A 248,220-nucleotide genomic window follows, 5' to 3' on the forward strand; every position below is an offset into this window, starting at 1 on the left:
GCAGTATCAGCATTGATTGGTTGGAAGGTATCTCTGTAACACAGCCTAATGCAATGCAATGTGAAAAGACTATGCACTGTTTCAGTGGATTGGAGTTGCCAGGTTGTGAAAAAAATCCATCGGGTTGGTCAGTCTTGATGAACTAACGGGCAAACAAACCTTCCACAAATGGTTTCCTAGTAACAGCTTCAAATTCATCCTCAAAGCATTATTTTATGGACACATACAACCAGAAGTGAAAGGAGCCGTTATACTATCCGGCTTTTCAAAGAGCATCAACCCAACAACAGCATATCGGAAACAACATGTTTAATTGTTGAAATAAATACTCCATTACATGCATGGTCAAAACACTTTAAAATACTATGGGAAGTCTGGTAAATAGTGTAAAACCTATGGCACACACTCACAGCAGCTTTTTACCAATTAGGAATTCACACAAGTTGAAAACAAAAAAAAACAAGCATTGAGACACTCAGATCACTCTTTCCAATCTCACAAAGCACATGTAATCGAGTAGGTCAGCCAACCACAGGTTCACACAGTAAGGCTACATCCATCATCAAGGCTGGTGTTTTCACCGGAGCTGAAAACTGAGGTAAACTTTTCAGGTTTGAAGACTGCCGTCTGTCGCTGAGCCGAGTCGGGCCCAGAGCGCTCCAAGGGTCCAGTAGGAACAAGGTCTGAGCCGCATCCAGCGCGACACAGAACCCCGTAGCGGTATTGGCGCTCATCTGCATTCAAAACACACTTCAGCCACACGTACTGACCCACAGACAGCCTTCTTCTGATGGGACTCTAAACCTGATGAACAGGGATAACCCAAGTGAGTCTCTTTGGTACGTCAGAAAAGGACCGAGGGGACAGGACGTCGCGTCGCCTCTTCCTAAACTAATTCACAGAATGAGAGTTGACTGGCGGCAGAGTCCTCGGAGAGGAGCGCTCTCGGAGTGCCTGAGTGAGCAGAGTGCAGCCGTCGGACACCGCGCACGCCGAGTTACGCAGACGCTCGCGGTAGTCTGCCATTTTGGAGCTGCTCTCGGGGTGCTGTGCGACGTCTCTGAGGCCCTGAGTGAGGAGGACACAGGCTGAAACCACACTCATGGCCCCCCCTAACACTGCAGTCTGTACCCCCTTCCCTTCTGTGGAGATACTCGCAGCTCTTCCCAGGAATTGAGGCTCTGTGGCGAACCCGACCAGGGCACTGACAGCCTGGACCAGCGCCGCACTAAAGAGAACGCAGCGGCTCCTCGTCAGCTCACTGGGCTGGGTTTTCACCTCTTTGACGCACGCCAGGAAGGCCGTGCCGCTGGTGCTCATGCTCTTGACACTCAGTTTGAACTGCTCTTTAGCAAAGCGGTCCCTGGACCTCTCGCTGGCTACTGAGGAGATGTCCGTCAGATTCTTGAGGTTGGTGGAGATGTTCTGAGAGAGCTCGAGGAGGAGCTGGGGGGTGAGGTCTGGCAGGGGCGTGACCCGGAGGATGCCGCAGCTCTGCTCCACTTCGTGCCGGCAGCGGGTCACCTTGTAGCGGTCCACCAGGCCCGGCAGGCAGGGCTGAGAGCCGGGGGTCTCCACGGCTGCCAGGTAAGCGGCGTGGGCCGAGCACTCGGTCAAAGACACCACCAGGTCGGCCACCTCCAACAGACGGTCCCCCACCTCCGTGAAGCGGCCCATGTTGAGCTGGCTCTGGATGTCGTGGGTGAGGATGGAGAGCTCTTTAGTCCTGGCGATGACGGTGTCGCGGCACTGGTCGAAGGTGTCTGCCACCGCCACGCCCTCAGAGGTCATGACCGGCCTAGTCTCGCTGGACAGCAGGAGGAGGTCGGCCACCAACTGCATTTTGCCCTTACATGTGTCACAGATGGAGGAGAGACGCTTCCTCTGCTGCAAGCTGACACTGGGTGTGCTGGGGGATCCCTCGCTAGCCGATTTGCCAGAGCCACCACTAGCCATAATAAGGAGGGGGGCTGGGGCGGGGGCGGGGGGGGGGGGGGCAAACTGCTCTTCTGGAGGGGTTCGGTTATTTATAGTTTTCTGTCGCTGCACACTGCATCTCACTGTTATAAGACATTTCCAAGATCAGCCTCACCTCCCTGCTTTCTACACACTCATTTAAATAACTGGCCAAACAGTCTTCCTTAATTTCCTTCAGAGTAAAAGTCACCAACTGTACACAGAACATGAAGTCTGGATGTAAACATGTAGAAAGAGCTAAACTCAATAACTGCATTTACTTCTGTATGAATAACATTCCCCAGTATGAATCGTTGTGTCCCTAAAGTATTCTATAATAAAACTATGACTATGATCGGCCTTGGTTATTAGTAATATACTATGTAACACAGTCCGCCAAAAACTTCCACCACTTCAGAGTAATCAGTGTAATGAGCTATATGCTTTCATCTTCACTCATTTAAATGCCCTAAACATCATCATCAAAAAGTCAATATGCTCATTGTTGTCCCAGGTTTTCATGGAACAGAAAAATTCACAGGTTGTTGAATTAAAAAAAAGAAATCACACACAAACTGCAGTGCCACCAAGGTGCCTTCTGAAGTGCAGACTGACAATCTTTAAAATGAAAATAAATGTCAACAGCTCGTTAACGTCTGAAAGAAGAACACGTTCCCGGCTGGAAGGACTTCTGCTGAACGGACTCCGGGCTACTTGTGAAACGTTAGATGTCTTTCTTGGGGTCTTTTTTTATGACTACAGCCAAGAACAACACCAGCTGAACATTTAGTAACTTAAATGGCTTTTCAGTCTCTTCACTATAATCGACAGAATATCATTTTGTGTCCACTCGCAGCAGAGCAAGTAGCCTGAAACAGCACCGAGACCTTGTCCGACTTGTTCCCGATGAGTTCGACCGGCCTGGCGTACTCATGCCGGTTACACACAGGGCTCCACCCGGGCAGCTCTTCTGGACAGCGGGAAGATTTGTGTTTCCCTCCAGCACCATCATTTCATGAGTCCTCCCAAGTAAAATCCACCGAAAGGACGACTTTCCAACACAAAGCCGTCAATCCACTTTCAACCTTTTCTTTTTCAGACAGAGCCCTGGGTTAGAAGCTAGCAGTTGCTCCGGTCGCTTCGACTCCATATGCATCGTCCGTCTGTCCACCCTCCACCTCCTCCTCCGCGTCTTAACTCGGGACCAGATATTGTATAGCCCCGCATATCTTCCGAGGGGCTTTCCTTCTCATATCCGTACCAGTCTCTGGTCTTCGAACATTCAACTCACTTGTATCGGGAGGTTCCACTGTCAACAACCTGTAGACGTAGTTGGAAGAAGTGGCCGTTATTCCCAGAGATTCAAAGTCGTGCTGCGCGCTCCCGCTACAGTACTATGAGGAAGCAAGGAGGGTGTGGTCGCGGCTGAGCGGCTGCTGGACTCAGTTAAGTTGACGCAAAAGAAGTTGCTCTAAGCTTAAAATATACTTTCCGCCCTGTTTGTGAACTGGTTGTTGTCTCACGTTAACGAAGTGGCGAGGGAAGAATGTAGTCACACAGTAGCAGGAGGTCCGTGGAGTTTCGCGACTGCTTTTACTTTCAGGACTGGCTGCTAGTCTGCCATGAGACATCCCTATTACGTCAAGCGACCGGCTAGCCTAGCTAGCTAAAATGACATCGGAAGCTTGAGTTTTCAAAATAAAAGCAGAGATAGCTACCGCTAAGGTGCACTCATCGATATTTTGTTGTTTTAGGAACCTGGCAGAGAGTTCAGATTCTCCAATTAAAACAGTTACAAATTAAAATATTACATATATAATTTAATATAATTGAACCGTTAACATTTACTGAAATGTTAACAGGAAGGTCTAATCTCACTTTTGTTGAAACAAGATTCATGTGGAAGGGATCCAACAACATTAAAGTGTTGAATTGTACTGCAATGTAATGATGGGAAAATATTTGCTTAATGTCTTGCAAATATATTCTAAAAAATACTGCCAAATATTAGATCAGTGTGGCTTTTTAAAAGGTAGATCTATCAGTGACAATATTAAACAAATAATTGAATACCTCATGAAAATCACTGCTTTATTTATTCATTTGCTGATTTTGAAAGAACATTATAAAATATCCATATTAGTTGGATACGAGTAATTAATAACACAAAGTGTAAAATAATAACTAATGGCTTTTTTCTATAATTATTCTGCAGTACCAAGATTTAAAACAAGGATGGAGCCTCTCTGTCTAATATCTATGAATTATAGCAATACAAAGTTTAACTAGAAATAGGAAGGTTTGAGAATAAACCATAGTAACATATCATAGTTTAAAATATATTTAACCAAATGTTGCTTTTCTCACTGAATTAGTTGTATATTGAAAACAAAGTCTGGATTATGGATATGACCTTGTTCCTACTTGGTTTAAACTATACAAGGTATATTGAAATTGGTGTGATCCAAAAATTAACACAAAAAACATAATTCTTTTCAGACTAAGACTACATTTTCGACATACAGAATGATGAAGCTCAGGTATGTTGCATGGTAACAAACCCTCTTTTCTTCTTGGTAGGAGGTTAAGATGAACACACAGTTGTACTGTCAGTGAGATTTGCAGCTGCACAGGGCACAGTGCCATTGGGTGGAGTCGGCCAGAGAGGAAACAGCTCTACAGTTTCTGTCAGCTAGGCTGATCTCTGAGCTCCACAACCCCATGAACTCTGCTGGCCTTCACATACTGCTTTCTAACAGTGCCACGGTAACATGGCCACACTCACTGAGGGTAAATAATGATTTAATAATGTTACGCTCAGGATTGTAGCAGCAAAGTTACCGTAGACAAATGTAATCTAATAATGGGCTCTTATCATCTACTGTGTTTCCTGCCTCTGAACACAATGGAAGCTCCCCCTGACCTAAACAAAATACTTTCACAAAAGTATCAACTTTTGGCATCTGGCCTAAATACTTTTGTACTTAAATGGTGATGTTCTACATCTTTCTTATTGTCGGCAGATCTGCAAACCCACCACATGTGCACTAATGCACAACTGAAAATAGTCCCCATCAAATGCACTATTTCCTCCTGTTTGAGTGACATTTGTGAAACTGCAGTGTTATGACGATGATGATGATACTGATAGTATATATTTGAGCTGTATTTTAAGATTTACGTCAAGGAACCAAAGGGTAACCCAGATCAGAGCCACAGAGAGGGTAGGGAAGTCACAAAGTAACTACTGACTAATTTGATAATCGACTATTCTGTAGATTATTACTTTGATCTGCAATCAAACTCCAAGCGACAACGCCCTGAACAGGCACCGCTCTGGGCCTTTAACAATCAGTATTCACCCAGTCCCAGAATGCAGACTATAGATTTTAAAATCTCAAACTCAGGAGTCACTGGGCCATTTTGTTATCAACAAACCCACCTACATGTGTTTTGTAGATCAGTAACTAAACTAATTAGATTAAGCTTTGGATGTTCTCCGTTGTTTTCTGTGGGAGAAGCTTGTTGTAGTGCGAATGTTTGTAATATTAGCCAAGGGTATCAATCAACACTAAGATGACTTCATTGAACATCAATTGGCTCAACTGTCTGATGAAGTCAATTTCCATCAGAACACCCAATGAACACATGTGAACACATTTTTCTCAGAGGCCATTCACATGTTGCCGAACTTTTATCCTTTTATCCAAAGTGCTTGGGGGGGTTATGCTCATGTATAAAGAGAACTGGATACAGCGTTGGAGGCGGCACCCCATTCATTCTTATGAAAGTTATGATCAGACGTGCATAAGCTAAAAAAGTGTGATTTCCCGGTATGAAATTAGACGGGTCATCCACCGATCTTTCACATTATGGGGCCCGTGTCAAGGTCACTGGTGTTTCCTTTAGCCCCGCCTCCCAGCCCTCGGTTGAGCCCGAGCCCTCAAGAAGAACGTCAGGCTTTGGAGCAGATTTGACGTAGTGGCCAAATGATGGAATTACAATTTCTGAGTCTGGCACATGACGCCATGTTGCCCAAAAATACTTTTTTCCCATAGACTTACAATGATGATGATGTTGCGGTAATTTAGCAGTAAGTCTCACTGACTAAACTAAATAAAGTAAAAACAAAGATAAATGGATTTCCAGCACTGTAAAGCCCACACAGTAGCTTTACTGCTTAATTTGTCAGTTGTCAGTTTGGCTGACATTTCAACCGGATTGTGTGATGTCCTTGGACAGAAAGGGTGAATCAGGTCAAATTGTCCGTGGGACAGATTGTAAAGTTCCAGGTGGCCCTACACTAAAATGAGTAACTTCTCTAAATATTTACAGTAGACTGATTCAGTGTGGCTTTGTAGCACAAAGGCTGTGCCACAGCACACTGTATATAATCCATCGGGCTTAATCATAATATTCTTCCGGGCGAAAGTACAAAAGTTTGCCGCGCTTCTCCTCACAAAGTGTTGCCATCACCTGCGCAAAAAATACATCAAAACTAGCGGCCTGATCGGGAATTGTGTGCTATCTATTTTTTGGAGAGATTCGCCCAGCGGTTTTACCGAAAATCCCGACAAACGGAGCAAAATTTCTTCATTGACTTGAAAGGGGTTTCGGGGTGAAGACAGCTAAAAAAACACTGAACTTTGGGCCCATATTGAGTAGCCATACTTTAACGTAGAAAAATGATTCAAAGTTTAAAATGTAGACAAAACGCTGGACTTTGTTGAGCCAAATGGGCATTTTGATAGCTAGCACAGCTTTCATTAAGTCACAGATTAAGTTCCAGGAAAATTTTGGGTCCGTTTCAGTTTATTGCATGGAATGGTCAGCGCTAGAGAGAGGACATAACTGTCAGAGTGGAGCGGAGCAGGAAAATATTCTGTGATTTTTCCAAACAAATTGCTCCACAGTTTTTACTCTTTGTACACCATTTTGGGCCAAAAAGCTTTGAAATGTTGTGCTGGTCGCAGTCAAGTGTCTATGGAATCCAACAGATTTACACATTTGGCTCAAAGAGCCGCAGAGCGACATGAACTCCAACCAACTGCTCCATTAGACTCTATGTTAAATCTGACCACTCATTTCTCAAAGAAAGCAGACGGTACCCGTTGTGTATATTGCTCTGGAGCTCACATTTTTAACACCACAAACATATAAACCACATCAGCGCGTTCGGCAGAGTCTTATCTTTCTCACGGTATCCATATTTTGGCACTCAGACTCCTGCTTTTTGTTAAAAGGAGGCAGGAGTTTTGTTCAAAATCACTGTTTACTGTAACGTTTCTTAATCAGTCTGCCTCTAACACCAGGTGCGTCCTCACCATGGCAACCAGTTACACACACACACACACACACACACACACACACACGCACGCTCTCTCTGTCTGTCTCTCTACACACACACACACACACATGACTTGGAGATATTCAGTCAAAGGCTTTGTTAGACCTCCTGTCTGTCTGTCTCTCTGTCTCTCTCTCAATGTGTGTGTCAAACATGATTCCTTCTCCTCTCTCGCTCTCTCAGCCACCCAGCCCCACCCTTTCAAAATAAAAGCCCCTTGGAGTAACCGTATCTTAACATGAAGCTCAGAATTAGCTTAGTTGTTTTTGTATTTGTTTTCTATTAAAATGTGTACACTGCACTCTGGTCCTGCCTTGTATGAATTTGGGGTTACTTGTAAGCCCAAGTGGTTATTTGTAAGTGGGTTGGGTGTAGTTATGCATGATACATTGATAATACATTTTAAAAAACATTCTTTCAGTCATTCATTGATTAATTGGGCAACAGTGGGCAACTGTGGGTAAGTGGGTAGCAGGGCCGTCCTTCAATCAGTCACTAGTCACATGTCGATGTGTCCTTGAGCAAGACACTTAACCCTAAAATTGTTCCCGTAGCTGTGCCTACAGTGTAGAAATGTGATAGAATCTGAATTGTAAGTCGCTTTCGATAAAAACGTCTGCTAAATGTCTGTAATGTAATGAAATGTAATTTCATGTTGCAATAGTAATTAAAGAAGGCAATACAACCATTGTATTCTCTACATCTCTCTCACAGTGAAACACACAGAGAATGTGGTGTACCTTGAAAATACATGCTGAGTTAATATGTCCGGTAATATGTATATATATTGCTACGTCTTCGGGCAGTAGCAACCACACTATAAAACATTCCTGCGAAATGTTCTACTTTTCTGTGTTATTTTGTATTTAATGGAAGTGAAGCCCAAAAAAATAGCAAAAGCGTACTTTATAGAATACCGAATCAGAAGGATGGAAAAATGTCTTGAAGATATTTTAATGGTTGAAATATAAATACAACCACAGAAATAATTCTGGCTTTATTTTGAAATTCCTACATATGGCGTGCGTACCGCTAGTGCCGGTCGGCTTTTTGCAGCTCTGACGCGCCCCCTCGTCTTGTGACCGGCAGACTCCAGAGCCAATGACAATACACCATCTGTAAACATGGCGTCTGACTTCAGGTGGAAAAGTGTTACGGGAGTGCTCCTTCTGTGCACATATTTACTTTGTATATTAGCGACTGACAACAAAGAAAAGCCCAAGAAAAAGAAGGATATCCGAGACTACAATGATGCAGATATGGCCCGGCTCCTGGAGCAATGGGAGGTAACGTTAACGTGAACGTTTTCATTCAGGTAGCCACAGACATTAGCAAGCAACTAGCCTAGCTGTAAGCTAGGTATGTAGCTAGTTTAACGGTAAGTAACCAGGAACATGGAACTCCTCGGTGTCCACGCGAACAGTAATAGTTCATCACAATCATGAGCCCCATGTGTGTAACAGTTGTTACATCCTGATATGGGAGTGGTGACGTTAGCAACGCTAGCAGAGAGCTTATCTCGCTTTAGTGTTGTAATGTGACTTCATAGAGAAGTTCTGTTCTCCACCAACGTTACTCCATTCACAGAGGTATCAGCAAGATGTACAGTTTGAAGTGTCAAAAGGGAAAGTGTTTGGGCAGAACGAAGTGCCACGTGAGTGGTCTATAGTTCATATGTCAGTACTTTAAGTGTACTTTAAAACTCTGCACACAATGAGCACAGTCAGCTTTATTGGCCAAGTGTGTAAGCATACGAGGAATTGTTCTCAATGTACTAAAAAACAAGTTAAAGGGAAAATAGAAATAGACAATACAGCATTTTAAATGCATAAAGTACTGGATTACTTTAAAGTCGTGAACTGTACAGTATATACACGTTTTCATTTTATACATTCAAAAATGTTGAGTTGTGTGAAAGGAGTTGTAAAAATAAAGTATGAAGTAACTATAACCATATAAATGTCATTTAATCTTACCTGATGACTCACTGCACATTATCTCTGCTCTTTGTTCCTCAGGAGGATGATGACATTGAGGAAGGTGACCTTCCAGAGCACAAGAGATCTTCTCCCCCCATCGATTTTGCCAAGATTGACCCGTCCAAGCCGGAAGAGCTGCTCAAGATGTCCAAGAAGGGCAAGACTCTGATGGTGTTTGCGACGGTGTCCGGAGATCCCACTGAGAAGGAGACGGAGGAGATCACAGGCCTGTGGCAGGGCAGCCTCTTCAACGCCAACTTTGATATTCAGAGGTAGTCACTCTCTGAACCTTTTATCATTTACAAGAACTTTCCTCAGCTGCATTTGAACCACTATCAAAATGAAAGTCATTCATTAATGATTGTAATGAAGGTTCTGTTAGTTGGACGAGCCAATTGAAGAGATACAGTAGTCCAGATGTTTAGACGTATGGTTGTATGAGGTTCTTCTCCATTGTCGGTGTATTACTACAGTACATGTACTACTGTAGCCCCATTTTAGAAACCTAAAATGCGTCTGGCTGACCTCATGCTGTAGAGTCAGTCCCATTAGTGTCTCAGAGCTCAACGTCCACGTACTAGCTCTTCTCTGGAGAAAACCACATCTGAAGGTCTTCATCAGTGGATGGAGTTTGCTGAGTTGTCATCAGCATTGAAGTACTGAACTTTGTTCTTGTGACAGTAAATTATCACATCGTATAATACTAAATGAAGGCTTAATTGTGCATTTTTTTAAAAACTCTTTATAACTTGTTAGTTGACTTTTTTTCACCACCTGGTGGGAAATATTGTAATTACACCTCATTGTTCAGCCTTACAGTGGATGCACCAACACTGGCAGTGAAAGCAGCCACAGATCACACCCGTTAACAGGTTCAGGTTCCTATGCCGTCTCTAAACTCTGGCGTCGCAGTAGTTCTGATACAGGCTCAAATACACGTAGCGACCTCCACAGTGTAACTCTAGCTTATGATTATAAATCAATATACTTGCAATCAATGATTTCTTGCATTGTAATCAAAATAAATTCATAATCAAACTCTGAAACGTGGAATTTGGGCCAGTAAGGTTACATAAAGCGTACCCAGCTCGCAATACTTTGGTTCCAAGTCGGTACCAAAATCCAGAAAACGGGACAGCACCTGTTTTCTTTTTGTAAAGTCACTATCCAGAGGACGGACCCGAGTTCATCCTAATGTGACGTTGTGAACAACAAATCCAGGTTGACGTGGGCAGAAGGAGCGCTAGTTAGCGTTAGCCGTTAGCAGCCGGAGTACAGTCCTCCTTGGCTAAATAACGGAGCTGCTGTTAAGGGAGGTTGCCTTCTGTCAAATTATGACGTGTTCAAGCCCTACTCAGTAAAAACCAGTGTTGTGCAAAGGCCAATTCTTAAGGTATCATGATGTGTTCAAATGAAATCATTTCAGATGTAGTTTTGGGGCGAGAGAAAGAGACGCAGGGCTCCAGAACAACTCGCACCGCTTGTTTGTAGCAGCAGTAATCAGTGGTGGACAGTAACTCAGTACATTTACTCCAGTACTACTGTTTTACATTTGACTTCAATATATTCATTTATAATGAGTAACACAATGCATTGTTGTATAGTAAGTTAAAGCACCTCAAATATAAAGTGAATAAATGAGCTCTGTCGTAGTCAGCATCTTCCATTTTACTGCATTAAAGGTCTCAATCTATTATTATAATATCAAACATTGTAACGACTAAAAACCTTTTATTTAGGTACGATTTTGAATGCAGGACTTTTGCTTGCAACAGTTTCTTCTAAATCGTGGTATAATTATAGTTCTGGTAGTAATTACTGACAGACAACAGCTGTTTATGCTGGAGTCTCCGCTCCGTAATGATCATCAATACAAACAAACACAATGCTTCCTGTTTGTTCAGCACTGACCTCAGGACGGCTTCAGGACGTATAGTCTCAGAAAGGAAACGGTAATCAGCAGGTTAGACTTCAGCCATGTGGAAATGTAGCCATATGCATATACAGCCAAAACCATTGAAAAAGCCTAAAATGTCCCTAATGATGCATACAAGTCAATGAAGCCGTTATACACTCGCTGAATACAACAGCATCACCATGAACAGTGAGTAAATGATGCGTCGTCCTCCTGCAGGTTCGTGGTGGGCTCCAACAGGGTGATCTTCATGCTGCGGGACGGCAGTGTGGCCTGGGAGGTCAAAGACTACGTTGTGTCCCAGGAGCGCTGCTTGGACGTCACCGTGGAGGGACAGGTGTTCCCCGGGAAGGCCGCCAAGAAAGACGACGCCAAATACAAGCAGCCGAGCGAAGTCAACGCCAAGAAGAAGAGCAAAAAGAAGGCTGAGACCAAGAAGCCCGACTTGGAGGGGAACAGTGCCGGGCATCTGAAACGGGAGCTGTGATGGAGGCTCGGGTCTCTTCTCTTCTGGCCTTAGACGTGCATATTGTGACAACCAGTCTGTCAGCAAGAAGCTGCTGGGGGGGGGGGGGGGGCTGCAGGACCACCACGTGAAGAGTCGGTGGTGTGAGTGGTGACCGTGATCCAGCTCTCCCTCATTGGAACATGTTGCAGTGACTAAGTCATGGTTTAACAAGCTCTTTCAATCAATGCTGTCTGGGTTCTTCACACGTTTGTTGTTGTTATCACCTAATGAAAACCAATGCATTCAGATCCAGTTTGAAAGGTACTTGATTTAAGAGCCGTTCATCAGACCTCCAGGTCCTGCAACGTGTTCTGTTGTCTTTGTTCAGCAGCATTTACAACTACATTCAAATGTAGCGCCCACATTTTCTGTTTGATTTTTCACTGAATATGAAAATAAAAGAATTTTATACAATCATATGAGATTTCTTCAGAAGATATGTGCAAAGAAGAACATTTCCATTCCAATTAACGCGAAAGCGCACAAGGCCGCTGCAACGAGGGACGCAGATGAGGCAGAGGCTGAAAGACTTTCGGCAGCGAGTCATGCATGGATGGTTTGCTGGATTTAGCTGTAGTTATATGCATGATGCCAATCAGGTTGAGACAGGTGGATTAACCTCAACAGGGAAATGAGAGGGAGAAGGGTTTTCTTCTCTGCTGAGGAATTGGAGGTCGGCTTGGTTCATTTGCCATCGACTTTGGTTCCCACTGGAAACCCACAGACACTGGGCTGATGGAGAGTGTGTGAAACAGCAACATGAATATACTAAAGGCAGAGAGACAATACTATTTAAAAAGAGACCGTAGCAACGATGTTATTGTGTTGCTGTGCTATGGGATAGAATGACCAGCAGTGAGAAAGGGCTTAGTGAATGTGCGGTTCGGTCACAATGACATTCAGACAAACTGGTCATCATCATTTATTTCTGTACAAAAGTCCTCAAAGTAATTCAAAGTCATGGAGCTTCAATACTTTACAGGCCCAATCCACATATACAACACATCCATTTGGTGTACACTTAAACAAGCCAACTTTACCAAGAGTCATATGCATATATGCAGTACGAGTGTCCGATACATCTTTTTAAATGGAGCTATAATGGTTTCTTACATACAGTATACATACAGGACAGTAATAACATTACAACTCAAAAGATGGCCCTTGTAGATTTTGATCAACTGTGTCTGTACAATAAATAAGTATAAAATATATCTCTTAGCAATCTGTGGATTTTTAAAAACACATTAAACATACAAAACACTAAATTACTGCAACAACCTCCGAAAAAAGACCAGCTATTTCGGCAAAGGGAGGAGAATACTTTTTCTCGCCGGATTGAAACAAAAGGTTTCTGTTATTTTTAAATGGGGAAATTGCACATTTAAAGATTCCTGATTCGACATTCAATTGACAATTTAATTTAATCTTTTTTTATATTCATGGGCTTCTTGCTGGTTCACTCCAAAAATACAGACAAATGGATCACAAACACTGACAGGAGAAAAATTACAATATCAAGTGAACGTTAACAACCACTGGTCTGGATGCAAAACAAAGAATGTTTATCTTTTTGTTGCTTTCTTCTTCTCCTCCATTCTCTCTTCATACAGTTTAGTCAAACAAAGCAGGCATTTACCCAAGCAAAGAAACCAACTTCTACATCTGTCACATACCACAGAGACCTGCATGGGAAGGATGCTCAGTGATGCACACACATTAAACATGCATTTGATTAGCTAGCTCACACTTTCTTAGTATTTGCTCCCTATGTTCTCATACAGGCTTTGCATCATAAATCACTTTGCAACCATATAGCTGACAGTCCGTTGGAGAATTAGCCAGTAGTTCTACAAATATCAAATAATCAAACTGGAAAAAGAAACTCTTGGAAATTGTTGTTAAATGATCAACGTAAAAGGTGATTAATTGAATAATACGCTTTTTTTTTTATAACATAGATTATCGTGAGAAAGAAAACTGGCAAGCCCAGTCGCCTACGAACCGCAATCATACACAACTCTTTGTAAAAGCATTTGCGTTTCTTTACAATGTGCTGTGCCAATAAAATAAAAAAAAAAGTAAAAAAAGCAAAGCTCATAGTTCAACCAAATTCTGTTGCATTTGCCTTTTGGTTTACGTTGTTTAGACTGGTGTGAAAGCTGTCCGATGATCCAGACCAAACAGGACTGAAACAGCTTGGACTGAGACTACTGTCTAACTTAAAGACTGAACTTTCATGCTTGAAAACAAATGTTTGGCCATGGACAGATTATGAGACCCCTGTGTCCCTGGGCACAGACATGTCCAAGATCTTCCACCCCTCCAACAGACGAGTAACCTATGTTGTAGAGAGACTAACAGCTATGAATGATAAATGGCGGCCTCATTTTTACTTCTTGTGTGTCTTAATACCATTTTGCAGATGAACCAGAACTATCAGAGACATCTTAGCCGTTATTTGTCTCTTCCTTGCTGTTCTGCAGCCCCCTGACCCCTTTGGACCCTGGGCTTGTGCCTGATATGCCCGCTCAGCATTCCATCCATGATCACAATCTTCCCCTTTTGTTAATATCTTTTTAGTTTCCAGGCATGTATCTTGAAGAACTATCCAACTGAAAAGCACTGGCACAAAATCATTTGCAGATTTGTTAATTATAACTTAATCAGGGTGGCGTCATGTTTTCTTCTCGTACAAAATACTTGTGTACGATTGTCATTGGTATGAGTTTAGTTAGATGAATGTATAACTCCAGCTCTGTGAAGATTCTTTTTGTTGGGACTGAGGGCCTCATTATCTGAACTAGTGGTTACAGTCTTACCTCTTCCAGGTAAAGTTGCTCTGCCTTTTCATAAAATGCTCTTGAACGAGTCAGTTGAGCTGGTTTAGGCTCTGATCTGGGGGTAATTGGTTACATCCAACAAGACAGTGGGCCCAGGACACACCCAGAACATGCTGGCCAGGGAAAACTTCAGGGTTTCCAGGAAGAGCTGGAGGATGTTGCCCGGGGAAGGAACCTCTGGACCTACTTTGCTCCTAAATGGTCACAACACTCTCACTCTCCTAATGAGTAACAATACCATCAACTTGCTCATGTCATCTTATTTTTGGAATGGAAAACAGCCATGACTGAGGAGAACTCAAGCCCTCTTTCTTCATACAACTACTTCCATTACTTTTTATGTGAACAAACTAGTGCAACACGATGGATCCCTTTGAAGAGTGTGCACCATTATTCCCATTTGAACAATTATTGCACCTTAACGCTCTCCAAGACAAGAGGCTTTTTGCACCATTCGGAATAGCTACAAACACTTTGCATTTAGATGTGGTCAGACGACACTTACAATCTAGTTTGTGTACAAGTTTAGTCTGGCCTTGTGTCCCCACCAGATGGACGTCCACTACTATTGAGGAGGCTTGCTGGGTCACAGGGAGTAACATAGGGTCAATGTCCCGAGATGCACAAAGGTGGCAGAGTGATACCCAGTTTGCACCACTGTGTCCAAGAGGACCTGCCATTCAACATCACACAAAGATGAAATGCTATTATTTTGGAATGGGAGTGAGAGAAAAGCAAGGAGACAGATTCCGTCTGTCAAGGCAGCAAAACAGGAGGAATAGCTATTCAGGGGAGCTATGGACAATGGGTATGTACCACAATGTGCTGTCAGACGTCAGCATCCTCTCACAGCACCCTTGAACAGTACTGTCTGACAGCGTCATCTGATATAGTCAGTTTGCGTCAAATGAAGTGCTTCTTTTCTTTGTAACTTTCTCCAAACTGTTACTCTCTTTTTCATTCTTCGTACGGCTCCTTTTGAGTAAAGTCCATTTGCACATTCGCATCTTGCCCTCAATAACCGCAAGGTCTTCACTCTGCCTTCTCATGCGACTGTTCATTTTGCCTTTAGACGTGTTTGTATGAACTAATTCATTTCAAGCATAGCTTTACCTCCAAAATGCTCTTTCTAACGGTGTCATCCAACAGTGATAAAGGGTATTGACATTTTTGCTGTCGTGTCAGAGTGCAATAGCGAAGTCCGTTAGAGGGCAGAATATGTTCAAAATGTTAAAAAGGCTGAACTGTCTTTAGCCCCGATTTCTATGCCAAATCTTTACCGGGTGTAGCAAAGGAGCAGTTAGTTCATATCTTTGGCTATTTCAGAGAACTAACACGCCTACTGAACAGCCAACAGGCCAATGTTAACATGAATAACTTAATGTCCATGTTAGTTGGAGCAAAAAACAGATGTTTTCACATTGGGTTATCTGCCCAAATCCAATGGTTACTTTAGCTGACAAGCTAACGTTATGTAAAGAATTATGTTAGTGACACAATGATAGTGTTCAGTCTGAAACAGGACCAATATCGGTAATGTCTATTGATGTCCGTGGAGACAGCCACGTTTCTGCAAACACCCTTGGCTGTTCTGAGCCACTGTTGCTTTGACCTCAAATATGGCCCCCAGAGGCTGTGTTGTCATCTTAAAGTCCTCCACTGATGGGCTTGCTCACACAGATACAATTCATGGTGAGGCAGTGCTGGCTCTGGGAGAGGGTTTTCTCCTTTTCGACACACCAAATCACATCATTCTTTTTCATTGCCAAATCTAGAAAAAAAACACCACTGATCCTTGACAATGGCTTGGAGCAACTGACTGCGGCGCTGGCAGTGTGTATGTGTATGTGTAAGTTTGTGTCTGTGCATTTTGTTGGGGAATGGGGGGGATTGGCAATGTGCGTCGGTATCTGGGGGCTTCATAGTCTCTTTGCTGTCCTCCGCACTCTGCCTACTTTCATAGCTTCATCTTGTGGACCACAGGGACAGGCAGGACCTGATGGATCTTGGCTCGGTTGGCATCTACCTCCACATGGATCCAGTCAGGGTGGAAGGAGCCCTTGAAGCCAACAAATGCCAGCTTATCTGCAGGAGGACAAATTACATTAAAAGTCAGTGACATCATCAGAGCACCAGGGTGTTTCAGCAATGCCATGCCTCACATTTACTTCTGAACAGCAAAGGGGGGACCTGCTTCACTTCTGATCAATAGCCACTGGTTCAGCACACTGGAAGCAGGGGGCTAAAATTGACCCTGGCTAATCTACCTGCCTGTCTGCCAGCCTGCCTTTTTGTTTATATTCATAATGACAATTTTGGGGGAGTGGCTTTGGAGGGAGTCCTGAAGGGACGGACTGTCAGTGTTGCAGACTTGGCCCCGTTCTTGCAATATTTGGTAACGTTCGTAGCTAGTGCTGCTAGCTACTTTCTGGCTGGGTTTTTCAGTTGGATGATTTAAAAAATATATCTTAAGATCTCAAGATTACCAGCCCTGCAATTTGTTCTTACTCTGGGAACAAATTCAGACCCGCCTCAGATCACGCATACGCACCAATGATGAAGCCCCGGCCGGCTGTCTTAATGTTAACACATAGTTTAAATAAATGCATCTCATATTCAAACCGTTAAGCCTTTCATATTTTTGATAGGCTTAACGCCAACATGTATTGATTGAAGAAGAATATTTATTAGATAAAAACGTGAATTTTTTGATTGATTACATCTCTAAGCTTTCAATAAATTGTGACTTTTGGACTCTGGACGCTCTGGAATTATTGGAATCACAGGAGATAAGAAACAATCCTTTATGCAGCCACCACTGGAATCTAATTCAACTCATAGTATAATACGAATAATATTACTGTACTTTGATCTGCAACTGTGAAGAAATACTAAATATTGAATTTGAACACAATAACCTGTGCAGCATTTACATTTAGAATGTCAACATTATGAATGAAGCTTTGAATTAAAAGCTACAGATAGAGGTAGTTACCTTTCAATTTGATGCTTTTGTCTGCTCCAAGTCTTTCCAAGACTTTAGTCCAGCTTCCTCTGGTAACCAAACGTCCCTTAGACGTAATGAGGACGATTGAACTGGAGAAAGAGTGAGAGACAGATTTTTATTTCACTATTTACATTTAGCTGATAGTAGCTACATGCGTCTTGCCTTGTGGAAAATGTATTCAGTTTCTTTGGAGGCCCCGTGCATCGTACAAACTGTTGAAGGACTTTTCGGGTAGTTGGACAGTAATGGAGCAGCCTTTACCCGTCTCTCAGTCCACTGACGTAGTTGTCTATCTGTGCTGGGATGCCCTGTAAGATGGAGTTCCGGAAGCCTTTGTTCTCTACCACCTTCCCATCATGTCCGTCAATCACGGTCAGCTGCACCCCATCTTCTGGTTGGTACAACTTCCTGCCGTTCACCTGTCACAACATGGCCAGTCACACTACAGTTCTGGTGTCTATTAAATGACAGCGCTGCAATAATGTCAATGATTTAGCAGAACTGATATCAAATAACACAGGTCATACATATGTTATATTGTAATTACTTAATTATTCAAATAGTAAAAGTTAAATTGCTACTAAAGGAATACAAAAACAAATCAACCAGTACCTCTAAGAAGAACAGTATGTCTGAAACATGTTGGTGCTGATGCTAGGCTAATCTCTGTAAATCCTTTCCACAGTGTTTATACGTGCCGTGCTCTTTTTCGCAGTTATTGCTAGCTTGCAGGCGCTGGAAAGAGGTTCTTTTCTGGTGCGCCTTAGTTCTTTACTAAGGGCCTTTCCTTCACCATTTGGTGAGATTAAGTTTGTTTTTGGAAATATTGTTTATCCAAATATAATACATGTTGGTATCGGGGCAGCTGTGGCTCAGTGGGTTGAGCGGGTCGTCCTTTAACCATGATGTTGGCTGTTTGAGTCCTGACTCCTACTTTCCAGACGTCGAAGTATCCTTCAAACTTTAAAGTTGCTAAAAATGCTTAGGGTGGGTCAACAAGTGTTTCAAATGACCACTTCGAGCAGATTGCCTGCACACATCAGCGCTGGTTTTTAAGGTTGAATGAAGCGTGTTTTACCTCAGTAAAGGCAAAGTCCTCTTTGATGTGGAAGAACCGAGTGTTGTAGGACTCCAGTTTGACCTCCAAGAAGTGTTCTGGTGAGTGCTGAGAGTAAAACAAGCAAATAAGCTGGAATTATTTCACAACATTTGGAATTTCACAGAAGCAATTTAAAGTTTTCACTTCAAAACAAATAACTGTAAAAAAACCACAGCTGCAAAATGCACTTTAATATAAGCTCCAACCTGTGAGGAAATTGAGATCAGCAGCAGTAAAAAACACAAATCCTAAAAAGAGGCATATACAGGACTGTCTCAGAAAATTAGAATATTGTGATAATCCCCATACGTGTGATTTAGTTTACTGAACCAAGCTGAGTGTTTTTCAAGGCTCAGGAAACCCTTGCAGGTGTTTCGAGTTAATTAGACGATTCAAGTGATTAGTTGAATACCCTACTAGTATACTTTTTCATGATATTCTAATATTTAGAGATAGGATATTTGAGTTTTCTTAAGCTGTAAGCCATAATCAGCAATATTAAAAGAATAAAAGGCTTGCAATATTTCAGTTGATTTGTAATGAATCCAGAATGCATGACATTTTTGTTTTTTTAATTGCATTACACAAAATAAAGAACTTTATATTCTATTCTAATTTTCTGAGACAGTCCTGTATTGCTGAGAAACAGTGCAAGTATGACTAAAATATGTGTTCAGATACAGAGATATGAAAACAAACCTTGTGAAAACAAACCTAGTAAATCAGAATGAACATTTCTGAATAAGTCAGATGCAACATGTTTTAGATGACACAAAATAATTCTGTGGATTTATACACAGACCTGCTTATGTGGAAATGCCATAGATATTGTATTTGTGTGCTAGAGACCTTTTCGACATTGTTGACAAAACGGTCAAATGATTTCAATAGGTTAGCTGTCTGTGTCCTGTTATGACAAGTCAAAAAGTATAGTATGCTCTGTGTAGCATGCAATAGAAATGCATATAGAGAACCTTTGAGGATCACCATGTAAAGTCTGGCACCTGATGAAATCTCTGACTTGCTAACATCGTGTGGGCCTTAGTGTAGCCTGAGTGTAGCATAAGTATAGCCCGACTGTAGCCCGAGTGTAGACCGGGTGTTGCCTAAGTATAGCCCGAGTGTAGCCTTCCTTTGCAGTCATGGCCCCTCGACTCTGACTCTGTGATCATGCAGGGTATTGTCCATCTTAGTCAATTAGTTACTATGTTCACCATTCTGTCAGTTCAGTTCCACTACAACCGCCTGTAAAAACATCTATGTAGAGCACAAAGCCTCGTTTGAACATTTTAATTTACATTTAACTGCCCCCCCCCCCATCCAACCCCTTCTCTCACCAGCCTGGCGTTGGGTATCTTTCTGGGCATGGGTACATCCACAACGGGCAGCTCAGCGTGTTTGGGGTAGGCCTGGGCCATGCAGTTGCTGGGTAAACTGCCTTTAGGGACGACGGCTGTGATCTTCACCCTCTCACAACCCTTGACAGAGCAGAAGGCAAACTGTGCCCTGTCGTTATGGGCCTTGACCCTCAAGAAGAGCAGGCTGCAATACACAGTAGAGAATTAGACATCAACACATACAGGACCTTTTTAATCTGCTCACCTTTTAGTTCCATTTATTACAGAAATGCATGGCATTCACCAAAATAAAACAATTGGAGGAATTCACTTATAATTCTAACTTCTGTATCTCATTATTTACCCATCCTTAGTCCCGCCCCTCCCTGTGCTACAATAACAGCTGAGCAAGCAGAACCTCTGCCCCCTTTCCTGTTGGTTAGATGCTACATTTGTCCAAAGGTAACAATATTACTATGTATGTAACATTACGTTGGTGAAACTGTCTTCATGGACACATTGTATATAGTCACACCCGTCACACCCGTGATCGCTTGTAGTGACGTCAGCTGTTGAAAACACCAAGAGAACAAGTAGTCAAGCCTTCAAAATTAAAATACAGACTCATCCGTGTTTATTATCTACACCAGACATTAACGTAAGTTACTACGAGCAACCACGGACACATTGAGCTGATGGATACTTAAAACCCCCTGAAAGCCTCAGCAGCAATACTTTAGGGGATCTCCGGAAAAACCTTTATTCATTCCATTTAAATTCATTATTCACATATATTGTTTTCTTTTCCTTCTGTGCCACAGAAAACACTGTATGGTCCGAGCGACACAAATACAGTGTGTGTGTGTGTGTGTGTGTGTGTGTGTGTGTGTGGAATCTGTTGCAGAGCATAGTTGTGTGTGTGTCCTTATCGTTTACAACATTAACCTTGGGGATGTGTGAACAAAGCGTGTAGCCTAGTTTATTGCCTTGGCATGCATCCATGAAATCTTGTCGGCCCACATTGTGTATCGAGTCTGGTGAAGACCTCAGAATAATAACACTGGAGCACTAGGGCGACCCCCCCCCCCCCTCCCCAACTGCCACTGGGTATGTCGCACACAGTTTGAAACGGTTGTGATCATATCGGAACCCTGTAGAACTGTAGTCGCTAGAACGTGCAACAAGCAGACATTTTGATGCTGTCAACAGTTTGAATTCAATGTTTCATCTGGATAGTGACATCAAAAGCTATTGGATCAGTTTGCTTCCTCCTTATTTCTGTGATAATGTTAAAGAATCAGTCCGAGTGCAAACGCTGGAAGGTCTCGCATTAAAGCGGAGAACGACCTGGCAGTGAGTGTGTGTGTGTGAGACTGAGGTTTAAATAGTGGATGCAGCAGAGTGAGCAGGTGAGAGTGATGAGCTCAGTGTGACTGGCAGGTGCACTGAATGAGCTGATTAGGTGAGCGAGAGGTGGAAGAAACAGGATAGTAGTGGCAGAGCTGTGACACATCTTCTTACATTATATTATAAGTCTAACAGGGAATAGAGTGTGGTTTTATTAATGTTCACACATAAAGACAATACAGGTTAGCACAACCTGGGTCTATTTGTGTAGCTGTAGTCATCATTCCTATCAGTAATATTAATATTTGAAATGAAGTCAATGAGCTTATTCAATAAGAATCCTGGAGTCACTAAACACTGCAGATCACACGGGGAAGCCCACTCATTTGGAAGAGGTGTTGAAAGGTGAAACGATTGACCAAGCTATCCACTGGAAAGGACCATCCCAGTTTACAGACCCACTTCCTGCTTAGCCGTGGGCTCTCAGTGTCCCGGAGCAGTGAGGGATCATTATGGCATTCACCTCCAAAGGAGGTACTTCAGATAATCGGGATAAACTGTTGGTTTGTTTACAGATTCTGTGTGGACCCGAATTTATAGCACATGCTTTTACACTGACTGCTGTAAAGGTTGCTTGAGAGTGGAGGCGAGCGAGTGTTTCTTACCCAGTGTCTTCCTCCCAGTAGTAGTATCCTCTCGCCAGATGGGAGTGGTTGATCTTCTCCCTTGCCGTTGTCCTCATGAAGACGCCCGTCTTGCGGGTCTGCTTGGTCAGGCGGTTGTGGATGTCGGCGATGACGGTGAAGGTGGTGCCTTGTGGGTAGCAGAGGCCCACGTTGATCCAGTCATTTCTGAAACACCCCGAACACAGCACTGCTTTCATCTCAGCACACACACATGATTACGTCTACCTTCACATGAATTCTGAATAGAGCTGAAACGTTCTCCGGCTTTAGCTTTTCCAGTGTGAGGATCTGCAGCTTTTTTAAAAAAAGAAAAGAATCTATTTTTTGGTGAAGACATTTGAGGAATCTGGGAATGTCTGATGGGCACTTTACACTGTTTTCCACTGTTTTGGGGAAATGGCAGGAAAGATTCTGGTGTGTAAAAACATGCTTTACACATGGATTAGAAAACCATGTGTCAGTTGGGTATTGGTGCATGTTCTCAAAGGAATACTTCATCCTGAAAATGAGTATTTGTATATCATTTTGTTTTTTCTCTCACGCCTCCGCAGTGAACGAAGAATCCAAAAGAGTAAATCCTTGATGAATTGAAGAAAAAACCTCCTGCAGTATATTCCAAGTGTTATCTTTCCAGTTGTATGCTCACTACTTTACAAACAATATGAAACTATACAAAACACTTCTGCCACTACCGTCTCAAGCCTCCGTTTACTTCACTTCATCAAGGATTTACTCTGTTTCCAGATTCTTCGTTCGCCATGGAGGCATGCAAGAAAAACAAAGTCACACAAGGTGAGTAATTGATCAACGAATAGTCATTTTAAGGGTGAAGTATCCCTCGAAATATATACTCTAATATCCTGTATACAGTTAAAGCACATGTTATATCTCAAAATACACAGCTACTTCCCCTTCTTATCTTAATCATTTATAAGCAACCAAAGAGCATCTCTCTCTTTGCAAATTGCATCTCTTACAGACTTGGAGATAAAGTTGTGAACACCGGCTGAATATCTATTATTAGACTCATTATAACTGTGTTATAACTGCTACTGTGTAAAGAGAATACTCCTGTTAAAAAGAACCTTATTTGTTTAAAGTGTTTGTAAACCAAATGTTATTGACCTTTTGTTCATATAGCAGCACTTTACAATAAAAGTGCGCAATACACTACTTTTGAATTCATTATTGAATTTTGCACATAACAATGAGATTAATCGCGATTACAAATTGTAATCGTTGCCCAGCACTAGTTTTAACTTTTCCATTTTTTTTTTACTTCATAGTTTTTTGCTTTACTGAACTCCCAGTTCTGAATCAGGAAAAAATAGAAAAGAACAAAATGAAACCTTCAAACCTTAAACTCCCCCAAAGTCAAACAATTCATTAACAAGACAGATAATTCAAAGGATTATCATAAATATATAACCGCTTTCTGCTGCGTCTAATGCAAAGGTGGCTGCATTAATATATCATACATACAAGTAAGGAAAGAATGGCCCATTAAACCGGATCTCAGCTCTTTCTGCAGAGACTCTGCCCCTCTTGCTGTATTCCTCTGTGAACTGTAGATGGAGCCATTGGTTTATGCACCGTGGTTTGAAAGCCACCGGCTCCTTACTGACAGGGTGGACTCAGCCATGAGGAATAGCTGACACACTTGAAATGACAAGCAGCTTTTTATGCAGTTGAAATAGCTGAAGGCCACACTGTAAACACCATCGGAAGGGAGGAGCACAAAGTGAGGCTCTCTCCATTTCTGTGGTGAATCTCAGCAGGAGTGATGGCCTCCATCAGTTTACTTCACCCGGCATGAATGATCTGTGTGACCTCAGGGCTGCCATGTCGTCTACAGAAAGCATTTAAGGGAGGGGTCAGTGTTCTTAACGAAATTCATCTTGTCAGGTCATCAGTCACAACATGTTATGTTTAACCCTGAGGTCTCCTCTGTGCCACATTCTGTCTATAACTGGATAGCAAACCAACCACCACATGAACGGTCAAGTCATCAGGAAACGAAACTCTGCTGAGTTACGCAATAATTGGCCTGCTGTGTGGAGATGTGAGAGTAAGTAAGCTTTGAATTTCTCCTCAAACTTAATCCCACCTTCAAGTTAAGGCTTTTCAGGACAGGCATAAAGACTTGTGACTCTTGATGTAGCATTGCGCTACTATTGTTAGACTCACTATGGACCGTTTAGGAAAGGATCAAAATCGATGCGTCTGATTCACTGACCTAATGCCTACATTATCCACAATGCAACTGGATTGCAGAGATTTTGCAGAGATTTGCATGTTCTGCTAGTAGGGACCCATGAAGCCAGGAGCCTGTAGCCTGCAGCAGAGATGAGTGCGGTGAACTCACTGCTGTCGAGCTCCACACAACCACAATGTTTTCAGACTTCAATCCCAACCAACGCTGTGACACAAGGGACATAAATCTGCTTTTAACCTGTGATGCTAGTTATGTGTGTTTTTGTTTTGTTAATTACTGTTCTAATGGAATCTCTCTGCCTTGTTATTATTATTATTTTACCATGTAAAGTGCCTTTGAGTACCTAGCGCTATACAAATAAAATGTAATCATATTATTATTCATCAGACTTCAAAAAGCTTGCTCTGGAGCAGCAGCAGGCGTTTTAGGACATTCTTTATTTTTTATGCTGTCTCATCTGACCACATCTAAAGGACGTGTTTAGCTCTGTTCTGAAGGATCCTGCCATCGTAGCCTCCTCCCGGCTGCCTGCACTGCCCGTCTTTTGCATGATCAATCATACTAATTGGGTTAATGCAGTGGTTCCCAAACTTTTTCTGTCAAGCCCCCCTTTGATGATATAGGAACATTGTAAGCCCCCCCCCCACCACACCCGACCCCACACACCCCAAATGAGTCGTAGCAATGCCAGACGGTGTTCAGCAGCCTTCGGTGCTCCCTGAGTGAGGCTCCGGTGCTTGCCCCAGCTGACCCCAGCTTGCCCTTCACACTGGACACAGACGCTAGCGGGGCGGGCGTCGGAGGAGTGCTTTCCCAGGCAGGAGGGGGAGCGAGTGGTGGCGTACTTCAGCCGGGCGTTCAACAAAGCTGAGCGGCGCTGTAAATCAGGCACTTCAAGTACTATCTGTGTGGCCTGCCATTCACTGTGAGAACGGACCACTCTGCTCTGCAGTGGCTCAAGCCCTCAGACTGCGTTCTGCTGTTAAAGAGTCAGGCTGGTGAGCAGGTCAAGCGCTGGTCTGGATTGGTCGATGCTTTTCAGTGGGTCAAACATGTGGAGTTGTTTCTCTGGGATTATTTTAAAGTCTGTTTCGACATTTATTATCCTTCTCTTTTAGATTTATGAGTGGAAACAGACATCTTTTTCAGTATTTGTGCATTTACAACAAGGTTATGAACAGAATACAGTTCACAACCCTTTACTTGTCCCTGTAATGTTCGATAAGTACATTTGGATATTTTTTTACACAACACCTTGTATGCAATTGATTATGTTTTGCACAAAGATATTCATTTTCGCCTACATGTTATTAACCTGTGTGACAAAGATAATATCGTGAAAACAGGATAATAATGTGTGCACACAAACTCTATATCTACAGTTCACAAGAGACATTGTGTGAAAGAGATATAAATCAATAACTGTGAGCACACTATATGGATTTAATATTCACAAATTATCTTGTGCCCACAAGTTATTATTTTTGACAGGCAATATATTCATTTGTGCAAGTTATGCTTAAGCTTGTGGGCACGTATTGTGTAAAGTCTTGATCGTTAGTTGGGCTTGAATTTGTCAATAATCTGCCCGTAGACTGCAAATGAACATAATTCATTTGACAGAAGTTATATTATGTGTGCTGTCCATGATAAGTAAAGTAAATGATTTTCACCTGTTCAAACTCAGATCAGACAGAAGCTGCTGCAGACATGCTGAGTGTGTGAGGGTGCTGTGTGTCATGAGTGTGTGCTGTGTGCTGACGGAGGTGCTGCTGCTCATGTGTCCACTGACTTATTGAAGTTGATCGGCCAGATGGTGACCTCAGCGGGCGCTGCCTGGTCCCAGTGGATGGTGTAGCCTTTGGCCAGTGTGATCACCGGTTGGAACTGCTGGTAGTGTTTCTTCTTCCCCAGCGCGCCCTCCAGCGTCAGCGGCCGATCGGGGTACTCATCCCTCACCATGAGCATGTTCTGGTTGGCGGGGTTACGTGTCTGGACGTAGATCTGGAGAAAACAGAACCATGGATTTAAAAGGCCGGTTCGAGTGTTAGGACAACTTACTTTTAAAAAGCATTACCCAACATCAATATCATCATATAGTTCATCTCATTTTGTGCGACTTAAAAGGTAATACATACAGATTGGGAGCATTACTGGCCTCTCAACGTGGCCGAGGCTAACGGTGCTAATAGTGTGAACAGCGCAAACACTGGCAACAGTTCTGACAGAGTTACCAGTATTTACCGGAGTGGAAATAGGAGGGTGGGCGCTACACCTCCATGAACACGCTGTCGGTCGGGGCAGCGTTATCAGCTGTCATCACCGTATGAGAGCAGTGCAGAGCGGCAGCCATGAGCTAACCAGTGGGGTCGCTTACATGCACTAAAGGGCACACTAACATGCACCAAAAGGCACACTAACATGCACTAACATGCACTAAAAGGCACACTAACATGCACTAACAGGCACACTAACATGCACTAACATGCACTAAAAGGCACACTAACATGCACCAAAAGGCACACTAACATGCACTAACATGCACTAAAAGGCACCAAAAGGCACACTAACATGCACTAACATGCACTAAAAGGCACACTAACATGCACTAAAAGGCACATGGCAGGCCGGCTATGTGAACAAAGCAAAGAGAAGCTCAAAAGCTTCAAGTTGTTGTGCTAAGCTAAGCCCAACATGTCCTGTATCAATGTGTGTACTGGACACAGATATACTATCATTGTGAAAAATGCATGAATTATAAATAATCTGACACACTACTGTGTATACAACTACTAATATAACCTCATTCAGGATTTCAAAGAACTAATTGTGTAAACTGATGGTGATATACAAATGCATGTAATCAACTAACGGCAAAGGGTGCAACAAGCAGCAGATTGGTGCTTGTGAAGGCTGATTTGGACGAGGGTGAGGATGAATGTGTGAGTGAGTCTGTCGCTGCCGCTGACCCACCTGTGCATAGTGGCCGCTGCAGATGGCAGCCTTCCAGTCGGGCACGTCGATGCAGTCGGGGTGACGGAGCAGCCAGTTGTCCTCTTTAACGAGGAAGGCTCCGGGATACTCGCTGACCGAGCCGTCGATGTCGTGGAAGATGGTCGTCTTGTCCCCGTCCATCTGCATCTTATTGAACCAAGGACCTGGCTCCCCGAAAAACACCCGAGATGTGATCTACAGCGGAGCGATGGAGTGAAAGGCACACATTTAGTAGCTGCTCATAGTGGGTATTCTACACATCATCTGGTGAGAAGGAATTTCATTGATTTACATTCAAACTACTTTTCTTGTCAAAGAAGTACAAAATACGACTTTTCTACCACTTCATTGGGAGCTTTTGTATTCATGAGAAACGTTTTGACGCAGCATGCGGCTGTCATGGTCTCAGCCCGATCAGCCTCTTCGGTTCCTCGCTCCTCACTCCTCTGGCTTTGTGACCCGTAAATCGATCTCAGCGCTGATGAATGATCTCTGACTCAACAAATGTAACCGTTCCTTACATTTTCACAAGTTGTAGTTATTTATCAAACTTTCTGTCCTTCGCGTTTTGTAGCTCCTCATAAGTCTCTGTTCACCTTGATATTTTTATGTTTTTACTCTAAATCCAGTTTAACTGCTCGAATCCTGACAAGATGTTCACAAGAGCAAACAGCTGCTCGTCAGATGATCACATAAGAACATTCTCCTGGATTCAGCACCAACTTTCTGTATTTCATGTTGTCATATAGAAAGACAGGACTGTTTATATATATATATATATATATATATATATATATAAGAATAATTCTAGTCACATTACGCAGGCTGTGAATTGAAGGTAAATAGTTGTCATACAGCACTATTATGCTCATAAAAAACAGTTATATCAAAACAATGGACAGCTGATGCAGCAATGACACTCGTTATATTTAACCGACGTGTCTTTAAAGGCGAGGATATCTCATTTGTTAAATGTCTGTCGCCTCGACCACTTTTTCCTCGCATCTCTTCGGGGGAAGGAATTGAGGAGGCACAAAATTAGGAAAGGAGAAATGAGACCCTCTCATTCTCCCTCCTCTCTCTGCTCCTCTCTGTGTTTGTGAGTCAGTGGAGGCAGAGCACTCCTGCTCGGCTTCAGCGCAGGTGCAGCTGATCAATCAATCAATCAATCAATCAATCAATCAATCACTCTGTCCTGCCGACAGACCTGCCATCCATCAAGCATGCAGTTTAAAAGCACCCGTCCTCCTGTCGTTCCTCATCAGCTTGTTACCGCTATCAGCCCGGTAGATATCGGCCTCTGTGTTCCTCGTGAAGAGTTTCCTTGTTTGCTTTACATGCTATTAACCACACTAACCCCACACCACCCCGTTTCGTTTAAGAGACGCAATGGTTTGTAAATGAGACCCCAGACGTTTAGTGTATTTCACACACAGCTGACTCACAGGTACGTGGTCAAAGATGATGTTAGTGACGTTGTTGTTGGGGCAGCTCTGCCACGAGTTGTTGAGCCTGAAGCCCAAGGCGCTGGTGTGCCGTCCATCCAATGCTGTGTATTTCCGGAATGTACAATTCTGCATGTTGATGGGCCCATCGTAGATCTGCATGCCTCGGATAGGAAAGTCACTGCAGGGAAACACACACACACACACACACATTAACCCATCAGCAATGTTAACGAGTCTGACAGCAGGCTATGCACGTCCATCACTGACTGAGGACGATGTATGAAGGATTACTAACTTGTTTGTAGAGCACTATGACACCCGGAAGGTGCACTGAGAACAGTCCAAAAGTGTAACGCTGGACACTTCTGACCCTCAGCCGTCTCTATCTTGGCTACGTGGCGGGAGGGGAGGTTCCAGTGAACACCGCACGATACAAATGAAAGTTCAGTACCACTGTGCTGTGGTCATAGAGAAGCCATGCGTATTGTTTTTTGGGGGTTTATTTAGCAGTTCTGTCATGATTTGGTACCACAAACAAGCTAGCTAGCTAACAGCGGCGCTCAATTCTAGTGAGTGCAGAACAGCAGTGTTCGATTTCCGACAAAACTACCCAGTCGAAAATTCACGCACTACGCAAGTTAGTACACAGAGTACACAGTTTACTGCTTGGTGTACTCACATAAGTATTCGAATTGAGACACAGCATTAGTTTCACCCACAGTATAAATAAAAAAAGACTTACGTCAATTACATTTAGAGGGAAACATGCTTGTTTTATGTATATATAATATAATAATATATAACATTTGTAATCAAAGTCTGCTTCAGTCATCATAGGAAGGAGGTCAGAGGAGTTCAAACATGTGACTGTCACCCAGGAGACCAGTGTTTGTGTCCTGTGAGCAACCAAAAGTCATTTATTTGAACCCAAACCAAACAAACCCTTCATCAACCTCTGAAATGTTAGATTTCACTAGTAAGCGAGTGATTGAAGTATTTTGAAGTTAGTCACTGAAGTACAGACAGTTGTTAAATTGTTGTTATTTACACTGACAGGGAGGCACTAACTGGTCCAGAGCTGCTCGTTTTACCCAAATCATCGATCTGTTACCTGATTTATACTCCTGCACCTGTGCGTTCTGTGTCACACCAGGAATATATATATATATATATATATAATATATATACATATATATACAGTTAGCTGACATGTTAACCACATTCACTTTGTAAGTTGATAATGTTACAAATGTTGAGAGGGATTATTAACTTGTTCCATACAACAATACTAAGACTGGATTTGTTGTTGGCCATTGTGACACGTTCAAGTTCAGACGGTAAATAACACAAAGAGAGAAATACCAACGACCACATGAAGACTCTGGTGCTTTGTGGACTGGGGAAGGAAGTGTGTGCACAGCCGACTCCCTGCCATGGATTCTGCTGAAGCGTTCAGCACTGCACAGCGTGACAGCACTTGTGAAATGGCGTGCCCAAGTTCAGCTAGTTGCATCAAAGAATGTCGGGCTGAAGATGAAGTTCTCTCTTTTTTCCCCACACAATAGAGGAATCTCGGTTAATACTCTTAAACCAGGATGTGATGTCTACATCCACAAACACATTACCAGGACATTCCAAATCCTGATCATAACCAGAATACTAGTGTTCACGTGACATGTTGAAAATCAATGGTTGAATGTAAACTCTTTGGGTCCTCGGACAGCAAAGTCAAAATACAAACATCTAACCATTTATCACCTCGATGCGTCTGTGAAAGCAGAACAAGCTAAAACAGGCTGTAATTGTCCCTTACATGCCACGTGGCAGGGTTCTTCCAGTGAGGTCAGAGCCCCCGGGGCCCCAGATCCTGTTGTCAAGGAGGGGCATCCCACGATTGTCACTTTCACCCACAAACAGCGAGTTCTTCACCTGCTGACGAGAGCCGTCGTCATCCGGAAAGGTCCCTCCACTGCACACACAGACAACATATACATCTTTGTGATAGTCAAAAGGGAAAGTAGACTAAAAATGATAAATCACACAGTGCATTGTTCCAGTGCTATTTCTAAATGAGTTCTAAATTCTAAACAGTTAGTGATAAAGTCACTGAACTAGAAAATGAGAAAGCTGAAAGCTGAAACCATTTTGAATAATGAACGTCCGGCATTATTCTGCAGTGTTCTCTGTAATCCGCAGCGTGAGGCGGAACTTAGAAATGTACAGGACGTCTGTCTACCATCCAACTCCACTGCAGTTAGCTGAAGCTAAAACTGTTGAGCTAGATAGCTTCAGCTCGATGCCGTATGCACAGGAGATCTTTTGATATCTCTCTGTGCAGCAATGTTTAGATGTAACAAGTACAAAGCAAGCACCCGTGGTGTTAAAGGGGAACCAGATCAGTTTACCCGTCATGGCTCGTACTACTCAGCATGAGAAGACGGCCGTACAGTGTCTTCTGTGGCTCAACACTGACTGGTCCAGTCTTTGCTCATATCTTCCCTCGGATGCCAACAGAAATGGAATCGTTCTACATTAATGAACGTCAGCATTGGCAGTTTTGTCGGATGTTGTCGCCGCAGCAGGAGAGATTAGCTGTCGCCGTCAATATAGCGGCAGTGGAGAATGTATTTCTTAAGTGGACGACATTTACCATCAGCAATGATTGGACCGGTGGTGAATGTCCCTTGAAGGTCAGGATATCTCAACCTATGCTGCACAGCAATTCTTTATTAAATCTGTGTCTCACTAAACTTCATGTAAGTGTTCCACTAAATACCTGGAGAAGCTTTAAGCACCTGTGAGCATCCTGCCTCTCAGGTCTCTGCCTATGAACACATGGGACCGGTAGTACTTAAAGACATTTCTGTGCATGTATCTAAATGTGCATTCACATTAGGTGTTCGGTTGTTTTTTTTTTACAGATATTAAAAGACCTGCACAACATGAAATGGCTAAACCTCATCTTTCTGTGTATTACAGTCAACATGTGGTAAGAATTGGGACAGACAAGCCCAGCTGACCGGACACAATGAAGCTATACGTTTAGCTATATTGACATTTAAAAAGAACGAGCTCATCTTTTTTTAACTGTACACACACAGCCTCAGTGACGTCATTATTTTTGCCAAAGCTCTGTTCCCCCCAACACACTGAGACACCAAGCTGGCGTTTAAAGATTCATACATGCAGTTTTCATCCGGACGGGGGCTTCAATGGAGAAAAGAATGCGTTTACAAATGCACGCAGACTCAAAGGCTTTGTAAAGTCTGATGAAAACTTCTCACCAATTCCCACCTTTGTGAGCATCACACCCCTAAATGACTCTCCACACTGCATCAAAGCGCTCTGTTTCCCAGTGCGCCCCAACAGGCTCCTTATAAGGTGTTTTCCAATTACTCGTACAGACAGAGTGAGAGAGAGGATCATGCATACACTGGTAAATACAAACAGAAGTCCATTATTTCTGTCCATAGAGATATGAACAGTGTGTGTGTGTGTGTGTGTGTGGGGGGGGGGGGGGGGGGGGGGGGACTCATACCTCGCCAGAGTGAGGCCAATGCCATTATCAGCAAATCTAAACAAGAAAGAGAGAATATTATCACCGTGAGAACACACACACACACACACACACACACACACACACACACACACACACACACACACACACACACACACACACACACACACACTCTGAAGGTTATCATTATTATTAGATATAGGATGAATTTGTCCCTTTTATCTTTTTTATTGAACGTGCACAATAACAAACGACCTGTGCTACACGAACATAATGACGGTATTAAATAAATGTAAGTTCTACATACTGGCAGTCATCCAGCCAGACATCCCCTCCTCTCAGCCAGGCTCCGTGGTCCTGGTTCTTATAGGCTACAAAGTGGTGGATTAGAGCAGGGACTCTGGGTTTGAAGGGATCAGCGTCCTGGTGGGGGCCGTACCTAAACAATTCAACAACAGACATACAGAGAAGAGATGACAGTGTTCACTTGTAACGTCCTTGTATTGAGATGCATTGTATTCCTATGAGTGTGCTGTGCCTGCAGGGCTGCAAAGTAACGAACTACAAACGTTGTGCAATACGCATGTATTTGTTATATAACTCCATTTTTCTTCTTCAAACATATAAAACGCAACAATTGTATCGGTAATTGTATTTCTGAAGGAACATAAACCCACTTTCAAATGTATGTCAAATGTTCAATATGTAATAGTCCTTTGAACATTGGTATGAAATCTACTGCATGACGGCAATCATAATTACACATCGACTCTGAAACTTTGGTCCATCATTAAAGTTTTCAGTTTGTTTGACTTCTCAGAGCCACCGTACAGACAAACAGCATCATCCGAGATGATATCGTGGTTTGTATAGCCCGATATCACAAACACAAATTTGCCTCAGAGGGCTTCATCATTTCTACAGTTTGTGACACCAGAAGAGGAAAGAAAAGGAGGAAACCTCAGGGAGAGCAACAGAGGAGGATCCCTCTGATAAGCTGATTCACTCCGTCTCCCGACACAAAGCACTGCAGAGATGCAGAATTTAACGATAGATTGTGGCAGGTGTTTGCAGAACATCTTAGAATCCAAAGGATGTAGGAAGGTTAGACAGTAGAGGTTGCGCTCTAGACAGCTAACCGATTGAATCGATATCCCTGTTTAGGACCAGCACCATCCATCGCTCTCACATAATTCATTCAGTTTTGCTTCAAATCAAATAATAAAACACCTCAGAATCAGTGTGCAAGGTGTCTGTGCGTAACAATTTTGATCAGATAACGGATTATAAAAATGCAAACAAAAAGATGTACTTGGTGCGCAAAGGTCTTTAGACTTGAGTTGGACATGGTCTGATCACAGCCCTGGCATGAGTATGCAATTTGAATATAGAGGCAGCCACAGAATGTAAATACACTGAATGGCTACTGAAAAAAATACGATCCTTGAATAGGACCATAAATAGGGTTTGATATGACGAAAGTCCTAAAGATTACACCTTTAATTGATTTGTGTTGATGTTCTTTCAGCAGGACAGAATAACGTAGCGTCCTGCTGTTCCTGTCCAGTCAGGATCACTTTCCATTACAAAGTTGCTTCTGACAGTCCGAGAGAAAGCTTTCTGAGAGAGACAACATCTCCTCCCTTTCAAAGAGCGTCATTGAAGTGAGACGGGACTGGTGCAGAGGGTGTATTCACACTGAAATGATGAGGTCAAGATGACGCATCGGTTCGATCACACCGAGCGCATTGGGACCAACCATCACACAGACTGGTGTTCTACTTCTTCTTGAGTTGATTTCAAAAACACTCCCTGCTGTCATTCCATTTTAAATGTGTTTGTTTCAAACCATCGACAGCAAACATGAGCATTACAGACAGTAAATCCATCAGCTTGTCGTACAGGGTGTGTGTGTGTGTGTGTGTTGCAGTCTGACCTGGCTCCAATCAGAGACAGGAAGGGTCTCTTGTCCTTGTCGTTTGCCTGAGTGGTCTTTACTCCGTTATCCAGGATCATTCCAGCCTGGAACAGAAAGAAGAACAACGACACGGTCAAGCATAGAGGACAGCAAACACAAATAATAGAGAATCAAGCAATGATAGAGATAAATTAGACTTAAGATTGACACTCAGAAGTTGATTTACGGGTTTTTGCTGTAAACAGATTCTCTATATGAATGTGAAATTAAGTGAATATTCAAGTTGCACTCTAGTTATTAAAATAACAAACTTTCTAGTTGAGCTGAAACAATTATTTTCGTGTTATTTCCCACCGAGAGAAGAGCACATTGTTTGTTGGCTTCTTTATCCAATAAATGAAGTGCAACTGCAGAGAATGAGAATCAGAAACGGTTTAGTGTGTCTGCACTTAATAAATAAATTTCACTTGGTGATTGGCACATTACGACAAACACAGTGGAATAGCATAGAGACATAATAAAAAATAATTGGGTAAGCCGCAACTGTTCTTGCCCGCCTCGCGGCCCAAACAAGTCCTGGAGGGACGGCAGATTGCAGCCGATCACCCTCTCGGCAGAGTGAGTGATGCGCTGCAGTCTGCCCTCGTCCTGTGACTAGAGGTGCAGCTGTTGGTGTACAAAGAGAAGAGCAGAGGGGAAAGAACGCAGCCTTGAGGGGAATCGGTGCTGATGGTCCAAGAGACTGAGACGTGCTTCAAACGCTGCTTCCTCCTATAGGTGGCTCTGGGGATTGATGGTTGTGAGGCGAGGGGCCCCTGCTGAGCTGGGGTAGGGGGAGCTGGTGGACGTAATCTTTACTTTTTTGCGGCTCTTTCTAGACACAACAGCCCAGCTCTCATTTATATCACCAGTCTCAGTGAATATCCTGCTCGATGTTGTGGTCCTGACGGTGTCTGTGGAGATTTAATAAAGATGTCGACTAACCCTGACCTGTTCAATTCTCTCTCTGGTTTGAAAATGTCCGTAGCTTTGGGGAAGCTGCTCTCATCTCAGAAATGTGAATTTGTTTCATAATGTTGTGAACTTCAAATAGCAGGCTTGTGATAGTTTAAACCAGCATTAAGGACTCTTTGACATCAAGAGGGGAGAAAGACTCGTCCACACTGGCTGTGGGCGACTGTGACTCAGAGGTAGAGCAGCGTAGCCCTTTAATCAGAGGGGAGGCGGTTCCAGCGTCGTTGGTCCGTGTCGATGTGTCCTTAGGTAGGCAGTGCAGGCTGTGCCTGGGGGAGCAACTTGGGGTTAAGTGTGTAGATCAATGGGGAGTTAGAGTGAATGCTGCATGGTAGCCCCTGTCATTAGTTTATGAATGGGTGAATGATGACATGTATACAAAAATAAATAATAATAAAAAAAGTATTTATATGATCTTTTTTCATTTAGCTTGAGGCCTGTGTAATTTAGCACGAGATTTAGTTTTTAGCGTCATCACATGGCACTCAATTAGCAAAATGTGATGTATGTAGCTATGAGTTGCATACTTACTAACTTTTATACGATAGGTTTCTGGTTTTCAAACGATAAAAAGAGTAAATATTCGTTAGCATGCTATAGCTACAGCTCATAAGATCTAACAGTTGTAATTTCAGCCTGCCTTTGTCTACTGCTGTCTGATATCAAGGACCAGTTCTTAACAAAAATGTCCAAGAATTTCCATTAAAAAAGGATCAATTAGTAAATGATTGAATTCCCTCCTTTCACATCCAGCAGAGCACAGCCTGAGCATTCTATTGGGAGCCTTTGCCACATTGAATTCCTTTTAGCTTTGGGTTGGTGCCAACAACTCCTGAGGAAAAGACCTGGCTCTGAAACCGCTCCATCTGCTCCTTCACTTAAGCTCTCTGCCGTTTTATTTTATTGAATTTGGAAGTTCAACCTCAGCTCCTAGAAATCTATAATAAACCGTGTAGCCAAAACATGGACACTCAGACCCTTGAGGGCAAACATTTAGGCCAATAAAACCAATTAAACCACATCTTTTGATCTCACGGCCATTACAGCATAGAATTATGCATTCTAATACATCACATAGAGCCCTGGCTTCAGAACTGTAGTTTTTACTATTTAGCACCATGATTAAGCCACTTTCTCATGGGGCGAATATATGCCATTGTCCTGGTGTCCACTTGAGGCATAGCTATTGTATTATGGAGCAATGATTAGTAAGAAAAATTCAAGTAAAAATCCCCCGAAAGCATTAAGTATAATAATAGTATATCCATCCGTCTCAAATCTCACTAAGTGGAGCTTTTCCCCATAATCATGCCAGGAACATTCAATTTAACTTCCATCAGGCTACCAAAGCTAACAAACGCACTAGCCCGAGTTGTGTCAGAGCTCTGAAAAATCCAAATATCAAAAACAAAGACAAGCACTGAGTTGCTGCTGTGAACGCCCAACCTGCAGCCCCGACACAACCTCTTCTCTCACAAACATCCCGGGGTGGCAGCCTGACATGAGCTATGCTCCCATTAAGATGATCCAAATTAAAAGGGAAGGAGGGCGTGAGATGGTGGGGAGAAGAACTCTCAGAGGAAGGAGGGTGATAGCAGTCACACTTCCTTCTCCACCAGCGCCTAATAAATCTCTCTCTGCTGGGCTGAGCTTGATGCCGCAGGTGCCTCCAAACCCTGACCTGTCCTCTCCATCTCATCCCGCTCTATTGGCTCACTTTCTTCTGTTGTCTGTTTTCAATTGTTGTATTCCTGCTATTCACTTATAGCTCGTCCTCTGTTTTTGCTTAGCAGGTGACTACCGACCCTCTGTACCATAATCTCCTCTCCCCTTAGCTCTCAGTGATGAAATGAATGCTGATAAAGTACAGATTTCTCTAAAACTAAAACTGGAAGTAGTGCGTTCCCAACCTATCGATGTGTTGCATCGGCTGTTGGTTTTCAGCGACACCTTGAAAAAGAAGAACCCAGTAATTTACATTTTAGGTCGTTGTGCTATACGGACTTCTAGTCATGGAAAGCCATGTAAAAAGTCCCTGGGGTCACTTCAGGAACCCTCAGAGAGTTATGGTTGTTCTGAAGGCCATCACACACCTGACGACAATGCTCGCCTGTGAATATTATACATGGAGGGCTTTTAATGTTAACAGAATGGAACTCAGTCTCTTATTAGACCCTTCTTGTCTGGCAAATGGCAAGATTTTTCAAATGCCAAAACCTCAAAATTTGTAACACATGTGGGCTTCTTTTATTTAATTTGTACTTACAGCCCAAAATGAGATAACCCATCACTGTGACATCTTCAACGTTCTCAGTTTTCAGAGCCACAGAAGCAGCCTGGTAGTACGGCTACAGTCTTGTGGGTGCACACAGTGAACTAGTCTATTTTCTTGGTTGTCCCAAAGTTCGTTTTGGGGGAATGATCTGGTGTGTGTGTAGCTGCTGTAGACTCCTGAAAGTGCAGCCCTGAACAGACTGCTGAAAGAGTAGGTCCAGTAATACCTTTTCAACAAGTGGAGCACAATAAATACACCATTCGACAAATGGAGATCATCTTGGATTGCCATGCTTTACTAAACCTGACCCTGTTTTCATCTCCCGTGTTTTTGTGTCTCGGTGACTCATTTTTTGAAATTGGTCCGGTATTGAGGGAGAACGCTCAGATCTTTAATACAAGTATATTATAGTATATAACATAGAATGGACCTTACAGAGAGATAACACTTTTTTCCCTTCTTTTCTTTACTTTTCACTTGCACACAAACTATTATTTGCGAACATAAATACGTACGTGAAATCAAAAAGACACCCACATAGAGTGTCCTAAACCTTTAACAACCAAGCTGATGTTTGTGGTATTTTAACGTGTGTTTCATGGTTATGCTTCTGCTGAGCAAGCTTCACGGTTCAGTGTTTGTTAAATGTAATTGTAGTATGAACATTTCGTATTGGGCACATCTGGCTTGTTCTGAAAGAACCGGCTAGTCCAAGACCCTTTCCCTCCCCCGGCACCGGTCCTTCCTCAGACTCACCCTGTAGTTGGAATGGGCTCTGTTGTTCGTGAATTGGCCCATCGGTGTGTGTTCGGTGTGTCCGGGGGAGTACAGACCCTCTGAGGGCCCGGTGGGCACATGGTGGAAGACGAACCAGAACCCTGTTTCCTGAGGGATCACACACAAACATATAAAAAAGAGGCTGTCAACACCTACGTATGTTTCATTCCTATCAACGTAGAACGATAAAGCACCCGTGCAAATGTGTAGTTTCATGTCGAGATATTTCTAATCAAGCTCACTCCCACTCCCACTCCCACTCCAGCCTGGCCTTTGCCACTCTGCATGTCAGCCTGCCTGTTTTTGTATTGTTCTTCACTCGTATGCAAATGAGATAAGTTATTACATTGGCGGGGTTGAATGAGACTCCATTCCGCCCGACGTATCCTTGTAAAATCCCTGAACTACGATCATAATTGGCACTCTATCACGGTGAAAGTGCAGCAGTGCCTGTGTCTGTTGTCTGCTTCATTCTGAAGTTAATAGAAGTACACAGCCATTAATCTGACCTGGCACTGCAGTAATGAGACAAGACCTCCACCTGGAGAGAGACGGGGGGGGGGGGGGGGGGGGACTCACCTCTGAGCCTGCAGCAGCACAGTTGATGAGGTTGTTATTGGGGTTGGCGATCCAGAAAGTTGAAGTGGCGCTATAAAAAAAGTGTTGGAAAGGAAAAAGAGAAAATAATTTGGTGATTGGATTTCACCCGAATAGTTTGAACCAGTTAAACTGGTAATTAAAGAAAGCGTGAACACAATAACAGTGACTGAGGGAGAGAAAATGACATCAGAAAACAGTGGACCACGCCTCATGTAAGCGGATTGGGGAATCTCTTTTCTTGGTATGAAATCTGTTTTCATGTCCGTCACGTCTCTGCATTAGAACTTCCACCAGAAACATTTCAGAAGCTGAGTGTCTGTAAGCAGTCTGCCGTTCAGCCGGCACATTATGGGCTTTTCTTTCCTACCTTCACCGCTTTGATTCCAGTTCAGCATCAAATATAATTTAATCAAATTGTTTTTAAGTTGTTTAGACAGGCGTTTGGGTGAGCTCCATGCACCAGGTCTGCACTCTAAGTATGTATTGATTGTGTATTCACTGTCTATTGTTTCTATGTATGTATGTATGAAAAGTGTTTACTCTGTTCTAAAGTTGCCGACCTAGAGCCAACACCATTCTCTTCTCTCCAGTTTGCTTCTGAATTGTGTAACAAAACTGCAACAGATATAAAATCTTCAAATTCATCAGTGGATCGGGAAATCCACAATATGTATTTAATATCTTTTGTAAGTGGACATTTAGGAATGATGGTGGCGCTAGAAGAAATGTCACGAATGGACCTACACGTGTTGGAATGCTTCCTCTGGAGTCTGGGGAAGATGTCTTGCTCTTGAGTCAAGAAGGAGGAAGACCGGTACGACAAAAAGCAAAGAGCTATACAGGACACGGAGGAGGATAAATCTTTTGCAAGTCATGAAAATGTTGTGTTGTCCAATTTAGTACCTCACGTACAACGACACAAATGTGCCCATGTGGCAGTTTGTTTTGCATAAAGTGCCACTAAATAAGACCTGATGCCGGGTTGATGTGACGCCTGTTGCACTTAGTAACGGAGCGCTAAAGTAAGTGTTTTTGCTGCTGAACGTGGAATATTGTGTAAATTGTATAACGTAAGAGCAATAATATTACTATGTCAGCCTAGATAGGTTACACACTCTCTGCTACATCCCTCATCTTGACCTGTTAACTCTCTTTGCAATTATGCAGCCTTAATAAGGAAACACACGCCTCTTCCCATTGCACCCTCCAGCAGCTCACTTTGGATGAGGAAGAAATTAGCTCTGGTGTAAACAAGGTCTCAGCCGGCCTTAATCAAGCTTCGTCTCTCTCAGGCTCTCTGGTGTGTTTCTGTCAGAGAGGATGAGAGGGAGGAACGTCCCACACAGAAGAGGTGGAGAGAGTCTCTTTTACAGGAGACTGTTTTGAGGAGGAGACTCTTTTAAAAAGGAGGTTTGATGCTTGACAGGGACGATGTACAGATGACTGCTGCATTAGAAAAGCCTGTAGTCAGGAAGCACAGGGGGGGACTGATGCTCTCTTCACTTTACCCAGCAGCTGGGAAGCAATACACAGGGACTTAACCCGAGTCCTGAGGAGCTGCAGTGTTTATTCAGAGAAAATGTGAAACCTAAACTGTACTACTGTACTCTAGACTGCCTACAAAACCCACAAACTGTGAAATAAGACAACCCAGTCATTTCTTTGTGGGCTCACTAGATCAGAAAACATGTGATTCAACAAGCCAATCAGATCTGGCTCCCCTTCATATGTCACATGCATGCTTATTAGAATATACAGCCCATCGCTTGAGAACTACCCGTCCGTTCCAGTACCAATAATACCATCGTATGTGAGAAACCCTAATTACAAGTATGAACCTGAAAATGAGCATGATATGTCCCCTTTAAAGGAGCAATGCTTCTCTTACATGCAATAAACTGTGTCAACACCCTCCAAATGTAGGATTAAAACACCACGTTTGAAACAGATATACAGGGAAATATAAATGAATCCAGATGTGATATTTTAGAGCTCCCCCTCAATGTCACAAATGAGACTCTGGCTGAGTGCAGCACATCCAAGAGACATACACGACTAAAATCACGAGGTGGAAAATCTATTTTGTGTGATTTTGGTGACAGTGGTCAGTTTAGTTAGCCTCTGTAGCTGTCAGTGTTCTTTATTTCCCCCCCATACCTGCATGCTTCAGCCTTTACACGTTTAGATGACTCAGGCATTTCCAGACAGAAGCTGCAGCCTCAAATGGCAGAACATTTTCACTGCTGGCTGTCAGAGAGGATCCGGGCCGGGACGCCTAGTCTACAGCGGTTCATTGTAATCTTCAGACTGTCCCATTACTTGTGTTTATCATCAGTTGTCTCTCTTAGATGTTGCTCTTTTTTGTTCATTTCTGCATCTCCGTCTTGGGTTGTTAAGACTTTTAAGCTAGCGAGTCAGTTATTGTTGGCTTCATTTGAACTGTTATTTGTATACGACCTTTTGTTAAAACACACCATTTGTTTTTCATAAATGTGCAAAATTCTTCTGGGTTCCTCAGAAAAACATCCTCCACACATGCACCAGACACAATGAGAACGTTATTATAGTTCCATTTGCAGGTGAGGGAGAAAAGAAGCAGCTTAGGGTAATGAATATGAATATATGCAGTTTAGCTCCGCAGCAGATTAGCACACGGCAGCACTACACCTTAAACCCCCCCCCCCCCCCCCCCCCCCGCCTCTCCCCTCAACCCTTCCAGTCGCCGTGGCTGTTGTTGAAGGTTTACCCGTTTACTGAAGCCTGGAAGTATTTTACAAACTTACTGCTTGAATTTGACTGAATGTCAAATAAAGAAAACAAATCGGCCTTTTTGCTGTCCAGAACCAAGTAGCCGAAACATAACTAAATGCAACTAAAGGCAAAGACATTATCTTGTTGGACTGATATATTGAGCAACAGGACACTGACCACACTGATGAAAGGAACAGGAAGTGCAGGAAGCGGTGTGTCCTTTATGTCGAGAGGTGGGAAGTAAGCGCGTGGAGGTCGGGATGCTGGATGGATGTATGATTGTGATTTTGAACAGTTAATCTTATGACGCTGTGCTTGAGTTGAATGCTAACATCAGCAGGCTAACCCAGGAACTAAGAACTAGGAACCTTCTCGACTCATTTTAAAAAAGACAGAAAGAAAAAGAGAGAGAGATCACGTGAGCGAGAGATAAACAGTGCTGTGGTGCTGAGAATGAGAGAAGAATAAATAACCAGCACAGACTCAATTCAATGTGAAGACAGACGCTCTTAGTTTCATTCTCCTCCTCCGCATTTCATTCATCACATCCAAATCAAGATATTAAAATAATTAAATATAAAGAAAAGGTCAACCTTACGGCCGTGCTCAAGGATAAGTCATTCTGACACATGGTCTGGGAACATTGGGTGTAGCAGACATCTGTAGTATCACCTAACGACCTGCTGGTGGCGCTAAAGAAAACGTCTTTAGAGTTTACCATTGAATAGCTTCAGCAGACACTTCACTCTGAACCATGAACGTAAAGCTCGTGGTCAGTAGGAGTCATTCTCTGAGGACCAATCACAGTTTATTTCTGTCTGAACCAAAGTGGTGGACTATTCTTACAGCCAAGCTGCTAGCATTGTTTAAAAATGCTTCTGTCAAACATTGACTGGGGTTTTGCAGAATTGTGCAGCATCCATGTTAACAGGGCTGGTTTGTTCACAATGTCTCCTCCTCTTACATTTAGAAATCTTTTCAATATCCTCAAATTTCAGGGTGGAGGCTGAGCCATGATGGATATTACCATAAAGTAGAAGCTGCCAAATGTTCCGCAAATGTTCATTTCAGGGCTCATTTAGTTTGCCCAATATATGCCAGGCCACCAGGCATACGAGACAAATAAACAACATGAGTACAACTGCAATTGATGAGACTTGATTTGGGCTTTTTTCTTCATCTTGCTCGGGAGTATTCCTTTCTTTGCATCGGTGGAAGCAGGGCCGTGTGCACCAATGTTGGAATCAGAAGTGTTGATGTGCTGGAGCAGGTTTACTGGCCTTTAAAGAACGCCTTAGTGAGAGTGGGTCTGTGTGTGAAAGGAAACATCTCCACCATCTTGTTGTTTCCTCTGAAGGAGATGGCTTGGATGGATAACATGTTATGTCAAATGCATGCTTTACAGAAACACACACACACACACACACACACACACACACACATTAAATAAGCGAAACTTTGAGGCCCAGGCCCATGCTAGGGCACCCAGCACATTCATCTGGCTCAGATTAAATGACAGTTTCATCCTCATCATGCAGCCTACACGTCTCGGGTTCCTGGCAGATGTGACTGAAATGTATTGTTGTTTTAATTCAACACGCCCACAACAATGTCGGGAGAAGAGACAGAAGGAGCCACCAGGGAGCGGAAATGAATCATTGTGAATCGTACAGTGGGGGGACATCGTGAGGGCAATCGTGTTTGATTAAAGTGGAATTTGTACACCACAGTTATAAATACACTGGGATTTGGAAATCATTACAGAATACAATGATCCAGACAAACTGGACACAAACTCTCATTAGGAGCGTGGCGCATTGTGTTTTACCAGGCCGTTATAATTGGAAACATTAAGAGTGGACAGAGCAAAGGAGAAAAGAAAGACACGAAAGGAAAGCAGAGGTTAACGTTCGGAACAGCAAATCCCTGCAGTGCCCTCATGCTGGAGAGCAGGTGGATGACTCCGGATCAGTGAAAGCCTGTGCCATTATGCATCCCTAACCCTGGCTGTTGTGCTCTGCTGCTGAAGGCAGAGGCAGCGTGGTGAGATAAAAAGTCATGTGACCTGGATTAAACTGCTTTATATTCTGAGCTGCATCTTTATGCATGAAACACAATGCCTCGCTGACAAAGTGAGGCTGCAGGGTGTGTCTGTGGGCTTGTATTGCTATCTTTGTGAGGACCTATTTCAGTCTTAAACCATCGCTGTGAGGATTTGTGTGCCTTTGGCCGGAGGGACTGTTTGAAGGTACAGCGTACGGGTTTGGGTTGGGTTTAGGCTAATGTGTAACTTTTGACTCTAGGGGTCAATCATAACTGACAAATAACATAGATTGGTGATTTGGTAAAACAGCGCGGGATCATGGGAGTTGAAAATAAAACAGAGTGATTGACAGTTTCTGGCAGACAACCACAATGCCATGTGGTCGGATATGACAACACTGACAGGCGACCAAATGAAACACATCATTCTCTTGATTAAAAATGGTTTGAAAATAACTCAACATCATGTATAACGTAGCTTGTTTTTAGACATTTAAATGTGGAAATGTTACAACTGAGACCTTTAAGAGAATAGAGGTTTGGGTTAGAGGCCAAGGAATGCATTATACAGAAAGACAAACATTTTACTAATATTTTTTAACCTGAATTAGTTTTTACTCTGCGAACAAAGCGTCAGACCGTGGATACGCACAAAGGATGAAGGCCGACCGGTTCTCTTTACGCCAACACACAACCTTTAACGCACGTGTCACGAATCCACCTGCACATTTCTTTTATGAGCAAACTAAGAACATTGCTACACAGATATTAGTGAATGAGGCGCAATTGGTTCATGCAAGAACCATCTCATGTTCTTATGATAACTTTCTTACGGTAATCTGGTACGAGTGTGAGGGGTCACACATCGCTTGAAGAGGCTTTTGTTCGAGGCACTGCATATGACAAGAAAAGCAAGCGGTGGAGCGACATTACGAACGCAATAACGATCCAGCTCTGCAAGGACACAGTCCCACTACAGACAGTCGAGAAAGACTCAGAGCAATGATTAAAACACAGGATTCAAGGTATGTCTGACCGGGGAGACAATACTTCAGCCAAACTGCTATCCCAACTTTATACGAACAAACCCTATAGTAATCAAAGCCTTTATACATGATGACATTAACATGTTTTAATATTCTATGTACTCCTGACAGTAGAGTAAGCCACTATAAACCTATATAAAAACACAGTCAAGGAAAGGATACTAATTTTTGTATATATATTTTTGAATACGAGACAATTGGTAAATGTGGTAAATTCTCCTAAATTACTATAAATATTGAATAAAACAAGATTGCTACATTGTCATTGGCAACAGTGTCACATGTAAGGTTAAACGTTGCCCCCTCTGCAAACATAACGCTGCTTCTTCATTTCACAAATGATCAGAGTTTTAGTGAAATCATATTATTGGCATCCTGGTACTTAAATGGTCCATAATGTACAACATATAACCGTAACGTTCCCAGAAAAGGGAGAATAACAGTAATACTGAAATGTAAGTAAGTACATTTACCCAAGTAGAAAGTTGAGTGACAGTACAGTACAGTTCAGTACTTTACTTGACTATTTTCATGCTGCTTTCTGATTTTACTCACTACATTTATCTGATGTACGGATCACACGGGAGATCCTCCGTGGGATGGAAGAGGTTGAAGAGTGCATGCGGTTTCTGCATGTGTCTTACCTGCAGTCCTGCCGTGGGTTGGCCACGTATCCTGGGTAGGCTCCATCAGTGATGTCGCGGCACATTTTGCCGTCTCTGTCAGAAGGCAGCAGAGTCCCGGCTCGCACCATCATACCCAAGCAGTGGTCAAACGTATTCCTCTCTTCTGGACCGTCCTCCGTGAAGAAACAGTGGCCTAGTATGTCATAGCCAACCACGTCCTTCACCTGGGAGGGAATAAGAATGTTACGGATCACGGTGTAGACAGCATGTCGCACTACCACATCGAAAACAAATCTAACTGGAGAAATAATTGCTCCTTCATCGTGTTTTCATCTTTGAGTTCTTGCTGAGCACCGTGAAGACGAAGGCTGATAGTCAAACAGCACTTCAGAGTAGCCATCCTTTATTAATATCCTATCTTATTTATGTATATATTCTTGGGCACAGATCATGGATTGAGAGACTGGAGACTGTTTTCTAAGATGGCGCCTCAAACATCCAGATGAAGGTTGCTCATTGAGAGCATTTGCAAAAAAGAATTTCTTTATGTTTCCACGTTTTTTTGGGGTCCAGAGGATTAGAATGAGTCCTTCCTTGGCAGAGCCGGCTTACCTCCTGCTGGCTCCCCACACACATGAACCACATAATGCACTTCTTTGTGACAGCATTTTTTCAGTGGACCTAATTAATTAATACAATGTTCTGAGGTTTATTTTGGAAAAAAAATATAAATGTCTTTTTTTCCCTTTGTAATGGTGACATCACATGTAGCGAGTGATGTCGACAGCTGATTTCTCCTGCTTCATATCTGTGTGCTACGCTAACTGGCTGCAGGCAGCAACCCAGCAAGAAAGCAAATAAGTGTACATCCAAAAATGTTTCTTTAATTATGTCCCTTAAAAATTCATCAAATAGAAACAGAATAAAAAAATACATTTAAATAAATAAACATTCTTAACTGACCAGCAGTCCGTTGGAGCTGTGGATGGTTACGCAGCGGGAGAAGGAGTGGTGGATGGAGAGATCGCTGACAGAAGTCGGGGGGTCGTAACCTCCCTTCTCGTCCACGTCTCCGTTCATGTGGAAATGGACCGGGTAGTGTCCCATTGTCTGCTGGCCCATGTGCTGCAGCTCCACCCCGGATACATGAACTGCCCTGAAGCCCCGTTCCACCTGATAATGACAGAAGATAGATTTGAGTCACCGGTGATCGGGTGTTGCACCACTCAAATAATAGCTGTGGGATCAGCAAAAAAAAACTTAAGGGGGGGGGGGGGGGCACAAAAGGAGGTCCACAGGTGGAGAAAGGATGACATGGCTAGAAGGAAAAGATGGAAAGAGAAAAGAGGGGAGGAGGGCGGTAGGATAAATGAAAGGTGGGGCATGGGGAAGAGGGAAGAAACATTGGAAATAGGGGAAGAAAAAAGATGCAACAACGATGAAGAGATGAAAAGATAGAATAGAGGAAAAGAGGATGAATAAGAGAAAGAAAGGATTCATTGGAAGTAGCTAAGATTGAAAGATGGGTTTGATCTAGAGAAGGTCAGATGGAGACTCATGCTGAGGAAAAGACTTGAGAGAGCAGAGTGACTCAGTGATGAAGAGCAGCTCTGCTCCACAAACCAGATACACCACGTCACACTGTTAGGGATTGTCATTGTAACTTCAGTTGAAATATTATGAAACAATATTAAAAAATGCATGCAGAAACCAAGGCTGCTCCTCTCAGCTTGCGACCAGCTGATATTAGTGAAGATACAAGGTTTTACCACCACTGTGATGGCCCAACTATCAAGGGGGTTTATGCGCTGAGGCATTCATTTTAAAGAGCTTCACTGAAATCTCACCGAGGCTTTCCTTTCTCTGTGTGTGTGTGTGTGTGTGTGTGTGTGTTTAGCTCATACATGCTTACACACAACAATGCATGAGAAATGTGACATGAGCCTGTGATGAAAATGTATAATAGGATATGATAGGTTGCCCCGGGCAGAGAGAGGCATGAAGGCAGCAGGGATACAATCACAGCCTCCCCTCCTGCTCTTCATGCGCCAAATGGGAAAATATTGTTTGTGTGAATGGCCACAGGGTGCTTTGCACATCCAGGGGCCATATGATCCCGTTTGTCAGCCAGACTAGCGGCAAGGCTTCAGGGATGGCAACACGGGTCAGCTGGTCAGTTGTGGAAGAAATCTTTGTGTTGAAGAATATTTCACTTAGGTCCAGCTTTGAGAAACAGATCTCTACTTTCTCGACCCTGTTCACACCCGGCATGAACACCGTCACAAGTGGACAGCTCTAAGTACGTCACCGGCATTAGAATACATCTCCCGTGATCACTTTTAATCGGATCTCACTTCCTCGCTCTAAATGAATACTCACATAATTTCTGTTTTTTTAAAGACCAAATTCATAGTTGTTTTTAAGCGACAGGAGGCAGAGATACATTAAATAATGCAGACTGGGTCACTTGTTATATGTCTGTATGGGCTTTTCAAAATGTCGAGACATCGTGGACAAAGCCAGTTTACGTGATTTGAGAGCGGACTTGCAATGTGTACACATTGCTAAAATAATATGGCCATATGCAGCCTAGACCACCTCTGAATGTGGTCCGAGTGATGAATATGAATACATTTTCAATGCGTGAACGCGGCCTGAGAGCAGGGACTTTATACCTGTTAGGTTGTGATAACCAAACAGGAAGGAGACCTTAACAAAGGCCAATAAATGTCCGGTTCAAAATGGCCAAAAGGTTTCTTGAATAATACAATTTACTCCTTAGTGTTACGTAACTTGCTATTGTAAGAAGATCAACAGGGGAGAGTCTGAGATTCTGGAAGGAAATTATAAAAGTAAAACTAAAAGATGTCACATTTTCTTCTACACCAGCAAATCTGAACATCTATCGAATAGTTTGACGAAACAAGCCCAACTCAAGGTCCACTTCACCAGAGAGGTGAACGCCCTTAAAGCCAGTCTGCGATGCCTCGGTCTCCACCTCTTTGTTCTCACTCATGTTATAACATAATATCGCTGTCATTCAGCATAATAATTTGCCATGTGCTTTTGTTTGTAATTTCAGAGCAATGGGCTTTTATGAACAACGGCCATTTGTGTTCAGGGTGACGGACTGTCAGACACATGGGCTTGTCTTTGGTCCAATGGAACATTTTTCTGGTGTTTTTAGCATAATGTGCATATGGAACAATAGGCAGTCGCCTTCTTAGCACCCAATAGCTACCTCAAAAATCAAATACAGGAGAATATATGGCTCCACATGGCACAGCAGGTGGGAAATGATAAAGATGGTAAGTTAGCTGCTCTGCACTTGCAACGTTATCTGTCGGCCACGGAACGGGGATAGCCACAATAGCTACTGTTAGCATTAGCATACAATTTGGGGTCTGATTAGTTTATATTGTGTATTATCGTTAGGCCCTTAGATATTCTCTGTCTGGATATGTTGTGTTGTGTTGCATGTGGATTTCTGTATTACTGCATCACATGTTCGTATTGCACTGTTGAGAAACGGCTTCTTGCCTTCTGATTGGCTGATAATAATGCACCTTGTTCTGAAGCAAGTCACTGCTCAGTGCTTTGTCCTCAGGCAGCATACAATGACCGCTGCTGGTGGGAGCTGGTTCATATGTGAATCATCTGGTTAACTGCTCTGTAAACGACATGGTTAGGACAACAATGTACCTTCAAATGTCCGCCAAAAGTGTCAAAGTCGAAGAAATTGCAGGCCTCGTTGCCATAGCAGCCGGGCTCCATCTCACCACGGAGCAGGATGTTACGGCTCAGCAGGGCCACCTCCGCCCTCATGTCCACCCCATCCACTTCCTCACCCATGTGGATGAACTGGGCCTTACCTGCACGCACACACACACACACACACACACACACACACACCTCAGCTCAAGGTCTCAAGTGGTGGTTAGTTTGCTAACATTAGCCATCGTAAGCTTCTGGTCAAACCACCCAAATGAGACTATAGCAGCAAATCTTCTGAGTGTATTGAAAATGGTGTTTTAATCCTTATGGATTACATTTTTCATTTGTAAGAAGAAATGTCATGTCTTCCTTCAAAAGTTACAGAATCTCACTTTAAGACAACTATTCCATGAGTTGAGAGCCAAAAAAAACAGCTGGAAAACAGCTGGCTCTTGGATCTTATCAGGTGAAGTGAGGAATTTTTAGAGTCTTTCTGTAATAAATGTCTAGCTGATTATATCACGTACATTTCAGACAGGCATTTAACAACCAACGGATAGTGAAATGCATCATATAGTGTTATTGTATGCAAATCATTTTAAAATGTCTTAATTCAGAGCTGTACAGCTGTCCGCACTGACATAACTCAAGAGCTTTTAACAGTATCATTCATCAGTCAGATATCAAAACTTCAGTTTTTCAGTACCAGCATAAACTGTTACCGATGAACAAAACACCACAGAGAAAGAAACGCAAGTCACACATTCGAGTGTCATGATTTATATTGGAGTAAAACCACTCATGTCATTTCTTACTAAATCTTGGCTTAACTGTTACATTTTTGTTATAGAAAACTAACTTTTTAAAAGTTGACATTTGTCCTATGAGTAATGTTTCACACAGCCAGGTAAAATATATCACTTCATTAGGTTTCTTGTATGACATTTGAAATTAATTGAGATGGATGTTATTTGAAACAGCCTGTTCAAGAGATGAATGATCATATTAAATCTCCACATATGACTGTAATGTGTGGGTGTCTACATATGTTTGACCATGTTGTGTATCTACTGCTCAAAGTTTTGATGGCAATGGGTTTTTAGATTTTTGGAAGGGGTCATCATGTAAATACTGGAGCTTGAGGATGGGTTCATTTATTTTTCGGGGGGGGTGATTAGTTCTCGGTGGATGTTTTATAGACATAAATCTCCCTGTTAAAACTGACCCGGAGAGATGCAGCCTGGCTTTGCAATCCTAGGTAAATGTCAGCCTATAAATAGAATAATCTCAGTCTAAATCCCTCACCACTGCTCAAGGCCATTGATCCACATTTATTTTTTACACTCATCATCATTCATGCCATTTAGAACTGTCAGAAGTTCAACATGTAAAAACTCAGGCACAAGTTATTATTGGACTTAAACTGATAAATAGCCCTGGGCCATCCGTCTCTGTGTCTCTCAGCCATCTCCGAGCTCCCAACAACAGAAACAACACAGCCTCCGCTGAATGTGTATAACCTCAGGGGGCCGGGGAATAGACTTGATTATCACGGCTTGCTCAAAAAATGGTGCTGCAGCAGAGTTGCACGCATGCAGGAATTAATGAAACGGATTACAGTCAGGAGGAGCTTGACAGGAGCTCTGGCCTCAGGCTCCCGAAAAATAGGAATTCTGCTCTGGATGGCCAACTACCAGCTGACGTCAGAGAGCCGAAGAAAAACAGAGAGCAAGTGGCATGGGGGTTGGGGGTTGGGGGGTTGGGGGACTGGAGTCCTGAATCCAGAGCAGAAACAGAAACGTGAGTATTTTGGCAGACAGAAGCGACAGCTATGAGAGGACAAAGAGAAAAAGACAAAGGCCATTTGAATCATACAGGAGAGAACAGTGAGGACTGACAAGGCCGGCCTGAAGAACTGCTGAGTGTGAGCGTAATGCAGTAAGAAAGAAAGCAAATAAGAGCATGTGTTCATACTAGCATGCGTGTCAGTGTACCTGTGTCAATGTGAATGGGCTCAGTCAGGAACACACAGTGCTCCAGGATGCAGGCTGAGACTTTCCCTTGGCCTGGAGTCAGACCAAACACCTTCCACTGACTTCCCACACACTGCTCTAGGCTGTCTCAACCTGGCCTCTACAAGACCGGGTGTGTGTGTGCACACACAGACGCACACACACACACACACACACACACACACACACACACCTCTGTAGACTCAGCCATAACGCTCATGGAAGGGTTCCGAGCATTAAAGTTGGTTTCAGTGTGTGATTTTAATCTGTTTGGGCGGACATAAATGCCACAGCTAAAGAGGGATTTCATTCCAAATCATTATAGGCTGTAGGCTATCTAAAGGAGAAACACATTCACTCTCTATATTCAAAAAATACAAATCATCTCATCCTGAAAGAAATGACAGATAGCAATAAAGCCAGTTATTATTAAAAAGCTTAATAGTTAAGATTTCAATCCTTATTGAATTGCTGACAGCTCTCTCTCTCTCTCTCTCTCTCTCTCTCTCTCTATTTATATATATATATGTATGAATACAGATTAAAAAGATAAAGATAGAAGCTAAAGCCTACAGATCACCTGGCGATGGAAACAGAAGACAATGAAAAGAAGGAACGACACGGTTTCATGACTACTCTCAAAAGCATTCCCGTTTGGTCCCTAGTTGCGCCGTATATAAATAGAATTGCAACTGATGTTTATTGTCATTAATTCATTATTCATTAATCATTTTGTCAATTAAATGTCAGAAGATTGTGTAAATGACCATTATGATTTACCAAACCTGAGGTGTTTCCTCTGGCCAACAGTCGAACTCAAAGATAATCCTTTTATAATATGTCATGAAAAGATGGAACGACGGTATCTTTGCTTGATTAATGACGACAACCAGTGATCAGTGATCAAAATACCTGGTCATTGTTTTGATGATTGAGAAATCAGTAAATAAACATAATTGTTTTAGAACTAAATACAGTCAACAATCACTTCCAGACATTTTATTATTGTTTTCAATATTTTTGCGTTTGGATTGGAGTCTGCCTTTCCTACATGGGGGTCAAACAGCACATGGCATTCACAGCAAATAATGCATTAACAATGCATCCTCCGCTCAACCCACAAATTATTATTATTATTAGTTATTTCTACTTATGTATGGGTTAAACAAAGGAGACACACCATTGTGGTTAATTAGGAATATAAGAAATATATATATATAATAAGAAATTAGTGAATCAATTATCTGTAAAGGTGTTGGTATTGTAGGTGTATGTTTCTTTTCTTTGAACAGAGCCTACTTCCAATTGTATGCTAAGCTAGGCTAACCACATCATGGCTCCAGCTGTGCAGTTAAGCAGGCAAGTGAAGCCAATGTTAAAGCTGCGTTCTCTCTAGTGTCCACCAGGGGGCGACTCCTCTTTGTATAGAAGTCTATGAGAGATGCATCACTGAAACAGTGAAATACAAATATGTTGATGATTGTTCTTGTTTTTGACACTTTATGAAGGGTACAACGTAGCCAACTACATGACCACGCAATACAGAAAGTCTATTTTGGAGACGTGCAGGACTTGCTAACTAGCACACAAATTTAGCAAATCATCTGGTGTTAATAAAGGCTCTGCACACCCACACAGGTGTGTCCATTTGTCAAGACCAGGCGGCAACTTTTGGTTCTGAAGAGTGAAGAGTGTGTTAAAGCTGCATTCTCTCTAGTGTCCACCAGGGGGCGACTCCTCTGATTGTATAGAAGTCTATGAGAAAATGACTCTACTTCTCTCTTGATTTATTACCTCAGTAAACATTGTAAACATGAGTTTATGGTCTCAATCTCTAGTTTCAAGTCTTCTTCAACACAGCATGATGTTCATTTAGTAAATGATGGTCCATTTAGAGTCAAACAGACCATAAAGCAGGGGATGCTTTAGGGCGGGGCTACACTGTGATTGACAGGTCTCTGCCACGGCGTTGTCCATCTGTTTTTGTCTTGCAAATGTAACTCTATCACAGTGTGTTTTCACGTACATTTTCGTTTGCTGAGAAATACTTGGCTACACTCTGTGTCTCTTGTGGTTGCAAAAAAACAAGATGACGATGGACAAAATGCTGAAGTTACATATAGTCACACTATAGAAATCAGACAAAGTACACTGGACATGATCCCTTAGCATCACACCAAAATGAAGTTCATATTCTAGCAATCAGAACCTTAAACCTGTGAAAGAACACTAAACCCTTACTGGTATTAAAACAAAATGATTTATATAGCAGTGCCCAAATTCAACACCAGCTTATTGCTCTAGGAAGTTTTGAGGCCTCGAAATCTTTAGCATTCCCTTTGAGATAAACTACTTTAGTGAGAGGGTTTTGAGGGGAAGTGGGAGCTTAATGGGCCATAAAGCCATACAAGCAAGGAGAACATGAGGGGAAAAAGTGTATTATGTTCTCCCCTACACACAGCTACTGTCAAAAGACCTCTGGCCTCTCCAGTGAATGTCGGCAGCTGTTCAAGAGCACTCTGGACCAGACTTCATGCTATAAAGAACCTTTATTTCCAGCCCTGCATGGTGACATACTGGTCACTGTTCTCTCACCTTGGATCTTGACCTGGTTGGAGGTGCAGGTAGGGCAGGGCAACAGGGTAAACTCTTCAGCCTGGTGCATGGAGTAGTCGGTACTGGCCACGACCACCCGATCCCTGGACTTCCAGCCCTCTGGTTGGTTGGCCAGCTCCAGGATGCTGCTGTTGGACAACATATCGATGGAAATGGAGGCCTGCGGACGAACTACAGAGGGAGAAAAAATGCATACTGCTATTGTCACACGACCCTTCACAGTCTCACACAGAAACACTAGTCTACATTGGGAAGGTCGAACGCATCCATGCTCACAATGCATGTATGCCTATTTAAGTCCATGGCTCATTTTCTATGCAGCACATTTTTGTGTGGCTAAGCCGTATGGTTTAATAGCATTTGTATATGTCTTAGGCCTTTTTTTATGATTGCTGCCACACTAAAATGAAAAAGAACACACATACACTGAACACACAAACACGAGGGCAGGTCATGTGCAATTAGTCTGCTGTTACACAAGCTTTAGTTTTTCGCGAATGAATTGTATATTATATTCCTTTTGGGTGTGAAAATCCTATACAAATTGCACTCTATTTTACTATGTTGACATTACGACTCTGCAATTTGAATCTATCCATTCTCCGTGACGCTTATCCTGTTCAGGGTCGAGGGGGCTGGAGCCGATCTCAGCTGACATTGGGTGAAGGCAGGGTTCAGACTATTGAAGGGCTTACACATAGAGACAGACAACCATTCACACATTTCCCCCTAAAGATCCCCTTTCCCCCTTAAAAAGACCAAACATGTCTGTGTGGTTGTCTCAGGGTTGATCCATGTTGAAGACTATCAAGGTTTACATTCTCTTTTTAGAAAGAAATATCACAGAGCTCTTCATCCACATACTGTCCCCGGATACACACACACACACTGAAAGGAAATCATGAATGTACCCAGTTTTCCACAGAGCAAGCGAACCCTGTAGTTGTGACAGAGGCCGTGAGCTTGGTCCTTGTTGAGGCAGACAAAGCCATAGTCCTTGTCATTCTTGTGGATCACATCGCCGGTCTGGTTGGCTGGTATGCCATCATGGGTTTCAGCCTGTACAAAGGACAAATGACAGACAACAATTAATGGACGGTACTATTTGCAAAAACACCAAAACATTATTGCTACATTTTACGCCAGACCAATGGTATTGTAGGTGACAGCGTTCCTCACGATTAAAGGAAAATTCCAAAATGTTGTGTTAATACGAGAGTGAGAGTGAGAGAGAGTGAGTGAGTGAGTGAGTGAGTGAGAGAGAGAGAGAGAGAGAGAGATGTCTGGCCACTTGGCTTCAGGAGAAATGATGTGTTTCTGCACCAGACATTGGTATTTGTCTAGTGTCTGGCTTATATTGTTGTCGAACAGCAGGAGTTTCATAAAGAACTCCAGTGGTGGGGGTGAGGGCTCAGTTGGTCTACACACGAGAATTTTTTGCAACATTGTGACACAAAGCTCAGTCATTTCAACACAGTTGGTGCAGCATTCAAATCTGTTACTTATTCCAATCTTCTGACAGGGTTTCAGGATTTAATCCACTTTCTGAGCTTTTCTATGTACAACAGATTCTATGATTATACAATGAGATTATGTGGATTTTATGTGGTCAGATGGCTGCTTTTCTGACTGTTCAGATACAATCGCGGTGGTAAAGATGAAAACAAACAGATCTCAGTGTCTGCACTCATTGGGATTGGTTGCACCTCCTCCAGGGATTGTAAAAAGCATTTTCAGATATTTTATAATGTTGTGTCATGAAAAGTGAACATACTGTGGAATAAATCTTGGTGGGAAAAAAAATACAATTATATGACAGCATGATGGTCATTCATTAAAATGTGCTCTCTTATCTCTGTAAATTGTGAATCTGTGACAGCTGAAGAAAACAGCTGTTATGGTGGTTTTGTTGCGTTGTAAATCACAGTGGATATTGGTGTTGTCTTTTGCATAAAGTAGCTGTGTTAAACACGCTGTTGTTTTCCCCTGGTCATTTTGTACTGGAGCCAACAGAGCAGAGCACTGGTATACGTTGTTAGCATAAATGCTACTGCTAGCAATCATTGCTAATTCTACTAGCTAATTCTAGGCTGTCCTGTAAGTGTGCACTGCAAGTCTAAAGTAAATGTCAGTGAAATATACTGTACATTGGAACATAAAATATGTATTTCCATTCACATGTTTCTACTTTGAATGTTACAAGGATGTTGTTATCATTTGTTATGGTAACAAATACACGTAAGTGACAGACTGCTAACGACAGTTAGTTACGGCTGTTAGCATCTGGAGCAGAGTGGAGCCGCACAGTTTTCCGACCGTGTTCTGTGGATTATCTTGTGGAACAATTTGTAGATTAACCTGTGGATCTTTTGAGTGTGTCGAGATAATCGGCGGTACTTTTAGGGAAGAAAGGAAGTTGTTTCACCAACTTGTACGAGGGAAATGGGATCAATAAAACACTTTCTGCTTTCACCTATACGAGCGGTGTCGGTGTGAGCTATGTGCATAGGATCAGAAACACGCGTCAACTTCAGGTTTAAGCTCTGCTAAAAAGTTTGGACGCTACAGTACCTTTACAATACAAAGCCAAACTACAGGAAGGTACAAACCTTCCGCCTCAGGCACTGAGCCTCTTCACGTTTCCTTGGGATGGTCTGATAATCAAACAAGTCAGAACCATAATATGAAACATATTAGAACAAAAAACACTGAGCTACTAAAAGTAGAGATCCCACAAAGGCAAACAGAAAGATGATGACACACAGAGCTGGCTACCTGGGGAGGACATGGCAGGTACTGAACGTCTATGAAAATGCAACAATTGCAGCAACATAGTAAAAGACAGAAACAAACAAATAGGACACTAAGATTAGTACGTTTCTGGAGATTATTTTATACCAACAATATTATTTATTAAACGGCAAAAACAAGAGAGCATCAAGGACAGATTGTAAGGGAGCACATTATTATGATGAAGTTGTACTGTTGCCGAGCAGCCATGAAAAGACGCAGCTGGAGCCTACAGTAGCTATTTTTTTTATGGTAATGTTTGGGTGTTGGGAGGCAGTGGGGCAGACCTGGCACTAATGCTTATCTTCATGGAAGGATAACAGCTGCTGCTCTATGGTGCCAGGCTGGATCCACATCCACTGGTTGATGCCATGTCATGTCCCAGCAGCACAGTAATGGCAGGTTGGCTCGGCGCTGGCTGGAGAGACAGACCTACCCCCCAACAAAACTGGACTCAGGAGCAGCTGGAGCTCCTCTTTAGTACACTGCTCATCCAACATTTGCTGTGTGTAGATGTGAGTTTAAAGATACAATGCTTCAGGTTTTTATGAAAAATATGTATATATGTTATTTATGGTTGTTACTCCTTCTGCAATACAGAGTCTGCCGTTCCCGTGTTGCATTCACATTGCCTTTACAATGTAGAATTCAATGTAAACTATGTAGTACACAGTGAAGGTATTCAGAGGAAATGATGCAGCATGTAATGGAGGGGAATTTGATCTCATCAATAACAGCCTCACTGTTTACTGTTCACTCCCTTCCCACCGTGTCAGCTAATGCCATTAGAACATCATTTTGCTGCTGACGCACGTTAAAAGCATTTCACTGGCAAAAACACATGGGTGGGCTTTGTTTGTGAATAAAGCACAGAAGATGCAATGTATTTGTCACAGACGATCTTTTTAAAAAATATGAATATTGCAGAGAGAAGTAACTGATTGAGATACTGCACAGACGAGCAGTAACCTGAGTAATGGATATGAATAACATCATATCCCTCGCGTAATTAAAAGCAGGATTAGACAGTAGCAGTCATTGTGTTGTTGATGACATGGCAAAGTTCTCATCCCAACTCCTCACATACTGACACTTCAGGACCCTGACTGTCACTTTCTAACGCTCAGGGAAGCCCAGCGCATAAAGCTAAGACCCTCCGCTACGGTCGCAGCAAACACGGGGTTAACGTTGTCAATTCAAACCAAAACACAGTTGTACGTAACGCAACCATTTTGTCAGGTTCAGGAAAAGATTGTGGTTTGAGTTCAAACGACCACGTTTGTAAAGTAAAAATTAAATGTAACATTGTGGACACAAAGACACCAACATGTTGCTGGTTTCACTCGGGACACGACGAGCAGCGTCCCGGGTGAAAGTCTTGGGTTTGTTTGTCCCGTCTATCGTCCCTTCCCGCCGGCCCTATGTGGCGTTTTTTGGTCGTTATGCAGTGTCATCACCATCCTGGAGCATATTAGCATGATTAGAATGGGATCGTAGTTGAAAGCCCGGTACGTCTCACACAGACACTAACATACAGACCATGCCTTGTGCGTCGTTTCAGACGTGGAGGGATGTGACAAAGCGACGGTATTTGACGACTTGGGAATCAGACCTGGCTGTGTGAACAATGCTGGGACGTTAAGACTGTTGCATTTAAGACATCAGAAAGCCACAGGCATGTGACTGGAAAACATTACTTTGGCACAATATCAAAGGTTCTGCTGATATCCCTCGATATCGTTGCTTCAGAAGAATATGTTAATCACCTGGTTGCCAGCATCAGCAGCTCTCATTTCTGTGGCTTAGTGCATTCGCTTTCAGTAACATGTGTGTGGGAATATGCAGGCATGCATGCATGTGTGTTTGATGGTGTAGAAAGAGACTTACCTGGATGTCGAGTGGACTGCTACACAATCTGTCTGGGTAGGCCTCGTGCAGGTCAGACACCTTCTCCCAGTCTCCAGATCCTCTCTCATCGTCCCTGTCAAACCACTCCGTCCACTCGGCCTCTGTGAGAAACAACACGTTGGTCCGACAGCCCAGCGGTAGATATCAGACTCATTTATGGCGATTTTAGGTGTCAAAAAGCATTTGTAGCAAAGCAATTGAAGGTCTCCTCCCATTGTGTTCTCTCTCTGGCTGACACAGTGGGGGATGTGCATTTGACTGTGGACTTGAATTTAATTCTGAAGCTCTACACACACACACACACACACTGTTTCCAACTAAATGACATTCCTATACAACTAAACTGCATGCTCCCGGATTACAGTTGCAGTTTTAAACACGGTTAACGTAAACTGAATTAAGAAATACAACAAAGCTACTTAGTTAGGTTCAGTAAAACATCGTGGTTTCTCTGAAAATAACTACGTTTGTTACGTTATTTATGTTACGGACAAGGCTTTTTGGTTTCATGCGTTTGTGATACTTTTCCATCACAAACGTAATTCACCATACAGTTTCATTGTATGGGAACGTCATTTTTAGGCGACAGGGCTGCACACACACACAGAGTATGTGTCAGGCTGCGTGGGAATTATGAGCGCAGGTCTCACAGCCTTTTCCAGCGAGTGTATATTCGTGAGCAAGTGTCCATATTTGCATGCTGGAGTCTGGCAGGTTCATTAAAGTAGCTGCTATCTGATGGGATAAGAGAAACATCTAATTGGAATCCGCTCAGAGCTGGTGGTGAAGGAGGGCTCAATAGCTGCAGCATACCAGACAGCGGGGCATGAGGCAGACATATTGATCAGAAAATGATTGGGTGATGATTTCACCAAAGCTGATCAATTACAGCTCAGGAAGAATTTAAAGAGCCCGAGTGAGATGATGGAACACGAAGTTTTCCTGTGTCTGCATGTGTCTCTTGAGTTATTGAGATTCTGCAGTTGAATCACAACTTAACGGTCAAACACGCTGAAAGCGTCTGAAGAGCACGTTTTGAAGAACCTCTATGACACCCAACAAATCCAACAGTGATACATCTTCTCTCTAGAGCCACCGTTACTATCCAAAGAGCCATTTTGATGTCACAGTTTATAAAGTTTTATATATAGTTATATTATATATACAAAAACTATAGTTTGTTGTATTTATGAAATTATAGAACAAAAATGAATACAATTCTTTACATTTTATTGTTATTTGATCTGTTAGAACAATATCAAACTCTGATGAAGAGGAGAGTTTGCTGCAGCAGTTGAGGAATCGCTCTTTTTCTCTCATCTCCATCGTGATACTTTCCAGCTAATGCTGTGTGTTTGTTCTGGAAGTCTTTCAACATTACATTGTTTGTTGTTTGCAAATTTCTCGCCACATCGCCAGCATCGTTGGCAGTGAAAGCAAATGAATACGTCCACGCTGAATTAAACTCTCTATTTTCCTCCGTGACTTTTCTGTTTTTGATTTATCCATTTATAGTTTACTGAGGGGGGGGGGGGGCTCTGCAGATCATGATCAGCCACCTGCAGGGAAAGGCTCCTGACAGCGACGTAATAGGATGAGACGCACATTTTAGTTGACAAACTATTAAAACATTTTTATTTTCAGTGACACAGTATCACCTCAAACTCCAAGATGAGAGGTGTTCCCTTTGAAAGATTGTCCACTGTGCATAAAATGAAATAAAATGTGTATTTATTTCCACGTTATTTGTTGTCAAAGCATGAGGCCACGTCCACACGACTCCGTTTCCATTTGTAAACGCATGTTCTGCCACGTTAACACTGAGCGGCCACACTACGCCGGAGTTTTCCAGCACCGAAAACGGAGGAGTTTGAAAACTCCGGAGTTATATCTTAGGCCTTTAGCGCAAACTATACAAGTGTTGATTATTATTTGCACAATCCTCCCCCCCCTCGCAAACACTGGCACACTGTTCTGTTTGATAAATAAAGCACGAGTCTGGGTCACATGTTTCACATCTGTGCCTGAAAAACAGGCACAAAAGCATTGTAACTCCGGCCCTGAGAGCCACAACCCACTCATTTCATCAAAACATAACCTCGAAGTGTGTGTGTGTGTGTGTGTGTGTGTGTGTGTACACGCGTATGTGGGACAGAAGCGTTACCTTGCACCCATTGACTGCTGGTGGTGATGGTGAAACGCTCCCCATAAGTCGACTGAAAAACACAAGAGCTCCGGGCCTCTGAGGAGGCCTTGGTCCCTGTCGACACACAACACACACAGATCATTTACAACATGTGTGCAGTTTTACTACAGACATTGAGGAACCATTGATTCTTACCTTGATAGACAGCGTGACCCTCCACTGCAGAAGACGCTTGTCCTTTTGTTACTATGAAGGTCCAGGGATGCCTGTAAAGGAAAGAGAGGAGAGATGACAGATTGGAATGAAGAAAGGAAGAGGTGAGACGGGGAAGGGCAGAGAATGGAGGAAAAAAATGAGTTAGATATTAAGCCAGAACTGGAAAAAGCTGAGGACATACACATCGATACAGTAGGTGAAAAATGAGGAACATCGGCATTAGATTGCGCACAAGCACACACACACACACACACAGAGATGGTGACATTGTAATTCTAGGGCAGTGCTCGTTGAAATCGTGGCTATAATTGATTTCTAAACATCCCACTGATGTTTTGTGGATGTGCACACAACTACTGGTAATAAATGACATTTCTCCAGAACCCAAGCGACTTCTCAGCAGTTCTTGTTCAAGGCCAAACACAAACATATTCAACTTACAAAGATAGGAATCAGACAAAAGCAGCGTGTTCTCACATTTGAGAAGCTCATGTTCGACCATTCTTTGCATTTTGTTTGGTCCAGACTTTCAGATGGTGACAGGATGTAGTAGTTGCAATGTGTAACCAAAACAAACCGGATCAAATGTATAGTGGAATAAAAATGCAAACCTTGATTTGGACTTTCAGGCGTCCGCATGGGAGCAGAAAACTCATTGGTCTTTGATCGGTAACCCTTGAGAATTCTGCTGATTTACTACGGTCACTCTGTTCAGTGAGGCGGTACGTTACTGTCTGTCTACACCATTAAAGAAGGAAACGTGTGATTAGAAAGTAAGTAAGGTAGACGGAGAATTCTACATTCAACAATTGGTCGGTACCCAAAAACTGCCCACAACTTCTGTGTACGTTCCCCCGACTCGGTTGAAATGCGTTGTCGCTGAGGTGTGTTGCTGTAATGCTCTGTGCTGCCGCCAGCCCTTCTGTGGCAGCCGCAGTAAACAAATGCAAAATTACATAACTGAGAATGTATTGCAGAGTCGACACTGTCTCATAAATTTCAGCTTATTAAAATGTCTCTGGGTGTGCTGCAAATTCCAGAGCCTCTCTCTCCTGATGACACCAGCGTTGGCCTGTTTGGCAACAGCGTGGAGAGAAGGCGTCGAGAGTCATTAGGCAGGAATCCCGCTGTCTCCTCACCATCCCTCCCCATCCATGTACTCCGTCCTCTAAAGCATCCGCAACTATGGAGCAAAGTGCAAATTGGGAGACGGAATGTTAACTTGTGCTCTGCCCTGATGTCGTTATGAAACCCTCAGTTTTTTCCGACGGTGTCCTCAGCAGCATTGAGTTCCATAAGCCCTGCTGGCTCGGAGGCTAACCACAAGGCCGACATGAGCAAGATTCACCAGCATCTTCTCTCAGCCCACAACAAGGTCTCTGTCATTATTGACTAGCAGCACTGTGCAAAACAAAACACATTCACTCAAGCTTGAGTCCCCTATCCAACACTTCAGGGGTTTTTATTTTCTGAAAATCAAAAGAGCGCAGCGGAGTCTTGTTTGAGGAATGTGTCGATGTGAAAGTCTGCACATGTTCGTATCCACTCTGATAGCCCTGATGTTGGAATGTTTGAAACATCTTCACTTTCCATTGCCCAAGCATTCCTGACACAGCAAAGAAGTTACACCACACCCCCACACACACACACTCTCACACACCACTATAACACATATACTGGTCTGCTCTACATGTCAGTGGAAGTGTTCTATTTTCTTAGTGTTATGTTAAGCTTGTGAAGTGTACTGTTGTGTGTGTGTGTGCTTAGGTTACACCTTAATGAAACACACGTCTCCTGCGCCACACGTGCGTGACGCCTGTCTAACCATCGTTAGTTTGTGGAGATGTAGGTGTAATGTCAGCAGTCGGTCAGATCTCAGAGGTCTTCTCAGGCGCTATTGTGAGGCGTTTGTGGTGACGGTGCTTAATTTGAAACTTTTCAACGCTCACAATGCACATGCACACAAATATATTGTTGGGGAAAATCTAAATGACTGATGATTATCTGTGCTTACAAAGCTTGGTGTCCTTATGTGTCCTCGTTGTGTGAACTTCCTCTGACATTAAGCGCTACAGCTGTTTAGTCTATTCGAAAGAACACTCAGCACAGCTTGTAACGGCAAATAAAGTTGTAGACGGCGTCGATACTTCATGGCGTCTTCCGATGATAAAAGTGACCTTTGTACTAGAACGAATTGTTAAAGTGTCCCGATACTTAGAATATGCTGAACGAAGGCAATTCGTGTGCGTTATGATTTCGTGACGTAGATAGCCTGTGACACTGTTGTTTACTTGTTATAAATATCCGAGGCTCAGAGTCAGACCTCTGAGCAGCCTTGATCCATGTATACTGTATCTGAGTCAACTCTGTCTCCTTCTTGCAAGAATAAATGGCCTATTGTTTGATGATTTTCCATCGGTCTCGGGTGAATTTTTCTAACATATATCCACGAACAAATATCCACCTTTGTGATCTCCTGTCATCTCTTGCTTATTTTTGATGTCTACAACTTGTCATAGACAGTTATTCCAGCAGAGCTTTGGTATGACCTCAATAATAAATGTATACTTCTGACAGTATAAACTCCATAAAAGTAGAATTAATGGCTGTATTAATTTCAATAACTAACAAAAAGCAATGCTTCATAAAATATAGTGCTGTGTGCTTCTAAAAACACATGTTCCTGACATGGTGTGAGCTGAACATAGAAGTGAGCAGAGATGTTGAGCTCATAGCATTGATCAGCATGGTGTAGCTAACAAAGCGTCGTATCGATTGATCCATAAATCTTTTAGTTTTTTGATGATGAACATTGGCTTTGTCTTTGTTGACGATGACAGTTTCCGTCACAACGTGACGTGACGTCATGACATTTCAAAATCAATATTTCGGGAGCTCACCGAAATCCCAGAGTGCTGACGTGCTGGCTGCCCAGCCTGGAGAGGCTCTTCTTGGCCAAGTCCTCCAAGTTGTTGGAGCCCTCGTCATTGACCACCATGGCCAGTATGAGCCCCGCCTCCACGCCATCCACATACTTTGCAAGGCGACGACTCTCGTCCTTACTACGGTATGTGTCAAACCTGTGGGAAGTAAGGGAGGTAAGACGAGAAGAAAATCATTCTCGCGTCCTTTCATCCTAAAACAAAGACGGGCCAGAAAAGGCATTTTGAAAACCACTCTGCATGTAAAACAGTCCTCGGTACTCTATCAACCTCCAACAGCTATGATGTCATAATACCCCTATCTTAAGAGATTCACCATTGGGTTCCTGCCAAGACCAGTGACATATGGGTCACAAATCCTCCCTTCTACTTGCACTAATTTACATCCTGAATAAATATCTGCACATTTCATCTAGCAACACTATGCATCTGAATCAGGTGCTTCCCAGAACAAGGACAGCAAACACTCGTCTTAAGCCTTTAACAATGCAAACAGACCAAGTTTGTGTGCGTTTAATTTAACGTGTTTCACATAAGATATGAAAAGGAATGAAAATGAAAATGTTAAAAGGCAACAAAATTAATACAAATTGATGAAAGAAAAGAGCGTATTTACAGTGCAGTTTAGGCAACATATCTAATAATTGGCATAAAAGTGAAAATCAATCAAAAAATTATAAAATAATATATTACTGGGTGGTGCACTGGTCACTATTAATTAGGGGAGAAACGCTATAATTAAACTAGGAGAAATGTCCACATTGCATTGTGGTAACTGTTCACTTTGTGGTCGTACAAAATGCACTAAAGGCAAAAAAAACTACTCCAGGTCCACAATGCAAATGTGCTTTACTTATATTATATATATATTTTTCATTGATTTATTTTAATTTCCAAAATAAATGAGCGGAGACCCCGTATAAATGTGCTTCAGTTAGCACCAGCTCTCTGAAGACACTAATAATTTCACTGTAACTGTGTCCGGCTGTTAGCACTGATCTTTGTGAATTACACTGTTTGCATATTTGCATAGAAAGGGGCCGATTGTGTGCCACATGTCTGCATATTAGCTCATTTAAATACATGCAAATAGCACAGGAGCACTGAGACACTATTTGCCTGCAGCAGGTTAGAGGGGTTTCCAAGGTTTGTGGTTGCTTTGAGAATAATCTTTCTTTGAAAACCTTAACTCAGGCCGCCCACTCAGAGGCTTGGAGACTAAAGGAGCATTTCTGATAAAACTCCAAAACACACGTTTTTCTTTCTTTCTCTGATAAAAAAAAACATTAATAATAAATGTAAAGGAAAAAAAATCAGGGAATGTGCCTGCATGAAATACAGAAGCTAAAATAAACACTTATGAGCACAGCAGCAAAACACCAAGATCACATATAAGCTGAACAACCAATGACATTAGTAAAACACTATCTCACTTCAAAGCAATAGCTGCTGTCTCTCCATTTATAATTATTGCTGAATTATTTAGCAGTTGACTCAGTTTGCATATTAACTGTGTTGTGGTTTACTAAGTGCATTTGTAGCTGTCGCCTTTAATCAGACAAGAGTCTGATGACAGTAAATTCGAGACTGGATGCAGTCAAATGCCTTCATTCATCCTCTAAAAATTACAATCATGTATTTACCACAATAAAAGCTGTACATCAGTGTAGCTGACCTTCATTTGGAATAAATAATGTGTTGGATAATTAAGCATGAAAGAACATTACGAATGACATCAATTTCTCCATTTAATATCTGTGTGTGATACAAAGCCAGAGCCATTAGAAGCACATTTGTTTCCTTCACTACAACCTTGTGGTTAGACCGCTTACTAGATGTCAGCCAACACCCCCATTGCTGCTCTAATTAAGAGTCTCGTGATCGTTGAACGGCCGAGACGCAGCCTCTGCTTCGAGGGGACCCTCACCTGTCATCGTGCAGCACCTCTCCGGTCTTGGGGTCGATGACGTGGATAATGATGCCTCTGCTCCCCCAGCCTCTCTGGAACAGGTAGTTGTTTTGGTTGCTCTCTCCGGGGTGGAGGGTCTTGTTGAGGAACGTCCACGACAGCTTCTTTTCTCCGTGGATCTCTAGTGTCCCTCCTGTCCCCACACCGATGTACTTCCTCCCAAAGTAGCTGTGTTCATTATCACTGTCATCCAATCTGAGAACAGCATGGCAGAGTTATGGACATTTTAATAATGTATGTCTTTCTACAAATGCCATTTGAGGAAAGTAATTATGCTTCAGTCTTCTTATTCATCTTATTATTAATGTGGACATCACACGTCATCATATTTATGTCTTCAACAGGACTGGAAGTCTACTCTACAGCCATGCTAGCAGCTCAGTGAGCTAGCATTTAGCAGTACAGCAGTAGCAGCAGCAGGAGTAGTAGTGGTTGTAGTATTAGTAGCAGTAGTGGTAGTAGGGGTAGTAGCAGTAGCAGTAATAGTCGTAGTAGTAGCAGTAGTTGTAGTAGGGGTAGTAGCAGTAGTAGTAGGGGTAGTAGCAGTAGTAGTAGCAGTGGTAATAGTAGTAGTAGTAGTTACTGTAGTAGTAGTCGTAGTAGTAGCAATAGTTGCAGTATTAGTAGTAGTAGGCATGGTATTAGCAGTAGTAATAGTAGCAGTAGTAGTGGTAGGGGTAGTAGCAGTAGTAGTATTATTTGCAGTAGTAGTAGTAGGGGCAGTAGCAGTAGTAGTAGCAGTGGTAATAGTAGTAGTAGTAGTGGTAGGGGTAGTAGCAGTAGTAGTATTATTTGCAGTAGTAGTAGTAGGGGCAGTAGCAGTAGTAGTAGCAGTGGTAATAGTAGTAGTAGTAGTGGTAGGGGTAGTAGCAGTAGTAGTATTATTTGCAGTAGTAGTAGTAGGGGCAGTAGCAGTAGTAGTAGCAGTGGTAATAGTAGTAGTAGTAGTCGTTACTGTAGTAGTAGTCGTAGTAGTAGCAATAGTTGCAGTAGTAGTAGTAGTAGGCATGGTATTAGCAGTAGTAATAGTAGCAGTAGTAGTAGCAGTACTAGTAGTCGTGGTAGTAGAAGTAGTAGTCGCGGTAGTAGTTGCAGTAGTAGTAGTAGTAGTAGTAGTAATCTGGTTTTCTGAAGGTTGTCCCTAGTGAACAGAAATATGCAGACTATTCGTGTCCCTGTATACGAAACTAATAGATTTTATTTAGTGACAATTTCACAAAGTGTATTGAGACTGTATTGGTTTTCATGCTCAACTTCATACAACTGTACCTTCCATAAAGGGAGATGGTGAGGTTGCCTTTAAAAGGACACGCTGGGCTTCCAATGTGCAGTTCCCCCTTGTTCCCGATCAGAATGTGTTTTGTTCGTAGCAGTATGGCGCGGTTGGTGTCAGCAATCACCAGCTTTCCTAAAGGGGAGAGAGAGAGTGGAGGGGTGGTGGTGATGAAGCCTCCTCAGGCCATTCATGCCCCAGTGCCCTCAGACCCATCTTACCATTTAAGGCCCTGGGCTCAGTTTGTCCACACAGACACAGAACAGATGTAGCTGGCCAACCAGCAGCGTTACCAGGTCTGATTCCAGTTCAGCAGTGACGTGGTGAGTATCTGTTTAACCTTAAACATCATCTCCTATATGTGCTACTTTTCTCTGAATGGCAGAGGCCCTGCTTTCACCACCTTCTTGTCTTAAATAATGTTGCTCTGTTTGTGCTTTAGTACAATATATGGCGTGGCTTTTCTACAGCATCATATCTCCATCATTCCATATCAAGCTATTGTTAAGCTAAGCCCAAATTGAAGCGACCTGTTTTAAATTTGATTTAAATCCACCCACAGTGATATCACATCCAGATTGACTCAGAAATATGTCACATCTCTAAACTACCAGTTGACTTAAAAGAAGGATAAACACGAGATGGAATGGTCTAGCTTACCTCCACTAAGAATCTCAATGGAGTGGACCGTAGCTGAAGTTGTGAGGAGGACCTTCCTGCCATAACCGATTGTAACACGGTGGTCTTCACTGTGTCCCGGCATCCATGGCTGCAGTCCTGGCTCCTTATCCGGACACACTGAAGGACACATAAAATAAACCAACATTTAATTTCTAACGACACATAAAACTCATCTGTGGTGGAAAGTACCACCAAAGAGACATATACCTACTTGAGGCCCAAGGAGGTCAAATCATACATTAGTTAATTAGTTCATCATTGCAAGCAAACTTTAAACCAAATGGTTGTTGGGTCATTTAGCAGCCTCTGAAACCTTTCAGAGGGTGGATTTGAGGATCTCTTTTCTAACAGACAATACAATATTTGTCCAACAACAGGCCGTTGTTTTTCAAACTTTTTACACAACTACTTTGGTAATTTTTCATGTGTGTAACACCATGAATAACTTGAAGAAGAGATTGTCCAAAAGTGTTCACAATAATCTCCATCAACAACACTACCAAGACACACTAAAGTCAGTTCTTGGAGAGGTCAAGGAGGCAGTGGGATACAGGTAGGAGGACGCAATGATGACAGGCTTTTATCCAACCTTTTAGTGTGTTCATTTAGACCTTCAGCCTTTAGATGTGGCAGACGCCATGTTGCACAAACTACCTGGATTCTTCATTCTGACTAATCTCCCCTCCGAGAATCGTCATCTTGTTGTTTTTGAGCGGTTTGTGTGTCCCTGAGACCTGTCTGGAACCAAACTCCTGGAGAGGGGCTGGACTCTCCTTTTCTGGAGCTGCCAAGGTTGAGAGGCCCTGGACGGGTGTGGGGATCTTCAGGAGAACCTGGCTGAGAGAAGCTGTGTTCAAGTTCTTCTCTCTGACTGCTGTTTGTTTCTATGCAATCTAACCGTGAGTGGCGCTTTGTTATTTGTTCTAGTCATGGATTGGCTACAACAACACCTACATTGGCTACAACAAAACTGAAGGAGGAGGCCTTTCGGGCCTGGGGTCTCCTGAAGCAGCAGGAGTTTGAGGAGGCTATGGAAAATACTTTTGGTTGGCCTGAAGGAAGTTCTGGCAAACCAACGCACGACTTAGTTGGGTAAAGCAGTGCTTGGCACAGGCTGTTTTCAGCAAGAGAGGAGAACTGCTGACCTTGACTGGGGATGTCGATTGGATGAAAGAACTTATGAAGAACTTCTAAATTCATATGTCCTCTGTGGAGGAGGCAGGGTTTGAGGACTTGGGAGAAGCATCACCCATCTGGCTTGAAAACACCTCGGGATCCCTGTAGCCTTTACAGGCTTTGCTGTCACACTGACAATATTTTTTACAGGTTGAACATTTCTTTTTACAGGACAAATCGGAAATATAAAACACTTGGACATGTTTGGATTACAAGGAGCAAAAGATAAAAGATAAAAGTATATCTACAATGTGGGTTTGTGTCAGTCCCTCGGAATCTTCAAACAATGGCTTCTTTAAGAAACTGTGATAAACGCTTTAAAAACATGTTGAAATAAATGTAACAAAATCTGTAAACTACAACACATAACAGCTTGATATAATCATTAGTATTAGCGCCTCAGGTTTGTCAGTGAGGTCTCTTTCATTCCTTGTCTATACTAACTACTGTAACTTTCTCAGGTCCTCTACTATCTAAATGGGGATACAATAGCACACAAGGTTATTGGATTGCTCACTCAAGAGTAAGAGTGACTGATAAGCCCATGTGTCTGCCATTGTCAGCATAGCACTGAGACACTGTGTGTAACTGTCCAGCCTGCCCAATAGAGTTTCAATTTATTGCTTTCTGGTGTGTATGTGGTGGTTACCTCATCTCCCTTCCACCAAATGGATCCGTCAATGGCATTGACTGGTCAGGGACCTGAATTGTCAAGTAGATTTCCCAGAGGGCGAACACAGATTGATAGGTGGTGAGGTGCAATCAGTTGGCTTCTGCTGTTTGGCTCTGGAGTGTCTGCTGCCCTGCTCTGAGGCACTATTTCCTACACCCTTCTGAATTATATCAATAAGCGATCCATCTTAACATGCTAAGTCTAGTGACATTAGCATTGTGTCCAAGTCGCTTACTACTGTGCATACTGAGTGTCAAACTTTGTCAAGCTTTATTCTTGATGTTGGAAAAAGTGTTGGACAAAACAAATCTTAACTCAAAGTACACGTACGAGTGTTTTTCTTGAGCTTCATGATATGGAGATAGCTCAGGTGTCATGACGTGACCTAAGGGTAGAATTGTGGTCATATGATAACAGGTGGTTATATATGGAGAGAGATAGTTATCTCTGCTCATAGATGGTCTCTGATGATGAAAACTGACTCCTGATCAATGACCTTTGAACTGTTCTCAGTAGATGTAAGCTGGTCTGGTGTTAATAAAAAGCTGACGTCTGTTTCCTTCGTTCAATCAAACCAGTCTCTTGTCCTGCTGTTTCCCTCATTTAATGCTGCCCCCAGCTGTTACATGTGATGTCATGAATATGTCACCTAATGGTCCCCGCTAATTTAGCAGTTCACAAGATGACAACTTGTCCATCTATATTACAACTGAGAAAACATCTGCTGAAAACCATCACAAGCGGTTGAAAGATCTTTTCGTCAAACTACTGTGCAAATCATCTCACTCGTTTCAAATAACTAGGGACACAGAAAGTGTGTAAAAGAAGTGACAGAACAACAAATTGTCAGACACATAACCTTAACATGCTTGTGTTCTAGCCAAAGCTAGCCATTAGCTTTAGCTAGAACACATACGTACGTTAGGGCTACCATAACACATCCAGATCGAGATAGTGGAGATTTAGATTGAAACGTATAGTTTGAAGCCCTTCTCCTTTTTCGTTGCTAACATATGGCACAATGCTTGAATAACATTGTTGACATTCAGCGGCTACGTGGAAAACCTGGAGAAATTTCCATAACTGTCTGCTGGTGTTACGAGCGCTGGAAGTTGCAAGTTCAACTCCAGTAGCACAGCTGCTATTGAATTAGTTATTTTGTTTATGTGAAAATACTGTAGCCTATTGTCCAGAGGGACCTGTCACTAAGTTTCTGTGGATTTATTGGTGGTCATTTAACTTGTGTTGCCTTGTCTCTTTTACCTTCTTGTTTACCGTGGGCTGCTTTTATTTAACTTTTTTATGCACATTTAATTGCTGGAAAAAAATGGACTCACACAGACATGATGTGGAAACGTTACATTCAGCATTAAAAAGTTACTCATCAAGACTTCAAAGCGTTAAACCTGGTTTCTTCACAACTCTAATTACAGAAAAGCATAATAACTGACTGAGCAGATGTTTGTCTGTATTGTCTTAAGCTACCACTGTTTACGCTGTGGTGTGTTCGTGCTGTGAGCTTGTTCAGGGTAGACCAGTCCAAATACACCAGAGCTCACAGTTTAGCTCCTGATTCCACCATCTGGCAGTACACTCCACAAACAGCCTACTGTGTCTTCATGGGAGCAAAAATAAATAAAAAGGATTTCATTAGAAATATTGGAACTCATCAACATTTGCTCAGTAACAGAAATTAAATATTAACAAACCAAAAACTCAACTTCATTGAGCTGATCTTGGTGCTAAATCCTTAAGAACATAATTATTAATCCAGCTGCGCTACAATAGTAATTAAAAATGTTTAATTAATTATTACATCAGAGTGAATAAGAGGATTAAGAGACCGTTTAACTGGTCATAAAGTTCCAAAAACCAAGCCTTCACGCAATTATAGTTTTTCAGAGTTGCTTAAGAAAGATGGAATCAAATGAAATCACCCAATTCCATTCAGGGATGCTCCGACGGCGCAGGCTGGAGATGTCAGAATATATTATTATTATTATTATATATATAGAAAATATTTTTGTGTCGAAGGAATGAAAGATAAATGTAAAGATCTTCAGATTGTATTCCAACTCATTAACTTAATAATTAAAACCAGTTATCAAATTTATAATGACTTAAAAATGTATTTATTTTTTATTTATATCAACTTTATATTATTATAATCCCATTGAGATTTTTAATCTCATTTGCAAGTGGCTCCTGGCCAAGATGGCAGCATAAAATGTTCACAAGCAACACGTAGAAAAACAAACATTATAAACTTAGAACAAAAGAAGTTTCACAAAAAAGAAAACTCTTAAAACAAAGTAGCAAATTGCATCAACCAAGTTCATTCAGCCTTCTTTGAAATGCTCTTAAATTATCATTGTGATTGTCTCTCATTTACATACTGTTATGATATCAGATGTCCATGTTACACATAGTCAAAGTACCAAAACTTGAGTTGAACGTATGTAAAAAATGCTCCCTACAAGACAAACGTCAGCTAGGAACCCTTTTGAAGAACTCATTACGTTCTGACAGCAGGGAGCAGGGGTCCAAACTAAGTGTCTCAATACATTTTCAAGGTAGGTTTACTTAGTTTTTAGATTTACATGGGCAAACAAACTAGTTGGTTAGGCTTCAGAAAACGTTTAGCTGGACTGTAACTGTGTAACTATGTTGACTTGGTTTCACACGGGACATAAACTGGGACTATCCTGGGAGAAAGTCCTGTTTGTTTGACCCTTCTGACCTTCCCTCTCACCTGCCCTACACAGACGTAAAGAAAGAAAAGTGATGCTTGTCAATATCGTCTTTCCAAAATGTTTTATTTAATTTAATTTAAAAAAGGAAGGCTATGCTACATCTAGGCAGTGCTGACAGCACTGAAATAATTTAAATTAGAAGTCTGAACACTGCTGTGTTTGCGTTGACTTAAAATGTGTTTTAGCAAATACCTTGTGGGGACACTTGCATGAAATGGAGAGGAAATGAACTGATGGATTGTCTAAACAAAACAAATCTCAACAACACATTTGCTAATGAGCTGAAGTCTGCTTAGTGCTCATATTTTTCACACATTTTGTCTATTCCCATTTACATATTTCCTACTTAATGTGTATTATTATGAGGCTTGTCTCTATATCCATTATGAATCATCCTCATTTTATTTTCTGCTAATCATTGATGTACTGGTATTCAAATGATGTTTGCTTTTTAATGTTCCACAGATGATAGGGATCATTCAACTGTGTCACGAATTCCCCTTCATATTAGTTTGTTTTCATCCTGTCTGCTTGTTTTATTAACTCTCCTGTCATTTCAGATCCTACCATTCACCTCTGAAAGAAGAAAACCAATTCTGTGCAAACCGACCCTTTGATATCTACCTATTTGCAATTGCACATCGGTTACCAACAGAATATCATAAGTACTCTCAATCAATCTGAAAGCTCCAGGTCTTTGGCACCAACATCACGTATCACGTTGTGCTACGTCTTCGGGATTAATCCATCACAGTGCTCGACAGCTGCCGGTGTTAACACATGGAGCAGACGCTACAGGCACACTTTGGGTATACTTCACTGCAGACTTTTGACTGTAATAATGTACAGTGATGTGTCAAAACACAATGTTGTAGGATAAAGTGATAGACTTTGTAATGACATGGCAAAACTGATTAAACTAAAACATGGAATATATATGTTTGAAAGTGACGACGTTGCTTTAAATGTCAATTGCTCCAAAAGTAATTGTAATGTACTTGTTTCAAGACACCCACATGAATAATTCAGTGATCAGTTCAACACTATTCACCCTTTTAAAAGCTGGATTCTTATTCATGTCTTTAGTTGAAGGCCAACATCATGAAATATGGATGTTTAGCGAAGATTTTTGTCTAGCCTTCTCTCTCTTTACGCACTATTCACTAATGTGAATCATTTTAATACCACTGTGATTTTTAGGGTGATAGAATTGTATTTCGTGTAAATGTAAAGTGTCCTTAGCCCATTGTTTTTAAGAAAATAAGTCAAAAGAAAAGAGGAAACATGTCCTCACCTGCTCGGATGCTGGGGAGCAGCAGAGCTGCCAGAAACATGGCGCATGTCTTCATCTCTCTCAGTCCGCTGCTGACCAACTTTAGACCTTGGAACACTTGGAAGGTTGCTTCAGACCCCCCAGTGGGCGTCACGTCAGAGGGAGTTTCACAGTGGGTGTGCCGAGTTCACAGCGGGAGGCCACCAAAGGCACCTAGAACATCACATTGAAATGCAGAGGACTCAGTCAGACGTGTACAAATAGGTGACTCCCTGGTGGACAAGCAGGTCATACAGTAGAATAGTCTTTCAGAACACCATCTGTTGGTTTGAGCTTCATATTTAAAGTCATTATGACAGTAGATTATTCTACTGTAATGTAGGGACAGTAGAGACACTTTGAGCTGCATGAGCCACTGTTTTTCATTGCCAGGTCGTCAGATACCGACGCTTTGTCTCAGCGTCTGATGCGCAACTTTGTCTCCTGCAAAATAACGTCTCCATACAGCTAAACTGCATTCCTAATTACATTTCCAGAAAACTCTCCTGTTATCTGTCAGTTTTAAACCGTTTTGGTTAACGTTGATAGTTGGAAAAAACAAGAACAGGAAAACGACTGCACAAGGCCCCCTTAAGCGTCTGTATGAGAGACTCCGGGCTTACAACTACTGCCAAGGTAAACACATCCATGTCATTATTAGACGGCAGAGCAACTGCACACACTGGTCGTGCTCACCCCGTCCCAATAATGAGGAGGTTGAGGTGAATGGTGGATAGTGTCGACTGTGGTGGAAAGCAGGGCCGTCCTTCAATCAGAGGGTCGGTGGTCCGACCCCCCCGGCTCCGGCTCTGCTAGTCGCGTGTCGATGTGTCCTTGAGCAAGGCACTTAACCCCAAAATTGCTCCCGTAGCTGTGCCTACGGTGTATGTGATATAATCTGAATTGTAAGTTGCTTTTGGATAAAAGTGTCTGTTTGATCCATTACATTACAGTCATTTAGCAAACACAGGACTTTCACCCACTGTTCATTTCCTTTGTGAAATCAAACAGAAACAGTGAATTATTTTAAGTTGCCTAAGTCACCTTAAGTAACGCACTTGACTTACGTACAAAACATGATCCTTTGCTAAACCTAACAAAGTAGTTTTGTTTGCCTGAACCAAAGTTCCCAGTGCATTACAAAGTTCAGCCAAGGGCTCCTGACCGAGCGTTGTGAAGATTTGGGAATGAGAATGTGTTGATTGTTCTTGATATCTGATATCTGATAAGGTCATATCTATTATGTGCAAAAAGTTCAATTGTGTCCAGAACTGTTTAACTCAAACTATACCACCAGCTTGATTAATGTATAATCACTCACAGTCCTGTGCTACAATTTGCATCTACGCTCTCTTGACTTATCACCAGCTCGACAATTACAGTCTTTAGTCTCAACCAAGTCGAGTTGGCTTTTCTTTATTTTATTTTGTGCTTTTCCAGTCTCTCTTAGCAGACTGGAGAGGCAGCACTGTTTTCAGTCAGCAATGCAAAATTCTTCAATATCACGTGCACTGTGCTGCACAAGTAATGCTTATTTTCCACAATGTGTCTTTGCCATGTACAGTAACATACCATCTTTATTTCTATATGCACTAATGTGTGGAACAATATTACACTTTCATATCTAGCGTCTAACATTGTAAACAAGTCTTTTATTTATAATGTAATTTTTTTTCTTAGAGTTATAACCACAATTTCAGCAAATAGTCTGACTCTGACCAGCAGTAAGATAACAGGATAAAGAATATCGTCTGGACTTGGACCAAACACTCACACTAAGTGTTGTTGACTACAGTCCTGCAGTCAAGCACAAGTCTGATGAAGCTTGTCCAAGGCTACATTTACACACTACGCTGTGATTGAGAGACATTTGGACAGATAAACAAGCAGGACAAATGTTTGTGCATCTGAAATGTATCAAATACAACACAGTAGGATTTGTTCCCCATTGTTTCAAAAGTGGCGCTACCAGCAGCTACATAAAAAAAGTCTGTAAATCATGCAATAACATATAGCATTAATAATTACTCACTGAACGAATGAACAGTGTTTACTGCAGATTAATTCACTGAAAGGCACAGCAGCTCTGCCTGCTGAAGATTCCCCGAGCACTTCACGACCTCCAGGAAACACTGAACGGCTGTAAACGTGCAGCATCCCGATGCTGGCTTTGATTAGATGTCATTAGGTTCGTGCTGCAATGTAGAGAGCTCAGTAAAAGGCTGTGGGCTTAAAGGAATGCGATCATTATTAATCATAATTTATTCTATCATGCAATTAGCTTGCTGTTGGCTGACTATTGGTGGGAGTTTCTCTGTACAGCGAGTTGTAGTTTGCCGGCCTATTTACCATGCATGTTGTCTTAATGTGAGCCACACGCAGCCTTATATTTCATTCAATTTGTTTGGTGGACGTTGCGTTGCTATCACGGCTGGTCCCTCTATCACTCACTTCATCTCTGTCCAAATGTCTATGTGTTAATGTAAGTGTGTGCAGTCGATCTGGCTATGTGAAGCCTATATATGTATGTGCACACTCACAGGTCACGGCTGTAGAGTAATCATTGCAAGCTTTTCTTCCAGGTAACCTCCTCTGCATATCAATACAAGTCATAAGAGTATCTCATCTAGCTGCTGCTCCCTGTGCTACAACAGCAACAAAAGAAAATGAAAGATTCCATTTCTTGCTGGCAAAGTGCCCCTTTTAGCAACTATGTGACTTCTGGTGGTTACACAGTTACTGCAGATTCAAGGAGACATTCTGATGGTGGAGAGCCGTTTGGGTGCTGCAGGAATCCACAGGCTCCAGTAGCAATTGTGTTTATCATTCACCTTTGCTTCGAGATTGTACAGTAGAAAGATGATTGACTGTAAACGATCTATAATAAATCATCTCAGTCCTTAAAACTCAATCAGATCAAATTAAACGAAGACGAAGGTGGACGCCTGAGATCGGAGAACGTACTGTATGTGGCAGCATTCTATAATTATTCTGCATGCTCTGCTCCACTGCGCTCCACAGAGACCGTGGCGAATGCTGCCCTTTAGTTGCATTATGGGATGTCAATTTAAGCATAATCCCAGATGAGGAGGGTGTTCCTAGCAGGTAGATGGGTAAATCGCTCAGGAGGAAGGTATACTCTTCTCTAAAGTCCAGTGTTGTTTTAGCTGACAGGTGGTGAAGATAAGATCGTCCTTTATTAGTCCCTCTGTGGTTACGAGTGTTCTGAGCCCTGCGGGACCCAACGGGTCGGGCTGAGTTCATTTTGGTTATCCCTGTAATTCACCCGTCACTTTCATTTTCTCTTCCGAATGAGTTTGTCTTAACGTGGGTTTGTTTCCAACCCGTCTGACTGCTTGTGTTTCACCAAGTTGTGAAAAACAGCAGTTTCACTTTAACTCGACCTGAAGTCGTGTCGGATTAAATGAGACATGACCACATGTTGCTCTTCAGTTATTGGAAAATAATAATAGCACACTGTTTATAATGTGAAAATAAATAAAAGAAAGGACATTAGAACATTCTCGTGGATCATTGTTTATTCTTTTGAAAACATGGCTGGCCAACTAAAATAACACAAAAATCACTTTCTACAGTTGCCTTATGAGGACACGATCATCAGCACCGCATGGCAAGACAGCAGCGTCCCGTCGGGTGATCGTGAAAGAAAAAGAACAAACCTCAACAACAACCTGCTTTCTGAACATCAAACAGATGCAATGTGTCAGTAAGTTCATTTGATGGATATTTATTTTGCTTGGGTTTATGGATTCATGTTGCAAAAACAAAAGAAAATGCATATTGTCCAAAGTGGCAAGTGGTTTGTACACGTATGAAGCTGTTTTATGTTTAACACTTTGAACCTTCATGGCAGTTATTGTTTGACTGCATTTCTTTATGTGACTGTGAGATCAAAAGTCCTGGAGGAACAGGAGTGATGGGCTGTTCCACTGTATTCTCAGTGATGCATTATGAGTGAGATTGTGTCATGAGGGGGCTCACATGTTTCCTTCTCGGGGCCAAAAGGCTCCCGACTTGGCAACGAAAACTGGTTCAGTGCATGTGTTACTGGCTCTCAGTCAGGAATGCAGCCTCAGAGGAATACACTACACTTTTGATTGATATTGTATAACCTCGGTCTATTTATTGTTGTCCAAGTCTCAGGCAAACACATCAGATTAGATTAACATTCACACGAGCACATAAAACTGCACGTGTTATTACAGTTTGGCGTACTGAAGCTATGAGCAGTTTGGCGTTTGGGCTCCACCCAACCTGCATTACTGCTTTAATGACATTATATCTGGCTCGATAGAGAGGATTCATAACAAGAATCAGCACATTAACACAGAAGCAGGGTGGAAGAAAGTAACTAGCTTTGGGTGGTGGATGATTAGCTGCATTTAACTTCAACCGTTCCAAACTCGTGCACGAGGTTTTCAGCTCCTTCTTCACCACATTGTTTGAATTGCCTGTGACCTTTAGAGGAGGTGAATGTTGTGTATTTCTTTTACTGTCATGTGATTGAACTCCCACAGACAAATGTGTATAGCCTAGCAATCTCACAGATGACACTGAGAGGTTTGCTCACACTCGTGTTAAAAAAAGAACGTGTGTTTCACCTACAGATCAAATGCACACCTGGGAGCTAAGGCACGAAAAACCTTAAGTGAGCCACTTAATGCATTATTAATAAAAGCTTGTTCTTGTCTTGACATTCTGACATTTGAAATGTTCTTTTTTTCCTGAGCTGATGGTGCAGCACTGGCAGCCATTTAATTAGCCATGAAGCCACTTGATGGTTCATGGTTCCTCAATAGGCCTTGTCCACATGACGCCCAAGCAGCCTGGTGGCAAGACATCTGTGAGTGCTTTTTAGTGCATGTTAGTGCATGTTAGTGCATGTGAGCGTGCCCCGCTGGTTAGCTCGGCATTTGTCATGAAAGCATATATAGCACCCACCCTGTTCCCCCTCAGGTTAGCACTGTTAGCACCTTTAGCTGCTAGCAGACGGCTCTTCTGTTACCACGATGAAAGCTACGAGGAGGCAATAGAAATGCTCTGAATTCCACAATGAGCACCATTAACAACTTTTTATTGTTATAAATTGTTTTCAAATTGTATTCATTGGTTTCATTTTGTTGTTTTTGCTGTAGAGCAATCGTTGATTTATTACTCTATTGACAACTTTATTTGACATTTTACTGGAACCTTCTTTATTAGATGTGTTGTTTGATTATATCACAACAACGGTGAATGATAGCTGGCTTTGTAATTGTAAATCAAATATGTTTGGATTTTGGTCCGTTGTTCGGACAAAACAAGAAACCTTCTTACGTTTGCCAACGTGTCCACTTCTAGCCATGATTGTGTTGTTTCCATAGAGGTGCAGGACGGATGTATTGCAGTGAAAGTCAAGGCCACACAGAGTAATGTGTGACAGGAGCAAAAAAACACCCAGAAAAATGACGCTCCGAAGCAAGAATATCTTATTTGTTAAAAGCCTGCTGCCTCTTCTCTCGTCTCCTCTCGCCTCCTCCACTTGCATCTCCTCTGGGCGGGACTAAGGCTGCGGTCGAAAAGTCCCCAAATGACCTCCTAACATCTATTCTTAAGCACTTTTCCTTGATCTCTATAGAAAAACGTCATGGGGTCGAGCAAAGATGTGAAGGTGTGAAGAGAAAAGATGTGAAGATTTCTAATTTATCCAATTGAGAAGTGGACATGACCACATTGTGAAAGGCAGTGGATAACAGCCTTTGATCATCACAGTGGCTTTCCTGCAGTGGACTTTATCTGCTCTCAAGTCTCCCAGCTTCAGTCCACAACTGGGAGCTCGTACTGCCTGCAGGGACAGATAAGCTCCCATTCACACCCTCAAGCACTTCACCTTCAGCCCTCAAGCTGCTGACAGAGCGACTGCACGTGCAAACACACTTCACACGTGTATGCAGGCTTTAAGTGTAAATGACATCTCTAATTGTGTCAGACTCCAAAACAGCGCAACTCTTCCGTACTTCAGTATAACCGCGGTGTAGAGAAAACATCAGGAAATCCGTCGTAAATTCAGATTTATATGAGAGACGACACGCAGAGCTGATGTGCTGCAGGTCCTGCAGGTTTTTAAAAATGTCGGACTCAAGCTGGCGCTGCTCTCACACATGCTCCCTAAAACATTAACATCTGAGATGTTTTGCCACCTTCCCTGCTGAACTACACTGCCTGGCACACATACAGAGACGCAGCAACACACACACGAGTTAACCGAGGGTGGAGGACACTTTTCAAAGAGGTTTTTATGACTTCCACAGTAACACAAACGTACAATTAATCTCTCGCAAAGACATGCATTAAGTCCATAAATAGTAGGTAATAACATACTGTACCTCTGGGGAAGTACAAAGTGTTGGGTGGAGTTCTGTTAGTTGGATCAGCAGCTGTTTGATGACTTACTAAACTCCAGCCATATGGAGGTGAAGAAAATCTGCTGACATCACACACTTCATGTTTCACATTCACGTCTGAATAAATGTTTTGCTCCCCGTCTCGTCTTGCAGGAAGCCAATCCCATTACAGCTTCAGGAATCCCACGCCACTGCTGTACATGTTGATAAGCTCGTACTGCATTCCATTTAAAGTGGAGAAATCCCTCGTCCCAGCTGATGGGCTGCAGTGTGAATGGATGTGTTGTTTTAGTCATCTAGTGCGTTTCTCAAAAGCCCTGAATGTTTGTAAATTACCTTCAAGTGTGCTACTAATACTACAACTACAACTACTAATACTACTACTAATACTACTAATACTACAGCTACAGCTACTCCTACTGTTTTTAGTTGTTCTCTTATTAATAGCTTGACATGTAGTGACTATAGCTGCTGTAAATGAGAAAACAGCCAGTTTAAGGTACCCAGAGGAGTTTGTATCCTTAAGTTTAGCTATGGAGCAATTTTCTCCACATTATGTTTATATTAATTATATGAAGGTAATGTAATGAACATTTCTGCAAAATTCCACTGATCTACAGGTGGCTGTACATTGGCTTTGTCTCTGGGTTTCCATGCGCTGGTATTGTTCCTCCAGGGGTGACGTCTGCTGCTGCGTTCCTCTCCAAACAGCAGTCAGCCTTTTCTAAAGTCTTATTGTGGCACAGCTTTGTGCTGGCTGAGATAGAGCGACTCAACAAGTCATCACTTCCAGCCTTTTGTGTGGAAGGCATGAGCAGAACAACGGGAGCAAAGACACTGCTAACAGCTTAAAGGACCTGGCAATAACCAGAGTCGGCTGCAGGCATATAAATGATACTCATGGCGGGAGTGAGAACATTTTAAAACACACAATTGCTTACTGGAAGTCTCTCTTTGGAACAAAAATGAAGGAAAAAAATTCAGATTTGTGTATCAATGACTCATCCAGTGTTACCTTGGATTCCTTAAAGACTTTGTTTTTCTCTAATGTCTCTGCAGCGGATAAAGAATAAAAAAAACAGACTTGATGAATTGAAGTGAATGGGGTCCGCTTTCAACAACAGCAAAACAATACGACAACATCCGCTCACAAACTCTCACACAGCTCATGTAGCGTCATCGAAGTCTCATTTAACAGCACATGCATCTTCACTAAAACCTGACAATTTAAAACACTTCCTCCACACAACACGCTGTGAGTACCTGATATACAGATGTTTATTTTAAGGGTGAAGTATACCTTAAAAAACTAGCAAAGCAGTTAATTAAACCTGGGCTTGGCCAGTGGCAATTAACATAATCAGTGCCCTCTTTAACACAATTGTACTGTGTTCTACTTTATCACAGCAAAGCAAATTTACACTGAGGACAGATGGACATGTCCCACGGGAAAAAGGTTCTGATATCTCCTCCGCGTGTTTGCCAAGTTAAAGCTGTCGTGCCGTCGAATAGCCGGAGCTAAAGGGGACAGAAAGGGAGGAGAAGCCTTCGTGCCGGAGCAGCAGTGTGTGAAACACGGGGCGTCCTTGATACTTGAGACTCCCTGAAAGCCTCAAGAGATACATTTAGGTCTCTAGAAAAATATCTTTCACTTGCAATTGTGACTAAAATGCCTTTAAGAAGGTTAGGCTACTATGTTCTAATATATTAATAATGAGTGCGAGAGATTTCCCGCCATATATGACAGTTCTCTTCTGTTTTTGATGCCCCTCTGGACAAATGTTGATCCAGTGGCTTTCACGAATTCTTCCTGCACATAACGTCTGTGTGAGACTGGAGCACTAGACAGGGGCTCGAGGAGCTAGGAGAATGGTGAAAGCTATGGCAGAAAGGTTTGGGGAGTGGATGCTGCGGATAAAACATTTACTCTGTTTAGAGGAAGGATTAAAGTCGAGAAAGGTTTGAAGGTGCGATTGAGGGTGAGGAAAAACACGGATCACCTTCGGTGATTGATTCAATGATTGAATCGTCTTTCTGCAGCCATACATCATCAGCACCAATGGACACTGTTGTATGACTCCTCTCACTGCCAGAGGGGGACGTAAGTTCCACACTCCAGGTTTTAAAAATGCAACCTTAAATATGTGTTATTATTAGTAGTTAAATTAAAAGCAATCCATGACCAGGCAGGGAAGCACGTGCTCTTTGTAGGAAACAACTTAATGAATGAAACTAAAAGGTATTTGTTTTCCTTTCTTCATATTTGAAAATTGCAAAAGTTGACTTTAAACAAAAGATGGAATGTATTCTGGCTTGTTGTGTTATCTGGCAGTGCACCTCATTCCTAATTCATAGCTGGTTATATTTCACCAAACCTCTTTATGAGGAAAATGCATTGTAGTAACACGTTTATAGAGAATGTCTAGGTCAACGTGCTGCTGAGCTGACAATCAAATTCTGCTTAGGGCCCCGAAAAAGTTTAGGCAAGCCCTGCAACACACACACACACACACACACACACACACACACACACACACACACACGCACACACACACACACACAGATATGTGACAAGTAAGTCTGCCCACAGTGCTAAAAATATGTATACCATTAGCAACATCCTGAGGCCTGCAGTGACAATGGGTAATATGATTCACTCAGCAGCCAGTCAGCCAGTTTTGATAACAGATCTGCCTCAAGACACATGCTAACAGGCAGGAGAGGGAGGTGTGTGTGTGTGTGTGTGTGTGTGTGTGTGTGTGTGTGTGTGTGTGTGTGTGTGTGTGTGTGTGTGTAGGTGTGTATCTTTCCTGAAAATCCTGTAAAGTCTGGATTTGGTTGCAGGAAAATAACATGTGGTCACATACTGAACATGCCGTCCTCAACCTGATCCAGGTACACTTAACACGGGTTAGCGTGAGCATGAGATCATGTGGGGAGACACAAATGAATGCACTCTGTCAAACAAGAATGCACCAAAAACACACTCTCTCACAACCACACACACACGAAACCTCACTGGAGATACTGCCTGTCAGGCCGTAAGCTACACACACAACACACACATACACACACAGTGACAGCACGAAACACATGAGGTCCAGCCAAGTTTAACTTGTATGTTTAAGCTAATTTATTAGAACAATATTTCCTGTAAAGCTATTTTATTCATCCATAAAACAATAGAAATGCATGATTCAGTATGACTTAATGTAAACATTAGTGTGTGACACACTAGCCGGGTTTCTATTCACATATTTATATGAGCATAAAGCTAAATTGCTTGAGGTGGTTTTTGTCTTTATTGAAAAAGAGATGATGCACTAAATGGATTATGGAAATGCATTGGCAAATAAATTCTGCAATGTTAGAAATAAACCATGTAAGAATCCTTCTGTCCATCCCTCTTTGAGGTTACGTTTCAGTGCTGTCAAATTGACAGTGGCTACTAATGCAAACAAATGGCAACAAGTTTACCACCAATTAGAAGGGAGGTTTACAAGACAGGGTGAGATACTGAGGGTTATTGTTTCTGACATAAAACTCAAAAGTATTATGAAAACACTAACAACGTGATCTGATGGAAAGGCGTATAAATAGAGTTCAGCTTTTAAGAACATTTAATGTGTCATTTCTATGCATTTGAAGCTTTTTGCTTGTCATTTAACGACTTTGTTCTCACTCACAATACTTAGGCTGAGGCAACAAACTACTTGGTTAGGTTAAGGTAATAAACAACTTGAATAGGTTTAGGCAACAAACTAAATCATAATGGTTTAAAATAGGGACCTACATCCATCTACCCATTATCCGTAACTGCTTATCCTATTCAGGGTTGCGGGGGGGGGGGGGGGGGGGGGGGGGGGGGGGGTTGGAGCGGATCCAAGCTGACATTGGGTGAAGGCAGGGTTCAGCCGACAGGTCGCCAGACTATCACAGGGCCGACACAGAGACAGACAACCATTCACACTCACAGTCACACCTAGGGGCCATGTAGAGTCATCAGTTAACCTCAGCGGCAGTCTTTGACTGTGGGAGGAGGTTGGATAGAACAAAATAAAGACGTTTGCTACGTAAATCCATTATATCATTTTCATTGCATAATGTTATATCGTAAACAAACAATCCGTGTTTAAATTGACTGAACGAATATGAAAAGAAGTAGTCTGGAGCCGTGTAGACCAGCTGCTATCAAACAACAACGGGATCTGTATCTGCCAATATGGATCATCATTGATCTGCAACATGATCAGGGATCTCTAAAAGTTATGTTTTCTCCCTTTTTTCTTTTGTGCTGATCCGATCCGTGGTCTGATGCGTGACTAGCCCGTGATGCGATCCGAACCGTGAGTTTTATGATCCGTTGCACCACTAATTGGAATAGAAGAAAAATAATCCCTCTGTCACTGGGATAATATTATAAAATCTCTCAAGAGCTACATTAAAGAGAAGGAGACGGGGAAATGACCTCATTAAAGCTGGCGGTAGAGTCACCAGCAGCAGCATGGGGCGGGATGCTCGGAGAGCCCCGCAGTCATACTGTGTGATCCCTGCACAGCCCGAAGAACACAGCAGCTGAAAATGTAAGCATGATGAAATTGAAACACACAAATGATGAAAGTTATTTGACATTAGCGGTGGGTGTGGGGGGAGTATCTTCACTTCACTGTATCAGTGCTGTTGTCTAGATGGGGAGCAGAATATTACAAGAATATCACAAACTGTACAGGAAATAAAAAAGAAGTGTGTGTGGGAAGGGGAGATATTAGCGTCGAAGATGAAGTATTCACCACTGCATTGTAATGAATGCTGTAAGATTTGATAAATGTACAATTAATAGTGTTACAAATTGTTTATTTGTCACAAACTGTTAAAGAGCGTTGTTTGTGGGTTAGACCGATGATAGGGGCGTCCACCAGTCCGGGGCTCGATGGTCTGAACGGCGAAACATGCCGTTCCCTCCTAAGAGGGACCGCTTGCTCCAATACGTCTTTATCGTAGACACATCTTTGTTTATTAAGCTTATACTCGACCTGCGCATGCGCGAGACAGAAGATATCCAGTGTTAAGCGCTGCCTCTGGCGGTCAGTAAGGATGAAATAGAACTGCCAACCAGAAGGAACGGGACGATGTTCAAAAGGGAGACGAGACCTGGAAATGTCAAAGTGTGTCTCTAAGACGATGAAGTGAGGCAGTCAAACCCTCTCTCGCTGTTGGCTCTCTATTTCTCCTTCTCTTCATGCAGGTCATATTTAGATGTATAAAATGTGCGTGTGTAAGTATTTATTTTTCTTTTAAACATGCAGTACCTCTTCAGTTTTGGAATACAAATGTTATATTATCTGTCTTACAAAGTCAGCCGTATAAATGATTGAGGACAAGTAATAAACTTCAGAAATATTGTATATCAATCATTGTATTTTCTACATTTTTTTAGTTGTGGGGAAATAAATGCAAAAGTAGCAGATTTTATTATCCTTTGTAAATAAACGGTAACATGCTGCTATATACCATAACATTACCGTAAAACCCAGTTATTCCACTGTTACATACTGTAGTCCAAAATACGGTAAGATGCTGATGAAATAAATTACAGTAGTTGCAGCTCAAAGTCACAGTAAATTACTGTCGTCTTTACTTCCAGTATTTCAGCTATTTATCAGTCTATATAGTTTTGGCGTGAGTTACTGAGAGTTGGAGATATCAGCTGAAGAGATGTCTGCCTTCTCTCCAATGTAACGGAACTAGATGCCACTAAAAGCAGCAAAAATACAATTGATAACTCAACATCAAAGTCTTTTTCCAGAAATCATGACTTGGTTAATCAAGATAATTCACAGACCGTGTTGTGAGCAGGTTCATGTAGGACCTATTTTCTTTTCCTGCCCTCTGCCACAATGCCCACTGCAATGACAAACTCCAATTCACTGACCTGCTAGGAGAAGCTGCACATCCATTTTAACCATGACACAATACACCATGAATGTCTCCCAACCTCTTGTCCATCTGTCTGTCTCTCACACGGTGAGGTGACACTGGAACACCAGTCGGTATTATTATTATTAGCTCTAGTTTGATGGGGACGCGGTGTAGCCTCAAGAGAATATCTCGGCAATTAACTTCAGTGAAGTGTGCCGTGTTGGAATGAAATGGATCTACTTGAGCTATGCTGGACTCTTGGTCTCTCTTTACAAACTCAAAAATTAATTGAATCAGGCGAGTACACTATTTAAGTTATGGGTGCTGTATTTTATATCGGGGACTATGTCTGCGAATGAATCGGAGGAGAGTGTAGATGAGATTGAGTCAAAAAAAGTACACAGTTCTAACATTCTTGCATCCTCGTTCTCTTTCTCAGGAGAGAGGAAGGAGATGTTGGGTGGAGGGACAGAGATTTTCCCTGTGCTGAGCATTTTCTGGGGTCAAGCACACCAAGCCACAGTAACTCGGTATGTTTCTAACTGAAACCCAGTAGGTCACATGATACCAATAACGCAGCTTGAAACCTGACTGGAACTTTGAATTAACCAGGAAATGCAGCAGTCACCGCTAACATGCGGGCTTCATGCACAACTGTCATAGAGCCTGGAGCTCTGCTCCTCCTCAAGACATGGATCACTGTCCTCTCACAGCCTCTGAAGCATGCTGCACAGCTTCAAAAATGTGCCCAAGTGTGACTGAGTGATGAGTGTGGAAGGAAGAGAGGAAATAACTGCTGATCCTTGTGGAGGTGTTAAGGCCTAAACCAACAAAACATTTAACAAACCAACAGCCTATTTATTCCATTCCTCCCATGGCCTGCATGTGCATACAGAACGCATCTTTCTACGTGACTGCAGAGAAGCGCGACTGAAAAGCTCCCAAATCTCAGTCAAATCTAACATTTTAAAGTAATAAGGGAAAGGCTTTTTCCCCTAAACTTTAGAAACACATGCACACTCACTTCAACAGTCAGCCATGCAAAACAACACTATATTCTTCCAATACGTGAAGGTGACATGTTAAATGGCTGGCGCTTTCGGCTGGGCTGTCAGGAGCAGGAGATGGAAGGTTCTCCTCTCTTCCATTTATCTGGCTAAATCTCCTCTGCTTGGCAGGTTTGTTGATCTTTAAAACCCCGTCACATCACCTATCCATAATGAAAAACACAACTACAGCTGAGCTGCGACGGAAGCCACAGGGACACATCAGTGCTTTTTGACAGGACAGGGACATGAAACCCATGAAGCCAAACACATTAGCACATGCTCGCATGGCAGCAATCTGCAGTAATACAGTCAGGATAAGAGTCCATTATCCAGTCATTTCTTTCTCCCATAATTACCTTTCCTGTTCTGTTAGTACCACCTGTCTATTTTTACACATGGCCACATTTTTTGCTCTATACACGTCTTTCTTCTTCAGTATCTTCTGAGACGCTAGCTTTAATGCCCGTGTAGTGATCTTTAGAAGCGTAATAATTTAATCTCATTTAGTCCTCAAAGGAAACGGTGTGTAATGTCCTAAATTAGATGGCGTTCACTAGACTTACGCACAGGGTAATGCCGGGCTTTAATCTGATGAGCTTCAGTCGGTTGTTAAGAACAACAGAGCACTGCTGGAGGTCATTAAACAGAGCCGACCTGTACTACAAGCTTCACTATGAGAGCTTTGACAACTAGACAAATCTATTTAAAGCTGTATATCAGGAAAGCAGTGCCTCAGAATTAAAATATGTGCCCTCAAGAAATACACTTAAACAGGGCCTCAGCCTCCTGTAACTATCTCTATTAGGGCCCATCAAACTGTCAACATTATGTCCCAACAGCAGTACCTGTCAGGTGTTGGAAAGAGCGAGAGTGTCAGGTGTCATATCAAAATAAGCAGAGATGTTTCTAGGCATGGCTACATTAACCTGTTAAGGGGCCCTGGGCCAACAGTTACTGCTGGACCCCTGCAGACCCCAACCTGACACCCTCAATACATTGTCATTGTGCCCATTAAAAGGGGAACTTCAGCATTGTCCCTTGACTTTGTGTCTAAGAAGGTACTGCGCTCTATCGTACTTTTTCAGTTTTTTGTTTATTTGTCTTGTTTCCAGCTCTCCCTCTCTGATCACATTCAGCAGGGAGGAACCTTTAAACATCCGTCAATCCACTGGTCAAACAGCGGCTCTCCTCGGGATTTGCCGGAGACGGCGACGGGGGAAGCGAGCAGGAGCTCATTAAACTGCATCAGCGGGGATTCAGAACTGTGCTCTCTGTCAATCCATCTGGCAAATGTCTGCTCTCTGGCCAACAAGATGGATGAGCTGCTGCTCCTCAACAAAGCAAACACGGACTTTAGTAGATCTGCCGCCCTGTGCTTCACTGAAACCTGGCTTGGTGAGCACATCCCGGACAGCGCACCTTCCAACTCCGCCAAGCGGACCGCGTAACGGCACTGTCGGGGAAAACGAGGGGAGACGGTATCTGCTTCGATATTAACGACACCGACCAGAATGAACGATATTCATTCTGGTCGGTGTTTACATCCCACAGGCCTGTGTGAGTGAGGCGTTCCAACACCTGGCTGAGCAGATCACCAACATGGAGCACAACCACCCAGACTCCCTGCTCATCGTTCTTGGGGACTTTAACAGAGCAAACCTCAGCAAAGAACTGCCGAAATACAGACAGCATATTATTAAGTGTAGCACCAGGGACAAAACCACACTGGACCAGTGCTCCACTAATAAAGATGCATATCACTCAGTCCCCCGTGCAGCTTTGGGACTCTCTGATCCTTGTCTGGTTCATCTTCTCCCGACCTACAGGCAGAAACTAAAATCTGCAAAGCCTGTGGTGAAGACTGTGAGGAGATGGACCAACGAGGCAAAGCTGGAGCTACAGTCCTGCTTTGTCTGCACTGATTGGAGTGTTTATGAGGCTGCTGCTACAGACCTGGATGAGACACTGTGACATCGTACATCGATCAGTTTTTGTGAGGACATGTGTGTGCTGACTAAAACCTTAAGCACATACAACAACAATAAACCCTGGTTTACTGAAAAACTCAGGCAGCTTCGTCGGGCTAAGGAGGAGGCCTATAAGTGGGGACAGGATCCTTTATAACCAGGCCAGAAACACACTGACAGGAGATCAAGGTAGCAAAGAGAAGCTACACTGAAAAGCTGGAAAACAAGTTTTCAGCCAACGACCCTGCGTCAGTGTGGAGAGGCCTGCAAGTACTCACCAACTACAAGGGTACTTGAAGTGACTAATGGGGACAAAACACTTTGAAACAGGTCCAGTGTTGAGGGAGAAAGCTGCAAACGGCAGCTGTACAGTGAAATTGCTCAGGAGAACTCCCAATCGTAATGTACATCCACTAAAAGTACTTGTTGTTGCCACTGACAGATTCTTATTAATCATTAAGTGTCTAACAACCTTTTGTTTGTGTTATTGTGTCTTAACCAAGTCTCGCTCAGGAAGAAGTCTCGTTCTGAAATCTCTGGAAAGGGTAATATAGTCATATAACGAAGCTAACATAGTAATAAAAAGAGTAATGGAATTACTTTTAAAGGACTAATAATAAAAATGTTAATTACACTTCCTGAGAAACATGCCCAACACTGAACACTGTCATTGGAAACTGTTTGGAAAAAGGCAGGCACTGCTAAAAAATACGTGGCAGGTGATTGGATGAACCATCCGTCGACCAAGCTCTTGTCGAAGCCATTCGGGAGAAGAGAGAAACATATGTTCCATGTAGAAAAGTCTTCAGTGTCGTTCTTTGCTCTTCTTTTAATGAATAAATCCTCTCCAGTTCAGATAAAACTGATGCTACTGCAGCATCTAAGCAAACCTCTTCAGGAGCCGCCACTGTTGTTGAGATACCAACAGTCTCCTCTCCGTGTTGCGCAACGCACTACTTAAAGCCTGACCAGATGGATTTTTGTTTGATCTTGTGATCCCACGATTCTCAGGTAATCTCGTGATATTATGAGACTCTCACTGCCATGCGAGGTATTCCAACACAGCAAACTCTTCCTGGAACTCCTTTCTCCAACTTGCACTCACGTTTGCACCGCTGTCTATTGGCAACAAGTCACATCTCACGATGATTTCAGAGTGAGACTTTTCCTTTTGGGCGAGACTTGGTTCAACACATAACAAACAGACCGGATGAAGCAAAAGGTAAGAAAAACGGTTTTAATAAAATACGTTCTTCTGTTAACCAATAAACAACCTAAAAGGTATCTAACGTATCTTACCTGTTACATTTCTTGGCTTTCATTGCAGTCTTTACCGCTCCACCTGAGACTATCTCAGTGCTGAACAGGCTGACCTGAGAACAGACCACCACTGTCAAGACTCTGCCTATAGCTAGATATAGAAGTCTGTAATGGCTGCAATCTGTACTGCCTGTAAATGGATGTCATTCATATAGACAAGGTTCTGCATTAAGCTCACTCTTGGTGTCTTCTTTGGATGAAAAGGCATTTTATCATGTAAAGATGAAAGGGGGATGATTCTCTAAGTGTAATTTGCTGATGCAGAATCCTCTGTTATTTAAAGCCTGCTGCATTATGCACACGGACAGAGAGATGGAGAACTCAAACAACAACAAAGAGAGTAACTATTACTATTAGAGATGTTAGAGCGTGAGATGACAATAAATACAGGCTTCCATGCAAGAAGAAAGATGAATATGACTCAAGTTCATATCATGTTTCCAGCTTTACCTGCCATATGTGCAGGGAGGGTTACACTCTTACTTTTCTGTACCACTCGCAGTTTGAACATCAGTGAATAACCATAGAAGCTCCACCAATCACATGACAACAAAAATGGTATATTGAGCAGACGCTGTCCTGGAAATGATGTGTAAATCCTTGTTCATTCATCGTAGCTACACAGCCACAGAGTGTGCACCCAAGTAATGTGTTGTATATGTGTTAATTAAGCATGAGACAGAAGTGCATGACACTGTTTGTGTGTAGCCACACAAACAGTTCAGCACAGGGAGCACAACACACAGCTGAGGCTCATGGGAATGTCATGGACTTGCAGGTGTTTGGTCATAAAGAAAAATGTTGGACAAAGTTTTTGACCTGATGGATTGCCAAAGTGATCATAATCCTTTAAAGGGGAACAGACTGTCTATACCGAATTCCATGACAATTTAATCGATAGTTAACATTTCACTCGCTCCTGGTGTATTAGGGAGAAAAAGACGGCCAGTAGCTGCATTCCTAGATTGCATTTTGGCCCATGTGTTCCAGCTCTTTTGCTCTTCACACAGACTGTTAACGCTTGTCAATGCTTTTTAATGCTTCTGTGACATTATCCTCTGGCAACATGAATGTCTACCAAATGTGATCGCAATCCATCCAACAGTTGCAGTAAAGATGTAAGCCTGGAGCAAAGTGGTGGATTGCTATTTCTAGTAAAGACTAAAAGTAAATGACTAAAAAGATTTGGACACACTAAGGAATGGTATTATTTTTCCATTACCACACCATTATTCAGTTAAGACAAGAACTGCACTATGATAAATTGAATTAACATGACATATGACTAGCAATCAACTCTGTCTGAGTGGTATACATGACTTTGTTGGAGAAATCCATAGATTTACCTTCCACCATGACATAAACAGTACATCAGGGGTGTCACAATCAGTAAACACATTCATTTCCCTCATGCAGCAGATGATGATATCTTATTAACCATCACATTTATTTTGCAGGTTTCTTAATGTCACAGGAACGTTGAATGAAACACATCTGAAGAGCTCTACATTTAATGAAACTATCTGTTCCATGCAAACTCTGACTGCAGTACTGGGCAGTGCACACACACGCACACACACACACACACACACACACACACACACACACACGTTTAATTTAGTGAGAAATGAGAGAAATAAATCTAAAAATGCACCATGCCTGATTTCATTCTGAGACTGGAATTTGATCACAACAGCAAAAGTTGTGATAGAGACACTGTCAGCTCCCTTCTGTGTGTACAAGTGTGTCTGAAACACAAAAATGTTAAAACACAGTACAGAGAAGCTACTTGTCTGTCACAGGGACAGTAAATCTGAGCAGATCGCAACAAGACAGGAGCGACACTGTGATGTGAGAATTTACTTTTATCTTTCAGCATCACACTAAATCTCTGCCATCTCTCTTTGGCAAGATACAACAATTATCCCTCCATTTAGTATTCCTCTGTGTGTGTGTGTGTGTGTGTGTGTGTGTGTGTGTGTGTGTGTGTGTGTGTGTGTGTGTGTGTGTGTGTGTGTGTGTGTGCGCGTCAGCTTTGACGGTAGAGAGCAAGAAGGCGGGCTGGGCTGCTAGCTGGTAAATCAACACGGCAGTGAGGAAAGCATTTATGGTCATTGGTATTCATTTGGAAGAAGACATTTACCAACACTCACACTCCTCACACACATATTCATATTCATATATTCATTCATGTTTGACTTTCTGAGAAGAAATAATTACTTTGGCAATCCCTCTCTTTTGGGCTACCACCAAAACTACTTGTACGTAGTAAATATCATAGCCAGGTATCCTTATTGCGACTGAAACACCGGTGCGTCCCTGAGAAAAACCAGCCTGGCGGTGTGCTTCTTTTTGCCTTGCTTTACGGTTTACTGCCTGGAAGCATCCTGCCTTTCACTGCTCCCATGCAGTGGGTCAACACTTGCAAGTAGCCTTTATAGAACAAAGCTCGCTAACTGGCAAGCATTGTATAAATACAAATATATATCTGTGCCAAGTAGCGCGTTATTTTGTTTAAATCTGTAATCTCCACAGACAGATTTCCCTACTTGGTATAGATACACCTGCTGCCCCACCACTGTATCGCGCTATTTGTCAGTTATTTGGCTTCTTTTTACAATCAATTCATCAATACAATAACATCAATTCAATCCTCTTAAAACACATTTGCATCTGTTCACATCAATCCAGTCTGACTCACCAGATGTGGACTGTGGTTTCTCCTCCCCTTCTATCTATTCTGCAAGGTTACTGTCGCTAAAACCTGTGTTTAGTGCCGCCTAAGCGAGTGTGTTTTTTCCCCCTGTACCAGAATGTTAATGGATGGAGCCAGAGCTTTCTTTAACGCTGGCACAGCACTGTGGACATAGATCGGCTATGAGACCTGTAAGCACAGGTGAACAGTCAAAGTCGGGACGTCAGTAATCATTACACATCTGGACTACAGCGCAGAGCAACCACCAGGTTCCACCTGCAGGATGACCTGGATGCACTCAGTAGTGTTGAAACAGAAGTCCTGTAGTATAGATGAGGCACAGACCGATGTGCTGTTGTTGGTGTTTAAGGCTTGAATGCTTCGGCCTCACTGGATAATTTGTAAAAAGCTCTGCTATTACATATGTCCAGGTTGTTAAACCGTTCAGGTTTGTAGCATTTGCACAGCCAGTTGTTGAGATGGACACAGCTAAAGACAGGTTAACATTAGTGGGAGAGGACTGACTTGGACTTCTGCAGTAGTCTGATGTTTCCTTGACACCGAATATTTCAAATAAAGTCCACGAAAATAGTGTTTATAAAGTTGTGGTGGCGGCGCGTGGGTGGGCTCAGCTGCAGAGGGGACACAGTGGGGGAGTGGTTCAAGGAACGGTGCCGGGAAAAAGGCTTAATTAGCCGCAGCTGAAGCCAATCTTTGATCGTGTCTCTCTCCCATACAAACACCAGTAGTGACGGAGGAGCGAGAGGACAATGCGAGCAGGAGACACAGGCCGGCAGAGCGACGGAGAGGGACGACGGAAGCATACACGGCGGGTGCGCTCGGAGGCACTGCAGGAGAGCGCGCGGCCGAGACCAGCCTGAAGTGTCACAATAATGAAGAAGGTTAAGCAGCGCTATGTGAGTGCACGAGTGTCTTTGTGCTGAGAGAGCACACGGTGGTGACAGGAGCTTGTTACAAAAGTCATTGGAGATGAACTGGAGGAGAAGGGATCGTTGCCGAGTCAAAGTGAGAAAACTGGAACATTTCAAAGTTTGCGTTTCCCTGCATATAGAAGTGCTCCTTCATGCACACACATCAGCAAATTATTATCTATTTTCATTTAGTTTGGGCACTGTGAACCCGAACCGGACTAAATAGAAAATTAATCAAAAGTATCACTGTCACTCTGATTCAAACAAGCCGAACAGATGGAGCACTGGTTTCGTTTCAGTCAGATGAGTCCCAACAGCAAACATATGTCCCAGGGTCCCCTAGTGCAGGGTATAACATTACATTTCCAAAAGGTCCACATTGAGAAAATCTCCTCGTGCAAAGGTCCGGAACATTATATATATATATATATTCATATATTCATATATATTCAAGGAGCCTATCAGTAGTAACGTCTGTGTCAACAACTGTCAAATCAAATAAAGAAAGTACACATCAATTATATTTTAACAATTATTATTCTCAGTTTTCAAATGTAACTGGATGGATTATAAATAATACATAGAAATACATAAATAAATGTTCTTCTCATTTCAAATAAAATAAGGGCTGCATTAAAGAATAACTTACATAACAGAAAGCTTTTGAAAAACGTGCATCTTAAAATAAAGTGCTTCATTTTAGAAAAATGTATTTCACTGCAGCTTTAAATTCAGTTCATTCAGGTGTGAAGTGATAATAAAGTCAATAAAAAGCCACAATATTATATTTTTCTCATCTTCCAATAAGATAAGCTAGTGTTCTTTATCTGTGGTTATTAAACCACTTGTTTCCGCTCCATTCTCTCTGTTAACAATGTTGGGCAGTGAATTTAAGTGTTAGGATTCTGATCATATTGGGCTCTTGGGTTTATTTTCTGTGAATTCATTTCAGATGTGAGTGGGTACGCTGTGGGAAGATACGAGTCTGTCCATTCTCAATTAAAGATTGGTCTCTCAGAACACTTCTCTCTTTCTCATCATATTGTGAGATGACATCTTTGAGTCAAATGATGTTGTCCCTGCTCTACACTATATTTCCTCGTCTCAGCCTCGTGTGTCACGATGTGTGAACACGTCACTCGAGTCAGGAAACTTGTCAGAATACGCATATTTGATTGGCTGAGCTGCATCACGTGATGTGTTAATTACAACGCATTGGTCGGTGTGTTTCCTGCACCGCTGAACAAGTAACAAGCCGTAAATGCTGGAATAGATGCGCTCCGTCAAAATGTTATAATTCTCAATTATCTATCGGTTTTGTCCATGCTGGAACTGAGAATATGTCCAAATGGTCATGAGGGTTAGGGTTCATGAAGTAAAAAACTGTAGTCATAACAAGTGTCTTGTTGTACGATTTCTAAGAATGCTTATGGATATTTATCTGTGATGGAAATCAAAGATACCGCTATCACTGCAAGAGCAAGTCATACTGATTACAGCAGTGTGTTTAATGGTGTCAGTGTGTTCTGAGCGAGAACAATAAACCGAATCAGAACCTTTATTGCCAAGTACGTTACACATATAAGGAATAAAAGGAGAAGTAGTGGTGTGATGTTTGCAGAGCTTACTTAACTACAAATGTATATTATTAAGTTGTAGCTTTAGTATTTTTTTTTGTTTTTGAAGAAATACTGTATATACACACTTATACATCTCGTCTATTTTAATTAGGTTATCATGATGGGAAACTTTAAGGGAAGGCCTCTAGTTTTCTGTCTTCCCCTGACTCAGAAGAGACGGACCAAAAAACAGAATTCCTTTACATCTTTGTGTTCAGTACAGAGAGAGGTCCAGGATGTGTTTATGTTAGCTTAGCACAAATACCGATAGCATTCAACCGCACAACTCTAACCCTCTGGCTGTTGGTTTTCCTTGGCCACCAGTCTTTAGTGCATAACTCGACACATGTACAGCGATTTGTCATGTTTACTGCCGTCTGCACTCACATGGACCCACAGCCAGGAGATCAGTTCTCTACGGAACTAAAGACAGGATTAGGGGGTTCGAAATGTTTCCAATCCGTCATGCCAATAATCTGCCTGTAGGACATTGGAAAGTGTCTCATGCTCATCCTCAGGCTGTTGGTTGGGTACCTTTTGTTATTGTGTTACGCTGAAGACATCAGAGTATCTCCCTGTCCTCCCAGAGAGATACCCTGGGAGGACAAGACAGGAAATGTGATAATTTATATTCTTTGAATGAATTTGCATTGTGGATATAGTCTTATCATATTTTTTTCAAGAAGTGCCAGCAGTGTAGAAGTGAATAAGCGAGTGCAGCTAAAATAATAAATGTATTTACTCTAATATAAAGTGGGAAATTGCTGAGCTACAAAAACTGATTTGGTGAAATTGTAAAATAATCCCCCCAAACTAGTTGAATATATTTGTCAAATTCCAGAAAAGTGAGTCACAGACAATAGAGCTTACGTGCTGAGACGTCCAGTAGACTACCAGCCTGAAGTCTTAAACAGTTTGAATGTCAGCATATGTGTCACTTACCACATATCTCTGCCCCTCTTTCCACTCATAGGGCTCTGTTAATGTGCACTTTGGGTTGTGGAGGTGGTGTGTGGGGGGGGGGGGGTATTTTAACAGCAATTTTCCTCAGTAACAGTGTCAAACAACTGACAGAAGAACAAGTTTGAGTTGCAATTGGTGTATTTTCCATCTGAAATGTCAGATAGGTGTTTTAAGAGTGCTTCAGTTTTTTTTCAGGATCTGGTCTGATGCTTCCACACACCAGCCTCCAACACTTATTCTGTGTTTGGTGATGTCAAAGAAAAGAAAGTTGGGACATGCTCAAACAGTTCAGTTGGTTGGTGTGATTGTCAGTTGGCCCACCGCTTTGGTCAGGACTCAAATGTTTTGAATATTGGACAGATTGGCATGAAATGTGGTACTCAAATGATGGATCCTAGTGATCTATTTACTTTTCCAGTTGCACCACCATCAGGTCAAAAATCATCCTATTCGATGACTTGGCACCAAATTGGGTAGAAACGTGTAATAACAACTTTGATAATTCCCTAACTTCCACTCTGGTGCCATCCTACATAGCTGATTCAGAATGAAATGTTAGAATGATTTGGTCGGACATTTATCCGATACCTTGGTTGATGACCAAAAAGCACTGTGACAGTGAAGAGTCAGTCAATCAGTCAGAGACATTCTGCCTTATTGTGTCAACAGCCCTACCTTTCTTTCTCATCTACAAAGCACGAGACGGCAACCTCTCGTTCTGAAGAAAAACGTTACTACTACTAGAGTTCTTGAATATATATATGGTCCATTATTGGTGCTAGCGGCAGTGAAATACTAATGTCTGTGAAACCAGGACTGGCTATCTGCAGCTCACCGGCCGCAATCTGTCAAGTTTCTTCTCTGAACCCTAGGAGAGAGGCGGGAGAGCGAGGAAACGAGGCTGAGAGAAGATAGAAACTCCTTTGATGGGTTCATCACTCTCAAATGTTCCCTTAATCCCAGACAATGAAGCCATCACACTAGAACAGTATAGAGGCACAGAGAGAGACAGGAGAGATTCCTCGCTTCTCTCTTTTAAAGCATAAGTCAGCATCTCCATCATCCTGTGAACCCTCATTAAGTGATTCATTTGGGGTAATGAAAGAGAAAGTACCTGCAGCCAGTGGCCATGTGTAGAGCTGAAAGAATGAGTCATGCCCATTTAAAAGCCACCTCTTCCTGCATGCATGTCTGCGAGGAGAAATTAGGGGCCACAGGTTCAAAGAGAGTCTACAAAATGAAGCCAATGTGTTAAAGCTGCATTCTCTCTAGTGTCCACCAGGGGGCGACTCCTCTGGTTGTATAGAAGTCTATGAGAAAATGACTACTTCTCTCTTGAGTTATTACCTCAGTAAACATTGTAAACATGAGTTTATGGTCTCAATCTCTAGTTTCAAGTCTTCTTCAATACAGCATGATGTTCATTTAGTAAATGATGGTCCATTTAGAGTCAAACAGACCACATTTACAGAGACCTAGCTCCATCGTAGTGTGCCAGATCAAGCTGCACTTGATGGGCGGACGTTTTTCTTGTGTAGCAAATGGGCATTTTGTAATTACAACAACTGATCCTTGAAGTTACTACGAGCAACCGTGGAGGCATTCAGCTGAAGTCCCCAGTTAAAACCGTCACTGCGACTTGCCACCAGAGTAATGTTAGCAGCTCTAAATGGTGGAACAAACAAAGCGGTCTCTGGATTAGTATTTACTCTTGAAGGCCTCTCAAATGATGGGTGAACCATCATAGGCCATGAACTGAGGCTCTTTTCTTATATTGGTTTTAAAGTTGATTCTTTCACAGTGAGCACAGCATAATTCAGTCAGTATTGATAACATGGCACTCACCAAAGTATTTGCTTGGACTTTGAAATACAGATAAAATCATGTCCCAAGATCATCATGTCCAAGAGACTTCTGGTTCAGGAGGGCCTCTAACTCAATGTGTGATTGGCAGTGTTTGAGGATGGGAAGCAGATGAGGGGATCAAGTCCTTGTCACTGAGCACAAGCGGCTTCTACTGGTCAGGACGTCAGGGGTCGAGGTTCAGGCCAGGATCAGGGGTCAGGGTCAGTCTGCAAAGATGAAGGCCGGCACTGGTGGGATCAGCGTGGACCAAACGCGTTACACCCAGTTAAGCCAGGTGCGATAGGCATGTGGTTGGAGGCAACTGACTGTCTACCCTCTCCACAGGTCAACAGTGGAGTCAGAAAAGACCAAAGGACAGAAGTATTGGCTGTGGTCGGTTAGTATCTTGGGACTATATATATATATATATATATATTGTTAGACATATATATTGCTTTACATAGACAAAGAAACACACCCTGTTCAAAGCAGTGACCAGCGTAGGATCTGCAGAGGCAGAGCACTGAGGACCTGTTAATGGATTTCCCTGCTGTAACTTTCACATCTGCCTCAGAGACGTTAATGACTCCAATCAGCTGACAAGACACACTTGATAGCTAAAGTAAGAGTCAGTAAGGAAAAGTGTTAGAAACCACAGCAGAGGCTGTCACAAAGCACTCACTGTGAAAGAACAGTGATGTTCAGACAATACAGGGATCACGTGCCGGTGTGTACCCTCAGTCCAGACCTCTCTTTACATGAAGGATTTGTCTCTTCAGCACACAGCACACAGTACTAATGCTGACATTGTTGTCTCACAGCTCCAAGAGGTACCTTATGAGCAGAACGAGGATGAAAAGAGGCATGTGAGCAGACACAGTGGAACTATCCAGTGAAGTAGCATGTACAAGGAAGCTGTGCTGAGATGTTTGGCTGCCGAGTATCTTTATGTTGTACGAGCAGTTGTCTCTGCTCCTCCGTCGGCTTTGATTCCCTCTGTCAGCTGTCACACATCTGTCTCTGCACTACGAGGCGCTAAAGCGCTCACACACACACACACACACACACACACACACACACACACACAGCACTAAGCTTAAATGTTCATATTTGCTTCAATAGTTGCTTGAGTGAAAATCTGCAGCTTGTTTCAGTTTCTTCAAATACAAACTCCATGTCCGTCTTTTCCTCATCTTTCTTTCACATTCCAGACATCATCCATCGGCTCCATCTACGGTACGTAACAAACTCACACACAGATTATGGGCTCTATTGAAACGGTTTGTAGCGCATGATCTAACACGCATGGGGCCAGTGCATTTATAGCGTGTCCAACTCCACTTTTGGTAGTTAATCAATGAATTAATCATACCTTTAACAGCCCGGTGCGCCTGTAACTGCCACACTTTACAGCAAAATCTGTGAATTGGAGGAGTGAGCGTTTTGGAAATGTTTTTGAAAGGCCAACAAATATGGACTGAAGCAGCAATGTTTCATTGGATAAAAATATGATGGAAATTATCATATATGTTAGTACAAAAAAGGATGACTTTTTTTACTTTACAATGCTCCGGGGTTATTGGAAATCGTTGGATCACACGAGTTTCAAACAATGTTATTTGCCACCAATCTAATATTCTAATAGGATAATATTAATACTTATTGTAGAATGATCTTCATCTCCAACTGTGCAGGAAATCAGTCATAATCTTCAGGGCCAATTCTGAGATAGAGTTTGACGGTTTGGGACTAATCTACGTCATGAAATAAAAGGATGTTAACGGCCTCTAATCAGACGCCCTCCTCTCCTCTCGCCTGTTCTCTCCTTTCTTTGTACTAGAAATGTAGCTGTCAACACATCACAACATCCGGTGAATCAGTGTTAATGAATCTGGAGACAATGAGCTTCCATATGCTGTGACATTTGTCGCTGTCCATCGATGGGGATGCTGAATTAATGTTGCCGTGACATATTTTGAAGGTAGGGACGGAACAGGTATGGGATCCTTGGCTGATGGACCTTTTGCCTCTGCTGTTTCCCAGTCCTCTGTCCCATCACGACTCCATTTGACTGCATTTGAGCAAATGCGCCATTGACCCATTTAACTGAGGAGGAAAGCGCTGTGTATGAGTGTACGCGCGTTGTGAACCTTCCTGTGATGTGCCCTTTAAATAGCGGGAAAACAAATGAACCATTGACTTTTGACCAGGCTTTTGTTGGTCAATGCTTTCTGCTGCCTCAAGATAGCAATGCACTGACCACGCCTCCTTTTAAAACCAACCACCATCGCACAGATGGGCAAAAGTACATTTGAAAGTTACACAAAGTGGGCGCTGGGTGTGCAGCGTGTCAGTGTGGTTTAACTCACAGGCTGCTGTAATGAGCTACAAAGAGCTCATGCCTTTTTGCCTCAACATGCTACTTTCACAAAGAGAAGCAGCTCAGCATTTACAGCCATCACAGTCACATCCCAAAAACAACATCAGAGCAATTCAACAATAAACACAACATGAAACACAACAACATTCCGTGTTAAACAATGTATCACTCACAATAGCAACTGTTTTGCTGTGCATGTTGGAGAGCCCATGAGTGATCTGGTGCACTCTGCAGCTCTTATTTTGTGGAATGGAACAAAATGCAGTTGAAACAGATGCAGATTGATTATTGTGTGTTTTGTTAAATGAAAATGACAAAATGTGTTTTACTGCTCAGAATGAGCACATTTTAGGAGCATTGGGGAAACAGGGTTTCACTTCTGAGCTAACTGCAGTAATCAGAGACCTACTGCAAAGGAAACCAATGTTCTTACAGGTTTCTACAAGTTCATTTGTTACAAAATGAAAATTTTGCCAGTTTAGGAACAACCAATAAAACAGAAAGGAATCCAATGAAAGACGACGTGGTGGAGAGAACTAACAGAAGATGGAGGGTTTATGAGGTAATTCAGCCAGTAAATGTCACGTAAATACCAAGATGTCAGAATCCAGCTAACTTTGATTGCGCCGAGCCTTTATCAGACTCTGGAGTAGGCATCGTGGTTAGAAATACACTTCACATATGTAGCGCTGGTGTGAGGGTAATCACACCTCGTTAAACGTATCCAGCCTCGTCTGTCTTCCTGTGTTCATTTCTCTCAGAGAAAGAATCAGCTCAGACTTCAAGAACGAGGGCAGGAACAGAAGACAAGAGCTAATTATATTGTGTTAAATGAAATGTCAAGGAAACTACTGTAGGATCACACAAAGAACCTCTGCCTGAAAGTCTCATTCAAATCAACCTATAGGGGGCACTAAACATGCAAAAAGTGAGCGTGGCAGAACACAAACCAGACTATAAATCAGAAATTGTTTGTGAAATCAACACAGAACTTGCAGTTTATGTTTATGACAATGTTGAACCACATGTGCAAAACTATTTTGAAATCACTCAACTGGGGCTGCCACCAGTTCCAATCATGTGCATGGGCCCGGTCGCAAATGTGGCCGTAAATCAAGGACGGTGTGTCCAAACGCTACCAAACTCAATGGATTTTCAAATTTAGCAATTGAAACATGTCCCTAAATGCAAAGAAATAGACTGGGTGGACTTTCAGTGTGCAATTAATGACAGGGTGCAGACATTGTGCGATTGATCTCAATCTCTCTTTATACAGAATTAAACCAACTAAAGTGACTTTGGTCTTTGCTTCAGCATGGCTTTGATTTTTTGCACTGGAGCTGCTTTCTCTTTCTATTGTGGAGCAAAAGAGGACTTGAACCCGGAATGGCCACTAAGGATACATATTCTATACATTCTTCTATGAACTAAGGACAAGAGATTTTATAAATAGTATTTTTGACCCCAGTGAAGAGTCAGACAACACAGGTCCCCCTCCAGCGACCGTTGTGGACGAGTTAGGAACGGAATGATTTACATGCAACGTGTCTTTTCAAAATAAACTTTAATGTACGTTTACCTAGTTTTAAGGTTTACTTGGTTAGGTTTGCACAACAAAACTACTTTAGTACTTTAGGTTAAGTCAACAGAAGCACTTGGTTAGGATTGGGAAAACATCAAGGTTTGGGTTAAAATAAGTATGTTTGTTGTGCAAGTTGAGTTAAGTAGTCAACATAAACAAGTCACACATGACACAAACAGCAGCCTGCTGGGTGAATGTCCTGTGTTTGTTTGACCCGCCCAACCACCCCGTCCTCCTCTCTAAGTGGACTCTTTTGCTCTTCATACTAGTTCAGTTGCTCTTAGCGTCTAGTGATGACGCGGGTGTGTTTACATTGGAGTCAGCTGAACCACGCCCGGTGCGTCTCATGAAGATGCTAAAGGGTGGCGTGGTGCGTCGGTATCAGACGCTGAGGGCACGGACCGAGTGTCGGTATTTGATGAGCTGGAAGTGAGAACGGGTTGACGGGCAGACCCAGAAAGTGCAGGAGGGGTCGTACATGACATCTGACCTGGGTATAGGTCTGGGGATCTTCCAGGAGGAGCAGGAGGGCATGTGGGATACCTTGTTAGGCTGCTGCCTCCACGTATCAGACCAGATATAATGATGGATAACAGACCGATGGATTCGTACGGCTTTAAATATCCGACCAAAAGTAAGTTGTTTGCGAAAAGAAGAGACAGATCCCAGAATAAACAAAGTTAAAGATGAATTTGACTGATGACTTTTTTTACATTTTCTTTAGATATCGCGATAATATCGTTTTTGTGAACTCTTGTGGCGATGACATATGTGCAGTGACAATCTGATATTGTGAGTCCCAAATAGAACCTATGCAGAATTGTATGCAGCTGACCCCTGGTCTTCTTATAGCAGGATAATCTGGAATTAAAATGCTCAAAAATAGAGAAATAAAAGCAGAGATTGAGACCAGCAGCAAAGGTTTCTGTGATAGCATTCAGATACCACAGCAATGACACCAACACATCGGTTCTTCAGCTGACACAAATCACACACACACATTTCACATAATGCTTCATCACCAGCCATCACGAGCTGTCATCTTACCAGCAGGTAGAGCAGAGTAGAGGTGTCAGGTTCATCCAAGCATGAGTGTCTGTGATCTTTCCACACCGCAGTCTCACTGACCCACATACAATGCTGGAGAGAAAAACCTGACTTCAACGTGCTCCCTCATTAGGCAAAAGCTCAATACCTAGCTATGATTTATGAGCACTGTCTATGCCAGGAACAGCTACAGCACACACACACACACACACACACACACAAAACAAGCAGGTAAATGTTCGCACGCACACAAAGTACACCTAGTCAGAAATAAACCCGGCCGCGTTGCATAAAACTCTCTTTGTCTGCTGTTTACCCTGCTGCCATTTTATAATTGGATGTCCGTGTCTAAAGCTGGAGTTTATACAAGTGCTCTGTACAGCTGCAAGGAACCACAACTCTCAACCACAAGCCAGTCGGCTTTCCCTCTACACACACTGGGATAATTGCACTTCAAATTATATCTGTTTATATTGACAATTGCATCCCAAATCAGCCTCATTGATTGTAGGTTTTACCAATTTTTATAAAAAGTCATGATTTTCGTATGTCTTCACATACTAGCTTTCTTGCTGTATGGAGACCTCTGACCTCTGTAGTCAACAGCAAATCGGGTCCTCTTGTGACAAGCATAGCTTACAAAGTCCTCTAGTTATAGAAAGTTCTCAAGCTTTCAGTCTTATCAGACATGCTTTATCATCAGATTGTCGTTTCTCATTTGTGATGGACTAGTAGTATAAAAAAGGTTACGTGATGTGATCAAAAGCTCCAGAACAGCTGCTGGACCTTGAGGTGAGACTGTTTTCTCAAATACCTATGTGTTCTAATTATAAGAGAGTATTTATAGATTAAGAGTAGAAGGGACACTCCCATTTAAATCAACGTTCTGGATGGTCAGAGTAGCAGCCATTTGAATATGTACCGTTGTCATTGCGACCGTTGAAGCAGGCTAACTTCAGTATAAACTAAACCAACATACGGCAAGTCACAGACTCACCGAGGTGAGGTTTTGCAGTAACGACTAAAACAAGCAGTGGAATACTGTTACGAAGATTCATTTAAAATTACTCTCTTTCTGCAATAAGCATCACATGAGCTTCCATTCACTTCAATTTCCTTAGACCGGCAGCATTAGTCTCAACACAGAATGTCGAAAGAAACCGCAAATACAGTCCTCTGTATGGCTGGATAGCAACAGAAAAAAAATGTAAATGTGATTTTTTTTTTGTAATATGGGAGAAGTGAACCTGTGTTAGCATTATTCATTGATATTTAAATTACCTATTACATTGTTTATTTAATAGGTAATTCACCCAGTCCCATTTTGGAGCAATACTCTTTGCTCTGCAATATTTCCTCTTGCATGTTACCAATAAAGCATTTCAAGTCGATAAATATTACATCAGTGTTTCCTTGAGCTCACATCTATCTGTTCATTCATCATTCCCTGGGCTCAGTGGGGTTAAAGCTTTTCAAGCAGGCAGCAAACCCCTGGAGCCAATCCTCAGGTGCCTCTTCTCTCAAAGCTAGAAAACTAGGACAGACCATGGTACACACACACACACACACACACACACACGTATACACTACACCTATGGTTTGGTATGACAGTCTAATTGGAACCCATGCTGGCCTCTACATCTGTATATTTGTTCAATCAGTCGTTGTGTGTCAGTCAGAAATCTCTACAGGAGGCCAAAGGGCAGATATTAGTGCTCCTCTATATGGTTGCATAATGGAAGGAGCCTTTGTCTCCAAATCTTTAATTTTCTCCCCCTTCACAGAGCAATCACAGAGCAATTGGCCGGGTGAAACTCTAATCATGCGCATGGATCTCATTTGCGCTCTCGGATTTTGACAGTGATTTGCCTTCATTAGGTGTTTCAGCTGCAAGACGGCACTAAAGGCCCGGGTATAAAATGCACGGCCCGCCACTGCTCATTTGAGTATGCAACACTAGTGTGTTGTGACATAGTGACATAGTAGTAAATATGAAGATGAGATGGAGAGAGATGGAGAGAAAAACAATCACAGTTCATCCAGAGACCGGTGTTTGGCACCGCGTGCCCCAAACTCATGTTATGAAGTAACGCTTTCATGATGGTTTTCCTGAACCTAACTTTGGTTTTGAAGTGTAAAGTCGACCCGAGTGCTAGAAAAAGAGGTTTTTGTTACTCAGCAAGAAACCGTTCGATTTAATTTGGTGACTATTTCCTAAACTGCTGGGAATGCTATTACACAACCTGTGAAACATTCCTGTAATACAGTAGAACGGATTTAGGGAGACATGATAAATACCTGCATTTTACAGCTCTGTGAAGTTGTCCACCACACACCTGCTTCCCTCCACATGTGGACCAGCGTCCAGATGTTCCTTAACAAACGTTCCCCCCCCCCTGGATCCAGTAATTACGCTCCTGCAGGGTGCTCTGTGCATCGTCTCTACACACACCAAAGCTCTGCCACTGGGAGACAGTCGAGGTCTGAATACCTTCCGCTGCATTGTTGTCATTTCACAAGTCTAATCCCATATTTACTGACCTGTCGACACTCGTACTCCTGTGCAGACACACACACACACACCAGTTTCAACATTATTCAAGAGGTAATCTTAGTCCTTACAAGCTAAGACATGCTAAAAAATATAAAGTCAAAAAAAAGAGCTGAACAAACAGTCCTTGGAAATAATTGCGCGTTTCTCTAGAAATGTTGTATCAACACTAAATAATGAAACAATCCAGTGTTGTTTAATTACAGTACAAAGAAAACAACATGGTGTTACCTCTGAGACTCTCTGAGCTGCACTGGTCTGACAGACGAGACAAAGTGTTTGCAGGAGTGAAACTCAAACGCCTTTTTTTCAGAGAGGCTGTTTCTTTGTTCGTGACGTGACGAAGTGGCCAGAGATAAGACCCACAGATGAGTCAGATAGAGAGATGAAGCTCATCTTACAAGACCAACAAGACACTCCTTCTCCTGCCCTTCAAATAACCACCCGGAGATTAATACAGCATCTTTTTTGATGAATGTACATCAACCTGTCGTTCTGGATTAGAAGAAAAGACAATAAGGTGACACTGGATTGATTTAGTGCCACAAACTGTGAGGCAGCTCTAAATGCTGTGTGAGAGGGACGGACAGAGGGAGACATTACAAGTACGTGACGCTTAAGGAGCTCTAGACTCCTTTTCATTCATAATCTCTCAATCTCTCTCTATATGATTACTCTGATCAGATGATACGAACACTCAAAATCCTTATAATCCCAATACTAAAAACATATAACTCGTTTGGTTGGGATAACATGATTTAATATTTGAATGTCTGTCATATATGGCTTGACCACTCCTCCGCTCAAACAGTTTGTTATCACAAGAACAAGTGCACATCGGCTCAGGAGGGGATCGCGTTAGCCCACTCAGGAAACGTGCTTTCAGTCAATCGGCCTTTTCTGTGAAAGCTGCACTAGAATGGAACTCCATCCCAGTGACCATTAGAGAACTAAATACATACAGTTCATTGAGTAATCCGTCTGCTGTCACCTGTCGGTCTGTATTCAGATTGCCAGTCGACCCTCATCTAGCTGCGTGCGTGTCTTTTATTGTTGTTTAGCTGTGCCAGACTGACTTCTATATCTCACAAACCCTGCATTGCTTTAATGTTTTGTGCTTCTGACGTGTATGTTTTTAGTGTCTAATAATGAAACATAATCTTGTTTATAGTCCATGTTTCCATTTTACCCCTCATGTATATCTGCATGCTTTGTAAAGGGTAAATATTGCATCACTTTGTAAATTGAATCTTAAATAGTATTTTTAGGTCGACTTTGTAACATCTGCCCTGGGACTACAGATAAATAAGCCTCTTGGCTAACTCTGGCACATTCACAGGAATGTTTTATTAATGTGCACTGTCCCTAACAAAATAAACCAATAAATGAAATAGATTGGGGGGCGTTCACTTTAAATGAACCAACCAGATTCTGCACAGTTTCCTTCAGCCAATCACATCGTTGCTGTCAAACTTTCAAAATGTTCTCCTCTCTGCTGCTGTCAGTTGTCATTGCAGCACAATCAGATGTGACCCTTCTTCACCCCAGTCTCCTCCAGTCAGCACCACAGCTCCTCATTCATCATCGGATTGCAACAACTCCCTTCATCACCACCACCACCAGTGTCTGGACTCCGGGGGGGATTAGGCCTTATGTGACCTCAGCATCACTACCCCTCGACTATCCTGATTCAGATGGAGTCCAACAGCCAAAGACGTTGCACTATTCAAATTGTAAGCGGGTAATAAATTATTGTTAAATTCTACCAAAGTCTCTCCTGATTGAACTCCATCTATCCTGCTGCTTGACTCATAGCAACCTGTCCTGCTTATTAGACCTTCATGAAGATCAATCAGGCATTTGGACCCAGCCTTCAGGTTTTTAGGACCTCATTTACTATTCCACTCTCTTTTCTTTAGCTCCGTGTATATATCGATAGAAGAGATGATTCACCAGGCACAGAGAGCGTGAAGTGATGGTGGTGATTCTCCTTCCTTCATGTTCATTCAGATCACAGCGAGGGTTAGAGCAAAAAAACTTAAAATAATAGAATTTACTGACCGAATGCGTGAGTCCATTACAACCTGCCTGAAAGGAATATAATGCAATTTTAATGTTGAATTATATTGAATCAATGTTTCAGCACAAATTGCCTTTTTTTTACGATAAACCAGACTAAAGTTGCAGCCGTGTGATGTGTCCATGTTCTGTAGTTTGCATCAGGCCACGACACAGACTGCTGCTATCCAGCAGGTGTGACCTCACCTCGCAGCTGAACAGAGCAGGTTCCATCTCAGGACACAAGTAACACTAGAGTCACAAATGTTATGTTTTGCATTCCTCTTCATTGATCTTCCTCTTCTCCTCTGGTGTAGAGGTGCATAACCCAAGGAAATCACATATCAGTGGGTTTTCTGTAGTTGCCATGGTCACACTGTGATCTGTATCGGCAGGTTCGACCATCAACTCCGACCGCAGCGGCAAAATAGCTGCGCACATTCACCAGAGTGTGGCCTTCAGTCCACACCAGGTGGTTCAGTGGCTGCACACAGCGGTGCTCGGAGCCAAATGCTCAGCATGAATCCCAGTATGAAGAGAAACTAACTCAGACCTGCTTGAGGGGCCGGACAGGACAGTGTCACCCTTCTTATTGTTTTCTATGAATGACCCCCACTCCGGCGGCGGTGGTTCAGCGTGTAGCAGCACTTGTGGACGCGGCTCCCTGCTAAACTTCAAGCCACTGTCTCCAGCCTCTACCTCCCCGAAAAAAGACTCTTTCACAAAGTTTAGTTTGTGTCGGTTGATCTGCTGTTTTCAGAACACAATCTTGCAGCTCAAATCATAAATTGTTCAAGTTATTAATAAAAAAATAGACAATTACAGCAGGCAACCCACCCACAGCATGTGTAGGTCTTCTGATGGTTAATACAAAACAAAGAAAGACGCTCACTGCAGCAGCAGTGAGCGTCTTTCAGCTTCCCAGTCATGGGTTAAGGGCCTTACTTGAGAGAGGCTGCAAGTGCTGGTCTTTCCCTTTAGCCACAGGTTGACCTGAGACGACCAGCGGTAGAACCTTACAGGCACAAAACCTCCAGCCTAACCTTTTGGCTTTCACAAGGAGCGGCGACATATTCCCCTCTGTCAGACTTCAAAGCAGAAATATCTCATTCTTATCATAATAAGATATTATTTTGATTGATATTGCACTTGCGATATGATTTTGCCTTTAACAGATTTTAAAATTGCAGTAGGCCATACCATCATTTTGACAAAATGTGGATTAATTGTGCATCCTTATATTCTACCCAACAGTATTCTGTTGTGTCAGTGCACTATATTCATAACCTGGATAGTTCTTTAATACGTACAGTTACACCATTGCAATCAGCATATCAACACAAAGCTCACTGCGGCTACATGTGCGTAATATGTATCATTACATGTTTAGCTTTGGCTTTAATATTGTTGTACTTCGCGTAGTGTGTGCAGGGCGTGAAGAAGCAGAGACACAGACAGCAGGCTGTGATTGGGCTGAATGTTCTGGGGAGAAGGTGAGAAAGTGAGAGGGGAATACCTTGTTGGCTGCTGTATCTCTGACTACACAAAACAACCTTTCACCAGGTTGTCTGATGAGGAACACAGCAGCTACAACAGGGTTATTCCTAGAGGAATAGTGTGTGTGTGTGTGTGTGTGTGTGTGTGTGTGTGTGTGTGTGTGTGTGTGTGTGTGTGTGTGTGTGTGTGTGTGTGTGTGTGTGTGTGTGTGTGTGTGTGTGTGTGCTACTGTTTCTGACCACACATAAACACAGCAAAACATAGAATGCTGTTGGCCCCAAATGAGAGACAGAGGAATTGTTTAATTTGTAACGGCATTGTTGCTCAACAATCCCAGTAACAGCTTATACACACACACACACACACACACACACACACACACACACACACACACACACACACACACACACACACACACACACACACACACACACACACACACACACACACACAGTAATGGAAGACCAATTTGTCATTGTCTGGTTTTTCCTTCATCACAGAGCAGCTGACATTTCGGAGACTCGCGGTTTTAGCTGCCAGCAGCAACAAGCTCAGCATCCTCTGGGACAAATTCTTGGGTCCAGCCACCATTCACAGAGCGCTCGCTGCCAGCGGCAAACAATAGGCAGTGGATGAATGTGTGAGAGCATAACAGGCAATCCTTTGAGTGACGCGTAGCTCTTCAGAGCGAGAACAAACGCTGGGTGCTGCTATTGAAGCCTGCGTGAAGCTGAAGCTCTGTCCCTATTCCCACACTTTTTTGTGAGCACGTAGAAAAGGTAAATATGCTAATACTATGAAGTGCATTTTACAATGTGCAGCGTCTAAGCCCGGTGCAGAACTATTCTCCTCCTGAATCTTATGTCAGCATTCAGCTTGTGAGCTCAGCTTAAAATGCTCGGATGTTGTTGACGTTTTTCCCCTGTTTAAGCACATCTCTTGAAATGATGAAGAAGCATGTGAGCTTGATGCAGATCCAGTAGCTCCTGTGAGCTTTGCAACATTTTTGTAATCATTTGTTGTCTTTTGGCCTTTGTTACTGAAGCACGCAAGACAAGGTGGCTCCTGATGACCAGGCCAGCGCCTCACATGGTGTGTGTGTGTGTGTTAACAGGCGATTAAGAGATACATTGTAGTACTTTGGATTAAAGCGTTATATAAATATAGACACTTTTTTATCGTTAACAAAACCTTTCCCTTTCCCACCGTCCGTAGTGCTTCAGCCTGTCTGAAGGGAACGGAGTGAAGGAGGCCAGTTGTTTGGCGAGCCCGCCAGAGGAGAACTACCATGGTGGGGTTCACAGTGTGAACCTTGTTTTTCCACTCAACACCAGATTCATTGCCCTGACACAGACTTATGACAGACGCTGTTCAAAACAAAGAAGAAGAAGAAACAAAATATTTCAATCTTGAGGTGAAGAGGGTAAAAAAACAGATCACCATGAGACTTCCCCAGTGGATCGCTTGCATGAACATATTTGTTTTTACTACAGGTTTCCTAAAATGTTATGTTTAAATATGCAAATTATCTATTATTTTATGTGCTAATTTGCATTAATTTCCAGAACAGAAATCTGATCGTCGTTTCATTTTGTTGACATATTAGAGTCAAAAGGGAACGCTGGATATCTCATTGTATCAGAATGATGTCAGCAGCCATAAAAACAATTCATTTTCTCGATGTTTATAATAATAACATATCGTATAACCCAGGCTATGAATGACCCCTCTGTACAAACCTTCAGAATAAAAAATAGATATGAAAGTGGTATATGTAAGATTATTAAATGACGTACATTTTGAAGACACTACAGGGGAAAAGGGGAAAATGTCCAGTCCTTTGGAAAGTAGAGCAACATATATGGCAGCCCAGCTAACTGAAAAGTTACTTAATGTAAAGAGCAGGATAGTCCATTGAGGATGAATGGGACTTTCACTCAGGAGACAGCTGTTCGTGTCCCCTGTGACAACAAAAGTCAACGCTAAGTTAACGTAACGTATCATAGCAAAGTACGCAAATGTATTCACGTTTGTTATGTTATGTTTTATTTGATCTTTTTTATAACCTTAACCAAGTAGTTTTGTTGCCTAAACCTAACCCATCATTTCACAATGTTAACAATGTGTCATTCATGTGTTTCAGAAAGTGTGACACGCTGACATGGAACGTATTCATGAAAAGGTATTTATGAATATGTTTGTAGAAACAGTCTTTCTGGTGACCAGGTTGTAACAAGCACTGCTTTTTCCACAGGGAGGGATTCAAATGTTTCAGTGCTAATATGAAGTTGCTTAGTAGATGAAGCTGATGATGAGTTGTGGGAGGACCAGTTTATGACTGGAGTAGGGGAAGAAAAATCAGCGATGAATGCTTCAAATGGGATGAAAATCTGTGAGTATAGCAAGTATTCAAATCAGCCAACCTCTGGAGCAGGGACCTCCTACTGTATATATTCTATACAATTGAGCTTTATATTAAACTGGGTACCTCTTACTAAGCTATTCATATAATACACAGGTTCATATAATCATGTTAAACATGTGAAGGCACAGTGAGTAGGGGGGCCGTGCCACTGACATTTAGAAACACACCGTGTCAGCTGATACCAATGCCAATATCAACATTGTCTGTCAATTGCATGATAATCATGCACACAAGCTGTTCAAATTGATGTTTTTATTTTAAACATAAATGTGGAAACAAAAATGAGTGATGGCCTATTAGTGCCACTCTACCATGCATAAACATACTGCTTATCTTGCATACAATACTGAACTATTAAGATAATGGACACATTCACGTTTGGGGAAAAGAAATTAAAAAACCAAAAATGTCACGACCCCCCTGCAGTACCTCTGCGGACCCCTTAGGGGTCGCGGACCCCCTGTTGAAGACCTCCGCTCTAGAGAAATCAATCCAATCTGAATGGGGCGTTGGGTTTATGAGTCTATATTTATGTTAGACAAATCTTGCTCAGTACAGCTGTAAATCTAGCCAAAGCATAGATTATCACACGGCTAATCTGCTTTTATTACATTTGTATTATTCTGTGGTGGATCATGAAATTAATTTTGTCTCCTTCAGCTTCCAATTTATGGAATCACATGTTCATAAAGGAGCTCCTAAAGCGAAATGAATGTAAATGGAAGGATGTTAAGTGAGAGACAGACGATGGATACGGAAGTCTGGCAGAGAAGAGGGAGAAAGGCAGGAGGAAGACCCGAGAAGGAAAGCATGAAGGGACAGCTCAGACAGTCATCTTATCCTGGACTGAGGTGAAGTGCCAGGATTCAAGGCATTCGCTTTCAATCACGGCCATAAAGGCTGTGAGCCAGCAACTCCCTGGAGCGTCTCTGGCGTCCCACGCCAAATCCATCAGGTCTGACTGCGAGAGAGATGAATATCCTGCTGTAAAACAATCTTGTGCTTGGCGAAAAAAGGAATTTATCATTTGGAATAAAGATAAAACTATTGTGTCTTTTATGATACCATTAGAAGAGAAAGCCCAGGCGACAGAGAAGATAGGTAAATGAAAGAAAAACAAGCAGATTCTTGAGTGTAACAAGCATTTGAGTACTGGCTGAAAATGCTGTTCAGTTTCCACACGCAGTAAAGCTGATGGCAGCTGACTGCTTACACACTGCACATTTTCCAAGGATTAAAATAACAACAAACATCCTTCCTCTCTTCATTTGTATTCTGGAGGAACATTTATGTGCTATTTGTGGAAAGTGAAGTTAAGGAGCACCTGCACTCAGCTGATTTTTCCATCAACGAGTCCAAGTCTATAGGTCCATACATACTTACTGAGGCAGTCAAGCCATGTAATGACCAAGCGGGAAACTCCGTAGCTGAGAAATTAAGCGAATATGGAAGTGCCAGAAATTGCAGTTCCTCAAATGGCCACTTGAGGCTCCAAAAGAGTCGATCCCCATAGAACCCTATGTTAAAATGAACAACTTCACAGCAGAATAAAACATGTTTACATTCTGGTACAAAGGTTTTGGTCTCTATAGCTCATTTCTGTATGGGGGGGGGGGGGGGGGGGGGGGGGGGATTTATTATATAACTGATCCATTTAAATGATATCAAGGCATAAAGTTGTACATCATTGAGGGAGTGGCCGCTTCGAGCGACAGATGGGAGTCGTCTCAGGCTGCTAGCTGTCTCCACCGCAGCCTCTTTGTCCATTTTTAGAGCTACGCTGTGTCATCGCTGCCAAGATGGAGACGGCCAGAGACACGTTTTTTTCACAGTCTATGGTGAAACAGTCACGATATGACATCAATGTTAAATACCAGAGGTGGAAAGTTACTCAGGTACGGGCGGTACTGTTCACTGTACAACTTAAGATAAAGATAAACTTGTATTTAGCACCTAAAATACAATCCAGTGCTGTACAATAAATAAAGCAGTAAATTCCCCTGCTCCCTGTGGTTATGCTAAGCTAGGCTAGCCACGTCCTGACTCCAGCTCTGTATTTAACACACACACTCAACATTGATATCATTCTTCTTATCTTAGTCTTGCAAAGAAAGGGAATATGTTTATTTCCCAAAATGGTGAACTGTTCCTTTATGTAATATTTTGAATGTAGAACTTACTTTTTTACATTCCTCCCTAAAGAAAGGATTTGACTGTTTGTTTTATCACTGTAATAGTAGCTAAATGAGCCCGAAAGTTGGGATCCTTGACCCTGATCGTCCTCAAGTCACCCCATCACAGCCTGAAGCCAGTTCTTTTTAATTTGGCAATAACACAGTGGAACTACATTGAACCCTAACACACTCGGAGAAGAGAGTCCCACTCCAACATTCCTGAAGGAAATGGCCAAATTTTTCCTGGCTGAAGGAGGCCGAGAACAGTCAGAGTGGGGTCACCTCCGAGTGCACAGTGTGTATCAAACAGAATTAAGATGAAAATGTCAGACGGATAAAAAGGAAGCGAAGTGATGGAGGGGAATTGAAAAGCACAGCTACATCTCTACACCAACGGACTCTTTATTTACCAACTGCATTTCCAAAGTGAATCTCAATAGTTTTAGAAGTTACTTAATACAACATTTTGTCAAACAATCTACTCAGACAGGTAGATGCTCTCTATTTCTATTCTTTCGTTGAACGTTTTTCTTTTCATTTAAAAAAAAAAAAAAAACGTTTTTTTAATGTTTAACACTTGATTGCACTTCACATTTTACTCCACATATATGCACTCAACTCAATATGCAGTTATTACACCCATCTATCCTTTCAGTCCTAGAGGACATGCTGGGGACATTGAGGAGCACCGCACCGGCTCCCACTAGGAATCACAGCATCTTCATAATACAGCACATTCACTCTTTACTCATATTCCTCTCCCTACTGCAGGAGCTGAAAACTCCAGCAATCATTTCCAAACATTTTCTCCAAACTCTGCCAGTTCTCTCTCTAACTGGAAAATGCCTTCAGAAAAAAAGTTGGAGAAGAGAATCTAATGTATCAATGCCTCAGAGTCCTTGCAGTTAATGCAAAAGGCACTTACACAGAGCTTTGGTAATGGAATTACAAGTAATGACATTAACATGATGAGGCATTTTTAGAAGGAGAATTCATAACCATATATTGGATATTTGTAAGCTATTCTTGCACAAGTCAAAGAGGCTGCAGATCTCGCATGGACACGTATATTGGACTATGTTAGTGTTAGCTTTCATTGCCATCAATGATATTTCAGCCACTGGGTAAGGTTGACAGGCCCAGTTACCAAGTGCCAACTGCTGGGAGACCCAAGAACTCCCTGTGCCACAAAGCACAAGATTATTTGCCAACTGTTTTTCAGTCTTGGCTCAAAATGTGCAGTATTTTACTGTATTTGGGAACAACGGTACATTTCTGTTAGAATTAGGCTGTAATTTAACAGCCTTATCTTGAGGTCCTGTCTCAAATAGGTGTACTATGTCAAAATGTTATTTTAAGACTTTCACTGTCTTAATTTGGTACTACTCCAAAATTGATATTTTCAATGCAATTACCACATTGAAAATATGGTAATTGCATAATTGCAATATGGTGCCATGTGATATTCTGGCTTAGAAACACCTTACATATTGCACAGTTGAGGAAGAGGGATTCATTAGGAACCCAGCAGTTAATTGAATCAATTACCATGATCTCAAACAGCTACTGCATCAGAAAGCGTTTAGAATCCTACGACACCCTGTTTGATTTGATCAGCTGACCATCAACACCAACTGGCCCAGAATGTAGCAGACTCCAACCAGGTCTGATCGGTCTCTGAGTAGCAGCTATTCTTCAATAAACCAAGTCTACTAATACTGCAGGAAGGAAGAGTAAGCAGCAAAAAAACAAGGGACTTTCATTATAAAAAATGTACAGGAAATGAAATGTGTTCATTACTATCCAATCAGGCAGGTCACGTTGAAGTGTGGACTCACATGTGGAAGCAGCTGAGTTCTGATCTGACATATGGGATCACAAAAGATGCTTTGAAAAGACAAAAGTCATCACGGCATCGGAGCCATAATCTGCCCAACAACTGGCCTTTCATTTTCTTGCAAAACAATTAAGTGACTGAATGCAACAGATCGAGGATCTGATAGAGAAACGGTAGCGATGCACCGTCACAGACTATTTCAGTACAAGGTCCTAGGATAGTAATTATCTATTGCCTAAGTTATTATCAATTAACTATGGATATACTTCACAGAGCCTATTTTATACAAAGAGAAGAGCTCATCGAAGTGCAGAGCTGATGTGTGTGTGTGCGTGTGTCAACTTGTTCATCTATCTTTGTGAGGACCAGTCTTTCAAAGTGAGAACAGTTCAAGGGTCCAGTCGTGGTTTTAGGGTTAGGGTCAGACATGTAGTTGTGATGGTAAGAGTGAGGGTAAGGGGATAGGAAATGGAATATGTCAATGAGCGTCCTTACAGTGTGTCTGGAGACTCTTTGCCAGGAGTTTGGAGGTTTCAGTGTTTATATATCTGTCTGCCATTACTGCGATAGCATAGCAACCGTGTAAGATGCTGTCACAAAACTTTACAGGTGTGCAGTTGAGATCCAAAAGATGAGCTGGTGGTCTGATGGGCTGGTGTGATCAAATCACAAGATGGTCTCTAGATGCAATCTGTTTGATGTTTGGCATCACAATGGCCTGCCGTTTCTAATGTTTAGCTGTATTCCCATGTCCCTGCATGTAGGAACAATGTGAAATGTCAGATCCTCAGATATTTTAGTCATATTACATACTTGTTTTACGGACGATACTGCCTTGTAAATGGACTTGTTCTTGTATAACGCTTTTGAAGACTCAAAGCTACATGTTATTCACCCATCCACACACCAAGGCTCCCTACACATCAGGATTATCCAATCATGCATACCCATCCATCGTGTTGCCCAAGAACACATTGACAGGGACTAGCGGAGCTGCAGATCCGACCGCCGATCCTCTAATTGAAGGACGACCTGCTGTTGCACTGACCCACAATTAGTGTGTGTGTGTGTGCCCAAGGCAGGCTTCACATATACTACACTTGTTTTCTGTGTGAATCCTTCAACCTGAAGAAATTCAAAGGTTCTCAGGAACTAAAAAACTGTTCCTGGTTCTCAAACCTCAAGCACACTGGTGTCATAGAGAGCAAGGGCTCAAAGAGCCTCATAGCACTCTTGATGCCATGCAACACATAGCTTGCAAGCGATCTAATTGGTACTAGCAGTGTAACCTGAGGTTACACGGAGGATCTCCTTGTACTGCACAAGCTGTGCTTGAGGAGGCTTTGCGGAAGAAAAGGATCAGAAGGCTGCTCTACAGTCACTCATCGTTAATCCGAAAGAGGCTGCTCACTTCCCTCCAGGTGCATGGCTAAAGTTGAGACACATTCAACATGAATAGCCCTGAGCAGAGTCACACCGTCTCCTCAGTGCTGGATGTAGAGTTTGGAGGCCTTTATTAAATCACATGTACACCTTTCTATCCATCTAGCTACTTTTAAAGTACAAAGTAGGTTTTGAAATGGGGTATACATTTGTACCAGTTCATCCTGAAGTATGCGTACAGTAACTGAAGTTAGCTGAGGTAGCCTGCATCTTGACTCAATAACAAAACTATTGTTAGATGGGCAGCTGGCAAACAATCAAGTCTGCTGCTGGAAACGAGGCTGAAACAAAAAATCTAAAATTGTGGCCCACAAAACCAGAACGATGAGCTGAAGGACATCAAAAATGTTTTATGAGCAAAGTAAAGTTGGTGAAAATTTACTGGGTTCATCAACTTTACATTTATAGGAATGCTGCAAAATTGAGGCATGAAAACAGACTCTTTATGTCACATTTGCAACATATGCACGAATATCAAAAGTAAAAGTACTCAAAGTGCAGCAAAAAAGCATTTGACTGATTTAATTGCTTAGAGCTAACTTGACTATTTTACATAATCTACAATAGTACATCATATTTTATAAAGTCAGAATGTATTTTAGGCTCAGATTTGAGTCTGTGAAGTAACCAGTAATTATCAGATAAATATAGTGGAGTACAAGGTCAAATATTCCCTATAAATGTCAGTAGAGTAGAAGTATAAAGTAGCATAAAATAAAAATGTTCAAATAAAGTGCCAATACCTCACATTTGTACTTAAAGAGTACATGTATTTACTTACATTCCACAACTGGATTATACTTGGTCCATCTGACACCAAAACACCTCAAAGAAAGACCTGAAGTATCAGCACGTCTACATGCACAAAATAGTACGTTTTTAGCACTTATTAGGGTTATCTTGTGATTGACAGGTCTCTACGTCATTCCTCCTCAGTTCAAACATGGTCGCTTCCGTACACTAGTTGCAAAAAGGATGGTGACATCAAAAATGACGAACATGAGGTTTCAAAAGTCCAAAAAGCAATGGGGGACGTCACGATTACCATGTTCACTTATCCCTGTGAAAACAGCCCTTTAATCCCACTGAGACGTCAGACACCATGCATGGTTACATTTTATTATGCTGCTGTTATTACCTATTCTCAGCAAGTCTTAAATGTAGTAGATCATGTATTATACGGTTCTGACCTTCGGTAAAATCAAACAATTCTTCCCTCCTGTCAGTAAAATGATTACATAAAGATGCTTTCCCTCAGCGTCGGCACTGGTGTCATCTTTGCAAAAACGTCTCAGCTCAGCCTCACTGATGAATGCTCATATTATCACCATGGCTCAGAGCAGGCTTGCTACAACACGCCGTCTTATCTGAAAGAAACGTCACCTCCAACTGAGAGGAAGGGGCCTGGAAGTGAGAAGAGCAAAATGTAATGTGCAGCAACTGAAAACAAATGCAGCTTTAGGGAGGGCTACATGTGCAGCACGCAACCAAACTACAAAGTAGAGCAATTTATCTTTAGCCTTGTTCTGTTGTCGTCACTTTATTCGGAGAAACAACACTCAAGAAATTATATTGTTGACCCTGAAACTTTCATTTTACAGGGACTGCTTGTAACTCCAGTGTTTGTTCTCTGCATCTCAGATTTTCCCAGTGGGCCTTCAGACGAGTCATCGAGTTCCCACTGCTGTGGGCTGAATATAGAGATTAGGCTGACACATTGTATCATTTCATCCCGTCATGGAAGCAATGAGGTGTGAGCTGATTTAATTGGTATTACAGAATGACTTTCTTACCAGTCAATTTCTTTAATGTTTCTTTTCCTTTGATGATGTTTTTGTCGCCCGTTGCTCTAAACTTTGAGGAACAAGAGGAATTTTCTCCAAATGTATGTGGTCGGATCTGTCTTAATATTAATGAATGCTAATAGAAGGATTCAGAAATGTGTTTTGTGATTTATATATAAATGACATCCACAAAAAGAGTATATGCTATTATATATAAATATAAACAAAATCAACAAATATATGTATTGAAAAGGATTTTAAAATTTCCTCAGAAACATATGTGGATGTTTGAGACAACAAAAGTATTTTGTACCCATTCAAATGTCTCTTCCAGCGAGGATACGGCACAGAAACCCCGCTGAGCTCTGAACCCAATCATCCTGAGAGATATTACAGACCGCTGTCTCTCTTTCAGTGGGAAAACACAGCCAGCACAGAGAGAATCAATAAGTCGGGGTTTCTGTTGGACAACGACATGTTTTCCGTTGCAGTAATTGTTTGGCCATAGGTAAGTGCTTAAGCGGCTGGGGGCCCGCGGTCAACGCTCAGCCAGAGCTCCTTTTCTTCGTGGAGAGGCCCCTGCAGGGTAAACGCTCACTATAATTGGATGCGTTCTTTTTTTCCTCCAGGTTTTGAAAATGATTGTCCATTAATAGAACTGTAAGTCCTCCTCTTCTATAAGAGTCGAGAGCACAGACGGCCAGAGACGGGGGACGCAGAATGTCATTGCTAATGTGATCTCGATCCCGTGGTGTTGCCTAAGAGACCAGAATATTTGTCAGAGAAAGAGAAAGAGAAAGAGAAAGAGAAAGAGAGAGAGAGAGAGAGAGGGTGGTTGAGTGAGCTGGAGAGTGAATGGAGAGAGGGACCAGTGAAAGAAAGCCGTCAATCAGAAGAATGGAATGTTAGTTTTCATGTTTTTTGTTTATCTGTGCTTTAGAACCACAATGAAACATCCACATCTCTCCTCTAGGTGCTGGATTCTGAATGAATGCAGCCAAGGTAGCATCCTGCTGTCCTGTATCTGTCTGTCTCTCCACTCAATCACTGACAAGATAGCAGCACACAGCAGAGAGACAGTTGAAACACCAACAAGCAAAAGCACATGAACACACAGCGATGTAACAACCCGTTCTCTGCAGTGTTTGACCTGAGAATGAGAACGGGCTACAAACCATAATTACTGGCTGGGCTTTACACCCCCACGAGGGGCCCAGATGCTCTTTGCTGAAGAACACAGCACAATAAGAAGGAAAGAGAACATCCAGGCCGAGGGCAGGGTCTCTGCAGATACAGAGCCCACCACACACTTCTAGTGGGTCACAAGTGATGATTGAGAGGGATTATTTTACTATTAGTCTGTACGTTTACTCACAGTACAGAAGCTAAAGACACTAATTTCTGGTTCACTTTGACTTTAAAAGGCTCGCTTAATATGTGATGGCTCTGACTGGGCAAAAAAACCCGCTGATTTTAATGGAGCCATTATGCCAGGCTCAATTGTATTTGGCATAATTGTAAACTATGACAAGAATGTCTCTGATTTAAGCAGGCAACAGGCGTACAGTTTGTATGAATACAAATACTTACAGCTGCTAACCATCACGGTTATATCAACACATCATCCCACTCACAGAGCATCATTTTTGATAGCTGCCACTGACTTTGCAACTCAAGACTTATGGGAGAAATTACTGAAATATCTCAGCTGTTTTTCCTGACTGCACTGGCACACAGCCCAGTCAGTGATGTGAGATGTGTAATGTAGCTATAGAAGCAGCCTCTGACGGCTCTCTGCAGTCCTCGACCTGCCACATGATTGAGGGCTTCATACTGTAAATCTGTAATCACAGAAGCTTTACAGATTTTTTTAAATAAGCACTTCAGACAGCTTGGGTTGTAAATTCTCTTTTGAAAATGCCTCAGCTCCATATGTAGCAACGGACAGTCGTGCCTAAAAACATCTTGTGAAAAAGAATCATAACGATATCACACTACCCGAGGACATGTTAGTAGAGGGAAATGCAGATCTACAACAGAGTTGAGCAATGACTGTCGGATCAGTCGGATGTCTATAGCAAGCTGTATAGTTCTCAACTATCTTCAATAGGACCAATTCTCTTCACTTCAGAAAGAAATCTGCAACTTCTGTAGGAATTTAACAATTACAATAATGTTTTACTCGAAAATTCAGTTGGGATTAAAGTAATAATATCCAAGGAGTTTCTGCATCTCCCAGAAACTGTTGTTTGCTTATTTCACAACATAGTATGGATGCACCGATATCAGCTCCGACACTATGCTCATGTACTCGTACAACTGCTCTGATAAACCCGTTACCACTGCTACAACTTAACATTAACCACTCATCGGCTGAACCTAAAAAGTTGCCCCAACAATGCAACAATAACCTGATGCACAAGCAGCTTAAATCCATCATTGATCACCAGTTGCAGTGTATGATCAAGGATGGTTACCACTAGAACAGGAGTCTCAAACTGCCGGTCCCCAGGCCATTTCCGGACCCCCTTCCGGACTTCCTGAGCTGGCGCAGGAAGTTCAACCTCTGCTGGGCCTTTTTCTGATGGTGTCGATGTTGGGGGCCCACTTCAGGTCCTGGGAGATTGTGGATCCCAGAAACCTGAAGGTCTCCACAGCAGACACAGTGATGTTGAGTATGGTGAGGGGGGGCAGCGTTGGGGGGCTCCTCTTGAAGTCCACTGTCATCTCCACAGTGTTGAGCTTGTTCAGCTCCAGGTTGTTCTGACCACACCAGAGGACCAGCTGTTCAACCTCCCGTCTGTACGCAGACTCATCACCGTCCCTGATGAGGCAGATGACCGCTGTGTCGTCTGTGAACTTCAGGAGTTTAACAGTTGGGTCCTCTGAGGTGCAGTCGTTGGTGTAGAGGGAGGAGAGCAGTGGGGAGAGCACACATCCCTCGAGGGCGCCAGTACTGATAGTCCGGGTGCTGGATGTGATTTTTCCCAGCCTCACCTGCTGCGTCCTGTCTGTCAGGAAGTTTGACAGTGGATGCTGGCACAGTAAGCTAGGAGAGTTTGGGTTGAAGTATCTCTGGGATGATGGTGTTGAACGCTGAGCTGAAGTCTGAAGGGGACTTCACACAGCTCCAGTGATCGGTTGAAGATCTGCGTGAAGATGGGGGCCGGCTGGTCAGCACAGACTTTCAGGCAGGAGGGGGACGCACCGTCTGGGCCTGGTGCCTTCCTGATCTTCTGTCTGTGAAAGAGCCGACTCACATCCTCAAGATCCTCAGTGCCGGTGGGGGGTCGGTTGGGAGAGGTGAGAAGGAGGCAGGGGGTGAGTGTTAAAGTGGGCTTATCAAACCTGCAGTAGAAAACATTCAGGTTATCTGCCAGTTGGTGATTCTCCTCATTGTGTGTGTGTGTGTGTGTGTGTGTGTGTGTGTGTGTGTGTGTGTGTGTGTGTGTGTGTGTGTGTGTGTGTGTGTGTGTGTGTGTGTGTGTGTGTGTGTGTGTGTGTGTCTGTGTGTGTGTGTGTGTGTGTGTGTCTGTGTGTGTGTGTGGTCTCCTGTAGTTACTAAGTACTTGCAGGCCTCTCCACACTGACGAGGGGTCGTTGGCTGAAATCCTGTTTTTCAGCTTTTCTGCGTAGCTCCTCTTTGCTACTTTGAGTTGACGTCCTTAACCTGAAGCTCCAGGGCCCTGGTCAGCTAAGCATCTTATGAAAATGTGAAAGCCTTCTCCAAAAAACGGAAGTTGTGGAAAACTCAGCTTCTGGCAAAAAAATCTCAACCATTTCCCAACATGCAGATCTCTTGTGGAGGAGGGCACAGCATTCACTGGTGATGAATATGCCTAATGCAACAGTGATCTAAAAGTTAAATTCAGAGAGGCTCAGGGAAAAGCAGACATGACTGGAATGAATTTATGTGAGAATTACCTCCACCCTTCCTTGAGTTGACAAAAATGTTCAGTCAGCCAATGTGCCTTTTTGGAAGCACATATCTGTGTGAGAAACCTTTCTCTGATTTTGTGTGAATAAAAATGCCAGATTTGATGAAGATAAGGTCAATTACTGTTAGATTCTTAACAATGTCATCTGTCAAGTATAATTAATAATTATAAATAATCAAAGTTACCACTGCTGTGCAACCTCTTTTACTTTGGAAACAGTGTTTAAGTGCTACTATTGGTTGAAAGCTGCATTTGAACTATATTTTGTTCATCCTAGCGAAGCTGTCTGAATAATGCTTCTGTAAGCTCATGTTTTATTTGCTCTGGTACATGTGCCTGGTCCCCCTCCGCTTTGGACAGATTTCCAGCTCCTAAGACATTCTTTCTTCTAAAATTGGGAAGAAACAAACAAGATGGCTGCAGCTGAAGTGGAAAGGTTTACGAATTAGAAGGAATATTTTGAACAATAAACTGCAATCATAGATTTTCTTTAAAAGAAGGATGTGACTGATGTACTTTCAACAAGATTTGGCAAAAGTTTAAGGACTCAAGGATAATTTGTTGTCATTATTCAACACAGGGTTGCCCAACAAAATGCCATTGTAGCCCATTTGCTACAAAAAAAAACACAAAAAATGAAATCATCAGGAGATCAGATCAGGTGTTTTCTTCTGTGATCTGTGATGTTTTTTCTTACATAGCAAATGGGCTAAAACTACATTTTGTTGTTGAAAAATGGAAATAAATCATCCTTGAATCCTTGAATTGTCGTGGCCAACCAATATAGTGTTGAACATTAATCTGGTCATATCTGTAGGTCTATCCAACTGCATCCAGGAGCAATTTGGTCTACAATGTTGATAACTCATTTGGAATCCAAAATGAGGCGAGAGGTTTAAGACTGATTTGCATTTGTAATTTGGTCTGGTAACGTCTGGCTGGACAGAATGTGGTCTGAACCTTCCCGCCACAACAGATAAATAGGCCTACAGACAAATTACTACAGGGCACAAAATATCCTAGGAAATTACTGTGTGCGATAACTACGCCAAAAAGATGTCATGGGTCGTAGGGGCCGGGGAGGTTGACAGAAAAGAAATATACCTTATTCTCATGCAGCACCCAATAAATAACTGCAAAACCAATGACCTTCCCATCATGCTGAATTCCACTTTGTGCATAGTGTCTTTAAGCAATGTTAGAGTGCCAACACGGTAAACTAAGACTGTAAATGTGAGCAACTCAGCACACTTATGTTAGCATTTAGCTCAAAGTGCTATTTTCTGATAGATTTAGTCAGCTTTGTTGTTTGTGCAGCTGTCCCATCAGACCAGTCTAAAAGCAAACTAAACTGATCCTGCTCAATCCTAGTGAAAAGCTGACTGCCACCAAAGAAATTATATGGATTTCGTTTACAAACACCCGCACTTCCAGGCAGGGTGGCACTTAGGGAGCTTCAGCAAAGTATGTTTAATTGCGGCAAAAAGACTATTTTTGCCAATAAATGCCTGCCCTCCCACTGGCAACCCAATGCAGAATATTAGCATCCAACAGCAGGGCCTTGGTCTCTTTAACAGCAGAGAGAAACTCGGAGATGATTTTTGAACTGGTAGATAACAAATTATTTCCATTAGAGACTCATTTGGCCCATTGAGCTTCCATGCATAATTGATTCAGTGGTGTGTTCGGAGAGCTTCGAAGTGATGGTGATTGGTCCAGAGGATTCGAATTAAGATGCTTTTAGGGAGAATGATGATCAAATGCAACCAAAGAGGCCCACAGAAGGGCTTCCCACACATCTGAATGATCACAGACGAAATGAATACTTCACTAAATTGCTCCCTTCAACTGTTTGTGGCAACACAGTGCTATAATTAAAGTTCCAAATGGGCAGTGTGACAAAATACTTATAATTTACTTATACAACTAATTCATTTCAAGAAACAATGTCCTTCAGCAAGAAATACGACTTTAGTTTGTTTAGAAATAGAGGAAAGTTTGACAGTCACTGAAAGCAGCTCCCATGAATTCTCAGGGAAATAATACCATGAGCCATCTCCAAAAAAGTGACAATACTACTTTTGGCAGTGTGGTTAGCCAAACACAGCGGCGCAGTGTCTGTGAATGTTGCCTGCAGCAGTCTGGGCCAATTTATTGTCAACCACCTCACAACATCACTTAAAAGTATATATATAAGGATCAGTGTGATTGTTGGCAGGATAACCAGTATTCTGTATGAAGGTCACCTTGCTTTCAGCTACAGACAATCAGTGTGTCACAACATGTGTTGAGACGCAGGGAGGAAGATCAATGAACAAAGACACAATGAGATTATGGCAAAAAGGTGAACACAAGATCTAGTCTCTATTACTGCTTATTTAAAATAACATGTTAATACCTGACATACCTGAATTGACTATTCTCAATGTTGGTAACCTACCGCATGACGTTTTAATCCTATGGAAAGACTTGACACCCAACACACAACTGCCATTTTTACATGTATTGGTTTTGAAAAATGTAGGCACCATAACTGTCACAGTCTTGGGTTTTGTTTAGTTATATTTTGAATTTCCCTGCCTCTTGTGTCCCGTGTTCTTCTTTTTATGGCGGATGGCATCCAGCGAAAGGTGCATTACCGCGACCTACTGTATTGGAGTGTGGACCAGAGTAACTTATCCCCATACAAAATATATATATAAAATTTTATTCGGTGACCTAAATTCTTTTACTCAATTCTGTTTCTTTCACGTATTATAGTCCATTTCCTGCCCCTAAGGTTAATGCATCTTTTAGGTTTAGTTCCTCAACTTCCTCTTCAACCTGTAACGCTCAAGTGTGAATTTCAGGCAATGACAATATGCTCTGCAGATTCTGGTATTTGAAAGTGCTCACATAGTCCTGTTGGGTGTTTATTTATCAGTTGCATTGTTTTGTTCAGCCTTGTGTTTCCAATTCTCAGTCTGGTTAATACGTTTTCTTCTGTGGTGCTTCTTCTGGATGTCCTCCCTTTGCCAACTTCCCTCTGAACAGCATAAAGACGTCTTCCTGTGTCTCCTGAGTCCCAACTGTGCTGACATTCCTTAATAATGTTTCTTTTGATTATTGATTTAGCGTCTGCTTTGCTGAGTAACATGTCTGTCTTGTGCTGAATTTCTAAAGCTCGTTTTGCCAATTTATCTGCTCTTTCGTTAACTTTTACCCCTCTATGTGCTGGTAACCACATAAATGCTAATAAAATACCCATATTTTAAAGTCGGAACAGTGTTTCGTATATTTCATTAATTAAATCCTGCCTGCTATGAGATGTGAATGATTGTAATGAGAATAATGCTGAACTGGAACAGACAATGACCTTTTGGATTTGTGTCCTGTGTTCTTCTCTTCCTGCCTTTTTATGTTTTCCCGCCTGTGTAATTGTCTAATCCCCTGTGTATTTAAACCTTGTGTACCCTGTCTCAGTGTTGGTTTGTCTGTTGTGTTACCTGGTCTGCTGTGCTCCGTTCTGCCCCGATATGATCGTTCATTGTATGTTCCCTGTGGTGCTCCTTGTCCTGCTCAGCTCTGTGTTTTGTTAAGTATGTTTCCCTTATGATTGTTTTTTTGATATCCTTATCCCGTTTTGTGTCTACTTTAAAGGTCAGCCCACATAAGTAGGTCTAAACCTTGGGGCTAACCGTAACACACACACACACACACACACACTGCCTCTCTCGCTCTTCTAACATTACGCCCGATCTTGTAATACAGCAGAAACCCTGACATCGTATACCAGGCAGACACACAGCTGTGAAGCTCACGGCTAACTAATTGATGCAATGAAGACTTGCTGGGAACTTCCCATTTCAGGCATAAACTGCAACTGGTGATCAATTATGGATTCAACATGTTTGTGTGTTGGGTTAATGTTGCAGCTGGGCAGCTTGTTAGGCTCAACTGACGAGAGGTTAACGTCATGTTGCCATAGGTCAGCTATTCTGAACAAGTGGGCAAATTTGTTAATTTAGGGTAAGGGGTGATATCTGTCCTCGTTTGTTCTTGTATATTTTCTGCTGTAAACTGTAAAGTTCCCGTTGTTACTTGTATGTTCTCTGTAATGTTGTTGTCCCTGTTTGGAAGAAGACATAACGCAATCTGCCACAACCACAAGCCCAAAATAAAAGGCCCTTACACAGTTGGAGCATAATAAATTAACCACAAAAAAATGCTAAATACTCCCCTGTGAATATTATGTCTATTATATGTCTAGGGCTTTTATTGTGAAAGGTTGAAAGGAGCAATACAATTTGCAGTCTTGGTTCGGACAACGAAGTCTCCATGTTGTGGTTTTGAAAATATAGACTCAACTCAACCAGTTCCACAAAACATGAGAAAGTGGTAAAGTATTCTTGACAAAAACAAAGACAAAATGCTCCTGTTGTGTAAAGACCTTTAACCGTGGACAAACAGCCTTAAAAACATTTGGAATGAATCCCGTAATCAGAAACTTAATCATTATATCGTAAAGCATTCCCATCACGCTGCTCAGAACCAGTAAGTCGTCTGCAGACAGCAGAGTCTCTCCCTAGCTCAGTCCTGCTGCAAATGGTGCTAACAGTTAATAGTTAACAGAGGTTGCATTGTGTTACATCATGGTGGGTTAGGTAGGTCAATTTAAACAATATGATGCGTTCATAAGTAATCTCGTGAAATTTAGTTTTTGGCAAGAAACTTGATGCGATGTTTTCACAGCAATAGAAAAATATATTAGAGAGAATGAGCTGTTCCTAACACTAGCTCTAGGCAGCTTAGAATACATAATTAAAACTACCAATGCCAAGATTATTATCAATAAAAATACCACATTTTATTTCCTAATCAGTTGAATGGTTTTACTATACAAAAAAAACCCCACAATAGATGACAATAAAAAAGTAAATTTAGTTTTATACTCACTCCTGAACAGATCAATTATTTGTCATCAGGTGGTGAAAAAAACGTATTTTAAGTTTTTAGAAAGAAAATCAGAATTGGCAGGTCAGATTTTGAAAAAGAAAACAGAAATCAGAATAGCATCTCCACTTACAATAGTCATGATGTTCACATCATATCATGACTCCTCTTCTGAATTAAATTAGATTAACATTTGCAAAAGAAAGTTAAGGTTCCATAACATTAATATTTTAAAATATACCTTAAAAAAAAATGAAAAGGCACCTTCACAGTTTAGCACGTATGAATCACTATCAAGACATTCAACTGATAATCATACGACACTGTAGGCATCAGATTTTCATGATGAAAAGAAATCACAGAATTTAATGAAGCTTTGTTCTCCAGCAGGGAACCAATGAGGGCCCACTTTCACAGATGCTAAAGGCGGTCTTGTGAAATGATTTTGGAAGAAACATCAAAGAAACGCTCTCATCAGCAAACTCAGGACCACGTCGAACTTGTACCCTACCTTTTGCAAGTCACGTATTGGGGCGCAATGCCATGGGATAAAGTAATGTATTTAATATAAGGCTGATTCAAACAATTATTTCTGATTGCAGTGGACAAAATGTTACAAATTGCCATTTGAAAAGATAGAAATGTCAAACTACAGTGCATCATTCTTTTCTGCAACTGTAGAGCAAAGTAAAGGCCACAGATTGGGGTGCTGGCAGATGTGTGCCTGCTCCATGGATGTAAATAGAAAACTGGATACAGCATTGGAGGCGGGGGCCTCGTTCATTCCTGGGAAAGTTGCTCAGTGGCGCAAGAAGCGAAAATGACTCAACTGCCAAGTGAAAAAAATGACCCGGCTCTTCCGCAACACTGGGCCCATAGAACGAGCGCACTAGCGTTTCCTTTAACCCGCCTCCAAGCCCTCAGGCTCATTCACATGGACAGAGGAAGGGAAATAACTCTGCATTCAACTGTTAGTGCATTTTAGAACCTCATCATTTTAAACAAGGGCCATTCAAGTGTTCATACTGGGACGTTGATTCACCTCAAAGACAAGTATCCACTGAGTTACAGGTGTCTCTTTTCCAATGTAAGCCTATGAGCAAGTCTTTTCAGTCCCCATAGCGTCACGTGACCGACCCAGAAGTTGTAATTCCACCGTTTAGCCACTATGTCAATTAACCTTTTTTTACCGCATATTACATACATTACAGTTTATTTAGCAGACGCTTTTATCCAATGCGAATTACAATTCTATCACATTTCTAAACAGCTACGAGAGCAATTTTGGGGTTAAGTGTCTTGCTCAAGGACACATCGACATGTAACTAGCGGAGCCGGCGATCGAACCGCTGACCCTCTAATTGAAGGACGGCCCTGCTCTCCACTTAGCCACAGTCGCCTCCATTTAACTGGAAGCTATTAGCATAGACACAGACTAAATTGCTAATAATATGTACCTACACACAACAGGATCATTGCAAGCTTCTATAATAGTAGCACCACACACACACACACATTAGATTGCAGATAAATCCATGCATGTCAGCCTGCCTACACATCATTAAAGACATTGATTTGAGCCCATTTGATCAGAATGAATTATGAGCCAGGGACATCGAGGCATCTATTTGACTGTGTCAGTTTATTGACAAAAATCTTGTATAGAGCAGAGGTTGCATCACTGTCCTACGGCTGTCTACAGGATTTTGAATGAGAAAATATTTGCATTGGAAAAATAGAAGGTAATTGGAATCTACCACAGAGACGTGAGAAGAAATCGTATGCTCATCTCCCTAAATGGATTATTGTCAAATGTCGCAGCCATCATCCTCTCTATCGACAAATGCTAATGGCCCTGACCAAACGTCTGCTGTCTTTAGCTGCACAATCATTTCAGCAATAAACGCTTGGTAGAATGTGTGTGTCTGTTGACCTGTGTTTCAGGGCGACACTTCAAAGCCATTGAAGCAGATTGAAGCCTTGCCTCAGTGAAGCTCAACACAACTCCCGAGTTCACAGCATCTTATGGGTCCAAACCAAGCATAGTGGTATCTCTTCATACTGGTTATGATTTGATCTGTCCAGGGTTTGAGATGTGAGTGAGAGTTCTGTTTCATTCCAGATACAGTTGAAGAAAATGGAATTTCTCGACCTAATATTTGAGCTGACAAATGACTGACGTGTACGTCATCATCAAGGTGTAAATGCGAAGACCAGAGATCCGATGGAATTATGTTATGTTTCCAGAAAGAGATCACAGTGGAATACCAGGTGGAAATTAAAAGCAGAACTAACGATATGGTAAAATTTCACAGGTGGTCAGTCGGGTAAAGAAATCTGTAATTTAGATGAACTGACCCTTTAACTGTTTTTATGCCTTTTCTCTTTTTTCGTCTTTTGTATTTACCATCTCTCCAATTTATTTTTTTGTGCCAAAGGAGAAAATATGAAGACAGCATCTCGTCATATTGACCATCATCATTGTAACCAACAACTCTCCACTAAGTGTCCACCTAAACTGTTATAGGTATGTTAGCAGCTCCTGAAGGCAGGGCGAGGCTGGTCTTACTGCAGCTTTTACAGATAAGTTGTTGAGTTAATCATACCAGTTAGTGCTGGGCCATACAGAGCCGAAACAACTGCTGTCACTCTTCAACAGGCAGCAAAATATATTGTTCGCCGTTATAGACGCTGTGGTCGGAGCTAGTTGTCTTAAGTGTATTGAGAGGGACCCCTAGTCATGGTTATAACACAACAATTAATAACCCACAACTAACGCTCTTTAACAGAGCAAAACACCACGACACAACAGTTTGTGACATATAAACAATTTGTAACACTAATAATTGTACATTTATAAAATATCAGCACCGAACGGCATGCTGGGTACAGCTCGCTAGCTAGCCAGCTAGCACAAGAGTCTGCTAACAGCTGGGAGAGGCTCCGTCGCTACAGTAACGTTACATTAAAGAACAGAACAGAGCGATGCAGGATGAACAAAGAGAGACCAGAGATGCACCGATAGAGTCTGTGCCCAAGAGAGGAGCTGTGTCTGCTGTTTGGAAGTGTTTTGGTTTTAAAAAGTCCGACGTCCAAAAGACTATATATTGCAAAGTCTGTCGAGCCATTGTTGTTGACGCTGGTGGCAACACGAGCAACTTTCTCCATCACCTCAGCAGAAAACATGAGTTGGAATACCAAGAGTGTGATTACGGCGTCAACCAGTAACGTTAGCGCGAGTGAAACAGTGAAGCCAAAGGGTCAGACATCGCTTGAAGAGGCATTTGCTTGAAGCACTGCATATGACAAGAAAAGCAAGCGGTGGAGCGACATTACGAATGCAATAACGATCCAGCTATGCAAGGACACAGTCCCACTACAGACAGTCGAGAGAGACTCAGAGCAATGATTAAAACACGGGATTCAAGGTATGTCTGACCGGGGCGAAAATACTTCATTCAAACTGCTATCCCAACTTTATACGAACAAACCCTATAGTAATCAAAGCCTTTATACATGATGACATTCAAATGTTTTTATATTCTATGTACTCCTGACAGTAGAGTAAGCCATTATAAACCTATATAAAAACACAAAAATACCGTGATATACCGTGAAACCACCAGAATCTTAAAAAATACCGTGATACAAATGTTTGGTCATAACGCCCAGCACTAGTACCAGTGCACGCACACACAAATCAGCAGTGCCTAGTGGTGCAGGCAACTTTAGGTCATAGCACAGCTTGCAAGCTGAATATTCTTGCTGTCTTTTGCTTAAGTTTTAAATAATGGATGGGAGCTGCTTTGAAAACCGTGGTGCGCTGCAAGCATCCTCACAATCACCTCAAAGTGACTGCACACCGCCGGCTCAGAAGAGATGAAGAAAGTCAAAACACAAGGAGATAAATCTGTTGCACTGCAGGTGAATATTTTGGGAGAGAAGCAGTTTAAGCCTTGACCAGCTGGAAAATACAAGTTGATGGGTAGGGGATGAAAATATAAATAATCAGATCAGCCAGTCCTCTAAAATGATGACATGAAGTTCCCCAGGTCTATGAGAAAGCTGTTTTAGATAGCATACATTTACATAGCATGCTTGAGACCATGCAATATAGTCAGAACTGTAATTTAAGGAGAGGAGTGACTCATCTTTTCCTGCAGACAGACATTACGGGAGATTCTGAACCAAAAGAGTTGTTCATAGGGGCATTCGCTGTAGTCTTTACTGATCTTCTGCGCCTTCTGTTCATCTTTACTGGGTGATGAATCTCATTCTAGGGCTGGGTACCGTTACTTTATACTAGGGGTCACCAATTGGCGGACCGCGGTCCAGATCCGGACCCAGACGCCGTTGTATCCGTACCCAGGACCTAAATCCGATAGATAATTGAGAAGTATTACATTTTGACGGAGAGCTTCTATTTTAACCGGCGCAGCTTTTCCAGCATTTACGGCACTTGTTCTCAACAAATTACAATACATCCAAAACTCACATGCCCGTCTGCTCTCCCACTCCTGCACCAGAGATGATAACACCTCGGCCTTTCAAAACCTTCACCGGCTCCCCATTCAGCATAGAATAGGTATTGCAAATCAGACCTGTGCAGGACTCTGGAGCAAGCTAGCTTTAGCTACATCATAAGAAAACACAACCTGATTGGACAGCATCGGTCAGGGGAGGGATAGCCTCAGTAAAGCAGTAAACACCTATCAAGCCAAAGAGAGTCGGACATTTCTTTGGTGGACCAAACCAGTGTCACTGAATCCTGGATTCATATTCAATGGCTCATGTTGCTTTTTAGAAATCCTTTAATTGTGTAAACTGTCCTGTTTTTTTTGGAAGTAAAAAATGTAGAGTTCTGTTAGATCAGTGATTAACTGATGACTTTAAATGAAATCACATTCTTACCGCTCACCCTTTTATTTCTAACCTTTTATTTCTAACTACTTAGGACATCAACCAGCCATTATATTTCCTGCTGATACACAAAAACACTACACACACACACACAGGTATTTTTTAACCTGCAAATCTTCTGTCACAGGCGATCTTACAGTGGTTGCAGGAAAAACAACTGCTCTCACATTCACCCTTATTATTTATCAGCTATATCACCAAAAGCATGCACACACAAACACACCTTCGAGGGCCTGGATAACGAGACTTGCCTGTCCAAACACATATCTTGGCACATTAGAGGCAAGGCTTGCAAACAGGACTTCCAAATACTGTGTGTGTGTGTGTGTGTGTGTGTGTGTGTGTGTGTGTGTGTGTGTGTGTGTGTGTGTGTGTGTGTGTGTGTGTGTGTGTGTGTGTGTGTGTGTGTGTGTGTGTGTGTGTGTGTGTGTGTGTGTGTGTGTGTGTGTGTGTGTGTGTGTGTGTGTGTGTGTGTGTGCTCCGCCCTCATTAATATGGGGTCAGTGCAGCAATATCATGTTGAGATCTGCTGTTTCCAGAGCACAGACACGCTCCTTTATCTCCGTCGACAGCTCCATGTCTGCTCTGATTCTGCTTTCAAACTACTAATCACTGCTAAAGCATTCTTGGCCTGTTGCATAAAGACCCTGCAGCAGCGTCACACACATTTGAAGCAACAAAACATGTCCAGCAGTGTTCCGTGTGGCTCTGCTCTGTGTGAACAAGAAGGAGATATTCCGCTGTTAACATGCTCCATGTATCTCAACAATGCTCAGACTGGAAACTGAATTCAGAGCAGTTAAGGTGCTCAGGAACTGGCAGCCGGTGACCTCCAAACAAACAGATATAAGATATTTTGTGAAAACATCTCTTCTTTTCAGTGTCTTCTTTGCTCTTCTTACAATGAAGAAATCCTCTCCAGTTCTGATAGAACTGACATTGTAGCAGCTAAGCTAACCTCTTCAGCTCCTCATAAGACGCTGATTGGTGTTGGAACACAGATGAACCTGACATGATGGATTTTGTCACGATCTCATGATATCCCATTCAAGGTTATTAAAGAGGATCCCTCCACTGAATGTCTTTCTCTGTAGACATGAGTATGTGTATTATATGTGACTCAGAAACATTGCAAACAAAGTTGCCAAAGATACTCTATCTCAGGGGTGGCCAACCAGTCAAAGACCAAGAGCCACATTTTTTACTGTGTTACCGCAAAGAGCCACATCATACACATGGGCACACATGAACATCACCCTATCCCTTCCTCACACACACACATACCTTTGCTCAGCCAGATTTATTGTAAATGTCACACACCAATATGATAATGACAGAAATTGACTCCTAAGACCACAGGCCAGTCATTTTCAACAATGAACATTGTGTACACTGTCTCACACAGACAAACTCTCAGTTCAACTAAGTCCACAAACAAAAATATAATAATTTACAATAGCGTTTTTCTTTTACTATGCATGTTACTTAGTGGGACTTCTGGCATTCATTGCCTTGAACAATCCTCTTCAAATCTGGCTTGTATTCCGTTGTTGCCACTCGAAGCAATTCTTTCACATGGGTGTCAGTCAGAACAGATCGATGCTTTGATTTCACGTGTTTCAGGGTAGAAAACACAGACTCGCAGACGTATGTTGACCCAAACATTGACAGTATCTTAAGCGCAGCCCGTTTGACATTGGGGTATTTTTTCATTGGCACACTTTTCCAGAACTCAATGGTCCCGTCCCTTAAAGGTTTGAGTTGGTCCTCCTCACAAAGATCGATCATCTCCAACTCAGCCGCATCCTCATCTGTGACTAGCGGGGCTTTCAAACAGTCCGTCTCGGCGTTAAATGGGTCGACGAGGAACGTAATCTGTGGCCGCACATGCGCGTTTGACGAAAATACCGTATTTAACTCAAGCGAAGCGAACACGCACATTAAAAAAACACAAATACAAACTTCGATATGAACGTAAGAGCCGCATGAAACCGGGCAAAGAGCCGCATGCGGCTCGGGAGCCGCGGGTTGGCCACCCCTGCTCTATCTAAACTATAGTCTGACTGATGCTGGATTTGTGAACTCAAAACCAACGTTGATATTTTATAAATATTTTCAATTGAATTGATTGGTTGCTATAGCACTCCATAATAAGAACACAGCTCTTAATCACAGGTGTAGTGCTGCTATATTTTTTAAGCACTTGAAGATCCAATCATCACTGAAGTGTATGTCATGAAAGAGAGCCAATAGGGTGCAGGTGACTCACTTCACTGGTCTCATAGTTCTGAAACAGTTGTGCCAATCAATAAACATGATAACGACAGCTCACAACCTGAAAGCTTTACTAATGTTTGGATGGGTCAGAGCGTCATGACAAACTCACATCACCACACAAATCCGCACCCAAAGACAGATGGAGTAAGATTTTCCATCAGGTGGTTACTATAATACCTTGGAAAACACGTTGAGGAAGAATCCTCATTTTCTCTGGTGCCGAGGCATAGATACAATAAGTGGAGGGGCAACTAAAATCAAACAGTAATTACAGAACAATACAACACAATAAATCAATAAATGAAACTAAAAGCAATGACAGTTAAGTCCAAGTATGTGGGGCGCAGTAACAAAAAGCAGATCTTCCCAACACTGGAAGAGTTTTTGGCATGAAGCCGGTAGAATGGCTACCAACTTTCCAAGAAGGAGAGATGGGGGAGCGTTAAAATATATGTACTGATCCCTCCTCATGGAAAGAGCAGGCAAGACAGTTTTCTTGGTTAATTTGGCAATGGAGTGTCCCATAATCTCCAGTGATGACTCTTGAGGCTGAGTGATATACCGCATCTAAAGATGTGAGAACATCCCCATGGAGACCAACACGGAGAGGAAAACTGCTTCAACTATTGCTTTTCTTGTACATAATGGAAAGCTGGATTTATTTCAAAAAAGAAAGGCCAATTTCAATCTCAGCTTTGTCATTGACCCAAATGCCAATGTATTTACAATGATGCACTGTCTATTATTGTGTTATTAGCAGAACTTCCACCGTCAGTATTTCTTGTGTTTGAAAACAACCATTTTGTTTTAGCACAAAAGGACTGTGTAAAGATCCATCTATCGACCATCCATAACCGCTTATCCTGTTCAGGGTGCCGGGGGGGGGGGGACTTTGGGTGAAGGCAGGGTACAGACCTAGAAATAGTCTGCTTCAGAGCTGAAAGAGCAGGTAGAGCTGACTTCATGCATATCTACGACTGAACGTTAGCAGAAATAAAGTTCCTGGTAAATGCACCTGTTGGTTCAGCAGCAAGCCTCATAGGGCATCTACAAGTGATTTTCACAGGGATGTTGAACATGTCTCGTCCAAACCTGACAGAAAACTGTCCGGACCGGTCATTTACGTTGACAAATATTACGGCTCGGCATGGTGCGTTCTTATTAGTGAAGGATTTCATAGGATAAATAAGCAAATAGCATCCCAGCTGCAGCTTCCTTTGGGTGGAGACCATCTGAGCCAAACGGTTACCAGAAGACATTAAACTGAAGAATAACATCCATACTGTGAGCATCACAGTCAGAGGACGGCCAGGAGTTCACGCTGAGCAGCCTGATGAAATGCTCCGCGGCCAAATGTGGGAAATGGTCTGGAAATATGGATTTCACTTTTGAGGGATTTGAGAATGTTTAACAAGTGGCCAAATCATGTTTTAAAAGTTTGGACTTCAAGAAACAATTCTAATGTATCTCAGCTCGTACATGATTAGTTGTTAATGTTACACAGCAGTGTGTGCACTCCAGTGTATTGCAAGAACAAAACATGAGACGCTACCTTTGCTATAAAAGAAAGTTGGAAAAAGGCTGCTGAGCCCTGGCGACCGGACGTCTCCATCAAAGATATGGAGTGATAATCGACCGGTCTGATGCTTGTAGAGGTCCGTATGGTTATACTGGAGCAGCTGGTGCTCAGGTGTTTCCAGGTAAGTCAATGAAGGTGACCTGCCGTGAGGCTGCAGATTTATCAACATATGGAAGCTTCATAAAGTCCGTCTAATATTTGATCTTGTGGTCAGTTATAGTTCAATGATGAATATAAACTTTCCATAAAGATTAAATAACCTTCCATTCATGCACCTCAATGGTGCGCTCCAACTACAACAGAGAGAAAAACGCACCTTATCTATTCATCAATCATCAACTGTACATCAGAAAAAGAAACAGCAGAACAGAGCAACCTGCCAGTCTTACCAACTAAAGTTGTTTGCCTGCCTGAAAACAAAAGTCATGGTGAACAGGTGCCAGTTTGTGGCGAGGAAATCTTCTACAACACAATCTGCATTTCAGCTTTTGCCTCTATAGCAATATGCTGACAAGATGTTTACTATTTGGATTTGTCAGAGGATTTTTCTGAGCCTGTAAAGATGGTAAATTACAGCAAATCAAAAGTGTGTAAACAAGAATTCCATTGGGTGTGTGCTACACACCCTTTCTCAGGGCTTTGATCTAAATTGGAGTCGTGGGATTCAAACTAAACACAAGAACGTGGCTGCTTTGTGTGATTTTAATGTCACCTTTTAAGCGGCTGCTGTATTTAAGCTTTGAGCAGTGGCACGCAGACTTGAAGGTGGAGCTGGATATCGGTCTGTATTTTGTCAGTCTGGATCACATCAATCCACAAAAACAACAGAGTTGCACACAAAGCATCCGTCTGTTGTGGTGCCAGGTGCTGCAGTCAATTTACAGCCAGTTATCCACGCAAGCCCCTCATTGCTGTTTAACTTCATTGATTAAGAACGTAGACCGGGTGGGGGGGGGGGGGGGGGGGGGGGCGTCTAGGTCGTGCACCTTCTGTTGCATGGAAGCAAGTACAGGCAGGAAAACTACTGTTCAAAACAATTTCACGGCCCATTAAGGAGTTGATGGATGGTTTACAAAAATAAAATACTAGATTCCATCTGGGCAACCTCATCTATGAATTTGATGCCATTATTCTCCAGAGCAGAGAGCCGCCTGCAGCCAGCAGGCCTGAGAGGAGAGAAACGCTCCTCTTACGAATGAGGCCAGAGAGCTGATGGTTTCCTCAAGTAAACTGTGGCCTTTGGCTGCCGGCCCAATCATCCTCGGTGGCAGCTCTCTACCACATCTTCCCTCTGACTGGATGTGTGGAAACTCCAGCCTACGCTGGAAAGTAAAGGATTTCTCTCTGCCAAGAGTTGTGTTCCTCCCATTTGAAAAAAAGACTGCTTTCAAAAATACAAGACCAACCAAAAGGTTGAGGGTGAGAGAGCGAGGATTCTAAAATGTCCCTCTGTAGCTTTTCCATGCCTACTTGTGATGCTTATCAATTATTGCTGGTGATGCAACGGATCATAAAACTCACGGTTCTGTTCGTATCACAGATCAGAATCACGTTTCAGATCTAACTCTTAGATCCCCGATCACGTCGTTTTGCTGCCGATACTAATTATTGATCATTGCTGATCCATATTGGCAGATACAGATCCCTTTGTTGTTTGATAGCAGCTGGTCTACTTTGCCACCATCCCAAAAAACATTTCAAACCACACTGAAGTCAGTAAACCTTCAGACATTCTAAATGTTCTTCTGTTACTTTGTTATAGTCATTTATAGTGTTTTTTCTTCTTCATAAAAATACACTATTCAAAAATGAAATAAAACATTGTGTTTGTATTGATCAAAACAAATCTTGTCATTAGTAGTTTTAATGATGTATTATAATCCGCTTAGAGCTAGTGTCAACAGCTCATAATTCATCTCTAATATCTATTTTATATTAATGCGAAAACATCTCCTTCAAACTACTGGAGTATCCAAGTTTCTCACCAAAATGACATTTTACGAGTATTAGCACAGGGTTTGAGTACTCCTAGGAATACTACCGGGGACAAGTGAGATTTGTTTTAAATGTTAATTTAAAAAAAAAAAATCAATAATCTATAATGCCTAATATAATTATACTATAATAAGCTCAAAAAAATAAACGTTAAAGTTTGTTAAACCACATATTATATTGACTATTTCTCTTTTCGATGCAATCATTGACTTCCCCAACGGGCTGCTGCTGGGAGGTTGATGAGAGCGCTGAGACTGAACCAAGACAGTAAAGACACTCAACAATGAGCTCTGTGGGTTCGTCGTTACGAGCAACACCTTCAACATTACACATAGCCTGAAACATTCATCGTTTCCAAGAGTTGAGTCAAGTTTTATGTCGGGGATTCTGTTCTGTCAGTTAAGCCACCGTCTCCGTTATCACTGCTTTTTCTAACTACAGAGTTCTTACTCTAAACAAAGGACGAAAAGTAGGATTCATCTCCTGCGGCAGCAGGCTCTCAGAAGGTTTAGCAGCAGAACATGAGAATATTTACAGGATTCTCTTTCATGCCATCCTCTAGTTTGAGCCAGCAGAAGTATCTTTCTGTTTTTCCCCCCCAATAGCCGTCCTTCCCTCTTGCAGGAAGACAAGTGTGTAATTGAAGTTCCTGGTTTCTCCAGCCAATATTTCAGGTTCAGCATCAGAGAACTTCCACACTCTCTTTTGCACTCCATTGCTGTCAGACATGCTCAAGATGCAGCTTTAACAGCCTAACATCAGGTCTTAATTAGCTGCAGTGTGTTCTAGTGAACTCAACCGCAGCTTTGCTCATTTACATCATCACTCAGACTAAATACCCCACCAGATTAAAAAGATCCAGAGACACTAAATGTTGTGGCTTGTCAGTAATTCATGGTCAGTAAATCTAATGTCAAAGTGCTCATGAACTGGATTAGGATAGCTCACCACTCATAACACGCATAATAATGCAGGTGTAATGCAATCAGAGAGCAATCGGATCAGATCAGCCAGACCTCATCTGAAGAAGATCTCAGCCAGGTGTGGATTAAATATGTACAGCACGTTCTTCACAGAAATAATCCAGCCAACATGTTGGAAGGTCACTGAACTCCACCTCGTCCTGCTGTCTCAAGACAGAGTCCCTCTGCAAAGGAAAAATAAGTAACAGAGCAGCATGCCTTTGGGAACTCTGGAGGGTCCTCTGCACCAGGGAGAGTCGTGTGACTGACAGAGGTAGTCGAGCTACAACTAGTACGGATCACCGTCTTATAGTGACGGTAATGTTAGCCTAGTTAGCAAGGCCACTGAAAAGTATCCTTCAGTAGTGTTGTAGTCTACTGATAATAGAAAACTATCACAACCTTAAAAACCATGCGATACCTTATTTCATTGCCGCTACTTTAAGAATTATTTGCTTCACTTCCTGCAGGCATAGTGCCAACCTTTTTGGTTTCTTTTCTCATATGCACGCTGCAAATACAGGTTGCCGTACCCAGCTTGTCAACAAAGCAGACACACCCAGCAAAATATGACACACAAGCTCTGTAGCCAAGGAGTTGATCCGATACTTATGAAGGTAATACAAAAAACAGAGGCTCCATAGTCTGAACCAGGACGGCAGAATCATTATTGCTCACACCTTGTTAACGGCAGCAGCAGCACATCACATTTTATCATTCTGTTTTTACCTTTCAGAATAAAAGCCCTCCACATACACACTGCATCAACAAAATAGCTTAGAGAGAGACTCGCACTTCCCTCTGCAGGGATTTAATCTGTTATAAGCAGCAGTGCGACATGTGAAGCTGGAGAGATGTGAACATGTCGATGAATTATTGTGGTTTATGGCTTCTAACAGCTCCACTAACAAATATATCCTAAAATGTTGCACAATCATCTCTAGACTGAGTCTCAGACACATCAGAGCAGCCACAGATTAATAAGTGATGCAAACCTTTAATAAGAAAAGGAATCCTTTATCCTTTCACACACACACACACACACACAAACACACACACTCACACAATAGTCCCCACAACAGCTTGTACATTTGCAAGTCAGCTGTAGATGAAAGGAAATGCCTCTACACTGCAGCTTGTGTAATTGTTACTCCAGCTTCACACGCCTCAATATTCTCTGCTCTCATCATCTCAGACTGACAACCTGTTCTCGCTGGTATTGACTTATTTTTTAACCTTCATTTATTTTTTTTACAGAGCTGGTCACTCAAACACAAACTGTAGTCTACAAGAATGCCATCATGCCACCATTATCATCATTACTGCCACTCTTTCCCAGCCTGCTCCTACTCCTATTGCTTGTTATAGTTATATTCTGCTCATCATCATCATGTCGTCCTCTCTGGAGGACACCGGAGGTGATCAGGGAACACAGGCAGGCAGCAGTCAGCCACAGACAGCTCTGAGGCTCTGAGGCACATTCCACTTCATCTCCACATTCTGCAGTCACAAACAGACAGCTGCCTGAACCATGGATGAGTTCCATTGCAAATAGAGACACAAGGAGTAGTGTGTACGGGTTAATAGGCACAATGCAGGTAAGCTACCAAGTCAATGCAACAATCATAATGTGAATAGTAAAGACATCAAGACAATTTAATAATGTGCTGGTCAACTGGAGAGCTCACGATAGAGCACCAAACAAAGATCATTCTCAGAGGTCAGTAAGAAAATTGCATGGACTTGTAAAAGGCGCTCCGGCTGCACAAGGAATTATAACTAAATAAAAATGTATTTTGGCATTTATTGTATTTATACTATATGAGGAGCTGCCATATTACAGTTCCAAATAGCAAACTTTGAGCTTTTGAGCCAGATATTCATTTATTTGTACTTCTAAAATGCTGGCTGCAGCCCTACAGGTGTACGGATGTACGGTCAGCACCGTTGATTAGCTTCGTCCCTACAGTAATTAAGGAGAAAAGGGTCCACTGACCTGCTGGCAGGAGACTGGAGAACAGTGCACTTGTTTCCTCTGGAGCCGAACAGCAGCGCGGAACTACCGCTGAACAGTGCGCGCCATGTGTGGAGAGGCGAGAGGCGAAACCTGCAGATTGCTGCCTAACACCGGTGGTGATTGCAGCTGGGCGGAACAGGCGCCGATCTGAACACGCTCCATCTTCAGAAAAGTATAATAAGTTGAAATAGTTGTCTTCCTTCGTTGAAGATCATAACCTCTTACAGGTTCTCCTATAACGTCCATCAGCCGTCTGCATGTGGCTCATGTCTCAATGCCCATAAATAATAAGCAGTAGTTGTTGCAGCATCAGGAGGTGAAGCGGCAACACAACCCCGTGCTGCTCGTTAGCAGATCGGACCCTTACAGTCAGCTGCATCACGGTGCGACCACGGCAAGAAGTGTTTGTCCAAGACGGCCGGGGGGTTCAAGGACCGTGTGCTGGAAACGGAGCGGTACTATCAGCGCGCACTGACCGGGAGTCCACTTACCTTTGCCCTCAAAGTCGTGGCAAGACAGGCGGCGTGCGTTCACCAGTCCATCTGCACCCACACACTGAAAAAGATGCACGGACCGCGACCCTCTTCAGTCTGCTTCGTTCCCCTGCAGCGCGCGCTACCCGCGCAGAAACCGCTTTTACCGACACGGATCCTGTCCAGCACACCTGTGGCTCAGAGCGGCCACATTACGCCCCGGAGTATCCGCTCTGTATACACCACAACACCATCACACACAGCCCAGCATACCCATGCCCCTGAAAATGTTTTCAAGAGTCTACCTACCGACCTGTAGCATGTAATCCGTGTCTAGTCCCGGAGCCTGTGAGACGCGCCTCGCGGAGGAGTGCAGTGATGGAGCGGAGCGCTGTTAATGTGTCGGCCGGTGTCGGAGCGCAGAGACACGGCCATTCCCGGTCCAAGGCGCACGCTGCAGCGCCGCCTCCAATTACTCCAGCTGGAGGAAAGACACGCCTACTGTGTGTGTGTGTGGGGGGGCTGATTCCTTGAAAATCTACCTAGCTTGGATTTCAGAAGAATACCGAGATAAAATAAAAATACTGACTAAATAAAGTAAACGCAGAATGTCGAAATACAGAGAAAAATACATACAATGTAAACAAATAAGAATAAAGAAGATGATAAAGAAAATAATTCCCTAAACTGTTTTTTATCAATTGTTTTATCAGTTGGATTTTTCAGATTTATTCAGTCTGCTGTTAAATTATTATCTGTAAATCTTCACATTGTTTTCAAATTATCATCCACACTGTCAGGGATATAATTCAGGCAGGAAAATAGTGAACCATTGTTGTTTTTCTAAAACTGGACAAGTTCTTCTGCAATCAGTCAAGTGATTATCAACAAGTCCTACAAATTAAAGATACTTAACCTAAAGATAAGTTAAGGCTGCTGAGAGACACAAGGGAGGGGCATCGGAGCTAAAAGAACCTGTGAGGATGGGATAAGGGAGGGGCATCGGAGCTAAAAGAACCTGTGAGGATGAGGTAAGGGAGGGGCATCGGAGCTAAAAGAACCTGTGAGGATGAGGTAAGGGAGGGGCATTGGAGCTAAAAGAACCTGTGAGGATGAGGTAAGGGAGGGGCATCGGAGCTAAAAGAACCTGTGAGGATGAGGTAAGGGAGGGGCATCGGAGCTAAAAGAACCTGTGAGGATGAGGTAAGGGAGGGGCATCGGAGCTAAAAGAACCTGTGAGGATGGGGTAAGGGAGGGGTATCGGAGCTAAAAGAACCTGTGAGGATGAGGTAAGGGAGGGGCATTGGAGCTAAAAGAACCTGTGAGGATGGGGTTCAGGTGTTTTCCATGACCAGTCAATCATGTGAAGACACTGTACTATACTTTGACTTTTGTTCAGTCCAGAACCTCTCTCTGAACTATGGAAGGCCGCACATCGCCCACTGCTGCGTCTTTCGTCAGCAAAGCCGTGCCAAACAATCAGCTGGTTTGAGTTATAATCAAAAGTATTTCATAATTAACAGAAGCCAAAAACAGTTATAAGCTGAATTACACTATCGATAGAAATATGTTCCATGGAGCAGAGGCCCAATGAAACCCTCCACACAGTCCGGCAAAACCAGTTAGCTGCCCAGAGGTCACATGAGGTCTGAAGAATCTCCTCAGGAACAGTCAAAGGGTACATCCCAAGTCTCTTAATTGCATCCCCGTTTCCCTCACTTGGCTCCTTTCCTTGCTTCTTAGTCCCTTTGTCAACAAAGAAAGGAGGATGGAGTTTGTCTTTAAATGATCAGCATTTGGTAAGTCAACTGCGTTTGTTCTTCCTTTTGTCCTGCTCCATACAGGTGAAGTAGTTAGAACACTTGTTGAAAAAACAACGTATCCAGGGCCTCAGTAGCATATGAGAGGAGGCTACTTTGTCTGGGTCCAGACTTTTGAATCGGCCCGCTCCATTGAGTTGACTGATTCTTCTGCCATCATGACACCAAACAGCGGTTTCACGGTTGAAAAAGCTTTTGATCTAATGATTGTTGTCGAGCTGTCTGCCAGAACCAAGAAGGACTAATAACGACAATTGTGTACTTTGGCTCCGCTCCACTCGTAAAAACCCCGACCAAAACCAATATGTTGGCATGGCTACGCATCAGTGTCGACTTAAAATGACATTAGACTCGGATGCATTGTTCTCTAGTGACTGGTTAGGGGAAATGAAATCCCCCTCCCTCACAACATGGAAGCAATGTCAGACTGAAGATGATGCCACAAAAAGTGATGAAGGGCTCACTGGATGGGTTGGTGAGTATGAAAATGATGTGTATCATATGCTATGGCATTTATTAATCTAAAAGAGAATATCTTCTAAGTCAGTGATTCTCAACTGGTGGGTCCCGATTTCAGCCTTTGCCTGAAAGAAAAAAAAAAAGATCTGTTGCTTTTATTTTGAAGGGGATTTGTTATGCAGCGGAGGGCCGTCTATTCACACTCCTTAACAGTATTTGGCGTTAATGCCTTGTAACGCTGATAGACACCCGCTATTTCACAGCATAGAACAGGTTATTTACATTAAATAAATTTGAAACGTTGAAAATTGTCCTCGATTCGGGTCGTGGTTTGTCATTAAGGGGTGATGGTGGGTCCCGCAGCCAGACCAGTTGAGAACCACTGCTCTAAGTGTTCATCCTACACCCTGAGAGTTTAATGTTGGCCTGGTACGTTTTTGCAAACCAAAGATGCGTCATATCTCCACATTTCTGAACCAAAACTATGTTGTATTGTTTTAACCGTTCGTGGCACTATTACTTTAAGGTTTAAGCGCCAAAACGACTTGGTTAGAATCAGTAAAAGATCATGGTTTGGGTTCAAAGAAGTACATGCTAAGCCCCCGTTTCATTTAGAACTTTCACTCCTAAGGAACAAAGCAGATGCTGCAGAGCTTTTCTTTCTGTTCTCTGATCAGTTTGTACAACTATTAACAATCATCAATCTGTCTCCCCACCTCAAAACTGATTGTGGAATATGTTAAAATAAGAGAAGCAGTGAAAAACAAAAAAACAAACAGATGCAATTAGAGAATAAAACACAACAGATATGGAATAGAAAACAAGAAAGTAAACATTTTAGTGAACGACATGATGGTTCAGAGAAGCTGCAGTCTGTGTTCATTCAAGCCTGAAACCTGTTCATTTCCTCAGCCTTAGTTTGTTAATGTGTTGTTGACCGAGTCCAAACCATATTGTAAGCACATGCGCACATGCGCGCGCGCGCACACACACACACGCACACACACACACACACACACACACACACACACACACACACTGTCAGGAAGAGACATGGTATTGACAATAAACATGATTTGAATATTTTTAAAATGATTTAAACATTTAATATTGGTATGATAAACATATGATGATGTCATTGAAATCATCCACTTGGATCCACTGAAATGTCCCCAAAACAACTGTAAAACTCTCAGCGAGGGTCTGTCAGCAGGATTCACTTTAAACTGAAGCTCTGGATGGACGAGCATTGTAACCAATTAGATATGGAGATACAATGGAGACTGGGTCCGCCCACTTACTGACAAAAAGAAAAACTACTCGCGAGCAGAAAAAAGACTTGAGAGCGAGCAGAATAAAGTTTCGCGAGCGAACTGGTTTAAGCTTCTGGAGCGACTTTTGCCCGCGCGAGTGAATTTTGCTCGCGGAGTGATATAAAAGCGCTAGTCAAAGTAAAATACGCGCGCGCATGGATCTCATTTGCGCTCTCAGATTTTGACAGTGATTTGCCTTCATATGAGGACATGAAAACAGGACAGAAGACATGAAGGACAGATACATATTGATGTCTGTGTTCTTCATTCTTTCTAAACTTCACTCAGAAAAAATGTTTATTTTATTGACATTTTACATTTGTTTCCAGTGAGATATTGATGACTTTATATAGTAACTTTGCTGTTCTAGAAACAATATTTAGTTAAATCTAAATGATCCTATTCTGAATTTTGTATTATATATACATGTTTTTAGAAACAATGATTTTGTCATGTAGAAGAACAGAGTATTGATGAGAGGAGCTCCTAGTAGAAGATAAAAAGATAACTCTGTACCTGAAGGCCACCGTAGTTCTGCAACATGTAGGGAGGGGGGAGCAGAGGGGTGTGGAGAGGGTTGCAACCTGCAACACACCACTAGATGCCGCTAAATATTATATACTGTCCCTTTAAGTGCTTTATAAAGATTAATAAAGAACCAATATGCTTCTAATATGCACACTAAAAACGCAACTCTATATTTGAGTATGTGTTTTAGCACTGAGGATTTAGAAATAAACATTTTGATGTGAAACAGAGCAAACTGAATAGAAGATTTTCAATGGAGGGTTGTACCGTATGACAGGAAATAATGTTGCTTGTGTTTAAACAAATTTCCACAATTGAGGATTTTGCTTCTTTTGTGACTTGAATACAAATGATTTAGTTTGTTCAAAGTAAGGAAGTATTGTTTGGTATCGTCTTTTGTAAACAATGACACCATTATCAATAACAGCACCAAATACATAAACACCTCACTGACCATGGAAAGAAAACCTCATACAGATGATCTTTAAAGTGCCTATTCAACAAAATGGAGAACAATAGATTATGTCACTTAACTTATCATAGATAGCCATCTCAGATTTCTAAAACCAAAACTACCTGAATAGGTATTCACCTATATCAGGGTTATTCAATTAATATTCAACGAGGTCCATTTAGAGAGATTTTCCTCATTAAAGGTCCAGAACATCACAGTAATGTCTAACCGGTGCTATGATTTAGTCCCATTATGATGACAGTAGAGCCCAACAGGCTGTACGCCAAATAAAATAAAGAAAGTTCAATTGAATAATATCTCAACAATAGTTATTGTCAGATTTCATATTGAACTGAATGAATTATAAATACATACTCTAATAATAAATAAATGTTCTCTGGTTTTAAGTAAAATACGGGATGGATTAAAGTATATAATACATAAAGCTTTTGACATTGTTTTTAACTTAAAATAAAATACTTCATTTGAGAAAAATGACTTTAACTGAGTTGTCTTTGCACTGCAGCTTTAAACTCAGTTCATTCAGGTGTGAAGTGATGAGACATTCTCCTCATCTTCTAAATCTGTGGTTATTCAATGTGATTCCTCTCTGGTAACATCGCTGTTGGGCAGTGAGTGGATGCGTTAGGATTCTGATCATATTTGGCTCTTAGGTTTATTTTCTTTGACTTCATTTCAGATGTGAGTGGGTACGTTTGCTTCACAGAGTTGTACTTTGTCTCTTTCGTGGCGCTTCACATTACTGCTTGTAATAATCGTCACGGTCTCTGAACATGTGAGACATAAAGGTTTTGTAATGTCCAGGGAACACTGAACATATAAGAGTCTGTCCGTTCCATGTTAAAGATCTATTTGTCCACTTTTCTCTTCTGACTCACGTACTTTACCAACTACTCGGTCTCTAGCCCAGTCTCTCCCGTGTGTGTAAATCTCACTGAAGCCGTGATACTTATCGGCATACACATATTTGATTGGCTGAGCAGCATCACGTGATGTGATTTACAGCGCATGTGATTGGTCGGTGTGTTTCCTGGACCGCTGAACGAGTACCGTAAAGGCTGGAAAAGCTGCGCCGGTTAAAAATAGAAGCGCTCCGTCAAATACAACGGCGTCTGGGTCCAGACTTGAACCTCAGTCCACCTTCTAGTGACCCAGGACCTATACACAAGGGGCGAGTGTGGCTCAGCGGTAGAGCGGGGTCGTCCTTCAATCCTGCTCCGGTTCGATCCCCGGCTCTGCTAGTCCATGTCGGTGTATCCTTGGGCGAGACACTGAAACCTACAGTTGTTTGAGTGGGTGGAACACAGGAAAAGCGCGATACAAGCACAGTCCACTAGAGGGAGAGAATATTTAATCAGTTTAGGTGAAGCCACCCTCTAAAATAATAACTCTTTCTAACAGAAACAATCAGGTCGGACACACACATTTCCATGCATCCTTTATTCCATTATAAGCATTAAAACATCCATTTTGCTGCCTTCTTGCAACTACCACATGTATGACAATCAGTTCACGGCATGTTTAAGGCTTACTTTATCCGTTTTACACATTATACCAAAATCAGATTCTACTGGCTTCATCTGCCTTTCATTTGCATATTGGGATTCCAGTGTTAAAGCAATGAGACTAGAGCGCCCTGTGTGAGGGCTAATATGTATAGAGAAGATATTGAAGTATACCAGAACAGAGGATTATCGTACAAACCAGCTTCAGAGAGTGTAAATCTATCAACATTTAGACTGGAAAAAACCTCGTAGAAATGTCAGTATCAAAACAATAATCAGCACTAAAGCAGGATCTTCATTTCCTTTAAAAGAGGAGCTAGAGGCAATATACTAGAGATGACCGGGGGCTCCGGATCCAAAAACTTCGGCCCGACATTAGCTAGAATCAGAAAACACTAAATACTTAACTGACAGACCACTTCACAGCAACACACGGATGGATCGTCTGATCGTCACTAACCGCTATGCAGACCTCCCTCCTGAGACGTTCAGCACGCACTTCAAAACGGGAGCGGTTCTGGTTTTGTGTCTTACTCCAATGTGAATGTTTTACTTTGCAAGGGTTTAAAAGAACAAAATGATTCAAAACCGTTGATACAAGTTGAAATGTTCACAACTATGAGGTGATTAGCATGCGTTGCTTACTTCCCCGTTCGTGGTTCTTTCGGATGTCTTTGGACAACAGCGAGCAGTCACAGGGCTCAGACGTAGTGCCGAGGACACGGCTGACTAAAAAGGGGAGGACAGCGGTCAGGCGCACTTTATAGAGTTCCCAACCGGTCTGGCATTCACAGTGATTGACTTGATGCATCTGATGAATAGCAGCGGTTCTCAGTCCCCTGAAGACCACCGAGACCTGCCGTCGTCAACAGGACTGGGTGAAATGTTTAGGAACATAAGGCTTATTTTGTAGTGTGACATGACACAGAAAGACTTTTGCAGTTCAGCGGTGTCCGTCTGCAGGTTAACCAGCACTAATGACATGATCTCCAGTTTCCTAAAGCACAGCCCAAGATACCTGCTGCTCTCTCTCTCTACTACTGACGGAAGCTTCTGGATCACATGGCAACGGTATGCACCTGGTACGAAGAAGTAAGAATTGTGATGCATACACACAATGAACACGCTAATTAGACTGTGGGTTATGGAGCAATATTACTGTTTCCGTCGATGGCTTCACCAGGTGCTGAAATGTCGAGGTGTTTCCACTCAGCACCGTGGGCCCATTACGTCACTGGACCTGCTGAGGAGCTCTACAGATCGTTTGTTATTCAGCGTCACAGATCACAATGGATTCCATCAACACTCCAGGCTCTACTGCAGCCTTTGGTGGTGTTGAATCATTGGATTGACACGAGTGCTGACTGCTCAAATTACCAGTGGCTCTAATAATGTGCTCCCAGATTTGTATGTGTGCCAATGAGCAAGGCATAGTATAAATTGCTAGATTTCTTGGCATCATTGTCTTCCTGTATGAGAGAGAGAAGCATGCGTCAGGACTACACAGATCAAACTACAAAAGGCCCGATGTGCAGCTGTGCACTCTGGTTAACAGCTTCTAAAAACACACCAACTGAAAAAAAGTTCTACCTGCATTAAAAACATGGAATGCAGATGACAAAACAACAACAACAACAATCAACATATACATGTTCCAAACAGACAAAATCATTACCTGGAAATATCTGCACAATCAAAGTGCAATTGTTTGGTAAACCCTGAACGGTAACTTAAAAATACAGAAAAGTAAAAAACTTCAATTGTATTTCGAGGTGCAAAAATTGATACTTCTTCACCTGGTATAAAATAATACAAAAAAAATCAAGTTTAACACGGCAAAAGACTCAGTCAAAAGAAAAGCAAGGCTGGGAGGAACAAGAGGGAAAGAACGAGGAAACGCTCAGACAGACGGAGTGAGTAGAGGAAGGGAAGGAGAGCTGGAGTTCAGGGTGAAGTCAGAGTGAGCAGGGAGTGCAGACACTGCCTTGGCCGGGGCTCAGTGTGTCCACATGTAGGAGCACCGGCCAGCCTTTGGGACAGTATGTGTTGAGCCAAAGCTTCACTCCTGGCCGGTACTGGCCACCGACTCTCGCCTGGACCTCAACAATGTAAAAACCCCCCCTCCTCTTCCAGTCCACTACACATTCCTACCCTGAAATGGCTCCACGGTCAGGGGAGAGAGCAGTGTGATCAGCTGACTCCAGTCCTGCCCTATGCTAAGAGAAGAAGGTGGGAGATGAGGTGTGTTGAGATGAACCCAGGACCCCGGAGTGCTGCGCTCCCCTCAGGAGGTGGGAAGCTCAAAGGAGATGAACTGCTTGAGTCTCTCCAGGTACTGAGCGTACAGTTCAATGTCGTTGTGGCCGGCTCCCTCCACCCACAGCGGCTCGACGGCACGGGGGCAGCGCTCGTACATGGCCAGGCCGTGGGAGAAGTCGATGACCTCGTCTTCCGTACCGTGGATCACCAGCACCGGGGACGCCACCTTGGACACCTTGTCAATGCTATGCAGCGAAAAAGAGACAGAGAGAGAGAGATGAGGGTAAGTATGGAAGACCAGGTATCATGAAGCGCTGACGAATTCCCCATCTTCAAATGTCACACTCGGGGGTGGAAGGAAGGAGTCTAGAAACTAAGCTACGGTGAAGTGGTCCGAACACTTGACTGTGTACTCCAGCTAAGTGCATAGGATGCTCCGGGCAACACACAAGTTCCAATGTTTGTTTAATCATCTTTCATTCAAGCGGTTCCCGGGTCATTTACTGTGACACGATGGCCTCTTATTGTCACGTTTGTCCTTGTTGGAGATCCACTATTCCAATGGTTTGGTCTAAACGTGTAGAAAAGCCGAGAAGTGGAAAACTGCGTCTGGTTCCAAAGACAACATAATAACACGGATGTGTTAATGTGTCTGGAAACACACCAGCATTGAATACATAAATGATCAGCTGTGTCTTGTTAAAAGCTACAGGCCCTGCCGAGTCATCCGTACTAATCCTCCTTGGTCATAACTAGGCCATATTAGCCCTGTTGTTAACATCGAGGCTAGTTATTAACACGGGGAAATCACTGGGAGCTCATTTCATTCCAGATGGTTCTCCCAGTATTTCTATGAATGGGAGCTCCCAGCTATGCAGAGCAATCTCTTACACGGGGAGCAAATGATGCCTGTGACGGGCAAACATTTGATTTGCAGATGCTATTCGGGTTTGTATTTTCTTTGAGCTATACTTAAAAGGACCATTTGCACATCCATCACTCGCAGCCTTGAAATCTTGAAGAAAACATGTTTACTTGCATGCCTCCTCAGTGAGCAAAGAATCTGGAAATCCGTTCAGAAGCTCTCACTACTCAGTGTGACTCAGGTCTCATTTATCCTGTTGTATGCTCACGGTTACACAAACTACACAACGCACTGTTCTGAAACACTTCCGCCACACGGTTTCACGCATGCATCTCACCTCAGGTGTGTTAACTCGTAATGTGTTTGCAGTAGTGAGCGTACGAGTGGATAAATGACACTTGAGAGATTATGCTACACGAGTTGTCACTTTGTAAACAGATGTTTTCATATTGTGTCGCCCCATTTAATTCAATTCATGAAGACTTTTGTTTGAGTCTCTAGTCAACGTGGAAACATGGAGAAAAACAAAAGATCTCTTCAAGAATTTAAGGCGACACGATGAGTAAGATGGTCATTTTAGGGGTGAAGTATTCCTTTCATGGCGTATCAACGTGAATGTGTTCCTGGTGCGTCTCGTGAGCCTCATAGTGGAGGAATACGGAGCATGCCTGTTCCCCAGGCTTGGAGCACAGGAAGCCCTGCGTATTTATCCACAGCCAAAAATAAAGAAATACAATAACAAAGCTAAGTAGAACTTGTGAGAAGTGTTAATTCAAAGATATTTGTGTCAACCTTGAAAAACAACTGCAGCACTGGTGTGTGACATACTGAAAACTGAAAGTGGGCCAAACCTCAGCATCTCGCTTGATTGGAGAACTGCTGCTTTATGCCGACAGTGGGCTCCTGCTGCTTTCTACAGACGTCCAGCTGGGAAGCTTTAACACCACATATTTTATCTCCCCACTCAAGACACACAATTAGAAAACTTGATAAAAGAACTGCAGAATGCAAAACATGCAATGGGGGAAAGTGGCACCGCCAGCACTAGTTGAGGGTAATAACTGAAAAAAAGAGACCGATGACCCCGGCCTTACCCAGGACCAGACCCAATAACCCGCTGGTAGCGTTTTAGTTGAAACTGTATCTGAGGACAGATTTCTCTGAGCATCCATGTCCATTGTTGGTGTGGCAGTAGACCATTTGTTCCTCGGTAGAGCCGCATCATTTGGAGGAAAATATCCAATTGCAGTTTTTCTACCAATACTGCGACTAGAATTCAAACTTGCCGTTATCTACAGACCTGTGTTTGTGCCGGTCATAGATCTCAACATGAACCGAGCACAAATTCATCTTGTTCCTACGTCAGTGGAATCTGATGGAATGCAGGTGCTGCTGGAAGAGTTCTGTTTCTCAGAGAAAAGAAAAACGTAGAACCTGCAAGACTCAGCCAATGCTTTACTAAATATGACTAAAGACTCATATCAAGTTGAACCTAAATCAAATCAGTCATGTCCGACAATATTTGATAGAAGGCTGACACACAGCTCTGCCCTTTAGATCCAGGTGATGGTAACTTACACAGTTACACTTGTTTCTCCTTCAAACTAACCATCCTTGGCCTTTCCGTGTACTCTCTAGTGTGAATGACACTAGAGAGAGTACACGGAAAGATGAGCTCTAGTGAGGGAATCCATCAGTGACCGTAGGCTTGTTTTAGACAGACGTCGATTCAACCGTATGATCATTTTGGACGACGTAGTTTGTGATTGAATGGTTTCACATTACACACAGAGGTGTTTGTTTTTTAGCTTATCATCAATGATGAGGGTTATAAATGATGAGGGTTATAAAGAATAATAACTAGTAATTTTATTAGTGGTATTATTCTCTCACAGCCCAGTCAACAGCAGACCGCTAGACCCAACTCAGACCACAGCTGGAGATGTCGTGTCCTATTGTGCCGTCCATTCTTACAACACTACCTGGAACTCAGTTAATATTCCGCCCCATGCAACACTGCACACTACGGAGACAAAGCAGACTCATGAGGTGGCATGTTACTACGACGCCACCATTTCTCTGAGCTTTTGCACTGCAAATGAGGGCATTAACCAATCACGTTGTGCAAAATAGACATATTCAAACTGTACACTGTAGTGTACAACAATAGTGAGGCTCCGTAGTCCCAACTTAAAGCACGAGAGAACTCTAGCTTCGGCTTCAGGCAACACAACTATTGGGTTAGGTTTAGTTACAGATTGTGGTTTGGGTTGAAATGAACCCTTTCTGGCAGAAAGAATTCTCAGAGTACGACTACGAGTAATAAAGTAGTCTTTAATAATTAAAGGTCATGTTTGATACTTAAGATCTTCCTCTATAAACTCAAACAGACACATTTAGTGGAAAGTTTTAGAAGTTTTATTTTTAAGACTTAGTTTCAGCGCTACGGGTCTTTATCGCTCACATAAAATTTACTTTAATATTAATACTTTCACATAAAGTTTTACTAGATTATGGATCCATAAAAGTGGTCAACACACGTCTCTCACTCGTTTCCTCGGTTTCGTTGTTTCTGTTCTCACTCGTAGCTGCTGGAGGCTGAAGTCTCTGTCCTACTGGAGAGCAACTCATGTTTTGTTCCTTTTATAGTTAATGTGTGTGGACTTCACAATAGGTGTGCAGAACAAAATAAGCATTAATAAGAAAAGGAAAGTCCTCCGTTTTGTGTCCGTCGTTCTCAAAGCCGCTAACCGTGACTTCAGACGTCCGCTCCGTAGGTCTGATAACACCGCTGGACACCCCGCTCACTAATCACTACAATAACAGCTGCTTCCTCCGTGATAATCAGAATTTAACTGAACAACAGCTGCTAGTAAAAACAACAAGGTCATCAACACCTGTAATCAGTTGTCCATGTTAAATTAACCTGGTCGGTAATCAAGGCTGTTTGTGATCTTCCGGGAAAGGCTCACGTGATAGGAGTGTGACGAATCAGGGAAGGACACGTCGTGACGGCTAAGAACCAATCAAGTAGCGAACGTGGGCGTCTACATCATCGTTTCTAAACGTATGAGTTTACGAGCGTCCACATGAAGACGTAACTCCGGAGTTTTCAAACTCCGGCGTAGTGTGGCCGCTCAGTGTAAACGTGGCAGAACATGCGTTTACAAATGGAAACGTAGTCGTGTGGACGTGGCCTCATGCTTTGACAACAAATAACATGGAAATAAATAACGGCTATTTTTTATTTATTTTATGCACAGTGGACAATCGTTCAAAGGGAACACCTCTCGTCTTGGAGTTTGAGGTGATACTGTGTCACTGAAAATAAAAATGTTTTAATAGTTTGTCAACTAAAATGTGCGTCTCATCCTATTACGTCGCTGTCAGGCGCCTTTCCCTGCAGGTGGCTGATCATGATCTGCAGAGCCCCCCCCCCTCAGTAAACTATCAATGGATAAATCAAAAACAGAAAAGTAACGGAGGAAAATAGAGTTTAATTCTGCGTGGACGAATTCATTTACTTTCACTGCCAACGATGCTGGCTTACCCGTTTGCTTGATATGTGACGACAAATTTGCAAACAACAAACAATGTAATGTTGAAAGACGCTTCCAGAACAAACACACAGCATTTGCTGAAAAGTATCACGATGGAGATGAGTGAAAAAGAGCGATTCCTCAACTGCTGCAGCTAACTCTCCTCTTCATAAGAGTTTTATATTGAAAAAGGTCAAAATGGCTCTTTGGACAGTAAAGGTTGCCGACCCCTGCCCTAGAGAGACTCACTGTGTAACTGTATTCTAATAACAAGAGTTGACCTCAGACTGAGTGCCAGATGCTGTTCTGAGTCAACAGGACCCTGGTAGTTGGTCCACTATCTGCATAAATCTATTCCAACCTTTTGTTGAAAGAGTAACAATCTACATTTACAAAATTTGCATCCGGTATGAATAGTTTTGATGCGACAAATTGTCAGGAGAGTATTTTTGCCTTTTTGGGTTGTTTGTTCGTCACATCCCTGGTGTTAAGGCCTGTGAAAAGAATGAATAGACACGTTTATAAAAGCTGTCCAGCACAGCGTTGATTTAGAAATTGAATGCCAAGTATGCTGGATAAGGATGGAGTAGTTCCACATGAAATTGCAGTTCAGTTATGCAGCTTTTTGGCGAGCCGTTACATGCTGCACATCAAGAAGATGGATCTCAATATCATGTTTGATCAATTCCTGCCCGAGTTGATGTTCCGACAGATTCATCATAGTTACACAGCTTCATTTTCATTGTTGCAAAGAATGCAAAGCTTTAAAGGACATTGGTTTCTGTATCTTGCACAAAGTCAGTCCCCAAAATAATCTTTAAATCGGCTCACTGTTGTCTCTTCCTGAACCACATCTCCTGGCAACTTGTAACAGGTTAGGCTTCTTCTGGAGCTCTCCCAAACTTTCAGCAGTGATAGGAGTGACCTAATACTTTCACATGTGTCACTGAGAAGCTTTGCCTCGGGGCTGCAATAGCCACATTGGTGATGGCTGATGCAGGCGTTCCATTGGCAACCAATTCTTGGCATTTGGTTGCCAACATGGGAAACCACTTTAGAACAAAAAAACAAAAACAGGGACAGCAAACCATATAGTTGTTGCATAAGAGATATTTAAATATTGCTGTTACTGCCAGAACCAGACAACGCTCCACACATTTTTCCCAGACAGATAGCCCATCCTCGTTCACGAAAAGCACAACTCAGCTCAGCTGCAACAACAACTGATGCACAAAACAGGTTAAATCCATCATTTAGTGCCAACTGCAGTGTATGAGCAAAACAGGAAACCAAATCCAGTTCACCCGTTGGTCAGTTAGCCAGTTACACAATTTGGCCAGCTTATGGAGGTCACTGAGGTCCGGACTTCCATAATTAATTCCTAAAATCCATAAGACAGCCATTTGTGCTGAAGGTGGTGCAGACCACCGCTGTGCGCTCTGAGGGGCTCTGGTGCACGGAGAGTCATTAACTGCAGCAACGTTACACACAAAACTACATGTCCGTCCGGCACCTCTTCTCTGTGCTTCAGCAATACCACGGTGATATTTGAGTTGGCTTATCTCTTTTACAATTGAAGCCGTTTATGGGATAGTTATGGCTCATTAGCACAAACACTGCTGTTTGAATGGTTATGATAAAGTGGATCTTGCCTGCACGTTATTGGAGGTCAGGGTTTCTGCCAGTGTATTGTAAACCTGGCGTGATGTTAGCAAGTGTGATGCTGAGTATCGGGTTCGCAGTAACATCACAGCTGTGAACGTAGCAGTGCAGTGTGTGTAATGTGGGTAAGCTTATTTGTGGGTAAATAAAAGCTACAACTCCTCAAGACACGAGGCTCCTCTGTCTCGTTGCTACCTGCTGATGTAAGGGAGTTAGCCCCAATGTTAGCGACGACTCCGGCTCACTTCAGGTGGGCAAGTTAGACCAAACGGTCAACATCAGAAACAAAAGTGACAAAGAACCAGATGAACCTGAATGAGAAAAACAAGAAGTGTCCCAGCATCTTTGAGCTGGATGGAAAACAACTCAATACGAGACACATCAGGTTCACTAGTTCAGAGCAGTACAGCCTCCAGGACCGGCACGGCCGCTCGAAGCAACACGAGCGGGCTGCTAACAACATTCACAAGATTTTCATTATCAGACTGACTTAAAACTTCTTTTTCATTTTGGCAACAAAAGCTGATGCAGCCACTTTTCAGCGTGTTGAGCCCTGATGAGGCCAAATTCATCGACTGTAATCTGATGCTCTGGGTTCACTGGCTTGCTGAAGCAACCCGAATATTTCTGTTAAAACCTTCCCAACACACTGTAAGAACCATACAGATGTGTGGTAATTGCTGCATTTTCTCTGAAAATAGGTGACATTGACAAAACGTGCTAAATTAGATTGTTGAACATCCATTTTTTAAACATAATTAATTTTAGAAATGGTTTTACTAATGTAACTGATTAAAATGATCAATCCGTGCCAATATTCTACTTTGAAAACACTGAATATGCAGACACGGCACGCTGCCTGCAGAGAGAGAGATGGATTTAATTGAACAGCAGTTCCACGGAAACCTCTGTGTATTAAAGCCATTACTTTGTAGTGTGTGGCTGTAAAATCCATAAGTTCAAGTTGGTGCCTTTTTCAGACACCCCTGTTTGAATAAAGTACAGTTATTTAACTTAACAGATCACAAAAGTCTCTTTCTGTTATCACTGATTAGTCAGAGACAACAAGCACATCGGGGGAAAGAGAAACATCTGATGACGCAGCACTTCTGCTGCTTCAGTATCACGACTCCTGTAGCTATGGTAACTCTACAAAACAGACGCTGACGGCTGTAGCCTCGAAATGTTTAGCCAGCAGAAAAAATCTAAAATGCATGACGGAAACCAGACTAAATGAATGGAAATCAAATGACTCAACTTTGATTGAAAATAAATCATCAGAACAAAGCTAAATCTAAAATCAGGTGCCAAAACTAACATTGCTAGACAGGAAGACTGCATACCGACATTGCAAAGTAGCACCAGTCTGGATTTTATAAACATGGCTGCTAGTTTCCCAGGTAACCGTTGCTATGGTGAGACTCACCTGGGGAAGGCATCGAAGCAGTAAGTCTTCCGAGTGTCTGGGAAGGCCACCCGGAGCCCCGACATGAGCGGCGAGTGGAGGATGACAGCAGCACATTCATAGCGAGCAGCCAGGTCGATGGTGGGCACGGTGCCGATACTCTGACCGTACAGGATGATGTTCTCAGGTGTTACTCCATACCTGTACAACACACACACACACACACACACACCATATTCAGCCAGGGTGGCTTTACATAGAAGACTACACCAGACTGTAGAAGCAACTCAAAAGCCAGTGAAACAAAGAGGCAGCGCGGTCTATGTTCATGTGAAGTCTTCAGTAGAGATGCACCAGCTGATGCTGGTCATGATACCATATTAAAAACGACAAGCAGACTGTAAATGCAGGTTCAGCAGTTTGTATATGAATGTTACAACATCTTGATTATGTTTTCAATGAAAAATACAAAACAATATGAGAGTTGTGAGTGCATCAGAAATATTTGTGAATATAGTTTTTTATATGTGGATTTTGGTTACATTTATAAATCAAACCTGCAAACCCATAACCCTGCCGGGGGGGCGAGGGCATGCTCTCCGGGATACTTGTATTTTAAATGTGAGCTGAAAATGTATCATTCTGGTGTACTCGGAGAAGAAGATTAAGTGATAAGACATTTACTTTAAGCAAAAAACTAATTTATTATTCAGTTATTAATCAGTGTTCTAGTTGAACAGCTGGCTTTTTTTTTGCAATCAATATTATTATTAACCTTTATTTAGACAAAATCCAATGAGACTGAGGTCTCATTTTCAAAAGTTTTAGTCGTATAACGACAGATAAAACAAAAGAAAGGAAATAAAAACACTCCCTTCACGTCTGTTTAGAACTCCACCTCTGCAGATCAGCACAAAAGAAAACAGGGAGCAAATCTAACTTAGATCCCCGATCACGTTGTTTTGCTGCCGGTACTAATCATTGATCATTGATGATCCATATTGGCAGATACAGATCCCTTTGTTGTTTTGATAGCAGCTGGTCTACTCGGCTCCAGACTATTTATTTTTTGCCACCATCCCAAAAACCATTTAAACTGCTCTGAAGTCAGTAAACCATTCAACATTGTAAATGTTCTTCTTTTACTTTGTTATAGTCATTTACTGTTTTTTTCCCCTTCATAAAAATACACTATTCAAAAATGAAATAGAAGATTGGTGGGTGCAGTGTGTGTTGAATGCTCTGTCAGGTGACGTGACAGAGTGGTTCAGCAGAGACATTCAGAAACTAAACCAAGGACGATCACTAGCCTACATCTGGGCGCGCTACAAAAAACATTGCAGAGACCGGGGATGCCTGGTGTCAAGGTATGCACTGGGAGGTTCATGGCAGAGAACCGTCTGATACGAGACCTGGCCAGTGGCATGACTGCTGTTCTTAAGTACAGCAGGGTCAAAAGGCAGGGCTGACAGAAAACAGGCCCGTCAGGGCAGGAGGGGAGGACCGGGATGGGGAGGACCGGGATGGGGAGGACCGGGATGGCATGTTTTCCTGCCAGAACTTCCAATCTGGGGAGGAAGCATTAAACAAACCCTCCCTTGTCCTGACGGTGCTGGCCGAGCAGAAACGTTCAGCAGCCCCTCTGCATCAACACTCACACAGAAGGATTAGACCGGTCGCTGAAAAGACAAGAGGTGCCGGGTTGTACGTGTGCTATGAAGTGATGCCATCATAAGAGCTCTTCAGATAACAGCTTGGGTGTGACTAATCTTCTGTTGGCCTAGACAAATCCAGCCTCTGATAAGCAGCAACTGAACTGAGCAGCCGTCTTGCCAGAAGATTATGACCGCACACATGGATACACAAAAGCACCCGCTGGCCAGCTGACTCACTAAACGCTGGACTTTGATACAGCACACAGACGGAAGTACAAAAACTAGAGGCTGATTCTGGCCATAACTGGGCATCATGACTCTGTGTGTCAATTGTTCTGGTAATGAGAAGGGTAAAGACTTTACAGATCAGGCTGCAACAACTAGCCAATTAAAATCAAACATAAAAATAGTTTGAAACTAATTTGATCATAGATTAGTTGGATCTATGTTATGCTGTGGGGGGGAAGTAAACCTACCGATGCCAAACTGCACAGAAAGAAACACACAAATGAAGAAACTCAGTAAAAACAGGAGCCCGTTCTAAGCCCAGTTCAGACAAAATCAGTGTTTGTAAAGGTTCGCATCATCAGCAGCGTGGAACTTTTTGTTGGGATGAAAAGATGATGGAAGTTTAAAACAAGTACATTTCAAACACAGGCAACATCATCAAACATTTCAGTAAGATGAAGCTATGAAAGCCAGGAACATCCCCGTCACCCAACCACACATCACAACAGGAGCCGGATACGCTCCCTACCATAGCTAGCTCTCATCGGCACAGCGAGACCACGGAGGCTGTGACTGAAGCCACAGACATGGTCACTGCTGAACAAAGGGTTAATGCTGAGAAATATTTTGCAGCCACAGCTCAAGCTAAAGTGGTATTTTATATTTATATATATTGTAGTCCTCATTGGGTCTAACAATCTTTATTCATCAATATTAGATGAAAGGTGTTTGCATAAAAATGTAATCTTCAGAAGGAACATTCATGCCCGTTCACACAGCAGCCAACACCCACACGTTTAGTGGATATTAGAGCCGCTAATTTACATGCTGCAACGATAACCCAAGCAAAACAGGATAAGTCCATCTTTCCATCATTTACCGCGACCTGTGGAGACCGGCAGAACGCTGCCTGGGAGAGTTAGAAGCCACGATAATAGTACCTGGTAAATGGACTTGTACAGCCACTCAAAGCACTCTACCACTCAAAGCACTTTAACACTACACGCCGTCATTCACACCCATTCATACACTGATGGCCGGGCAATCAAACAAGGCACCACCTGCCCATCAGGACTGACAAACCCATTCACACCGAAGGCAAAGCTTTCAGGAGCAATTTGGGGTTAAGTGTCTTTCCCAAGGACACGTCGACATGTACTGTGGATCAAACCGCCGATCTTCTGACTGGAAGACAACGCGGTCTACTTCTGCCACCCAAGATGTTGCGTGCATTGTCGTGGACACGTGCAGTCGCTTTCCCCAATTCCTGGCAACAATTAGTTTAGCTGCCATGTTGTCAGCCTGGAGTACTCCGTCAGGTTGTTCGGGAGAGAGTCTGTGTGTGTGTGAGTGACACTTTGTAGGAATTAGCTCCAACTCTGGTGACAGACATTGTGCGAGATGAAAGCGCTCGTTTTTTTCCCGAAATAAGGTCCCATGGGAAACAGCTGGAGGGCCGGGACTCTGCCTCTAAAAGCAGCTGACGAGCAGATCTCACAAGTGCATTTAGTTTGTTTTGTGACACAAGGACCGTTTGCTGGATGAATAATATAACATAAAAATGTTAGGGCTGTCACTCTTCATTTAAAATGTACAGTCGTTTGTACATAGTTAATATTCAAAATGTAAGGACCTGTTCTAATTCAAAACTTGCAGACCATAAGCACAACAGATTTTTGTAAGTATTTGCACAGAGTTACACGACGATGTGTTCGAGCTCAGTCAGTAAAATAATGTGTACCGGGCCAAGGTCAAGTATAACTTTATGAAGTGTAGAATGTAGTGTTGGTGATGAACTTGAATAAATCCAGTTGTGGAGATGTTTTCACAGCAACATAAATAAATATTAGATGAATTATGAGCTGTTTAACTTCCTAACACGAGCGCTAAGCAGCTTAGAAAACATTATTTAAACTAATAATGTCAAGATTGTTAATCAATGCAAAATAACCACTCGTTATAACAATGACAAAGTCAAGTTGGTAAAAGAACAGGGACAGAGGACAAAGGTGCACCTCGTGGTGCCATTTGAAATGGTTAAATAGATCAGAAGATATCATGGCTTCTTTCTCTGAGATTATTAATGCGTAAAAACTTAAGACTTCCTGTTGAAGGAGTGGCATCGTTTGGAATGAAGGGAAACAGACCGCTGGGTTTAGTGAAAACACTCCAAACACTGGAGAGTACGGCTGGAAAGCTCCTTCCAAAGAAAAGAGATGGAGCGAGAGAGATAGAGCAATGTTTCCATATGCAAACTCAGGCCAGTCGAAAACAGCCTGTTCAAAACATACTTTGTAGAAATTCCATGGAAACATTACGACTGCCACTAAAACCTTTAAGTCAAAGCCAAGAGAGAACAGTCTCCAAGTAGTAGCATGAGGTTCTCTCTAGTTCAGAATGCAGCTTACACACAGCGTGAGGGTAAATGAGGAGGTGCATGCATAGGAAGAGCTTTCAAACAGAGGTGGCATGTGACCAAGGCAACGGATCACAATCCCCTCAGCCAGAACACACTGAAATCTTTCAGTCCCCTGAAAATAATTTCCGTTCTTTGAGCCCTATCTCCGTACGGGCTTAAAATCTCACAAAACCAATCCGGCTTCAAAAACAGAAAACACACAACACCCTGGAATGAGCCGGCGGGTCCTTTAACAAGAGGAAATAAAGAGTTCCTTTAGGTGATGATTCATTCAGCACACGTACGCAGCGGCGTTATGCAGCCTGGATCATGCTACCTCATTGAACTTTAAAAAGCTTCAGGTGAGAAGACAGAACCAGCAGTACAATGAACTGATGAACGCGAGTAAACAGGCGTTTGTGGTGCGGCGGAGACACTATAAAAGGATGAAAACAACAACCGCACCCTCAGACGTGAAGCCCAGTTAAATGATTTGAAACTACTCAGTTTAAAAAACAATGATAAACAAAGCTTCATCGTTACTTCAGAAAGAAGCAAACAGCAGCAGCAGAGGTGCTCTAAGGGACGGCTTTCTCAGACGCTGCTGCTTGTACCACTCATGGAAGACGACATGAAGCTGTGAACAAGGTATCCAGCAGTGAGAAACATTAATATACATGAAACACTTACATTATTTTTACTATAATTACATCAAATCTTGTTTGATAGTTCTAGCCCATCTTCTTAATGAGATGATAGACCCACTGTCAAGCCCCATCTCACCAACATGTGTTCTATGTTTAAGATACAGGAAACTCAATAATATATAGATTTATGGGATATGCAAATGATCATTAGAAACTATTTTTACATACATTACATTTTGACTGACACTTAAACGGCACCGCTTGCACCTAGTGAGGGTCACTTGATCCACGGGATGAAGAAGTATCTAATGTGGTACCTGAAAACAGCAAAGTTATGGACGATATTTTCTTTGTCCACGTAATGCACACTCGGACTCATTTTCCAAGTACGCATTATGCGGAGGGAATCTTTGTGAAATCCCACATCTTTAAAGCAGGTCACACTGCCTGCCAACACGAGCAACATCACACCGAATGAGGAAAGACAAGTCCATGCTCTATTCTGAGCTTCTCCTTTTCAAGTCCACATTCACACTGATGTGATGAGGCTTGGGGAGCACTAATGAAAGAACGTCATGCACAGATGAATTGGTATATTGCAGTGGCGGGCCGTGCATTTGATACCTGGGCCTTTACTGCTGTCCTGCAGCTGAAACACCTCATTATGACGCCACAGCTACGGTTATTATTTGTTTCATGTAAAAATGAAGCTAAACACCTATAAATACACTAACTGCAGAGTGCAGATACATGAATACGGCGAGTGTGTGTCTCCTCTCTTCTCTGACACCAGCTGGGACTGCTGCGTGAGGCTGCTGTGAGACTGATCGCCTGTGAGTGCTTTGGGGCGGCTCCCGGCAGCACACGCTGCTCGTTCACACAGAGCAGAACGAATGAGCTTTCACGTCAGAGTCAAAACACCAGAAAAGTCTCCAACAACACCAGAACAAGTCGCTAGATTTGTCGCTAGTAGCTTTTGACAAAAAAAAGTCACCATGAGGGTTTGGAAAGTCGCCAAGTTGGCAACACTGGCACCGACCAAATGTGTCTCCAGCGCAACATTGGACGTAACAATAGTTCCTATCACATATAAAACCAAACAAAAATCCATCTTCATAAAAACAAGTTGTACAAATAATAATATATAAACAAGCATATTAAAGCTACTGCAGATGTACAAACAAAAGCAGTTAACCAAAGCTGCTGTTCACTATTTAAAGACAAAGTCCATCCTCCTTTCTTTGTTAATAAAGCATTTAATCTCACGGTTGTTCAGTACATCCGTGCGTTTTAGTTCCAGTAAGAAGTCCTTCTGGATTCATGGACACCAGTGAAGACAGTCGAGCCTCCCCAGTTGTATTTCTTGAACACGTTTTAATGCGTTTGAGGCTGAAAATGTCCGCTCCAGAGAGGCAGCAGATGTTGGGATTGTCACCGCCCAACATGTCACGCTAGCACACTGACCAATCACGTACAGCTAGGCCAGCTAGCAGCTCTTACACGTCAAAGAATACGCCCAACATGTCAAACTAAAGATCTGATTGGTTGAACACTATGACAATCAACAATATCGTCCCCATTCACTTAAACTGCACATGGATTCACTGGTGAGTCTGCAGGCCTCGGGCCTCTCTTCTACCTAGAGACACAGAGGTGAAATCTGATTGGATAAAAGCTCTACTTAAAACAAGCTGCACTGAAGCAGAGCAACTGAGGAAGACAGTAGCTGTGCAATGAGAAAATAAGATAATGGGGAAAAAAATGATAATACATGATCATAAAAAATGATTGAATTATAAAATAGCTATAACTTTGTGATTCTGTCTAGGCCAGCAGAGAAGGCTTTGCTGGCCCTGACGGCCCGCCACTGGTATATTGGAATATATAACCATGCCATACTCTATATTTACCAAAATGGTGATAGGGTAACAGATTACTCCACTTTCTTCTTTTAAGACAAGCTCCCTTAATTTGCAATTGCAACCCTAACACCCACATTTCATTCCAACCCATTGATTGTCTTAAGCTGTGACGGTTACATCTGTTAGAGGGCACAACAACAGGAAGGGATTCTTTAAAACCTGATTTGGGGAGATGTAATTTCAAACAAGAACAACAAGTAAAATAAACTCATTAAACAATTATCAAAATGTCAAGCCAACTAATCATTGTGCAAACAAATCTTTATCTTCAAAGTTTTCTAGCATCAATTGAGCAGAGCCCTAAAGGCTAAGTCAAAGGACTGCCACTATAAAATGAAATTGCTGTTTAAGGGCAATCTTAATGATTTCCCACAAAATATAATGAGAAAGTTATTGAATAAACAAAGCTCCCCTAAGGAGAGCCTAATGATGAACACCGATTGATGCTTGGGCAGGTTGCTCAGAGGGTCAGGAACAATGAAGTGTGAATTTAATGCTTGGCAGCAAGAGATTCTGTTGGTTTCCTTTCAGTAGCCTTTAGACCATCTGTCAGACGGGACATTAATCTGAGGCATGCTCACAATACAACCTACGGGTCGACTTTATTTTATATGAAGTAATGATCGGCCTATGATCCACATAATATGATCGCACGGTGAAACAATAGGACAACAATACCGTAGGCTCTCCATCAAATCTGTAGAGAGAAGCTTTCAATAAACGTATTAAAGTTATAGAACCCAGCAGGCAATGTGCCCAGCTCATACCTGTCTGAGACGAGCAGACATGGACAAGAATAACTTGCTAATTATTAGCTTATTAAATTCCAACAAAGCAATTGCAGATTGACTTAATTTTGAGCATTTGCCTTGGTCTGTTGTGTCTTACATTTTTCAGTCGCAGATTGTATATTTTCATATTCAGATCTTTTCTTCACTGTTCGATCGTACTTTTTTACTTTCATACTCAAGTAAAGTGATCTGGCCCCCCCCATGAGTGACAGCATAACAAAGAAGACGTTGCCTTCAGGTAACATGGGTACCGTGAGAATTATGACTCAGCACCTTCGATACATTCTGGGCCTGACTCTCTCTGGCATGCTTTGAACTCACGGTGATGGATGTAGCAGCAGATATGGCAACACTTTTAAACTCAACTCAACTAAAACTTGAAGAATCCGCTGTGTTCTCCTTCCAAAATCCCCCCAAAAATGTAGTTTTCAGAGTGCTCCAAGCAGCTGCTTAGGGTAGCCCGTGGCTGCTGATTGTTGGAACAAGGTTTCAGGAGTCAGAGTATAAAGCTTTGACATTTGCATCACTTGGCCTTTCCTAACAGGGATTGTGAACAAGCCACAGCCCTTACAGGATAATGGAAGTTCTGAGACCTTGGTCAAAGTTCTGACAGCTCAAATGTCTTGGTGTCCTTCAGCATGGTGCTCTTTTGCTCTTTTCCACTCTAAAATAGTACAAAACAAAAAAGATACGGTTAGTAGTTAAGTGAGTGTAACGCAAACGTTGACTGGAGAGGCAGACACTTTGGCATACAACTGGAGGCGTTTATGGTCTCACACATAGTATCCCACAGTTCATGTGGTCAAAGAGTGCAGGTTAAGTTCACAAGTTCCTTAAAAAAGGTTCCTGGAAAGTTCCTGTGGCCAGAAGTCAATGAAGACCTTCCGTTGTCATGGCCACCTAATAGACAGCAGCTGGGTGGAGAAGTGAGCAGTGTTCTGGTAAAGTAGGCTCATGCATTAACGAACCACTCTGTGCAAGTCATTTCAACTGATAGTTTATTAGGTGTTTGCATTTAGACAAGCCTTCGCCAATGTCAAGAATAACTTCTCATTTCAGCCAATTTAGACGAGAAGTCCTTTAGTGCAGCGAATAGCGTAGGTTTGAAGATCTAAACTACCTCTGATGGGGAAGATCACGTGACTGCCACAAAAGCTCCAGAACAGACACCCAAAGGTGGGTGGTGGAAAAACATGACCCTCCGATTCTGAAGTGAATCACAAATGTCAATATTCATGTTGAACGTTGTTTATGATGTTGTGTTGACTAAACAAAAGCGAAGATAAAATAAATCATTATTGATCCCAAGACGTTACAGCCGCACAAGGATAGAAATAAGTAAATCATTTTAAGTATATCAAATATTCTCAAGAATATGAAGAAGAGAGCACATGTGCAGCACCTGGACAGAATAGAGCGCACACACACACACACACACACACACTCACACAAGAGTAGTCTTGTTATTGATGTTCAGAATCAGGCATGCATTTGGGCACCGTTTGAATTTAATTACCTAATGAAAACAGTAAGCTTAGCAGACAACGGTAAAGTACTTGTGGGTATCTTGTACCTCATCCCTCAGAGGACCAACGGAAGCGATGCAGCGTGACAAATTCCTGAACTAACAAAAGCACTCACTCACTCACTCTCACACACACACACACAGCAACTAGGGATTCCCCCCAATACCCGGTTCTAAACAGAACCGATAAGTCAGTAGTAAATACCCGGAGTATCGATAAGGTCCGGAGTTCACAGTTCTGCGATCAGTACTTTAGAAGTTATGAAGTGAGATCTCTGTGGAGAAAAGCGGCGTTGCAAACCTCTCTCTGTTCCCATCGTTGCACGAGGGGCGGAGTCGTGGTTTACTCTGGCACTGGCGCGCACACACACACACACACACACACACACACACACACACACACACACACACACACACACACACACACACACACACACACACACACACACACACACACACACACACACACACACACACACACACACACACACACACACACACACGGCGAGAGAATAAAAAGATCCAGTGTGGCTACAGTTGACTCCAGTAGATGCTGAGAACTCTCGTTGTCACAAACACAATAAAACCCTCAGAAGTGAGGGAGGAAACAGCAGTTTATCACAACATGTGACCAACGAGCAGAAATGCTCCATTTTCTACTGTTTGTGGAGCAGCCGTCCATCCTCGTCCACTGCAGGTAACGCTAGTGATGCCATACAGAGTGGTATCATAAGCACAGGCTAATCAATGAAAGCTAATCGCTAAGCTAATTGCCACTGGATTTTAAGGATTTGGGAACTTCTTGCAGATTGTCAGGCCGAGGCTGCAGCCATGACCGATATACTGCATGTTATCAGTTAGTGTTCCAAGTTATTGTGAAGCTGCTAGTCCCACTACCACTCCAGACAACAATCGTTGCTCTACTGTAGGGAGACAACCAAGGCTCTCACCTCCAAATACACTTCTGTAGGAATGTTCTCAAAGTTACATTTGTTGTTGCCATTGAAACAGTAGAGTCAACGAGTTATTTAAACATTTCTGCTGTTGCCGTTCAAGAAAGACTATTTGTTTACAAATGAATAATAAAGCAATGATCCATTTTTTAAAAATAAATTGTCTTTTTTCTCACAAAATAATCAAATACAACAGATAAGAGTAACGTTAAGGAACCGAACCGATACTACTAGTATCAATATAATCCTAACGATACTCATGCCTAACAGCAACGCGGAACTAAACTTCAAAAGTTAATATGTAACGGGGAAACACAAAGCCGGTGTCAACCATTCCCGCTTCAGCTTGCAGACCGTGGTAGGAGGAGACATTTTTATGTGAACTATCTCATTAGAAAAGCTTGATGGAAGCTGGATGCTAACTGCAGCTTCACTTGACCTAAAGCTGTCAAACACACACTGCACCTGTAGAGGAGACTCCCCTATAAACGAAGAGTCAGTACTAGTGTAGCAGCAGCAGACAGAGGAGCACAGAACACACCAACACACAGAGATAAGACTAACATGCTATACCCCGTCAACTGTTTAAATGTAAAAAGCTGCACACTCACACACTTGACATTGTGTTTTTTCTGTTTGGTCAAACAGTGACCTTCATCAAGCAAGCTTACTGGAGCCCCCTGTTCTATTCTGAGGTAGATTCAGAATCAAGTATTGATTCTGAATAGAGTCATGAAACATTCCCACCCAGACAACTCAGTGGACGATGTGGTTTACACTGTTTACTCAAATGATGTATTCCGTCTTGAAAGTTGGACTTAAAAAGATGGAGACCTCAAATTGTGAAGCCGCAATTGTTGGTTCTACTCGTAGTGTTTTGGTCGAGTCCGGTTTTTAGGTTACTAAATGGGGTTTTGACAGTACTGTATAGTTTATGACTTTAAACTATTTGTTCACATTACCATTCAAGTTCATGTATGTCACAGCTTGCACAGCGCCCATGTCGTGGTTGTACATTGAGTTGTTAGGCTCTGCCACATAATTGGTTAGAATGAAAAACCTTTAGCTTCCTCAATATGATCATGTATTTGGGACTAGCTGACTACATGAACATCAAACAATTGAGCACATGTGCTTATCCCAAATACTGTCATGGCTCATACTCACTTGTTCCTCAGGACCTGCCAGGCCGCCTCGATGTCCGCGTACAGGTTCTTCTCAGAAGGCTTGCCAGTGCTGACTCCGTAGCCCGAGTAATCGTAGGAGAACACGTTGCAGTTGATCCTGGAGCCGAGGCCGATGTAAAAACTGCACATCTGCCCCAGGTCCACAGCGTTACCGTGGGAGAACAGCAGCGTGTACCGACTGTTCGGGGCGCAGCGCACAAACATACACCCGACCCGGTTACCCCGGCTGCTCCTGGTGCTGAACACTTCCACTGCATCGAGCTCTCGTTGAGAGTACTGCCAGTCTGCTCGTTCGGTTAAATGTAAGCTAGCAACCCCATTAGCATCGGTGTTCATCGAGTACGTGGGCTCCGGCGGTAGGAAAGCTAGCTTGGCCGCGATGCGGCTGGGGCAGGGCGGACAACAGAACAGCCAGCACAGCTCACCAAGAGAAAAGCCATTCATCCTGGGGCCTTGTTCGGGCATGTGACAGGCGCGGGGTTACCCCAATGATTCCCGTCTATTGAATCAAAAGAACAGTCTTCTTCAGGTATGAGGTCCTATTCTTTCCACATTAACAGACTTTATCGGACAGTGTTGGATGACCGATGGCTCGGTCTCTCGGCTGGGCAGCTAACGCACTAGCGGACAGGTAGTTAGCTAGCTAACAACAAAACTTAGACTTCATAAAGATTAGAGCGCAACAAAAACGCAACATTCCAATTCATATTATTCTACAGCACAAAATAGTGCAGCGATGATTCACGACAGAACAATTCCGCCCTCGAAACACATTACTTGCTATACGTCAAGATGTGTTGCTAATGTATTGTAAGAATGAGAACGGCCATTTCTCTAGAATGGAGACAAGCCGGTCTTCCGGTACAACCGGATATCCTGTTTGGCTTTTATTTTGTTACTACGTTTTTTTATGTCAATTTATTTTAGTAATTTTTTTATTTCAGATTACTTGATTGTATTTGGGACTTTAGTTTTATTATAGTATTGCATTTACTTTTTTCTTGTTATTCTAGGCAGAGTTGTCTGTCTATATAACTGTATGTAAAAAAAAGTTAAAATAATTCTCAGTGAGCATTTTCCATTGAAAAGACGATTATTGACGATGGTCTCGGGTGAAAAGATGTTCTAAATTTGTTCACTAGTGAAGTTTTTTTCACTGACTATTTGAAGACGTTGATTAAACGATCACATTTAGACCATATTTCACTGTGATTTGTGACAGTGAACATGTTTATCCTCTACATGAGCTAATAATAGCACATATTCATGTTGAGCCTAACGAAGAAACCACATCCAAATTTCTCATTTGAAAGCCAGTATTGCTTTCAAATGAGAAAAGTGACATGTTCTATAGATAGGATTCTATGTGGTTTTCTTGTGTTTCCATAGTATACAATGTTTGTTAATATTTGACAAATTGTTGTACTATTTCTTTTGTTAATATGTATATATGTAATGTTTTAGTTTTGAGTCTAAGGCCATTTGTTATTTATTTACATTGTTACATTATTATTTGAACATAAACCATGATTTTTTTTCTAACCTTACCAAGTAATTTTGTTGCCTAAACCTATCTTCTCACAACGTTAATCATGTGTCATTGTACGTTTCTGCAAGCATGACACGCTGATACGAAACCTATCTATAAAACATACTATCGTATGCCACGGTTTGTAAAAAGGTACAATACCAACATTTTTTTCTGCCAACTGTGTTGAAAACAACATTATAATCCTGTCAGTATTGCTGTGTGCTTCCTACAAACAAAATACAAATTAGTTGTATGAATGTCTTATAAACACATAAACTTGTCTGCAAACAGCAGACAGTGCAGTCACAACACAGAACAAAGAATGTCATCACTATATTTCAATGACAGCAGAAGTATGTGTCCATTTTAAACCCACCTGAGAGGAAGAAGAGGATCAGCTCCACACATACATTTCAGCGCTGCCACTAACCAGATGGAAACCAGAGTTTGCTGCATTTGTCAAAGCCTGGAGGAGGGAATGTGTTCAAATGTAACAGACTGCGGAGACGGAGTCTGTGCCAAGCTTCCAATACGAATACAGCAGAGTAAAGTGCCAATCGCTTAACACCATATGTCTGATATCTGGAACAGATTGGGTAAAGCTACGTTTTTATTCAAGCATAAGTAGAACATCTAAGTCTGACACCTAACCTAAGATGTCTCACCCCAGAGTCTGGAACACAGCCACTGTAGTCTTCACAGACATGTTTCTAGATTTAGAATTCAGAATTATCCATGTAGAAAACAAGACAATACAGGTTCATGAATCTGCCAACATGAAACATCTCAAGTCCAATTAAATGCAACCTTTCTCCTCACCTGGCGCGTCATTTAAATGTGGAAAGGAACTGTTGTTTTCCTCTTTCTTGACTCAGCGCTTCCCTGTCATCATGAACACCGGGCCAAAGTCAAGCCTGGTCTGCCTCGTCTTTGTTACAAGGTGAGAACATCTGCTGCTATTTAAAGTGAAACTTTCAAATACTTAGTGAACTAGATGCACATTGTAACTTTAGTCAGTTTCACAGGTTTCCGTCTGTGATGTTTATCATGACGGCAGTTCTTTACCTTTTTACTGTGAAACCAAGCAATGCTGCAAAACAGAGCAAACAGAGAGAAAAAAAAATACAGATATTAAATACTACTACTACTACTACTACTACTACTACTACTAATAATAACAATAATAATAATAATAATAGATTCAATCTGTATCAAACCTTTCAAAATAAGGCTATAAATTGCTTTGCAAAATGTAAGATAATAGAACAGTCACAATAACAAATTATAAATAAATGAAGAACAGAAAATTAGCAAATTTAGAAAAAGCAAGACAAGCCAAGATGTCTGAATAATAATTCAAAGAATCATTTAGAGCAGGGGTCTCAAACTCATCTTCACTCTGGGCCACATCAGCATCACAGTCGCCCTCAAAGGGCCGGTTATAAATGTGAGACTGTGTAAATGTAACTGCTCCTAACATGTTGGTAAATAACTGTCTCTGCATTTGATTCTTGTTCATTCAAGTGTTAAAATATTGTACATGCAGTTATATAAATGTCAAAATATATTTAAGCACATTTCTGTTATTATAACTTAAATCCTTTTAATTTAGGGTTAAGAAACCCACATTACTCTATCAAACTTTAAAGAAAATAGCAAAGACAAATATCAAACAAGTTATTACAATAACTTTGTTCAAAGCTTAAAATCCTTTCAAGGGTGCGTTTGCACAATCCCACGTGAAGTACTTCATGTGTTGTAAAGCCACGTTTAAAGTCGTCTTCAATGTACTCACAATACATTTACATGTTACATGTAGAGCAACCAGCCAAAGAGCTGCTCTATGACTGTGTTTAAGTATCTCATCATTTTGACTTTCTATCTCATAAATATGACTTTCTATCTCATAAATATGACTTTCTATCTCATAAATATGACTTTCTATCTCATAAATATGACTTTCTATATCATAAATTTGACTTTCTATCTCATAAATATGACTTTCTATATCATAAATTTGACTTTCTATCTCATAAATATGACTTTCTATCTCATAACTTTGACTTACTATCTCATAATTTCGACTATGGGGATATTTTTATAATGAAGTCTAACTTTAATTTTTTTTTGCTGGTGGATTCGCGGGCCACATAAAATGACGAGGCGGGCCGGATTTGGCCCGCAGGCCTTGAGTTTGACACCCCGGATTTAGAAGCACATATGTCAAATCGCTCCTGCTGCCCTTCTTTACATACATCCAAAGTCTAGGGAACCTTGACAGCAGGACCGTCATCATCTTTGTGAATGAATCCTCCATAAAATGACCAAAAAATCTGTACACTGCTGTTAATTTTTTCACAATTTCTTTTATTAAAGGTAATCTAAGGAGAGCTCATTAACTTGACTACTTTCTGTCTAGAGTATAGATATATATTTTTCTGATGACAGCGTGAGGAGCTTCACACCTGAGCATATTGTCCTCAAATGCAGACTATCCATTAGTCAATTGGAATCTTTTGTTGTTTTTGTGCAGGTAAGTGCAGAGCACTTAATACCTCCCTGATCCATAGAAACAGTTTGTGTGTTGGTCCCTTCCAGTTATACTGCACTTTGCAGTTACTACAGAAAAGAGAGACAATGCGACACTTTGTGTGATGCAGGTATGGCTCAGCACTCCTTTCACAAGGCCGAGCTCCGGCACTGTGCTCGGCTGTCGGCTCAGCTGCAGCCGCTCTCTGGCTGTGATGGTTGAAGCTGTGGCTGTGGCTCCAGTCGTGCTCAGTTGTGGTTGTACTGATGGTGCTACTGTAAGCGTATGGCTCCGGTAGCTGTACTCTGGCTACTCTTCCTCTCACAGTTTTTCCTCCATTGGTTACAGATTTTCTGAAAGAATTCCTCATTCTATACACAAATCCATAACAAAAGGCCAAACTCCTGGAATATAAAACTCTGACAACTGAGACACACATTCCATCATATAAACAGACATTTCTACGAACAAGTGAACACTGATGTGAATGGCAAATACTTGTATCAGGGAATAGTAAATGGACTGTACTTGTATATGTCTTTTCTTGTCTTCCGACCACTCAAAGCGCTTTAACACTACATGTCATCATTAACCCATTCACACCCATTCATTCACTGATGACAGGGGGCTACCATGCAAGGTGCCACTTGCCCATCAGGACTGTCTTTCACAAACCTCACATACACTGAAGGCAAGTGTCAAACAAACAATAAAAGACCTATACAGTACCTCATCTGCACCTCATCTACATGCAGGGAACATTCTCAACTACCAGTACTATGAATACTGTGTAGGCAGGAAAGTCCCCCATCTCATCTGAAACATACTTTACGTTTACAGCACTACGGTCCACTTGCAGAGGTGCACCACAGTAATCACTGAGTACTGCATTGACATGCATAACATACGCATTGTTTTCAGCTTCTCATTTATGATTCATTGGTATTCCTCACACAGAGAGTGCAAAAGCATATTTTCCATTTCAATGCATAATGTAGGATTGTCACATGTAATAAGTGCTAACCAATGGCTGTGTTGAAAAAACTCCAGATAAATAATGCTGATAAATGGTGATAGAAGACCTGATCAGGCTATTTCTGGGTTAGGAGACAGCAGGCAGAAGCATCAACTCCAACATGTATCTCATGATATTTGTACGTGTTGCTTCCTATAATCAGTGTGTGTTTCCTTTGTCGTTCGTATGGATGTTTTTGTTCCCGGCTCTGTCTTGAACCACAGTTCATGATCTCACTGAGACGGACTCGGATTATATAAAGGCCGAAATCAAGGGAAACATTCACCATATCAAATATCTGGCCGAGCAGTCATTTTGGAGCCACAGACTTGATCTAACACAATATTTATACATGGCAGCGTTTCAATTCTGGTGCCTCACTCACAGACACAGCAGTGGTAGTTGTGACTCTGGAGATTTAATCAGCAATTCAAACGAGCAGCAAGAATCAAAGCAAGCTGAATATACTGAACACAAGCAGAATACATTCCCCTATCAAACCCTTGCTCTCGATTCTGGAGGTGAAGTCTCAGCAGTGCCGTGTCACAGCTGAGGGATTTCATTACAATCAGTGTTTCAGTCCTGAACAAATGCATTAAAGCCAACTTCAAAATCCAAAAGTAATATTTGTTGAAAGACCTGAAACACCCAATGTCCACAGGTTACATCACCAAAAAACATTTAAAAACATAATACAGTTGGTGTAAGATTGCCACATCTCCTAAGTGAACATATGGTCAGTATGAACAACGGCGTGTCGTCACAATTCACTTTCCAGATAAAAGTGTATGCATGCAAGCCCAAGTTATACTTTCTGCTTCTGCGGGATGTAACCTCCATCATCATCAGTGTATTTGTAGGCCCTGTGCAGACGTCCACATGTGTTGTGAGCAAGCACTTGTACCTCTTGTGCTACAAGTGGTAGCACAAGAGATCGTGTGTGAAGCGCGTCCTCAAAGTGGACAATGTAAACAGAACTCTACGGGTCAGCGGGGTCCGCAGCTGTCCGTGTGTCCGTGCTTCGTCACCAACAACCTCGGCTGCGTTCCGCCATCCACGTCCCCCACGGGCTGCCCGACTTCTCACCACTCACCACTTCTTCCACGATCTCATAAATGTATCCCGTAGTCATAGCAGCCATTCTTTGGGGGGCACGAATGGTCCAAGGACCATCGCAATCTATTCAGACAACAGCGCCGTTGTAGACATCCTTAACAAAGGACAGTCTCATCTTCACTTTGAATGTCCTCCATGCATCGTTTCAAATTACTGCAGCATCATTACCTGGTTTTATAGTTTTTCAGATTCATAAATGCATATCTAGCAGCCACTGTTTTCATTCATTTCACACTCCTAATCCATCACATCTTCAGCTGTCTGCTGAAGAAATAAACCCTACAGAGAGTGGTCTGTGAGGTCTGGGTGATGTTTTTATTACTTATGTGTTTACTTACTTACACACAAACTGAAGCCCCTCCTGTCTGTTGTATTAGGATGGAGACAGTGTCAGATATCTGAAACCTGTAAAACGATACCACCAGAGGTAAATGAGATCTTTTTCTTTTCATTTTTTGGTAATTTGAGTAAAAGGACCCTTTAAACTTGTTGATTTGAAATGGATGGTTGGCACCAATGACACCAAGGAAGTATGAATCCAAACACCTACGGTGTATGCTCGACAAAATGCTTCGCATATACTGTACATTTCATCGTTTACAGCAAGGCTAAAACACTGATAAGATCAAATATGATAATCCTTTATTAGTCTCGCAGCGGGGAAATTACAGGATTACAGCGGCATAGTGTAGAAAAGATACATGTAAAATAGTAAAAAACAAGATCAAAACAAGTATTATAAAACAGTAAAGAATATTAACTACGTAGAAACAGTCCTTTAAGGCAGTTCAGTGTAATTTACCTCCATCATCATGTCAACAGCTGTGTGACAGGAAACCCTGCAGTCTCCCAGCTCTCCACTTAAACCTGATCCCTCACTCTAAAACAACGTGAGACTAAGTGAGCTTTCATTGCTATAACCCCTCCTGTACCAGCATAGAGTTAGACAGACGCTGCAAGAAAAGCAACGTTACATAAATGGCAGCTCTGCACTTAGCAGCTTATGATCACCATAGAGAAAGGATCCCTGGCTGTGAAGTTCACAGTATGCAGTCACACACATAACAATAACACGGTTTCTCCATCATTAGAGTGGGTTAGATCAACAGCAGGGGAAGGGACAAAAATACTTGACTCACTGTGCCAGGAAGAAAAGCATCTTAAGCTCTCTTCTGCATCAGGCACTAACAATGAGAGGACGGCTTTTACAGAACTGTGGTGAATCTAATGAGAGTTCATGTCAGAAGCAACAATTAAGTTCTATTCTCAGCCGTCAAAGGTTCCTACGTCAAAGAGTCCAGAACCCCACAAAGAAAGGTCAACAATGAGTAGCTACAGACGTGTGTGTGTGTGTGTGTGTGTGCGTGTGTGTGTGTGTTTGTCTTTCCAGGTGTTGGCAATCGGAGCAGAGAAGAAATGAACAGTGGTTGTACATTTACTGTTTTGGTTTCAGCCTGTCCATGAATAAATGCTGCAGCTCCTCAAGCGCATTCATAATCGTCATGGATGCAACCAAAGTCTGGCCCGTCTAATTAAGATTAAAAATGGCACGATAATGTCGATCCATAATTGTTTGACTCAAACGTAGCTTAACCATGCTATCATGGCTGTAAAGATAAAGAGGAGTAGAGTCTATCTGAGCAGAGCATGAAGTCGTTCTCCCGCTGATGTTGCCAGAGTTTCTCTATATTTTGTTTCCATAGCCGGCAGCTTGAGCATGCCCCACTGCCCTCAAAGATGGTTACAGCTGATAACGCTTCAACAGCGTCTTTGTGAAAGCATAGCACCACCCTCAGGTTTCCCCTAATGTTAGCAACGTATGCTAGCCACCAGCTAGCGACATGCTGAGAACCGTGTGGAATAGATGTGTTCTGAATTTCCTATAGAGAACCTTTTATAACAAATATTACTGGGACCACGACTAAATTGAAGATGAACATTTAATATGCAGGAAAATCATTTTAAAGACACTACCGCTGACTATCCCTCTAATAATTTCGCCACAATTTCACACATTGAACATACACGGTCCAGCCATGTACTAGGTTTTGCCTAGTCTTGTTAACACTGGCCTGACCAATCATTGTGCCATTCTCTGGTGCTCCCTACGGCGAGGGCTCTTCAGCAGTCCGCTGTACGCCAAGACAAGCAGAAGGAGGGTCTCTTTGCACAGGATCTCAGGTCTCAGCTCCTCCCTTCGCCCCCCCTGGAACTTTGCTTTGATCCTGTCAGCCCTTCCTCTCACACACAGTTCCCTGATTTTTGACTTGCAACCTCTCTTGTTTCCTTTTAGGAGGCTGATATGATCAATTACTTTCAACAATGCTGCAATGTTGTTGCAATGACGCCACATCATTGCAACAACCGACCAATAGACTACTGTAAGCCACACATGAGGCACAGAGCAGTACTAACAAATGACAACTGTATTACCATGTTTAATGTGTACAAACTCATTGCGGGATAATCTGTTTTCCATTTTAAGCTCCTTTAACGGCCTGTTACAAACCATACCATGGTGATAGTAAAAATAGCACCATCACTGTCATTGGTGCTAAGATTATCATTATCATTCAAAAAAGATCAAAATAGAACGCTGCACTCAGCAGAGTGTAGATCTTCACCAGGCGTGTCTGCAACGACTGCTGCTGTATTGTGTAATTGAATGATCCTACAATTGGCGAACCACCCGTCTAGACACCACTGGGCTATAAGGCTTCATAAAACACACTTCATTAAAACCATTAGCTGTAGCCAAACATAGCGCAAACTGTTTCCCCCCACTGTGGGCTCAGAGCATGGGCTGGAGGTTGGAGACGCACTTAGCTTTATTATCATTAGTGGCTCTTACAGGCTGGGGGCCTGTAGTGGTAAGAGTGGTAAGTGAGGAGTCAGCAGGCAGTCGCAGAATGAAACAGGTATCACTGCAACCACGAGAGCATGCAGCCAGAAGTGGAGACCCAAATGATGATGAAGTTTGCTGCAGCAGAATGCGAGATTAGCCGTGGACAGACACAGAGATGCCCACTCACTCACTTACTCACAGAGGCACACACCCACACGGATGCATGCGACTGATCGCAGGATTCTCTTGGCGGAGATAAAAACAACAACAAAACACATTAAACAGTTTATGGAGACGGAGCAGAAGAGATTTAGCAGTTGTTCTGTTGTTCATGTGTTTCACTGTAAGCAGAGGTCTACCAAACTACCTAGACATGCAATTGTGGAAGCATTTCACTTTTACATAAAAATAGTCTTTAAAGCTACTACCGTGAAAGGAACTTTCGTTTTTTATGTTAATTTAAGCCAGTATTTCTCAAACTGTGGGGTGTGCCCCTCTAGAGGGGCGCAGTGGTATTACAGGTGGGGCGCAGGGGGAAATGCAGATTCTTTTTATTTCAAGAACTTTATTGAGAACTTCACATATTACAACAGTACAAACTACACGGACATACAACTAAGTCATTCATAAATACATGGCGAAATGCCTGTACTTTCATGTAAATGTTTACGTTACGCCGCTAACAGGTTACGCTGCACATGTGTAGCTTAGTGTGCTTCCCTTCGCCACATTCTACCTCTGTGAGGTCGGCTTTTCTGCTGTTGCCTCTCAACTGCCTGTGTATTTGGCTCTAGTCTACATTTTAAATATATTATTAGCTTCAATCTGACAGGTAAAAAACACAGGGGCCAACTGAAGATGAAAAATATAGTTTTAAGACTAAAACAATATGTAGCTCAACAGAGGAGACATGACTGTAAACTCACAATCTGACCCAGTAATCACTTTTGGTTGATTCAAAGGTTAAAATACTGTGGATTTTAAATGTTATACATTGTATTTGGATCTTTACTAAACAGCATTCAGTGGCTTTATTTCGGCTACTTCAACAAATGTAGTAAAGTTATAAGACCTTCACTGAAATGCTGTTAAAACACGTCGACTATACACAGCCTATAAAACTACATTCTTCAGCTTGCTTCCCTCGACCACTCAGAAATATGAACATATAATCTCCAATATTATTGGACTTTGTGCACAAAGTCACAGCGTTTTATATTTATATAAAAAAAACTCCCACTTACAAGCGCTTTGATACGGACTGCATGATAAGGATATGAAACGGTGTGTCTGTCGTTTTAAGAGGGAGGACACAGAGAGAAACTTTCAGTAAACCTACTAGGTTACGTTCACAGAGCCAGTTTCCACAGTAACAGAACCAGTTAAAGTTACCAGTCTTTCTGAACTGAAAACCCAGATGTTCCCTCATCTGAGGGTTAACTATCTCTGAGTTTTCCCTCAACCTGCTTTGTGTAACAGGACCCAGATCAATAAATCAGTATTTAGGAGCAAGACAGTTTAAGGCCTTTAAAGGGAGCCGGTGTAGAGGGCAGGCCCGGGATGTGATCATGCCTCTTTGTCCCTGTAATAAGGCGAGCAGCTGCGCTCTGTACCACCTGGAGATGGTGGAGGGAGCCCGAGTAAAGTGCATTGCAATAATCAAAATTGATCAAAATTACCCTATTTTGGAGATTCTGTCAAGCTGGAGAAAACAAACATTTGTGTTGTATGTAAGTATGAAGCATGAGACACGAATTGGGTGCAGCATCAACAGTCGTGCTGTGTTCACACGACAAGAGACCGCAGCGACTCAAAAGCCAAGCGTGGCAGCTGTGTTGTCGGGGAGACGCCGCTGATAGCGCTGGGAACTGACTAACAGAATGCTGAGATGGAACCAAACAGGATGTGATTGGTTGACGCAGTCAGTAAGTATTGAGAGATGGACATTGTTATTTTTTTCATGGAGTTTGTTGACAGTAAAACAGTATATATATATATATATATATATATATATATATATATATATATATATAGAAAAATGCCCGCCAGTGTGACGCGTCAGCTATCAGCTTAAATCCTAAAGTATCAATGTAGGTAGGTTTTCAAAACTATGTGTCAGTCCAGCCCATACACACAATGAATAATCTTTATCATTTATTACATGTGAGTTTACAGATTTCATTTGAAAAGATTCTGAAAAGGAAAACAGAAGAATAGTAAAACCCTCTGAAGTGCTGGGTGAAGGTTACCAAAACAACACTTCCTGTAAGACGCACATTTTGTGAGAATATACATATTTTAAATGAATTGGCCTTTTCGTCTCCTGAGAGGGGCCATTAGCTGCTGGTGGAGAGGGCTTCACGGTCCTCCAGATGAGGGGAAATGCAAACAGCATTAGTTGAAGACAATATGTGGGCTGAATAAGCTGCTAAGTGCCAGTCAGTGTGGTCTGAAGTACGATAAACATTGGTACTGGATCCACATGTAGAAAGCCGAAGTGTGAGCATCCAAGAAACACATGTTGAGCCAGAACTCTATGCTTTAATATGACCAAGATGAGCATCAGAGTGGGCTGCTGAGCAAATGGGATCTTTCTTTGTACTTTAAAGCTAATTGAGTTATCATTACATTGAAAGTCCATGACCTCCATCAGACAGCGTGTACTTCACAGCCCTAAATGATGACTGAAGGGTTCACACTGAGCAGGTGTCAGTGTCATTCCTCTTAACCGTCAGGTTCAGTCTCTGAGGATTGTCTCCACCTGTGGTTTGTCTACAGTGTTTCAGCGTGGGCTTGTGTCGTCGTGTTTCTTTGGATGAGTTAAAGCTGGTGCATGTGAGGGTTTGTGGTGACAGCATCAGCTGCTCATTAAGTAAGGCGCGCACAGACACACACACACACACACACACACACACACACACACACACAAATAATGATAAAGCCACACTCACAATTTGGCAGAAAAGCAAGCCTCTTGTGTGGCACGTTATTCTGAGTCAGTGCAGCTATCTGTTTGGCAAATAGCAATTCGCAAATGCTTAATGTTAGTTTAATTACGGGTGAATGGGGTTCAAATACATAGCACCAACATCCAAAAGATATTGCTTGTCTCTCTGCTAATCTGCTGATCAAAACTCCCTCTTTTAATACACAGTAAAATCAATGGCAATCTCTGGTGCTGAGAACTGAAGTCAATGCAGAAGTTCTATAGACCTCCATGTTTAAAAGACCAAATTTACAGCAGAAATAAACATGTTTACACAGTCTGGTTCAAAGAAAAGTTTTGGCCACATTCATGACTTTACGGGTGGGGAATCTTTACAACTCAACCTTTCCAATTATATCAAGGCTTATGTTCTACATAATTGAGGGCGTGGTCACTTTGAGTGACAGGTGGGTGTCGTCTCAGGCTGCTAGTTGCTAGCTCCCTGCGTCACCCAGCTGCCGACCGTCCACCTCTTTCCTCAATTTAGGGGTTCGCCGTATCGTCACCGCCACAATGGCGACGGACGGAAAACCCACTATGAACTCCACAGCGGCTCTTCAGAAACCTCTGGGTGACGTCAATGAGGCTACTTCCATATTTTATACAGTCTATGAGTAAAACTGACGAATTCATGTCTCTTAGCTGGAACAACAGGATAAGCACGGATTTCAGAAAAGCTCAGGAACTACCTGCAGAGTGTGGACCGGTTTTGAGCAGAGGGACAGAGGTTCCCTTTGGGCACACACACACACACACACACACACACACACACACACACACACACACACACACACACACAGCCCAGTTGGCAGGTCCACTCTGTCTCCAGCTGGTGTCTGAGGTGGTGCATCATCCATGGAGACTGATGAGCCAGAACCACTACTTGATCCGCATGTTTCTGATGCCACAAGTTACCGTGCTCAGTTTCATCAGGGAGTCAAAAACTAAACAAGAAACATTTTCTTGTGTCAGCCTCACAGCTCGACAGAGAGACACACTATATGCATCTATTTATAGAGCTTTGACAGCAGCAGCACACAGTGATTGTACCACAGTTCTAACAAATTGTTCTGTAGAGATGGAGGGAAGAGCGGGTGAAGGTGTAGGTTACCCATTTTAAAACATTCTTGTTTCATATGGGAGCTCGCTCTGCAAGGCAAGAGGGGGGTGCAGAAGAAACCGATTCAACATAGAGGCAGGCAGGAACCGAGTCAAGAGATTGTAGCTTATTCCTGTGTGAAGTAGAAGGTTAGCAGCCCTATAACACAGCTGAAAATGGGGGAGTACCATACCCAAATACTTCCCATTCCTGATGTGGAATACTACTACTGAGCAGAAAGCAGTCAGAATAGTTGTTGGTTCTCACAGATACCACTGGATGTATACAATATTGTAATCCATGTAAGGAACTCGTCACCAAAACCCAATCTATTAACTCAACGTCTTGGTAATGTAGCCCCCACGCGACTCTGTCCAAAGCTTCTGTGCATCTAAGGATATATTCATTTCTGGAGACCTTGAAATGTCAGAACGTTAAATAATCATTCAATCCAATTAACTTTGTATTGCCCCAAATCACAAAATCACCTTACAGAAGCCCCGCATAATCGCTATCAGTCAATCGAGGCCTGTGCAACCATGCATGTTCCGTCATAGAGGGCTCACGGGCTTTTCATTTCACCACAATTTTCACTGAAGGAACAACATGCAGAGAACCGCTGACAGCAAGGCAGATGAACCAAACTCTTTAAACACTACAAACCACATGTTGTAGACTGTAGTGGGCTGGGGGGGACAAGTTCAACGGTTTTGCTTTCGATGGCGGTGGGGTTCAGTCCAGTGTGTGTTTCATAAAGCAAGATTACTAGTCAACCATACTTCAGTTACTGTAAAAGTAATAAATAGACATTTATTTAAAGAACAACTAAACTAAACTTACTAACAAACAAACAATCGAAGCAGCAGCCGTGTCAGCCCAGGCTCATCAGAGAGGGGAGGAGATCCTGATCCTGGTTCAGATGTGGTTTATAGAGCCACATCACCACATCAGGCTCAGCTGGGGCTCATCAGTGGATCAACATCCTGAAAGAGAAACTGACAGGAAACAGGACACAGACCCCTAGTGGAAGGGAGGGGTCGTCACAGTAGACAGACTGGTTACATATTGGGAATCTAAATGGTTAGTTTCTAGTCTGACAAATTCTGAGAAATGTAATAACAGCTTCTTTTAGAGCTTAAAAACTGTTTTTTGGCAAGTAAAGGATAATAATGGTGGCGAAGTAATCGGCACTTCCTCCTAAAATGAAATTAGTGGAGAAAATGTGGGAAAGCTGAAGCGCTCTAGTTCAGGCCAAATAATAAGAGGAATGAGTCTTACTTACAACAGAGGTTTTAAAGATGCAGTGTTTAGGATTTTCTGGCAGATTGTAACCAACTGAAACATCTCGCGTGTGCCAAACGTGTGAGTTTGGTTTGTCCATTCTAGGCTACTGTACAAACATGGCGGCCGGCTGCGTGGAGAGCACCTGCTCTTTATGTAGATATAAACGGCTCATTCTAAGGAGACAAAAACACAAGGATTCTTATTCTCAGGTGATTATGCACTTAAGAAAAACATGCTGATCGATATTAGATTCCATTTCTGCCAATAGACCCCCTACATGCTACAGACTATATTTTTAATCTCAATAGGACTTCTAGATAATAAAGTATATATATATATATATATTTATATATATATTTATATATTCCTCACAGCACCTGGTGTCCATGTTCAGACTAATTATATATCCAGTCCCATATGCACACTGTGAACATGGAGCGCTGCCAAGATATGACGGGAATATGAAGGGAGGATGGAGCTGGGTGGAGATAATCCAGTTGTGTTGAGTGTGTGTCTGCACGTAAACAGGCCGCAGTCTTGATGGGCACAGTGGTTCTCTCTCTCTCTCTCTCTCTCTCTCTCTCTCTCTCTCTCTCTCTCTCTCTCTCTCTCTCTCTCTCTCTCTCTCTCTCCCTCTCTCTCTCTCTCTCTCTCTCTCTCTGGGTTTGAATGCTGTTACTGTGTTTGGAGGCGATTCACAGCAGCATGATTTAAGATAGACCTGTCAGCATGGAGACACACTGACTGCAGACAAGCACGCAGCTATGCTCTGCCAACCACAATGCACACACACACACACACACACACTCACTGCATAACATCTCAGTGGCTTATCCAAATCGAACACTATCTCTCACACACACACACACAGAGCACAGCAGACCGTCTCGGAGATGGTTTCGCGGCCTGAGGCGAGACGCTGTAAAGAGACCAGATGCCGTTTGAACCCCATTTACAACACTCGAGTTGGGCCTTTTTCAAATTAACACCATTGTGGCAGTTATCAGCTAATGACAATCAGGCAGGAGATGTGGAGTGGAGCCAGACGACAGCAGAATGTAGATGATATAAATGGAGACATCCTGGGAATGAAATGTTCCTCTCTTTCCTCCCTGCCAGTCCGTCACAAATGCTGCAGAGCTTAGTGAATGTCAGAGGGGAATTTAAGAGGCTAATCGGAGTGCATGTCCTGTCAGGAAGGAATGTGGGAAACTATTTCTTTTCAAATCACCCACCAGTTTGTTCAGGAGCCGAGACTGAAGAAAGGTGTGTAAGTGCCAAACAGGAGAGATGCCAAGAGCTGCCAGTTTGTGTTTATGATAAAAACAGATCAGAGCTTTGGCATTTCACACATACTTGACAGGCTTCAGAAAGTTTTCATGGCTCATGGCGGATGTAGGCTGAGTGGGCCGATGAAACGCTACAAGACACTCAAAGTATACGAGCTGCTTCCAGAACATCACTGATGCTGTTTAGAGGAAAACCCAACGATGAGAACTAAACATCCAGTAGCTCCACAAACACAGTTTAACCCGTTTGTCATCTTAACTTTATGTTGCCCGTCAGCGCTGTTTGTCTTCCAGAGCGAGTTGTTATGTGCTGTGCAATAACCATGCAAAGTGTATGCAGTAATGGACAGATTACTGAACAGACCTGTCAGTTTGTTCCTGTACACTTGGTCTCTGCACTGTCTGTACACTAAGAGCTACTGAAAGGAGCACAAATCCCTGGAGGGGGTCAGACCTATGCTGCCTCAGCACCATATATTTGATTCTCCTAATTTGACACTACGTTGCCTCGGCATCATTCCTTGGCCCTTGTGAAAAACAATATCCGATCACAGATCGGAACAAAATACCGGGACCGGGAAGGTCAGGTGACATCGTTCTGCAAAAAAAGAGCCATATGCTTCAGTTTGTTTTATTTTTGGAGCGATGGGTCTTTGGATCCACGGCCGTCGGACAAAAAGAACTTCGGTCAGAATCAGAATCAGAATCAGCTTTATTGGAATTTGACTCCGGTTTCCACTTCGCTCTCAATGTACATACACAAGTTTACAATCAACAAAATATATATATATAAAAAACGATGGCAACAAAAAACAGTAGAAGAGATGTAGGTATAAACATTTAACAATTATGTACAAGTACAAATATATATATCCAAAAAGTATATATAAGCACAAGTATGTATATATATATATATATATTAGTGCTGTCAGTGTCCTGTGTTTGGGTCCTGAGTCATCACAACAACTTTATGATGACTCAGCGCTGATTAGTCAGAGTCCCTGAGCAGGAGGCAGCACCACAGTGATGCCAGTGCATCACACAGACACACGTTCACCATGGCCCTTCCAGAGCGTCTGTCTCCATGCGTGCATGTCCAAACGTGTCGCTTCTGTTCATATGTCGACACGTAATAAGACAGCTGAGTGCATGGCAACACAGACACATGTATCCTGCTGACAGAGCTGTTCAGGGTCTGACTCTGACTGCCATGGAGCAGCAGTAATGAGGGTGAGTTCAGTACAGTATGTGATTGATGGAAACTTCATAAACAAAACAAATAGGAACATGTCGTCACGCTGTCTTGGCATTCGTTCTGAATTACGGCCTCTTGTTTGTTATCACCCTGACAGCAGCTCAGTGTCTTCCTCACATCCACCTAACCCCCATCAATAAAGGAGGACAGAGTCTGTCGGGTTCTGTTTGAAACTGTTTTGTTTACATTTTTCACTTTCTATTAAACCATCAGCAAAAGTCGCCAAGTGATCTGCACTTATCAATGTTAATAAGAGATGAATAAATGAAATGGGCATTATGGTGAGTTTCAGCTCACTGTTGCTGCTGTCCAGCTACTTCTGCCCAATCAGACTCTGGACCTCGTCCTGTCCTTTGGCCTCTCACTTAGCGAGTTCTTCTACGAGGCATCTGTGTGTCCGACCATGATGTTTTTTGTGTTTGACACTCAGCTTAACAAAATTGCCTGTCCATACCCACTCCCACTCTACTACAGCCAGACACCTTTCTAATGCCGGCTGTGTCGATTCCACAGCCTTTGTTATTACACTGACAACTTAATTGACCTCTTCCACAAGTCCTGTCTGTCTTTTCTAGACTCCTTTACACCTCTTAAGACTAGAGCTGAATGAGTTTACACACTCTTATTAGAAGGGACTGCCGGAAAGCAGAGACTGCACTTTCTACATCGTCACTTTCTAAATAACACCGCCAGCATTGGGTTGAACATCTTGCACTTAATCAAAGATCTCTCACTGGCTATGTTGGACCCTGCTGCCTCGTCTCTTTACCCCCCGCTTAGGGGTAGAATTGCAGGCCTGATGCCCACTAGCTGTCATTTTGAAGCAGTTGGTCGTAGCTTACGGACAACTTTTAACAGTTCTCTATCCACATGTACCATCCCGTCTTGTTTAAAGCACACCTGATTTCAGACACTCCTCAACAAGCTGGTTTGCAAGCTTCTTTCTTGTCTAAGGTTTTAGAAAAAAACTGTACATTCTAGAAATTCCAGTCAGGGTTCGGGGAAATCTCTGCTAAGAGTGACAAACGACCTCTGTGCTGCAGATGCTGGTGAATGCCAATTCTATAGATCTCAGTGCAGCGACCACGGCCATGCTATTGGATCACTTGACACGCTGGGTCGGGATTTCTGGGTCTGCCCTTGATTGGTACCACTCTTACATTTCAAACATTTCATTGTTCCTAATGGCAGCTCATCCTCCACACCTGGACATATTTCATGTGGATGGGGTTCTGCTTCTTTTCTGTCTTTGCATGCTCCCAATGGGAAGAATCACCTCTGTTCACTGCTGTGCTGATAAATAGTGAGTGGACTGTACTTGTAAAGCACTTTTCTAGTCTTCCGGTGACTTAAAGCGCTTTAACACTACATGTCATCATTCACCCATTCACACCCGTTCATACACTGATGGCTATTGGCCCATAAATACAACATTCACACACAGCTATGGGAGCAATTTGTGTCCCGCCCAAGGACACATGGACGCTGTGATTGAAGGACGGCCCTGCTCTACCACTGAGCCACCTGATACTCAGATCTACTGCCTCTACAGGCCCAAAGTCAGGCCTATTTAACTACAACTTACAACCCTCTCCAAGACGTTAGTTAGCTCAGAATTTCTTTCAGTTAAAGCTGGGGTTGGTATAAAAATAAAATATTTTGGTTGAAACTCTTTTTACATCCTGACAGCGATCCATAAATCAAATACTCTTGAATGTTGCAGGACTGTAATAAGTTTCATTCTGATGTAACGGCTGCTTTGGTCTGGAACGGGCTGCTGCAGGCTGTCAGACAGGCCGAGTCTGTTGATGCTCTTAAGATGCACCTTCAGACCCACGTCTATCGAACCCGTTCTACTCTATCCTCTGGGTTAACGTGTTGAAACCTTTATTCATTTCCATGCACACATCTCGTAACTGTAGGCTTATGGATATATGTCTTTTTGAAGCACCCAATATAAATGTATATTTAATAAACACACACACACACACACAGACACAGCGCCATCAACAGGCAGAGAAGGGCAAAAAATCATCCGCTCCATCTTGTTGAAGCGTTGCATTAAACAGCGATTCGGAAGCTTCAAAATAAAACTTCCTGAATTGCACAAAAAGCAATAAATGGATTATAAAAACACTTTTGACGCATATTAACCATATAATTTAACCAGTATATTCTTACTAAACCTCAAAATATGGGCTATAGCGGAAAACTGTGTTTTTATGTAAAGTCACATTTTATTTTGAAAAACCCAGAAATGAAGACGAAACATTTCTGAAAAATGGAAACTAGAACTTTGAATGGAAGCCACGTAACCAATAAGAATTTATTGACACAAGCACAATTTGTTACACAAAAATAATGGGTCACATTTACACAATTTATACAGGTCTAGAACTCAATGTACAATTAACAGACTAACTAAATACCAATAGTTAAATATGTACTCACATTGCACACAATATCATTAAAACCTACACAAAAAACATGTACTGTGTGAAAGTAACACGAGTCGACATAAAAATCGCATTATTTACAAAAAAACGTCGATTTGAGATCTTTAGCAAAAGGACTCTGATGTCTGTTCGAGGTTCTCATATCCGTCTGTCAGAGACATTGTACAATCTATCATGTAAAAGCTCCCCGCTAGAAAGTATTATTCAGTCTCTTAATAGTTGAAAAGATTATAAAGTAATAAAGTCAAGTAGCCAGAGCTGAAGAACACCAAATACACTAAATACTGCGCTTTGCTTGGACGGTATGGCGGTTTTTCCCTTTTTAAAGCAGGCTGGTGAGATTAGCGGTTAGCTTCATGAAGTGCACTTTAAGCCTTAGCTTAGCAACTGTCTGCAATGAGTGGTTTTTATTTCAATTTAAATTTATACATAGAATCCTTCAATGCTCGCTTCAGGTTGTGGACATCACTACATACAGTTCACACAGTAAGGTTGATGGAGAGAGAGGGAGGACGGCAGCAGCTGCCGTTTGGCAGCGATGGTGTGCAAGAGGCTGCGCCCGGCAGATGGAGGCGGACATCTGCAACGCTCGCAGGAATCTCACTGTGTGGGAACATCGACACTGACTTCTGCTCTCCACAGTCGCTGCAGGTATTACCAGAGGAGGCGGTCGGTCCGCTGCTGCTCTATTGGTCCTGTTGTGATATTCTGTGCAGATGCTCACACATGAAGCATGCCGATACAATTACTCATGAATGGATGTCAACATGACGGTGTTGTACTTTGGCTGAAAATAATAATATCTGCAGCAGCGTCCCGTGTCACATTGCGATACGTGTGACGGCTCAAATGTATGACTTGGTGCATGTTATTGTTCTAGTTATACGAACTGGGTGAGCGCATATTAACCTGTGATGAACTCTACGATAGAAGTGCTGCTGTATGGGACTGTTGATGCTCACTCTCAGCCCTATAGGCACGGTGCACAATGACGAGGTGCAGTACCTATTATCTCTACGTCTTCTTTTGAAAATGCAATATTCAATGTGCACAGAGTAAGTTGTGGAAGCCCTGAGAGAGAAATTACAACTCAAAGACGATTCCCCTGCCAACAGCTTCTGCTTCTACTGTTCTTGAGTCATAAACTCTTGAGATCAGACTTGGATCACCAGAATGGCTCGCTTGCCTCTCTGGGCTTCCGTAGTTAAGTTCATGGTTTGCAGTCATTCCCAAAGTCCCAATCACAGCTGAGCGACAACTCTGAAAACTTTGGGCAACTTTTGTAGCGTTGTACAGATAAGTAATGATAAATGACTACGGTGTACTGTGGAACTCTGTGTCAGCTCTACATCAACACCACCACTAAGCCCCAAATCATACATCATCTGATCAAATCTTTCTTGTTAAGTCAATAAATTTAGATTTAGGTCAAATCTTCAGTTGTACAACATGAGCTACAATGAGCACATCAAAAGCAACTTGGAAAAGAATAAAATCTTGGCTCGAACCTTCAGACGGTGCTTTGCGTCGACCCTGTTGAGGGACTAGGACTGACTAACGGGGACGCTGTGCAGCAGATGAGGAGCATGGAACAGCTCATCCCTTTGTGGTTGAGAGCAGAATGATTTATGCTGTAATTCCACCCTGAAAAAAGACCCGATATACTCCAAACCAGATGTGGATGCTGGCACCACGCAGCTCTGCTCATCACTGGGTGTGCAGCGTGTGTGTAATTGGCACGGGCATACATTTTGGTCATCTGCGTGGACTGCTGACAAAAAAATGACTTTGTCAAATGTGAACGACAGGAAGAGTAAAAATCTGTGCTAATCACAGTGCTAGTCTGGGACAGATGACGCTGACTGGCCTCCTCTGGGCGTGCTGATGCTGCCTGCAGGGAAGCCGCGCAGACGGCACCGTCCGGTCTGAGAGCCGCAGACGATGTCTATCGGTGTGAAGACGAGAGAGCTGAGACCAGGTTGACTGATGTGCCCTCCATCTGTCAGCAGGGATTCCTCTTTGCACAGATGAGGTATGTGTATGCTCACAGGTACATATTGCAGGCCTGTGTGTGTGTGTGTGTGTGTGTGTGTGTGTGTGTGTGTGTATGTGCACCCAGACATTCACCGTGCTGCACATCAGCTGCGTGTTGGTGATCCAGCAATATAGAAAAATGAGACAACATGACAGATGAACACAAACTTCAGTCCAGTTCTGAGAGGGAGAGAGGAGGTGGAGGAGGGGGGGGAGGGGGGGGGGGGTATTACTCAGAGAAGGGAGGGAACATGCCGAGGTCAGCGAAGTCCTCTATGTTGTAGTTGGCTGTTCCCTGGGTGGGATCTCCGGCCATGGGCAACATGTCCTGCAGAGACACGGATACATATCACATATCTGTGTACGATGGGCAGCAGCCAGCAGCCTCTGTGTGTCAGAGTGTGTGTGTGTTACCTGGAAGACTTCTGTCTGGCTGGGGTTGGGGTGTGTGTGCTGTTCCCCGGCCTGCTGGGAGTGATGCTGGTTCTGCCACTGGGACCAGACCTCACTGGGCCGACCCTGGAACTGGGCTCCACTCTGACTGCTCTCCCCCGACACATCTGGAAACACACAGAGGGTGTTCGCTCAGACACGAGTTTGACCGATTGCATATTTAAAAGTCGAGTGAAACCCGCGGGACGGTGTGGCTCAGAGCATTAGTATTAGTACGATGTGAGGATATAGTGCAGGAATGTCTACCTGAGCACAGAATGGAGAACTCTTTAGGTTTCGGTATCACTCTAAGGGTACTTATATCGTCATTTTCTAAACAACACCCAGCCCGACTAAAACAGGAACATTGTAATAAACGCTGGAGAAATGGGAGGCTTGTCTGATATATAAGTCTTTGTCACATAACGGCCTGCTTCTCTGCGCTGTTAACTAGTATTTGAAAATGTCAAACACAAACTAATTAATTGCCTGACTGACAATTCTGAGCTGCAGCTAAACAACAACACGAGATATGAATGTACACACACACACACACACACACACACACACACACACACACACACACACACACACACACACACACACACTCACACACTCCCGGCGAGGCTGTTTTGAGTTTACCGAGTACATTAAAGCAAAGCAGAATGATAAGCTGTCGGCCTCCCCAGCAGAGGAGCATTCTTACTGTTTCACAATAAAAAAACGAAAAGGCTCATATTTTTTCTGGCCAGATAAGAGCAAGAGGCTGAGTCGCTGAGTCGCTGATGTAAAAAAACACAGATGGAACAGTAATTACCCAAACACAGAGGAGGCTGCTCCTGTAAACATGAAGTGGAAAGCAGACAAGATAAGGAAAAAGCCGAGCTTATCACTCGTGAATACTAATGAACACATGCAACGGAGCAAATGAACGGCACTGGCTGTTACTGACGTCTTCATCCTTCAAATGGGCTGACAGCAGAGAGAGAAAGAGAGAGAGAGAGAGAGAGAGAGAGAAAGAGAGAGAGAGAGAGAGAGAGAGAGAGAGAGAGAGAGAGAGAGAGAGAGAGAGAGAGAAAGAGAGAGAGAGAGAGAGAGAGAGAGAGAGAACGACGGATGGACGGAAAGTAAAAATCCAAGTCACAGAATGAGCCTGAGGAAATAAAGAGTAAAGAAAGGAGGTGGCAGATAGACAGGTCATGCATTTGGCTAATGTGTGTGTGTCCACTCAAAGGCTATCAAGGAGCCGTTACAGGCTGGACATGCTCAGGTCCACAGCAATGTGGGACTGAGCAGCTGGCTGATGAGCCATCGCTCACTGAACACACCAAAACCTTCACAATCCTGTTTCTGCTGTCATCCCATTTAAAGCCACGCAAGCAGTGTGGCTGCAGGTAACGAGATGAGGTCAGTGCACCACTGTGACTCAGAGTGAATCTATTTGAATTCTTGATTAATCAGCTGATTAGTTCTTGATCTACAACCGTGCAAAACGTTGCTCACAGAGCCCTGGTTGTGACTCTCCTGGTGTCTTTCTGACTCTCCTGGTGTCTATCAGACTCTCCTGGTGTCTATCAGACTCTCCTGGTGTCTATCTGACTCTCCTGGTGTCTATCAGACTCTCCTGGTGTCTTTCAGACTCTCCTGGTGTCTATCAGACTCTCCTGGTGTCTTTCTGACTCTCCTGGTGTCTATCAGACTCTCCTGGTGTCTATCAGACTCTCCTGGTGTCTATCTGACTCTCCTGGTGTCTTTCAGACTCTCCTGGTGTCTATCAGACTCTCCTGGTGTCTTTCTGACTCTCCTGGTGTCTATCTGACTCTCCTGGTGTCTTTCAGACTCTCCTGGTGTCTATCTGACTCTCCTGGTGTCTATCAGACTCTCCTGGTGTCTTTCTGACTCTCCTGGTGTCTATCAGACTCTCCTGGTGTCTATCAGACTCTCCTGGTGTCTATCAGACTCTCCTGGTGTCTTTCAGACTCTCCTGGTGTCTATCAGACTCTCCTGGTGTCTTTCTGACTCTCCTGGTGTCTATCAGACTCTCCTGGTGTCTTTCAGACTCTCCTGGTGTCTATCTGACTCTCCTGGTGTCTATCTGACTCTCCTGGTGTCTTTCAGACTCTCCTGGTGTCTATCTGACTCTCCTGGTGTCTATCTGACTCTCCTGGTGTCTTTCTGACTCTCCTGGTGTCTATCAGACTCTCCTGGTGTCTTTCTGACTCTCCTGGTGTCTATCAGACTCTCCTGGTGTCTTTCTGACTCTCCTGGTGTCTTTCAGACTCTCCTGGTGTCTATCAGACTCTCCTGGTGTCTTTCTGACTCTCCTGGTGTCTTTCTGACTCTCCTGGTGTCTTTCTGACTCTCCTGGTGTCTTTCTGACTCTCCTGGTGTCTTTCTGACTCTCCTGGTGTCTATCTGACTCTCCTGGTGTCTATCAGACTCTCCTGGTGTCTATCAGACTCTCCTGGTGTCTTTCTGACTCTCCTGGTGTCTATCAGACTCTCCTGGTGTCTATCAGACTCTCCTGGTGTCTATCTGACTGAGCAGAGTGGGGTGAAGTGAAGGTGTTTCTGGGGACAGAACACATCTCGAGTTCCTCCGGTCGACCTGCACCACTGAATGCTCGACACACTGGTACGCCGTGTAGTGAGACACAAACACTTAGTGAGAACATTGTGTACTCATTTGTGTTTGTGTTCATGTAACAACTTCCCCACAACATTTTCAGAGTAACTTTAGATGAATATATTAAAAACATCTCTGGCCAAAATAGTCCAAATCAAAAGCTTCAGAGGCAAAGTGTCAGAAGAGAAAAAAGACTTTTAGTCCTCAGTGTGAGCCAAACATTCTTGCATCTTCCTGCTCGAGCCATCCTGCCTGGACTCAAGTGTGCAACACAGCCTGTGTTTAATGCTTTCTGTCATGATTGTACTGTGTGTGTGTGTGTATAACCAAACATTCTAACCTGAGTCATACTGACTTAAGGAACAACAGAATCTATATCTGTTTAGTGTATGCTATATTTACAATAGTCTCCCCTCCTCACCTTGCTGTCACACAGCCCTTTCAACCCAGTGTGTTTTAAAGTCCATGCAGAAACATGTATATTTACGGTGGATGTTAATGAGTGAGTCAGATTCTGGCAGCTTAGCTTCTCCATCCGTGTAATTATATCTGCACCAGGACAAAAACAAGCTTCCTATTTGTATTCATACAGAGTGTGAATAGAATGTGACCACGTTTCAGTTGAGGACTCCCACCTAATGTTAAATAATGTAAAAGGATCTGTTGGTACAGGGTACTGTCACTACTGGTGTTCCTTCGGTCTCTGACACTTTCCGACATTAAAAGTTCCTGCCGACACACATTTGACAGGAAACCACCTCAGCGCTGCCACTGTACAATATCCAGCCCAGGAGAAAGTGGAAACATTGGCATAGTTCAGAGAATCACAACTCGTGACGTACACTTGAGATTCTTAAAAGCTCCACGTGAGGTGACACTTTCCCGTCCCACCACAACACGGATGTAGCATCTAGAGCTGCGCTGGTAACAGCGTCTCAGGTTGTTGCTATCATGTTCCACACATGGTGTAAAATATATTATGGCAACTACAATGGATCGTGAGTCGGTTGGTTGTATAATCCTGAGGCTGTGTGTCATGAGGAGCACGTTGATTTGATTTGTTTCTTGATGTTCTTAGAGAACGCCTGTGTTGTGATTGTGAGTATATTTCTGTTGAGAAGAAGCTCTGCAATTTCGATATTAGATCTCCCTTTAGTGCTTTCACCATGCAAAACGCTTGTGCTACAATATTCACCCAATATCTAATATTCAAACCATGAAATAACTTTCGACTCACGTATTATTCCGCGACGACTCGGCCTCTTGGCCCATCTCCCACGTGATTGGCTGAGCAGCATCACGTGATGTGATCTACAGCGCATGTAATTGGTCGGTGTGTTTCCTGGACCGCTGAAGGAGTACCGTAAAGGCTGGAAAAGCTGCGCCGGTTAAAATAGAAGCGCTCCGTCAAAATGTAATAATTCTCAGTTATCTATCGGTTTTAGGTCCAGGTCCGGATATATAACGGGGTCTGGTCCACCTTTTAGTGACCCCTGCTCTGTCGCGTGCCTCAGTGAGGAGATATCAGACAGCGAGGGCTGCGGTATTTGGATTGTATTCGGAGTGAGAACGGGTATATTAACGTCAAAGTCACCAAGCCCTACCTAATAAGATCTTCAACAGAACAGAACCTGGGTTTACATGTTGCTGTGTTTTCAAACAGAAAATAAAGACACACAAAAGACTTCCACAACAAATACAGCCCATAGCACACAGGGGGCGTTATACAGATCACTCAGAAATGAAGAAGAGGAGAACAATGAAAAGCAGGGCTCACCAAAAGCTGTGCTGCGGTTTGTCAGTCCGGAGTAGGCATTGCCGCTGGGGGAGGAAGTGGCCGGGGACGACAGGGGACTGTAGGAGGCCGGGTCGGTCTGGTAGCTGTGGCCAGAACCAATACCAAATGGACTGGACTGGGCTTTACTGGACTGGAGAGCACAGACAGCGGTTAGATGTACAGCATATCAGGGCCGTACGGGGGGATGCAGGGTTCACTGCTCAGTGCACTCCCGTTATTGTTAATGACGTTTCCTGAAAACAAACTCATTGCTTACATATTACTAACCACAGGTCTGGCATATGCAAAAAAACTGTATTTTCAAGTTTGAACATGCTTTGTAATAAAGTTAAATGAGTTCATATCCATTTTTATACACCAAAAAGTTGGCCGCACGACAACATGAGTCACCCCCGAAGAGCCAGCACAGTGCTCCCATTCATATGAATAATGGAGCCGTGTTGTTCATGGGTCGTGTAGTATTTAGGATACAACATCATTTCTCAGGGACAAAGTCAGAGTGGCGGTCTGATTTAACCCTCCATGATGATACATTAACATTGGGAGAGTCCGGTGTTTCAATGGTAACATTGAAGATACTGAAATGGGATTACAGAACAGAGGAGAAGACTTTGCCTCTCTATCATCAGAGACACAATGTAACTCCAATGCATCTGTGCGCGCTTCAAGACAATGCCTATGTTTAGGTCCATGTGTGAAGACATTTCACAGCAATAGCAGCTTCAAAAGACAATAACAAAATGAAGGATGAGGATTTCAATACTTAATATTCAGACAGGGTTGTGCTGTTTACTTCATGATAAACTAACAACCTACAGACTGATTGTATTACTTCTCTAATTCAAACCTCCAGCTGTTAAAAGGACTTCAGACCAAAATACATGTTGGAGCGGAAACAACTTGATGACCTTCATTCTTCAGAGACTACTCATTGTTTTGCCAGCACAGTTCAGGCAAATCAAATGGGCTTTTCCATTGTTGGGAAACTGCATAGAGGAATTGAGCCAGCTGAACCCTGCATGATGTCTTCATGTCTGCTGTGTTTAGAGGTGGTGAAAACATTCAACCCTCGCATCATCTGCCTCCAGTTACTGTGATTTAGCATTTAGTGGTTTCTGACCAACAAAGAATTTAGTCCAATGGAATGAACTGACAAGTGCAGCAATGTGTGTGGAAGACACGAGATGGGCTCATTAAGAAACATATGCCCAACACATTCTCATAGCAAGATTATGAAACACACACACACACACACACACACACACAGACACAATGACCAATAACAGGCACCAGAGATGGGATTCTGGGGTTCAGGAGGAGGAGCAGAAAAAAATGAGTTTGGCAATCATGTTAACCATAGAGATTGCAGACTGTTATTGACTGGTTTGACTTCAGTATTGGTTTGCGTGTGCTTGTTACCTGTCCAGAGAAGGGGGGGCGGTTGCCTGACCATGCCACCTGGCCTGGATTGAGCTGTCTGGAGATCTGAGCTAGGTTCTGATTGGTGGAGCCTGACGGCTGGATGTCGTTCACACCGGGGACGTGGATCACAGAGGAACTGTGTGCACAAAGACAACGTACCATCACATCAGGGCAGGGCTTGGCAGTAAGGGTATTTCTAGAAATTGGCTTAGGCTGCCATCAGTGACACGAACATGTAACATATAGGGATAGCAAACACATATTTGTTGCATTAGTGATATTTAATATTGATTATTAGGTTGTTGCCGATGCCTGGTTGGTGGGGAGCCCTGCACAACCCGGGACTGATGGATGCGACGCGTACCTGAAGCTTTTGCCAGCGTGTCCCTGCTGGAAGGGAGAGCTCTGAGAGTAGAGCTGCTGTCCTCCAGCTGTAGAGGAGGGAACCATCATCTTCTTATCTGCCGCTACACACACACACAAACACACACATAGCAGGGTCAGCATTATAGAAATAACAGAGAGCAGAGACAGCAAGAAGCTGAAGCAGCAACTATCAGGACATGTGTGTGTGTGTGTGTGTGTCGTACAGCCAGCGATGCCTGTGTACATCTCAGCAAAGCGCGGGTCTCTCTCCTGAGAGAACAGGACTTCTGTCTTGTCGATGTTCTTCCCTGCCTCATGGACTCCGCTGCTGACGCCGGCCACAGGCACCTGAGGGTGAGGGGAACGTTGGGAAGGGAAGGAGGCCATAAGGGTTGACGTGAGAGACGATAGACCCGAGGTCACAAAAATGAACCCTTGTACATGTTTATACGATAAATGTAGATTCATTAGTAATTATTCCCTTTCATGTTTTTGAACTAATATTACATCGATTCCGGAGGCCGTTAGCGAAACAAAATGCAAATGCTAACTTAGTTCATTGACGAGCAAAGTCACAAGTTGCCGAAATAATAGGAAACATTCTGAGAGCTGGCAAACATGAGCCCTTCTGAATATGAAATATCATTATCGTTTACTTAGATAGATGCTTTAATACAATCAAATACTACTGGTGGGGCACCAATGTGCGTTCTGTGACATAATGACCCTTCCTGTCTTCTACAGCGTGTGAATGAAGTGGCTCTGAAGCACCGGGTCACCTGGGAAAGATCGTAGGCAGTCAGTCCATCTCTTTGGTGCACCTCCAGCTCCGCTTGCTGCTGCTGCTGTAGCTGCCTGCAAAACACAAACACACACCATATGAAGCATCAGCACCCCAGACTGGCACTTACAGCACGATACATCATTTTAGATTCAGTAGAATGAGATAACTAACATGATAAACAAACATTTACATATAATTCATGCAGGTGAAAAGAGGTGTTGGGGCAGGAGACGGGACAAACAAGAGCCGTGTTCTGTCGTGTGGTCGCTATGTGTCTGAACCCCCCCCCCCCCCCCCCCCCGTCTTCAACCTAACCAAGTACTTTTGTTGCCTAAACCTAACCAAGAGTTCTTGTTTTAACCCCGTGTTTACACCCACAATAGCTGTTTGTCAGTGTTTGACACGTAATGCATCACAAAGTGACACCAATTTAGAGTCACAGGTTATCCTGCATGTCCACGCTGACATGGGGAGAACATCCAAACGCTGGGTTTGGACCCAGAACCTGCTTGCTGTCAGGCGACAGTGCTAACCATGTGCCACCCTCTAGATACAAACGTAGCTACATTGATTGCTAGTATTGTAGCTCCATATAAACCCAATGACAGGTAACAGCAACACAAAAAAGACTATTTGTGACCAGGGCCTTAGGCTATAGATGGTTAGAAGCTGCGTATTACATTGTACTAATTCAAATATCTTCATTTCCTTGTCTGCTGTAACCTACTTGACGTTGGTGTTGGTGCAGATGATGTACTCTATCTCGTCAGAGTACGGGTTCTGGAAGGTGAAGCTGCTGGTTCGGATCAGCATCCACTCTCTGTTCTTCATTCGGAAACGATACATCACAGACAGAACCTGACCCTTCAACTTCACCACCTGCAGAGGGAGGAACGCCACTGATTCATACTACTGTTTTAACAAGTGTTAACTATCCAGCTGGATCTGGAGACAAAAAGAGTAGCAGCAATACTGTGATACAACATGAACATCTTTATGTATTTTTCAGATTTGAAGTAAACCATTTCCAGTGTGGTCACCTGAGAGTGAAGATTTTCATCAAGAGAGTGAAGCATTCAATCAGCTTCAATCATGTGATCAAGTCTACATTACACGGTTTTAGCAGAGCATTCCCTGAGACAAGAACATTTCATTTTGTCAACACAACCACCTCCAGAATCTGTGACAATGCAATAACTCTGGTTTCTAAGTTTTGAGTTGCGCTGTCATATAGTAGTGATTTCCGCTGTATTATGTACTCTCTGTAGCTCCTCTGATTGTCAGCACTGCACTTCTTCCCAATGTGACATGGATCTAAAGTGACTTTGAAATGAACGAATGTTTTGCTGCTGAATATGGCGAATGGGTTCTCTGTGACTACATAAACCAGGTCAAATAAACCAGATAAATCATAGAATGAATCACTTAAACAACAAGAGGTGCAGGTGACTCACTTATGATCAATCACTCTATCGGTGATTGAGAAGGCTAAATACTTGCAGACATAAGCAAACAGAATAATCATTTGAACCCAATCATTCAACCTGCCAGCACTCCTGTCAAACCAAACTGAACAATGCTATATGGATGCTAGCAAGTCTGCTAAGAGACAAGCTCCGTCTCAATCTCAGAGTATCTCATTTAAATAAATGTCGCTATGAGGTCACACAATAGTGATTGAGCCTATGGCCCACTGATGAAAGTATTGTAATATTTATATATTTGAAGTATTACGAGCGAGAAGTGTGTGGCATCAGTCAAAATGCGGTGTTAAGTTCTACCTCACACAGGCTCCGCCTTCTACTGGACTCTATGTGTAATACTCAACTCCAATCACATGCATACATTTGCATGATGATTGCAATGATTTCAATTCCTTTGGATTATTTTTTAAATTTCAAGTTGTATTTACAGATTGTGAACATTAATTAGGCTGACACTCTACACCAACAGCCAACAAATAGTGATCGTGATCACTATGGCCGCCCATCATTTCTCTGAAAATGGGGATAAATGTGACTTCTCACACCATTGATCACAGAATTTGAAGCACTTTCAAGATTTTGTGCGATTGAGAAGAATGTTAAGCTCTTCTCAAACCCTTTCTCATGTGCTTGAGAAGGAGCAGATAGAATTTACTGAAATAAAATGTGATGATACCATCTGAAGTCGCCACCAGCAGCTCCCTGGGCCAGGGTTGTATACTTTCCTTCTCCATGTGGCCCCTGGAATAAGAAGCACCCCTTACTTGAAAAGTGCTCTAAAATAACTTTAACTTACTTACTTACAGGTTTTGTAGGTGTGTAGCCAATACATTTCTTTTGGCTTTGTAATTCTTTTCTTTTCTCATGTTTTAACCCAATGATCTCCCCATGATATTTTCACCTGACTGAAAAAAGAAACCTTTAGGTCCAATGAACAGTCCCGTCCTACCTGTTGGAAACTTTCTCTCAAGTGACTCTGGTCCTCAGGATGGCAGAACTCCAGAATATCTTTCCCCAGCAAGTCCTACAAGACAGGATAGAATCAGTTGACAGGAGTTCAACCTCATTCAATATTTGTTGAACCAAATAGATACACAGAAAAGAAATAATGTATATTGCATTGTAGGAATGCAATGTCCACATATTGTTATTTTCAATTAAATACACTGGTATTTACCGACAGGTCTTCGGTCTGAAAGTTATTAAAGCAAAGGCTGGTATATTTAGAGGACATGCTAAATAACTCCTGAGGAAGGAGTTCAGCTGCAGCCACACATTAGTGATGATAACAGGCGATGCTGCATTGTTTTGATCTGAATGTGATTTTAAGCTAAATTAACAGCAATAGGAGTTCCAACTCAGTATTTCTATATTTTCCTCTGATTTAGAAACTCAATGAAACATTCATCAATATATCAAACGCAGGTTTGATGAGGTGAGAAAGTGATTCAAACACTGAATGCAAACCTTTTCCTCGAAGGTGAGAGGTAATTGCAGATGTTAATTAAATGCCAGATGTGTCATTTGAAAAGTAAAATAAATGTGTCGCAGTAAAAGACAATAAAGGGTCTGCAGGAATACAATAACAAGTACATTTGAGGTATATTTTCCAAAGACAATCTATTTGTTGTGAAAAATAATGTCATCCGTGACTCAGTGATTGTTGAGTAGAGCGTGAAGCAACAAAAGGAACAGGCAGACTGGCCACAGGAATGTGTTTCACAAACCAGTGCAGGCAGCAAATGTTTCTAATTCTGCTCTGCTTATTTCCACTGTCAAACAGCAACATAACGGATCATGCAAAGCGCTGCTCAGTCATAGAATGTGTTCCATATGCAGAACAGGAGTAGTACATCTAAGGCCATATCGTGACTAGGGTAATGCAACAGAGCTTTAGTGAGTTAGAGGTGTTAGTAATTCAGATATGAAGACTTTAAAACTGGCAGGTGGTCATGTCGGAGAGCCAACCACTTTTCTTGTATATTTTCTTTATCTTTTTGGTCTAAGCAGCATTTTATGAAAACTAGTCGGATCATATTTCATCGTCATGTTACTATAATTAACAAACTGAAAAGAATCCTGCATAGAAATAATAGCAGACAATATTGGCAAGAGCAACTAAAGGTTGGCTGCTAATAAATGACTGATAATGACTCTGATAGCTCACAGATTTAACAACATGCAAATGTGTAAAATAATAATTCTATAAATGCAACAGTCATGTCATACAAAGCACTCTGCTGCTTTCAGGTTTTTGTTCTAAAAAACATATGATTTTAATTCACAAATTAATTCCTAATGATTCTACTTCACTGTTCATTAAATCACTCCTAATGAAATAATCCTCATCCAATGAAAGGATTCTCATCCCATTGAACGATTCTCATCCAATGAAACGATTCTCATCCAATGAAACGATTCTCATCCAACTAAACAATCCTCATCCAATGAAACAATCCTCATCCAATGAAACGATTCTCATCCAATGAAATTATTCTCATCCAATGAAACAATAATCATCCAATGAAACAATCCTCATCCAATGAAATGATTCTCATCCAATGAAATTATTCTCATCCAATGAAACGATTCTCATCCAATGAAACAATAATCATCCAATGAAACAATCCTCATCCAACTAAACAATCCTCATCCAATGAAACAATCCTCATCCAATGAAACGATTCTCATCCAATGAAATTATTCTCATCCAATGAAACAATAATCATCCAATGAAACAATCCTCATCCAATGAAACGATTCTCATCCAATGAAATTATTCTCATCCAATGAAACGATTCTCATCCAATGAAACAATAATCATCCAATGAAACGATTCTCATTCCATTGAACAATTCTCATCCAATGAAACAATACTCATCTTATGAAACAACACACATTGAATGTGAACCTTAAGCATCACTGGTCATTACAACAAAGTTGAAGCAAGTGGAATTAGTGAATGAAACAGTATTTCTGTTAAACAAGAGAAAGTGGGAGCTGTAGAAGGTTCCTGATTTAGTGCTGTTGAAATGTACATTGTATGCATGTATACTGAATTTATAAATGTATCAAGACAACAGGTAAACGTAGAGGATGGGTTTGCGTCAACAGAAAATGATACCAGGAGCAGATCAGAAAAAAAGGAGGGTTCCTACTGGAATATGGTTTTTAAGATTTATAATTAAATCTTAAAGATGTTTCAAATAAAGACTCAGCGCTCTCTGCAGTTGAAATAAAATGATGATATCCCACTTTAATAGGGGAAAACATATTAAACGCTTATGAAAGGTCAATGTTGGCAACTTATAGTTGATAAGAATCTGTTGGACATTTCCCTTGCATGAACCTTAAAACAGATAACACTCCTGCCTCTATTATGAATTTCCATGACATTATCAGTCCCTTTATCCTTTTAGCTAACCTGAGGCTGATAACCAATGACGTTGATGCAGCGTGGGTCCACAAAAGTGATGACACCATCCGAGTTGTGACGTGACAGGAACTCTGTGGGCACAGACAGGCCGTTCATATCCATAGAGACTGGAGAGCTGGTCACCTGAGGGATGATACAGACATATTGATTAGAGATGCACTCATTGATCGGCTGCCAAACAAAACCAGACGGCTTTCAGCTGAGCTCACATTTGTAGGTGAAAAAATCTGAAATATAAAGCGCGAAAATGAAACACTGGTCATGTGCCACTGACGAAAAGATAGTGTTACGTCTGCACACAGCTCAGAATTTATCCCAACGGCAAGTTCAAAATAAGCCGTTGAGGAACAACTTGAAAAACATTTGGAACAACTAACTTAATCAGACACTTATTGTAATGTAATTCATTCCCATCATGCTGCTCAGAGGATTCACAATGACTTAATTAAAGTAATTAAATTATGATGCGTTCAAGCTGTACTCAATAAAATAAAATAAAATAACGTTGTCATGATGTGTTCACATGTCTTGTAAAATTTAGTTTTTTGTGAGATACTTGAATAAATCCAGTTGTTTTCCTAACACCAGCTCTAAGCAGCTTTTATTTTATTTCCTAATCATTTGAATTGCGTGTTTTTATGCAAAGAACCACTATAGATGACAATAACATTTTAAAAAGATAACATTAAGAATTGTTGACCGTTTACACTGACTGAGGGACGGTTAAAAGTATTTTTCGGCGGAATCAAAGTGGTTCAATTGACTGTGCCTCGACACACACCTGCAGTCTTCCGATGGCCACTAGGCAGTATTTTCCAGTCTGACCGGCCTCTGTGTCTTCTTCTGGTATAGTCATACCTGATGGAAACACAAAGCAAAACAGACATTTCTCAGTCGAGTCGAAGAACTTAATTTTCCATTTGCTACTTGAACTTTGCAGCAGTGAGAGGTAATCTGCCGGCTGACAAAGCGCCACTGCTCCTCTACAATGATTTATAAGTCATGTTTTTACCATTAAGCCTCTCAACTGAACGATAGTTTCCACAATACACTGACACATTTCATTAAAACAAATATTCAAACTTGTTCCACTCTGTCTACAAATAATTTACTAAAAGAGAAGGGCAAGGCAGTCAAAGACACAAACAGACACATCAATTCCATTTGGATGGCACATCTACCATAATAACTTTGTTTTGTGTTCAATTAAATATGAAGTCATATAAGTTTCAGTCCCAGTAGCCGTTTTCACTCCAGCTATCCTGCCACTGACTGACAACGCTCACGTTTTCTTATCAAAAATCACGATCATGTTGCATTTTCTACTCGTGAGGGTGAGTGAGGGCGGCTGCTGGCCTCGCCTTAGGTACACATTAAAGCACATAATCATATGAGAAAGGATCACTATTAGTAAGTAAAAACTAGAATTACTGTTGTTTTCCTCCACTAACCACTCAAGTAACAGTTTACATCCATGTCTGTCCAACGCGTCATCACTTTATCATTTTATCCTATTAGACATTTGTGTGAAATTATCTGAATACCATATACATTCTGGAGTAATGGCCACAAACATGTTTTGTGAGGTCACAGTGACCTTTGACCTCTGACCACCAAAACCTGATCGGTTCGTCCTTGAGTCCAGAAATTGCCTCCAGGTGTTCCAGAGATATCACGTTCATGAGAATGGGACAGATGTGGGTACGTACAGCCTCTGGCCACCGCTGTCGCTGACGGCATTAAACTGGCATTGTAAAATATTGTTTTAAAATCTGATGTAAAAACAGATTCCAGAAACAGAAATCATAGATGTTTCTTTGTCTGACCCCACAAATCCAACTTCAAATGGTCCTTTACATAATTAGCAACATGACATGTTGATGTGCTGTTCAGAATGCATCTGTTGCCCCCCCCTACAGATTTGGTCCCCCCCAATGTTGACTCCATGGTAACGGCCCTGGGTCTTGCCGTCAGCTCTTATAAATGTCTCTAATTGCTCTACATGTTTGGCTCTGTTTCCTCTAATTGGGTGTCCTCTCTGATGTGATGGACGGTCTATTTAGTGTGGACAGAAGGTAACGAGTCGTCTTCTGTGAGGTGTTGGAGAGTGCAGGACTGTTACAGCTGAAACGTGTAGATGTGACACAAACTGAACTCAACGGTTTAGTCCCTTTAACCGTCTCACAAACGTTGGCTGGCGACAGGTTGTGTCAGCTGTTGCTTATTAACGTTAATTCTGTGGGGTAACTTGACGACGGGCCAAAATCAAACTCATCACAAACTAACAAACACGCCAAAGATTGTCTGTGAGTGAATAAGTTGCGCTCTGTAACACCACTGTACAATCAGAGTGTTTCTCTAGTTCCACGTCATCTCTCAACCCCAGTAGTTATTGATTCTATAGATTGGAATCAGAACCTTCAGTAGGATTTAATAGCTACAGCTGTTATTTCAATGTGTCAGATACATATTTAATCAGCATTTAGTTTCATATAAATATTGGGTCAGATTATCATAACAAACGCTTTTCGGGTTCTGGGCTGAAAATCCATTGAACATACTCATTTTACAATGAGCTTAGAAAACCCACTTTCTAATCCTTTTCTGGATCAACCCAGATATACCACATCCACAGCCCATCCTAAGGTCTACAAAAACATATAAAAAGGTCTGTAATCACATCCAGATTGGCCGGCATGCTGTTTAATATGCAGCAATCACAGAGCAGACAGAAAATTCCTTCCAGTTAACAATAACACGTTACCACACAGTTGAGAGGGATGAGCCTCCATCAGCTCCTCTCCACATAAAAACAGAACCATGATTCTGTCCTCACTCGTGGCTACATTCCTCTCCTCTAACAGATCAGTCAGCAGCATCTGTTGAGGTCCTCAATGTGCACCCTATCTGTTATCCATCTGCAATTTATGAGTGCGCGTGTCTCGCCTGATGACTGCTTGCAAGAAGTATTGTGCCCAGAACATTCCAAGGAGTATTTTTAGTGCAAGTAAGTAAACCATGTGTCAATGATTTCAAGACACACATGGTGTGTGTTATACCTGAGAAATACTCCAGTGTCTCCAGGAAGTCCTGAGAGGCCATTTAGTCGCGTGTTACTTGATGTTGTTCCGTTCCATCATCTACTTTAACACTTCAGCCGTCTACATACCTGCTTTGAGACCAAAGGGGGTGCATTCCAATCCCTGTCTCTGTAAACACCACACAGTGCAGTCAGAGAGTGCATCTGAGGCCTGGTGTGCTGACGATGCACCGGATGTTACAGTTATACTGATAAACGCTGTGAGGCAAAGTTAAATAAAATACTCTTTAAAATGATTTTCTAAATCTGGTCTTCTAAACCTCGAGAACAGATTTGGGACAAAGCCTGCAGGATGGCTTCAGTTGACATTTTGAACAAGTACAGAAGGTATTTCTACACTTTTCTGCGTCGTTCTATTTCTTCTTATTGTCAAATAAATATTCTCTGACCTCCCTCACCTGACTGGGACTGTCAGCCCAAAGGCTCGATGGCGCCCCCCTACCAAGTTGGACACATGTAACCCCTTCACTGCTGCTTCACCAACATGTATGGCATTCTGTTTGCAGGTGTTACGTGTGTAGCATACGATACAGAACAGTTCTTGTTGGAATGTACTGTAACAGATGTGTATTCTGCCTGACCGCAGCAGCTGTGCAAACCTTTTACGCCACGTTTTCAAACCTACAGGTGTTTGGTACTCCAGAGATAGATCTTTGACCGGGTGTCTTACGACCTAACTTCACGGTGTGGACTGGACCACAATATGTGAGCTGAGAAGAGCAGCAAAATCCACTCCAGTTTAGCTCCGTAACAAATGTGAGGAATGCTGCCCTAAGGTGATATTTAGAGGCGGCATCAATGCAAAAAAACTCAAGCTGCAGATATGCTGAGTTGTATGACTCCATTTCCTGAGTGTAAAGAGACTGGAGCAGAAAGGAGAGCCAGAGGAACACCTGGCTCACATGTTGTTACAGCAAACACCTGTACTGTCAGCAGAGAATTTGGTCAGCCACAAAAGATACTGCAAAAACACTCCAGCAGTCAAATACCACAGACAAAGATATGAAATGTTTGCTTTGCAATATATGTGAGCACAGGCTCACGGGATGGAGCAGAGTCTCTCGTCAAAACAGACTTTCAACAAAGCTTGCTCTGAATGCTGCGGCTCCACTGGACGGCGTACAAGAACCACACAGGCTGTTATGGAACTGTGGTTGAATCCAAGTCCCGATCCAGAGCTGTGCACAGCTGCTTCAGGTTAGACCAGGCTACGCTCTGAGCAGGGACTCATGCAGTGAGGTGAAGTTTGGGTTAAGCAGGGATAGAGACCAGAGCATCCAGTTCAAGGAAGTGTATGTGTGTGTGTGTGTGTTTGTTTACCTGCAGGGGGCCAGGCTTTGATGTAGCCAGTGCAATGCACCACGGAGTACTGAGCCTCTCCTTCTTTTGAGGGTCCAAGGCCATTCCTGTCCATCACACACACACACACACACACACACACACACACACACACACACACACACACACACACACACACACACACACACACACACACACACACACACACACACACACACACACACACAGACATAGCATCATGTTAGGTACTCAGACACAGCTGTGGAAGGACTCCACAACAACACAGGCTCTCTCAGACGTGTAATAATCAGACTGCTTTAAGTATTGGCTTTAGTAAACAAACACTGCATATATATATCTCTCTATATATTATGGACGCACATAGTTAATGCTGCATCTATACACATTTATATCTAAATAACAAATGATACAATATGATATTATGACAGAGTTGATTATCATTAAATACAAATGGTAGTGTCACAAAAGAGATGTTATATAACCGGCTCCATTATTGGTGCACTAGCCCTGGTTTTGTTCTATTGATATGGATCATCTTTCCTACAAAGAGCACTGCCTTATTGATTGAGTCTTAGCGCTAGCATCTTCTTAGCTCAATGCTATGATTACATTTTCAACCATACCTGAAAACAGGCAGATTAACATTTTATTTACCAAAAGACTTGTAGAGAGACCAGTTCAGGCTGCACACGACTCTTAAAAAGCTGATTGTAAAGCTTAATTGCTGTGAGCTAGGCCTCCTGTTCTGGAAAGTGACGCCAATGCTGAAGTGCTTTGAACCTGCATTCTTTCTAATGGCCATCAGGGGGCATCAAGGGTCCCGTTTAGAGTCAAACAGACCATGAAGCAGGGTGTGCTTTAGGGGGGCGGGGCTACCTTGTGATTGACAGGTCTACCACTGCGTTGTCTGTATTTTCGTTTTTTCAACTTTAACTCTTTCATAGAGTGTTTTCACTTCACGAGAGTCAGTTGTAACACTGTGGTCCTCAAAACATCCTACTCAGCGTTTAGTTCTTAGCTCCACCCTCTAGTGTCACTTCTGGCAGCAAAAAGACAAGATGGCGACGGCTAAAATGCCAAACTCGAGCCTTCAAAACATTGTGACTTGGTCCACGTCTTATATTCAGTCCGTCTGTGAGCGTGGGTAATAACTGAAGGTGACCCAGATGATGTCAACCTCTTCATCCGCGGCTTTCGGCTCATCCGGATCTTAGCAGCTGGACAGTTAAACCCGGAGACTATCTGAATCTTTACAATCACACATGATTTCATCTGATGACTGTCAACTCCCAGTCACACTGGAAGAGTATTTGGAAAACTGACGGGAGCGTGTCCTCCAGAGAGGGAAGAGCCCGGCAGAAAGTAATTACAGTGGATTAGAGAGGAAGTTCCTGTACCTGTATCTCTTCCTCATGTTAGACAGGCGGTTTAGGGAGATGTGATCCAGAGGAGCAGTACCGCACCTGCACACAAGTAAGAAACAAAGACAAAGGCATACATTACATTCCAGTGGTACATGATGCCAGTTAGTGGCTGCTAATCACAGTCCTCTCTTTATGGACGAATAACATGTTGGTACTTCACGGAACAGTTAGTTCTTCAAAGAGTGACGTTGGTCTCTATTCCAGTGCTATTATACAATCAGTACATTTCCCACTGAATCCTGTGGCACACACTGCAACGTAGAAGACATCGACCCACGTTAAAACACCACCGAGAAAGAACAATGGTCCCTTACTTCATGGTCTAGTTTTATAGCTGAGGGGAATCCAATTCAAATCATTCATACATTAAAACCATAAGAATGGTGTAAGTACCAAAAAAAGGTCTTTATATTGTTGAAAGGATTCATTTTTTAATCTTCTTTTTCTCAACAGAAGTGAAACGCCATGTTCAATGTTCAATGTTCCAACCCTAACACAAGTAATCAGTCAAATTGAGAGCACCTTAAAGGGTCAGTGTGTAGCATATAGGGGGATGTATTGACAGGAGTAGAATATAGTATTCATAACTATGTTTTTATTAGAGTAAAATCACCTGAAACTACACCCCACTGTGTTTTCGTTAACTTAGACTGAGCCCTTTATATCTTCATAGGGAGCGGGTCCTCTTCAAGGAGTCATCCAAGTCTATTCAGCAGCCCAGAACGGACAAGCCAATCTCTGGTTCTAGAGAGCCTCTCATGTTGGTATATTAGGAGGCCACCGTAGATCTCAAACACGCTTGAGAAACCAGTGAGTCACCGAGTGCGAGCCTGTGGCACCGCTAGCCACCGCCTGACTCCGTTGCTCCTAAAGTCGGCGGTGTTATGGTTACTAGCGTTACGGCAGTCTCCGGAAGGGAAGAGTGAGCTGAGGGAGATTGAGTTGGTTGCAATCTGCAATCTCACCACTAGATGTCCCTACATCCTGGGCACTGTCCCTTTAAAGAGTAAGGTAGTAGTATTATTCCAAAGAAAAGTCTTGTGATATCCTGAACTGGAACATAAAGAGCAATTTGTATTGCATAGGTTAGATAGTGGCATTGGGATATCCAACATATATGTGCTGTCAAAACAATGGTGAGCTATTTGACATGCATGAACCGTTTGAGTTTTGTTGTCGTCGGACGGGTTAAAAAAACTTGTCTGGATAAAATGTTATCATGTAGTTTCTATTCCAATACTAACACATGCTAATAAACTTGAATCAAGTGTGACCTCCATCAAACCTTCCAAAAGAAACAGCATTCACAATACTGAATCCGAGCAGCGTGGCGGCAAGTCTTAAATATACAGAACCTTCTTTTACAAGTTTGTAAAGTGGAAGGAAGCAGCTCAGTCAGTCAGTCAGGTGGGGATGTGAGGGGGAAGTCACCACACAACAGCTGCACTTTGTTTACTCAGAATGGTCCGATTCAAGTTAAAGCAAGTTTAAAGGTTCTATATATGCTATTTAAAACGTTAATACACCATCCAGTAACTATTGCCATGTGTAGATATAGGAGGTGTAATGTCTACCTGAGCAGAGCATGAAGTCTCCTTCTGTGTGTGGTCTTATCAGAGCTTCTCTGTGCCTTTTAGTGCATGTTAGTGCATGTGAGCGTGTCCCACTGGTTCGCTCTCACGGCATCATCGTGGAAGAGTAGCACCCACCGTCCGATTAGCACTGTTAGCTGCAAGCCGCTAGCTCAGCCGTCGCCATGTTGAGAGCAGTATGGAGGAACTTAGCAACTTTAAATGGCAGCGACTCAAGGTATGAATTTGACCCCAACAGCTGGAACTCAGATGAACTTCATCAGGGCTGGAGCTACATTATTATCAAGAACGCTCATCAAGGATTTAACCCAATGTGGCTCAATGAAATTGCTTGTTTTAACAAAACATGAGTTCAAATCCCAAAGATATTCAGTTTACTATCATAAGCAGTATGTTCACTTTATCTGGCTACCAGTTGGACAGAGGACAATTTCACCCTAACCACAAAGAGAGGCGCCAAGTGTGTGGCAGCACAGTGCTGCAGTAGATCAAGCAAAAAACAGACAAGGCTACACATGAGCTCCACAAATAGGACCTGCATGTTATCGTTGATGATACTGAATCTTATGCAGTTTTTTTACCAGACTTTGGCAGATAGAACAAAAACTGAACCCTGGCTATATGTGACAAAGGACACTTTTCAGATCCTCATATTTGAGACTGGAACCAGCAAATATGTAGCTTTAATGGACTAATATCACCAGCTCCTAATTGTAATCATGTTTATATTGTCTGTACAGCAGTGGTGGCGAGTGGTGTAGCGAACATGATGATGTGTTCAACGTTATCTTCATTAACTGAATAAATCCAGTTGTTTGAAGATGTTTCACAGTCATCTAAAATATATCAGAGATGAATTATGAACTAGCTCTAAGCAGCTTAGAATACATCATGAACACTAATGACAAGATTTGTTTTAGTCAATAAAGAAACAATCTTTTACATCTTAATCTTTTGAATTGAGCTGTTTTTATGCAAATAACCACTAAAGATGACTTCAACAAAGTAAAAAGACTGTTGACGCTTGACAGTTGAAATGATTTTCAGGACAGTGATGAAAAATAACAGTCAGGAGCCGATTGAATCAGCTGCTATAACAAAACAACAACAACAAGAACGCGATCGATGCATCTCAATACCGTTATATGTGTTATATGTACTATATCGCGTCCCTCGTGACTGCACTCTGCCAGTGTCTGGTCAGGGCAGTATGTGTCCTTCTTGTAGCACTGACTACATGGTATCCCTACTCAGTGTGTGGAGTCCAACAGTGGAGGCAGCCATTGCTCCAGCTGAACTTCCTTTGTACAGTCGCAGGGTGCTTTTTTCTCGTGGCTGAACATTACATACGCCGGCCTGGATCTCATAATGGCTTCCCTGAAATGTGCAGTGTTCCTCAGCCGTGTTTATGTACGTGTCACTGAGTTGGTTGCGTTTCACTGTCTGGTTTTGCAGTTTCTCCCGGCGTCCCAGCAGCATGTTGTTTGAATTATGCAGAGCCTAGAATAGCAACAGAACAGAAGAACATGCCAATCCAACAACAACTCCCAACAGCGTGCCACGCTGAGGCTCTCGTGCGACCGGCAGGCCTTTGTGATGGATCCAGACAAAACAAGGCCACAGCCAGCACGTCAGCAACTAAACTGGAAAGGTGTGTTATTTGGTTAAACTAACATGAGTTCGTACGAGCCCGCGGGGCAGTCAAAGCTGCTTTGATGTCGTTTGTAGCCAATGAGTAATGGGCCAAACTGTGAGACCCTGACATCATAGAGCACACGCAACAAGAAACATTCAGCAAGAAACTGGGTTCGCAAAGATGTCAACAGACGGCAATAATTATTAGAATATAGATAGTTCAACTATCTATGACACATGGAAACATCAGTCATTTACCAGCAACCTCTAGGGAGCAGAAACCTTCATGCTGGATAGTCATAGTCAGGATAGAAAGGCACGTCGTGGTGTTTGTTGCTTTAAAAAGCAGGAATGAGTCACACGTTATTGCTGTTTGGCATTAAGGAGCTGCTGTGTGCACATTGTCACAGCTGTCAGTTAAAAGCTGCTGTTACAGCTTTTGTTGTCAAAGCACATTTGAACTCTATTCAAGTACAAGCCAGCGACACAATACAGGCTCCTCTTAAATTAGAGCCATTAACACCTCGTCCAGTGGCCTCCTGCTGGTGGGCCTGTCATCACTTATGATCCATGTAAGAATCAGAATAGATCCCACAAACTCTTTTTGTAATTTTAGGAAATTGGTTGTTGTTGTTGTTGTTGTTGTTGTTGTGTGTGTACAAGACTGAACGTTTATTCAGTAATCTCACCACAAGCTCCACTAGTAGTTTTGTTCTGGAGCGTTCTTCCTGAGCGCTTTGAGGACTTCTGCTCCATGTTAAGCCAACATGTAGAAGTCCTTAAAGCAGCTATAATTGATATTTCCATAATAACAATGATGTATGCGTTACAGCTTGTGAATTATTTGGTCGCTGCGGTGGATGATTCAGGTATTGATGTGGTCAAATGAAGTTATCGCTCCTCCTTCTTTATCATGGTTAAAGTGCTTTGTTTTGATCAGTACTCTGAGTACTTGGATCAAGTAACTCCTGAACACACATATGTACTTTTTACCTCTGTTCGTATCTCACATCTAGTTTCCTCCTGTGTCTCTGACTCACTCTGATAGCTCTAAACAGGCCTTCACATTATGATTAATTGTGGGTATAATAGCCTGAACACCATAATCAATCAAAATAGATTGTGTGTGTGTGTGTGTGTGTGTGTGTGTGTGTGTGTGTGTGTGTGTGTGTGTTTGGCTAGTTGGAAGCAGCTCAGCAGGACTTCTGAATGAAAGCAACAAAACTGCCACTCTTGTCTTTGTTAAGGTTTAAAGGCTGCCACTTTGTGAGCGACGTCGCTCTGACTGGCTGCCACGTTACAGCAGCCCCTGCTGTCTGCAGGACGACTGATTCACATCTACCGTTTGAAAGCAGACGTGTGCTTATATCAGAGGCTCCATCTGTTTCCAACATGCTTCCATTTAGACACACCTCGTTGACTTTACTGAGCCGTTATCTACATCTAGTGGGGAACAAGAGTGACCTCTGCGGGGCAAACCCAACAAAGGAATTCACAAAGTCAAATCCGATTGCTCAAGTCTTGCCTATCGTTGACCTGATCGGCAAATCATATTTCATATATCATATTTCATCATAGTCTTTGCTCATGTTCTCCATGTTCTCATGAGCTACATTGGCTATGTTCACACTGTTGAGTGTCTCACAGACAGCTCTGGAGGAGGACACAGAGGGACGGCTCAGTGAGACAGGATGGGCCTCAAACTGCTACGCTACCCCCGACATTCCAGGATGTTCCCGGCAGGTACACGCACACACACACACACACACACACACACACACACACACACACACACACACACACACACACACACACACACACATCTCAAGAGTATACGCAAGTTCTGCATGCAGCACCAAGATTACATGCGGTTTAAGGAATTGTAAAACGTACCAAGCCAAATTAAACCAACAGGACTTGTGAAATATTTGTGAAATAAAAACTAGTGTAATACTCTTGGACAATTATGTGACTGGACTGATACATTTCATAACGTTGCATTACTGAAATTCTGTATGAGATTGAACAACACAAGATGATGTAAGACTGCAGACAGCCCAGTTCTGGATGGAGTCTGACACAAATAACAACACACAGTCGCACACACACCTCATGCGGCAGATGAAGGACCGCCGGGAGCCCATGCACATCCTCATGGAGGACTGCTGGCCCTCCTTCTTCACTGTTCCTGTCTTCAGGTCCAGAATCCGCCCTGTGGACACACAAACAGCAGATCAAATTAAAATACCATGAGCATGAAGACCAGTAAATACAGTTACAGCAAACAGCCGGTTACTCCTTATGACCTGTGTTCTTATAAGAGGACCTGCATGTGTCTGCTGGGCTGAGACTCTCTGATCACAGCTCAGTAGTTGTGGCTCTAAGCTGTGGACACGTAATCACACCGTCGAACACAGCAGGAGGCCAAACTGAGGCTGTGCAGTGGTCACCTAGGTAACACACAATAATCAACCACGAGCACAACTAAAGAAGAACATTCGACGTATTTCAGATTAAAATAGTTTGTCTCTTCGCCTTTTGGTTGCACCTGTTGTTTGGCTGATATGTGTGCTTTTAGCTAACAATGAACACGGAGAATTTTCTTTTACACGTCCACTCGGAATAGATTCGGGGGAATGTGTTCCTTCACACTGCATCATATCCATCATGTCAGAAGTGGTGTTTTAATGAACTTATAACAAAAGTCCCTCATAGGCCCGATTTATCAGACTGTGACTGACAATTGTGTGAGAGTTCTTTCCAACCAACCCTATTTACTGGCATTGAGACATTCCTGTGGCGGCCCAAAGAGACAGCTGATGAGTGGAGCTGCCAGAGGAAAACCTGCTCCGACACAGAGTTCACACTGACCCTCCATGTGTTGAACACCTTCCTGCACGGAGGTGGTGACAGTGACACCGTGAGAATAATCAGAAATCACTTCATAACCGCCACTTCTGGTGAATCCAATTAGTCAAACTATTTCTCACTGAGACTTGATCCTCGATCGCACGGTTACAGTGTTTGTTTGGAGTAGGAGGAAGGGGAGGACCCCACAGCTGGGCCGTGTAACTATAACGTGTCTCCATCATCGTTAGAGCAGGACTGATGCTCTCCAGATGGAGAGGGGAATCCTTCATATCTTCTATGTATGAAAGGTGATGAAGGAGAGCAGGCTGATGAGCATGGTGAACACGTGACTAGACCACATGACATCTTCAACAACTCGCCCAAAGAGCAACAAGCACATCTCACTCAAAACTATTTTCCACCTGCAGGACTTTGCATGCTGGGAGTAAACACTGTGCTCATGTCCAGCTCAGGATGAACGTTGTATTATATGTACGTATACCGAGCTTTGGCTTTAACCGTTCTATTCCACCGGATACAGGAACAGCTTCTCTCCACCAGCCGTCACTCTGATGAACACTTCATCAGACACACTGCATCTTCATTTGCACTATTATCACCTTCTGCTCTAATATCACAAATCCATGTTCTTAAGATATATATTTATATTGAACATAGCAATTAAACATTAAATGTTTATGCTTAGTTTCTCTGTTCTACTTTGTTGTCTTTAATGTCCTTGTTGTTCTTATATTTCTCTTGTTTATTGTGTGTATTTCATGTGTGTGTGTGTGTGTGTGTACGATGAGAGTAACGTGTAACCGGAGTTAAATGCATACATGGCCAATAAAGCTGATTCTGATTCTGAGATGTTTATGCGTTTGGAATGTCAGAAAGATGTAAATATCACTCCATCCCACCACGCAGACGTCCTAAAGGCAGCCAGTCCCACGTGGGTGGAGGTTCTTCTCTGAGCACACCTTCTGAAAGGCTTTCTCTCCAACCAGAGAAGTTCCATTGTTCTCAACAGCAGTTCAACAGTTTGGGTAGAACACGTATTCCCTCGCTTGCTGAGAATCTCATGTTTGTGTCTGTGATCCCAGTGAATGGATCACATTATTCATAATTCCCCACAAAGAACTACAAGACAGCAACAACTGGTGTTCCGTCTGATTCAAGTTCTTCAGTCCTCCACATCAGTGAGCTGCACAACAAAGTAGAACCAGTGAGCAGCAGCAGAAGGAGGAGACATACTGCTTTAGTTCCACTGAAGGAAACTCGGGAGAAACGACCGGGACTTCAAAGGCTGCGTATGTGCTGGAGTATGTGCGCATGCTCGTGTGTGCATTTCCTTCGGTCACAGCTCTACATGGAGATTAGTGTGTTATGTGGATTACTCCGGGGTCGTCTGGACGGACTGACGGGACACACTGAGATGCTGTGGAGCCTGCAGAGGACCGCGGCAGAGGAAGAGATGCAACAGACAATGCTGCCCTCTGGTGAGCACCATGAGCATGTGGGACATAGAAGAGCATTCTGGGATGTTATAATGAACAGTGAGCGTGTGTTACTGTATGAGTGTCTACCGTTGGTAGAAATGTCTTGAGGTGAGACAGGAAGTGTAAACTAGGATAGGACACGGCCATGACAAGCTAAGAACAGACCGTGCGAGGCACACGACGACTCCTGCGTTAGTAGGACGGTTCCTACGGCACTAAGCCGTGGCACGAGGCTGCTGCTGAGAAATGAGTCCATGTTGGGTCCTTTCTGATGAATATAAATAGACATTAACACTTTGGAAGATATCATTTCTCAGGACTTGAGTTTTCTTACTCATAATTTCATTTAGTAGAAATTGACAGTATATGTCGTCTGTATTCATTCTGGGTTTCCTCTGGTGTGTTTTTAGTTCCACATGAGGTTGATGAAACTATTGTTCCTCCTAATACTGCCGCTCCTGTTTCTCTGCCCACCCGTGTACAAGCTGCCCACTTTTGCGTCGTTTTTTCTTCATCAGCTATTTTTGGGATTGGTAATAGTTTCTAGGACACTGATCGTTGAGCCCGGTCCGTTCCGCTGTCTCCTTGTCGTTGAACTCTGTACTTTTGTTTTGTTTTTCGCTCAAATATCGCTGCGATGGGCCAGATGTTGACTGTCTGTTGCCGGTAGTCTGAGCTGTGTGGTCATGAATTCCACTACTGATGTTTTGGGGTCTTCTGGGGTTTGTTCAGGACTGCTGCAGAACAGCCTCTTTCCTGTTTTTGGTTTTCAGCGGCATCACAGTACTGACCCTCGTTAAGACATACGGCTTCTCTGCCGTCTCCCCTGACTGTGAATTTGCAGTCTGAAGTCATAGCTGTGACAGCGATGGAGCTCTTTCTACAGCAGGACATGTTGGTACGTCATTGCAGGAAAAGCCCAGGTGTGACTACCAACATGAAGAAGCTGGTTTCAGGGGGATGGGGGCTTTGCAAACCATTCACTCACAGCAGCAGTTGTATTTGTAGTGAGAGTACTTCCTCTACCTGTCATGGAGTTTTCTGAAGTACTGAGCTGTTCCCTCAGCTTGTCCACGTCGTCGGGGTGGACCTGTTCATACAGAGTGCTGCCAAACCACTCTGCCTGGGGATGGTTCAGCACCGGCGCCACCGAGTCCGACACGTATATCACCCGGCCCGTCTCCGCGGCGACGACAAACAGGAAGCCGTCCGCCGCCTCCAGGATCAGATGCTTCAGTTCCTACAGGGAGCAAGAACGCTGCATGAGCTCACAGACATAAACACACGAGCAGATAGGTCCAGAGACATGTGCACTGATGGAAACACTGGAGTGGTGTCAAGGATCTGGACTGCAGGAAGGAGGGAACTGAGATCGGTTTTACATCAACTCAAATTAAGAGGCAGAGTTCAAATAATAATCAGCTGTGTGCTGCTTTACATGCATGCAATCAGGTTGCACTTTGAATCTTTCCTTGTGAGTGTGCAAGTTTAAATATCTCGTGGTGCCCGATGATCATTACTGAGTAGAGACACAAGCCACTGTCTATTCCACCTCCACCTCCACCTCCACAGTCCCAAGCGGAGGGAGGGTTGAGCTTTGTGCTCCTCTGCACGGATGCTTAACCACTGACTAAAGAAACACCGTACACAGCGACAGAAAACGTCACAAAACAATCCATTTATCCGTTAGTTAGCGTGTTCCACAAATAGGACATCGACACTGGAATGACCAAAGCTTAGGGACACTGTAACATGTCTTTTTACCTCTCATAAAATAACAGTACATCTTGACTTATTGGCGATATTAATGTGATGTTTCGTGATCCCAAACTGGAACATATTGTCTGCTGTTTATATGGCCGGTGAATACTGGTGAACGTTCACTTCTTTTAACTTTACCTGAAAAATAAGTTCAGTCCGATCCAATCAAATAAAAGAGTGTGTCCGACGTGTATTTTATCATTATTTCGTTACTCAAGTCGGGTTTTTTCAGTAAACACTTTTCCACCACTGATTTAACACCACGCTGTTCACTAATGAGCTATAGTTACTAACAAGTGGAAGAGGCCTGTGGCGTTTTACTCAGCATTGATTTTCCTTGGTTAGAAGTCAGACTGTAGCCTGACTGTAGGCTGAGGGGGGTCGAGTGAGGCCAAAGAAGTGGTCCAGCTGAGACCGTGAGCAGGTCTGTGACCAGACGCCTCCACGAGGACGGAGAGAAGCGCAGAGCGAAGAGTTTCTTTAGTTTAGAGTTCATACGTGATGCTGAACATTTAGATTTAATGCTTTGAAGATTTGACCGTTGCCGTAGAAAATCGACACCCGAACCAGTATTCAATGCCGCAGGGTTTCTGTGTATCCTTTAAATATGCATACATGCAAAAATCCCAAATAGCATTTGTAACAAAGAAAAGTAGTCCCACATTATTCATTATGCATCAACATTAATTATTAAGAGTTTTTCTCAGAAGGATAGCGATGTCTGTTGTGTGTGTGTGTGTGTGTGTGTGTGTGTGTGTGTGTGTGTGTGTGTGTGTGTGTGTGTGTGTGTGTGTGTGTGTGTGTGTGTGTCCAGCGGAGGAGATCGATACAGTCTAGACAAAGCAGGTCTTTTATCTTATATGTTGCTTTCGGCTTCATTCATGTGTTCATAGGCCTGCATATGAGCAAATCATTTTGATCGGCTATCGCTGTAATTTATCACTGGATTTATTTCCATTAAAAGGAAAATCTTTAAAGTTAGATTTTTGTCCTCAATTCTCATTCGGTAATAACAGTAAAGAAAGCAACAATAACAGTGAGGGAGGTTTGAGCAAAGTCGGACAGCTTGCGTTCCCAGAATGCTCCACGTGGAGCGGCTTTTAACTTGAAGTATTGAAAACGTCTGTGATCCAATGTGGTCAAGAAATAAAACAGGAAACAGTGCAAGGATGTGTTTGTTTTACATGTCCTGGGTCTGCCAGTACGGTACCTGTTCAGTGAGGAAGGAGGGCTTATAGGCCCCATCAGTGGACGTGTTGCCAGTGCCCCTCATGGACTTCATATGGGAGACAGCCATACGCAGGATGGTCAGTTTGTCAGGCTTCCGGGCCAGGGCGCTGCAGGTAGGGACCATGTCGGACAGCTCGGTGATGTACTGGGTCATTTTGTTGCGCCGGCGTCGCTCAATCTCACTGTGGTTCTCTCTAAAACAGAGAAAATGCAGTTTGACACTTGGAGAGAGCACTGGAAACCACGACCCAGCCCTGCTGATGCATGGGAACATGATTACTCTCCAGACCTTTGACTGGGCTTTACATCGTCAATGTCCCTCAACCTACCATCGACTTTAGCATAGACTGAAACGCTAGAGGGAGGATTTTACCACTAAATCAACTAAATCACACTAACAAGTGATGGTATATTGCCTGGAGTCTGTAATAAATTTGTTGGGATCAACTTTTGGTTGAATGATTGATGCTGTGTGTTTGAATAAACTAGCTTTGCCAACTGCTCACTATTCGTTTTGAAGACGCACGTCTGCTCTGAGTGCTTTGACGCAGGTCAGCCAGAAAGGTCTTTGATGAGAAACTGACTTTGACTGAGGAGAACTTCCTTCAGACAGCTGTGAGATGAAACCCTAGTACCTCCGTATGAGACAAAGTACCCTTCAGACTCATTCATATCACATTGACACTATTCACTGAGACCACGCGTGTTTTCTGGGCTTTTTCTTTTGACTGCATCGATGTTTCTCTCAGGGGATGTGACTAATTGCTGGTGTTTGACACTGTGGGCGTGTTAGCGATGCTTCAAGTGATAAACTGAGTTTATGATATTTCCTGTCATTATTGACACAGATGTTTAGCAGATAAACATCATTATTCTTTCTTTTAGGACGGCCTCATCCACTTTGTGTCAGAAAAGGGCTTAAAGGGGACTCCTCATGCTCACTTTCAGATTCTGTTGTATTTTGGGGTTTTTTTCATACTGGCTGTGTGAATAGACCTGTATTCTTCTTCTGTTTTAAAGCCTGTCTCTTTAAGACTCCCTCCAAAAACAGCTCAGTCTGCTCAGTCTGTGAGGAAATCTTTGCATCTTTGCAAAAAGTAGTTCCCAAACTGTTGGCAGTATATTCTAACGAACCTGCATGTGACATAGGAAGGGGAGCCCGATCTGATTGGCTTATTGAATCACATGTTTTCTGTCTAGACAGCCCACAAAAAAAAACAAGGATGTGTCCCCTTTAAGTAGTCAATGCATCCACACGCCGGACGTCTTTGTTTCCAGCGGTGCTCAGCTCTCCTGTCTATGAGACATCTGAAACAAACCGACTCTGCTGTGCCCAGTTTGAAAAGTGGGCCGTTCCCACAAGACGGAGAAGGAGCTTCCTTTCTGTGGTATATTATATCGTCAGTATCAAGCAAAGAACCGCTGAGTGTTCCTATCTGCCAGCTCTACTGACATATGCACAGACTGTTGAGAGGAGTACTGCCCCACCACACTGGAACGCTTGTGATAGTCAACATACCGACAAATAAAATGGTTTCTAATATACCAATATTGACCCAATATCATCATTTTGGCACCAGTTGTCAGTATTTCCCTCTTCGGTCAGAACAGGTGTGTAGTGTGCCGGCTGTGCAGTCCGTTGAGCCCTGAGTCAAGGGAACATCCTCTGTGGCCACAGCTAGCTAGGCCTACCTGGCGAATCTCTCCTTATCCCCACCAGTAATCTCATCATCATCATCATCATCATCATCATACCTACAGAGAAGAGAGGACACAGCATGTAACACAACGTACACACACACACAGGTAAACAGCTTCTCTGTCTATATTCCTCACATGCAGTGATTGTCACATGTTAACGCATGAGAGTAGATGGTTCAAAGACTGATGGAAGAACATCCTGCTGTCACTGGTTCGGACATTTACACTTACTGGACTTCACGACATAAGTCATGTCCTACTTACACACTGAAATAGTGCACAAACTGATTGAATCTAAAAGTAAGGCAGCAACATGGAACAAAGAAATATTATGATTATATATAATTATTATAATTATAGTAGGGTAATGGACATGAACTGGTTAAACCTGTCTGATAGTTGCTGCCCTACAAGACTATAGAAGCAAAAGAATAGCAGTCGCAGTTTGAGTCTCAGAAGCAGCTGAATGCCTCACTGTCAAATCTTTCTGTGTGGATTTAATCAGAAATCAAGTTTCACACTTGTCCCGTCTCAGCTGTCTTCATTCTTTAGCCTAATAAAGACCCAAGCAGCCCAAAGACCTTCTGGTCTCTGTGCAGCTGTGCATCGCTGTGAGTCACACACTGAGAAGCAGAGTGAACATAAGCTCCTGGCTGAGAGAATCAGCTCATCATTTCCTCTAACATATGTGCACACAGTGCATGTAGAGGATAGTCCCTTCACAGGGACTATATGGAGCCCAATAAATCATACATGTAACGCTACTGTCCATTATCAAGAGTGCAGTTCCTCCTGTGTTCAGCCGAGAGCAGCTCCTCCTCCTCACTGTCACCACTCAACTTAGCAGAGATAAATCCACTGCTGTGTTGTCAGCTCAGAAATAAAGCACTTACTGTCATGCACATCCTACAGACCTACACTCTACACAACATGAGAAGAGAGAAAAGGAAAATAAATGAAACGTGAGGTCGGTTGAGACGCAGTGAGAGAGGAACACTCGAGTCCCTCTTTAAAAGAAAAGACAGAACAGAGCACAGCATGTTGAATGGAAGCTGATCGTGGTACAAACAGAGGGTGTCTGCGCTGTGCTCCTTTAATATGTTCGTGTCAGCTTTAATCTACCACACCTGCAGATACCCTGAAACAGGAAGTGTGTTTCCTCTGTGAACTCGTTCTCAAACATTCAGACAGGGCTGGTGCTGCTTCCTGCTTTCTACGTGCTCACCTTGAAAATTTGCTCGGCCCCTCTCCGTCTTCGTCATCAAAGTCCATTCTAGAGAAACAAGCACAGGAAACATAGTGACTGCTTCTGTTAAGACTTGCCAGCTGACAGCGCTCTCTAGTGACTGCAGCCCTGTGCCTTCTAGTACAGTGTGTGTACATCCACAGCTGGAGACGAGTTCTTCCTCATTTGGTTCCGTTGTGTCTGCTGATGATCGAACCAATAGAACAACGTGTGCATCAGGCCAACAGTTGATGACTCAGCATTACAGAGCCAACGCTCTCATCTCAACACCACCAGCCTCGTTGCCCTTCCACTGCGATCTAGTCACTGTGACACAGCTTGAATCAGTCATCTGGGACTAGAGTTAGCATGAGGTGTCATGATGGTTAAAAAGCTGAGAAAACAACTCAGGAGCTGTACTGAAGTCTGATAAGACCGGAATGGCGGCATCATTTGGTTCTGCAGCATTTTGAGGTAAATGCCTAGAAGAAGGTTATTAACAGATGTGTCTCAGTGTAACACCACCTGACCGTAATGGAACCACAAAGGGGTGATGGGATTTCCATCTCTCGGCTCAAGTGCTAATTGTAAAACTACTCCTGAACCGAAACAAGTATTTCATCCTCTACTGCAGGAAAACTGATTCAGGTTCAGCCGTTGTCGACACAGTTTGAGTTTGAGGCATCCGGGCTCCCTTCGTCTTTAAAAGGTGCCCAGATCCGAGATCGGGGGCCTTTCTGTTACCTTTTAACGGCTCTTAATAACGTGTCGATGACGAGCCGGCGGCTCATAGCTAATGGTGCTAACTGTGCAAACAGAGGCAACAGTGTTGACAGAGCTGTAAGTGTGTCCCTGAGGGTGGGACGCTGTAACGCTGTAGGAGAGCGGTGCAGAGCGGTGGCAGTGAGCTAACCAGTGGGACACGCTCACATGCACTCACATGCACTCACATGCACTAAAAGCTATGAAAGACGCTTTGTATGGAAGACATCAACGGCTCCAGCACAAGTTAGATGTGGAGCCGGGTTAAAGCAGAGCCCCCTTAGTGACACTGAAAACTCTGACTTTAGGCTTATCCTACTGCTAACCCACTAGTTTTGCTTTGTAGTACACTCCCGTGGTTACACGCACACGCGCACACACACACACACACACCGGTCTCTGCTCAGTTTGTATGCATGATCTACCTGATGGCTTGATTGATGCACCATGCTAGCAGCAGTTTCTCTATGAGGGGGAATGGAGAGGATTATTTTGTCTGTTGTTGTCTTGGGATCCTCTTACTTAACTACAACCTGGCTCATCCCCCCCCCCCCCCACACACACACACACACACACACACACACAGCTTCATAAATAAAGCAGTGATGACAGAGACAAGAGGAGTCCCTGCTGTCTCCCTGTGCCATGTTTATTTGGCGTATTGCCTGGATCCAGCGCTGTATTATTTATTCATGTTTATGTAGGCCTGATGCCTGTGCATGGGTTAAATGCATTGCTTTGGCCCCTGGGGATTAGATTTACAAGGTACTGAACTCATGTGCAGGGCCCCGTACGCTGCTTCTTCCACACTAATGCAGAACCAGAAAATGCCATTCACATGTCAAATGAGGTTCCATTCTCTACGGAGTTTGAGGTTGTTTTCCTGAGAAACTCTGCGTCCAAAGGGAAACACTTTAAGAAGCGGTTGCTGTGCTTTGCCCTTTCTTTTCCTGTTGACAGAAACACATTGCATTGCCACTGGCATTGATGAGCAGATGATCCCTTAACATCCCACAGACGTATCTCACTACAGACGCATGGTGGCAGAAAGAAAAGTCGAGAGTAGAGCTGCAACAAGATCGTTGTATGTTCACATAACATCAGCTCAGGTTGGGTCATTATCATGAAAGAGAACAGTTGGTGCAAATGAACAAAAAGGTTTTTCTAGTGCACATCAGGACTTCTTAGGGCGACTTGGAGAAAGGTTTGATTTGCAGGCAAATTGTGAAATGTTGTTTTTGTTGAGAAATGTTGTTTTTTTTATGAAAGTTGAGCGCAGTAAACACCCAAATCAAGACTACATGAAACGTGTGACGCTACAGTAATCACCAGAGTCCAGAGTAAAGGTGGTGAGAGGTTTGCTGGTGCTGGGGAGGCAGAGAACAACGCAACATCCAGTGACCCAACTGATCAGCCTCAACTGTGAAGTATTATTTTGAAAGTGGAAGAGCTACTCTGGTTAGTGGTTAGGGAAGAAAGCTGACTCCAGATCAGCCAATGGCAAAATGTAACTGCCATAGCGTGTTTCTACCAGTAGGGGGCAGTCGCTATGCACCAGGACACTGAATACACCAACAGTACACCTGAAACACCCATATCCACTGGGTGTCAGCTGTGTAAAGGGGTTAGTTCATATTTAATATCATTTTACTGTTTCCTCTTCTTCTTAAGGGGCTGTTTGTGTCTCCTAGTACGACGCCTGGGAAGCTAAATCAAACAGTAACACTGTTAGCCCCGTTAACCAGTGTGCTCACCGAACAACAGAGCACACTGGTTAATGAATAACCTGCAGCAGCACCATGCTCGTTTTCTAACAGCTGCTAGAAGCAGCAAGAAGTAGCATTTTTGAAAAGCCAGGTTAGCTGTGGCAGCTGGACACAAGCAGGGTGTCCACATGTGCATACACATGTCCAGCTGGGGACCCGGGCTGCACACTTCAATGTGCTCTTTAAGCTATAAACTAAACGATACGACTGTATGATGAGTGCTGCTGGTAACGTGTATGTAATGTATATGAAGTGTTATGTCAGCACTGAAGACACTCACCCTCCAGATCTCCTCTTGCCCCCCCGGCCTGGCACAGCTCCTCCCATCCTCACCGGACCGCCGCCCACGGCCCCCGGCATCGCCACTGTGCCTGGCAACTCGCTGCCCATCTCTGGGAAGACAAGAGCACAACATCAGGGTTAGCAGAGGTATGTTACTGTTACTTATGATTATGAACAGAAGATAATCGCGTCACGGTCTGTGTCCTGCTCCGCTTCCTGCCTTAGTTTGACCCGTCCTTCGTTGTCACTCGTTACTAGCACTCGTATCCATAATCGTATTCATTCAACAGTGTTTTATTATTTATTACTAAATAGTCTTTCTTGATCTTTTTCTTCTCTCTGCCATGATGTGTGTCGCACGCTGTCCTGAGCTGGAGTGTGTGTGTGTGTGTGTGTGTCAGCACAAAGACAAAGAGCCTGAGAGAGCTTTGAGACGAGGACTTCCCTTTTAAACTTGGACCATAGTGCTCCAGAGGACTGAGGCGTGTGGCCCACACAGTGAAGGGCTGTGGTTACCAGATTCCATCTTAAAATACACACATGTTCCAGCACTATGTGCACATTCAGTAGTGACGGCAGTAAAACACATGCTGCTGTTGCATGTGTGTCATTATGGCTGAGAAGGAATTATACTGTGTTCATCATCCTCTCTTCTCTCTCACGTGCACTATTGTCCTTCCTCACACACCGACCCGTTCTGTGCGGCTCGCCGTTTTCCTCTGCACACCAACTCACTCCCTCGCTCGGTCGGCCGCAACGGATAGGCCAAACAAACCCTCCGGTACGCCCCAGTGCACCGAGCAACATAGTTAATATTTGATACGGTGTGCATTCCTCCCCCCTCCACGTCTTCCCAGAGAGGCACACTCACACTGCAGTGCAGGAGCAGCCGTCCATCATTCATTCATGAAGTGGGTTTGAGTAACACACAGCTCTAGACTAGCGGTATGTGATGAGGACTCAGCTGCTTCGTCTGACAATCAGCGCTCATTCAGCCTGGCAGGAACACTGCTGCCTTTCTCCTACCAAGTCTAAAAAGGCACTCTATATATCACACAAATGTGGGCTATTACCCATGGTGCACTTCACCATTCACAGTGCTACACCTGTGCCATAAAGAGATACATTGGCTTTTTAAAGCGAGTTCCATTATTCACCGTTTCTGCTAAAATATGAGAACATTGAAGCACCAATCCTCCGTATGTGATGAACATTAAGAGTGAAGCAGCTCCCTGTGTCTCAATGTGGCTCTGACAACAAACCACATCGCACCCTGAGCAATGGTTGCTATTAGACTTTCTCGACAGACAGGGTTGTAAAAACAGCACACATAGTGTAATATAATCCAGTAGCCTTGTTGTCACGATGTCCTCCTCGCCTGCTCGCTGTGCGTTCCGTGTTCACACTCGGCCCGGCTCCGTCACACACATGGACCGGATGCTCTACCTTCAGAGCTCCTATTGAGGATTCAGATGAAGCTTTCAATGTGTTAGTGCAGCTGCCAGCCTTCCTTTTGTGTGTGAGCAGCTTTTGACCGCAGTGAAAACATGTATTTTTTTGAAAGGTTAAGCGCCAACAAATATGGATTGAGGCAGAATCTGATATAAAACATGACACGATCACATCTATCTCTTCTCAATAGATTTGGGTTTTTTGGACTGAGACAGCAGCACACACACATGTGCTGTATGTGTGTGTTCTTTTAATAATTAACATACAGAACAAGTCTACATTATGCATTCATAAGGCATGGAGAGAAAAGATGAGCAGAGACACGACACTTCATGTCAACACAGAGCAGATGATCTGTTTCGTGTATTTGCCGCTCGGACAGACGACTTCTCGTGGCCGGTTGTGTTCAGCCGCTCTGCCGTCTCACTGGAGACTCACCAGAACCCTGCAGCCGGTGCTGCTGCTGCACCGCTCTGGTACCAGAACCCTGCAGCCGGTGCTGCTGCTGCACCGCTCTGGTACCAGAACCCTGCAGCCGGTGCTGCTGCTGCTGCACCGCTCTGGTACCAGTGGTGGTCTCAGACAAAAGTGACCGGCATTGTTCAAAGAATTCAGTCCATGAAACTATTGTGTGAGCGCAGCCTCTGTTCACAGAAGCAGAACTTCTGGGGCTGAGGATGACGTTGTGATTATACAAAATAAAAAGGAACTTTGGGTCCAGAGTGTGTGTGAGTCATCATGCAGGAACTACCACGGAGGCAGCACTGCGTCTGTCCGTCTGTCGACAGATGTGCTCTCCACTGTAGCGTAGCACCAATACAATTCTTTTTTGTCCTGAGGATATCTTACTTTGAGGACAAACATGTTTTAACTTAACAAATGTTAAATATTGCCTAAAAAACAAGCTGCAGTACAAGAACTTTAAACTGGATTCAGTTTAAAACAACAGCGTTAGTCAGCCTTGCCATATTGATATTGGCTTACTGTCCTATGATAAGAGACAAGACATGAGACTCAGTGCAGACATGTGGAACGTATGTGTGTCCATTAGCACTAAAGCCACAGCTGTCTATAGCGTAAGAGGACCATCTCTGCATTCCTCTGATGCAGGGTCTTAAAAACACACAGCTAGTGGATCACAAGCCTGGTTTGAATTCAGGCACATCTTCAGACAGCCAACAGCTAAAAAGCCCTGAGGTGAAATGCATTAATGAGCCCGTGGAGGAACTTTCTCCTCTTCAATCAGCGCTCTCTGACAAGGTTGTTCTATTCCCTCTCTCTCGTCTGTCGTCCTTTCTGTCTTCCCTGCAGATGACTTTTCCCAAACCACCACGTCTGTCAACCGCCTCCGGACATTTAACATTCACATTCCGAAGGGAATACACAGAAAAACACACGCAGACATATATTCAAAGTACTTTCTTTAGTATTTAAAAAAACATAACCAACAGAGTTGTCGCAGAGAATCGATACTTCAGTACCAAGTCGAAGCCAAATGTGACAGTACTCGTTCTACTTGTTTTCTTCACCTTCCGATTCCTCTTCCCCTGTCTCAATCTCTCTCTGTCACACACACACACACACACACACACACACACACACACACACACACACACACACACACACACACACACACACACAGACAGACTCCGTCTCTGTCCTCAGCTCCTGACTTGTTTTCCTCTAATGCATAAAGTTTGCGGCTCTGATCCGAGTGGTTGATAACGCTGGTGTTTGCATGCTGGCCGGTGCTGATTGGCTCTCATAGCGACTCACTGACCCACGCATCACTAATGAGTCTCAGAGCTGCATTCTGAATCACTCAACATCATGGAATAAAAATCCTTTGTGAAGTAAGCAAACGATTGGTTTAGAAGATAGAAACAATTACATATAATGTTCTGATCACTAAAAAAGGACATTATAACAAATAAAATCTGACAAGAGAGAAAACATTTTGACTAAATGTAATCAAGTTGACTCAAATGTATTGACTTAAACTAAAACTATGAAACTATTAAGCATTTTTGTCGAGTCAAAATAAATGTAATCATTTCCAAAATGTTTTTATCTAACAAAATGTTGTGCTGGCGTTTTCACTGCGGTTTGCTTCACACAAAGGGGGCCGGCCCAGACCACCTATATCCACTACAATCCATTCATTCAAATGGAGAACTTTTAAAAACGTTTTAGGGAAATGACATCATTAAATACGATGACAGACATTCCCATGTGTTTAATGCATTGTGGGTGATGCTTCATTGTCGGGGTGCAACACTTGTATTTGACTTGAAGCGTTTGGTGCGGGACGATCAGTTCAACATGCGACAGCCGCTCGGTACGTCCTGTGACCCAAAACAGCTCAGCTCTACAAGTCGCACAGCTGCAAACACAAGTTCTGGACCCGAGTGTTACCCTGACCGTTTGGGCTATGGCTGTCAGCGTTTGCTGAGTCGTGGCATGCTAGTTGGTCAGTCCTGTTAGCCGGGTTGACAAAGCCACGAATTGCGTGAAACTTTATGCCAACAGTTAAACTGAAGTCGGGTCCATCTGTGGATTCATTTAGGACGGCATCACCAGAATGTGCCGAAACCCAAACGGACTGAGGCAGCCTCCCACAGCAGATGAGGACCAAGCCGCCGTCACTAACGCTGTAGAGCATCACTGCGCATGTGAGCGTAGACTACACTGTAGAGCATCACTGCGCATGTGAGCGTGGACTACACTGTAGAGCATCACTGCGCATGTGAGCGTGGACTACACTGTAGAGCATCACTGCGCATGTGAGCGTGGACTACACTGTAGAGCATCACTGCGCGTGTGAGCGTGGACTACACTGTAGAGCATCACTGTGCATGTGAGCGTGGACTACACTATAGAGCATCACTGTGCGTGTGAGCGTGGACTACACTGTAGAGCATCACTGTGCGTGTGAGCGTGGACTACACTATAGAGCATCACTGTGCGTGTGAGCGTGGACTACACTGTAGAGCATCACTGTGCGTGTGAGCGTAGACTACACTATAGAGCATCACTGCGCGTGTGAGCGTGGACTACACTATAGAGCATCACTGTGCATGTGAGCGTGGACTACACTGTAGAGCATCACTGTGCGTGTGAGCGTGGACTACACTATAGAGCATCACTGTGCGTGTGAGCGTGGACTACACTGTAGAGCATCACTGCGCGTGTGAGCGTAGACTACACTATAGAGCATCACTGCGCGTGTGAGCGTGGACTACACTGTAGAGCATCACTGCGCGTGTGAGCGTGGACTACACTGTAGAGCATCACTGTGCGTGTGAGCGTGGACTACACTATAGAGCATCACTGTGCGTGTGAGCGTGGACTACACTGTAGAGCATCACTGCGCGTGTGAGCGTAGACTACACTATAGAGCATCACTGCGCGTGTGAGCGTGGACTACACTGTAGAGCATCACTGCACGTGTGAGCGTGGACTACACTGTAGAGCATCACTGCGCGTGTGAGCGTACACTGTAGAGCATCACTGCGCGTGTGAGCGTGGACTACACTGTAGAGCATCACTGCGCATGTGAGCGTGGACTACACTGTAGAGCATCACTGCGCGTGTGAGCGTACACTGTAGAGCATCACTGCGCATGTGAGCGTGGACTACACTGTAGAGCATCACTGCGCGTGTGAGCGTGGACTACACGGGGTTAGCACACATGCTGGAGGACTTGAGCCCTGCTACAGGGTGACCTTTAGTCAGTCCGCTGTGCTGCCCTTTATAGACGAGCATAAGCTACATGTCGAGTCTTAAAATGGAGCATTACACAATCATCAATCACCTACGGGTATTATTGACAGTAGGACTGTATTTGAGTGCCCCAACTGTCTTAAAAAGTATTATGGCCAATGTTAATCATTTTCAAAATAAATGAACAACAACTTTTTCCTGCTATTTTACCGGATATGTACCAACACCAAGGTACCTACAGGACGGTGAGCTTTGTGCACCATTACACCGCTACTGAATTCCCTAATAACTGCCATTACTACTAGAGGTACCACTATATAGATATATCATTGGATTTGTGACGGATATGGCCTTTCGGTATTAGAATTAGCAGATAAAGTAATAAGAAATGACTCTACTCACTGAAATGACTGGATACTTACAGAACAACAAAACACTTTCTGAACTGAATCAAAACTTTTCTATCAACACATTTTATACAAAATATTTGTTGTGATTTCGATGAATAAGTCAAAGTCTTAAAATGCACAAACCAGAGAAATCACGAGCAACAATTAGCATATCGATTGAGCTGCTGATTATTAATCCAGTGATAGTTGCTTGTCTGGTCCGACAGTCCGAGACATTCTAATTCAGAAACGCTGCAAATCCTCATGTTTGGCATTTTGAATGATGAATGACTTGAGTAATTAATCGATTATGGGAAAAGTTGTGGATTGATTTTCTTTTGATTGACAAATCAATGAAAACAGAAATCATTCAGAACTATTGTTCAGTAAATTGTCTGGTCCTGAGATCCTCCTTGTCCTCTGAACACGCAGCCCTCATCAGATCCTTTCGCTCGTCAGGTTTCACCTGCGCTCACACCAGTTGGATCTGGGTGAAGGCCAGCTGGAGATAATCCTGCAGTGACACAGCGTTCCCACGTCCCCGGGTATCTGGTCCGAGGTCAACGCACCTGACCACACCGCCGTGCCGTGGGAAACAGTGAGGCTGATCGCAGATCAGCAGGCTAACGCTGTCCTCCTCTGGCTACAGCAGCAACAGCAGCAGCAGCATTAAGCATGACTTAATCAGCGGAGAGAGGAGCTGCACGTAGCTCTCACTGCACGCTTCCCTCAAACGTCTGAGCGGATCGTTACATTGCAACACACACAACATGAGGGGATCAGAGTAAAAGCAGCAGGTCGGCCCTGGCCTGGAGGCTTTCGTGCTGCTTCCATACGGTAACGTACTCTCATCTAGAACGTCCAACCAGAGACAGAGGGATCATCTGGCTCTGCCCTTCTCTCCTCTGACAGGGTTGTTTTTCTCATCAGTGCATTGTTCATTCCAACAACACCTCGTCTCCACACTCTGTATGCAGCCACGGTGCCATTAACCAGACAATTCTTTATTTATATTCCCTTTTCATTTACATTGCCAATGAGACGGCAGCGAGCGTGAGGGAGAGCATGCATGACATGTTTTCATGTGGAGGTCTCAGTGGCTCACAGAGGAACCTCTGTGAGCCCTGCATGTCCTGGGATGGACAGCTCCTCTCTTGTACCCAGATAGAGAAGAAGAAGCTGCTGAATAACAACAACGTTACACCCACTGTGGCGTGCTACAGTACATTGTGTACAATGACTTCATTCAACTGTAATGTATTAATAAGTCATTGACGTGGCAGTTGACTCAGGACATATTAAAATGAGGAACTACATTCTGTAAATAGGGTTTCATTATCAGGCTCATTGAAGGATGGTTTCAGTACATTTGCTCAGCATAACGTCTGATCTGGGGGTGAGTCATTCAAACCTGTTAGAAGCCAAATCAACCTCAGCAGCTCAGCGCTGAGAACATCACGCCAGACTCGACTCAAACGTTTAACAATGATGACTTCCTTTGTTCCTCCTGAAACCTTCACGTGCCCGCAGAGCCTCACAGAGGACCTGTTACATATTAACCTCCAATTCTAGTAAATCGGCAAAGGTGTAAACAACCAAGAACCACGTCATTCTGCTCAACCCCAACTTTTATCCGCGGCTCTCCGCAGTGATCAACACGGACACGGGCTCTGCAAGTTCACGTATTATTCACGTACGCGTTAGCGGGACGTCTGGTTGCTCGATGCCGGACTGCACACTGGGTTTAAAAAAGATCGTTAAAAAAAACTTGAACAAGGTCCGTCGGGCCAATATCATTTAATTTGAATGTATTGTCAGATCTGTAAATAACTTACGGTTTGAGAACGCGGTGACGTTACACACCGGGAGAACAGACCCTTTCTGAGCAATAATGGCTCAACAGGCGAGGAGCAGAGACTCACGGACACACGGAGGTGTTCCACAACAACACATGTTAAAATGTCACCGATGTAGCACACGACATGAAGGGCAACGCTGGAGGGCAACGATATGCAAAGTAACCTTTTGTATCACAGAGAGAGCAAAAGCAGACGGTGAAATGAGCGCATAGGGCTAGCTTAACCCGAGAAAAGCAGAAGCAAAACACGACACCATATGCGAATAAATGTACAACATAACACCACAGCCGCGTCGTTAGGACACGTAAGTTAGCTTAAAAGCCCGTGAATTGAGTCAATGTAGTGAGCGGCGGCTCAGTGGGGGAAGGGGGATGGATGCTGGAGAACAGGCTTCTTCAGCGGCCCTCTTCAGCAACAGCGTAAAGAAGAGCCAGCTCGCTGCCTCCGTTCTACACAACAGCAGCAAACATCCCGCTTCGTCCCCAACAACACACCGGGTACCGACTTACCGGACGGGTTGACCGCGGCGGGAGTTGCCATGTTTCCTCAATGGAGAAAAATAACAAAAACGGCAGCGATGGAGATGACGCACAATACGGTTGGAGAGTCCCCGTGAGAGAGCGTCTAAACTCCGCGGAATTGGCACGCGAGGCTCGGGCCCGACCGCCTCACACCCGTCGACGCGGAGGAAAACTAGTCTGGGTTCAGACGCCTCGAAAGCCGTGTTCTGTGCGCGTTCAGCAGCGGGGGGAGAGGGAGGCTATGTTTGATGGAAAATTTCTCCCAAGACCAGATTTAGTGAAATGCAAGATGTCTGAGTGGTAGCACCGCGAGATTTTAGGGTTGCTTGAATACATTAATGTTATACAGTGTGACTGGTGCAGTGATGAATGCAATGCACAGACGTACACTGTTTCTGAATGTATCGCTACTCAGTGTTTGACGTTGGATCGTTGGATCTGACACATGTTTGTTGCGCTGTTTGTGTTTTCTGTCTTTGATGCTGTGTGTCGTGCACTGCCCCGGAACTCTTCCTCGAGCCGTGGAAAGCTGCCCTGTGCTGGACGAAGCTGCTCGACCCTCCACCGGACACGAGCCTCCTCGGCTCATCTCAGGAGACCCCGGTGTTCAAACAGCCCAAGATGGCAGCTAGCCTTTTCACACATTTTATGTAAAGTCACCGTTTTTAAGGTTGTAAGTAATTTAGCTTATTGCAGGTGTATTATTCAGATCATCTACTGGAATAGAACTCTGTCACCTATGAATAGACTGCTCTACAGCAAGCAGTGGTGGAAAGGTATTCAGAACAGTTACTGAGGTAAACTGCTATAAGGTGTACGTACAATTTTATAACACTTGTATTTGACTTGAATGGTTATTATATATTAGACCGATGAGCACTATCACATTGTAGTTATTTGCTCTTCCAGAGTTCAAATCATGTTAATTGTTGTGTTTTTGATCAATTCTATTAAGTTAAGTCATCTCCATCATGGTACTAATTTTTGGGGGTAAAATAGTCAATAATAATCTATGGCAAAAGTAGATGCTGCATATTCTACATAAACTATAAATATTCTATATACAAATTAAATGAATCGTTTCTTATTTTCTTTCATATTGATGATTGCTGGGTAATATGTCTGTTGGTATTCCAGCGTTCAATGCCAAGTCTCCTTTTGATGGTGTGATGAGACGATACTATTTGGTAGCATGTTTGGGCTCCAACATCTGTCGAGACTGACATGTTGAGCACATCTGCATGCCGGAGCGAACAGTGATGTCTCTCAACATGACAGCTGCAGTGGCTCAGTCATTATAGTGTGCACTGTCCTACCTAAAGTAAAAGTTTTGCATTCAAAATATCAGTTTACTAATATTAGCTGCAGAAGTAGTATCAGCAAAATGCACCCAAATGATCACAAGTAATAGTACTCATTATGCAGAATGGCCCCTGTCAGTGTAATATTACAATATCATTTGGTTATTATTGACGTACGTTATGTTCTGTAAGCAGTGCTGTAAACATGTAACAGGTTGAGGTGGAACTTTATATCATTTCATTGCTGTGCGCTTTAATCCATAACAATGCATCATATTCTATACACAGATCATGTTTTGTATGTAAAATCATAATATTAACAGTAGTGTGTTAAATATTATATGTGATGGAGAAAAAGTACAATATTTCCATCAGAAAAATGTGGCGGAGCCGAATCATAAAGTGGAAGGCAGGAAACAGATATACTCATTTATCTCTTAAGTGTTAGTTGCTCTCCGGCACTGGGCTCTATTATTTGGTGATACATTATTTATATTTAACATTGCTTTAGGAGACAGCAATAAGAACCAACCTTTGGGTTGCCAGGTTGTGAAAAAGCTCTCTGGCTGGTGCTTATCCTTTTCATTTGGTAATATTGCAGTTATAAATCATAGTGGTCCATAAATAAATGTGTCTTTCACACTTTATAATAAGCCATAAAATGATACTGTAAACAAAAGTATTTGTTTAGTTGGATATTTGCACATAAATCTATTTGAACTAAAAAAGCATTTGACATTTTGTCATGATTTGTGTTTGGTGAATCATATTGTCTCGTTTTTTAAACTCTGTTCTTTTCATTTGTGCTTCATCGATGTTGTTTTTTCTACCTTTGGTTGTTATTTGAACACGTGTTACATATAATTCTATGCCCTGCTGGGTATGTGTGTGCATATGTGTATTCCATGTCTCTGAGTTCTAGGTGCAGCTGGGTTTCACCTATATAAGCGCCTCCTTGCTCCGCCCTCGCTCTCTCTCATCTGCCTGCCACCAGACCCTGGTCTTCAGTCAGTTAGCACATTCCACTTGTCCCGTGTTCTGTAATAAACCTTTGGGTTTTGCATCTACTTTGGTGTTGTGTCCCTCCTTATGTTGTCGTAACACACGTCTTGTCTGGAGATGATCTGAACACTTCATCCTACCCCTGTCGCAGGTCTTAGTGAAGCCCTGTGCCTTTCAGGTTTGACGTGTGGCAATTTGATTAAACAAGATTCATTTAGGAATGTGCAACATTAATGCACAAACGAGAAGTACAACAAAATATCAGGCAATAGAGCAGTTGATATTCTGCTTGAGTGCTGCATATTCCCAAACCCATTTCAATAAAATAGAACAAACCAATATAAGCCTGGGGCTCTTGGGACCCCTGGGGTTCAGGGTCAGTTCCCCACTTTGCCCAGTTGATGTTCTAGCCCTGTCAAAGAGGGCCTGACAGAAAATGTCCCTTCAGAGCTGTGTTATCAACTTGTTCAACAAGTGGGCAGAAAGAAACATCAAACTGGCAGATACACAACTGATACTGAAAAACCAACAACGTGTCTACATGCTGACTTCCCTACACTGTGTCTCTCAGCTGCAGGTCCTTTGGTTCATAAAGACATGAACAGCTGACACATAGAATCTTATTTTTAAATGCTCAAAGGGCTAAACCAACGATGTGTGAGTGCGTTTCTCACTTTGCGACCTCCCCAGCCATACGTCCATTCATTCCAACTGCAAAGTTAAACACGCGTGACGAATTTATACTTACATATTTTAAAGGCTAATAATCCCTGAAACAGCTGACCGCTGTAGTTTATAAAATGTTATACAAACAGGAAGAAATAGTGCATTTGTTGGGGATTATTAGTGGACCTTTCATTGGATTTGTTGACAATAAGAAAACATAGAATATCACTGGTTCATTGAGGGGAAAGGTTATACCTTTCCCCTCAATGAACCGAAGCAATGAACCGAAGCTTAATCCAAATATTAGTCCCAAACTGAAATCATAATTCCAAATACTTCTTTCAAAGTAAAGAAGCACAAATTGGAATTTAGCTAGCTCTCTATCATATCAAGACATTTAGTTTATGAAATGTATATGCAAAAGTACAAGAGCACACAGACATGTTTCAATGAGAGATCTCACAGCCCCGGTTGGCAGCTACGCTGATATGATACCATGCACACTTGCAGCATCTTTCTTGTGGACACACACACACACACACACCAGCAGCTGCACATACAGGGAGCGGAGCAGGAGCAGACGTGTGCTGCTCTCTGCTGTGCTCTGCTTGCGGGGCTCAGTATGCAGAGAAAGGATTTCGCTTTCCTTTAACTTGCCACCCTCCCTCAACTCCTCACCTTCCTCGCCACCTCCCTCTCCTCCCTCCGTTTTGTAGCGCTTCCTCACGGCAGACCGGTTGCCATCCAACCTTCAGCAGCCGTGCAGGATGTGAGGGAAGCAGGTAAGAAGCCCTGGGATTCCTCTGCTGGCTGGCTCTCTGTCTTTTTTCTGCACTGTGCTGCTCTGGCAACAGTCCTTCATTTGTTAGTGGATGCTGTGATCCAGGCTGTGCTGGAGGATTACAGTCACTGATGCTGTGAGGTGTCTGACAAGTGTGTGTAATGTTCAGATGTGTTTGAGGTATTTGTGCAGTGGATTGTGGAATTACTGGTATGACAATTTGGATTTTCCTGTTCTGTTGTTTTAAAGTGTTTTTTTTAAAGATGTTGTTCGAGTCAATATTGGACTAAAGTTGGTCTGAACGCTGCCTGAAGCTACACCATGATTTCCCAGCAGCTCATTTTTTCACATTTGGTTCATGAAGCTAGCATCTGACCTCCGAGTAGGAATTTGCTGTCTGTATGCTCCTGTTGTCAGAAATAGGTGACATTGACCAGAGAGTAAGAACGATTTCAGATGAAAAGCAGAGCAGAGCTGAACGTGACTAACATTCGCAGCTTGGAGAGTACCAGCAACTGTATACAACAATGACAGCTAAATTGAAATGGGAGAGGTTGAATCCAACCATTTTATTATTGCAGAGTCTGCACGTTAGTGTCTCTCTCTGTGCAGCATCATTACATGTCCTTTTACATTGCCTCCTACATTATCTGCCTCATTTCAACCTCTTTTAAAAGGAAACTTGCTGGCTTCAGCAGTGAACCCAATGAACCACGGTCTCGTTTGCTCTTGTGAGCTGTAGAGGATGCTTGGAAGCATGTTCACTTCTGAACGGCTGACATGATGCTCTAGCAGGCGTTTAGATTTTCCTGTAACATCAGTTCTGACCCTCTAGAAGAAGAGCATGTATACTTTGTTTATTTAACAGTATTGATTTCACTACTGCCGAAGCTCTTCTTCTTGCAGCCTCTTCATGGCGGCATCCCTCCAGTTCTTGGGCATGTGGCAACGTATTGCACACGGCACAACACCCACCCGTACATAGTGTTTAGGGGGCGTCAGCTATGCTTATAATAAACAATCAGCCACGGCCTCCAGTTTATGATAGTGGGGTTCATCATTCAGCACACATTGTGATGGTTTAGAATGTTTGGTGCATTTTGGACTTGACTTCTCTTTTATTCTCTATTAACAGCAAATTAAGAGGAAATATAAGAGACATTTAAGAGAAAAATAGACAGGTTTGTGAGGCAGGGAGGATCTGTGTAGGATCACATTTTTGGAGTTTCTGGGGTCTGACCCCTGGGGACAATAAGAAAATCTGTCTTTCTCGATTCTAACAATTTATTCACGGCAGCTTCTCTCTTTTTCTTTAGATGCCATAAAGAGTCATTGAACCGGAGAAGATATTTTGAATGGTGGTTAATTTACTACAGAACTGTTTTAACAGCCAGAGGAAAGAAGCAGTTCTAAAGTCTGGAGGTTCAGCAGCTGATACATCTGTATATCTTGTCAGACGGCAGCAGAATGAGCAGGCTGTTGCTGGGTGGTTTTTGTCTTTTAATATCCTTTGCCTCTTTGCAGGCTCCTCTTGTCACCAATTTCACTGATGCTCAGTAGATGGGTACTTTTAATCACCTGCTGTAGAGCCCTCGTGTCCTGAGCCATGGAAACCTCTTCCCAGTGTGTAATGTTTCCAGTCAGGAACAGTCAGTGTGAAGCTGTGACAGGCAATCCATCATATTTTCATCTAACAGCTCACTGTGGCTGCTCCCGACTGTTCAAAAACTGATTTTGAAAAGATTTTGATGAGCGACAGACAACACATTGCATATCCTTTTACTTCTTCATTATGAACGTAAAATGATTTAAATGTCAAGCTGCAGCAGGGAATGTTAATACCACGTTTTCTTTCAGTTGGTAATACTGAAAATATGTAAATATTGCAATAATTTCATCATTGTGCCATAGCGGGTTACATCAGAACACATTGTTTCAGGTAAAAAGCTTATTTGTAATAATCTAACATTCAATCACAACATTCTCTCTCCAAGATGGGGACTTCCTGGTAAAGAACACCTTTCAGTGAAATTCAACAATATGTTTCTTCTAAAATCAGAAAAGAGCTCTAACGTTACAGAACAGTGTAAAGCTTTCCAACCAGCGGCTATGTTGACTCGTTTATATATTTATATTGACATTTATTTTGATATTTATTGCCTTATTCATTTATTTCAAAGTCATATTTATTTATTTGATAGGCATATTTAAGTATTTATTTCATAGTTTTGAGCATGTGAGCGTGCCCCACTGGTCAGCTCACACCGCACCGTTACAGCTGATGACAGCTTCCCGACCCACAGCGTTGTTGCAGAACCGTTAGATCTGTTAGCGCCTTTAGATTAGTAAATTACAATGAAGAAAATCTCCATACTGGTATTGGTTGTATTTAAGTTTATCTTTGGGATCCTGAAGAATGTGTCCAGCGAGGAGGAAAACTCTCATGCATAGTAACGCACACACAGCTTGCTCTCTCTGGGGTGTCGTTGGCGACAGCTTCCAACAAAAACGGCCCACGCTGACATTCATTAATGCAGAACGATTCCGTTTCTGTCGGCATCGGAGGGCAATTTGAGCAAAGACTCCACCAGTTGGCGTTTGATCTTGGCAGCTCAGATTCTGGAGGGTCCCCACTGGCCATGTCCTCCCCACCGCAGCTTGAAAAAAGATCAGATAAGGTTGAAAAACATCAGGAGCAGCTATGCTTCTTGAGAAATGCTAATCGGATGAATAGTCTCTGAAACCCCCTCCCCTCCACACTTTTCAGGTTTTAAATTAAGGGGGCTGTGTTCGATCATTTCTGTAACTTCCAAAAACTGACACCTGACATTAAACCCGCTTTCTACCGTGATTGGCTGAACAGAGGTGAGAAAGTAGACTGGGTTTGAGCTTTTCTAGCTCTCTTTTTTCATTTGTTACACAACTAATCATGGCACTTTCTGTGTGTAAATGTCTCCCAGAAGATACTGTCTGAAAAATATACATTCTCCCCGTATTCAAACAATATCCCCTTTCTATGGCGACTGGCTTTTCACTTCCACTTTGAGTGATGCAATGAGAAAATAAGCTAGTGTATTCATGAAAAATAATTAAATTATAAAATAGCTATACCTTTGTGATTCTGTCTAGGCCAGCAGACGGCCCACCACATATATATATCGTATATATGAACAATGATCCCAAACCTAACTCAGTGCCCTTTCACACCTCATTTGTTCTGTAATTCAAATCTAAATTACAGGGGAATTTTCTTTTCCTGGAAGCCAATTATCTGACTTGGTCATAGTCAGAATCCGCTACAGAGAAGCACCAAAAGTGGGTATCGATTCCAGTGGTGGCCGGTAGCAGCGACTTTGAATGACAGTTATTAGATGAGGCATGTGGAGCAGCAGACCACCCTGCAGGTCCATTATCTGCTCTGACTGCTGGACTGAAGTACTGTAGCCTTTCGACTGAAGCCTCGTTTGTGGGAATCACTGGGCCCGCTTTGTCATTTTCGTGCCCTGCTCCCAATTCAGCCGTGTTTGCCCTGAAGAAGCAAAGAAAGAGGGAGAGTGAAAGGCCGACCCTGACGATCTGGAGTGCAGCGCAAACACAGCGTGGGTAGGAGAGGGGGGAGAGGGGGGAGAGGGGCTTTTCCTCTACTCCCATCTGGCTCTGCTGAACACAATGAAGAGTCAATGAATGTGGCAAAGACGGCAGATGTGGCTCTGTCTGTCAACATACGCCTTCTACTTTCTTATTCACATTCACACTTGTCCAACCTTTCTTGTATTTGTAATTTACACACAGGATTGAAAATTAATTTCTCCCCAATTTTATTACTTTACAGTAAGCAAGGATAGGTGTAAAACTAAACTTAGTTCTCTTGGCATGTTATTTGCAGAATAGAGAGCACTGTGTGTGTAGGCCACCAGCATCAATCTGATAGGGTTGAGCTGCATCTTCATCACAGCAATGCTCTAATGAACTGATGGAGCAGCTTCTATGTGGATGTGTTCTTTTAAATACATCTTGATATCTCCCAATAGCACCCAATCTGACATCCCCAAGCTTCCTTTCAGGTCTCTGTTGATCCCACCATGAGTTTCTGAACCGACAGTGAGCTGGTCCAACATTTCCAATCTGGTCTAGTTGCTCTGTAACAGAGGTATTCAATTACATTTCCAAAAGGTCCAGATTGAGAAAATCTCCTCGTGCAAAGGTCCGGAACATTTTTCTTGCATCGTTTGCTTTGGTCTGTATTGTGTAGTTTGAGATACGTAGTGTCAAACTACACAATACAGACCAAAGCAAACGATGCAAGAAAAATTCATTCATGTGATCAATTTTAACTCGTGGTTTCAGTAAATCGTCATGTTATCCATGAAGGATCCTCTCAACCACATCACAGATTGTAACACAACAGACATGAAATTACCATTTTCTTTAACTTATAAAAGTACATATTTTCTAACTCATTTTTACAATATTTCCCCCGTAAGCCTTTCTGTCCTGTGCCTCTCCTTTACCTCCCTGAACCCCTCCACCCCCACTTTATGTCCCTGCCTCTTCCAAGGCTGGCAGATGGGCTGTGATAAATGAGAGTTCTGGCCACAAATGTTCACCTCTTTGGATCACAAGAGAACTAGAGCAGGCAGATTACTGCAGCGCCCATAGGATCCAGACTCTAAACTACATTTTTATATCAGTAAATATCCATTTTATATTTCCCTAAACACACTGTCATGCTCTAAAAGGTCCCTTTTGAACCCTCAACAGTTTTGCAGTCCTGTGGATTTTCTTTGTTCCCCCAAAAACAAAAAAAAACCCTGATAAGACTAAAAAAGAAAATAGATATGATTTTGGTGTTAATAAGAGAATCGGGTTAATCATTCATACCCATATGGGCAGGTGGCACCTCGCACTCCTCTGGTTGTATAGAAGTCTATGAGAAAATGACTCTACTTCTCTCTTGATTTATTACCTCAGTAAACATTGTAAACATGAGTTTATGGTCTCAATCTCTAGTTTCAAGTCTTCTTCAATACAGCATGATGTTCATTTAGTAAATGATGGTCCATTTAGAGTCAAACAGACCATAAAGCAGGGGATGCTTTAGGGGCGGGGCTACACGGTGATTGACAGGTCTCTGCCACGACGTCGTCTGGTCTGGAGTGGTTTTGTATAACAACGTAACCCTTTCACGGTTTGTTTTCACTTCAAGTTATTTGAAACATTTTGGTCACCGAAACATGTCTTCAGCAGTAATGGTGACCACCAGTGTATGTGTGTGTGTGTGTGTGTGTGTGTGTGTGTGTGTGTGTGTGTGTGTGTGTGTGTGTGAGTGTATGTGTGTGTGTGTGTGGAGGGTTTTGGTGTTTAAGTGTTTTTGGTGTTTAAGTGATAACAGACAGACATCATTTATCTCAGCTCACTGCACTCAACTTCACCAATCCTCCCTCTCTCTCTCTCTCTCTCTCTCTCTCTCTCTCTCTCTCTCTCTCTCTCTCCCTCTCTCTCTCTCCCTCTCTCTCTCTCTCTCTCTCTCTCTCTCTCTCTCTCTCTCTCTCTCTCTCCCTCTCTCTCTCTCTCTCTCTCTCTTGCTCCTCCAGCTTTTACCAACTAATTGACTTTCTACTTTACAGTCTCACCTCAGCTCAGATTCATGCATCAGTGAATTCACAAGGCTGACAATCAAACATTCACATTGAGTTATATAGAACGATACAGTGTAAATGTACTATGCTTTGTACTGTAGCCTATGGCAAGGGCAGCTAGAACTTCAAAGACAACATTCAGCGATGGGGTGGGCGTGGGGTCATGAAGGAGTAACCAGCAGTTGAATGTTTGAGGTAGAAGTTTATTTTAACCACATTATTTCCGAAGTAGAGCTAAAAAGAACGGATCAAAGGGATGCCACAATAACTACATATAGCGGCCGATTTGTGAAAATGAATTCATGTTTTTTCAGGTCTGTCCACCAGACGACGGGTGCTTGTTTGAACTGACTGGCTTTTGTAACACAGCGTCACGCAAATGCGTGTCGTTCATTGTTTCATTTTTGACGGTCTTCAAATCTCCTGTTGGTGAAATGCAGAGTTGGTGATGATTCTCTGTGACTTTCACATCACACAGAGTCATGTCATCCATTGTTAGGATGCCTAGCAACAGAGATTCACTGAGGTTTAGTTTATGGCACCGGTCAGATCAGATTAATAGACAGATCCCTGTGCTTTGAGTAGACGTTTGATGTGTTATTTACCTGATTTACCCTCTGAGTTCATAAATCATTTCGACAAAACATGACCACATATTTTGATTATAACCTGTATTATTTAATAATGAATTTACAAACCACGCAAAAAACCACTGCGCTAACAAAGGTAACAGTCTGCTTTTAGCTTGTGCGTTTCATTAAAAACTGAAATGTAAAGATGACTTTTAAACGAAACCATTTGTTGACTGTAGTCACAGTGGGCAGCTAGGTTTGGTACCAGGCCTGATATGATGTGATACTGTCTTTGAATAGTTATTAGAATGGTCAACATCTCAATATTAAACTAGAAAAGGCTCCAGTGCCTGAAGATAACTCGTATGTGTTCTCTACAGCAAAAAGACATCTCAAATCAGCCAGCTGCAGTAGAGTAAGAGCGTCTTTATGAAGCAACACTGCTCTGACCTCTGACCTCTGAGCCAGAGTCAGCCAGTGAGTCCTCAGTAAAGACAAATGTTTAGTCAGACACCTGTGTGAGCTGAGAAGTCTTGGGAAAGCAGATGGACGGAGCTATGATGGATTCAAGTTTACAGACAGTAACTCAAAAAATATCTGATATTTTCTTAGAAAGTGGGTTGCAGCAGGAGTAGTGCAACATGTAGACATACTATCTGTATACAATTTCAACTAAGTGAGACACAGAGGTGTGGAGAGATGATGTCTTGTGTTTGAATTGTAGTGCATTAGTGTCTGTCATGTTTCTTCAGATAGGTCGGAGCTGCAGAGTATGCTTCCCTTTCTCCTGTGCAGCAGCAGGATGAGAGCATGAGCTCAGCACCGTTAGACATTCTTTCTGACCCTCCAAGTGCGCCACGCGTCAGCCAGGCGAGCCAGAAATACCAGAAGAGCCTGGCATGCCCGTGACACACCGGGCAAATGTGCTGGACTGCACACCTGTTGATTCTCAAAACTAGAGTCCGATATCTGAGGTATTCTGGCTCCACTCACTACACAATGATTGATAAAAGCTTCTTCAAAGTTCACAAGAGCCACAGAAACAATCATAATCTGATGACTGTCAGAAACAGCCTGCTGAGCTATTAACCTTTTGGGTACGTGCTCTCATCCTCTCGGTGCATAAGATAAGATATACTTTACTGTCCTGAAGGACATTTGTCTTGGATACATACAGCTCAGTATTTGCTGTTTGTAAAATGCAGAACAACATCATACAGTGGATCCACAGACTGGCTCTTCTGGCTCCCTGCTGTGCTGCTGTGCTGCTCGGCTGACTGGATGATTGATTGTGTGAGTTTGCAGGTTGTTCTGGGGAGCTGGCTGGTTCCAGCCTCCAAGCTTGTGGTTTACAAGTTCTTTTCAACTGCAGCACAAGAATGACTCAACATGGCACTTGTTAAGACTCAGGAATCTGACACTAAGTCACTTGTTTGCTATTTCCAAATGCTGCCATTGAAACGGCACACACATGGACCGATTGGTCAATATGCCACGAGACCAAACACCTTGGCTGTCTGCTCATCAATCAGCTCCAATCATCAATAAACTCCACCAATGATTTCACTGTGTTCATATTGAGAACATGCTCTGTTCTGATTCTCAGTGCAAAACGTAACCTTTGGAAATGCATGGATGTATTTGATTTAAATTCATATTTTCATCAGTGTGCAGTAAGTTCTGGTCTTGTGTCTTGTGTTTGGTCACTATATCCATGTGCTTCAGAGTGTCTCTGAAAAGTCAAACCCAGACTAAAGCATTAGAAAAGTACAATGTTAAAAGTGTTTGAGCGCAGCAGTGTGTTACTATATATACTATGTATATGTATGAACCCTGTGTGCCATACGGTGACAACCTTTTTATTTCATTATAAATTGTTGCATTCTTGCAATTGTGTGTAGTCTCTTGAAAAAATGTGCCTTGTTTTTAAAATCTTGCTTGTAAAATGCCGCCTTTCCTCAGTCCCTGCTCTGATCTCCGCTCTGTAACGTAACGAATCGGTCTCGTGCTATAAGTGCTTCAGCTGCTTATTGTTGTGGGGCCCGCCCTGAAGTTACAAGTTAGAAAAAAGAACGGCTGCAAATCCTTGTTGGTGTTGTTCTTGGGGCGCTGCAGAGGGGAGTCGTGTTTCACCAGAGCTCCCCCCTCAGCAGGTCGGAACACAGCGCTTGTATAGGCTAGTTTTGTACTACACTCATTTCTAATGTTTAATTCAATGGACGATGCTTCACTTGCTGTTGTACATACTGTTATTAGGAAACAAGTGAGTAAACTACACAGCCACCGATGTGAATCTTTGAAGTGAACTGAGCTCTACAATTCGAATAAGCAAAGTGATTTGTGATTTCCTCCGCTGTAGCGGACGGTGCTACTTCTTCCTAAGTGCTGCCGAGAAATGAGAAACAGTATGTTCATAAACTAATGGAATGCACAGATTTAAGCTGTGCACGCTGTGTTCAGAGGTCCTTGTGGATCCAATTTAGTTTTAAGATTTAAGAATTTAGCTATGGGGTAACCATTGTGAAAATGCATAGCTGTGTCCCACTTCTCTGTTTACTGCGTGCTTTAAACTACTGAGGGTCCATTATAAAAGGAGTAGTGAATGCAGCCCAACACTTCCTTCCTTTTGTGGTCCTTGATGTGAACTGTGTGAAGTTAACAAGGACTGGGGAGCATTTCAACTGCTTTAAAACAAATGCTGACAAAATACCAGGGCCAAAATCAGAGAAAAACAAACACCGTACGGTACAGCCGAAAACAGATGTGATGAAGATCAAAGGTGAGCTCATTCCATGCTTAGGTCAGACCTCCCGTTCTGAAGGGGATATATCTGTCAGAACCAATAACAGCGTCAGCAGGAGAGACAGAGAGAGGACCGATGGCACAAGGAGAAATAACAAGAAGAACCTCACCACTTGGTGTTTAAACTATTTGGTCATCTCATCACCATTGCATGTCAAATCCTTATGGGAGGTCGATCCCATTCTGAAATCATGTGTTTGTAGCTGACATTACAGTTCTTCTTTGCAATTGCTAAAACCTTGAATTCTTGAAATGAAGGTCCTCTTTATCAAACACAGAAAACAAAAACATACAAATAATACAAAATATCTTGCATCATTTATCTTACAAATGCAATACATTTATTCTCAATACTCGTATCACGACAGTATCAGACACGATGATTCTAACCGAAGAGGACATGGAAACAGTTACTGTATTGTACTGTAAACTAAATACAATAGCTTCATTGTTTTACCCCCTAAAGAGCAAAGCTGATTCCGCTAATAATATTCAAGTTCTGATTTCTAAGTGATCTAATTGGTTACAAGTGTTTTCACAGGTGCATTCTGGGTGCAGGAGAGTGATAATTGACCGTGGTGTTTCAACTAGTGTTTAGCAAACAACACAAACCAGGCTTTTAGTTTTGAGTTGTCTAAAGTAGATCACCGTGCGTTATCTGCAAAAAAGTGTCTTTTAGAATTTCAAACTTAGTGTTAAAAAAGCACACCAGAATAAAAGGTTGGGATCGCTGGTGTTCCTCATAACTGAGAGCGCTGTGAGTGTTTGTGCTTCTTATGCTGAAGGGGCTAGAACACAGCAGCAGAGTGGAGAGAACAGCTGAGCAGCCTGACTCACACAAAGAGTAGCACTAAGCCACCGTATCCATTTGATTCAAGATTTCATCTCGTTTCCTGTCTGATCTGCAATTTTTGAAGTGGAGTTTGTTTGACAGGGAGAAGCTGACGTTTGCTCTGGCATGTAGTTAGTTCAGCTGCGTGCTGTGCTCATTGCTCAGCTTGTGTGTCACATGACAGGTTGCAGATCACATGTTGATTCCAGCAAAGTTGCTGTTTCTCAACTTAGAAGAACATTGCAGAACAACATCTGCGGTGTTCAATCATTTGCTTTCCAAGCATCTTACTCTGGTTTAAAGTGAACTTAACTAATATCACAGTTTTATGAACTTATTGACATATTAACACTTTAATATCTTAAAATTAGAAGTGCAAGAAAAACAAAAACAGGACTGTTACACCTATTTCCACTATAATGCAAATAAAAGTACAAATCATTTTTGCTGCTTTAATAAAGGATCAGTGTGTGAGATTTAGTGGAATCTAGTGGTGAGTTGCAGATCAAGTGTGTCGGAGATCCGGAGGCCTTCAGGTAGGGAGCGGTATCTCCAGGATTCTATTACTACATGGAGCTGCTCTTATCAATACTCCCTACCAAGATATATAAATGGCTTTTTCTAAGCAAAATAAACACAATACTTCTTAGTTTCAGGTCATTATACACTAATGACAACATAGTTATGCATATTCTACCAATTAATCCCCGAAAATGTTACACACTGTTCCTTTAAGACAAATACAGAGAAGCAAATATTGCGCTCTCTGCACATTCCTACCAGGTAGTTGTTGGTTTGTTGTTTGGTGTCCAGACCTTTCTTTGGCAAGCTTTTTTTTTCATGTTTCACCTCGTAAGACTTTCTTCTCTGCTCTTGTTTCAGGGCCATCTCGACAGGTGTCAGTAAGTATTGCTGTTTGTTTCATCTTCTTTCTTGTTACTGGGATTTTTTCTTGATCCGGCTTTTGGCAAAGGGTCAAACATCAACTGGCTTAAATGTCCAGAAACTCTTCTTCAGCAGTTTGATGGGTATAAGAAGTTACCGGATGGGCAGGTGTAGAAGCTGCAATGATTTTGCTGACGGGAACTCAGCATGTTGTTACAACGAGACCAGACACTTGCAGCCACGAACTAGCTTACCTTCTCTGGATTGAAATTACTCTCAAAATTGTCACAAATGTGTATCACATGATCTACCAGAAATAATGTAATCTACAAACAAAACAAAACGATGCACGAATGTGAACCATGTGTGCATCGTTTTGGTTATTCCAGTATACACACAAATACTAAGCAATTTGAACAGTAAATGTAAATGCAAATGCAAACTTCACAACATGAATGACTTCTTATTTTAAATACAGATTTTTTTTCCACAGAAAAGCTTCCTGTCTATACAAATGTCCAAAAATAATCGTGACACTCTTTTGTATTTACTGAATGTGTGTGATGGTGTTTCCCAAGTGGCCGAGAGCCGAGAAGCTAAACAAATGTACACCTCTGTGTGTTTCAGCCAACCACTAATATACTCCATTAATATAGAAAATAACAGTGCGTGCTTTGGGTTTTAACAGGTTCTTTCCAAAGTCTCTAATGTTC

At 42.7% G+C, this 248,220-nt stretch overlaps 5 protein-coding genes across 5 annotated transcripts; 1 reads left to right on the forward strand and 4 right to left on the reverse strand.

Moving 5' to 3' along the window:
* Nucleotides 1-296: 296 nt before the first annotated feature.
* tlnrd1 (talin rod domain containing 1) lies at nt 297-3,571 on the reverse strand. Its single transcript, XM_079162018.1, has one exon. The coding sequence runs from the start codon at nt 1,954-1,956 to the stop codon at nt 892-894; it is 1,065 nt and encodes a 354-aa protein (XP_079018144.1). The 5' UTR covers nt 1,957-3,571; the 3' UTR covers nt 297-891.
* Nucleotides 3,572-8,411: 4,840 nt separating this feature from the next.
* mesd (mesoderm development LRP chaperone) lies at nt 8,412-13,161 on the forward strand. Its single transcript, XM_079156925.1, has 3 exons — nt 8,412-8,589; nt 9,322-9,554; nt 11,417-13,161. Exons 1-3 carry the CDS (start codon nt 8,428-8,430, stop codon nt 11,682-11,684), a joined length of 663 nt encoding a protein of 220 aa, XP_079013051.1. The 5' UTR covers nt 8,412-8,427; the 3' UTR covers nt 11,685-13,161.
* Nucleotides 13,162-13,299: 138 nt separating this feature from the next.
* On the reverse strand, nt 13,300-142,356 carry cemip (cell migration inducing hyaluronidase 1). Its single transcript, XM_079156914.1, has 29 exons — nt 142,323-142,356; nt 73,412-73,603; nt 67,495-67,632; nt 66,831-66,969; nt 65,520-65,756; nt 63,551-63,730; nt 60,630-60,700; nt 60,453-60,548; nt 58,268-58,389; nt 54,502-54,649; nt 53,570-53,761; nt 48,951-49,120; nt 46,212-46,421; nt 45,267-45,472; nt 38,762-38,831; nt 38,162-38,290; nt 34,135-34,220; nt 32,506-32,637; nt 32,220-32,255; nt 30,495-30,650; nt 28,679-28,859; nt 27,213-27,428; nt 26,032-26,243; nt 22,004-22,189; nt 19,992-20,196; nt 18,634-18,720; nt 17,817-17,974; nt 17,544-17,644; nt 13,300-16,633 (listed from the first exon to the last, which is right to left on the reverse strand). Exons 2-29 carry the CDS (start codon nt 73,464-73,466, stop codon nt 16,506-16,508), a joined length of 4,047 nt encoding a protein of 1,348 aa, XP_079013040.1. The 5' UTR covers nt 73,467-73,603; nt 142,323-142,356; the 3' UTR covers nt 13,300-16,505.
* A 5,686-nt stretch (nt 142,357-148,042) lies between these two features.
* abhd17c (abhydrolase domain containing 17C, depalmitoylase) lies at nt 148,043-169,861 on the reverse strand. The gene is made up of 3 exons (XM_079160199.1): nt 169,130-169,861; nt 157,865-158,044; nt 148,043-150,617 (listed from the first exon to the last, which is right to left on the reverse strand). Exons 1-3 carry the CDS (start codon nt 169,612-169,614, stop codon nt 150,398-150,400), a joined length of 885 nt encoding a protein of 294 aa, XP_079016325.1. The 5' UTR covers nt 169,615-169,861; the 3' UTR covers nt 148,043-150,397.
* Nucleotides 169,862-188,406: 18,545 nt separating this feature from the next.
* Nucleotides 188,407-233,293, reverse strand: arnt2 (aryl-hydrocarbon receptor nuclear translocator 2). Its single transcript, XM_079165877.1, has 19 exons — nt 233,016-233,293; nt 225,082-225,193; nt 222,274-222,321; nt 219,328-219,541; nt 217,383-217,596; nt 214,117-214,219; nt 208,754-208,819; nt 207,357-207,442; nt 203,718-203,794; nt 202,925-203,059; nt 200,450-200,524; nt 198,744-198,895; nt 198,012-198,087; nt 197,457-197,580; nt 197,231-197,333; nt 196,864-197,002; nt 195,424-195,574; nt 191,004-191,149; nt 188,407-190,917 (listed from the first exon to the last, which is right to left on the reverse strand). Exons 1-19 carry the CDS (start codon nt 233,044-233,046, stop codon nt 190,819-190,821), a joined length of 2,151 nt encoding a protein of 716 aa, XP_079022003.1. The 5' UTR covers nt 233,047-233,293; the 3' UTR covers nt 188,407-190,818.
* Between the last annotated feature and the right edge of the window lie 14,927 nt (nt 233,294-248,220).

Source organism: Pholis gunnellus (assembly GCF_910591455.1).
Source record: "Pholis gunnellus genome assembly, chromosome: 1".
Lineage (NCBI taxonomy): Eukaryota > Metazoa > Chordata > Actinopteri > Perciformes > Pholidae > Pholis > Pholis gunnellus.

Coding starts and splice junctions, on each gene's coding strand:
- tlnrd1 (XM_079162018.1), bottom strand. CDS start 1,956: ATGGCTAGTGGTGGCTCTGGCAAATCGGCTAGCGAGGGATCCCCCAGC.
- mesd (XM_079156925.1), top strand. CDS start 8,428: ATGGCGTCTGACTTCAGGTGGAAAAGTGTTACGGGAGTGCTCCTTCTG. Junction 8,590..9,321: donor GGCTCCTGGAGCAATGGGAG/GTAACGTTAACG, acceptor TTTGTTCCTCAG/GAGGATGATGACATTGAGGA. Junction 9,555..11,416: donor GCCAACTTTGATATTCAGAG/GTAGTCACTCTC, acceptor GTCCTCCTGCAG/GTTCGTGGTGGGCTCCAACA.
- cemip (XM_079156914.1), bottom strand. CDS start 73,466: ATGAAGACATGCGCCATGTTTCTGGCAGCTCTGCTGCTCCCCAGCATC. Junction 58,390..60,452: donor CAGCAGTCAATGGGTGCAAG/GTAACGCTTCTG, acceptor TGTTTCTCACAG/AGGCCGAGTGGACGGAGTGG. Junction 49,121..53,569: donor CAACCAGGTCAAGATCCAAG/GTGAGAGAACAG, acceptor GTGTGCGTGCAG/GTAAGGCCCAGTTCATCCAC.
- abhd17c (XM_079160199.1), bottom strand. CDS start 169,614: ATGCCCGAACAAGGCCCCAGGATGAATGGCTTTTCTCTTGGTGAGCTG. Junction 158,045..169,129: donor TGGCAGGTCCTGAGGAACAA/GTGAGTATGAGC, acceptor TGTGTTGTACAG/GTATGGAGTAACACCTGAGA. Junction 150,618..157,864: donor TGCTTCGATGCCTTCCCCAG/GTGAGTCTCACC, acceptor TTCGCTGCATAG/CATTGACAAGGTGTCCAAGG.
- arnt2 (XM_079165877.1), bottom strand. CDS start 233,046: ATGGCAACTCCCGCCGCGGTCAACCCGTCCG. Junction 203,060..203,717: donor TGGCCATCGGAAGACTGCAG/GTGTGTGTCGAG, acceptor ATCATCCCTCAG/GTGACCAGCTCTCCAGTCTC. Junction 197,003..197,230: donor CACGCTGGCAAAAGCTTCAG/GTACGCGTCGCA, acceptor TTGTGCACACAG/TTCCTCTGTGATCCACGTCC.